The 256,648-nt window shown below is 45.6% G+C and overlaps 6 protein-coding genes and 1 long non-coding RNA gene across 9 annotated transcripts; 5 read left to right on the top strand and 2 right to left on the bottom strand.

Annotated features, from left to right (window-relative positions):
* Positions 1 to 10,598: 10,598 nt before the first annotated feature.
* Positions 10,599 to 20,059, bottom strand: SYS1 (SYS1 golgi trafficking protein). The gene is made up of 4 exons (XM_079980098.1): positions 19,899 to 20,059; positions 18,452 to 18,712; positions 13,434 to 13,501; positions 10,599 to 12,125 (listed from the first exon to the last, which is right to left on the bottom strand). Exons 2-4 carry the CDS (start codon positions 18,611 to 18,613, stop codon positions 11,885 to 11,887), a joined length of 471 nt encoding a protein of 156 aa, XP_079836224.1. The 5' UTR covers positions 18,614 to 18,712; positions 19,899 to 20,059; the 3' UTR covers positions 10,599 to 11,884.
* Positions 20,060 to 47,844: 27,785 nt separating this feature from the next.
* On the top strand, positions 47,845 to 73,676 carry SDC4 (syndecan 4). 2 transcript variants are annotated; one of them, XR_013840290.1, is made up of 6 exons: positions 47,845 to 48,029; positions 66,731 to 66,866; positions 67,911 to 67,954; positions 69,051 to 69,243; positions 70,380 to 72,190; positions 72,535 to 73,676. XR_013840290.1 is itself a non-coding variant. In XM_079981961.1 (5 exons), exons 1-5 carry the CDS (start codon positions 47,949 to 47,951, stop codon positions 70,532 to 70,534), a joined length of 609 nt encoding a protein of 202 aa, XP_079838087.1. In that variant the 5' UTR covers positions 47,845 to 47,948; the 3' UTR covers positions 70,535 to 73,676. The 2 variants fall into 2 exon arrangements, 1 of the variants encoding a protein (XP_079838087.1); XM_079981961.1 differs by having other exon boundaries at positions 70,380 to 73,676.
* A 63,339-nt stretch (positions 73,677 to 137,015) lies between these two features.
* Positions 137,016 to 241,127, bottom strand: RBPJL (recombination signal binding protein for immunoglobulin kappa J region like). 2 transcript variants are annotated; one of them, XM_079979519.1, is made up of 12 exons: positions 184,721 to 184,768; positions 169,762 to 169,879; positions 162,151 to 162,276; positions 159,733 to 159,803; positions 157,397 to 157,506; positions 145,109 to 145,283; positions 143,045 to 143,182; positions 142,084 to 142,187; positions 141,351 to 141,491; positions 140,118 to 140,273; positions 138,936 to 139,039; positions 137,016 to 138,120 (listed from the first exon to the last, which is right to left on the bottom strand). In XM_079979519.1, the coding sequence occupies exons 1-12, from the start codon at positions 184,728 to 184,730 to the stop codon at positions 137,847 to 137,849; spliced, it is 1,527 nt and encodes a 508-aa protein (XP_079835645.1). In that variant the 5' UTR covers positions 184,731 to 184,768; the 3' UTR covers positions 137,016 to 137,846. The 2 variants fall into 2 exon arrangements, with proteins under 2 accessions (XP_079835645.1, XP_079835646.1); XM_079979520.1 differs by lacking the exons at positions 169,762 to 169,879; positions 184,721 to 184,768 and adding an exon at positions 240,888 to 241,127 and having other exon boundaries at positions 162,151 to 162,221.
* MATN4 (matrilin 4) lies at positions 194,492 to 207,684 on the top strand. The gene is made up of 10 exons (XM_079979303.1): positions 194,492 to 194,614; positions 195,120 to 195,692; positions 196,348 to 196,470; positions 198,320 to 198,442; positions 199,020 to 199,142; positions 199,824 to 199,946; positions 201,451 to 201,864; positions 204,172 to 204,324; positions 205,149 to 205,253; positions 207,460 to 207,684. The coding sequence occupies exons 1-10, from the start codon at positions 194,539 to 194,541 to the stop codon at positions 207,513 to 207,515; spliced, it is 1,869 nt and encodes a 622-aa protein (XP_079835429.1). The 5' UTR covers positions 194,492 to 194,538; the 3' UTR covers positions 207,516 to 207,684.
* LOC307219337 (waprin-Enh1-like) lies at positions 217,324 to 224,799 on the top strand. Its single transcript, XM_079982456.1, has 4 exons — positions 217,324 to 217,479; positions 219,759 to 219,890; positions 221,771 to 221,902; positions 223,967 to 224,799. Exons 1-3 carry the CDS (start codon positions 217,398 to 217,400, stop codon positions 221,899 to 221,901), a joined length of 345 nt encoding a protein of 114 aa, XP_079838582.1. The 5' UTR covers positions 217,324 to 217,397; the 3' UTR covers position 221,902; positions 223,967 to 224,799.
* Positions 236,066 to 237,736, top strand: LOC307218455. The gene is made up of 3 exons (XR_013839983.1): positions 236,066 to 236,223; positions 236,575 to 236,727; positions 237,578 to 237,736. It is a non-coding gene; the product is annotated as an uncharacterized lncRNA (long non-coding RNA).
* A 10,245-nt stretch (positions 241,128 to 251,372) lies between the features above and the next one.
* LOC307218016 (caltrin-like protein 2) lies at positions 251,373 to 255,733 on the top strand. Its single transcript, XM_079980175.1, has 3 exons — positions 251,373 to 251,474; positions 252,508 to 252,651; positions 254,246 to 255,733. The coding sequence occupies exons 1-3, from the start codon at positions 251,387 to 251,389 to the stop codon at positions 254,248 to 254,250; spliced, it is 237 nt and encodes a 78-aa protein (XP_079836301.1). The 5' UTR covers positions 251,373 to 251,386; the 3' UTR covers positions 254,251 to 255,733.
* Positions 255,734 to 256,648: the final 915 nt, after the last annotated feature.

The raw sequence follows: 256,648 nt of genomic DNA, 5'->3' as shown, positions 1-256,648 counted from the left end.
ATATGCTAATCAGGTTACACACCTGTTTGATTTATCAAGGTGTTTTTTGGACAAATGATTGCTCAAGAATGGTAAGATATATGGTACTATATTATGTTGGATTGTGGTTTCAGGTGCTGATCAAGAGCTCTGACCTAAAGTTGGTGGATAGAACCTCAGGGCTACATAAGAATATATGGATCAGGCCAAGGGCCTTCTAGCGTCGTGTTCTTACACTGGCCAGCCAATTGCCTGTGGGAAGCCAACAAACGGGACCCGAGTGCCAAAGAAGGAACTCATGCTGGCTTTGCACACATTTACAAGGGATCAATGTAAACTGTCAATCCTCCTCCCGAAAACCACTTTTTCTTCATTTCCCAAGATGTGATGCAAGAAAAGAGTAAGTGCTGTCAGCGCTTCCGAAACTGAGGGATATGCCTGAACGAGTTTGAGGTTGAGAATGATCTCCTGCAATTCGGCAGTATTCCAGCCCTGTCAGCAGAGTAGTTGTGCGTACCATACCTGTTGCTCTAAGACCCATTTGAGTTTCTGCACCTCTCTAGCATAGTGTAAACCAGCAGTGGAGAGCCTCAAGCTTATGAGCCTAATTAGGCCTGCCGAGCCTTCTTGTCTTCCCTTCCAGATGCAGCTTGAATGGCAAGGTTTCAAAGGAAGATCGGCATTCAAGCCTTTGAAATATTGACTTCAAGCCCCATCTGCAAAAGTGCTCCTGATTCTTCCTTTGAAGTGGATTCACCTGACATATGATATCAAGCCCCCTGCTCATGTGGCAAAGTGTTCCACAGTGTGTGTATGAGTTTTGGATCTAGCCTGCTGGCCAGATCCAAGCCCCACCACTGGTGTTAACCATGCTGGCCAACCCACCAGCCTCCAGCCCAATTGCTTGTAGCCCCTTCCACACTCCATCTATCAATTTGTAATGAACATATGTATCAGACTATTTCCCCATTTGGCCCAGTATGGTCTACTCTTGACTTGCAGTGGTTCTCTAGGTTCTCCAGAAGTTTCCCACCACCTGGTACCAGGACCCTTTAACTAGAGACAGCATGGGTTGACCTAAAACCTTTGGCATGTAAAGCACCTGCCCTGCTCTTAACCCAAGGGCTTTCCTCATTTCTGCCTGCCAATTTGGCATAGCTATTACAGGCATAGGAGGAAGGCTAGAATATGGGTGGGGATTGGTGACAGTCTCATACTGAGCATCCTGCACAGCTACAAAGTGCCGATGGCACTGCCAGCTGAGGACTAGTGAAAGATGGTGAGAGCAGCCATGTTTGTTTATTCACGCACCTCCTCATCCATGTCTAAAGCAGCATCTACAGGAAACCTGGTTTTAATCACAAAAGGCACATCCAAGTCAGGGGAGCAGAACCCTCTCCTATTTTTCCTCCCTGCATGGTATTGACCCCAATGCTTTTCTCACCAGCCCAGCTCACTCACTGTGTCAGAGCTAGGCTAGGAGAAAAGTGCTTAAGAACATAGGAGACCCACTGGATCAGACCCAAGGCTTCTCTAGTCCAGAAATCCTGTTCTTACAGTGGCCAACCAGATGCCTATGGGAAGCCCCAAAGCAAGACCAGGGCACACGCTGACTTGTGACTCCGAGCAACTGCTACTCAGAGGTATAGCACTTGTGACGCTGGAGGTAGTACATAGCCATCATGATTTGTAGCCATTGGTAAGCTTTAGCCTCCATAAATTTGTCTAACCCCCTTTAAAGCCATACAAGTTGGTGGCCATCACTAGATCTTGTACTTGCTTCAAGAATGCAGTGAAGGAAGGAAGGAAGGAAGGAAGGAAGGAAGGAAGGAAGGAAGGAGAGAGGGTGAGTTCCACTCCCCTCAATCAAGCATAGCTTTTGTTGTGAAAAGCTGATAGCTCACACACAAACTTTAGACATCGTGGGCTGGAGACATGTGAATGAAGAAACATGGCTTCTCTGTTGCGCTTGGCTTTAAAAGAGCAGAAACAGGAGGAAACCCTGGTTCCATCCATCTAAGCCTATCCTCCAGAGACTTTTTTTGTGGAGGGTGGGGGACTTCTGGAATATGACACTGCTTAGCATTGTATTTCTACAATATTATCTCTTGCTCTTAAAAATCCTGCTGTGGCCATTTACACTGTCAAATGCCCCATCCCACTTTCCCTAGAAATCAAAGCTCAAATCACTTGGCTGGGCAAGGCTACTCCCTGTCTCTGATCCCCCCCTCCCCCTGGACAAAATTTAGCTCGAGTTCACTGATGGATGATGCACTAGAAGCAGCTGTTGCAGAAACGCTCTCTGGGAGCAACCCCTCAAGTGCCTACATCAGACCAAGTTCATTAAGAAAAGGAAGCCATCTGCCGTTTATTTGCTCTGTGGCAGGGCAGAGGATAACTGCTCTCACTTTCTTATGCACACAAACACAGAGGAAACTGGGCTTCACAGGATCAAGATGACAGAAAACAGATGACAGAACAATCCTATATATGTCTAGTCAGAAGTAAGCTTCAGAACTCAAAATCACTTAGGAACGGGCTGGCACCCAGGTTTGTTCTGCATGAAGCAGCAACAAATATAACAAGGATAAATTAACTCTCCTATATGTATACGACATAGAAATGGAAGTATTTTCCTTCCTGATTATATTACCATAAAATTGCAGAGTTGGGACCCTTAGGGTCCTCCAGTCCAACCCCCCTGCAATGCATCCATGACAGAAGACCATCTATTTTTGCCCACAATCCGAGCACCTACATGGTTTCTTTTTCACTTGTGTTCTTTCTCTGAAAACATTCCTGCATGCCACCATTTGCTGGCAAGGCAGAATCTGCATGCTCTTCAGGAAGAACAAATTGGAGACTGTTCAGCAGTGTGGGAAGGTATTATATGCGTGCTGAGAGAAGTACTTTATACATGTCTTTCTTTTTGAAAGTGTGGCAGAAACATGACATGGCAGGGGTGTCCAAAGGAGAAATGAAGGTAGGAGACCAAGAATAACTGCAATCATGTTTTTCTGCTTACGCCACTGCTTACCCACAGTAACAGAGTTAATGATAACCAAATCAGTATGTTGATTGTCCCACTAGGGGGGGAAATACCCTAGACCGAGTATATAGCAACATCATGCATGGATACAAGACCAAGCCCTTGCCCAATTTGGGACAGTCAGACCACATATCCTTACTTATGATACCATCATATAGACCTCTCGTACGCAGAATTAGACCATCAACTAGAGAGATACGAGTGTGGCCAGCAGGTGCACCCGAGCAACTTCAAGATTGCTTTCGGAACACTGAATGGTCACTTTTTGTGGAGAATAATGTGGACACATACGTTTCAATAGTACTGTTCTATGTCAAAAGCTGCATTGATGTCGTTACTACCACCAAACAAATACGGGTGTTTCCTAACAACAAGCCCTGGCTAAACAGGGATGTGTATCTTCTGCTAAAGGCAAGGAATGCTGCTTTTCACTCTGGCGATGCGCAACAGTATAGAGAAGCTAGAGCCAAACTGAAAAAGGGCATTAGGGATGCCAAAGCCATGTACTGCCGGAGGATCGAAAAGCATTTTGAGAGCTCCGACCCTCGTCGTGTATGGCAAGGCCTGCGACAAATTACAGGGCAAAATATTAAAAACGAACTGGCTAACAGCAGTGCGCACCTGGCTGATCAGCTGAATCAATTCTTCAGTTGTTTTGAGGTGGGAACTGGAACCACCGTCACTACAGCATTGGCTACCAGCACACCATCAGGAACTATTACTGATAAACAACCACTTTTATTACAGACCTCCGACGTACAACGTGCTTTTCGGAGCATTAATATTAGGAAGGCAGCTGGACCGGATGGAATTATGGGACGAGTTATTAGGGACTGTGCTGCAGAATTAGCTGGTGTATTTACGGACATTTTTAATCTATCCCTGTTGCAGGGTTCTGTCCCTACCTGCCTGAAGACATCGATTATAGTGCCAGTCCCTAAACAGTCAGTGGTGGTATCTCTCAATGACTACAGACCAATAGCCCTAACATCTGTCGTTATGAAATGCTTTGAGAGATTGGTGCTAGATTATATTAAGGCTGGTCTTCCATCCACTCTAGACCCGTTCCAGTTTGCATACAGAAGGAATAGATCTACTGATGATGCTATTTCCATCGCTGTCCATACTGTACTGAGTCATCTAGAACGACAAGGAACCTACGCAAGGCTGTTGTTTGTGGACTACAGTTCTGCCTTTAATACAATCCTACCAGACAGGTTATTCCTTAAAATGACCAATTTGGGTATACACCAGAAGATCTGCTTGTGGGTAAGGAATTTCCTGACCGATAGGCCGCAGACAGTGAGAATGGGACCTTACCATTCTTCTTACCATTCTGCCGCTTTGCCGTGCGTTTGTGGGGAGGGCTCTTCCCCCTGCTAGCCCATTCTCCATCTTGGGCTTGGGGACGGGCCCATACTCCACCTCAGCGTGAAGGACTCCAAGGAGGCCCGGGACACTGCTGCTGCCGCTTTGCCGGTGAGTCTTGGGGAGGACCGCTCCCCCTGCAAGCCCATTCTCCACCTTGGGCCTGGGGGCGGGCCCCAGACTCCACCTCAGCATATAAGGCTCCACGGAGGCCTCGGAACATCGCTGCTGCCACTCTGCCGTGCGTTTGTGGGGAGGGCTCTTCCCCCTGCAGGCCCACTCTCCACCAGGCCAGGGGGCGGGCCCCACGCTCACCACCGACGCAGCCTCGGGGACACTGGTGCTGCTGCAGCGGTTGTTGGAAGTGTTTTTATATGTTTTAAACTGTTTTTATTTTTTTTGCTTTGTTGTACCACCATAAGCGGTGGTTTTTATCCATGTACTTTTATTTTGTTTTGATTTATTGTGGGTTGGGGTGGGGTGGTTGGGGAGTGGGGTGGGGATTGGTTTTATTTTTATGTAATTGTTTTTCTTTGTTTGCTTTTATATTCTGTAAATGGAGGCAAGTATGAGGCTTGGGATTCCTACTGTGGAGGGGCGAGGGAGGTATGGCGGTGGGGGCAGATGTCATAGGCGAAGGGGATCGAGATACGGATATGCTCGTACCCCTTCCAATCTGCGCCCCATCCTGAGGGACGAGGGTAGGGTGAGCAAGGATTACTCACCTCCGTCACTGATGTTGTGCAATGCCAGGTCTATAGGCAACAAAACCGCCACCCTGCGAGATTTCTTCACCTCGCAGGGGGTTGACCTGGCATGTGTGACTGAGACCTGGGTGCGCGAAGGGGATACTGTTACCCTACGAGAGATGGCGCCCCCGGGTTTCTCCGTCCTTCACCAGTCGCGGACTGTGGGCCGGGGGGGAGGGGTGGCGTTATTAATCCGGGAAGATTGTTCTTTCAGGGCTCTACCATCGCCATCGATCCCCGGCATTGAATGTGTTGGCCTAGTGTGGGGCTCCGAGGTGAGCTTGGCTGTCTGGCTGGTGTACCGGCCACCTAGCGCACCAGCAGCCACCCTGTCAGGCCTGCTGGAGGCGGTGGCCGGCTGGGCCTTGGAGTTCCCTAACCTATTGGTATTGGGGGACTTCAACATCCATGCTGATGCCACTCCCTCCTCACAGGCTCTGGACCTGGTGTCTTCCATGGCGACACTAGGGCTCTCCCAGTTTGTTTCGGGCCCCACACATCAAGCAGGCCACACGCTGGATTTGATCTTTGGCGTCGGTATAGATGTGATCATGTTTCCTTCGATGAAGGTGCCATGGTCTGATCACTATGCTCTGAAAGCCAGGATTGACGTTCCACCCCCACCCTGCTTGGGTGGCGAGCCAATTTGGGCTCGCCCGCAGAGGCTGATGGACCCTGATAGATTCCGTCAAGCCTTGCGGGACCTTTCTCCCCCTGGCGACTCATTGACTGAGCGTGTTGAGGCCTGGAATACCCAGCTCCTGGCAGCCATCAATGAGATCGCACCTAAGCGCCCTCTGCGACCCCGCAGAAACCGGGCTCCCTGGTTTACCGAGGAGCTCCGGAAAATGAAGCGGGACCTCAGACGGCTAGAGCGAGTATGGCGGGGTGCCCGTGACGGAGCCTCAAGAACATCTTATAGGGTTTTTATGAAAACCTATGAGATGGCAGTGAAGGCCGCTAAAAAGTCCTACTTCTCGGCCTCCATTGCATCCGCTAGCTCTCGCCCGGCACAATTATTTAGTATAATTCGGTCTTTAACGTCCCTCGAAGGACAGCCAAATTTAAATAACAATTTGACACACAGCTGTGAGGCATTTGCGAGCTTTTTTGCGGAGAAGGTCTTGTTGCTCCGCCATGACCTCCCTGCCAATTTGGATACAATAAAGGAACTGGAGGCCCCTCGACTGTCCTCGGGTTCAGTATTGGACCACTTTGACTGGATATCCCCAGCTGATGTAGACAGATTCCTCCGAGCTGGAAAGCCCACCACCTGTCCTCTCGACCCGTGCCCGTCCTGGCTGATTAGAGCGTGTCCAGAAGAGGTGCGGGCCCCCCTGGGGGATATCATCAATCTGTCCCTTGGCACCGGGACATTCCCAGGGGAACTGAAGGAGGCAGTGGTGCGCCCGCTCTTAAAGAAAACATCATTAGATCCCTTAGATCTATCCAATTACCGCCCGGTTTCGAATCTTCCATTCCTGGGTAAGGTGATTGAGAGAGCGGTTGCTGAACAGCTTGGTAGGTTTCTGGATGAAACATCAGCTCTGGATCCATTCCAGTCCGGCTTCCGCGCTGGTCATGGGACCGAGACGGCTCTGGTCGCCCTAACAGATGATCTCCGCAGGCAGCTGGATCGAGGCGGGTCGGGGCTGCTGATTCTTCTAGACCTGTCAGCAGCCTTCGACATGGTCGATCACGAACTCCTGGACCACCGCCTTGCCGACGTGGGGATCCAGGGCACAGTCCTTCAATGGCTGCGCTCGTTTCTCTCTGGTCGGGGACAGAGGGTGGCGCTTGGGGGGGAATTGTCATCCCGCCACTCCTTGGTGTGTGGTGTGCCTCAGGGTGCAATACTCTCCCCGATGCTTTTTAACATCTTTATGCGCCCCCTCGCCCAGCTTGTCCGGAGTTTTGGGCTGGGCTGCCATCAGTATGCTGATGACACCCAACTCTATTTGTTGATGGACGGCCACCCGGACTCGGCCCCAGACACACTGATCAGATGCTTGGAGGCTGTGGCTGGATGGTTACGTGGGAGCCGGCTGAAGTTAAATCCTTCGAAGACAGAGGTCCTCTGGCTGGGACGGGACGACGTGGGACTGAGGGGGCAACTCCCATCTCTTGCGGGGGTGCAATTAGTGCCAGCACCGTCCGTTAAGAGTTTGGGTGTAATCTTCGATACCTCCCTCTCCATGGAGGCGCAGATTGCAGCTACAACAAAGGCGGCATTTTTTCATCTCCGCCAAGCTAAGCAGTTGGCTCCTTACCTCTCTCGCCCTGACCTAGCCACTGTGATCCACGCGACGGTCACCTCCAGACTGGATTATTGTAACTCGCTCTACGTGGGGCTGCCCTTGAGACTGACCCAGAAACTCCAGCGGGTGCAGAATGCCGCAGCGAGACTCCTTACGGGGTCCTCGCTTAGAGATCACATTCATCCGGTGCTATACCAGCTGCACTGGCTCCCGGTGGAGTACAGGATCAGGTTTAAGGTGCTGGTTTTAACCTTCAAAGCCCTATACGGCCTAGGGCCCTCGTACCTACGGGACCGCCTCTCCTGGTATGCCCCACAGAGGAACTTACGATCTTCAAATAAAAACACCTTGAGGGTCCCAGGCCTCAGAGAGGTTAGGCTGGCCTCAACTAGAGCCAGGGCTTTTTCGGCTGCGGCTCCAACCTGGTGGAACGCTCTGTCACAAGAGACAAGGGCCCTGCAGGACTTGACATCTTTCCGCAGGGCCTGCAAGACAGAGCTGTTCCACCTGGCATTTGGTCAGGGCGCAGCCTGACCCCCTCCTCTGGCAATCTTTACAAAGCTTTAGTTTATGGTTGCCATCAATTTTGATTTTAATTCATTTTTATAATGTTTTATAATATCACACTGTTTTAATGTTGTTAGCCGCCCTGAGCCCGGCTTCGGCTGGGGAGGGCGGGATATAAATAAAATTTATTATTATTATTATTATTATTACTCTAGTACTAAGCACAGGAGCCCCTCAGGGGTGTGTGTTAAGCCCCTTCCTCTATTCCCTGTACACATTTGACTGCACCCCACTGTATAAGTCCAACACAATCATCAAATTTGCGGATGATACAACAGTGGTGGGGCTCATTAGTGAGAATGATGAGGCTGCTTATAGGAAAGAAGTACAGGGGTTAATTCAATGGTGTAAAGAAAATAATCTTATGCTAAACACCAAAAAAACCAAAGAACTCATAATTGATTTTAGGCGAAAGAAAAGTGTATTTTTACCATTGCACATAAATGGCGAGGAGGTGGAGAGGGTTGGTAGTTTTAAATACCTGGGCACTTACATCTCTGAGGACCTCTCATGGACTGCAAATATTAATATGGTTGTGAGGAAGGTGCAGGGGAGGTTGTATTTCCTGAGAATGCTCAGAGGATTGAATCTATCCCAGCACCTACTTCTGTCCTATTATCATAGTACCATTGAGAGTGTCTTAACCTATAGTATATTATCGTGGTATGGGAGCAGCTCTGGAATGGATAAAAAAGCCTTACAGAGAATAATTAAAATTGCCCAGAATGTTATTGGGCTCCAACTACCAACCCTGGATGAGATCTTCACGTCTCGCAGCTTGAAGAAGTCACACAATATCCTGAGAGATCCCACCCATCCTGCTCACAACCTCTTTGAACTGTTGCCTTCGGGCAGAAGATATAGGACAATGAAAACACGAACTACACGCCTTCTGAATATTTTCTATCCAAGAGCTCTGATTGTACTAAACAATGATCTCAGGGCCAGTTGTAAGAAATAGCAAGCAGTGAGTAGTAAGGAATGAGATAGGTTTTAGGTTATGCTATGCTTCTAATAGGTTGTGTTATATTCTGGATTATGTATGTTTTAATAGATTATGTCTGAATAGGATGAGAGTGTTGGAGATACGTGCAAATGTGTATGTGAATCCGGTCTTGGGTGTTTGATTTTCGTTGTTGTGTATACTGTGTATATACGGACAATGACAATAAATTTATCTATCTATCTATCAAATGGAAACTATAGTCTGATTCTCTCTCACTCAAATGCACACATATTTCATTTTCCCAAAAGAACAAGTTTCTAGCCCTCCTGGTTGCAAAGATATGCTTGAGCATGTATATGGTCAAAATGCATGCTGCAGTATCCAAAAGTCAGAGGACTGGTTCAATATGATTGTTAGTGACTTGGGAGCAGCGTGTCTACCACTGTCTACAATCCCTTGCCCCTTTTCCTGACATGCAAAACTAAACAAATTATGCAAAATGCTTAAAATGGCAGAATTATACAAAATATTATCTGTATTTGCTGTTTACAGACATTGCAGAATCCAGCTTTCTGTGGTGTTGAATTCTGTAACTAAAAAGGCACACAGCCCTGCATACAAGTTCCAATTAGCACTTGAAGCAGATTTCAGGTTAAATGGCTGGGTATGACATTTCAAAAATGAGAGCTTCCATAGGCTTTGGAGTCCCAGCATGCATCTGTGCATTCTGAACAATGCCTAGTCCAGCTCAACTGGCCTGCAATGTTTTAGATCTGTATTAAAAGCGGGGCTTTTCCTTCTCTCCCCTGCTTTGAGTGTGTTGACCTTTCAGCCAAAGAAACAGCAGGAGCAGGAAATGCTTCTGGCCGGGGCCCTAGAGAGCCACTACCTGGCAATACCATAGTAGCTGGATTCCGTATAAGCAGTAGCAACTGATGTGATAGCACAGAACTGCCCTTCCTAGCCTGTTGCTGCCGCTTACCCTAGCAGGGGTGGGACAGGACAGTGGAGCCAATCCTGCACTCCCACCAGTCCATCCACGTGCAGTCCTAACCTTGCCAAGACCCTGTGGTGCCCTGCCCCATCTAAGCTGCAGTGATGTCAGGAGGGTGGCTCTGGAGGTCTGCCCCACTGCATTAAAGCGCTGCCAGGGAAATGCTAGACTGCAGCTTTTCCTATCACATAATAGCAGGCTCTAACAAGCAAACAATGCCATCTAGTGGCAAAGTGGTGATATGCAACTGTTATTGAACACAGTGTGTAGCAGGGAAAGTAAATGTGTGGAGCTCTGGATGTGGTTAGGCTGCAACTCCCATCAGCTCCAGTTGAGTATTATGGGAAATGGACTCCAGAAACATGAAGAGGACACGTTAGCCAGCCCTCATGTACAGCATGTTCGTGACCTAACACTGAATTGTAAACCACGTTGCTGCATTTTTAATGAAAAGTGCAGTCTATAAATATTTAAATAAATAAATAAATAAATAAACAAAGAACACTGGAAAAGGGGCTTTTTGACTCAGAAGTTTTCCCCAATCATAAAGACAGCATAGAAAAAGACCTGCCTTCTGCTAAATGTAATACCTAAGGATGGGAAGCAAAACATTTAATCCAGGGTGAAACTTCTGTTTGCAAAGGATTGCCAGATGAAATTCAGAAAAGGCATCACAGAAACAAAGAGCTTTTGAGAGACAGTTTATCGAGTTCTATATGCAAAATTATCCCCCTAACCATTACAAACCAAGCATTAACTTACCAATATAACTTATACAAACCAATACCACCAACAAATATTTATGTACAAAGAAAGGCTCAGTGGCATGTCTGAAAATAAGTTCATTGTGAAAAACCCATAGTTCCATTAACAGCTGCAACCGGCTGTTACAGATTAACTCTCTCTTCCAAACCTTCCATCCCTTTTAAAATAGGAGAGTTTTGTCTGTGTATGACAGGGGCACTCAGGCCTCTGTGCGTAGGAGACAACGGAAGCTGCATGTTTCTCTTAATCTTGTTCAGTTACAAAACTCATTAACAGTCCTGTTCTTTATATGCTAACACAGCCTCGTATAACAAAAAAGGACAGTGTCCTTGATTATAAATACTAGAATCTGATGATCAGAGAAAAGGAAGTACATTCATGGTAATACTATAAACAAGAAGGCTCATCTGAAGCATTTCAGCCCACAGCTAGCCCTCTTTGTTGGCCGGCGGGCCAACTTGCTGCATGCCATTTTTTTACTTGAAGATGGTAGATTTAAAGTTTCGATGATGTGTCTTCCAGGATGATATTCCTGTCTGATGGCTCCCTTTCCTCCCCTGTTGCTATATAAAATAACAGGATAACCCTGCCTGATCAATAAGCTGCGAAACTGCAATGGACAATGAGAGTCTTTATTTGCTTTGCCAAAAATCAGTCTCTACAATCCAATAAATATTGTCACTTTCCTCTTCACCTTTAGCCAAACCTTCTATAATCACAGCAGCCAAGTGAGAAATGCTTCCTACCTTGTCTGATCTCCTTGATTTTTTTTTAAATTTCAAAAGACAGTTGGAAGGAAAATAGATACAAGATGTACTGGGGAGGGAGCAGAATGGAGCTTTTATTGTGCATTGCGTGAAGTCAACTGCCTGGGTATTGTCCATATTGAAGAAAATGACAGTTCCAGTTCCGGCAACCCAGTGTTCATCTCACAAAAGCAGTCCAGCTCCTGTTGCTTTGTTGTCCAACGCTGAATCTGTTCTGAGCTGCATGGGCAAAATGGGTGTGCCTACCCAAGCAACAAAGTGTGCTTTATCAAAATCTGATTTGTCCCATGTTGTACCCATGGATGCATCACAAACCTTTCACGCAAGATTATTTAAAAGTTAGAACAGACATGCTGGGTTGCTTCAAATACATTCTCACGTATCCTGTGTTAGCACCAAGATGAGGAAGCCGTGGGGAAGAGAGAGAGCATCTTCCGAGGGTCTATACGTTGGATTTGGGGGTTGAATTTAATGGGATCTCCTTCAGTTCTGTTCGCATACAAAGGTATTCCCCAATCACAGCCATGAGTGCCGTGCACACAGTATGTACAAGCCACCACGTCAAAGCAGTTGGAAAGTGTGCATTGTAAATCCAGCAGCCCAGCAGGTGGAAAAAGTGAATGGTGACTGTGAAATCCAAGCACTGCTTTCCTCGCCGAATGAAATACAGCAAGCCTATGGCACTGTAAAGGGGAGGGGAGAAAAGATTTTACCTGAAACTGTAGCATTCAGGAAAGAAGGAATTCAGCAACAGAAAGTTTTCAGACACCTTTATATTTATCCTGCACTAAGCAGTACAAGAGTTATCTTAGAATCATAGAATTGTAGAGTTGGAAGGGATCCTGAGGGTCATCTAGTCTAACCCCTTGCAATGCGGGAATCTCAATGAGATCATACATGACAGATGGACATCCAACCACTGCTTTAAGACCTCCAAGGAAGGAGAGTCCACCACCTCCTGAGGGAGTCTGTTCCACTGTCCAACAGCTCTTATTGTAAGAAGGTTTTTCCTAGTGTTTATTAGTCAGAATCTCTTTTTTTGTAATTTAAATCCATTAGTTTGGGTCCCAGCCTCCAGAGCTGGAGAAAACAAGCTTGCTCCATGTGGGGACTTTTTAATTAAGTTTTTAAACCCTGGAACTCTAAGGCTATAGCTCTCTGTTCTTCTGTTCTTTAGGCTGTTAGGAATATTTATGGCTGAAAACCTTTGATCTGGCAACTTCTCTTCCTCTCCTGGCTGCTCTTGAGGTACAACATATCTCTCTTGTAAGAGGGTGGAAGACTATAAATACTCATGCTCATATGCCTTAAAGGACAGCAGCTATTTGGCTGATATTTCAAACAAATGTGGAACACCAACTTGTTCCAAGCCCTGCAGCTCTTGATCACGTGTCCTTATCTTCTCTTTGCCCATTCTCTTTTACCAGATTTCTTACACCTCTCTGAGACTTTCCTCTAGCCCTCTCTTGCTTTCATTCCTTCAAACAACTCTTTCTTCTAAACCTGCTTTCCAAGATTCCCCCCTTCCTTTTGCCTGTTGCCTCCTTAGGCTCCTCCTTCCTCTTTTCCTATCCCTCGTCTTCCACCCATTTTCCCAAGAACTTACTTTTTGCCCTGTCCATCTATAGAGTCTGAGCAGTTCAACCAATAGCAGCCAGAGATTTAAGACAGGTTAGTCAATCCCTACAAGCAGCTTTCTCGCAACATTCCTTAGCACAGGTCTAGGTAAGGTGGTGCCCTCCAAACATTGTGGATTGAAGCTCCTATCATTCCCGACCATTGGCCACGCTGGCTGGGTGCTGATGGAAGTAGTTCTAAACATCTGAAGGATACCATGTTAGCTATGTCTGCTTCTGCATTACAACACAGACTGTGAGAATACTATGGTTTTCAGCAAGGGATATTAGATTCCTGGAAAAAATGTTTGTACTTGAAAGAAATAAAATGGCGATCAGAAGTGTCAGAAATGCACATCCAAAAAGCCAACTTACCAAGAAAGTGCGTTCAGGATAAAAGCCATCATGGCAAGTCTGCCAGGTGAGGTGGAGAACCCCAAAACCTGCACAGGGTTACAAGGAGAAAAACAGCCACTGGGATAAATTGGAAACCAACTCAAGATTTATTTGACTCCTCTTTCCCATCCATGCATTCCATTCCACATAATGCTTCGTTTACCTTCAAGGCAGAAAAACAATTTCTTTTTCTAGGAGTGCAGATTTGTATGTACAAGTTTAATTATATCTACAAAAATCAGCCAGGGCTGAGTTTTTGGTGGTGGTGTTATTATTATTATTATTACTACTACTACTACTATTAGTTAATTTTATATACTGCCCTTTATCCGAAGATAAGGCAGTTTACAATATAAAAACACAAAAATACATACCATAACTAGAAGTAAAACAATAACCCCCCAGTAAATGTATAAAATCACAAGGGATATTGATACAATGCCAGAATGGAATTATATATTTTGCAAAAGTTGCCCTATGGCTGAAGTGGGTTCCATTTGCTTCTACAGAACAGATCAGTCTATGTTTTGAGGCTAAAAACCACTCCTCCTTATCTGAAACTGCATAAATTACACACATTTTCTTGATTTCGTGAAATTCCAAAGGATCTGAAGCAGTGGTTCCCCAACTTGCACCCCACCCCCACTGAGCCACTTGAAAATTGCTGATATTCTTGGTGGGCCACTAAATGATTTCCCCCCCTACCACTTGTAATATTTGTAATACACTCTGCTAAGATACTGTAATATTTTTAATTGTACTTTTCTTGCTGCTTCTTTTTTTTGTATTGCAATTGAAATTCCATAGAATTCAAATTGCAATACAATAAAATACAATATAAGAAATAAAAAGCATTAAAAATACAACTAAAAATCAATATGAATATTTAATGCAAACATACCATTGACAACCTGCAAGAAGCTTGTGGACCAATAGTGGTCCACACACCACTGTCTGGAACCTCCTGATCTAAAATACAACTCAGTGGTTAAAGTTTTCAAAATAGGCAATCCAGCCAAGATAAATCAACGTCTACATGAGCCTCTGTCACCAGTTATTTTCATAGAAAGGCCAACTGTCACAGTACACTAACTGCAGTTTTTCGGCAACTCAGAACTGAAAACTTACAACTGCCACCAAAATCCAGGCTATCATAAATCACTACCTCATGCAGTTTGCCAAGGTCAGCAAGCTGCGATAAGGCACGCTCCACAGAGTCCCTAAGCTGGTCATCATTTCTGCTTACAAAAGTTGGAAAACAGCAGAGTTGCAGACAGCGCAGGCAAAAGTCCTGCTATTTCAAACATGCAGCATTGTAACCATTGCTGTCTATGCATTGGACAGACTTCCACAGAGATGGGCAGGTGTCAAACTTATTCCTGCCCTATTCTCCCAATAGAGATGAGGACAGAAAGCACAGAGATCCCAAATGAAACCTACATTACAGTACTGCGGTGCTCAAAGCCAATCTGATGGTGAGAGCCATGAGAAGGTCTGGCTCTAATTTCCCTGGGTGGAATTCAGTTGTGAGAGTGGGCTTCCACTGGCGTCCAAGGACTTCAGTTTCCTTTCTTCACACCTGTAATGTCCCATGCAGCCCGCAAAAAAATGAGAAACCTTGTATAGCTGGATAGTAGCCTCCTATACAAAGGTAAAACTCACATCCACTGCTCTGTCCATGTCTGCCTCTCACCCTACCCATCACTAGCACCACCAGCATGTGGCCCTCAGAATGCTTCTCCCAAAGGGAATGTGGCTTCTGGGCTTACAAAGGTTTCCCACCACTGGGCTAAGACAAGGTTCTCTCCTCCCAGCCTGACAATTTCTGTGACTTCACAATATGCACTACTGGATCCACTACACAATATCCACTACAGGCTCACTTCCACTCAGTAGCTTCAGAGAGGGGAGTACTTCTCATGTCCCTGCTCATGGGCTTCTTGGTTGGCTACCATAGGAAACAGGACACGGGACTAGATAGAATACCCAGCAGGGATCTTCTTGTGTTCTTATGAGAGAGATAACTGGGTCAGAAACAAGCAGTTGGGTTTTCGTCTCTACAGAGGCCTTGTTCTGCCATTTAGGCTTGTGTTCACTCTACTGTACTTCAAAGCCTCAGCTGGGGCTAGAAAGAGGAAGTTATGGCAGAGGAATATAAGGCTGGGAAGGAATATGCTGTTGAAGTGAATTGGCTCCCTTCCCCAGTCATGGATGGCCACTTCACCCCCAGGGCTGGTTGCAGGTTAAAAGGAGCTCAATTGGATCAGATCAGGGGCCACATAGTTCGGATTCAGTTTGAAACAGTGGCTAGCCTGATGCCGTAGCCAATAGCAATTGATAAAATTATGTAACAGGAGTGGAGAGTCTTTTTCAGCCTCCAGGTAGATTCCTTCATAGGCAACCTTCCAGGAGACAGATGCTGGTGGTGGGTAGGGCCAGAGACAAAAGTGGGTGGAGCAACTGATGTAACTCACACTTTTTATACTAGGCTACGTTCCATCCACCTTGCCAACAAAGGTCCGTATAGTTAAAGCTATGGTTTTCCCAGTAGTGATGTATGGAAGTGAGAGCTGGACCATAAAGAAGGCTGATCGCTGAAGAATTGATGCTTTTGAATTATAGTGCTGGAGGAGACTCTTGAGAGTCCCATGGACTGCAAAAAGATCAAACCTATCCATTCTTAAGGAAATCAGCCCTGAGTGCTCACTGGAAGGACAGATCCTGAAGCTGAGGCTCCAATACTTTGGCCACCTCATGAGAAGAGGACCCTGGAAAAGACCCTGATGTTGGGAAAGATGGAGGGCACAAGGAGAAGGGGACGACAGAGGACGAGATGGTTGGACAGTGTTCTCGAAGCTACCAGCATGAGTTTGACCAAACTGCGGGAGGCAGTGGAAGACAGGAGTGCCTGGCGTGCTCTGGTCCATGGGGTCACGAAGAGCCAGACACGACTAAACGACTAAACAACAACGTTCCATCCAGGTAAGAGTTTTCTACACACTCTTCTGTCCATCCAGACAAGCAAAAGGCATGATCATAGCTCAAGGACAGATGCAGCCAGGCAAAAGAGAGGCACAGAGGACTCTCTAGATTTGTCTTATCTTTTCAGACTCCGTTGAAGAGACTGTTTTATGCACATGTAACCATCCCAGGCCGTCTCACTCACTCCAAAGAAAGAACACCACAGATCTTTCCCACATCTGATCTGCCCTGAAACAATGTCTCTACTTAAACATTTAAATCCAAATCCTTCATCTGGCATCACTAGAAACTTTGGGTAGTGAGAAAAGTGAATTGTTGTATTCAGAGTTTTCTTCTGTAGAAATGATACAAAACACCAGGAATAACCATTATAGTGAAAAAAACACATAATAATAATAATAATAATAATAATAATAATAATTTATTATTTGTACCCCGCCCATCTGGCTGGGCCTCCCCAGCCACTCTGGGCGGCTTCCATAAAAACCAAAAATACACTAAAATATCACAGATTAAAAACTTCCCTGAACAGGGCTGCCTTAAGATGTCTTCTGAATGTCAGGTAGTTATTTATTGCTTTGACATCTGATGGGAGGGCGTTCCACAGGGCAGGCGCCACGACCGAGAAGGCCCTCTGCCTGGTTCCCTGTAGCTTTGCTTCTCGCAATGAGGGAACCGCCAGAAGGCCCTTGGCACTGGACCTCAGCGTCCGGGCAGAACGATGGAGGTGGAGACACTCCTTCAGGTATACTGGGCCGAGGCTGTTTAGGGCTTTAAAGGTCAACACCAGCACTTTGAATTGTGCTCGGAAACGTACTGGGAGCCAATGTAGGTCTTTCAAGACCATGAAGGTAGGTGGAGGAAACTGCCCTTTCAGGGAGAAATATTCAACTGACTTCATACAAACTTTTACAAGGTCACACACGACAGACCATTTTGGGTTCTTGTTCTTTGATCCTATTTCTAGTTCGGTAATAGTGTTGGAATAGTGGATTGTTAGAAGAACACAGGAAGCTGTCTTATACCGATTCAGAGCATTGGCCCATCAAACTCAGTACAGTATTGTTTGCACTAAATGGCATTGACTCTTTGGGTCCCAGACAAGGGACATTGCTAACTCAAGAGGTTGGGGATTGAACTTGGGACCTTCTGCATATGCAAAGCAGAAGTTTTAACACTGAACTATGTGCCCTTTGTTTTATAAGCATTTCCTTTTTCTTTTTGAATGGGAAAACAAGGGAATAAACTTTTGAATAATTAAAAAAAAGAAATAATATCAGTTCCTATTAGCAATAACAATATACAGCATGTCCTCTCCACAATAAACAATATCTAAAAGATCATACAAAATCATCTTAATTTTGCTATCGCAAAGGCAGCCATTTGCAAAAGTGCAAATTCATTTCTCACAGTAATAAACTTGTCTATGCAAGCCAAAAATCTGCATACAAAAGTATGTAAAATTTAAATACAAATGTTATAGAATGCAATCTGTGAAACTGTGTTAATGTCATACTTGTTTAAATACTGGAGATTAAGAAGGGGAACACACAATCCAGATCACGCTTCCTCTGGTCTGAGGAGCTGATAAAGATGGTCATGGTGTGTGTGACTGTGTAGAACAGGAAGCCAGGAGCAAAGGGGTGGCTGGAGGTTGAAGGAGAAGGCTGTCAAGAGTGGTGGGAAAGTCTGACATACTGTCCTGCCTCTCTACTGTTATTCACACTGGAGTTCACACTCACATGACTTCCCTTCACTCCTGATCTACAGGCACCACAACCCAAACAGGTACAGCGTTTCTTGCACTGGTCAATTCCTTTTCCTTCCAACATTTCTCCATTCACTCTGATCTGCACTTTTAACTCCAACTTCTACCCAGGGATGGGAAAGACTGACTCAAGGATTCCCCTGGATACCTAAAAGTAGGAGGCGTAAACAACAATTCTCTTAGCCTGCAAGGTTGGTTTTCAAAATCTTCTAGCTGTCAGGATTTCCCAAAATGAATAATATCCTACCTCATAGTTGAAAATCTGGTCAAGGGACGGGCTGTTGTGAACCAGGCTGTCCACCACAGCCAACCAGAGCCCAAGCGAGCTATAATAAATTGCTTGCATGAGTGTGATCTGGGAAAGGATAAGAGCAGGATCCCAAACATAACTGCGGAACTGTGGAGCCATTGCTAAAGCAGGGGCCTGCCCACTGGCTAGGCAAAATCCAGCGATGTCTTAAAGTATCAAGCACACATCTCACTGACTAGAGGCCAGTCGCATCAGCACCTGAAAGTAAACAACCAAACAAAACATGTTACTCCAACTGAAGCTTATGGAAGGGCCCTCCAATCTACCCATTGTCCAAAACCCAAAGTGTACTTTTGGCATCTTCTGGCATTCACATTACTATTCTTTGGTGTGGTTTCTCAAGTGTAGCCCTGAGAGAGGCACGGGAAACCTAACAGAGACAGATTACAAAACAAAAACAAAAACCCAGGCCTAAGTGTATGTTGCACAGATAGTACTGGGAGTGATAACACAGAAATGGGAGAAACAGAGACCATAAAAGGATACTCACTAGATTAGCATTGAAGGATTAATGCTGTTTTCTGAAAAAGATTTTAAACCTATCCAACCCTATGAGTTTGGGACAGGTGAAAATATATTTGACACGAACAAGGCAGTCATGTTAAAATTGGTACAGCAATTATTTGAGCAGGATCCCGTTCTGTCAACAAAGAACGTAAGAACTGCCTTACTGGATCATAACTAAAGTCCATCGTAAGGTCACATCCCACCTGGGTCAGATGTCTAGACCAGCATCCCATTCCCCACAGTGGCACAACCAGTTGCCTAAACAGGGAGCCCACAAGCGGGTCAGGAGCACAGCTCAGAAGCAAATTCCCTTAAATTCTGGATGCGTACCATGCAGCCTCTGAGATAACCTAGTAGCCTCTGAGATCTGATATCCCCCATGAAACCTAAATAAATAATAACCCCCTTCCACCTGGAAAGCCGCTGACGGTGTAGACATCAACCCTGAGCTGTGTGGACCACACAGTTCCGGCTGGGGATAAAGCAGCTTCCTCTGCTGCCGCGATCCACAGAAACAGAAGCTTTAAAAAGGCTGAGGTTAAAGATTTAAGGCTGACACATGGGCGCGCCTTTTCTGAGAAGAGCTTCCAGGGGGTGTGCGTTGGCTTCCTTGAACGCAAACAGGCAGAAACCCGACAGGTAGAGCTTCCCCCGTCGTTGCATCACTTAACGGGGAGAAACCAGACCTGCTGGTTTTCCGCCTGTCGCGAAGGTGTTGAAAGAGTTGTGCCAGGCGCTGAGGGAGGCCGAGAGGAGAGCGGGACCATCCCGCCAGCCTACAGGGCTTTCCTCAAACCCGGCTCCCACAAACCCGCGCCTGCCGCCCCGTCTCTTTCCCTCAGGTTTCGAGCCAGCCCTCGCCGCTTTTGCCACTCACCTCTCTCCCGTCGCCGCCGAAGGGTCCCCGAAACCGCCGCCGCCCCCACCCTTTCCCAGCCCCAAAACAGCCCCGAGAAACCGCCACAGGGTCCAAAGTTCATTCCCCGCCGGCCAGGCCCGTCTTCGCAGCTGACTCTTTTTTCGGCCGACCATAGAGCCAGACGGCCTCCGGATGCCTAGAACGGCGGCTGGAGGCCGGTGACGTCACGGAGAAACCGACGTGAGCCTGGAGGGGCGCCCTACGGAGAGGAAGTGACGTCATATTATAGTAATACGCGTCGTCTGGTCATCAACGGCTTTCTCTGATTACGCGGTGTGACGCTCGCTGAAATGCTTAGCCTCGGTAGGTGACGCCACTAAAAACAACAACCCAAGAATAATATTCAGGGTGTAAACTAAACTAACCCGAGCTAAAGTAGGCGTAGGTTTTCCAGGCAGTTTCCTAGACAGGATGGATGGGAGGTTGTTGCAGACCGCCCAGAGTGGCTGAGGCAACCCAGTCAGATGGGCGGGGCATGTATGGATGTATAAATAAAATAATTACAGTCGCTTTGAAGCCGCTTGAGGTGCCTGCCATCAGCTTCGGCTGGTGTCCCAGGGCGCCCCCATCTGGACAGGGACAACCTGTGATATGCGTCATTATGAGGACTATTTTATTATTAGACTGTCTGCCAGTATGCTTTTTTTATTGTGTTTTCATTATTTTATCATGGATGTTCTGTAATGTGTTTTTAATGTTGCACGCCGCCCTGGGAACTTTTTGATAAAGGGCGGTATATAAATTGAAGAAATAAACAAAGAAACTACGTTTTGTCTACTACACTCTGGTACCCTCTAGGTTAGATCACAGTAACGCGTTATACATGGGGCTGCCTCTGAAGACGTTTTGGAAACTTCAGCTGGTACATTTGCAGGCTTGAAAGCAACAACAATCTGAATGAACGTCAGTCATACTCAATTGACTGGTTTCCATTTCTGGCCACAGATGAACATGCAAACTACAACAGTTTATGCTTCCTTTCTGCTTTCATCGGAATTTTCCAGTATCCCCAGCCAGCACGCTGTGACCACAGAGCATATACTCACTGAGTTGTTTGGGGGCTTTCACCCTTTCCACCTATGGGTATGCACTCTCCTCCTCCGCCCAAAAAATTCTAAAGGCAACTGGTGTAGAATTCAGCAGCCAGGTTGACGGTTTCAGCATATCACACTGATCCTGGCCGAATTCAGCAGCCAGGTTGATGGTTTCAGCATATCACACTGATCCTGGCCGAATTGCACCTGGTGTCAATTAGTTTCTGGGCCCAATTCAAAGTGTTGGTTTTGCCTTAAATAGCTAAGGACTCACCTAGTGCCTTCATTACATATCTTTAGGTGCCAGGCAAAAACTTGGCTTTGGCTGATTAACACTCTATGTTCTTTTAAATGGGTGGGTGGGAATATTGGTTTGTTCTTGTTCTTGTAATTGTTATAGTGGCTGGATGCCCCCCCCCACCAGGGTTGCTGTAGCTGAATCCTGCATTGCAGATCCTTCCTTGAGCTGAGGATGCAGATGACCCCCAAGGTCATCTCCAACTCGTATTTTATTACCTTTCTCATCATTTGCTTACTTTTACATTTATATCCCACCTTTCCTCCAAGGAGCTTGAGGTGGCACACATGGTTGTCCCTCTCCCCTACATTTCCACCCCTCTTTAATCTCCATGAAATTACAATCAGTAGCGCTATAGGAGCATTGGGAGCTCTATGGTTTGTTTACACGATAGGGGCATGAGTCAGTCTGAGACATTTCCGGTATCCTACCCTTCCATGGACTATAAAGTGAAATGAGTAAGATTGTCCTTGAAGACAGGAACACAAAATAAATCTGGAAGAGGGCATTATCTTCTTAATGGATTTGTGAATTCTGATGTGCTCTCTTAGAGGTAAATGTGTGATGTGTTTCTCTGGATGTTGATGGAGCAGTACAACATGTCCTCTGTATTCAGCTAAATTTGGGTTGTTATAATTATTACACTGGTCTACAACAAATTTGTTGTCTGTGTTTTTTCAGTTGATTTAGGACGAATCTGATGCGCTGAATCCAAAAATCACATTGGTTTTGCTCAATCAGGTCAAGTTTTTGAGCTATAGCCACATGTCATTTTTTTACGTTTTTGTTCGCTTGTGTGGAGCATTTTAGAAGAAATTGGTGGAGGTAAAATGCCATGTCAAATAATTGTTTTGATTGGAAATGATTATTTTAATGACAAGAAGTATTCAGGTCCGATAGTTCTGGGTGATTATGTCGAAAAGGGATCAGTTTGAAGTCATAAAACCTCGAAATCTTCCATAAATTGGTGCGGCAAAGCATAAAGTTGGGGGATCAAAACTAAGTTAATGGGGCAGCCGCCCCACGAAGTATCCTGTTCTTCAATCAGCACGTCGTCCTGTAGCTTATTGTGATGAAATTCCAGTGCCTATCTTTGGAGAACTTCCTGACATTAGTGACGAAGATGCCTCCAGTGTTGAAGGACATGAAGAAGAAGAAGAAGTGGTTCTTGAAGATGATGCTCCACATCCATTTTCCCAAAGGGAGTTGAATGATCTAGTTCACAACCTCAGCTTGTCAAAGGACTCTGCCGAACTGTTGACATCCAGATTGAAGGAAAGAAACCTCCTCTCTGACAGTGCTCGCATTAGCTTCTTCCGCAACAGGCATCAAGAGTACCTCCGTTTTTTCTCGGAAGAGAAGGGCTTGGTGTACTGTGCAGATATTGCGCGGCTTCTGCTCAAGCTTGGAGTGCCACAGTACGAACCCAAAGATTGGAGACTGTTCTTTGACAGCAGCAAGCGATCACTGAAATGTGTTCTGCTACACAACAGCAACCAGTTTGCCTCTATACCCCTGGCTCACTCGAGTACACTGAAGGAGAACTATGAAGCGGTGAAATATGTGCTGGAGAAAATTGGTTATGATCAGCATAAGTGGTTTATTTGTGTTGACCTGAAGATGGTGAACTTTTTGTTGGGACAACAGTCTGGCTTCACCAAGTACCCATGTTTTCTGTGCATGTGGGATAGTAGGGACCGTGCTCAGCATTACACGAAGAAGGACTGGCCTGTGCGGGAGGAATTGGTGCCTTGCAGAAAAAGGAACGTCATCAACGACCCTCTGGTGGACAGAGACAGAATACTCTTCCCACCCTACCGCTGCACATCAAGCTCGGCTTAATCAAGCAGTTCACCAAGGCTCTGGACAAGGATGGTGACTGCTTCACTTACTTGTGCCAGGCTTTTCCAGGATTGGCCATGGAGAAGTTGAAAGCTGGCATCTTTGATGGTCCACAGATCCGTCAGATCATCAGAGATCCAGAGTTCGGAAAGTCAATGAACGAAGTGGAACTGGAAGCGTGTAAGGCATTTGTTCTAGTAGTGAAGAACTTTCTTGGCAACAATAAGGCCAGAAACTACGCAGAACTTGTCAACAACATGCTGACTGCTTTCAGAAACCTGGGCTGCAACATGAGCATCAAGATGCACTACCTATTTTCACATATGGACTGGTTTCCTGAGAACCTGGGTTCAATGAGTGACGAGCAGGGGGAGAGATTCCATCAGGACATGAAAGAGATGGAGACCGGGTATCAGGGTCGCTGGGACGCAGTCATGATGGCTGACTACTGTTGGACTTTGAAGAGAGACCTCCCTGCCGCTGACCATTCCAGGAGTTCCAAGAAACGGAAGTTCAAGCCCTGAAGTATGAAAAATGGTGACGCAACATGCAATTTACATGTACTTACCTTTATCAAAGGACGCGGGTGGCACTGTGGGTAAAACCTCATTGCCTAGGACTTGCCGATCGCATGGTCGGCGGTTCGAATCCCCGCGGTGGGGTGAGCTCCCGTCTTTCGGTCCCAGCTCCTGCCCACCTAGCAGTTCGAAAGCACCCCCAAGTGCAAGTAGATAAATAGGTACCGCTTTATAGCGGGAAGGTAAACGGTGTTTCCGTGTGCTGCGCTGGTGCCGGCTCGCCAGAGCAGCTTCGTCACGCTGGCCACGTGACCCGGAAGTGTCTCTGGACAGTGCTGGGCCCCAGCCTCTTAAGTGAGATGGGCGCACAACCCTAGAGTCGGACACGACTGGCCCGTATGGGCAGGGGTACCTTTACCTTTATCAATGCCCACCATTCAGTTTACAGTAAACCTGACCTGATGGAGAGAAACGGATGCCATTTCCTGATTCAGCAGTGCAAAAATACCCTAAATCAGTTGTAGAAATCTTGACAACATTCAAAAAGTAAAAAATTGTTGCCCAGTGATTATTATTATTAAACCCCTACCTTTTCACCTGACAGGGCATTAAGGTTGGTGGTACAATATGAGTGGCAGTTTAAAGAGATTGACCTTTGCTGCAGACTGATGTATGTCTATGATCTTTTATTGCTGTTGTTTGTTTTCAACATTACAGAACGATGATTCCACATGATTTATAATCGTGTGCATATTTATTAAAAAATGAGTTCCACTATGAGTAGGCATGCACTGAATGCACAGTTAGTGAAACATTTGCCCTACTGAATAATGATTCTCCACTCTGTACCTTGGAAAAAATGGGAGTACTCTGTAGTACTGTAATGGAGACTGAGATTTGTGGTCTTGTTTTACCAGCAAAGACTGAGCAGCTGTCCGTTCTTTAAAGCATTATTATTAGAGATTTGTTGTAAGCCACCAGCTTTCAGTTTTAGCCTCCATCTGAAATGTGGAGATCATAATATAGTGTATTTGTGCCTCTATCCTTTGTCTTAAGTATGATTACTGCATTACAGTCTTATGTAAGCCACTTCCTCTCAGTCCCCCCCTCCTACTACAAAATAGGAGTGAAAAAAGTTAAGTACATAACCTTACATGGTTGTTATAAGTTACACAGGCTCAGGCCTCCCTCTCCTGCAACTGCAGTACTGTATCGAAATAATAACACTGGACTCTATTGCAGGGCTGTTGTAAACAACTTTCTGTCAGTGCCAGCACTCTGTTTGCTCTGCGGCCTTATTAATTAACTTCTTTACAAGGTTATCATGAGGCACTCTTTTTCTCTCTGAAGCTCCTTCCCTGCATTTAATGCAGGAATAAGATCTCTCAGCTGCCACCACCCACCATCCCCCATCTGCAAAGAGAGGACAGTAATACCACACAGCTGATTTCTCTTCCGTATAGGAAGTGTCGGGTGGGGGATCTTTCTCACCAATCACCCCCACCCGAAAAAGAGCTGGATTTGAAAGAACATCTGCTGCATCAGGCTAATGGCCCATCTAGTCCAGCATTGTGTTCTCACAGTGGCCAACCAGATGCCTTGTGGGAAGTCTGCAAGCGGGACCTGAGCACAGGAGCACTCTCCCATCCTGTGTTTTCCAGTAATTCAGAAGCATTACTGCCTCCAACCCTAGAAATTCTGCTTCTATTTTTTTCCCTTTCATTCTTTTTTGGGAGAGATGGAATTCTCCAGAATCATAGCTGTGATAGTGTTTTGGATTTCTCTGTTGTCTCCTTTGGGCAGTTGTTAGTTTTACTGCAACAAAAAAAGCAGGGGGAGGGAACCATAAATCCAATGTGGGGGCAAATGGGAAAGAACAATACAGAGAGTGCTTTGCATTTGCTCACACCCATATTCTGTATATTGGATAAACAGGCCAAACCCTATGCCAAAGGATAAATGGACATAAATCTGACATCAGGAATCACAAGACAGAGGAGCCAGTAGGGGAACACTTCAATCTCCCAGGACATTCAATACAGGATCTCAAAGCAGCTGTCTTAATACAAAAGAATTTCAGAAACAGACTTGAAAGAGAAGTTGCTGAATTAGATCACTAAACTGAAAACTATGGAGAGACCTGGTCTTAATAGAGAGATTGGATTTCTGTCTCATTACATATGTTAATCCTCTGCATACTATCCCTTGCTTTTTCCTGTAGGACTAATTGCAGTCGTTAACAAGCGTCAATAGGTTTACCATACCCACTGAGTCAATCACCCATCTGAGAGATCTTTCTTCTTCTTTGGTAATCACTCTAGCCAAGTAAGATTGTCTTCCATGAACAGGGTCTTAATGGTTAGTCCGTGTTCCACAGTGGGGACATAGATTTCTGGGTGGGAGTTGATCATGGTGAAGGTTTGCTGAACGTGCCTCCTTCTTAGCATGTTTCTCCCTTTCATCCTGAGTTCAAGCGTCTTCAAAGCCTTTGGTAAAGGCTGTTCTCCAGTTGGAGCACTCGCAGGCCAGTGTTTCCCAATTGTTGGTGTTTATACCACATTTTTTAGATTTGCCTTGAGAGAGTCTTTAAACCTCATTTGTTGACCACAAGCATTACTCTTTCCATTTTTAAGTTTGGAATAGAGTAGTTGTTTTGAAAGACAATAATCAGGCATCCAAATAACATGACTAGTCCAGCAAAGCTGATGTTGAAGAATCATTGCTTTGACACTTGTGATCTTTGCTTCTTCCAGTACACTGACATTAGTTCGCCTGTATTCCCAAGTGATAGGTACATTTTTTTAGAGACAACGTTAATGGAATCTTTCAAGGAGTAGGAGATGGAGTTTATAAGTACAGTAGTCCATGTTTCACAAGCATACAGTAAGGTTGGTAGTACAATAGCTTTGTAAAAAAGTATTTTGGTTTCCCTGCGATTATCCCAGTCCTCAAAAACTCTTTACTTCATTCGGGGAAAAGCTGCACTCGCCAAGCTCAGGTGATGCTGGATTTCAGCATCAATGTCGACCCTTGTGGAAAGGTAACTGCCCAGGTACTCTCCTGTGGATTTCAGCAACCGTTATTCAGAATCATACTACCTCTGACAGTGGCCCTCAGGATTAGTAGCCATTGATAGCATTATCCTCCATGAATATTGTGAATCACTTGACTCTTGGAAGTGAGAGCTGAATAAATCTCATCAAGGGGAGGCTCACATGTTAGCTGTATGCCGTCTGAGCAAGATTGAGCAAGATTGTTTTAGCAGCTCCTTGTTGAGATTTGATTTTCAGTGCTGTGACTCATAATGTGTTGGGCCTTAATAATTGTTTCTCTTTCCTCTTTCCTTTGGCAGATAGGTAGTCACAGACTGACACATCTGAAAAAGTAACCTTATGCATGTTCTACGTGCGGCTGCCTGCGGGATGGACTTCTGAATGAAGATGCACAGGATCAGACTGCTAATGTTGTTGTTTATGCTTTCTTTGAAGACTGTCAAAGAACGTAATTCCACCTTCTGTGCTGTACTGATCTTGCATTTACTTTGCCAGTTAGTGTCAGGTTTATGCACAAACTACAGTTTAGGGCCTCAGATTATGAGTGGCGTCTTAAGTGCAAAAGTACTTCTAGTAAGATAGTTTTTAGTTGCATCATTGTGTATGCACTAGCATATATGCAAATTTATTCTATTTTTATTAGAATAATACATGGGGGGGGCTTACTGCAGTGGGGCCTCTTAAACTTGGCCTTGCTTAGGGCCTGCTCTGAGCATGTCTTAATCCAGCCCTATTGCCAGAGCTGAAGTACGGGTAATTTAAATCATGGCTCAAGCCACCCGAAGTTGTGGCATCTGCTCTAATTCAAAAGGCTTTATCCCATTTATCCCAGGCATCTAGAGGCTGATTGTGAGACAGACCTCCCCTGCTCGGGTGGCGAGCCTATTTGGGCTTGCCCGTGAAAACTGATGGATCCTGATAGATTCTGACAAGCCTTGCGGGACCCTGCTCCTCCTGGCGACTCATTAGATGACCTCGTTGAGGACCGGAATAACTGACTCTTGGCAGCCATTGATGAGATCGTGCCTAAGCGCCCTCTGCGACCCCGTCGAAACCGGGCCCCTTGGTTTACTGAGGAGCTCCAGAAAATGAAGCGGGATCTCAGACGGCTAGAGCGAGTATGGCAACGGACTCGTGACGGAGCTTCAAGAACATCTTATAGGACGCTTATGAAAGCCTATGAGATGGCTATGAAAGCTGCTAAGAAATCTTACTTTGCAGCTTCCATTGCATCCGCTAGCTTTCGCCCGGCACAACTTTTTAGAATAATTAGGTCAATAATGTCCTTAGGAGGACAACCAAATTTGAGCACAAATTCGACCCACAGCTGTGAGGCATTCGCGAGCTTTTTTGCGGAGAAAGTCCTGTTGCTCCGCCATGACCTCCCTGCCAATTTAGATACAGTGACTGAACTGGAGGCCCCTCAACTGACTTCAGGTCCAGTGTTGGACCATTTCGATCGGATACTCCCTGCTGATGTGGATAGATTCCTCCAAGTTGGTAGGCCCACCACCTGCCTCCTTGATCTGTGCCTGTCTTGGCTGATTAGGGAGTGTCCAGATGTCGCGCAGACCCCCCTGGTTGAAATTATCAGTTTGTCCCTTGACACGGGGACATTCCCAGGGGAACTGAAGGAAGCAGTGGTGTGTCCACTCTTAAAGAAAACTTCACTAGATTCCTTAGACCTATCCAATTACTGCCCAGTTTCAAATCTTCCATATCTGGGTAAGGTAATTGAGAGAGCGGTTGCTGAACAGCTTGGTAGGTTTCTGGAGGAAACGTCGGCTTTAGATCCATTTCAGTCCGGTTTCCATCCTGGTTTTGGGACCGAGACCGCTCTGGTTGCCCTAACAGATGATCTCTGTAGACAACTGGATCAAGGCAGGTCAGGACTGCTGATCCTTTTAGATTTGTCAGCAGCCTTTGACATGGACGATCATGATCTTCTGGACCACCGCCTCGCAGACGTGGGGATACAGGGCATAGCCCGTAAATGGCTGTGCTCTTTTATCTCTGGTCGGGGACAGAGGGTGGCACTTGGGTGGGAAATGTCGTTGCGCCACTCCTTGGTGTGTGGAGTGCCGCAGGGCGCAATCCTCTCCCCGATGCTTTTTAATATATTTATGCACCCCCTTGCCCAGATTATCCGGAGCTTTGGGCTGGGCTGTCACCAATATGCTGATGACACTCAGCTCTATCTGCTGATGGATGGTCACACCGACTCAGCCCCGAACACACTGACCAGATGCTTGGAAGCTGTGGCTGGATGGTTTCGTGGGAGCTGATTGAAACTAAATCCTTCGAAGACAGAGGTCCTATGGCTGGGTCGGGATGGCATGGGGATGAGGGACCAACTCCCTTCTCTTGCGGGGGCCCAATTAGTGCCATTGCCTTCCATTAAGAGTTTGGGTGTAATCCTTGACGCCTCCCTTTCCATGGAGGCGCAGGTTACAGCAACAGCCAAGGCAACATTTTTCCACCTTCGCCGTATCAAGCAGTTGGCCCCTTACCTTTCCCACCCCGACCTGGCCACAGTGATCCATGCGACGGTCACCTCTAGGCTTGACTACTGTAATTCGCTCTACGCGGGACTGCCCTTGAAGCTGTCCCAGAAATTCCAGCGGGTGCAGAATGCTGCAGCGAGGCTCCTCATGGGGTCTCTGCCATGGGAGCATATTTACCTAGTGCTTTTCAAGCTGCACTGGCTCCCAGTGGAGTACAGGGTCAGATTTAAGGTGCTGCTTTTGACCTTTAAAGCCCTTCACGGCCTAGGACCCTTGTACCTACGGGACCGCCTCTCCCGGTATGCCTCACAGAGAGCCTCAAGGTCCATAAATAGCAACACCCTAGTGGTCCCGGGCCCTAAGGAAGTTAGATTAGCTTCAACCAGAGCCAGGGCCTTTTCAACTCTGACTCCGGCTTGGTGGAATGCTCTGCCTCATGAGACCAGGGCCCTGCAGGATCTGATTTCTTTCCGCAGGGCCTGTAAGACAGAGTTGTTCCACCTGGCCTTTGGCTTGGAGCCAATTTGATTCCCTGCCTCTCTTTCTTTTTTCTTTTCCTTCTCCTCCTGCGATGAGGCTACATTTTAATATTTTAATGTTTCAGTATTTTAATGTTGTATTTTAATTTTGTTTTTAAGTTGTAATCATTCAACTTGTTTTTATTATTGCTTGTAAGCCGCCCTGAGCCTGGCCTTGGCTGGGGAGGGCAGGGTATAAATAAAAATTATTATTATTATTATTATTATTATTATTATTATTATTAATTCCGTGGCAGGGCACACTCCAAGATTCAGTGCCTGCATTTTCCATTGAAGAACCTTAGAACAGGTTCTGTGGCCCAATGAGAAGAAGAACAAGGAATCACCCCCTTTCCATTCCATTAAGGAATTTGACCAGACTGGCAATTGTCTCTTGGTGATGGGCCAGCATCTTCCTCCAGGTTATCTTAAGGCACACAGGGCGCACAAGCATACCGCTCTGTCCTACAACATCTTGCCACCACTTCCTGCCTCTCCCAACCAGTACCCGCCAGCTCACTCTGCCCAGTGGTAGGGCAGGTCTTGCTTAAGGAAACAGGTGATGAGAAGTCCCACTGCCTGAAATCCTAGAGAGCCACTGAAGGTCAAAATAGTCAGCCCTGAGCTATATGGACAAACAATCTGACATAAGAACATAGGCCCCAAAAATGCACCCAATGTGCAAGAGGCACTTGAATTGTACAGTTATATGTTTTCTTGAGTCATAGTGATCTGAAAGAATAATTGGGAATGATTCCTCTTTTGTACAGTACCTTTTGGTAGACGGCTGGATCGAGCCAATGACCCATCTAGTCCAGTATCCTGTTCTCACAGTGGCAAACCACATGCCCGTGGGAAGCACACAAGCAGGACCTGAGCACAAGAGCACTTTCCCCTCCTGTGGTTTCCAGCAACCAGTATAAACGTAATGACCACATATATGGCATTTTCCCATTGTGATTACATGGTGTCATTGGAAGCAGACTGTGGGCATATGACCCATCTGCAGGACCATAGGCTCTGTGGTTAAGGTGTGGTCAGCCTTGGTTCACACGAAGTTCAGAACTCTATTGGAAATCCGGAATGGCTTAAGGAAGTGCAAGCCTTGGGAAATCCAAAATGAAGGCTGTTTATCAAGAGCACATTTTTGTCAATGTGATTCATGTATGTTTGCAGCTTAGTCTGCAGGAAATGTTGGCATTTCATCACACAGAGCATGTAGCACAATGGCCTGCTTTTTTTTACATAGTATGGTTTCTTACACTTCCAGTATCCTGGAGCTGTGCGCTTTTTACAAAATAGATTCTTACCATTCAGCATTTTGTATTCACAGATTTATTCCTTGTCCTTTGTTCCCAAAAGGGACCTCCGTGAAAACTCACAGTATGATGATAAACATTATCTGAACCAGTCATATAAAAATCCACTAAATGGCAAAGAGTATTAAAAAATTCCATAAATTGCCCTTGTTTTGTCCTCCCTCCTGTAAATGATCTGGAAACAACAACAACATTCCACCTTTCCCCCAAGTAGCTGTACATGGTTCTCCCCCTCCCTACACCTGCCATGTCCAGGTAAAATGCAGAAACACTGTGTCTTGCTTCACTGGCCACCACTGTCATCTTTATGGGATAGTGGTTGGAGTGATGGACTAGGACTTGGGAGACCAGTTCCTCACTCAGCCATGAATCTCACTGGGTGACCTTGGGCCAAGTCACTCTTTCAGCCTAACCTACTTTCACAGGATTGTTGCGAGCATAAAATGAAGAGGGGGAGACCAGTGTATGTCACACTGAGCTCCTTGGAGGGAAGGTGGGATATAAATATAATGATAAAATAATAAAATAAATGTTACTGCAGTCTATGATTGTTGGAAATTGTCCTAATTGGTGTGTAAGCACTGGGTGGGTAGGTAGAACTATGTATGCCACTCTGAGGTCCTTGGACAAAGTGGAAGATATGAGTAACTTAACATACTTCACAATGGGCATTTGAATATTACATTGTGTGCCAGGATAGAAATCTGGATGAATCCTGTTTTCTTAATCAAACCTACTTACTTCACACATCTCCCACTCTCTCAGCCCTCCTGCTCCCACACCGTAGGGAATCAGTTCCTACAATCTGGGAAATTCTGCTCTAAAATGTAGATGCCTTTTTATCTTGATGTCATATTTCTTTGTTGTCACTAGGTGGCAAATCTATTATGCACTTGAAATTCAGGTGGCTTAGCAATTTTAAAGACCTTTCTGCACAAGTAGCTTTCAGTATAGGAAGCGTCTAGCGGTTACTCACAGCACTGCAAGCAACCCAGGTGGGTTTTACATTATAGCGACATCTCATTTTTCTAGCCCCAGATATGTTTTTATTTTACATGTGAGAAAGGTGATCCCCCCCTCCCCCGTAGTAGAATCACTGTGATTGCCATGTGGCTGTGATGGGGATACTGTGGTCAAGGATGATGGGAGTTGCAGTCAAGCAATATCTGATGGACCACTCCTGTATGTATATATATATCCCTTGTCTCATTTTAAGATATTCAAGCACAAATGTAAAAATAGACAATGATAATAATAACAGCGAAAGGATGCAGACGTGTAAGCTTTGCATAATGCTGGATGAATCTGTTATCACAAGATTAAGTACAATAACTGCCCACCGCTGAAATGTATAATTAGATTTCAGAATGGATGAACTTCCTGCTTTGGCTTGCAGATGAAGCTTGGCTAAGAGTTTTTGGCTTTTTACCTTACCTCTTTTCTGTGACTACCTTACAACAATCAGTATTATTATTATTATACCGGGGTGTGTGAGAGTAAGAGAAAATGGTTAAGTATGCTAATGTATAAATGTGAAGTTGCTTCAACTCTATAAATGTATAAATAAGTTTCTTGTTTATGTATTTCTGATGTGGCAGTGCCCCCATCTCCTCAGATGTCTACATGTACATCTAAGGGAGCGACTTACAGCCCCACCTCTTTCTGGTTGCCTCTGAAAGAGAAATACTGGATATATCCAATGCCATTCCCTATTGAGGACATAAAGTTTTCCTTTCTACAAAGATACTGGGAATTCCCTATCAGGGTTGAGGTTTCATAAACATTATCAGAGCAGCTGTACACATAGCTTCGCTGTTTGTAGCTTGACCCAATTTATTTCTAACCGGTTCTAATAGTCCAATTAATTTATTTAGTATTAAAACTTTGCTGCTTCCCACATCAGTCTACCCCCCAGGTGCTTTGATGACTTATTGTAGGGGTGCGGTACCTCCAGTCTTGTTGCATTTCAGTTCCCATCAGCTTGAGCCAGCATGGTCAATGGTTGCTGGACTCTTCACTGAGCTGTAGACCAACAACAGGGGTTCAGGCTCCCTACTCCTAATGTCTTATAACAAATAACTCACTAAAGCAGTTCTTGAGATTCTCTGAATGCTGCCCTGTTATTTAACATATTTTGCTATTAAACCATGGAAAGTCCATCTCTTTTTTATGCTCATGGCAGAAGTTAGTTGGCACAGATTTATCTACCATCTTAATCTAATCCACCCAACACCCAGAATGGAAATGACTTCCCAGTTAAGGCTTGAGAAAAAAATAATGTAGGGGAATACCCAGCAGCCAGTGTTCTGTGGATATTAGTCAGACTGTGCCTGTTTCTCAATCTAACTCAACAGCAAGCTCTTTATTTGCTGAAGGAATGTGGCATGTCTTTAGTATGTGAAGGGTCCTTCAGCTCAAGATGGTTTGCAATGTACACAGGTAGCCTTTAAAATGCACAGAGGCTATTTTATCACAGTGTGATTTTGTACACAGCCATTTTCAGTTGGACACATGGTCACATGATAATGCTGTCCAAAGTGGCAGCTGCTATCCTGTTGTCTGCACACATGGTGGGCGTGTTTACAAACGAGTATGCAGCAGTTTTCTCTATCCCCTTCAGTTAGTGTTTCCACAGGTTTTAAAAAATAAAATTTACTGTCTTTCAAAAGAGGGGGGCTGGAAACCGGTGTGTTGAAACACTGATGTACAGAGGATATTTGTATCAGTTTACAGAGGTAGCTAAGTTACTGTACTGCTTCCTATTTTGCCTATTTCATACATAGACAAATTAAACATGGGAAGGAAGAGTGGCACCGCCCTGCAGTGCCAGTAGGTCTGTCCCAATAGGATGTAACCTGACAAAGGGCTCTCTGTGTACGTATGTAGGCAGCAAGCACCTGAGAAGTGCACTATTGACACAAAACAGATTGTAACCGTTCCAGCATAATGTCCTTTTGATTGACGAATGGTGTGTGACAGGGACGACGTGGGCATAATAGGTGTACAGCACTCCAAAAAGGTGTCCACGCATCCAACAATGAATGTGTATTATCAAGCAGTCCAGGGCCCAAGACATTTTGGCACCTGAGGCGAGCCACAAAATGGTGCCCTGCTGCCTGCCAGGGAAGAAAGGGCAGGGGCAAAACTAGGCTTTATTTCACCCTGGTCAAAAACCCAATTTGGTGCATACACACAGATACACCTCAACACATTTGTTCATCAAGGCATAAAAAGTAGAATATATTTTTATACAAAGTTTCATTTTTAAACAATATTTTAATTGATTTCCAGCATAATATCCAACATAACTTATAACAACAAGTAAAAGAAAGTGTGCATTTTTTACAGTATTAGGAGACATAATTTATATCAACTTATAGCATTATATTTTTTGCAGCAGGTTAGCTGTGAGATAAATAAATTACTGTTACAGCTCACCCACCTAGAAATACACTTTCCCCCATCTCTGTCCCCCTAAAACTTTTTTCTGATGCCGCCACTGGTCGAAGGCATTATCACAAGTGCCCCCTATTTTCCAAGGACAGTACCAGATTTACAGAAGCCGTCCTGGTTTCTGATTTGACCCTGAAATGTCCCACTTTTTCTTAGGACGTCCCTATTTTCATCGGAGAAATGTTGGATGGTATAGTAGAAAAATCCTTATTTTCACTGGAATAATGCTGGAGGGTATGCAATACGCCTCTGAATTCCAGTTGCTAGGAATCAAAAGTGTGGAGAGTGTTGTTGCCCTCAGGTCCTGTGTGTTGGTATCCCATAGGTATTTGGTTGGCCACTGTGAGAATGGGATGCTGGACAAGATACAGTAGAGCATTGGCCTAATCCAGCAGGACTCTTAGGTTTGGATGAGAAATGGAGGAATTCACTGCATCTGTATGGAATGAAAAAGAGAAAGTCCCAACAATGTTATTTATGTGGGTATCAGCTGGTGATGGGAGTCTCCATGGGGTATTTCAAAAGTTCCAGTACTGCTATCATTTTCTTCTTTGATTCCTCTGGGCAGCTCAGGTCTTCCCCAGTCCTTGGAACAGAAATTCTACTGTTTTCATTTTGTCATTCAGTGTGACATCACTGCTGTGAAACACGGCCAACTTTTCCCAATAGCACTTCTTCTCTGCAGAGGAGGAAACATCACACGGTTGAAGGTTTTTCAGGCAAAAAAAGGGGGTGGCTGGCACCGTGCTTTCCAGATAATTGGATTCTGATGTAATAAACCATTAAAGCTTGGGAAAGTCCCAGCTCAACATCGGCTGCTCCTTCCAAAAAAACCCACAAACCACATCACTTCCTCTTTTTAGCACTTCTTTGAAGCAATTAGTTTCCATTTTCTAGTTCTGCTCTGAAGAGTTGATCAGAGGCTTGGAACCACGACCCAGTTCTCAACAGTCGAGAGGCTGCGGGTGGCCTCCAACACGGCAGACCAGGCAACGTGGTCTAGTGTTACTGTATATGACAACAACTGAATCACTGCTAGGTATTAAACTCCAGGTGAAGGTTCAAGGCGAGCCTTCCGTCCCTGCCACGCTAGTTTTCTGTGTGAGGTGAATACTTCTGTAGGGAGTAGGGACACCTCCAGCCATGTAACAATTCCCCCACCCCACACCCCTACAGTCTGATGGTGTAAGCCAGTCACAGGTTTTGCAGCTGAGCAAAGGCCAAAACACGATCATGGATCTCCTACATCACATCTGTCTGCCCAGTTTAAAACATTTGCTTAAAAGCAGCTGCTGAATGTCCTGAACTGAATCAGGGTTTTTGTGCTTGGTGGCTGGTACCTGCCTCCCTGACATCTGCCCTACTAGTCCCAATGGGCACCAACCATCACTGTCTTTTTCATTAAAGGTAAAAGACAAAGGACTCCTGGATGGTTAAGTCCAGTCAAAGGTGACTATGGGGTTGTGGTGCTCATCTCATTTTCAGGCCGATGGAGCTGGCATTTGTCCACAGACAGCTTTCCGGGTCATGTGGCCAGCATGCCTAAATCAACAGAAACTAGAGCGCACGGAAACACCATTTACCTTCTATAATGGTTCTAGGGGTTGCTCGTGCGTAAATCGGCACCACACCTGGCTGGGTTGCCTGAGTGAACCCTTTCTGTCCGGACAGCCACTCACCTGTGGCTGTCTCAATCGCTGGCATCAGTGGGCGTTTCTTGAACTTCTTCCAGCAAAGAAGCTCTTTGGCTTCTAGTCTCCGCCTACTCTCCCTGTGTGGAAGCCTTCTGCGCAGGGAGGGTGTGGGCAGCGGAGGACCCGTGCTCTCCCTGCTGGTCTCCGGCGAGGAGTCATGGAGCCACCTCGCCGATTCCCCCATCTGCCCCCTTCTCCACTGGTGCTACGCTGATTTCCTTCCCCAGAAGATGGGCTGCTTCTCTCCCTCCCAGGACGCTCTCCGTAATCCCTCTGGAGCCCTCCTTCTCCCTCTGGCTCCGATGGCAGTTCCCTGACACCTTCCTGCTGCAGCGTTACCTTTTTATCTACTTGCACTGGTGTGCTTTTGAACTGCTAGGTTGGCAGGAGCTGGGACAGAGAAATGGGAGCTCACCACTGTCGTGCGGATGTGAACCGCCAACCTTCTGATGGCAAGCCCAAGAGGCTCAGTGGTTTAGACCACAGCACCACCTGCGTCCCATCTTTGTCAGTACCTGCTGTGGCTTCTTACATCTGACAGATCTGTAACTGGCAGGGTATGGACAATGCATATTCTCAGTGGTGGAAGACCAGCTTGTGTTGCCCCACAACCCCCTTGCACATTATTTTAGTGCATGTATGTGGGGGTGTTAATCTATCTTCTTCAAGCAATGGCCGGGCTGAGAGGAAGTTATGGGTCCATGAGTTCCTAGCTGTGTAGCCTTGTTGTTCAGGTTTTCTCTCCATCCTCCTCCATTGCACAGATATTGTAGACACTTAAAGGATTGCTGAGATTTTAGGGTCCAAAACTGAGGTGTAGGGGATGCCCTGGTGGTGTCACAGCAGGATGAGCCCCAGTGATGTCATTAGCATGACACATTTTTAACCACAGTTGCTGCGAGTGTCTCACAGAAATAATAATATTAACAACAACAACAACAAATACAAAATCTAACAAATGAGCAAATATGTCACCAACTGGAAATGTGGATAGAAATCTTAGGTAAAGCAGGCATTCCTATGCACCCACTTCCACAAATGCCGATGCCATTTATACAATTTGCAACTCTTTAAGGTACTACAAGACATTCTATGCAATAATTTGCAGAAGTGGACGCTAATTGGAAGCAAAGAGATGAGAGTAAATCTCCCACCTATGCAATCATTGGCAGCCAGTTTCTACTGGGTGGGATGTTGTAAGCTGCGTAAACATTCCTCTTTTAAAAAGAAGAAGAAGAAAAAGACACCCTCTCCCACTTGCAGATTCAAGCCCTCCCCCCGCCAGGCAATCCTGGAGACTTCAGGTCAGCCCTGAAGGTCTGGCAACCCTAGATACTTATATCTCCCTTACAAAGATACTGTGGACTACTGTGCATTTCAGAAGGTTGGATTAGATGGGTCCCTTCCAACTCTATGATTTTATGGCCTCCTGACCTTGGAGTTTTGGAAAGAGGTAGGGGAGTCGAACCGATTCCTTTGCTTTTCAAACAGCAATTGTATGTGGCTTAACAAGGGCAACTGATAAGGCATTGTGCCTTGAGGGAGCGCTCCATGGGTGTAGCCAGGATTTTTGTTGGGGGCGGACAGGACTTGGGGGGTGGGGTGGGGGCAGAACTGAGCTATCTGCGACTCAATTGGACCGTTAGTTAAGTATTCTTATTTATTTATTTATTTGATGGGGGGCAGCTGCCCCCTCCCCAGCCCCTCTCTGGCTACGCCCATGGAGTGCTCTGATAGAAGAGTTTGGATTTCATATCCCGCTTTATCACTACCCGAAGGAGTCGTAAAGCGGCTAACATTCTCCTTTCCCTTCCTCCCCCACAACAAACACTGTGTGAGGTGAGTGAGGCTGAGAGACTTCAGAGAAGTGTGACTAGCCCAAGGTCACCCAACAGCTGCATGTGGAGGAGCGGAGACACGAACCCGGTTCACCAGATTACGAGACTACCGCTCTTAACCACTACACCACACTGGCCCACCTAATCACGAGTTGTGACCTTTTATCCAGATAGAAACCTAATCACGAGTTGTGACCTTTTATCCAGCTTAATGACAGAGGGCCTTGAGCAATGCAGTCCTCAGTTATACAGTTGTACCTCAGGTTACATACGCTTCAGGTTACATACACTTCAGGTTACAGACTCCGCTAACCCAGAAATAGTGCTTCAGGTTAAGAACTTTGCTTCAGGATGAGAACAGAAATCGTGCTCCGGCGGTGCAGCGGCAGCAGGAGGCCCCATTAGCTAAAGTGGTGCTTCAGGTTAAGAACAGTTTCAGGTTAAGAACAGACCTCCGGAACGAATTAAGTACTTGACCCGAGGTACCACTGTATACTATTTTCCCCTGAACCCATATGTGCTGTCACTTTCTATGACTTCTGCATATAAATAGGCAGCGTTCACCTGTCACAAGAAAGCATCGTTTATGGTTTACCATGACCATGCTGAAGTCTCCTGTTTTGATCCTCCTCTCAGACTAACAGGAGCAAACAAATCACAATAGCGTTGCATCTGAACTGGGGATTGCAGTTGTTTTTGCTCCAAACAAACCACTATATCTAGCCAAGGTTTGTTCTTGGCTCACCAAATATTTGAGCAAAACAAACGATGAACCCTGGTTCAAATGTGCTCTAAGCCAGGGATCACAGTTTGTTGCTCCCACTGGCTAGAGGGGAAGAGCAAAGTAGGAATCACCTGAGCATTTCTTAACTGTGGCTTACTGTGATGTGTAAACTGGGCCAGTGTGGTGTAGTGGTTAAGGGCGGTAGTCTCGTAATCTGGGGAACCGGGTTCGCGTCTCCGCTCCTCCACATGCAGCTGCTGGGTGACCTTGGGCCAGTCACACTTCTTTGAAGTCTCTCAGCCCCACTCACCTCACAGAGTGTTTGTTGTGGGGGAGGAAGGGAAAGGAGAATGTGAGCCGCTTTGAGACTCCTTAAAGGGAGTGAAAGGCGGGATATCAAATCCAAACTCTTCTTCTTCTTCTTCTTTCCAGCATTGTGAAGCAAGGTAAGAATACCAGTTTATCGTAAGGAAACCTTTCAGGGACCAGAAGCTGTGTATGACTGAAAAGCGGTAACCATGTTCTTAGTATGAAAACCACATGGTAGGAATCAATGCAACCCAGAATGGTCTCAACTTGCAAATGGTGAGGAAAAAAACTTCATTGCATGTTCAGGAAACGTTGCTGAATTCATGCAAATACTGTGAGGTCGGGAAACACACCAGCATTTCGTTATTACCCAGTGACCTCAAGCCAGAGACTTAAAAAAAACAAAAACAAAACCATCATTGTGGTCACAGACCAGAGCAACCTAGTTGTGTGCACCTTCAGTTTGAATGCTATTATTTCAGTTTGAATGCTATTATTTTAATAGAAAAGTGAGATTGATTCCACAACTAAACTACAACTAAACTAAACTACTTTTGGTTGCGTACACACCACACATTTAATATACATTGCTATGTGAAGTGAATGTTTGCAGCTTTCCCAAGAGTGGTGATATCTGCTGAATGACCTTCCTTTTTTTACTGCTTTTTATGATAATTAGGTTGTCTTATCTGCTGGTATTGTCTGCCTCCTATTATCTCTGAAAAATTCTATTTTGTCTTTCTTTCTTTCTTTCTTTTCTTTTTTTGATTAGATTAATGGATTTGTACGTTGCTCCTTTTGTATTCTAATTCCCTACCCTGCTTTGGGGGCGTTGCAGGGAGCAGTAGAAATAATACTAGCAGAAGAAATTCAAAGGCAGGCTTTAATACATGTTAAGCTTGGCAAGAATTTTGTATGCAAATGCCTGGGAGGCAAGAGAATAAGAAACACTTAGGAAAATATGGGGACACCTGGGGATAGTTAAACTGAAAATTATGTTTAAAAAGTTAGGTAAAGATGTACTGAATAGTTGGAAACCGGCTGTGGAATATGTAAAAACAACAACAGCCACCCACCCTGGATTTAGCTGGGACAGGGATTGATTGTATGCTACTATAATATATAAGATTTAATAAATTTTGAATTTAGCTATTTTTGTAGTTAATTAGTGCTTCTTTCCCCCTTATTAACTGTGTGTGTATATATCTGTATCACTAAACTTTGGTAGTAGTTTCTACTAGATAGTTGATTTCCAACTTAACTAAGCAAACACAGCTCCTATGCTTCATCCAGAATGGTCAGTGGTCGGACAAAAGATTCCTGCATTGCAGAAGGCTGGATGTGACCCTCATGTTCGTTCCCTCCCAACTGTACAACTCTATGATAGGAATTGGAGTTCTACAACATGAGGACAGAGATACATCTTCCTCATTCATGTCGCGGAGATTTATCCCAGTCTGTAAATGTACAGGCTACTGAAGTCTACAGAAAACTATTTGGCAGGAAATCATTATTTGATATTAATCCTGCTAGCCATAGAGGGACTAATCAGGTTTAGGACTTTGGCAGGAGATCATTATTTGATATTAATCCTGCTAGCCATAGAGGGACTAATCAGGTTTAGGACTTTGAGGTCTGGGGCCACAGTTTAGTTGCATTAATCAACAACCACATCAATAGCACCAGGTGTCAACTGTCATCAGAGCTGCGCCACAGAACATTAAAGCAACATCATGCAGTTCAGGTAGGAGACAGAAGGAGAATTTTTTTTCACTATGAATCTCACTTGGTGACCTTGAACCAGTTACACTCCTTCAGCCTGTCCTTGCAGGAAAGGCAGCATACATAACAAGGCAAGTAACAAGGAACAGACTGTCAAAAGTAACAATGGGCTATAAAATTACAAAGTGAAATCTGTTTACGAGACCTTACAGAATATTAGACAAAGTATTCTGCTGAGTTTAACCGAACAATGATCAGATAAAAACTGTTATGATGATAACAGGCGCCTTGTTCTTCCTTTAAGAAAATTAACATTTTCTCACTATACAGGATAAATTAAAGTACGGTAGTCGTTATTTCACTTTCCATCTTCTAGCCTGCCTTTATTAGTTGCCATTGCATTTTCCACTAAATCGACCAAGAGAAAATGACTTAATAGCCTTATGTAGTTTTTGGTTTTTGTATGAGTCATCAAAAAACCTCTATACACCTAAAACCTGAACTGTCACCAAATTAAATAAATCTCTTATAGCCTGATCCTATGCATGTTTACTCAGAAGCAAATCCAATTGTGTCCCCTGTATTTACTCCTAATGAAATTTGCACAGGATTTTACAGTTAATTAAGTCAGATGAGTTTCAACCTATGAGCAAATTTGCTTAGATTTGAATACGAATTGTTCTGAATAGATAAGAGTATTTTAGTTTATGAATGCCACAGTATCTTAAAAGAGGTGTTCATTCTGGGACAAAAGGAGGAATGCCTCTTCTAGAATGACATCTGCCATGGTAAGGATTTTATTTCACATTATTGAACGAGGTCAGCATTTTAGTCAACCAGAAGGTTTGAGTTTATGAATCAAAATTGATGAACGGTGCAGCTAGCCTGATTAAAAAATACCCACTCTGATTGAGCAAAGATGATCTGCACACAGATTCCCCTCAGTGGCGTCCTGGGCATGCAAAAAGGTTGTGTGTAGGATTAAGCACACACAAACATCTGGGGCTACAGAACTCCTTGCTTCATTCTGCCCCCATTCCTAGCACAAAACATGCATTGTTAGAGCTAATCACTTCTTTGGCATTGAGCACTCAGGTTCATATTCCCCATTTCTTGTCATGGTTGTTTACCATTTACAAGCATGTGCATGAAGATTCTAACCTAACAGATTGGTGCATTGCACATGGATTTGCTGCCCCAAACCACTAGACTAGGGCTGCGTTCACACAATTAAAGCACATTCAAACCACACACACCCCTCAAAGAATTATGGGCACTGTAGTTTACCCCTCACAGAGTTACGACTCTCATCAAGCCTTAACAAACCTCAGTGCCCAGAATTCTTTGAGAAGGGGCAGGAATGTTTCTTTAAAGCTATAATGTGTACAGTGGTACCTCAGGTTACATACGCTTCAGGTTACAGACTCCACTAACCCAGAAATAGTGCTTCAGGTTAAGAACTTTGCTTCAGGATGAGAACAGAAATAATGCTCCGGCGGTGCGGCAGCAGCAGGAGGCCCCATTAGCTAAAGTGGTGCTTCAGGTTAAGAACAGTTTCAGGTTAAGTACGGACCTCCAGAACAAATTAAGTACTTAACCCAAGGTACCACTGTACACAACTTAAGGCTGCAGTTCTATATATACCTATCCTTCTCATGGAGTAAGTCCCACTGCACTCAATGTAGACATTGCTCTGTCATCCACAGATATACTGCCTGCTAGTAGAAGCTAAGTAATCAGAGTACTGTATTTATTTCAGAATGTGGAAATAGTTATGTTAGTACGTGATTATGTCAATGAAATAGGAGGTTTGAAGGGAGGCCCTAAATTCACAAGTGAATAACCCTTAACAAACAGCCTTTGTGAACTGTTTCAGATGTGTGGATAGGATAGTATTGTGCAGACACAAAGTACTTGCAAGGAAGCATCTGCTATGTATTTTCTGTTGTTCCTTGTTGTTTCTTCTTCCTTGAACCTCCCATTGTGAGCAGCCCTTTTTAATTTCCCAATGAACTATTGTCAACATTAACTCCGGCTCACCCCTTTGTTATAATTAGTTATTACTTGTTTACTGGCAACAAATTGCACAGCGCAACACAAACACAAATAGGCTTCTTCTAAAGGGCAGCGTTCACAGCATGAAAGATGGAAAAGGTAGTTTAATGGAAATAAAGAGGGAAGACCAGGAAGGGAGATGACGACCTTTTCTACACAATCAGCCTTTTGTACAGTAAGTATGCATTACTTACAGATTTGGATAGACACTACCCGCTCAGCTTCCCTTGCGGTTGTGCTTCTGGGGAAATGGCATTTTCCAAGCACTCGCACTACAGTATTTTGTACTTTGGAAGACTTTATACCTCACCCATCACTTTCCATTGTGCTTGTCATGGATTTTTGTTTGTTGATAAGGGCACCTACTATAGAAGCTCCCTGTGAATTTATGACTAGCAACTGCATTCCCTGCCATTTTGTGAACTTGTTTCCTTGTTGCCTTTAATTCTGAAATTTCTTAGTTGCTATGCATTGGTATTTTGTGCAACCTCACTACAAACCTCCTGCAATCCCACCTGTACACATGTGCAGGAACACTGATTGTCAAAGAGTAGCCCTGCTATTTGAGGATCACCTTTTACCCTTTTCTTTTATGATTTAGGGGAGTTTGTGTGTCTCCCCTCCAGGGGTGGCCCAGCCCATTTCGCCATCTGAGGTGAGACAGGAATGCACCACTCCTTAGCTCCCCTCGCCATGCTGAGCTAAAACTCAGCAAGAGTGGGGCATTCCACAAGCCTTTGCAGCTCGTCTTCTCTGCCCCAGAGATGGGGAAGACAAATGGCAACACCATGTGCCGGAACACCTCCCTCTCACCAAAACTCAGCCATGGAGCAGGATGTCTTCTGGTGGCAGTGGAAGCCGTGGGGTGCTGCCTCTTGCCCTTCTGCTGCCTAATACACCAAAGAAAATCCCCTGTGTTGCAAAACAGAACTCTCTAAACAATAAGAAGCAACACATCGGCTAATAAATACTAACAAAATCTTTATAACATTATACTGTTTCAAAAATTCATAAACAGACGTATAAAAAGTGCATAGAGTCACAAATAATAGGTAACAAATAAATGTTCCATAAACAAGAATAGTAGGCGTGGTAAGTCACTGTCCAAGATGAAGGCAAAAAGCCTTTCCACAGTCAATATCCTAGATAGGTGCTCCGAACGTAGCAGTAGGGTACTCCGAGCACAGCTGCAAACAGAACAGTTCTTCCAGGATAATGAACTGTTTCAATGATAATTCTTCATCGGCTGGCAATGATATGAAATACAATACATTACATTCAAATGCAATACAGAGATTGAAATGACAGGCCTGCATATGAACAACCAATAATAAATACATTCCAAATTAATTGTCCCCAAAGGTACATCAAATAGCCATGGATCAGCAATCACTTAAAAGTGTAGCATTATAAAGGCTATCCACGGGTGCAATGAATCGCATATAATTTCAGTAAATTTAAAGCTACAGTACCCAAAATCTAGCGAACAGAACACAAACAGTAGCCATCTTTTCAAAGAACTTAAATAAAACAATTGAAATCTAATTCAGTATTCAAACCCCCTGGGTGCAGAGATTAAAAATGGGTAAGTAAGTCTGGTTTCTTGTTGGTGCAGTAATTTGACATGATCATTCCTCATCCCAAATTTTCTCTGATTAACCCATAGGACTGTGTAAAGTAGGTCTGTGTCTGCATGATGATGTTTTACAAAGTGCTCAACTAAAGGTGTCTCCTGGTGGCAGCAGAAGCAATGGGGGTAGACAGGGTGCTGCCTCTTGCCCATCCGCTGCCTAAGACTGCTTCTGTAGAGACTGAAATGGTTAAATCACTTAGTTAACTTGTCTTGAAAAGAAACTGCTAGGCAGAAAGGAAACAAGGCTTGTACTGCGTTTGAATCCTTTGTGGTGGCTTCTGCATTGGGGTTGCCACCTTGCACGCAATAACTGCATGTTGATTCATACCTTGTTATTACTGACCCCCACTAAGGAAACCTAGATATTTCCCTATACCTCATGGTTCCCCCCATTCTTCTCCTGAAGTTCATATCTACAGGAACAGTCCTAGCCCAGAACACTTTGCTCTCCATGGGCCTTGGAAAAAACAGACAAACATGCACACCCTTTGGCAATCTTTTCATGCACAGAGAAGAGTATTTGCAGCCCCCTGCCATACCTGGTTCATGTGTTTGAATGCAGAAATCCCCAGCTTCAATCTCTGATGCTTAGACGTAGGGCTAGGGAAAAACTTTTATCTGAATCCTTGGAGAGACACTGCCAATCAGTAGAGATAATACTGAGCTTGATGGACCAATGGCCTGGCTTTGTATAAGGCAACTTCTTATGTTCCTAAAATGGTTGGATCAACAGCAGGCACAAAGAATTCAGAAGGCACTAGTAGTGGAATCTGTTTATACTCCTCTAGAACAACCCCAAGCGACATGCGGCTAATAATGTGTTAACAAAGTATTTATACACAATTCATAAACAGAAAATATATGAGAGTCACAAATAATAGGAGTCAAATAAATGTTCAATGAACAAAAATAGAAGGCGTAGTCGGTCAGTATCAAGGAACACTGAGATGGAGGCAAAATGCCTTTCAACATTCAAAATCCGGCAAATATGCGGTGAGAGGTGCGCCAAACATAGAACAGTTTTTCCGGATAACGAACTGTTTCAATAATGATTCTTCATCATCTGACAATAACAGAAATTGAAATACATTAAATTCAAATACAATACAGAAATTGAAATGACAGACCTGTATATATACAAACAATAATAAATAATAAATACATACCAAATAAATTGTCCCTACAGGTACATCAACTAGCAATGGATCAGCAATCACTTGAAAGTGTAATAAGCTGATAATGTAGGCATAACCCTAATAGCATTATAAAGGCTACCCACAGGTGCACTGAATCACATACAATTTCAGGAAATTTAAAGGTACAGTATCCAAAATCTAGCACAGAGAATACAAACAGTAGCCATCTTGTCAGAAAACTTAAATAAAACAATTGAAGTCTAATTCAGTGTTCAATGCCCCCCCGGGTGTAGGGATTTAAATAGGTAAATCAATCTAGTTTCTTGTTGGTGTAGTAATTTGACGTAATCTCTCCTCATCCCAAATTCTCTCTGATTAACCCAAAGGACCGTGTAAAATAGGTCTGTATCCGTATGATGGTGTTTCACAAAGTGCTTAACTAGAAGTGCTTCCATGATTTGATTCCTAATGCAGGATTGATGCTCTTCTATAGAGACACTGACCGCTCGTGCGGTCGATCCAATGTAAAGCAGATTGCAAGGGCATTTTATAATTAGGTATACACCTCTAGAGCAGATTACATCCCCATGCAAGAGTCGCTGATGGGTAGTCTCACCTCCGTCACAGCCTGCCTCAGGCAAGTTACTCTCTCAGGGTTGTTTCACGCTGCATGGAGCAGAATTTTTTTTTAAAGACATCTGCCTGGGATTTTAGGAAAGGGAAATGATGTACACTGGACTCGACATCTGGAATCTTCTGTACTTTCTGTATCTGCTATTTATCTTCTTTTGCTAAAACCTGCTGTGGGTTGGCTGCAACCTCCACAGGCTGACTGAAAATTGCAGCCACCTATCAGCAGCTATCAATCATATGCTGTGTAGAGTTGCCACTTCCTACTCAAGTGCTAAATTTCCCCATCATTGCAAGTCGATGATGAGGAACCATCACACCTCTGGAATTTCCCTCTGTCCCACAGCCTGGCACATCAGGAAACATGGTCTCTCAGCCTTTCCCTCTCTGGAAAATGAGTACCTATAGGGTTGTTGTTAGAGGTGGAATTCTTAGGAGGGCCTTGTGGGTTGTTTTGAGGCACCTCACACACTTTGAGGTCCAATTGCAGATCCTTGTGGTGACGGGTCATCACTCAGCATTAAGCACTCAGGCCAACAAGTGACAAAAATCTGAGGTGCTCTGTGGTTATATCCACACTACACATTTAAAACACATGTTTTCCCCATCCCAAAGAATCCTGGGAACTGTTGTTTGTTAAGGGTGCCAGAAATTGTAGCTTTGTGAGAGTTGAAGTACAGTTCCCAGGATTCTTTGCGGGAAGCCATGCGCTTTAAATGTATGGCGTGCATGAGTGGAATATAACCTTTCAGTTAAAAAAAAAAAATTAAAACATTAGCTCAAGTTTCTGTTAACTGCAGCACGGCTTGTAATCATGCAACATTGGAAAACAGAAAAGGAGATTCCTCTGCACAACCGGATCAATAATGTTTGGGAAGTGTTCAACTTGGAGACACAGAAAGCAGTGAGAGAGGGTTAGAATCATAGAATTGTAGAGTTGGAAATGGGATAATTTTGGCAATCTGTGGCTTCCCTTTTTCACATTTTTCACCTGCCCCCCATCCCAACAGTGCATGTTTGTGTGTAAGGGAGTGGGGGCTATGTTTTTATTCAGAACTAGCCTTAGAACTGGACTCAGGTTGCAACTATTCATGTATGCGAAATGCCTACTAGTTTATATCTGAGGCCTTTTATCATTGGAGCGTCAGTATCCATAGGAGCCAACTCCTAGGGGCCAAGGTCCCTTCAGCCCCCCAATAAAATAACTGAGGGGCCTTCCCCCCGTTCATGGGCACTACCATTCAAATGGTGTGTGTTGTGATCGATTATGAACGGTTTATCTCTCTCCCCACCCCCCCAATATTTTATTCAAGTTGGCGCCCTTGTCCGTATCATTGGAACTGTGTATTTCTCACTTAAAATCAACAATGACGTATTGAAAACAAAACAAACATTAGCTCAACTTAACTTTTTGTTGCTTTGCTGTCAACCTAAAGCAAGCGAAAGGTTAAAGAGGGGGACCCCGAGATACTGAGGGCGAGAGCGCTAGGAGAAGCCCGAGTTCAAGCCGGGGGGAGTTCCCCTCGTCGTCACCGCCGCCGCCTCCTCGCAAGCGGAGGCCGCAGCTTCGGCGACTCCTCCTCCCGAGGGCCGGGCCAGGCCGCCTATAAGAAAGCTGAGCGGCGGCGGGGCGGGGAAGGACGGGACACTTGGTTACCGCGCCGCCGCCGCCGCCGCCGCCGCACCAGCCTTTGCTCTTGCGCCTTCCTTCGCGGACCCCACGACGCCATGAAGCCCAGTCGCCCCGCCGGCCTGTGCGCCCCCGCTCTCCTGCTGCTCTTGCTGCTGGGCGCCGCCGCCGCCGAGTCGGTGAGTCGCTTCGGGGCGTCCCGGGAAGAAGGGGGGGGGGAGCGGACGCTGGGGAGTCGCCGGCATTGATTTGGTAGCGGGCGCGCGCGATTGTAAGGAGGCAGGCAAGGCTTGGTATTTTCCGAAGCGGGGGGCGCGCGGGGGGGGGCGGAATCGGTAGCGGGGAATAATTGGAATGTGTTGATTCTGCCGCGCGCCCCCCTTCCGTCGCACACGCTAACTTGTGAACTTTTGCACGAGGGGCGAAGTGGGAGAGTCTGCAAACCGCCCCATTCCCTCTCCCTCCCCCATTGCTTTGGGAACGGGACTTTGGAACGAGCGCTTACTTCTCCTTAATCTTTCCTGGTGCTGCTGCTGCGGGCGCGGTAACGGGGTGGGGGTGGGGGCAACGGAGGTCGCCTGCTTGCCTGCCTGTCCTCTGTAACGTTGGGACGAAATTCTGCTGGCTCTTTTTGGGAAAGTGGGATGGGGTTGGGTTCCCCCCTTGTTTTCCCACATGCACGCCCCTCTCCAAATCCCTGGAGCTATGGATGGGAGCTGGGAATGAGACTCCCCCCCCCCGCCCGTGAAGCGAGGAGCATGCACATTCCTTCTCCCTCTCCCAGTCCGTTTTCGCTTGTTGTTTTCCTCTTCCACCGCTACTTGACCCCCTCCCCTAGTTAACAGTGGCGTATTACCCCCCCCACACACTTCAAACGCCTGGCGGCTGCTTAACACTTTCCCCCTCTCTTATTCCAGTGAGGCTGATAGGGGTGGGTGGGATAGGCGACCCCTACTCTATTCCCCACTTTGCTCCCCTTGCGCCCGCTCGCCCGCTGGCTTTCGTCATCCTCTTGACTTGCCTTGCGGCTTCCTCGCCTCCCTCCCTCCCTTTCTCCTACCCTCTCATCTCAAGTCTCCAAATACCAGCACATTTTGGCAAATAACGTGCCCCGCTGCCTTATTTAGCACTTCCTCTCGCTCATAGCTGTGGAATGAGTAACCGCTGACCGAAAGCCTGGCTCTGTTGCAATTCCCTAACGTCATGCAGAACCCATTAAGTGAAATCCCCAGGGCTCTGTCATGGTACAAATCGGGAGTTTTCTTGTAGGTCTGGATTTGATAATTTTCCCTCTCGGTTGTTCTCTGACAATAGGAGACCTTGGGTTGGGGGTTTTTTTTTTGTGTGTGTGTGTTTTCCCTTTTGCTCCTCCTCTCCCGCCACCTTTACAGGTAGTTATTTCTCAGGTAAACACCCTTGCCTCTTGACCTTTGACCATGCCGAATACACACTCGCTAGAATATGTTTGCTAAGACTATGCAAAACCGTTGTGGGGTGGTGAGAGCCTTGTTTCAGTTAACTTAATGGTGTTGTATAGGCTTGGCAGGAGAAATTTTGCATCTGAAGGGGTGGGAGAAGGTTCCTGAGAGTGCATGGAGTGGAAGAAAAGAATAATTCCAACTGAGTTATGACTCCCGGCAGACTGCTCCTAGGAAAGATGTGACAGTATTTTAGCAGCTCTCATAAAGAGACTTTGGTACCTCTTTCTGAAGTTGGGAGTGGTAGCGTGCATAAAATAAGATTGATTTATTTAATCCCTCGATAAGAACAGCCTGCTGGATCAGGCCAGTGGCCCCTCTAGGCCAGCATCCTGTTTTCACGGGGGCCAAACAGATGCTACTCTCCCCTCCTGCGTTTCCAGCAACTGATGTTCAGTAGCATGCCTGCTTCTGACTGGAGGCAAAGCATAACCATCATGGCTAGTAGCCATTGACGGCCTTGCTCTTCATGAATTTGTCTAATCCAGGGGTCAGCAAACTTTTTCAGCATGGGGCCAGTCCACTGTCCCTCAGACCTTGTGGGAGGCCGGACTATATTTTTTTTGGAGGGGGGAAAAGAACAAATTCCTATGCCCAACAAATAACCCTGAGATGCATTTTAAATGGAACACACATTCTACACGTGGGCCGGATTTAGAAGGCGATTGGTCCGGATCCGGCCCCTGGGCCTTAGTTTGCCTACCCATGGTCTAATCCTCTTTTAAATACATCCAAGTCTGCAGTCACCATTGACTCCTGTGGGAACGAGTTCCATAGTAACTCCCTTTTTGATAGGGATAGATTTGTTTTAATCTTTCCCTCTGTGGTTTATTTAACATTTACCTGTGCTGTCTCCTTACCAATCCAAGCCTTTCTTTTTTGCTTGGACCAAAAGCACAACTTGTGGAATTCCCGCCCCTTAGAGCTGGGTCTGGCACCTTCATGGTGATGTCTTTGTGCTATTATCACATGAGCCTTTTTCTGCAAATGGCAGGGGTGTTCCTTGACCTTCTTGTAGATCAGGTTCAGCCTACATCATTTTGCTGTAGTTGGAGATAGGCAACAGAAATAATTACGTACGAGTTGCCTGGAAGTACTACAGCATGTGTTTGCTACTTTGCCTGATTGCTCTTAATGTGCTGCATTTAGTTTGTGGAAAACATAACTTCTTCATATATTGATGTGATATGAACTCATTTTGTTACTGCGATGTCGTAGAGATTCCTTTCATGCACCAGTAAAGAAACCGTCTTGGGAAACTTCTTCCAGGGGATCAGGATTTTTGGGTGTGTTCCCTCCCCCCTTCAGTAGGTCTGAGGGAATCTCAGGTAATTTTGAATCGAGGCTCTAGGATCTATCAGCAGCTTTTGTTCAGAGACGTGCCACTATCTTTAAACATTCCTTCAGCTCCCTTATCAGTCAGAGATGCTGTTGACATGCGGCTTGAGTGTTATCAAAATATCTAGCCATCTCCTGCTTTTTACTTGCAGTCCTGTTAACTATCTGGCCTGAAGTAGATGGTGGGTCCAAATACACAGGAATGTACTCCCCCACCTTTTCTTTTTGCAATAGCCCCATTTAGTGACAGGAAGATTATGTGGAGTTTTCAGTAGACTAATCCACGTATTCACTTGTGGCAGCTGTCTCCTTTTTTTAATGTTGTATTTTACTACTTTGTTGATTGGCATATAACACTTTAAAAAGTTGTCCAGTAAATTCATTACCCGCCAAGTATTGCAATAAAAAGGAAGGGTGTAAATCCAAAAAAATATTTCCTGAAGCTGCTCATCCAATGCATACATGAATCTTTGTCATGGAGAATCAACCAGGTCCCCCCGTGTTACAAGAGTAAAGGAGCCAGTGAAATTGGCTTTCCTCTGCAGTGTTAAAACAGTAGTAGAATTTCCAAAAACTTAAGTATCTGATTGGCTCCACTTCACATTTTGTAAAGTAGTGCAGCATTATTAATGAAAAAACTGGTTTGTCCCGTCCTGCTGCCATGAACCCCTCAGGCTTGTTCTTTCTATTCCTGCTCAGTTTTTTCTTCTGTCTCTCTCAATCAAATCAGCATTGTTAACCTGAATATGTAACTTTATTTTTTTGTTTGTACCATATGATTTGGACAGGCTCGGGCAGAGTTCAGGTGTGCCCTCATTTGCCTGATGTGATATAACTACCTGTTCTGCAAAGGCAAAATAAGAATGGGCCTTGACAGCTATTCCAAATGTTCTTGCTTCATCACAAAGGCAAATTAGATGCTAATACAACATTTCCCCATATAGGCAGTATATGGTCAAGCGGCACACTCAGCTCTTGTGTGGCCAGTAGGAGCCATTTAGAATTTGGACAATCCCAGCTTTTCACTTATTAGGAGTTTCTAGTCCTCATGGTTGCAGGGTTATCTAATAGCAGAAAATGCAAAGGAACTGGAAACATGGTAAGAAGTACAGTTCTGATTTCAGTTTTCCAGAATCTTCCAACGTTAGGACTGTCTCTTCCACACTTGGCGGTGGAGGGGGGGGGTCCTGAATTAAAACACTGTAAATCAAGATAACTATGAAAAATTAACAGCAGCTAGGCATGTACAGATGAACTGCAGTTCACTTTGGTCACAAGTAATTAAAAGTGTAAGTTGAGTAGCTCTTGAGCTCATCAAAGACTGCTAGTATAACCATGGTTGCAAGTTATCTGAACATGTTCTAGATGAGAGATGGGGAATGTTGTTGGACTCCAGATCCCATTATCATTGACTCTGCTGACTGAAGCAGATGGCATTCAAGTCTAGCAGCATCTTGAAGGACTACAAGTTCCACATCCCTGTTTTAGAGAGAACATCCTCACTAGTCTGTTTCTCTTCCCACTATGTTTAGGAGGAAAGAGGTTCAAAGCATTGTGAACTGGCAAATCAAGACTCTGTTACTAAGACCCATGCACTTAAAGCACATCCAACACACATTTAAAGCACATTCCTTCCCCCAAGATTCCTAAGAATTGTAGTTTCCCTGTCACAGAGATACAATTCCCACCACCCTACACAAACTACCATTCCCAGGAATATTTTTTTTTTTGGGGGGGGGAGGATGTGCTTTAAATGCCACTGTTTGGATCTGCCCTAAGTAGCAAAAGGGGGGTGGGCTTGTTGACCAATGTATTTGGGACTGCAGGCAGTAGATAGATTACTTTCTATTTGTGAAGCAAGCTTTGCCCACAGTGTGATTAACACTGTTGATCTCTTTAAAAAAATATTTATTAATGTCTTCTACAGTAACAAAAGACAAAAAATAAGTGCAATTTGGGTATTATGGAGTGCAACATAATTAAAAAAAATGCTAGGTCCACTATATGTCTAAAACCCCAAACAATATCCCTATATTTTCAAATAACCATGTGATGAAGACAGGGTTGCTACAGCCTGTCTAAACCTGCCATTAATAAACTTAAAAAATGGATACCATTCTTCCCTCCACCCTTCCCTCCTCCATTACAGTAACAATAATGAAAGAAAAAAAAATTCAACTACAGACAATGAAAAATTGTCCAGGCATTGTATTATAATAAAGTTTCATTCAGTTACAGTATTCTAAAAGATACCATCCTTTATCAAACAAATTGAGTTCAGTCTCTCCTTGAATTGCTTGACGGAGATAAGTTAGAGGTTTCCGAGAGAGCTATATTCCCTTTATTGTTATGCCACATCTCTTTCGGCACTGGCTCTCGAGATTTCCAATGGGATCCTGTTACTAGTCTCATGGCATCTAATAGCAGGTATACCAAAGTCATGTGATGCTGTAGGATTTCAGCCACTTTTTCACACTGTGTTGACTTACTTCTGCTGGGCTAGTGGTAGCCCCATCAGATATCCTTTCTAGGCCTCTTTCCACTGCCAGTGTCCCATAATTAATGTTTGGTTCTGGGTGGGATGTGCAGTTGTGACAAACATCATAGAGGTCTAGAGAAATAGCTGCATGGGTTGGTACCAGCTTTGTTTCAAATTCTTGGGCACTACTTGACTGCTAAACCGCCCACCTTTCATAGCTAGGAGTGGTAACATTTATGGCTTGCTGATTTCCTTTAATGCTCTAGTACTTTCAGGCCTAGATTCACGTTACGTGAAAGCAGTTCAGAGCCGTGGCTGTTATAATCCATTGCAAAATGTTGTTCGGCTTAGTTTTGCATTGAATTGTCGCATCCCCCCTGCTTAAGAAAGGCTGAGTTGGGCAAACCTGTGCCTTATACTAGCCTAACAGTGAGAACACCAAGAGCTAGGTAGTTGCATTGTCAAGCCAAGAGGTCCCTCCACATATGTGTAATTTATCAGATTTTGGTACCAGAAAATAAGACACTTGCTATCCAGTTCTGCTGCCATCACTTAACAACCTGGGCTGGCATGATTGTCACCTCTTTTTTCAGCCAAGATGTTCATGGTGCTTGAAAATACATCTCTGGTTCCATAAATCTTAATAGTGGTTGACATGGCAGCTGTGGTGCTTTGGAACTGATTAGAAAAACCCTTGTTCAGCTGGAGAGCGCTGTCTCTGCCCAGTATGTCAAACTGGGTTGGGAAAGCTGCCAAGATGTGGGAAAGTGTATGACACACGATTGTGGTTCATTGGTGCTGTTGGCAAGTTCCTACATGAGGCTGAAGATGAGTTAATGGAAACTTACTGGGGAGAAGGGAGGGACAACCTCCAAGCATTGTGCTTACGTCACATAGGAATTTGGGGGGGAGTAGGGGAAAGAGAAGGCACTGCAACACGTTTGGGAACGGGCGGACCTCCCATCTACGTGTGATACAGAGAAACAAAGAAGGCTACTTGTTATGCCAATAACAGGAATGGATTGAGGTGAGAGGGTCTTGTGGACGACTTCTAAAGAGTATTACGTGCATGTTAAATGTACAAGAAGTTTTCCTCTTGTATCAGACACTATTGTAAACCAGAGAAGTTAAACTGTCCTGAGTGATCCTGACCTTCTGGCAGCTGTTATTGATGACATTTGGGCTGATTGCTTAGACGTGGAGTAATGCAAGCCCTGAGAAAAGAAGCTTGAAAATATTTGGATTCAAATGGGTTTGTTGTGACGAGGCTGATAAGCTCAGCTCCTCAGAACAGAGCAGGGACACAGTGTGGAAAACAATTCCCTAAGAAGAGGCAACAGTTGTTCCTGTGTCTTTTAAGGTGTAAGCAACAACTTGAATGCATTGATACACAGCGGATAACTAAATTATAGGACCTGTGGCCATGTTGAAATAACACATTTTTCATGTTGCAAGCCCTTTAAATGTATTTTTGTTTTTACTAGACTCAAATCAGTTTAAATTAAAACAGAGGTGCTTTCCTGTGACCAGTTCAGCAGAGCTTTGTCTGTAGAGGCAGAAGGAGATGGCAAAATCTGTTCACCTTCATTCAAGTGACTTTTTCAGTTCGTCTCCGACCCTAGTGCTTCTTGCACTAGAATAAATGTTTTGGAGTAATACATCTTTATTGGCTTTTTTTTAAAGGACTAGGGTCTGCTCTTCTGCTCCCAAGGTATTTCTGACTACCTGAGAAAAATAATAGCTTTCTGCAGTGCAGGAAGCATAGACAAAAGACAACAACAGTCCCCCCCCCCCTTATTTCTCTTTTGTTTTCCTATTTCTTTCTTCCCCAGCTACATTGACACGAGATGGTTGAGGATGAGGAGAAACAGAATAGCTGGTAGGGACTAACTTTATTATGGAAAACATAAAGGCTTCATTGGAAATAAAGTTAAACAAAAACACCACTACTGCATCTTGGTAATGAAAAATTTAGAGATTTGCAGCACAGTCCTTTGCACGTCTACACTGATAGTCCCATTAAGCTGAATAGGGCTTACTCTTCACCTAAGTGTGTGTAGGAATGCAGTCTGTGAGTGCACAAAATAATTCGTATTAACTGAACTTGGCAGAACCTGTGTATAAGCTCTTGGAGGCTCACACATATTTACAGTGAGCAGGTGTCGTTTAGGACAGCAAACATTTGACATGTATGTAGGACCGAAGGTGTGGACCTGTTGAATCTAGTAGAAGGAATTGTGTATTTGCTTGGCCTTAAGCCATGGAAAGATCTGTGGACACAGAATTACATATATGCCAGTGTGTGCATTTTGTGGATGGCCTTTCTGAAGCTGTGAATTACTAACTGTCAGCACCCCCACCCATTCATTAGTAATGGTAGCAGGTCTTGTGCTTGACTCAGATTTCTGAGAACTGCACGTTATTTGGAAAACTCCCTGATTCAGTAGCTACAACTGAGCATGGGAATGAGTGTTCTTTTCATATAAAAGTGACACTGAATCAGCTTCCATTGATGTGTTGCAGTTCTGGCAAGTGATCGCCGAAGCTGCATATGTAAAAGAGTGGGAACTGGCAAAGACCAGAACTCTCTTGTCCAAAAATTCCAAGCTAAGGCAGACACCCTTCTCTCAGTCCCTAAGAAGCACTCTGCAATCTGCTGGATTATGTTAGGAATGCCTCTAATTTTGACTCCGCAGGTTTGGCTGCTCCTATGAACATAGGAAGGGTTCTGCTGGACTAAGTCAAAGGCCTATCTTGCCTAGCATCCTATTTTCCACAGTGGCCAATAGATGCCCCTGGGAGGACTCCAAGCAAAGACATGGGCTCAGTAGCAGACACCTCCTTATATTTACCAGCAACTGGTATTAAGAGACATGCTGCCTCTTAACAACGAAGGGATGGTGACTTGTATGGTAATGTCTTGAGTCATTGCGGAGAGCTTCTTCTGTTGGTTGGCCTCTTCCACCCAGCCGATGGATTGGCAGAGTCAATAAGTTATCAAGATTCCCTTTCTGAACACTAAAACCCTAGAGATTCTACAGAATGTCAAAAGGGTTGACGTATTGAACTGCACATGCTTAGATTTTGGCTAAATAAAGAAAAGGCTTAGCATCCAGCAAAACAGCACTAGGAGCGAATATGCGGCAAAAGTGGTGTTGCCATTGTAACTCGACAAATGATTTCATTTTATAAAAAAAACCAAAACAAGGGCATCTTTTCCCTTGTTCTGTACTGCCCACTTTTGATTAATCCTCACACTGTTTGACATTCCTCAGACTTGATAGGGATTCATGTAGGTGGGCTTCATTTAATGGAAGAATTCCTTAGTTCCACTGACTCCTTTCTTTGTGCTGCCCATTTTCCTTCAGCTATGGCAATGCAAAGATTGGTTCAGTGCACTGCTTGGTGTGCTGTTATAATAGTGGAAAGTACCTGATGCTTGGGACTGTAAACATTACGTATTTCCTGTGATTCTGGAAAGCATCATTGTCTGGAAAAGTCAGGGGTATTAATCAGATGTAGAAGAGGAAGGCTGTGCTAATCTCTAGGCCCCCTGATTAGATTAGATTATGTAAAGCAGAAACCCCTGCAAGAAACAGCTGTGCAAACAAACCTAGACAAACTGTTGCTACCTGTAAAAAAAATTTCCTGGTATCTTGCTCATCGGGACTTAAACAATTAAACGTACCTTAGCAATGGAAAGCTAATAGGATATTGGAAACCAGTTGAGGATGGTAGTTAAGACGGTAGAGCATGGAGCATCTTTGTGTAGGGGGAACTCAAAAGGTCTCAAGGAGCTATGAATCAGCCATGGTTGCTAGTCAAGATGGCTGTATCCAGCTTCCAGGATAGGATAACATGTCCCTGGGTACCAGTTGCACAACAACCACAGGAGAGGTCTCTTGCCCTTGTGGACCTCTGGCTGGCAAATAGGATGATGCACTAAGCAGACCATCTCATTTTCCTAATCTTTTGTAATTTAGATGTGGTTCTTCTTCCACACACACAGACAATTTATTGCACTCGGGTCACCTAACAAATATCTTGGATCCGCTGAGAAAAGCGGAACATTTTCACCTCCCTTCCTGTGTTGTTTTCTTGGAATCTGCAACTTGCAAGCAGTCAGTCGTGAACACAAGTGTGTGCACAAAGAGAGTTGTATTTGCACAAGCTGGGTAGGTGGGGTAAATCCTTACCCCATACTATTTCTCTTGTCCCAAACAGAGTGCTTGGAATGAGGTGCAGAGTGAGTGCAGGTGTGAAAACCGAAAAAGGTTATCTACATGGTCTTGACTCATGAAAGCAGTGCTGGATTAAACCCTGTGGAGGCCCCTAGGCAGTCAAAATCCTGGGACCTACCTCACATTGAACTAAAAAGGCTTGATTGTAGCTTCCTTTCAACATCAAACCAACATTATTTTGATCCGTGGTCGCTGGGTCCCCATAGGCTGGTGCCTCCTCTTCCTACCTGGTAATCCAGCACTACATGAATGCCAGTGTCTCAAAATGCCATGTAACCTTTGTGCTGGTGTGGCTTTTGGGGCTTTCTGCACAGTAAGACCTTCTTAGGATACGTAAGACAGTTGAAATATGCATGACTGTAATTTCACCAGAGAGTCTGCTGACGGGAGGATTCCCTTCCTTCTTTGGAACTAGCGAGTCACAAGATTGAACCAAGTTATACTTCTGCTTTGCCGGCCTGGCTGGCCTTGTCAGATGTGATCTCACCCTTCACCTTAGCAAAGGCATTTTGAAGGAAGTTTGGTGAGTCAGAACAGACTGCTGATAGCAAGTTTCCTAAATGCTCTGAAAGTCTTAAGCAACACTTTTCTAAGGCATAGGCCTTAGAATCCAATAACCTGAGAAGCATAAAAGTTTACCTTGGCTGAGGGACCACATAAGCTGCCAAGCTGTTACGTGAGCCCAGCGCAGGTGGGGGGAGAAATGATGGGGACGTGCCAATTTGGGGCTTTTTAAGGGTTGCCTTTGCAGCTATTGTCAATATGGCTCTCTCCAAACATCATATTCTGTTTACTTGAGTCACGTTAGGTAAATCTAGTGAGCTTAGTGCACTTGTAAAGCTGACCTATATGGGCTAATATGATTTGAAGTCCTGTAGGGCAATGCTGTTGGCTAAAGCTTGCACATGACTTGCAAGCAGAAGAAATTGGCCCAAGGAGGTGAACTAAAATGGCTGTAACATCCCTTCAGAATGTAAATAGCTTCAACTTTCATCATGAAAGCAGCAGTCCTCTAAACATTGATTCAAGTCCATTTTCTTTTGCTGCTAAGACACTGAGTTGGCTCAGTTTTGCAGGAACAAGAAGGATGCATATGCTCTTCCCTAGCGTGCTTTGCTTCAATTAGCTCCTCGTTTAGTCAATCCATAGTTCTACATCTGAATTGGCAAACTATGGTTTGGAAAAGGAAAATGCAGCTTTGGGGGGGCGGAGGGAACGTGGGCTAATTCAGATCAGGGCTGGGAAAGGGTTGAACTTTCTCCAAATTTAGCAAGGACACAAACTCTTAATGAAAAAATGACTCAAAGAGGAGCAGATTTTGAATGTAAATTTAAAAAGTACACCAGGATCTCTTAACTTTTTGCAGAATAGGATTTTTTAAAAAAATCTCCCCCTAGCCATTTTTTAGGGAGACATGTAGAAATGACTGGGAAGACAACTATACTGAACAGGGAAAACTTCCTAAGCTTGTTTGTTTTAGGGCACCCATTTGATGTTGACTTGCTTGACCAACACTGTCCTGCTCTGCGGTGCCCTTCATGAATATTCTGTGCACCTGCCCACTCACAGGTGTGTGCACCTATTCACCTGGCCTTGCCATTGCCTCATATGTAAATTGGTGGTGAAGTCTAGAACAGCCCCATGCAGCTGCACGTTGCAGTGTAAGATCAAGATGGGGTAGCAATCTGTTTTGCAGGGAAGCTATTGTTGAACTTGCCTTTGAAGAGTCTTTGATAAGCTCTTGAGGAACCCGGAGGTGTTCCCCAGAACTTAGCTTGAAAGCCGTTCCTGTGTGACAAATCCCCTTCAGAGGTATGATTCAAGATGAATTCAATAAATTACCTGTTACGGAAATCCAGCTTAATAAAGGCAGAATAATTAGTGTAATACAGAGAAACATAATAGGTCTTGGTCTTCAGAGCTAAGATGAAACAAATGAACTTGGTGCTTGTATTGGTGACAATACCTGTAGCTTAGCTTATCCTCAAGTACTGCAAGAGCATTGGTGACATGTAATTCAGTCCTTTGCATCTGTGTACTAGCTGTGAAACTTAACTCTTGCACCACCACCCACATGGTTCCCAGAGCAAACCCCTGCGGACTACAGAGGAGAGGTGAATCAGTGGAAATCTTGTTTCTGCTTTCTCCATCTTGTCAGCAGGAGTATTTGCTCCCAGGAATCTCTGGATCCAGGCCTGATTGGATATGCAGAATGGCCTGGGGAGTGCAACACTGGGGAAAGGGTGGTCAGATCAAAAACTTGATAGCCCTGATGATGAAGGCAGAGATGGAGAGGAAGTAATAATGGCCTGGGTGGGGGAAATACCGGTCAATCATTAATTGTGGGCAAGAGAAAAAAAACTATCCTGTGAAGTGCTAGTTTCTGCGCAACTCCTGTTCACCCCATCTCTCCCTCCCTGCACACTGAGCAAATTAGATTCAGGCAGCACAAGCTGGCCTAGTACAGTACAACTCATAGAACAATTTGCACATTTAAGCGAACACTTAAAGGCATACTGCGAAAGGAAGGGCGCACGTAGATCGTCTTAACAGTGTCTGGGAGGGGCCAGGGGTGTTGTCTTAGATCCCAAAGGTACCACTCCTATCTGACTGAGAAGCCAAGAACAAGCATGCTTTATAATCAAGACTGGCAAGAGTCGTAGAGCCACTACAGCCGATGTTTCACAGGCTTGGGAATACTCCTTCTAATCCATCTGTCCACACATACGTAGCCTGTCACTTGTGTGTGTCTCTTCTGCACCCAGTGAAGCTTTTAGCATCTTCGGCTAACCAAATAAAGCGGTGCCATAAACAAAACCTGACTGGTAATTCTGCCTCCGCTTCTTTTCCCACACTTTTGTAAAAGCTGCACCCTAAACGCGTTGCCTTGAAGTTGGGCAGATGCAGGCATTCAGTGTGTGCATCAGCCATATTTTGGGGGGTTGGCTTCTGAGAAGACCGAATACCAGGAATTCACAGCATGGGAACGCATCTCTCCCCCACCCCCGAACTCAGTTGCTTTCCATTTGCAAATGGTTAGCGGCAAACTGCCACCTTCTTCCTTGAGTTTGTTGGTCCAGGTCCTTGTACTTGGTGCTGCCAGCCCAATAGCTCTGACGGTTTACCCCACCTGCTTATGTACACATTGCTGGGAAGTACTAGCTAAGGCTGGCTATGGAAGATTTACGGTAATTGCCTGCCCCGTTAAAAGTGGTGCATGGCAGGGCTCTGTCTCTTTGAGATTTTGCAAATTGGAGTCTGCTGTCTTTCAGCAGAGCCTGGAGAGGAATCTGGATTCTGGGGCTTGGATCTATAGAACTGAGTAGTTCTGAAACCTGCTAGAGTCACAAGCAGGATTCCCCTAATAAGGCAGCTAATGGTATTTGATGTGCTAGCAGCAGTTTAGATGTCAGAAAAGCAAGAAGTGGTGGTTGAGCTGAAATCATGAAACAGAAACTCAGATGTATAAGCTAGGTGCCCAGTGGCTCCTTAAACCAAGGTTGCAGTTGCCAAAATGGAATGTCTAGTTGCCATTTTTGGGCAAGATGGTTCTAAAGTCTTATTTTTCAAGTGATGGATTGACTGTGATTGATTCTCAGTTAAACATCTGGCTAGTTCAGATGGCAACCTTCAGCTAGGCTAAGAGCTTTGAAAGCTTAAAGAACAAAAGTCACTTCATCCAGGGACACTCCACGTGTATATTGGCCTATTCCGACCTCTTTTTCTTAATGGGGACTGCTCAGGCTGCACAGGAAAAGCGTTTTGGTTCCAGAAATTCATTCTGGTTGTGCAGATAAAATATAACTGATAGAATTCTACAGCATTGGAGGGCGGGGTTTAAGTGTGAAAACAGTCCAGATCCATTGATCCCCAGATGGTGGAGATATCAGGCATCAACCTGATGCCCAGATATCTTCAGTTGGTTGCAAATGGTTCAAAGCCAGGTGCAAAAATCGTGTAGCACCTGGTTAATTTTGAACACTGCTGTGTTAAACCATATGTCAGGAGTGCTCTGATGGTGTTTCCTGCTTGGCAGGGAGTTGGACTCGATGGCCCTTGTGGTCTCTTCCAACTCTATGATTCTATGAAAGGAGCCAGTGGTTAGTACCTCCTTTCCAGGGGGCATACACATTAAATATAGCTTTTACTAATGATCACTGCACTAACAATCATCCTTCGGAATATCTGTCTTGGTGTATATGATTTCTGTGGCACTTAAAATACTTGACTGCCTTGCTGCAACAGCGCTTGTGGGTAGCAGAATCAAGGTGTGCATGTGTGCCTGCACACAGTCTGTGGCTGGCAGCTGCAAAGCAAATCTTTCAGCAATTTGTAGGCTAGAAAAGCTGCTTCTCCGCCCCTGTGCTCCTCCCAGCCATGTTTGTTAATCTCGCTTGGCACTCGATATGGGCAAATCTGCTTAATGCTCAGAAGATACGCTGCAACTGGATTAAATGTAGAAGTGACAGGCTTCTGTAGTTAAAGGATTCAGCTGGAGAGCATATTAATAGCAAAGCCTGTATACGTTGCCAGAAGCTCGTGGAGCTGCAGTGCCCCTCTGGTTGAAAAACAAACAGAACTGCCCATCAGGCTGACCCTGTGCAGCTCTGTTCAAAAAGCAGAAAATAATGGAGGAACAGCAAAATCCAAAATCGGCACCCATAGAGTTTGCTTTGCACAGAGCAGGGCTCTTAGGGTGGGACAGAGCATGGTAAACAAGCCCCCCACCCCTTTCAGTGCTCCCAGATCATTATGATAGATTTGCAATGTATTCATTCATTGATTCTGGAATATCAGGTCGGTAAGACCAGTAAAGTCTTTGGAAACAGAAAAGAACCCAATTTCCCTTTATTAGAAAAGGAAGACACCTAGCTGCAAACTCCAAAACTGATACCTGAAACTCGGTGGAAGCCTAAAGGATCTCCAGACAGAGTTGCCATTTAAACTAGCCCAAAGCAAATGTGCATGGGCCCTGCTCAGACGTAACATTTTTAGAGACTTTGGAGTTCTTAAAGGAAACCCAGTTATCAAAATGTCTTGTGTGCTGGATTTGGGGGCAGTTGGGGCATAGAAATGGGACTGCATGTAGACAGAGTGAATGGCAAGTGATTCATTCTGGGTGCAGCTTCCTATTGTAAGAATGGCAGCAAGGGCCAAGCAAGACTTCGTAATGCACCTTCATAGAATCAGTGCTGCATTTAAGGCAGTATGGGTGGTTCCCTCACACAGGGCACTGAGCCGAGGGGAGAACAGCAGCAGCAGCAGCAGCAGCAGCAACAACAACCTATATTTACACCAGTAGTTACTGCGAAGATCCATGAAAAGCAACTGTACCAACAGGAATTATTGTGAAAATAAGACATATTTGGGAAAGGGTGCCAAATTTTGTTCTCACTCAGGGCACCATATTACCCATAGTACATATTGGAAGGTGGTTGGCCTTGCAGATTTAAGTGTTCCCAGGGCACAGAAATGTAGCTACCACCCTGTTCAGCAGGAGTGCCTGTCCAAGAAGCTGGTGGACTCTCCTTCCTTGGAGGTTTTTAAGCAGAGGTTGGATGGCCATCTGTCATGGATGCTTTAGTTGAGAGTTCTGCATTGCAGGGAATTTGGACTGGGTGGTGTTCAGAATTCGTTCCAACTCTTTGATTCTATGGTCTGTTTAGCCTCAGTCTCCATTTACAACTTGCTCATATGAAGTACGCTGTCCAATGTTCCTTAGGCCTAGCAACAAACCCTATGGTTCTTAGTGACCCATATTCCCAGCTGCATCGGGAGTAGCTTAGTATAAACCAAAGCAGAATAACTAAACCTTGGGTGTGCAGGAAACACATTTGAGAAGCTAACCTGGGGTTAAAGAGCTGTGCTTAAAAGCAAGCAAGAAAGGAGGCTGCTCTTCAAGGTTTGACTTGTAGCTCCCTCAGGACACGGCACAAGCTTGTCCTTCCTGGGGGTTGTGACTGTGGCCACAGCTTGGAGAGAGATTCAAAATGGAGCAATCCTGTCTCCTGCTCTATCCTCAAGTTGTGCCCAAATATTCTGTTTCTGTTGCTCTGTAGATATAGACTCTACTGCTAAAGAAGTTGTCTTTCAATTCCTTTTTGGCCTCACTAAAGGTCACTCAAAAACTCCTATGTATTATTATACACATAAAGAAGTTTTGTGCTCTCCTGGCATGCATTTTGAACCACAACTCCCGTCTGGGGATCAAGCACCAGATTGGGAATGGCTGACATAGGACAATGGTATTTCATTCAGTCGCATGGGCTCCTCCAGCAGCAAACACATCTGGGTCAAGTCTGTGTTTGTATCCGGCTCGGTCACTTTCTTGCAAACGAGTTTAAGTAATAGCTTATCAAAGCACACAAAAGATGGCGCATGTCTGACTGTAGTCTTGCTCATCCTCTGATCTGATAACACACCCACCCACCGCCCACTTCTGTTAGCCATTTTTTCTAGTCTAGCCTGCTTAGTCTTTCAAGCCTTTTGTCAGCAACAGATGGGCACAAAGGAAAGTTATACCTGTGATTCATCACAATGAATGCAGCCTTAGTTGACATATGGGTGTGCCACAGCAGTTAAGAACTGCTTGCTTTGGACTGCCTTGCAATGAGGACAAAAGCTGGTCGCCGTATGTGGACCAACTCTTTCTCTCAGAAGTCTGTGGCCTCAAGGACCAAATTCTGCACACAAAATGCATCCCATCTTGCAGAGTTCGGTTTTCCATTTGGGTTGCACGCAGAGTGTCTAGATCCTGTAGCATGGCACGGTTGAGAGATCTGGAATCTCTTGGTTAGTCCTGATCAGAAGCAACCACAGGATACTTCTGCCATTGACTGGCTCTATAACTCGTGCTGAACTTGCATCAGACTAGAGCTGGCAAGAGGACTTGCAAAAGGACTTTCTGACCTGTTTCCCTCAACATGCCATTCATTATTAGTGCCGTTGGGTCATCCATCCAGTGCTGCAGCCTCTTTGGCTGTATGGGTTCTCAGTTTTTCCTGCGTAAAAGCTTTCTCCTCTGGTAATAGTAAGTTAATAATCAGTTGCTCTTCAGTCAGTGACTCCAGATACCTTGACACAGAGAAATTCTACCTCTATCCGGGCAGATGGAAATTTGTCCCTCAGGCGGAAACAAAAAATAGTTCAGTCCCCAAGCTGGCAAATGACCTAACGATTCTGGAATTGAGTTGTGTGTATTCCTAGGCTTCCATACTGGTCTTTTGATACCCAAGGTGTACTGAGCTGCAAGGGAAGCTGTCTTACCTCGGAGTAACTCTGAAGGTTGCTACAGGTTCTTTGAACAGTGGAAGGTAAACAGGCTCTTATGAAACTGCGTAGCTTGACATCTGAACCTTGGCAAAGTCACTTTGGCTTTTATGTACCGTGCAACAGCTTATCTATTGCTGCTGTTGCTGTGCTAATTCCATATCTGTGGCTGCATTAGGCCCCAGCATTTAGTTCTTTTTTATTTTCAAAGGGCAGCTGCTGAGTTTGCTTTTTAAATTGTATGTTCTTGATGGAGCACTTAATTCAAGTGAGTTAGTATTTATTACGAAAAGAAAAAAGAAAAACCACCCTTTGATCCTCTTGTCAGCAGAATTTTCAGATGGGGGAAGCAAACAAATCTGTCAGTTCCAACTTTTGTATAATTGTGTTAATTGAATTCGGAGGCCTTGGGGAAGCAAACAGTGCCGTTCACATACGGCTGGCTCCAGGCACCAGCACTGTGGGGGAAGACAGGCCAGACATTCCCTCTGCCCACTGGCAGCATAGGGCAAGATGGTTGCAAGAACTTTAAATAGGGTTGCTACTGCCAGGTTGTCGTGGTGCCTTTAAAGCTGGCAGCCAGAGAAGTTGCCTGCTCTCTTCACCCTTCCCTGCTGTAGCAGGCAGAGATTTTACTTTGATGCATAGGAAGTTTCAGAGTAGAGTGGGTGAAACTCCACAGGCAGAGAAGAACAAGGCAGCAAATGAAATGGACCACATCTTCTCCTGGCACTAGTTCTGGTAATGACCTGGCAACCCTCTTAATTATCAACGGGTTTGCAGTACACCCTGGCACTTGGGCGATCTACTGTTATGTGTCACCTTGCCAGCTCGAGTTAGGGCTCTGGTATGGTGACTGGTGTTGCTGCTTTTCAATGGTACATCTTGCAACTTGATGCAGAAACGCCCCTGTCCTGCAGGAGCCAGCTGTGCAGCCCGTAAACACCTGTGGCTTTTAAACATGTTCTTCTAAGTTGGTTGATCAAGCTACAAGCCATCTTTGAATCAAGCTATCAAGACATCTTTGAATTCTGCCTATCTCTGGAACAACCAGTTTGGCATCTGGTCCATCAAGACTCTTCCTATAAATTATATAAAAATACACACACACACACAGAGAGAGAGAGAGAGAGAGAGAGTGCGCGCAAAAATACAATTCTACAGTTTCATCCAATTTCTGCTTGTGAATACAACGCTTTGTCTTATATTCCGTAAATAAACTACGGTACTTATTTCTAAATCCTACTAATACAGCATAAACACTACAGTTATTTCTTAATTCCTCACTCATTTATGCTAGTTCATAACACTTAGAATTAATTATTCTAAGAATTCTATTTTAACTCCTTTTTATTTGTTTTCATACAATTTTCAGATTTTATTAAATTAAAGGTAAAGGTAAAGGTACCCCTGCCCGTACGGGCCAGTCTTGACAGACTCTGGGGTTGTGCGCCCATCTCACTTAAGAGGCCAGGGGCCAGCGCTGTCCGGAGACACTTCCGGGTCACGTGGCCAGCGTGACATCGCTGCTCTGGCGAGCCAGAGCTGCACACGGAAACGCCGTTTACCTTCCCGCTGGTAAGCGGTCCCTATTTATCTACTTGCACCCGGAGGTGCTTTCGAACTGCTAGGTTGGCAGGCGCTGGGACCGAGCAGCAGGAGCGCACCCCGCCGCAGGGATTTGAACCGCCGACCTTTCGATCGGCAAGCCCTAGGTGCTGAGGCTTTAACCCACAGCGCCACCTGCGTTTATTAAATTATTGTGTCTAATTACCCAATCTGTTAACTTCTAGTATCCCCCCCCCCCTCGGACTACTAATATCAAACCTTCAGATGTCAAGGAGATAAAGATCTACGCAACTTTTAGAAGACATCTGAAGGCAGCCCTGTATTGGGAAATTTTTAATGCTTGGTATTTTACTATGTTTTTATGTATGCTGTTAGCTGCCCAGAGTGGATGGGGAAACCCAGCCAGATGTGCAGGGTATAAATAATAACATTATTTATTTATTTATTTATTTATTTATTTATTTATTTATTTACTATTCCTTTTAAATCTTGTTTTCCTTTCTTAGGTGAGAGAAACCGAGACTATGGACCCACAGCTATATGAATTTCCATCTGGAGATTTGCCAGATGATGAGGACTCAAGGCCTGACTTTGTAATTGATGAAGATGGCTATGACTACTCAGGTTCAGGAGATGAAGAAGGTATATATGCTTCACTCTAAACTGCCTCTAGCTCCAAGCCAAACAGCCTTTTGCATGTGTAAAATCTGTGCTCTTCTTGCCTAGGCTTGTAGTGAGCCGCAGGTTATGAATCCGAGATGAACACAGGTTGTTTGCATTGTGCTCCTATTTACTTTGCTGAATATCATCTGGCTAAACTTGGGGTGAAAGCATTGTACTCCCTAATTTGAGGCTTTGCGAGTGTACAACCACCCTCAGCCAGGTGTGTGTGGATGGGAGATGCTCAACCTGCTCCGCCATTTATTGCAATCTGAATACCTGCTTATACCTTCTAGTTCACACGCCTAACTTGAAAGGGAAACAAATGCTCTTCTGTCACACAACCACCGTTCCAACCGTGTGGGGATGCAGCCTGCACTTGTCTGGAACAACTAGCCAAGAAATGCTAATATCCTCACTGACCTGCGGCAGCTGGTCACCGGCCAGGGAAATTTCCCACATTGTTGTGGTTCTGTTAGACAACCCCCATTAAGGCTGTGTTTAGGAAGAAGCTTTCCTCCTCCTTTCTTCGGAAATGCCTCTTCTTTCTCCCTCCCCTCTCATTACTTCAGCCTTTTGACAGCACAACAGCCTTGCATTTTGTGCCCTTTGCTTTTTCTGAACTCCCAGCACAGCCTTGCTGCCAACAACTCATTGCCCTGTTGCACGCTGCATTCTCAACGCGGAGGAAAAGCAAGCTCCGAAACTAGCACGCAACAAGTTGGGGCAGATCTGGGACTTTACATGAGCCAGTTCTTCTCAAGGAATGGGTGTTTGAAAGAAGGGCAGCTCCTCTCTTGAAAACAAGTCAAACAGCACGCTGTGTGTGGACTTGCAGTGGCAGTCCTTGCTGCCTGAAGCAAAACCCACTAGGTCAGGGAAGTCGGGGGTTGGGTGGAGATGTGAAAGAGGAGAGTGCAGGATGAGGCGATAAGCTGCCTGATGCAAGTTGGCCCAAAGTCTTCTGAAGGAACGCAGTTCCTTCATTTTGGTGAGAATTAATGCATTTTTTTCCTCATTATGCAGATGATACAGAGGATGCCTTACTTCCAGCCTCTGAAAGACCTATGGTAGGTATTTGCAAATACTCTCCACTTGGCGAAGAAGTCATTCAGTTGATGTGCCACCTAGGGCTTCCTTTTACGTGGCTTCTGAGAACAGGCCACCCAGCTGTGTTACTGAACCCCTGCAGGAACATTGAAAACTGGAAATGCAAAGCGACAGTGGCTTGTATTTGCTGCACTGCTGAGCGAACCTCCTGTGTCAGCACAAGGATTTATGCTTGTCAAATGGGACTTTCCTCCCACTGTGTGCTCTCTAAATCTGTCCCGGAGTTTTCCCCACAACCCTTTGGAGCAGATTTGGGGCAGGTGTGGTGCACATGTGGTGGGAGAAGAAGGAAGGGGGGGGGGAGTCCCATTGCACAAGTGGCAATCCTTGTACTGAGGGGATGAGGGAATGGGTTACTGCTGGGTAGGTTTACCTATTGTGTAGATCTGCATGGCTTTGGCATAGGGAAATGGTACATGCTAAAGACCCCTGGGCATTTATATTTTTTAAAAAAGGTGTGCTATGCAAGGTAAATGGCGATCGGAAATGGCACGTACCATGGCAGCAAACAGTACAGTGTAGTAGCACTTTTTTATTTTCTTTATTGGAAAATAAAAAGTACATAATTACAAATGAGTAGGATAAGACACAAGAAAAAGGAATAGTACCCATGCAGAAAACAAAGTAGAAAAAACCAAAAAGGAATTGTATACATTACAAAAAACAAAAGTTATTGTAGTTTAACCAGACCTTAACTTAATACGGTATTTATAAAAATGAATTCCAAATCATTGTAAAATTTATCCATTGACAAGTCTGTTTGTACAGTGGAGTAACACTTGACAGTGCTATCTGTTTCCAGAATACCAGGGTGTCTCTGCTATATAAACAACATAAAGCTGTTCTGGAGCAGCATCTACAGCTGTTGGCCAGTCCTGCCATATTGTCTCTAGATGTGCTGACCCTTGGTTATTATCGTTCTCTTGGAACACTTAAGGGGAGACGCTGGCGCCCAGACGGGTTCAACCGTTCACCCTTCTTTCTTTTCCGTTCTGTGAAGCATTGCTCTCAGCTGTGTAGGTACAAAGGCATGACTCATCTTTTCACTTCATTCAGGAGCCCATGGACAACTTTATCCCTTATTCCAAAGGAGAGACAAAGGATAATGAGCCTGCTGTGATAGAAATAGAAAACGATTCTGTTCTCAGGAAAGCTGCACCTTCTGAAGAAGGCGATGAGCCATCCAACAAGATCTCGATGGCCAGCACAGCCAATGGCAGCATCTTTGAGAGGACAGAAGTTCTGGCAGGTAACCATCTTCTTTTTGATGGAAGAATTAAGTTTGCCACTCCTTAAAATGGGAAGAAGCTTCATTTGCTGAAGAGAAGCTTTTTATCAGGAATACAAAGAACTAACAATACGGATGTGTATTGCACAAATAAGAGGAAAACAAAAATATACAGGAGCGGTGGGGAGAGGACGTATTTTTAACTGTTGTTTAAACAACATGGCCAATCTTCTATAAGCATGTGAAGGCCTGTAGATGGGCAGCCACAGTTCTGAGAAACTCACGGTCATCTACTCACATCGCTACCCAAAATAAGAAACATTTCCGTTACTTAAACTTACATTCAGCCTAAACATTCAGCAGGTTTAAGCAGCCCCTCTCCCCAACATATGAGTAAGTGCAAGAAGTTGTGTTTAGAGATTGGAGCCCCATGGAACATATTTGATCTCTAGTGAGATGATAAGTACAAAGATAGGGCCATGCTCCTTCCATGCACCTGGCTTCCTTCCATCGGTTGGAACATCTGCATAGCTTCTGAGAGCATCAACTGCGCCCTGAATTTTAGTAGGGCTGCTGCTCATGCATGCTTCATAAAACATGTTTGATGTTTTATCGTGTTTTTAATATTCTGTTGGGAGCCGCCCAGAGTGGCTGGGGAAAGCCAGCCAGATGGGCGGGGTATAAATAATAAATAATAATAATTATTTATTATTATGATGCTGAACCTGTGCAGACATTCCGACCCGTGCATGGAGCTGACGTATGCAATAGTTGTGATTCCAGTACATGAGATCTCTCTTGCACACACTTCCTGGAGCCACTGGGATGACTCTCAAAGTCACGGCTGGCAATACCTTGACCCTCATAGCACAGGCTGTTGCAAGGAAAGGTGGGAAGGGGGAGAACGTTGTGCTCTACCTTGATTTCTATAGGGAAGCAGTTGGATGATTTAATTGTAATAATAATGATAAAATACCTAGTAACAGCTGCAACTAAAGTTGGGTGCAAAACAGCTTCCAGCACTTACTGTGTAGTGGAAGCTTGAGACAGAAGCTGCATTTCATGACTTGTGTTGGAAGTAGGTGCAAATCTCTTGTGTTTCCACAGTATTTACTATATGCTGCTATTTCCTTTCTCCCTCTCCCCGCTACTTCCAGCTCTTATTGCAGGTGGGGCAGTCGGGTTGCTGCTGTTTGCTGTTTTCCCAATCCTCCTCCTGATCTATCGCATGAAGAAAAAGGACGAGGGCAGTTACGACCTGGGCAAGAAGCCGATCTACAAGAAAGCACCCACAAACGAATTCTACGCCTAAGGCTTGCCAACGCCACAAACCCATTTGGGAGCCAGAAACGGACTTTGTAAAAAAAAAAAGCATTTGGACCGCGGACAAGAAGCTCTGAGACAAATGCTCTCTTGGATCTAACCGTCAAAGTGATTTTTTTTTATATATATAAAAAAACTTTGTGACCCTTCCCATCCCACTAGCCAACGAGGACGCAAAGTAAAAAAAAAAAAGGCAGCGTCCTAGGGAGAAAAAACCCCTTGTGGGGTGTGCGAGTGTGCATGTGTCCTGAACTGCAAAGCAAATTTTGCCAAATGCTCTGTTTTGGTTGGGTGAAGGGGTTTCGTATGTGAAACTGTTCGCATTTGGTCGCAGTGCTCCAATTTGCCTTGTCTGCAGAAAAGGTGTAAGTTCATTTCTACCTGTAAGAAGGTTGACCTGTAGCGGGGGCAGCTCTGCAAGGCTTTTTCTTTTATTGTAAAGAACTTATTTATGAAATCTCCTGCGCTACAGTGCACATTAGCCTTGGGAAGAGAGCAAATCTGCTCTCTGCAGACTTGAGTATCTCAGTACTATTTTGGATGCGGCTGTGTGAAGAGATGATTTCTTCCTTGGTGGAGAGAGGGCTATAAAAGCAGAACAGTGTGGGGTGTGTGTGTGTGTGTGTGTGTGTGTGTGTGTGTGGCAGGGGGGATGTCTCCCACTTTTTAAATGGAGCTGAGTTGAAGAAATACCTTTTTTATTTTTAGAAGAGGGTTTCCTTAAATACAAGACGCTAAGAAAAATTCCCTGCCTATACAAGTTTGTAGAAAGTATTCCGAAATTTTAAAAAGTATATATATTTTGTAATTTTCATGAGTTCTTCTTTTTTAAAAGTCCCTTTTCCCCCTTTGCTAGACATCTCTCCAGATGACTGGCATTTTATATCGCTCATTGCCAGAACCGATGCAGCAGCTACAGTATGTTAAAGCTCTCTAAGCTCATATCATAGGCTATTCTAGGCAGTTGAGAAGAGAATATTTATATATAATTATAAATATATTTTCTGGAGTAAAAGCAAATAAGTTTCTGGGTTGTTGTTTTTATATAGAGCTATTTATACTTTCTAAGATGGCTGCTCTGTTTTTGGTAACTCTTCTTTTTATACGTAAAACACTAATATAATGAAACTCCTAATGATTGTGAAAACTATTTAAGCTTGATTCTGTGTACTATACCCGAAGGCAATAAGTTCTGCTAGAATTAATGTCTGTATGCAAAAATCAGATTTCTTTGAACATGACTAAAATAATAATTGGAGGTTTGTGTTTTTAGCCTTGTAATATATTATCAGCGCTGTGGAGCTCTATAATATATATATTCCAGTAAAATGCACACTTGAGGTTTTGTACAGCCTTCCTGCAAGGGGTGCTGGGTTGCTCTCTTCCTTGCAGAGTTCCCCTAAATGTCTTCCTCTTCTCCATGGAGTCATTACTTCACATATGGTGTTGCTAATCAATGGCAGCTGAACAATTCAGCTGTGTGGGTTGGAGTCTAGCTTTTACACCCAGCTTCACTGCACGGGCAGCATGGAATTTCACTGCTGGGGGTGCGGGTATGATTCGGCCACATGCTCCTGTTTGCTTATCCCGTTTTAATGCCACGGGGTGACAAAAGTCAGACTTCAGAAGCTGTTTGGTACAGAGAGTGGTGTCTCTGTGCAAAGTTGCTAATCCCCCTTCAGGCAAGTGCCATGAGGCTCCAAATACGTATTGGTTTTTCTTTTGGGCTCTTAATTGAGGCTATTGGCTTTCAGAGTTCTGAATGACACATTGCTGTTCCCCTTCTAAAGAAGACCACTTCAGGGCTAAGTTTTTTCTCCAGCTGCTGGTTCTACCTGACTGTAAATGCTGGTTCCTGTTGGGGAGAATCTTGATCCACTGGTGGTTATGCCAGAATGGTGCAAAAGTTTCGAACAACAAGTCTGTGCTGTGCAAAGATTAAAGTGGGGACGGGGAAGTGGTTTCTTTTCTTTTTCATTTTGGACTAAGGACCACCTTTCCAGCTGGGCAAACATCTAGGACCACCACATGCTAGTAGCGAGCAGAAGCAGAAGCAAAAGTAGGTGGAGCAGTGAATGTAAATGTTGCCTTTGCTAATTTCTCTCTGCTCCATCCAGGCAACCAAAGGCACTCTCAGAATTGAAGGACACCTTCTAGCCAGGCAAAAAGGGGATATGAAGAGGTGTGTTGCCTGGGGAGAGTCTTGAGAGGCAGGTAGTGTCCTAGAGGTTTGCGTTTGGCATCCTGGCTTGAGATTCCTCACCCCTCGTTTGGAAGAAAGTGTGCAACTGGTGCAGCAGAGCTAGGCTTAGAGCCTAGTCCTTTGGGTTGGGGTTGGGGATGTAGATAGTGGTATTACAAGGACCTTTAAGCTGCATTGCGTGGACTACGGCTGCCGTGACTTGCAGTGTATCTGGTGTAAGCTAGGTTTCCTAGGAAGCAAGTCTCTTCGGAAGTTGCTTTTCAGGGCCCCGCTTGATTCCAGTGTGATCAGATTGCATCTGCACAGTCTTGTTGCCTCTGAAAGCAAGGGAAGTCTCCGTGCAGTGGAGGGGGTGGTGGTTGTGTAATTTGCAGGAAATCGGGTACTGTGCAGCACAAGGCCATCTCCTAACCACACAGATCCTGGCATAATCTTGAACTACTTGCTTTCTTTGAGCTGTAGCTTTTAAAAACGTGACATAGTCTTAACACTTAATTTTGTGGTCCTTGAGTGAACAGAAGGGGCCTGTGCAAGGTTCTCTGATAAGACGTTACCAGAACAATGTACAGCTTGCTCTTCCCTTAAAAACAAAAACAAAACACTTTTGGCAGTGAATTCATGCGATGATTTTTTATCATGTGTGTGTTAGACTGCTCTGATGAACATATGGGTAAAGTTTTAAGTCTGTGCAATGGATTTTGCTTTGGCACAAGCACAGGTCTTTTCAAACTTGGCTTCTGGAATTGTTTCGTTTGGGGTAGGGGGCTGAGTGGGGAGGATTATATACTTAACACATTTTTATAACGATTGCTTGGAAAACATGTCTGCCTCCTGATTGCTCAAATGAGATTTCTTGTATATTTGCTTTTGTTTTCACTGTCACTGATTTGATAAAATAAACTGGTACTTTCTTAAAAAAATAAATAAATCCTGCTTTCTCTTGCATAATTCTATTATGGTGATGAATATTGGGTAGGTTTTGACTCATCTCCCTTTACTCACATGGACCAGCCCAAAGGCTGTGTGCATGATGTCTGTTTTGAGTCCAAAGTGGTGACCCCCCTCGGACCACCGGAACGTGTAGAAGTGCCTCTTCAGACAAAGGGGCCTTCTATCCTTTCTAAGGCTCCTCCCCTCCTGGATGTTTCCCAAGCAGTGTTGAACTGTGTCTGCACACCTCTGGCCTCTGCTCTGCTCTCCTCATTATTCTGCATGTTCTTGGAGACCAGGGGCTAGGGGAGCTTGTCTCAGCAGGAGAGGGAGACACCCTGGATTCTTCTACAGCCTCTTGACCCCCTTCCTCTGCTTCAGCCTCAGAATCTGGACTGCCCCCTGTCACCAGCTCTTCCTGCTCACATACCCCTGTTGCTCCTTCAGTATCCAGTACCTCTTCCCAATCTTTTCCCTCTGGCCTCTCCCTGGCACCCCACCACCAATCCCCGGGTTCTGAGCCTTCCTCCTCAGGGGTTTCCCCTGGGGGTTCCCTGGCTGGTGCCTCCCACCATTCCTTCAGTCAGTCAGTCCCTGACACCAGGCAAAGAACGGGGCCAATGAGGGGAAAGAGTCCTGAAGTTCAGTTATTTGGTTCCTGGTTCTGAAGTTCCTCACTCCTGCCTTGGAGGATGGATGGTGGCTAACAGATTGAGGTTGAATCCTGACAAGACACAAGTACTGTTTTGGAGGAACAGGAGGCGGGCAGGTGTGGAGGACTCCCTGGTCCTGAATGGGGTAACTCTGCCCCTGAAGCATCAGCTGCGCAGCCTGGGAGTCATTTTGGACTCACAGCTGTCCATGGAGGCGCAGGTCAATTCTGTGTCCAGGGCCGCTGTCTACCAGCGCCATCTGGTACGCAGGCTGAGACCCTACCTGCCCACAGACTGTCTCACCATAGTGGTGCATGCTCTAGTTATCTCCCGCTTGGACTACTGCAATGCGCTCTATGTGGGGCTACCTTTGAAGGTGACTCGGAAACTACAACTAATCCAGAATGCAGCAGCTAGACTGGTGACTGGGAGTGGCCACTGAGACCACATAACACCGTCTTGAAAGATCTACGTTAGCTCCCAGTACGTTTCCGAGCACAATTCAAAGTGTTGGTGCTGACCTTTAAAGCCCTAAATGGCCTTGGTCCAGTATACCTGAAGGAGCATCTCCACCCCCATCATTCTACCTGGACACTGAGGTCCAGCTCTGAGAGCCTTCTGGTGGTTCTCTCACTGCGAGAAGCCAAGTTACAGGGAACCAGACAGAGGGCCTTCTCAGTAGTGGCGCCCGCCTTGTGGAACGCCCTCCTACCAGATGTCAAAGAGAACAACAACTACCAGACATTTAGAAGACATCTGAAGGCAGCCCTGTTTTAGGGAAGCTTTTAATGTTTGATGGACTACTGTATTTTAATATTTTGTTGGAAGCCGCCCAGAGTGGCTGGGGAAACCCAGCCAGATGGGCGGGATATAAATAAATTATTATGATGATTACATGCAAGAATCTTCCTTATGCCAGGGACATGTGCTCACTGCTGGAAGTAGAATGCTGGTCGAGATGGTATTTTAGTCTAATTCAGAAGCAGGGCACTTACTTCAACCTGGGAACAAGATTCCCATATAGGCATAAGCCAATGGGAGTGGTGATGACAGTACAGGTAATATGAAAGAATTTATGAGTGCCACTCTCACCCTCGCACATCCCCAGAAGTCCTAAATTTAAAGAATGATCTCTTTTTAAAAAAACACAATTTTGATGGGGAAATTGGGCCTCTTGGTAGCTTGTAAATGGCACTTCCTCTGATTTGTAACTTTTGGAGGTCTGGGAAATCTAAGACCTTGTGTTGGGAGTTCCTGTTGTGCATAAAGAGGCTTCCCATTCAGACTTTGCTCGGCTTGGGGAGCCAAAGAAATTGTCTGAATGCTCCAAGAGCTCTGGGAGAGACAGTGAATCCACAGCAGCACAATGGCATGTTGCTTCGCAAAGAAAGCCCAGCCTATTTTGGCTTGTGGTGGAGCTGTTTAAGTGTGCAGAGACCAACTCCGGTTGCTTTGCCACATCCCAGGGAGCAAAGTTCTTTTAGCCTCTATGTTTTTGCTGCTTTCCAAAATGTGCAGTGAAAGCTAACTGTGTGTGGCAGGCGTGCTACAGTTCACAAGGTTTTCTTTCACCATCAGAAAGCTACACTAACCTGGACATTTTTTTGTACTCTGCTTATCACTTCCAAGTCGCAAAGCTCAGCTGCATTGGGAACCATAGAATCATAGATAATGCACAGCAAAATTCTGCTCAGCAGAAATTAATTCCCAGCCCTCGCAGATTCCAGCCCATCAGTCATTCTGTTGCAGGCAGCCGTGTTGGATCCAAAGTCGTCATAATTCAGCAGAGAAACATTGGTCCAAGCAGTCAGAGGAGAGTCCTACCACCGGCCTGAAGATCCTACAGACCTGAAGTCTGTGCACTCTTGGCTTAAGGGACAACAGAGTTTTTAGAGCTGTTCTAACATGGTGACTAATGTTGCAGTCATATGCACACACCTAGGAGACAAGCCCACAACTGGGCTGAATTCTGTGTAAATATGCCTAGGAGTACAAGCTAAAAGGTCTGCTTTTTGCATCCAGCATGCCATTTGAAATCCTTCACCAAGCTTATTGTTTCGCAGCTGCTCCTCCCCCCATATCTGCAAAATGGAGATACTACTAACCTACATTAAGGACAAAAAATAATAATCCTTCCAATAGCACCTTAGAGACTGTTAAGTTGTGGGTGAACATATCAGACAACACAACAATTCTTCAAACAGCTCTTGTTTATTCACAGGCCAGAACAGAACTGAACTGAAGGGTTCAGTCAGCCTGCTTATATAGAGCTCCAGTACAACGTAACTGTAACAATTTTCTAAAACTATCCAGTCACTGAATGTCACTTTCGATCCCTTATTTGCATAACTATCTACAGTATGCCCCTGCTGGCCCAGGGTGCGAACTTCAGTACATAACAGAGACCAATTAAGTTTGTTATTGGTATGAGCTTTCATGTGGATGCACACTTCTTCAGATACATTAGGAGATCATGTAAGGATTAATGAGTGCTGGAATATTTTGAAATATGCCACCTGAATACTAGGTCATATTATGTTTTCCTGGGGTGTTAGTTGCTATTTCGAGATGAGGAACCTACAGTCCTCCAGTTGTTTTTGGACTATGGACTCCCATCATCCATGACCACTGTCCATGCTGACTGGATGATAGCTCAGTTGGTTAGAGCAGGCACAGGCAAACTCGGCCCTCCAGATGTTTTGGGACCACAACTCCCATCATCCCTGACCACTGGTCCTGTTAGATAGGGATGATGGAAGTTGTAGTCCCAAAACATCTGGAGGGCCGAGTTTGCCTATGTGTGCGTTAGGGCATGGTGCTGATAAAGCCAGGGTTGCAAATTTGATCCCCATACGGGACAGCTGCATATTCCTGCATTGCAGGTCTGGCTTGGACTAGATGATGCTCAGGTTCCTTTTCAACTCTACAATTCTATGATTCTGAGATTAAAGTCGGGAGTCCAGAAACATCTGGAGGGCTGCAGGCTCCCCATCTCTCTGCTGTCCTGAATGCATCATATTTAAAAGAATCTGCAGAGTGACAGTTGCTTCTCAGTTCTGCAGTTTTGTTTTTACTGAAAGTGCTGGCTATCCACAAAACAGCAGGATTTTCTGCATAGCTAAACACCCACTTGAGGCTCTGTTTACACATACTAAGGTATAGGACAGGACTGGCCAAAGTCCCAAAGCTTAAGAAATATGAATCCAAAAATCTGATGGCCAAAAGTGTCCATCAGTTCTTCCTCTCCTACAACTGTCATATACTCAGTGAGTTCTGCCTGCTGCCATTATTAGCAGCAGGTAACAACATCTCTTAACTCTCTGGCATTTGACAGGTATTGATGTTTTTGCTGTTTGTTGGTTGAATATTTCAGCTGCTGCAGTTGTTGCTGTTTTATTGGGTTTGTTGGCTTTTATTGCAATGTTCTTTTTTTTCCAACTTTTTGCCATGTTTTATGCTTTTAAAATATTGTACTTTGCTTGAAGTCTTCTTTTTTTAATCTTGTATTCGTAATAAACATAATAATATAATTATATTCCGGCTTCATTTCCTCTCTGGCCAGCCCAAGGCAGCTTGCTGCAGAATGGCACTCCCCTCCCAGTCATAGTGGATGATAATAATCGTACCAGTCAAGTTATATTGGCTGAAAATCTCACAAGGACCAGTTTCCCCCCTGAGCCCCCACCTTGTAGTAAAAATACACCAAGAATAAATAAAAGGACTGGCAACTTGCTACTACTCCATGACACCTGAAACCAGCTGTCTGATGTTACATTATGTAAAATCTTCCATTGTCCGCTCTTGTATCAATTGCCTAAACTCAATAACAAATTGTGGGGGTGAGGAGGGAATCAGCTATCTGAGACTCTTGCCGCACTCTGCCTTTGGGGAGGGCCAACCCAGTACTTTTCACCTCATTGGTCAGAACACCCTAACCCCTTCTATCTCTTACCTTATAATAGTGTGGGCACAGAAAATGGTGTGCATCTCTATTAATCTTTTCCTTGCTGCTTCTGTGCCAGCTTGTAGCTGAGAAGGTGTGAATTTGTACTTCCTCAAACAGAGAGCCTTGCACTAGTGTCTCCACCATCTGAAATTGGCACAGCTGGCTTCTGAAAAGAGGGGCACCTGAACTAATGGGACTTCGCAGAGATATTTGCCCTCACCTTGATATTATCAGCCAAGGCTCTCTTTATTTTCCCAAGCCTTTTGTTTTGTTTTATACTGCTTGGATTCTACTGCTTTATTAGTTTTTTTGCAGTTTCTTTTACCTGAATTTGGGGTTTTTCCAAAGGAATGTTTATAAAAGGCAGCATATAAATAGCCATAATAAATAAGATGGACTGCATATCCTTAGCTGCCTTTTGAAAACAACATTGTCACCAAACCCAGTGACCTTTCTTGTTCCGGAAGTGGGAGATTTGGAGCATGAGAGCTCACGAATCAACAAGATCAACCCAGGTGCACCAAGACCATTTTCAGTTGTGGATTCAGGGTCATGAAAGCAGTCCATCCCCATTCCATTCCTGGATAAGGCCCAGCACATGCGCAGCCACAGCACCTGCAAAATGAGCATTGGATGCTGTTGAACATCTATGGCTCTAGCAGTGTGCAGTAATGTGCGTCGGGTGCCAAGAACAGTCACTCTGTCCCCAAATAAATGCAGCAGCTGGCATTATAAAGACCTCTAAACGTATATTTGAAATCAAGACATACACCATTTCAGGTTTGTTCTCCCCCATCCCTTCAAAGCAGAATGTGGAATGTGGGACTAGCTAGATGTTATTGAACTACAACTCCCATTATCCTTTACCGTTGGCCATCTTTGCTGGGGCTGATGGGAACTGTGGTCCAAGAATAACTGGAAGGCCACAGGTTCACCACCACTGCGTTGAATAAGGTTTGAATACCAGAGACAGGGCCTTTTCTGCAGTGGTACCCAGGCTGTAAAACTTCCTCCCTGAGAAAACCCATCAAGCCTCCTTTTTATGAAATCTTAGGTGTGATCGGAAAGTATTTTTAGATTCTGGATTTGATCGTCTCATGTCTCCATCCCCTTGAGATGGCAATATGTATTGCTTCAGTTACTTCAAAATTTGGCAAGTCAGCCTCAGAAGGTAGGGAGAAATTCAAAACAAATGTTCTGCAGATGACACCACTGTGCATGTTTAATATACAGTGGTACCTCGGGTTAAGAACTTAATTTGTTTTGGAGGTCTGTTCTTAACCTGAAACTGTTCTTAACCTGAGGTACCACTTTAGCTAATGGGGTCTCCCGCTGCCACCACGCCGCCACCGCGCGATTTCTGTTCTCACCCTGAAGCAAAGTTCTTAACCTGAGGTACTATTTCTGGGTTAGCAGAGTCTGTAACCTGAAGCATCTGTAACCCGAGGTACCACTGTATATTCTAATAATACAAGGAACATGTCACTTGCAGCTGGGCAGCAATCCTGACTAGAACGAGGGTGGTTAAAGTGCAAACTGCACAAAATAATCCATCTTCTCTGGCCACCTTTTTTCCTCATCAGAAACCTCTGGTTCAGATTCCCCTTCTTTTTCACTTTGTGCCCCTGGAGGAAAAAAAAAGATTGCATCACTGAAATATGACCCAGGGGAGAGTGGAGGAGTGGTTTCCGGTCAGACTGTTACAAATTACGTTTGTTTATCTCTGGTATCGGTTATCACTGGCTCACCAGGGAGAGGAAAATTCCTTCTTTGTGCAAGAGCCAACATTCTCCCCGCTCAGCCCCGAGTCTTCCACTTTCTGAGCAGAGCAAGTGGTTCAACACCTTCTCCACCCCACCACCCCAAGGCTCCTAGGGCAGGGGTCTGCAACCTTTAAGACAAAAAGAGCCACTTGGACCCGTTTCCGAAGAAAAAAAAAACTGGGAGCCGCAAAACTCGTCATTATAAAAATAACTTTTTTGTCACTTTTTTATTATTTCTTTGTTTGACCCCTCAGAATTACTCCTCATAGAAATAAACGTTAAATTAACAAGTTATATTTTTTTGTGTGTGTGTTCTTCACTCCCCTTCAAAACAGTGACCAGCGTACATGCCCCCTTTCAATGCAGTGACCAGCGTACATGCCCCTTACAATGTAGTGGGCGGGCGGGCGGAAAGGTGATGTCGGGAAGGTGCGTGACTAACGCACGCACCGCCGCTATGTGACGTCACAGCCAGTACAGCGCCCGCCACAGTGGGGAGTGTTGGGGCGCACAATGAGCCTTCTCCCCTTGCTAGTATCAGCCCCGGAGCCGCGGCAAAGGTGTAAAAGAGCCACATGCGGCTCCGGAGCCGCAGGTTGCTGACCCCTGTCCTAGGGCATTCGTAGAAAAGGCCTCTGATTCCCCCCCACCATGTCAGCACAAGGGAGGAAACGTTGACAATGTCTCTTGCTGCTTTGGGAGGTGGTGTGTGTGTGTGTGCGCGCGCGCACGGCTGTGAAGAGATTTGGGTGAGATTTTCACATATGGGAGCTGGAACTTTGCATTTAACCCATTTAACTTTATGAGGTTGCCATGGCATCTCATCTTTTAAACACCAACACCACACACACAAAGCCTTGTGTTGTGCCTGCTTGTGAGGCTCTCCAGAACCTCTTGCCTGATCACACTTCCTAGAATATCCGCAATACAACATCAGACCTTCCAAGTGTCTCTATTTTCCAGGGACAACCCTGGATTTACAGACGCTGTCCCAGCTTCTAATTTGATCCTGGAATGTCCCCCTTAGAAACGTAAAGGTAAAGGATCCCTGACAGTTAAGTCCAGTCCCAAACGAATCTGGGGTTGCAGCGCTCATCTCACTTTACTGGCCGAGGGAGCTGACATTTGTCCGCAGGTAGTTTTTTCAGGTCATGTGGCCAGCATGACTAAGCCGCTTCTGGCGAACCAGAGCAGTGCACAGAAATGCCATTTACCTTCCCGCCGGAGTGGTACCTATTTATCTACTTGCACTTTGATGTGCTTTCGAACTGCTAGGTTGGCAGGAGCAGGGACCGAGCAACGGGAGCTCACCCCGTCACGGGGATTCGAACCGCCAACCTGATCTCAGTGGTTTAGACCACAGCATCACCCCCTTAGGACACCCCTATTTTCATCAGAGAAATGTTGGGGGGTAAGGAGTTATCTGACCGCTGAGCCATCTGAAGGCAGCCCTGTATAGGGAAGGTTTTTTTAATGTTTGTTATGTTTTTATATACATTGGAAGCCTCCCAGCGTGGCTGGGGCAACCCAGTCAGATTGGTGGGGTATAAATAGTAAAATTATAATTACCACCATCATCATTATGGAATACCATGTCCCTATTTTCATCGGAGAAATGTTGGAGGGTATGCAGCATTACATCATGACACAATGTTGTCCCATGGAATTGCATCCAGGAATTGTGGTTGGCTGAGAAGCTTTGGGGAGTCTACCAACTTTTATGGACAGAGGCTCTGTGCCTTTAAGATGAGTTGGAAACCCATGACTCTCCTGACTCCAAACTCCCATTGGCCTCAGCCAGCATGGTTCATGACCAGGGATTATGGGAGTTGGAGTCCCACAATACCTGAAGGTCCACAGGTTCCTCACCCCTGCTTTATGAGAGGCATCACAGTCCAAAATCAACAGGTGAAGTTTTTCTTTGTTATTGCAGGAAATAATTCATTCATTGTTTTCTACTTGTTGTGACATCAGCTTTTACGTCACGTAGCCTCTGTGGAGGAATTGGAGACAATTCCAGTAAGAACACGAGAAGACGCTGCTGGATCAGGCCAGCCAGATCTAGCTCAGCATCCTGTTCTCACAGTGGCCAACCAGATGCCTATCAAAATCCTGCAAGCAGCACCAGAGTGCAAGAGCAAGCTCCCATCCAGCTGTTTCCAGCACCTGACAGTCAGAAGGATACTGCCTCTGACCAGGGAGGCAGCTGATAGCCATTGTTTTAGCCATCGATAGCCCAATTCTCCATGAATTTGCCTAATCCTCTTTTTAAAGCCATCCAAGTTGGTGGCCATCATTCCATAGCTGAACTGGGACACCGCGTGAAGAAATACTTTCTTAATTCTTCAATATTCAGCTTCATATGATGTCTGCAAGTCCTATTGTTATGACAGGATAAAAAGTTTCCTCTATCCACTTCCTCCATGCCATGCAAAATAATTTTGTACATTTCTACCATGCCATCTCTTACTTGCATTTTCTCTGAATTAAAAAGCCCCAGATGCTTGTGGAGAACTTACATAATTTATTCATTATATAAATTTAATAAATAGTAATAATATCGCCCTTCTCCGGAGATCTCAGGGCAGTTCCCAAGATTTTTCATTTTGGTTGCCCTTTTGCAACTCCACAATATCCTTTGCAAGCTGAGGTGTCCAGAACTGTACACAGTATTCCAAATGTGGCTGCATTCTAAATCTGTGCCATGATATCAACTGTTTTCAGTTCCTTTCCTAATGATCTCTAGCGTGGAATTTGCCTATTTCACAACTATGGCACACTGGGGTGACATCTTCATCAAGCTTGTTTTAACAAGTTGGTATCCCCTGCAAACTTGGCCACCTCACTGCGCACCCTCAGGCATTATTAATTCCTGGTGTTGTCATTCACTGGCAACATGGGCCCAGCTGTGCAAATTCCCCTTCAGAGAGAACCATGGCAAAGGGCTTCAGCTCAGTGGTAGGGTACATGCTTTGTATCAAACATGGGTGGCATTGTGGTCTAAACTACTGAGCCTCTTGGGCTTGCCAATCGGAAAGTTGGCGGTTCGAATCCCGGCAACAGAGTGAGCTCCCGTTGCTCTGTCCCAGCTCCTGCCAACCTAGCAGTTCGAAAGCATGCCAGTGCAAGTAGATAAATAGGTATCACTGTGGTGGGAAGGTAAACAGCTTTTCTGTGAGTTCTGGTTTCCGTCACAGTGTTCCGTTGCGCCAGAAGCAGTTTAGTCATGTTGGCCACATGACCCGGAAAGCTGCCTGTGGACAAACACTGGCTCCCTCAGCCTGAAGTGAGATGAGTGCTGTACCCCATAGTCACCTTTGACTGGACTTAACCGTTCAGGGGTCCTTTTATCTTTTACATGCTTTGTATCCAAAAGGTTCCAGGTTCAATCCTGGTTGCATCCAGGTAGGGTCAGAAAAGACTTCTGCCGAAAACCCTAGAAATCTAGGTGAACCCAATTATCATACTTTGGCTGCATTCAGACAGCAGTTTATTCAGTTTCCCAGTCATTTCCCCCATTGTTAATTTCTGCATTGTATTTGAGCTTTCACATAAAAAACACTTCTGGCAATCTATTGGAATCTCAAGTGGAGGTTTAGCCCTCATTTCTGTGTATAAAAGAAAAGGAAAGAAACATTTGTAACGCCATTAACCCAGCAAATTCCTGGAGCAAAGTGGCGAAATGTGGGGCAGTATAGCAACACGCAGTTCTTTCCCGCCGATTTTGTCAGGGGAATATAGAGGGAACAGAAATGCACATGTGCAAAAAAGCATGGAGGGTTAACAACACGTCCCATGACATTTGTCGTTGTGTCATACCACGTCCATTGGGGTTGATGAAATGCAATGCGACATGCCTGTATATCAGTCAAAAGACCCCACTTCTACAACACAACCGGCACTGAAAGAACACTGGAAAGTGGGACAGAAGTACTAGCATTATAATCGGGAAAACTAATGTGATATTCTCCGCATCTGAATGTGCCATTGGAATAAGGTGGCTTCCTTGGATGTAGAAAACAAAGCATGCCTTGGTGGATGAGCTGCAGACCCCCCAAGTGTCCCTATTTTCCAGGGGCACCTCCAGATTTACAGAAGCTGTTCCAGTTTCTGATTTGATCCTGGAATGTCCTGCTTTTCCTTAGGATGTCCCTATTTTAATTGGAGAAATCTTGGAGAGTAAGGAGTTATGTGACCCTTGAGCCAAGGAGATAAGTAACTATACAACCTTTAGAAGACATCTGAAGGCAGCCCTGCACAGGGAAGTTTTTTGTGCTTAATGGTTTATTATATTTTTAGATATGCTGGAAGCTATCCAGAGTGGCTGGGGCAACCCGGTCAGATGTGTGGGATATTATTATTATTGTTATTGAATAGGATGTCCCTACTTGGAATGGGTGGGACGCAGGTCGCACTGTGGGTTAAACCACAGAGCCTAGGACTTGCAGATCAGAAGGTCGGTGGTTCAAATCCCCACGACGGGGTGAGCCAACCTAGCAGTTCGAAAGCACGTCAAAGTGCAAGTAGATAAATAGGTACCGCTCCGACGGGAAGGTAAACGGTGTTTCCGTGCGCTGCTCTGGTTCACCAGAAGCAGCTTAGTCATGCTGGCCACATGACCCGGAAGCTGTATGCTGGCTCCCTCGGCCAATAAAGCGAGATGAGCGCCGCAACCCCAGAGTCGGCTACGACTGGACCTAATGGTCAGGGGTCCCTTAACTTTACCTTACTTGGAATGGGACTACAATGCAATAATGGTTCTGCTTCTTTGGGCCTTGTCAAACTGGATTTAAGATGCAGTCCAATTGCCTTTTACTTGATGGAGTTAAATCTATTTGGGGAGGGCAAGCTATGCGGCTGGGAGCGGAGGTGATATGCTCAGGTGTACAGCAGGTATGTGCCTCAAAGGAAAGAGGCTGCGTTTTAGGCCTGATTCCAAGCAGAGATTTCCCCCACCTCTTTTGCAAAACAAGTTCCAGGTGAAGCCAAACAGCTTCGTTCTGAGGTTAAAAGAAAACATCGCAGAGACTTGCGAGCAAGGAGAAGAATAGCCCGAGACAAGAGATATTTATTTTGGCCTTCCCATCTTATAAACTCCACATTTTAAAACAAGCCCAGGAGCTATCAACTAGCAGAATCAGAATGAAGTATACAAAACAGGCAAGTCTTTGAGGGGGTTTTTAAACTGCTTTGAGGTTTGTGCTTTAAGCAATCAAAAGGCATATAAATCATATTAAATAAATAAACAAATAAGCTAGCTAGCTTATGGAAATATGCCTAATTTGCATAATTTATAAAGGTTGCAGAATTCATTCTTGGTGGTACACAATGTAGCCATTTCAATGCGCAAAATATACGAACTCCTGTACATAACAAGCCCTCCCAACTTGTAAGAGCTCCCCCGCCTCCCAACCAGGGCTGTATATCTAAGGCAGCTATGTGGAGACAAAAAATAAAGGGGGGGGGCACAGAATGTGGCAGTAGTGGGCAGGGCTCAGCTTCTTGAGAATTTCAGCTTTCTTTTCAAAAAGCAAGTTTCTAGATCTCATGGCTGCACAGAAGTGCTTGGAAATGTGAGAGCAGAGATATTTCTGAATAAGCTTTTCAATGCTTAGGAGTCTGACTCCAGTAACCGGCCACTCTAACTAGCAAAACTGGAATAAACGTTTACAAAGTAGTGTGCCTGTGCCTGTGTGTGTGTGAATGATGCAGAATAAATTGTTTTTAAAATACACTGCATTAACTCAAACCTACATCAATGTATACAGTTTGCAGAAATCTTTCCCCCCCTCTTCTTAGTGCTGAGTTTTCTTAAATGGATTTCACTCCAAACTCTGACTTTTCTTGTGGTTGGGGCTGGGGAGATGAGATTCCCTTGCAGTTTACATTAGTTGCATGAATTGAGGATTTGGCTCCATAGACTACATTTCTTGGTCTGGCTTCATCGTGTCTGTTCCTTGCCCCCTCCGGCCCCCCTCCCGCTTTTTGCCTTGTCCACTCATTGAATCCAAAGCTATGAATGGCCATGACTGTCTCTTCCTTAAGGCTGTGCTGGCCAAAGTGAAGCTTTGATCTTGGACTGCAATTATATAGGTGTTGCTCTAATAATATGTAATAAAAGCGGTTTTGCAAAGGGATGGGCAGCAATTGTTGTGAGCCCTGGACCAGCCTCCCAATGTCCCAGGATGTAAACCACAAGTGACAATATTTGGAGGGTGGGGCAGAAATGAAACCAGGGGAAATCAGCAACGTGGAGAACCAGGACGTGGATAAGCTTGTGTAACCGGAGCTTGGGAACCCCTCCCAGAGCTTTCGGAACACTCAAGTGCTCGGCGCATGAGGCCTGCGGCACCTGCTATCTGTGCCAATGCAGGACCAGTTGTGCAGGAAAGAGCAATACAAAGGGGGCACAGCAATGTACAGTTAAACTATGGATTTCACTCCCATAGGAGGCAGAGATGTCCACCAATGTAGGTGGCGTTAAGAGAGGATTAGACATGGCTATCCTGGACCACTGGGATGCTGGTGGTGCTGTGGGTTAAACCACAGAGCCTAGGACTTGCCGATCAGCAGGTCGGCAGTTCGAATCCCCGCAATGGGGTGAGCTCCTGTTGCTCGGTCCCAGCTCCTGCCAACCTAGCAGTTCGAAAGCACGTCAAAGTGCAAGTAGATAAATAGGTACCGCTCCGGCGGGAAGGTAAACGGCGTTTCCGCGCGCTGCTCTGGTTCACCAGAAGCAGCTTAGTCACGCTGGCCACACGACCCGGAAGCTGTAAGCCGGCTCCCTCGGCCAATAAAGCGAGATGAGCGCCGCAACCCCAGAGTCAGCCACGACTGGACCTAATGGTCAGGGGTCCCTTTACCTTTACCTTTATCCTGGACCACTAGCCACAATTTTCTACCTCCGCTGTCAGAGCCATTATGCCTCTGAATACCTGGAAGTCAAGTGCTTAGTCAGTGTGATGGCCTGGGGCTCGGGCTCGGGCTCAGAACCAGAGGAGTCTCAATCCGCATCGGATCCTTTGCCGCAGACGGCGTCTGAACCAAGTCTAAGGCCTGATTCTGAAGAGCCCCAGTCTGCACAGGTTCCCCTGCAACAAGCACCAGCTGGGCCAAGTCAGGGGCCTGAGCCTGCCCTGGCTCCAGATGTGGGGATTACCTCATTGCCTTCAGCTGGGCCATCACTTACAGCTGCTCCACTACCAGTTGGGTCCATAGCTGTCAACTTACAGATGTGAAAATAAGGGACCAGTAGCCTCAAAAATAAGGGATCAGCAACCAAAATAAGGGATTTTGCTATTGTAAAGCGTTACATACATTGGTAGGCTTGACAGATGCTGTCAATCCGGCATGAGGTGGTTGTGGCACCGTGGTGGCCACTGAAGCGCCACCCTTCTGCGTCCCTCCCCATCCCCTACTCTTCCTCCTTCCTCAGGCCGCCTCCTCAGCTGCCACCACCGCTGCCACCTCCGGGCTCGCGGGTGGTGTGGGCAAGAGTCTCTCTCCCTCCCCCCTCTCGGGCGGGGAAGGGCCGATGGAACTCCTCGCGCCAGGACAATGGCGCCAGCGCTCTCTATCTCTCTCGCGGAGGACCCCGAGCCACTGCTTCCATCCTGAGCCGGGTGAGCATGAAACACGGGAAATTTAAGGGACATCATCAATAAGGGACAGCAGTGGGACACGGTGCTGGGATAAGGGAGTTTCCCACCAAATAAGGGACGGTTGACAGCTATGGTTGGGTCAGGAGAGGCTGAGGCGGCCTCTGGGTCTAGTAACCTACCGACATCTCCCGAGCTGCAGAGACTCAAGTCTGAGAGAAGGAGAGACCTGAGTACTCGCAGGAGGAGTGCTCGCCTTTGAGCAAGACAGGGTGGTGAGTCACCGGGGAATGAGGACCGGCCATTACCCCGACAGAGATAAAAGACTGCTGGACCCTGCCCCAGGTTGCGGGAGCAACGTTGCTGTTTGCCAGAACCTGCTTGTGATCCTGTGCCTGAGCTTGCCTGGTTTCCTGCCTTGTGTCCTGCCTTGGCCCTGTCAGACTGACTCCTCACGGAACCCTTGGATTTGGGACCGGACCTGGACTGCGTTACTTGGGTTACCCCCAGACCCAGCACAGTCAAAGTGGTGCATGCTCTGGTTATCTCCCGCTTGGACTACTGCAATGCGCTCTATGTGGGGCTACCTTTGAAGGTGACCCGGAAACTACAACTTATCCAGAATGCAGCAGCTAGACTGGTGACTGGGAGTGGCCACCAGGACCACATAACACTGGTCCTGAAAGACCTACATTGGCTCCCAGTACGTTTCCGAGCGCAATTCAAAGTGTTGCTGCTGACCTTTAAAGCCCCAAACGGAATCAGCCCAGTATACCTGAAGGAGCATCTCCACCCCCATCGTTCTGCCTGGACGCTGAGGTCTAGCGCTGAGGTCCTTCTGGTGGTTTCCTCACTGTGAGAAGTGAAGTTACAGGGAACCAGGCAGAGGGCGTTCTCGGTAGTGGCACCCGCCCTATGGAACGCCCTCCCATCAGATGTCAAGGAAATAAACAACGATCTGAATTTTAGAAGACATTTGAAAGCAGTCCTGTTTAGGGAAGTTTTTAATGTTTGATGTTTCATAGTGTTTTTAATATTCTGTCGGGAGCCGCCCCAGAGTGGCTGGGGAAACCCAGCCTGATAAGCAGGGTATAAATAATAAATTATTATGATTATATTATTATTTATTATTAGTTCTGATCCCTCCCTCAAATTTTGCCCCAAAGATCAAGCACCACTCTTATCTCAGCTCCGCAAGCAGAGGAAGAAAACACTCTGCAAAGGATGGGAGCAGATCCAGATTTACAGCGATGCAGGCAGCAGCACTAAAACAACGTAGGAAGAGATTTAAGGAAGAGTCCCTGGCAACCCTCTGGACAGGGTAGCAGTAATGGGCATTTTCCTTGTGTCACTATTTCTTGGAACTCTGCTGAAGGGAGCATTGCGCAACTTAGTTTTCCAAGGAAGAAGGCAATCAGCGCCAAATCTAGAGTGAAATTAAAAGGAGCCAGAGGCAATGGGAGGTGGCAATGACATTCCAGGGCAAGGATGTTTGCTTGCGGATCTAGCCTTGCCAAGAGGCCAGCATCACTCAAGTCCTTACATGTGCCTTGGACTACTTTCTTAAACTATTGATAACACGAGTTACACTGAAAATCATAGCTTTCCTTTTTTGGAACGAGCAATTATTTTTGAAGAACAGGAAGGAAAAACCACACAGCAAGGTTACTCATGGAGAGAAAAAGAGAATATTAATTTAAAAAGAGAATAATACTAGCAACAATTATTTATTATATTTATTAAAACTGTACACCACCCTTCATATGGAGATCACAGGGCAGTTCGCAATATAAAAATACAAAACAGTAACACAATATATATATAATAAAACAAAAACAAACCAATAAACCCCCTTCACACAAAGACATTTAAAAGACTGTAGAATATTAATCAACCAAAGGCCTAGTTGAGAAGGAAGGTTTTTGCCTGGCGCCTAGAGATATTGTTTTTAAAACTTGATTGGAAGCCGCCCAGAGTGGCTGGGGAAACTCAGCCAGATGGGCAGGGTATAAATACAGTAAATAAATGAATATAATATAATACAATATAGTGAAGGTGCCAGATGAACTTCCCTGGGGAGAGCATCCCACAAATGGGGAGCCACCACAGAAAAGGTTGCCACCCTCCAGATATCTCATGGAGGAGGCACACAAAGAAGGGCCTCAGATGATGATCGCAGGGTCTGAATGAAACTCACTTATTACAGTATTTAGTACAATATGGATGAGCATGTGAGACAGTTAAACAGTCTGAGGAAAGAATGACTCATTATTGAGATGGTTAGAAGTCTACATTAATCTGTCAGAATATTAATATATTTAACTGGGATACGGGCTTCCACATAGGAGATGAATGGAAACTATAGTACTGTAACATCTTTTCAAACACAGATGCGCTTGTTGAATGAGGTTGTACATAACTGTGGTCTTTCAAATTCTAGTAATCCTCCTATGTTTCTAGAACAAGGATTAGGAACCGCAGGGTAGCTCAATAAATATTCCCCAGACCAGCTTCAAAAATCCGAAATGTATTTCTTGAAAAACTAATTGTAATTTTCACAATAGAAACAATAACAAAGATGCCGCACAAAACAAAAGCTCAGTATTTGAAAATGCAGTAAACGGCATAAACACTATTCCGAAGTCCAGTGAAAACGCTGCATAGCCCAGTGGCTATACCAGCCAAAAGAACTTATATGATGTAGGCGAGCCCGTATTGACCATCTTAGACATGTATGCCTGAGAGACAGTGTGATATAGTGGTTAGAGCAGCAGATTAGGACCTGAAAGACCAGGGTTCAAATAATAATAATAATAATAATAATAATAATAATAATAATTTATTATTTATACCCCGCCCATCTGGCTGGGCCTCCCCAGCCACTCTGGGCGGCTTCCATAGAAACAAAAAATACAGTAAAATATCACACATTAAAAACTTCCCTGAACAGGGCTGCCTTAAGATGTCTTCTGAATGTCAGGTAGTTGTTTATCACTTTGACATCTGCTGGAAGGGCGTTCCACAGGGCGGGCATCACTACCGAGAAGGCCCTCTGCCTGGTTCCCTGTAGCTTTGCTTCTCACAATGAGGGAACCGCCAGAAGGCCCTCGGCGCTGGACCTCAGTGTCCGGGCAGAATGATGGGGTGGAGACGCTCCTTCAGGTATACTGGACCGAGGCCGTTTAGGGCTTTAAAGGTCAGCACCACACTTTGAATTGTGCCCGGAAACGTACTGGGAGCCAATGTAGGTCCTTCAAGACTGGTGTTATATGGTCTCGGCGGCCGCCCCCAGTCACCAGTCAAGCTGTCGCATTCTGGATTAGTTGTAGTTTCCGAGTCACCTTCAAAGGTAGCCCCACGTAGAGTGCATTGCAGTAGTCCACTAAGTAATCCCCACTAAGCCATGAAGATCACTGGGTGACCTTGGGCCAGTCACTCTCAGCCTAGCCTACCTCACAGGGTTGTTGTGAGAATAAAATGGAGAAGAGAGAATAACGTATACCACCTTGAGCTCCTTAGAAGGTGAGATATAAATGTTATAAATATAGTAAAATAGAAGCAGGGGATCAGTACTGAATGGGACCTCATACTCCAGAGAGTATAGTGTTTGCACATACACACTCCCTTGGCACCTAAATTTTTCCAGCCCTTGTTCAGCAGACTTATGCATCCTGAATACTATTTGGGAATCTGTGCCAGGCCTGCAGCAAAACAATTCAGGTTTTCTTTAATGGACCCATGCAAGGGCAAAACCGCCCCCCCCCCCAAAGATGCTTGTTCTGCACACATTCTCTTACAGCCACCTCCTGCTATCTAGGCTGGGGTTGATTGAATTATCTCTTTTCGACAGTGTTTATAAGCCTGGGACATTTCCAGTGACGGGGATTAGGTGAGACCTAACACTCTGCCGGGGTTTAGCTCCTGCTGGGGCTAAGCTGCCTCTGGATGTGACAGAGCCACAAATCACAAGAGGCAAACCTTTGTTTCTTCTAATCCTTTGTTATCCAAGGGTGTCATTGGCCTCTGCACTCATTTTCCCTCCTGCCCGGCTAACCCTGCACATTTTGCCTCTGAGGAATAGTTCGTTCCCTCCTGCTACAATCCTGACCTTTTCTTCTTGCCTCGCTGCTCCTGTAGCAGCAGCTGAATGAACCTGTGAGTCAAGGGGAGGCGGCTGTCCAAAAGGGCAAGGCCTCAGCTTGAAGATCACGTGGGTGCCAAGCCTGGCAATTATTCTGTTCCACTTGGCACCAGCAGCGAGGCATTGTGAGCAGCCCAGATTGAAGCAAGCTCTGAATTATAGGAACTGAAAAGCGAGGGATCCAGCTGAAAAAGATCTTGCAACAGCCAGGGCTTACGCAAGTCTGTCCAACTATAGTGAGTTTAAGTAAGGCTGCATAGACAACTATACCTTTAAAGCACGTTCAAACCGCACGCACCCCCCCCCCGAAGACTGTAGTAAGTCAGGGGTTCCTGAGAATTGTAATTCTTTGAGGGGTAAATTACAATGCCCAGAATTCTTTGAGGGGGGAGATGTGGTTTGAATGTACTTTAAAGGTACACGTGCATATAGCCTTGATCAGGAAAACCAATACAGTGGTACCTCAGGTTACATTCGCTTCAGGTTACATACGCTTCAGGTTAAAGACTCCACTAACCCAGAAATAGTGCTTCAGGTTAAGAACTTTGCTTCAGGATGAGAACAGAAATCAGACTCCGGCGGCGTGGCAGCAGCAGGAGGCCCCATTAGCTAAAGTGGTGCTTCAGGTTAAGAACAGTTTCAGGTTAAATACGGACCTCCAGAACGAATTAAGTACTTAACCCGAGGTACCACTGTATACTCTATAAAGAAGATACTCCCTCCTGGGGGTACACTGTCCAGAGTGGTTTAACTCTCAATCGCTTTCCCCAGGAAACTCTGGGATTGCAGCCCAGGAGGTCTCCTTACACGTCTCAGGATGCTGAACAAACAACAGCTCCCAGAATTCTTTGGGGGAAGCCATGATTGTTTAAAGTAGTATCATGGAAGGGTTGGCTGAGTGTGACTGCCGTCCACATGTGAAAATAAGGTTGGTCACCCCCACTGTAATAACTGCAGGACATTGGGCCTCCTTAGATATCAAAAGGTTAAGGGAAAGGGAGGGTGATCATTCTTCAGGAGAGCAGAGATGTGCAAGAAGAGGTTGCTGTTTGCACTACTCAGAAATGAAGGAGCTGCTGCAAAGCCTTGTCTGTGCAGGGTCCTGCCACCATCAGTGCTTTGTGGGCACTGCGGCGCTATGTAGTAGCCCTTGGATATTGCTGTGGGCAAAGACAGGAGGCCAAGAAGGAACACAGACAGACCCTTGCAAGGGCAATGAGAAACTAAACCCCCAAAAGTTTATAACTCTGACAATGAGCAAGCAGCATAGATGTTCTTGTAAGAATGGCAGCACTGTAGGAGGGATGGGCTCCCTTTACCCCTCATGGAGATACAGGCAAATCTACAGCCTCACCACTCCCTGCAGCTGGTCCTGACTGTTATTTGGTGAAAACAAAGCTGTACATAGATCAGAACTGGAACAGAATTCTATGGATTCATCAAAACCCTACTGGTGGGTTTCTTATGGCTACTGCTGAAGACAGGATGCTGCGCTAGATAGGTCTCTGGGTTGATTCAGCTGGGTTTTCCTTATATTCTAAAAGGGAAGGGCTGTTGTTTAGTGGCAGGGCATTTACTGTCAGGAGCTTGTTCTACTCTCGAGTAGGACCCTGGCAGAGACACATGCCCGACTGGCATGTTCTCTCCCTCCTGGTCGTTCATTCGGGAGCTTCAAAAGCTTTCCTCTGCCTGAACATCACAGCGGCCGATGCCAACAGACATCGGCACACTTAGGGATCCGCAGAGTCTTTGCAGCTTGCGTAACAGACCTCAGCAACTCAGCATTTTGGCTAATCTACTTTATTTACATATAAACACACACAGAGCACTGCAGCATGGCTCCCTCTCTCTCTAGCCTCAGACAGCAAAGAGGAAAAGAACAAAGGACAATAGTCCCACTACATGGAACACAGTAACACAAACGTCCTGTCTCCGTCACTTCCCATTCTGAGGAGTCAAAACATACACCGCCATGTGATAGACAACAATCCCATGACTGCAAACATGGAGCAGGAATTCTAACATTTACTGTGCCCTGGGTTCAATCCCTGGCATTTCCAGATAGGGCTTGGAGAGACTATTGCCTGTGCTGGAGACACTGCCAATGCAGTGAGCTATATGGACCCAAGGGTCTGAGTACTATAAGGCAGCTTCCAAGGTTCCTATCTCCTGTTGTTGCTTCCAGGGGGCTCATGGAATTAAAACCGTCTACATCTGAGAGAGACCCTGTGATGCTCAATATTTTTTTTCATGTTGCAATTCCTGCACTTTCTCCAAGGAACTCAGAACACAAGTTGCATTGGACCAGCCAAACTTGCCGTTATAGGAGCCGGTATGCAGTACAAAATAATGGTCTTTCCATCCCCCAGTCTTCTCTTAAGCAACTCTCCTTTCAAGTGCAAAACCTTTACAGGTTTATAAATTAATCAGTATCGTGTATTGGCAGGCAGTGCTTAGGGCCAAAACTGAAAACAATGCAGATGAAAGGCTTATTATGCAACCGTGAATTCTGAGACAAATTATGTTCCATGAGCAGCGTTATTAGGCTCCCCCCCCTCTCTCAGTCATAAGATTCCCCAATGGGCTTTTTAAAAAGAAAAACTAACAAGTGGGAGCTGTGGAAGTTCTGAGTTTGATCAGAGCGGCCAGCTGTGCTAGGGAAGGGAGGTTAATTCTCTCTGTGTTTGTTTTTTTACTAAAAGCAAGCATGGGCAGGCAGCTTCCTATGTACTGATGCCCACCTCTTAATTTCAAGCCTTTTTAAACCACCCTCTTCGGTTGAAAAAGGCTCTTGAAAGTGGCTTACCTAAGATCCATAAGAAGGCAGACCCTGTTAGGCTGCAGATTCGCAATCCAAAAGGCAGGGGAGAAAGGCGGAAAGGGAGGAGGAGGGAAGAGGAAAACAAGAATCAATTCTTTAAATGAAAATTCTTTTAACAAGTAATTACACATTTTTGCATTTAACATGTGTGTTACCTTCTAGAAACTGTGTAAACATTGGAAACTTTGCCTTTTACTGATTACCCACACTTACATTTCCTTTGCTATTTCCAGGCACGGTTCATGTTTTAAAGGTCTGTGTCGGAGCTAAGCACCCCCTCTTTTTTTGTCCCCCACAAAAACTTGAAACAAATGTCAATCTGCAGAAAACCAGAATTGACATTTGTTCTGACTGAGCATTAAAGAGCATGTTTTCTTGGGGAAAGCTCTGGGATAAAATAAAATAAAACTTGAAACAAACATCAATCTGCAGAAAACCAGAACTGATATTTGTTCTGATTGAGCATTAAAGAGCATGCTTTTGTGGGGAAAGCTCTGGGATAAAATAAAATAAAATGCTCTGACACAGAACTTTTAAGCATGGACCTGTGCCTGGAAAAAGCAAGGCCAAAGGTAAGTGTGGCTAAGCCCCCAGACCATTGGTCCATCCATCTCCCTCAAAACTGTCTGCTTTGTGCAGCAGAAGTTCTCCAGGATTTCAGACAGTGCTCTCACTTCCAGCCCTTCCAGAAAATCCCAGGCATTGAACCTGGGCCCTTCTGCATGCAAGGGAGCTGCTGCTGTCACTGAGCCACAGCACTTCCTCCTAAATTATGCTAGCAGAGATATCTGGATGAGATGCCCACGAGCTCCCTAATCTGATAGCCTCCAGCCCTGTGCCCTTAGGGGCACTAGAGGCTCCCACCTACCGCAGCACGCGGAAGAACCGCGAAAGCAGCTTCTCGCCCATTCTTCCCCAAGGAACCCGAAAATCCTTTGCTTATATACGGACAGACCCCAGTTGCCTTGCTCGTTTTGTAATCTGCCGCCACCTGCTGGCCAGGTTCATCACCTGCATCCCAGGAAGGTGTTCTGGACGAGGGAGGTTTGAGGAGGGGTGTGTGTGTGTGTGCGCGCGCTTGGCATTGTGTTTCCATTGCATGCTCGCGGCTTCATCATGACTCCCCGGGGAGGGTGGTGGAGGGCAAGGGCAAGGCATCTATGCCCACTTCATTCATCGGGACCTGGAATCAGCCTGATCGTCGCAGATCACAGTCTCTTGCAGTGTTGGGTTAGTGCAGGTAAAGGTAAAGAGACCCCTGACCATTAGGTCCAGTCGTGGCCGACTCTGGGGTCGTGGCGCTCATCTCGCTTTATTGGCTGAGGGAGCCGGCGTACAGCTTCCGGGTCGTGTGGCCAGCATGACTAAGCCGCTTCTGGAGAACCAAAACAGCACACGGAAACGCTGTTTACCTTCCCGCCGGAGTGCTACCTATTTATCTACTTGCACTTTGACGTGCTTTCGAACTGCTAGGTTGGCAGGAGCAGGGGCCGAGCAACGGGAGCTCACCCTGTTGCGGGGATTCGAACCGCCGACCTTCTGATCTGCAAGTCCTAGGCTCTGTGGTTTAACCTGGTGCAGGTGTCTGGACGCAAATATCTCTCTCCCCCGCCAAGGTGCTGCTCCCAACCCAGCGTGGGTGGAGCCTGGATTTTGGGGGGCGGCAGGACTTTTGTTGGGAGGGGGGAATCCAGAACGGACGTGATTGTTCAGTTAGTTAAGTGTTTCTATTTTCTTACTTGATCTGCCCCCCTCCCCGACTGTGCCCCTGCACACAGATTATCCACCAGATGATTCAGAGAAGGACAGGAAGGCGGGAGGGGTGCTTTCCAGACGGGAGTATTAGTGTTTGATCAGCGTCTCGGTTGTGCCCTTTTGGTAAACGTAGAAGAAAGTGAGAGGCGTTTGGTTCCTTTTTCTAGATAACTGTTTTCTCCAGGGCCTTTCCATATGAAAAACCAAGCAAACCCCGAAGTTTACCCGGTTGTGAATCAGCACCAGGATATTTCTTAGTCTGCAAATGGTAGATGGAGTTGTCCGTGCTTCAGGAGAGCCATATTCATATGCAGTTCCCAGTACTCATACTCGTTAACCCTGCCTTCTCCTCTGTAAAACTTAAACTGTAAGCTCATCGGGGCAGGAATCTCTCTCTCTGCATATCCCTCAATAGCTTGGGACCAGTTTACTTGAAGGGTCGCTTTACGCCATTTGTGCTCACTGGCACCAACCTTTATGAGTGCCACATAATGTTCATTCTGCTTTTGCAACAAATCAACCCTCCAGAGTGGCAGCACCTACTTTGTGGAACTCCTTGCCTGTTGACATTAGGCAGGCATCTTTGCTGTATTGTTTTAAAGTAAAGGTAAAGGTACCCCTGCCCGTACGGGCCAGTCTTGACAGACTCTGGGGTTGTGCGCCCATCTCACTTAAGAGGCCAGGGGCCAGCGCTGTCCGGAGACACTTCCGGGTCACGTGGCCAGCGTGACATCGCTGCTCTGGCGAGCCAGAGCCGCACACGGAAACGCCGTTTACCTTCCCGCTGGTAAGCGGTCCCTATTTATCTACTTGCACCCGGAGGTGCTTTCGAACTGCTAGGTTGGCAGGCGCTGGGACCGAGCAGCGGGAGCGCACCCCGCCGCAGGGATTCGAACCGCCAACCTTTCGATCGGCAAGCCCTAGGCGCTGAGGCTTTAACCCACAGCGCCACCTGCGTCCCTGTATTGTTTTAGCGCCTGGTAAAAACTTTTTTGTTTTCTTTTGGCAAGCCTACCCAAGTACAGTGGTACCTCGGGTTACATACGCTTCAGGTTACGTATACTTCAGGTTACAGACTCCACTAACCCAGAAATAGTACCTCGGGTTAAGAACTTTGCTTCAGGATGAGAACAGAAATTGCACTGCGGCAGCACCCTGAGGCCCCATTAGCTAAAGTGGTACCTCAGGTTAAGAACAGTTTCAGGTTAATCACAGACCTCCGGACCGAATTAAGTACTTAACCCGAGGTACCACTGTATGCAGTTCTAACATGCCATTTTATTACATAGATTGCTGCTTTTATTTATACTTTGATAAAACGTTATGTCTTCTTCATTTGTAATCTTTGCTTTTCTTAGTTATATTTAATAAATGTCTGAGAATCATCAAGTTAGAAGGGATCCCAAGGACATCTGCTCCAACCCCCTGCAAGGCATCCATGATAGATGGCCATCCAACATCTGCTTATAAACCTCCAATGGAAGAGAGTTCACAACCTCCTGAGGGAGACTGTTCCATTGTCAAACAGCCCTTACTGTCAGAAAGTTCTTCCTGATGTTCAGTTGGAATTAGTCCTACCCTCCAGAACAAGAGAAAACAAGCTTGCTCCATGCGACAACCCTTGAGATATTTTAATATGGCTATCATATCTCCTCTCAGTCTCCTCCTTTCCAAGCTAAACATACCCAGCTCCTTCAACCGTTCCTCATAAGGCTTGGTTTCCAGACCCTTGATCATCTTGGTTGCCCTCCTCTGCACATGTTCCAGCTTGTCAACATACATCTGAAATTGTGGTCCCCACAATTCGACAAAGTATTCCAGGTGTGGTCTGACCAAGGCAGAATAGAGTGGGACTATTACTTTCCTTGATTTGGACACTATACTACTTTTGATGCAGCCTAGAATAGCATTAGCTTTTTTTGCTTCTGCAACCCACTGTTGACTCATATTAAGCTTGTGGTCCACCAAGACCCCTAGATCCTTTTCATATGTACCGATAGTAAGCTAGGTGTCCCCCATTCTACATTTGTGCATCTGGTTCTTCTTGCCTAAGTGCAGAACCTTACATTTATCCTTACTGAAATCCATGTTTTCAGTTTGTGCCCAGTTTTCCTATCTGTTAAGGTCATTTTGAATCCCGATTCTATAATCTGCCTCAGGTGGCAGATGCTGTTCTTGAGCCGCCTAGCCACTCCCCTCAGTGGCAGATCAAAGCTATGTATGCTAAGGCACACATGCATCCCCTAAACCAGGCGCAGGGAACCTTGGGCTCTCCAGATGTTGCTGAACCACAGCTCCAATCTGCCACAGAGCCACAGCAAGCAAGGCCGGGGACGATGGAAGTTGACATTCAGTAATATCTTTTAAAAATCAGCATCTTAAAAAGCAGAGACATCACCTTGCCAACAAAGGTCCATATAGCTAAAGCTATGGTTTTCCCAGTAGTGATGTATGGAAGTGAAAGCTGGACCATAAAGAAGGCTGATCGCCGAAAAATTGATACTTTTGAATTATGGTGCTGGAGGAGACTCTTGAGAGTCCCATGGACTGCAAGAAGATCAAACCTATCCATTCTCAAGGAAATCAGCCCTGAGTGCTCACTGGAAGGACAGATCCTGAAGCTGAGGCTCCAATACTTTGGCTACCTCATGAGAAGAGAAGACTCCCTGGAAAAGACCCTGATGTTGGGAAAGATGGAGGGCACAAGGAGAAGGGGACGACAGAGGACGAGATGGTTGGACAGTGTTCTCGAAGCTACCAACATGAGTTTGACCAAACTGCAGGAGGCAGTGGAAGACAGGAGTGCCTGGCGTGCTCTGATCCATGGGGTCACGAAGAGTCGGACACGACTAAACGACTAAACAACAACAACAACAACAAATATCTGGAGGGCCAAAGGTTCCCTATACCTGCCCTAAACTAATCTTGCTGCCAGCATCAGCTGCCAGTCCAGTTTTTGTGCACGGGGATTTGTGTGTTTGTCTGTTTGTCCATCTTGTCCTTTGCCCCAGGCAGCAAAATACCTTCAGCCAACCCTGACCTTTCACTGTTATTTTCAGGAGAAGATTGCATGAGTAATGCAAAGAATAATGAGAATGGGAATTCACAGGAACACTGAGTTGTGGGCGGAACAGAAACAGAAGCAGTTTGTGTAGGCAACAGTAAGTAAGCAAAATATGCCGTGCTCTCACTTCTCTAAAATCACCCCACTGCCCTCCTGGAAAATTTAATACTCTTCTCCTTCCCCAAAAATGTCAGATTTTACTACAATCTACAAGTTGGAATACAGGAAGCTGCCTTTTGCCAAGTCAGATCATTTGGGTATTTAGTGCAGTATTGTCTCTACCATTTTGGACAGCAGCATTCCAGGAATTCCAATGAGGGTCTCTTCCAGTCCGACCTGCAGAGGCTGAATATTGAACTTGGAGCTTCTTGCATGCATAGCAGGCGCTCTGCAGTGGAACTACAGGCCTTCCCCACTGTCTCAATGTTATGTTTTGTTTAAAACAGGGACGTGGCCAAAAAAGAGAGAGAGAACACAAATCTGCACATCATTTTATATGCTAGCTGATGTGTAATAAATGCAAATTTAGAAATGATTGCTATGACTGAAACATAAATACAATACATGATCTCACCCAAGTTGGGACTCTGTACATTTCGAGCACCCCGCCTGGGCAAAGAATCCTGGGAACTCTAGTTTGTTAAGGGTGCTGGGAATTGTAGCTCTGAGGAGGGCAAATTCCCGTTTCCAAGGTGGTGGTGCTTCAGATGTGTTTTAAATGCATGGTGTGAACATAGATGATTTGTATAAGAACATGCATTGTAGGGGGTGGACTAGAGGACCTCGTGGTCCCTTCCAGCTCTGCAGTTCTGTGATTCTATGATTCTAAGGAGCTCTGCTAGATCAGACCAAAGGCCTATCTAGCTCAGGATTATATTCCCAGAATAGCCAAGCAGTTGCCTCTGGAAAGTCTGCAAGGAGGAGGCAATCACAATAGCACCCCCACCCCCCCATAAACACCCAGACATGATTTCAGGCAACTGGTATTCAGAAACAGACTGTCACAAGTTGTAGCCTGAGATAAGAAACTTTCACATTGCACAGAAATCTTCAGGACATTCTTGCCTGGAAAAAAGAGAGTCTTCTCTCAAAATAATAATAATAATAATAATAATAATAATAATAATAATTTATTTATACCCCACTTTGGGCAGCTTCCAACAAAATATTAAAATACTGTAATACATCAAACATTAAAAGCTTCCCTAAACAGGGAATGTCTTCTAAAATGTCTTCAGATGTCTTCTAAAAGTCTGGTGGTTGTTCTGTTTGACATCTGATAGGAGGGCGTTCCACAGGGCAGGTGCCACTACTGAGAAGGCCCTCTGCCTGGTTCCCTGTAACTTGGCTTCTCGCAGCGAGGGAACCGCCAGAAGGCCCTCGGTGTCTGGGTAGAACATGGGGGTGGAGACACTCCTTCAGGTATACTGGACCGAGGCCTATCCTATCCTAATAACATTGCTGGCCAAATAGCTGTTGGGGCTGGTACATATATTTATTTCCCCCAGCTTTTACAAGTTGTTACGTTTAACAAGAGGAAGAGTCTACAATTCTTTTTTTTGAAAAAGGGAGCAGGCACACCTTGAAATGTAACTCCTAGCTTGTCTTTGAATGAGGTATGCTAAGTGCTGGGTGGTGCCAGATAGTTTGTCATCAGAGGGTGACTCAGGTTAATTATTATCGAGTTGTCCATAAGGGTGGAAAAGACCATTGTGGCATCTGTGCTTGCCTCAACCTGCCATTGTTGGTAAACATTAACTGCATCTTGACTGCAGGAACGCAGCCAAACTCTGCCCTCAAGCTCCTATAGCCTGTCTAGGTCAAGAGACAATCTCACGGACGGAGGGTTATTCTGGGGCAATCCATAAAACATGTTAACAACAGTTAAAGAGCCATGACCTCTCGGAGCTAGTGTTTGCAAACAATAGATCACATGGGCAAACTGCTGCAATTATAACTAGGGAATGGCTCGACTGAGTTGCTCCTCCGTATAAATATATGTATTCCAAAGAAAGGAAAATGTGCTTCTGTGTTCTGTGGAAATAGAGCAAAAGGTACACTTGAAGGATATGTTAATTGCATCATTTCTAAAGAAAAAAGGGGGGAAACATAGAAAACTAGTGTGGTCATCGGCTCTACTTTATAGAAGACAGTCCTCTGTTTGAAGGAGTCCTCTATTTGAAGGACTGGCTGGTTCAAGTCTGGGTTAAAGAACAATAAAAACAGAGAACAGAGTTCTGGAAGTTACTGATCAACAGTAACTCCCAGAGCTACCATTTCCATTGAGCACTGGATAGCTCCGTTGGTTAGAGCATGGTGCCAATAACACTAAAGTTGCAGGTTCGATCCCCATATGAAACAGCTGCATATTCCGGCATGGTCGGGGGATGGATGGGATGATCCTCAGGGTCCCTTCCAATTCTACAATTCTATGATTTCCCCCGGAGCTATTATTCCCAGCACCCTGAACAAACTATACTTCCCAGGATTCTTTGGAATCCTTTGAAGCTGCGTTCGATGTGCTTTAAAATATCTGGTGTGGATCTGCCCAATTGCTCTGGTCCTTTCTAGAAAAACCAGATTTTCTGACACTTGAAAGAGACCATGGGGGAAAAACACAGACCAAACAATCTGACGATGAATCAAATGTTTGAGGATGCCCAACAAAAAGAAAGTAAGCAAAAGCGTGGTTGTTCCAAAAGCAAGCACCTAGTGTGCAGCCAGTCCTTGCCCTGAAAACCAGAGCTAGGTTCAGGGAAATGCAGCCAAGTTGTCTGTAAAGGAAGAGGAAATGTCCAAAATAATATCATTTTGTTATGGCTTAGGGCCGAGACGGAACAAAGAAACGCCATTCACTGGTTCTTGATTCTCCAATAATATGTGTAAAAAGAGTTGCACTTATTATCATCAGCCTGTAAAGGTAGATTAAAGGGAAGTGCTTTAAAAAGACAGTTGCAGGCATGAACAAACACATTGATTGTTTACCAGAAAAGCTTGTTGATCAGGAAGGCTGATATCTGGCCGACAAAAGGAGCATTTTTGCTAAGCCAAGTTCGTGGAAATATGAAACTTAGGAGCGGAACAGGCTAAGCTATCACTGATACAGCACAAGGATTAAGCCTTGCTTTCTTCCACATGCAAATGATGGGCAGATGTTTGGTGTCAATTAAGTGTATGCATGGAGGGAGGTGGAGGGTTGTAATGATTCAGGTGTCCAGCTCTGCCTTTCCTCTCCATGTGCCCAATGTCCACACATAATTTATTCTCAGTGATCAATGCATGAATTGCATAGCTGCCTTATTCTGACTCAGATCAGTAGATCAGTATCATCTACCATTGACGCTCCAGGATTTCACAATTCTCAGGGTTCCCCTGGAAAGAGGGGTTGGTGGTTAAACCACTATAGCTCTGTAAGGGAAAAGGGGTCTCCAAACAACTCTCAGCACTCTTAACAAACTACAGCTCCCAGAATTCTGTGCGGGGAGGGGAGCTATGACTATCAAAGCGACATAATAGTAATGCTATAGGTTTATGGGTGCTGGAATTTAATTAAGGTTTGGGGTGTTGAAGCCAATTTCCTTTGATGTGATATTCAATTCAATTTATTTAATTTAAGCCAGACCCAGTGTGAATCTAAGTCGTGCACTAGACCTTGTTAATTCTTGAATGAAGCTAGTGTAAAAGCTAATTAACTCAGATAATTTCCTTTCGATGTGCCTGCGGATGAGCCATTCAGGCAACACAAAGGCTCAGAAGCGAACCTCATTTCCTCCCACCCTCAACTGAGTGTTTAGTTTAGAAGACAATGGCAGTGTTTTAGGAAAGGTTAGAGTTTAGAATGGCAGCTGGGAGTTAAGTAACAGAGTTACCATACTAAGCAGTGGGCTGGAGAGAGAGTCAAAAAGCAGGATAGTGATGTCTGTTTTGAATCCAATGCTGTGATTATGGGAAATCCAGAGCTTCTTGAAATGAACTGCTGGAAATCCCTCCATGGTCCGTTCTTCTTCTTTGGCGATCACTCGGAGCCGAGTAAGATTGTCTTCCATAAACATGGTTTTAACAATGAGTAGGCTCAGGTTGTAAGGGACACAGGTGGCACTGTGGGTTAAACCACAGAGCCCAGGGCTTGCCGATCAGAAGGTCAGTGGTTCGAATCCCCACGACAGGGTGAGCTCTCGTTGCTCAGTCCCAGCTCCTGCCAACCTAGCAGTTCGAAAGCCCGTCAAAGTGCAAGTAGATAAATAGGTACCGCTCCAGTGGGAAGTTAAACGGCGTTTCCATGCACTGCTCTGGTTCACCAGAAGCGGCTTAGTCATGCTGGCCACATGACCCGAAAGCTGTACGCCGGCTCCCTCGGCCAATAAAGCGAGATGAGCGCCGCAACCCCAGAGTCGGTCACGACTGGACCTAGTGGTCAGGGGTCCCTCTACCTTTACCTTTAGGCTCAGGTTGTATGTTGGCATCTGTCAAGAGACAATGGAATGTGCCTTCAGGGGTGACGTAAAAATGCTGCGTTAGCAGTACCGAAGGGACCTCGCTAAGGCGCAAGCCTGGGCAGTGTGTATGGAGGTCCTGGGCCGCCCGGACGACAAGACTCTCAGCCACGCTGATGTGATCCAAAGGAAAGCAGAGCAATATGTTTGGTATCAGCTTGGCTGCAGGAGTTGCTGGAAGGAGGCATACAAGGCTCCATCCACTCTGGATTTGTGTACTCCTTAGCCTTTTGTTCTCCTGAAGGTACCGTGCGAGGCAGCAGAGGTTTAGGATCACTATTTTCTGTCTCCTAGATGGGATATCTTCCCAGCTTGATGAGCCCCATCAGCCTGTCACTTCCCTCTGCAACAGAGGCATCTCCTTCTTGACCATTGGATCCACTTTTGGTGTCATCCACTTAATCCACCAGATTCTATCTCTGCATGCATGCAGGTAAAGGTAAAGGGACCCCTGACCATTAGGTCCAGTCGTGGCCAACTCTGGGGTTGCGGCGCTCATCTTGCTTTGTTGTCCGAGGGAGCCGGTGTACAGCTTCCGGGTCATGTGGCCAGCATGACTAAGCCGCTTCCGGTCAACCAGAGCAGCACACGGAAATGCTGTTTACCTTCCCGCCAGAGTGGTACCTATTTATCTACTTGCACTTTGACGTGCTTTCGAACTGCTAGATTGGTAGGAGCAGGGACCAAACAACGGGAGCTCACCCTGTCGCAGGGATTTGAACCGCCAACCTTCTGATCGGCAAGTCCTAGGCTCTGTGATTTAACCCACAGCGCCACCCATGTCCCCATTGCATGTAAGGGAATTCCCTAACTCACAGAGGGTTTAAGACCCATTGGCTACCCTCATTGTCCACTAGGAAACACAGACTCTGGGTTAAAGTACACCTGGTTTCCTTGGTTCAGCTCAGGCAGCAGGTGTCAAACCTGCTGTTCACGCAGTAGGTGGCTGGCAGCTCTTGTAGAAACAATGGGGCCCTGAAATTTTCTTAGCATTCAGCTGCACTACAATGGAACACACACATGCAGACACACACATACAGTTTCATTTATTTGTATACAAGAGGTTAGGTTACCTTCCTCTTTCTTTGTGCTCCACTGCATTTGAAAGCATTTTTTATTCTTATTATTCTGTCACTGCTTAATGTGCTGATTGCTGGTGCTGCGCTTTGTAATTTGTTGTTTTTAATGGATAATTTGTGTCCTAATGGCTGGATCACTTTTGTTTTTCTGTTTGCAAGTCGTTCTGAGTAGTTCCTTTGTGGTGAAGGAAAATATCAAGTTTTAAAAATAAAAAATAAAAAATGAATCCAACCCAATACTTAATGTTTTCCAACCTTAAGGAGATCAGAGTGGTGTGCATTAAAAAGAGAAAAACCATAAAAACTGCACTAACCAATAAAAAGAGGAAAGTCTGTAGCTTAGGGGAAGAATGTCAGCTTTGCATGCACAAGGTCCCAGGCTCAGTCCCCAGCATCCCTAGGTGGGGCTGAGGGAGATTCCTGCCTGAAACCCTGGAGATCCACTGCCTGTCAGTGTCAACAAATTTGACATACCCCCCAACATGTTAAGGTGAAAATCTGGGGTGCCGCAGACCAGGGCCATGCTCTTGCGCAAGTCATGTGATCCATGCAAGATCACATTCCCCAAAGACTAGCTTTTTTGCAAATGTGTGTTTTGGGGCAGGGGCGAACGAAGGCGTCGTGACACCTGGGGCAGGGCATTGCTACGTAGGGCGCATGCGCTGTACATAGTGATGCTGCACATGCGCTGTACATAGCGGTTTGCCGGCGCCGCCGCTCCAGCGCCGTGCGAATGGTGCCAGGATCTTCTGCTTGCGGCTGCAGCCAGGAATGGAGGATCCTTCATCCGCGGCTGTAGCAGCAATGGAGGGATTCCACTGCCGTCCGTATGGTGCTGGAACAGTGCTGGTGGCAAACCACTATGTACTGCGCATGCATTACGTATAGCGCATGTGTGTGATGCTGCACATGCGCTGTACATAGCGGTTTGCTGCTGGCGCCGGGATCCTCTGCTTGCGGCTGCAGCCGTGAATGATCCTCCACATGTGGCTGCGGTGGCACAATGGCTGCTCGTGCCCCTGCGAGACCCCGTGGGGTACCTTCTTGTCACCCCCCCAGACATGGCACCTGGAGCGCACCGCCCCCTCCTCCCATTGCGATACCACTTTTTGGGGGCACCCCATGAGATCATGGTGCCCCAAATGGTAGCCATGCTCTTTCGCGAAGAAATGGGTAGTCCTGGTTTTATTGGGACAGTTTAGGGGTACGTTCTGAGCTATACAGACCATGAACATTTTAGTTGTGTCCAATTTATGTGCGACTGTGCATGCATGCATCGCACTGGTCCTGGAAGTGTCTGGAAAAGGGGGTGGAATGGGCTTGCATGTACCCCCACCGATGCACAGGGTATGTGTGTGTGTGTCAGGAATACAACCCCCTTGCAAAATGGTTGTTGCCTGAATGGACCAACGGTTTGACTTGGCCTCACTCAGCTTTCTGTGTTCCCAAATTCCATGTTTTCCTGCCCTTCCTGCAAGCATTTCAATTTTGGAGCACTCGTGTGGATTCGCCCAAAGACCTTATCTACTATCAAAGGGTTCTTTTGCACAGCTTGGGTGCAAACTCCTGACATATAATCAGAAAATATGGCTTTTGTGCTTCTGGCACAGGTATAGTCTGGGGACAGGGCTGAGAGGAATATGTTTGTGTTACTCTCAGTAATCCTTCGTGTAGCTTGTTTCCCTGTGGCATGCGAACAAGAATGTTTCAAGATGTTATTTGCCCTGTGATTGACTTATTTTTTTAATTTGCGAAGGAGACAAGGCCTGTTTTATCGCAACTGATTATTCCAGGTTAACTCTTGAAATTGGCTCCTGCGGGCCAGTGGGGAAACCAGCCCCCAAAGAGCTTTGGCGTGGCGTGGCGAGGGGGGTGGGGTGGGAGAAACAAAGTCTTCAGTGTAATGTTTGAAGAACTGGGCTATTTGTTTCAGAAACCTTCGCGAGCAGCGAGAGGCTGCCTTTCAGTCAGGAGTTTTCAACACATTTTTATTCCCACTCTCCGATATAATTGCCCAGAGGAACAAAGAGCCTTTCACTCCCGTTGCTGAGAAGGGAAGGCCTGATTCTGACAGAGCCGTCAGGTGAGGTCTAAGCAAAGCGTTTCCTGGAAGGGGAGAGGTAGATTTGAGGGTGTGGGGTGCTGGGCGTGGCATCTGTACCTGGTAGCAAAGGGATCAGGTGACACAGCATTACATCTAGTCAACAAGAGTGAGCTCATGTCTCCAACGTCTTGGGCACCCTTTGCCCAGTTTACAAAGAAAGGCGCAAATCATTATTGGGTGCTATAAAGCCTCTCCTTTCCAATTTACAAGGCGTGCTATGCCATAACTTATTTTACTGGGCTGAATTTTTAGCTTTCCAATAAAAGACAACACAGGCTGCCTGCACACCATACATTGAAAGCACATAACTAACCACCCTCCCCACCCTAGAATCATGGGAACTGTAGTTTAGGAGTGTTGTGAATATAGCTGTGTGTGGGAGCAGCAAACTACAGTTCCCAGGATGCTTTGAGGGAAGAACGTGCTTTAAATGGATGGCATGTGGACAAAGTGACAGTTGCCTCTTGATATGAGTCTGCCTGAGCAGGACTCTCTAAAAAATGGGGTCTTCTGAGTGAAAAAGGTTCTCTTTCCAGTCACTACTTGTTTTAAGTACCTGTGATATCTGAATGGTTTGTTTGCAATACAGTGGTGCAGATGCTTCAGGTTACAGACTCCTCTAACCCAGAAATAGTACCTTGGGTTAAGAACTTTGCTTCAGGATGAGAACAGAAATTGTGCGGTGGCAGCGCAGCGGCTTCGGGAGGCCCCATTAGCTAAAGTGGTACCTCAGGTTAATATCAGTTTCAGGTTAAGAACAGACCTCCAGAATGAATTAAGTTCTTAACCCGAGGTACCACTGTATTACCACATGCACCATTTTGAAGCACCCTTAGGTGGTGCAGACACAGTGTTCTGGGAAAGCATTTGTTTCAGGTGAGTTTTGCGGGCACATCTGGTGGTGGTTGTGCTGGTCTCTGTGTGAGGAACATGGGCAGCTACTGCTGTTGTCTCTTGAGCTTGTCAAACATCAATTTGTATGCTCCCAGAGTGTCTGTAATCCCATGGATGACCTTGAGCGGATTTCTCCCCCCGCCCCTGCAATAATAAGAAAAATCAACAACTGTACATTAAAGCATACAAAAGTTTAAATACCAAAACAGATTAAAATTACCTCAGCTTCTGCTTAGGCTTGTCTCAGCAAGAGTATTTTTAGGTGCCTAAAATTGTACAGGGAAGGCACCTCAACAGGCAGGGAGTTCCGAAGTGCAGTATTTCAGATGCCAGCTCCCACTGAAACCAGTTTTTGTGAAAGGATATCTAAGTGGTGCTGCTTGCCAAAGAGTTCTGTGGAACCTGGAAGGTTATGTATTGTGGAACTAAGAGATGTTTTCGCTCTGTTGGAAATAATCTCCTGCTTTTTGTTTGATGCTGTGAGATTTCTGCATATAAACAGTTATGCGAATCCCGGAAGTTTTGCATGCTGTCATTGTTAGGTACCTTATCTATTACATATCCCTCAATACAGTCGTACCTCGGAAGTTGAATGGAATCTGTTCCGGAAGTATGTTCAACTTCCAGAACACTTGGAAACCAAAGCGCGGCTTCTGATTGGCTGCCGGAAGCTCCTGCAGCCAATCAGAAGCCGTGGAAGCCGTGTCAGACATTCGGGTTCCAAAGAACGTTCGCAAACCGGAACACTTACTTGCTAGTTTGCAGCATTCAGGAGCCAAAATATTCAACATGGAAGGCGTTTGACTTCTGAGGTACAGCTGTACTGCTTCTGTTAGACGTGAAAGCACTGCTAGGCTGCCTGCTAACCTTTCCTCGCTCCTCGTCCTTTGCCCTGCAGGATATCCTTGTACTCACGGGATCTTCAGAAATTTTAGCCTGCAGTAACCAAAATGCATCTCAGGGAAGGAAGGGGGAGTGAAGCTTTAAATCAAGCCATGTGCTAATAATGAACCACCTTTTCCTTTCACCCGCAATGTGTTGTGGTTTCATGCTTGAGAACCATTCAGAATTCTCCTGCTTCTGAAATGCTTTCTTTTTTTTTTCTTTTTTGCTTCACCGCATTGATCTGAACTTATAGGTGGAAGAGGCCACAGCATTCTTCCTACCATTCAGGCAGGTGGCTCCTGGCAGCCCATCTCTGCAAAGGGCTCTCTGTGTGCTACGCAGTGCCCAGGGAGCACAGAAAAGAGGAAATTACAACTCATGCACCATTAGTTCATTCAGCTGCTGTCAAAAATGTCAGGAACTACCAATTAATTATGAACAGGCTGACCTCTCTCAAAGAGAAGAGATGTCCTCTGATGGGCGTCTCTTTATTGTCATTTTGCACTCAGGGCCGGTATAGTAGTAGTAGTAGTACCAGTAGCAGCAGCAGCAGTAATAATAATAATAATAATAATAATAATAATAATAATAATAACAACATCCTGCCTGTCTGACTGGGTTGCCTCAGCCCACTCAGGCAGCTTGCAACAAATATAAAAGCATCATTAGGTCAGCTAGGCAGCCGCCTAGGGCACAGATGTCAGAGGGGTGCAGTACTGACCTTTGAGGGGCACAGAAACTAATACAGATTAGTTTTTTGTTATACAGTGGAACCTCTGTTGTTGAACAATTCGGAAGTCGAACGTTTCGGCTTCCGAACTCCAACAACCCAGAAGTGAATACTCCCCTTTTTGAACACACCTCAAAAGTCGAACGGCTTCTGAGGCGCGTTTCTCAATTTTTTTCAATGGATTTTGCTGACCGGCAATTGCGCCTTGGCTGTCGAATGTTTCAGAAGTCGAATGGTCGTCCGGAATGGATTATGTTCAACAACCGAGGTTCCACTGTATCATATAAATTTCTGATAATAGCTTACTTTTATATTTTGAAGAATTTTATCATTTTGGAAGTAATTCATACATTAGTAATCTTTTTAAAATGTGTATATGAGATAGATAGATGGTAGAGTTGATTGGAGGTTATTTTGTATTTACACACACACTAAAGGTAAAGGTAAAGGTACCCCTGCCCGTACGGGCCAGTCTTGACAGACTCTGGGGTTGTGTGCCCATCTCACTTAAGAGGCCAGGGGCCAGCGCTGTCTGGAGACACTTCCGGGTCACGTGGCCAGCGTGACATCACTGCTCTGGCGAGCCAGAGCCGCACACGGAAACGCCGTTTACCTTCCCGCTGGTAAGCGGTCCCTATTTATCTACTTGCACCCGGAGGTGCTTTCGAACTGCTAGGTTGGCAGGCGCTGGGACCGAGCAGCGGGAGCGCACCCCGCCGCAGGGATTCGAACTGCCGACCTTTCGATCGGCAAGTCCTAGGCGCTGAGGCTTTAACCCACAGCGCCACCTGCGTCCTCACACACACACACTACACACAGCTAAACCAGCTGAGGGTAGTCGATGGGTTTCAAGCCCTTGGTGAGTTAAGGACTTCCTCTGTTCTGGTGGACTGAGTGAGTCCAATGGTAAAGAAACTGGTTTCTGCATGTGCTGCAGAGGGAAACAAGGGGCTCATCAACCTGGGAAGGAAGCCCATCTAGGAGAAGGGAAACTCTGATCCCAAACCTCTGGTGCCTTGTGGCTATACTCGTTTGTGAGAAAGGCTTGGGGAGTGTGAACCCCAAGGAAAAATCGGTACCCACTGCCTCGTGGGTGCATCTTTGTGAGAAGAAAAGGCTAAGGAGCGAACCCCACACAAATCCAGAGCGGATTCCCTAAGACGGATGGATGGCGCTTTGTACACTTCCTTCCGGCAACTCCTGCAGCCAGTAATATCCAAAGGCAACACGATGACCAAGTACAACAATGTGAAGTCAATATAAACTCTTTATATAATCTATGCAGAACATTGAACAATATGAAATATATGAAATATGCACTCTCTGCAAAACCAAATAAACAGAAATCTTCCAAATCTCTGAAAGTCACAAAATATGCACTCTTGATGGATTCTCTTGAAACCATAGACCCAAATAAACATAAGTCTTATAGGTCTCTGAAAGTCTTTGTGAGCTATGCAAGCCTCTGAGAGAAGCAATGGGTAAGATTCTTATCTGATGAAAACAAGCCTTTGTTTTATGACGTCCAATGCTGCCGAAGTGGTCCGCAAACAGACGTAGTGAACAGTGATTCCAGATATACCCACTGTTTCGTGGAATTCTTCTTCGGCACCACAGAAGGATACAGAAGTGCTTCATAAACCCATCTATATGGTGAATGGAATTGTATAGCAACAATTACGGTACTAAGGAGCAGTGGCCATAAAGTTATGTAGCCACTGCTAGACAGGACTCAGGGAGAAATCTCTGGAGGTGGAAACAAGGCAGCCAAATGACATCTCCCTTGCCCTGCCCTCTCTACCTAATGCAAAGCTCAGACAGGTAGCCCTTGTGACCACCTGGCTTTTATTTCCATGAAAGTGGCTTTAGAGTCATAGGGAGCCTGCTTCTGCTCCTACCAGTGTGGTGTAGTGGTTAAGAGCAGTGGACTCGTAATCTGGGGAACCGGGTTCTATTCCCCGCTCCTCCACATGGAGCTGCTGGGTGACCTTGGGCTAGTCACACTTCTCTGAAGTCTCTCAGCCCCACTCACCTCACAGAGTGTTTGTTGTGGGGGAGGAAGGGAAAGGAGAATGTTAGCCGCTTTGAGACTCCTTCGGGGAGTGATAAAGCGGAATATCAAATCCAAACTCCTCTTCTTCTACCTGAAGGATCGTGCAATGCTCCTTGGAAACTTAATTAGCCCTTGAAGTGAGATTCTGGCTTGGTCTCTGTTTGGCTTCCATCCTTACCTGCCAGGACAAAAAGACAACACATTAACCAAAGGCTTCTCCCTTCTTCTGCTCTTGGGATTTATTATTTTGGTGTGAGTGCTTGCGGAAATAAAATATCCAGTAAAAAAAACCCTTTTTAAAAACAAACAAAAAAGAGCACTTCTTTCAGCTATTTTTCCTAGGCTGGAAAATCTGCATATCAGTGGTATTCCTCTCCTTTCCAGCCAAATGCAAATAGGAAACTTTTTTTTTTTAAAGTAGAGGACTTGGCACAATAACTTCCAGGAGGCGTGAAATCATTCCCTTCACTGCTACTCAATAAACCTAAAGCTTTCTCTGTGTTGGTTATAGCTCATTTGAAAGCAGGTCTTCTTGCCATTAATAAACATTCCAAAATCCACATTGGGGTGAAACATTTAGTTACAAAATGATGTTCAAGCTTTAGAGCTCTCCATAACTCTTCGTTGGGCTATACGGTAAACAAAATGGAGGGGGAAAGGTTGCTGATGCTGAAGTCATAAACTGAGTCTGCATTTAGTCACAGTCTGAAGAGAATAAGGAGGATGAGGGTATTAATGGCTACTGGATAGGATCTCTACATTCTGCTTCCTCTGTTGGAGGAAGTATGCCTTTCTGAATATCACTTGGTGGAATTCATAAGTGGTTCACAATTAGGGCTCTTTAGTGACGCTGATGCATTGCTCTTCTGCAGTCAGCTGGAAAACAAAATTAAAGCAATGATTCCACAAGGACCTTCGGGCTTGCCCACATTTTAGCATGATTTAATCCATCTTTCGCCCATTAGAATTAGACCGGAGTAGACCACACCTGCATGTATTTGAATTTGTATATGAGGAGCAACTTCATTCTTTCCTGTTTGTACCAGTAGGTTTGTACCCTTTTGTGTTTATCCCTCCCTTCTGATTTGTTGATTATATTATGACGATTAAATACGGATAGGGCATCCTCACAGACAGCTGTGAGGCAATTATAAATGATTAAAGCAATTGTAAATTCTCAGCACACACACAGTTTGGGTATCTCGTGTAGAAGTTTTTAGTGTGGTTTGACTGGTTTTCTGGTTTTGTGCAAATCAGAGGGATCCAAAACAGGTGGTGGTGGTGGATATAAACACATCTACATTTCTTTATTCAGAAAATAGTTATGAGCAAGACCGGTGAAGAAACTAAAGCACTGAGGAAGTAATGTGTGTGGAAAGGGGAGTGAAAGAAAGTGACAATTGGCCAACCAGCCACAACAAACTGGAACAAGTAAGTTGTATCCCGATTCCTCCACTCTGGTGTGGACGAGCCCTTCATTTACCATGAGGGGCCCTCATAATGATCCCTGAAATGCCTGCCTGCACAGAAAAGGCCCCAGTATATTCACAACTCCTTTTTGTACTCACCTATTTTTTTTGCTGCCCACAGCGGCCATTTTGTGTTGGCACCCACAGCACTTTTATCAATACAAGAGTACCAGCACTTCACTTTATTTATAATCCAAAAAAAAAAAAAAAGACCACTGAATACACTTACTCTGCAGTAAGTTCAGTTCAACAGCTGATCATGGCTACTGTCCCTTTAATTCGCCATTTCCAGGTATTTCCTATATACAGTAATCCTTTTAATTAATTGCTTCCTTTTTGCAGCCCTAGTAACCCCACTGCTCTGCTTCTTGATTCATTTCACTTTATTTATTTATTATAGAAATCGTGTGATCGCAATAGCGTACAAAAATTAACAAGCAAATTATGGGGTCCATTCCCGTCCCTCCTGTGGGATGCATAAAGACCACCCCATTTTAAGACCACTGAAATCTGTCAAAATAGTCTAACGGAGAGGTCTTGTGTGACATAACACCTGAAAACCGGAGAAGCTACTTTCTGAACAGTGCCTTGTACAAAATGTTCCCATTCAAGCTATATCACATATCAAGGCAGCCACATTAGAGACAGGTTTGCGGTTTGTGTGGTTAAACATAGCCAAATTAGGGCTAATTATTTACTCCCCAAGCGCTGCGAGGTATAATCGTTTCTGAGCCAAGAAGGAAGACTCAGCTAGATCTAACTGTATTTAACTTGGCCACTGCTACTTATAAATGTGGGTGTTTCAGAGATTTCACCTCTTTGTGTACATCCACCTCAATGACGCATCTACTGAAAGGGTTTCTCTGAAGCATCTAAATGTTTGGCTTCGGTACAGTTTACAGAGGGCTCTGGGTGTGACACACGTGAGCGGGGACTATATATGTCTCTGCACATACATCTATATGGCAGGGTTGCACTAATTACATGGATATTGAGTGGGTGTGGTCTCAAGAGCGAGAATGAAGGCAGCGGCAGGGGGAGCATCCAAAACAGTAAAGCAACAGAAGGAAGGGAGAGGCAAGCCGTCCGCAAGCTGATTTTTAAATGTAACATTTGTTTATTATTTTTTAAAATTACAACCTACTTTCCACAACATCTGGGTCTCAAAAATAGATATTATATTTCTCGAATACATTTATATACCAAAGGGTTTCATGTGTATGTTGCTATATACACTTCAGGCTCTTTCTTTTTAATGTGGAACATGCAGTCTGTGAAGGACTTGCCCAACAGGAGTATCAGTACTGGAGCACTGCCAGTGGGTTCCCACACACCCCTCACGCTTTCTGAGGGGAATTAGAATTAGCAGAATCATAGAATTGTAGAGTTGGAAGGGGTTATCTAGTCCAAACTTACGACCCTGAGATTAAGGGTTTCACGCTTTGCTGACTGAGCAGGTCCGCAGCGTCTTTCCGAGGCAAGAAAGCCATTTCATTGGCTGCTCATCCATTGACCAAACACATCTCTAGCAGCCCTAGAAAGTTAAGTTGACCCTCCCTTTGCCCGTATCGTGCACAGAGATCTCACGCTAAGGTGGCTTCTGTCACTGCTGACTGACGCTGGCCATTTAAGGTGACTATCATAAGAGCTTATGGCGTGACAGAGGATGTAGCCTCTGTTTTACGTCCGCCCCCCCCCCCCCCCGTGGCATTCCACATTCCAAACCTGGCAGTTAATAGAAAACCACTGGGATAAATTGGACCTCAACTGTGTCCCTGGGGTTGCTTGAATCCGTTGCTTCCTAGAGGGCGGTGTGTTCGTAGCAAAACAGTGGCCATTGAATGCCAGGCACAGAGATGAACACACAGTCAGATTGTGGAAAGGGATCATCTGCCCAAACCTCTTTTTGACCAGCCCAATGACTGACCTGGCAAGTGAGTTGCCCATTGCCGCCTTAGCAGACAGGTATGCAATGGAACCAAGGCGCCATCAGAGTGCCGGCAAAATCTCTGTTGTGAATGAGGCCAAAGAGAGGCTGCTGGCGAGCAAAGCTGGCAACGCCTGCCTGCCAGTGTTTACTCTGAAGGCATATTTAGTGCTGCTGCTCAGTGTGGGGATGGAGTGAAAAAGCCGTTATAACTGAGCTCACGCTGAAGCAGGGGAGAAATTGGATTCCGTTTGCATTTAAAGGCGAACCTACTTCATTTGCAAGGTTCCAAAAAATAAATAAATGTGAAAATGGAAACGGGCAATTTGCATTTCTCTGTTCAGGGACACTAACTTTGGATATTCCAGGACTGAACCCTGGAAATGAAAACAGATTTTGAAGGTTGGCTAAAAAGAAAAAAATGAAAAAGAGCTGCCTTTTCAGGATCGAAAAGCTCGGAAAATTATGTGTATCTTAAAATGGAAAAATAGAGGAGCAGATTTCAGAACATGATTCTAAAACAGGTTTTCAACCTTTTGAGTCCACGGCTCCCTTGACCATCTACATTCTTTCTGCGGCACCCCTGTGGGGCTCAGGAGCCCAGTTATGTCACCCCTTGCCTGGGGAGCTGTCAGCCTCTCACCCTTTTTCAAATACTCCTTGTGGAGTGTTCCCTCAGCCTCCTCTCCTCTCCCCTCTCCTTGGGAGTCCTCTGTGCAGCACTTGCTGTTGCCCCGATCTCTGAGCTGCTCCCCCCCACCCCAAAGAGAGGTGCCTCCTCACGCTGCCCCACAGGGGACTGGGAAGCACGCCCTGGCCAGCCCCAGAGGCACCATTCACCCAGGGAGCTTGTAGTCAGGGCTGCTGCAGCAAACAGCTATGCAAGCTTTGGGGAGGCAGAGATGCAAGAGGGCATCAGAGGAGGGAAAGAGGGACAGAGGTCAGTATTGCCCACGGCACCCCTGACCATCAATCAAGGCACCCCAGGGTGCCAAGTCACACTGGTTGAAAACCATTGTTCTAAGAGCTGGTCATGAGCTTTAAAGTCATGTATGGCTTAGGCCTTTAGGACCTAGGTACCTTAGAGACAACTCCTTTTGTCAGATGGTGTATGAACCATTTATGTGTGTAAAAAGTGCATGTGAGATTTCCCTCAATACAGGCAATGCTAAATAGCTTTGGAACGATCCCATAATATTGGAAACAACAGTCTGGAAACACATTGTTGTGTACTCATTGGCTCAGATTTTTTTTATTCTACATTTGAAATTTGCAACAAAACATCGCAGTGGATCCTAATCTCCTAGCAAAACTTTTCTTCAGAGTTCCAGTGAATCAGTCATGCTCCTCCTCTTTCTTCATTTTCCCTTTATGGCTCACAGAGAATATTCTATTATTCCTGGCTAGGGATGAGGAAGAAATTAATTTTTGTTTGCATATTAATGAGAAACTGCTTACGGTAATTCACACCTCTTGAACCAATAAACAAACAAGCACAGCTGTCCTTCAAAATTCATGCTTTCTGAATTTTGCGATGCAGTACTTCGACCAAGCAAAGTGTGAAAAAACACTTTTATTGTGGGGAAATGTGCATAAATGAAAGATAAAATGCACAATATTAGGGGAAATTACTTGCATGTTGATCCTTCTCTCTTGTTTCCTTTTTTATAGTATTTTTTAATTAATTTTAACATATAAATTATAAAATGTACCACAAAACCTATCACTTATACGATCTTTTTGGACTTCCATCAGCACCTCTGATGATCCACCATTTTAACCACTTCTTATGCATTTCTTAACTTTATATTGCCTTTACATCTCTTTACAAATCATCCTCCCCCTTATCCATTTTTACAATACTTCTAATAATACTCCTCACAAAACTTCTTGCAACCCTACAAACGTCATCTGTTTTTCACAATTACTTTTCAAATAGTCTGTACATTTACTCCAGTCTTCCGTGAATTTCTGGTCTCGCCGGTTTCGAATCGTTCCTGTCCTTCTCTCTTGTTTCTCAGTAATCTCATCAGCGCTCACATCCCAAGTTCTTTATTAGAGAGTGTGACCTCAAAATGTAAGATAAGATTCTCAGAAAGCAGAAGTCTTTGTCCAAGAATGATTCTTCAGGCGCTCCCTGCCCTCCTACAGCACAGCCCTTCCGATAAGTGCTTGTGGGTGGCATTCAGGCAGTTGTATTCCATGTAGCAGTTGCAAAAGAAGTTGTGAGTGGAGAAAAATAATGTTGTCTCAGCGAGATTTACCATAATTTAGATGCATCCCATGGCCCATATATCAACTCCTCCATACCTATGTATGCAGACAATTCCTGTATTGGATGAGAATGGGCAAGGTCTGTAACTCAGTGGCAGAGAAGATGTTTCACAAGCAGAATGCCTTAAATCAGGGCCATGGAACCTTTGGTTCACCAGGTGTTGGTGGATTCCAAGTTCCATTGACCTCAGTCCTCATGGCCAAGGGGCAGGGATAATGTGAACTGTAGTTCAACAACATCTGGAGAAGCCAAAGGTTCTCCTCCCATGTCCTGGGTTCAATCCCTGCTTCCTCCAATTACTGGGATCTCAGGATGCAGAACTGGGTACATCTATCTAGGGCAGCAACAGAGCAGATAATTTGGGCTTCATGGACCTAGTTGTCTGACCTTATATGAGGTAGTTCTTCATAGGACTCCTGTAGTTATTATACAGAAGGGTGTTTCATTGAGACAACACAGACAACCACATAGGTTGGTCATGTAAGCCTCCCCTTTTGGAATACTACTTTTGGTATACTGTCCTCCTGACTTATGCTTAATGCTTTTTATGTTTGATTCTGGTTGGCAGTTATTTTTAAAGAAGTTCTTGGGCAGTTTATTCCAATCAGATAAATTGAAATTGTTGAAAGCAACAAAACCCTGCTTGTTTTGGCCTGTGTAATAGTATATTTCCAAGGTAAGCTGATTATAGCTGTTATATTAAAAAGGAGGGTGGAAATCCCTTTGGGCCGGACAGGCAGTGACATTACCTAAACTTACTTCAGTGTAAACACAACCAGGCTAATAGCCAATGGTCAGCTAGTATGAATGGGACATTCAGATGGTGGCTTCTCTCCAATGGTCTTCATTGCACCGATGGAAGGCTCTTTGATCCATCAGAGGCTTCTGTCAGTGTAACAGGAAGAGAGATGATGTCCACAGCATCTCCCCTTCCCTGTGTAGCTCTCCATGCCACCCCCCACTCACTTCCAAAGGGTCCCCCAACCCACTGCACCAGATTTTGGGAGTGCATGGTAGAGGTTGCTTCAGGAAGCAGAATTGTCAAAAATCACCTCTTGCCCTTTCTGTTGTTAGAAACCTCTGCTAGATCCAAGAGCGTTCTCTTAGCACTGGTGTTCACCACTGGGTATATTATTATTATTATTATTATTATTATTATTATTATTATTATTATTTTATTTATACCCCGCCCATCTGGCTGAGTTTCCCCAGCCACTCTGGGCGGCTTCCAATCAAGTGTTAAAAACACAGCATTAAATATTAAAAACCTCCCTAAACAGGGCTGCCTTCAGATGTCTTTTAAAGAGAAGATAGCTACTTATTTCCTTCACATCTGAAGGGAGGGCATTCCAACCAGGGCGGGCGCCACTACCGAGAAGGCCCTCTGTCTGGTTCCCTGTAACCTCACTTCTCGCAATGAGGGAACCGCCAGAAGGCCCTCAGCGCTGGATCTCAGCATCCGGGCTGAACGATGGGGGTGGAGACGCTCCTTCAGGTATACAGGACCGAGGCCGTTTAGGGCTTTAAAGGTCAGCACCAACACTTTGAACCTGTAGTTCAACCAGTGTGGTATTAGCTTTCATGTACATGACTACTGTCATGGGCCAGGAGTCAGCTTCACCTGCAGAACAGCAGCCTGAAAGGGGAGAAGGCAGAGTGACTCCACCTGCAGCTGATCAGCCTTCAAGGACACAGAGGAGAAGGTGCTGATGAGAACCAGCTGCCTTCAGCCTTCTTAAGCAGAGCTTCCAGCAGCAGTCAGATGCTAGAAACAATGCTTATAGTTCCTGGTCCTGTCTTCCTGCTTGTTTTGACCCTTGACCCCATGATCATCAGATTCCCTGACCCCTGGACTGTCTGACTGTGTGGATTGCTGTCCGTCCAACCCTAGGACTGGACCTAACTTTGGATGCTGACTCTGTCTCTCGGCAAGTACACCTGAGGTGCAGGCAGAGGGCATGGTAGCAGAAAGGGGGAGCAGAGCGGTGTACAAGGCGTCTTAATTTTTCTTTAAGTGCATACGTGTCTCATCTTTCCCCTTTCTGAAATTTATTTATTGGTTTGTTTGTTTTTTCTTTTTGTAAATCTACCAAAGAATAAAATACAGTCATACCTTGGAAGTCGAACAGAACCTGTTTTCTGGAAGTCCATTCAACTTCCAAAATGTTCGGAAACCGAAGGGCAGCGTCTGATTAGCTGCAGGAAGCTCCAGCAGCCAATCAGAAGCTGCGGAAGCCCGTTGGACGTTCGGTTTCCAAAAATAGTTTACAAACCGGAACAGTCACTCAGTGGCGGAACTTCATGTTCCGGGGGCGGGGGCAGAGAGGGGGCGGGGCTGGTGTGTGTCCTGGGGGCGTGGAGCCCAGCTTGGGCGGGGGCAGCAGCGATGGCAACCCACTGGAATTGTGCTGCTGGGGGTGGTGTGCTCCCCCTGCACTCCTCTTCCTCTGCCAGTGCAGTCACTTCTGGGTATGTGGTGTTTGGGAGCCAAAACGTTAGAGAACTAAGCTGTTTGAAAACCACGGTACGACTGTATAATAAAATTGGGATCAAGGGGTGTGTGGATGGGGTGTGTGCTGTGTCCTGTTGATGTCCTCCTTCTGATAGGAAATGCTCTGGGGGTGGGAGGTTGAGGAGAGTTAGTTGTGTGGTGGACTAAGCGATGCCCCTATTTTCATCTGAGGAGTCAGTCAGTTTTATTGCACATAGCCAAAGGCTGCCACAATGTACACAGAATCATTCAACAATTAAAAGAAAATATACTGGATTGATACAAAAAACTTAAAACATTTATAGTATCAAGACATTACCTACTCTAAACAGAGCTATAAAAGTACCGTAATATACAAATTAAGACACTAAACAATAAAATTTATGAGCTGAAATTATCACATGGCCACTAATATATTTTAAAAAATGTTAATACAGTGTGCAATTAAATTCGGAGGAATGATGGAGGGTATGGGAGAGAATGGGGCAAGGGTGATAAGGGATGGGACCTGGCAAGGAAGCACTGCCTGGGGAGAGTGACAAGGGCCCAGGTGGAGGGCTCCATTTGGCTCCCTAGTCTGAGGTTCCCCACCTCTGCCCTAAAAGCAGGCCTTGATTCTAGCCAAGATCCATAAAACAAGCCCTCAGTCTCAAGCTGATTCTTTCACAAGTCTAGATCCCGTCTGCACTGCACCACAGTGACTTTCCTATGCATGGATTGCAGTAGACTTGTCAATGGAAAAGGACAAAAAAGAAACAAGCTAACCTGCCTTTGATGGCAGTTCAATCTGAGGAAATCAGCAGGTGGAGCTTTCAGAGCATGGAAACAAACATTATCACTTGCTCATGTTTGCAGATGAAACTGCTGTGAAAATCACAAAAATTAGAGGCTGGTTCCCCTATACAGTTTTGTCGTGTACAGCAAACAAATTTAGAGCATGAATACTAGGTTTTCACCACACAGAGATTTTTTTAAAGCAACAAACAAACAAAAAACCCACTAAAAGCTCCAGTTTTCAGCATGGTTCCATTTTCTTTTATGCTCTCATCTGGCACAAAGAACAAACAGGCGCTTATTAAAACAAGACGGACGCTCAGTAAATTGGCAGGCAGACGCCGCAGTACATATGAGCAAACACTAGAGGGCAGCAGCTATTTACACAACAAAACCAGCGCACTCTGTAGGCAAGCTGCGTCGAGTGGGTTGAAGCCGTCTCAGATTATTAAACTAGTGATGGATTGGTATGGGGTTGATACACCAGCGAAGCCTGTGATTATATATGTATTACTCTGTTTACATGAATGGGCTCTGGACCTACCTGCCCTTTTGGGGGCAGGACAGTGAAGCTGTAATTGAATTGCCTCAGCTATATTCAGAAATTACCTGAATCAGGGACAAATGAGATGTGAAATCAAGAGTTCTGTGACCAAATTTCCCATGCTTTTTTAAACGAATAGAAGCAGCTACGGGGATATGGGCAGAATTGGATTGGGGCCATGGCCCTGATGGAGGGGAAATTAACCTTGGGATAGATCAGCTGGCAGTTTCGAGGGTGGCGTCACTTCCATACTGGTGACACGAATCCTTGTTTATGTTTTTCAGCTGAGCTAGGAGAAGCTGTTTTGCTTCCAGTTCACTTGAACTGAGTCTGTCATACATATTTGTAATGTGTGAGGACATCTGGTTTTTTGACCTACCGTATTTTTCACTTCATAAGACAGCTGACCATATGATGCACCTAGTTTTTAGAGTAGGAAAACAAGAAAAAAAATATTCTGAATGAAACAGTGGATGTATGATTTTTGTGGTTCATGCTGTGGCCACAGACATGTGATTTGATGGTGAGTTTGGGGTAGCCCAATGCAAAAATCCTGAGGATCCATGGGCTTTTACCTCTCCGCTCCCAGGCAGCCTTCTTTATCTCTAGCGTCCCTTATCTCCCTCCCTGATCGCTTGCCAATCAGCTGCTCAGTGGCTTTGTTTCAACACCCCCTTCCCTCATTCTAAAAAAACAAACAAACAAACAGCATGATCTGCTTTTTGCCCCTGGGCAATTTGGCTCCAGGGACCACGCATTCGCTCCATAAAATACACAGACATTTCCCTTACTTTTTAGGAAGAAAAAAGTGCGTCTTACAGAGCGAAAAATACGGTATATTTCCTGAGTGGCGTTTTTAAGAGCAGGAGGCAAGGCCATGTCCCACTGATGAAAGCTAAGCGGGGTTGTATTCAATTTGATTGAGGCTTCATGTTCTTTAGGAAAAACACATTTGTTACACGCTGGTCATCTCCTTTCTCCTTTCTCAACACTGACCAATAAGTGGAATTCCTTGGGAGGCAAATGAAATGCTTCACTCGTCACAGTATGTGCTCAAAACGTCCCCAAATTTCATTCTCTGGGGCCTTCTTTGCCTCTGGAGAAAACTCTTGCAATGCAGCAGAGAAGAGAGGAAGACACTGTCCCATTAAACTTTAATTAGTTTAATGCAAAATAAATGTCCGGTGCGCTTCCATCGTCTCAAGTCCCATTACAGCAGAGCATTTCGCGCAGCAGTTTAAGAAGGGCAGGAGAGGGAGTATTTCTTTTCAAAGAGGAGTCTTGGAGCAAGCGGTTTTGGAACTCAAAGAAAGGTTTATTTACAAAAACAAAAAACCCGGCGAGGAACCACACGTATCAGCAAATACGCCCAAAAGGGGGGAAGGGACAAGCAAACACACGGGAGACTATTTATACAAACTCATATTCCTGGGAGCCTAATGACTTCCAGCTGCTCAGTGATTAGAGCGTTTCTGCTACCTTTTAACCCTTTGATAGCAACACCCCCTCTCGCTCGTAACACTGAGCTGTACCAACCTTAATTCAAATTTAAACCTGAACAGAAACATTTATGAGATTGCGGACTCAAAGCTTTCGTAAAACCGTCTGCAAGATTTTCTTGGCTTGGACAATACTTTAGTTCAATTAAACCTTGTTTTACACTTTGGCATACATTTTGATAACGGATATCCAAGTGTTTTGTGTGTGCCTTGAATTGACCTGATTTAGCTAGTTTAATACAAGGTTGATTGTCTTCCCACACTCTGATAGGTAGGGAACATTCTCCAAACAATTCTTGTACCAGTTGCTTATAAAATTCCAGTTCTCTACATACATCTGATAATGCATTGAACTCAGATTCAGTTGAACTTAAAGCTATAAGTGACTGCTTTCTTGATCTCCAACCAATTAGTGCATTTCCAAATTTTATCGCCATTCCTGACACTGATTTTCTATCTGGTCCAGCATCTACCCAACTACTGTCGGCCCAACATTCAAGTTGTGTGCTGCCCTCTGCTGATAGTTTTAAGCGAAACCTTTTGGTAGTTTGGAGATACCTTAAAACTCTTTTTACTCCTTGCCAAGCATGCATTGATGGTTTTTCAGCTTGTCTACACAGCATGTTGACAGCATATGTTATATCGGGCCGAGTCCACTGTGCAATGTGGAGTAGACTGCCTATCGCTGACTGGTAAACCCCGGGATTAGAGAACTCTGCCTGTTGCTCGGCTTGAGCATCCTTTAAGTAACTTAACTCCATTGGGGTTTTAACACCAGCACAGTTGTCCATTTTAAACCTTTCCAGCAACTGCTGGATCTTAGCTTCTTGGCTGAGCCAATAGTTCCCATTTTCATCTTGCTGAATTTTAATTCCTAGATAAACAGATACATTGCCTAGTGATTTTATCTGAAACCTTTCTCCAAGCTTTGTGGCAAATTGTTGTGCAAGTTTATCATCCTTTCCACTGTATAATAAATCGTCAACAAATATCAAGACTGCTTCTTGTTCACATCCCAAGCCTTTTAGATAAAGACACGCATCTGCTGCGCTCTTTCTGAACCCCATGCTCTCTAGAGCATCATTTAAGCAGGAATTCCAATTACGGGTGGACTGTTTCAACCCATAAATGGATTTATGTAGGCGCCAGACCTGGTTTGGCTTGTCTCCTTCAAAACCCGGTGGTGGTGTCATATAGACTTCCTCCTGTAAGTCTGCATTTAAATAAGCCACATTGACATCAAAATGAAACAGCTTATTTCCCTTCTTAGCTGAAGAGGCTAAAAGCATTCTTAGTGACTCCGATCTTGAAGTAGGGGCATAGATTTGAGAATAGTGAACACCTTTGCGCTGCGAAACCCCTTTTGCAACTAGTCGGGCTTTATATTGCAACTCTTCAGTAGTTGTGGGCTTTAAACGATATACCCATCAACAACCTACAGCTTGTTGCCCTTTCGGAAGCTCTGTACTTGTAAACACACCGAGAGACTTCATTGAAGCCATCTCTTTTTCCATTGCTTCCTGCCACTTTACGGCTTCTGAGCTTGGAAGCTGTTGTACTTCCATATAGCTATCTGGCTCACACTGTGCCATATTTACGTATACACTTGTCACCTTAAACCGCTCTGGTGGCTTGCCCTTTGTGGCACGGTTTGACCTGCGCAATTGTTCCTCTTGTGCCCCCTCTGACCGTTGGCTGTCAGAATCTGTCTCAGACTTTATATCTGGATGTGCCTCTAGGGAAAATGACCTCCGTTTAGATACCTCCCTTGGGCTTGGTGTTGCAGGTGACCTGCTTCACTTTTGCTGTCTGCTAGGCTTACTGACTGGCGATGTTGGAACACTCCTAGATTTTGGCTTTTCTACCTTAGGAGAAGAACCTTGTGCCTGGTCAGAATCTGCATCTGAACCATGTGCACCATCCCCTTCTGGCTCACTACTCTCTGGACTTTCATTCTCAGCATAAATGCCTAAATCATCTCTCAAAATGTCAGGGTTAGCATGTAAGTGAGTCCATCCGGACTGCTCACAAAATTCAGCGCTCCTACTGAGGACCACTCTTGTAGTATCCCCATTTGGGTTCACGAATCTCCAAGATTTGGCGTGTGGTTCGTACCCACAAAAGATGAGTTTCCTAGCCCTTGGACTTCCCTTTTTCCTTAACGCTTTTGGGATAAGTACATAGGCTTGACATCCAAACACCCGAACGTAATTAATTTTGGGCTTCTTCCCATATAAAGCAAAATATGGGGTAGTGGCAATTACCGAATTATATACTCGGTTCAGAATATGAGTAGCCGCCTGCCAGGCTTCTGCCCAGTAACTTTGAGGGAGATTAGCATCAAACAACAGAGTTTGCCAACTCTTGCAGAACACTGTTTTTACGTTTGGCCACGCCTCCTTCTTGGGGGGAATAAGGTGTAGACAGACAATGCTTAATTCCCTTTTTCTTAAAGAAATTCTGCAACACAGACCCGGTAAATTCTGACCCTCTGTCTGTCTGAAAAGCAAGTACTTTAGTACTGAATTCAAGTTCTACTGCATGAACCCAATTTTTAACTGTTTCTGCAGCATCTGCTTTTGTTTTGAGAGGAAAAAACCATGTAACCTTCGTTTTGTCATCTGAGAGACACAGTGCATACCTCGAACCTCCCATGCTAGCAACAGGCATTGGGCCACATAGGTCCATATGCACAAGTTGGAATACTTTGTCAGATTTCCTATCTGAACTGGGATAGCTGCATCTATGAACCTTCGCCCTTTTGCATGCAGTGCAATCCAAATACTTAGTACATTTGTTCATTTTGCACCCTTCTGATAATTCAGGTTGCTTTTTAACATACTGAAAATTAATATGTCCCAGACGGCGGTGCCATAAATGAACACAAGAATTATGGGTAGGCGTGTTCACACAACCAGCATGAACCTGTTCAACTTCATGTGGACTTGTCTCAAAATAATATAACCCATCTCTGCATTCCACCTGCAAAAGAGATACATTATTCTTTGAAATAGTGCAAACCCCATTTTCAAACACAGTTTTAAACCCAACTCTATCAAGTTCTGACACAGACAAAATACACCCCTTCAATCCCTTTAGCACGTAGGCATCAATTTCTGTTTGCAAACAATTCAAGAACACTGTGCCTACGGTCTCTAAGGAACGTTTAGTTGAGTCTGCCATTGTCACAACTTTAAGGGTTTGCAAATGTCTGCAATTCTGCAAACGGACACTAGATGGCGCCACCAGGTGGTGAGAAGCACCACTGTCGATCAACCAGCGTAGATTGCTGCCTTGGCCACGCCATTGCTGAAGCCATGTGCTGTGTGCTGTGGGAGTAGCCACGACCTCCTCCTCTTCTTCGACGTCCCCTGGAACTCCTTGTCTGGTAACTAGGGGTAACGGCCTTGGTGCTGTCTTGACCAGGTTCACGTGTGCAATTCCTGATTAGATGGGAAGGGGAACCACAGCGAAAACAGTGTCTAGCTGCAAAAGCATTTACTGTGTTCTCAAACTCAGCATCCCCACTCTTAGGCACAGCATAACTCCCCTTTGAAGACAAACCTCTTTCTCTTTGCCTTTTATCCTGTTCATCTGCAAGCTGAGATGAAATGTATTCAAGGGTTAATTCAGTTGAAGGCATAGCCTCCAAAGTTAGAGCTAGAGTCTCATAGCTTTTATCAAGAGAAGACAACAATATGTATGACTGCTGCTCCATAGAGAAAGGAATGCCCAGCTGTCTTAGTTGATTAAAGGCAGACACCATTTTGGCAATATGTTCTTTCACACATGCTCCCGGTTGGAGACGTAAATCAAACAAACATCTTGTAGCATGGATCTTGGCCCCCGCAGTGTTTCTGGAATTTAACCGCTGCAGAACTGTCCAGACCTCATGCGTGTTCTTTAACTCAGAAACATAAGGCATTTGCTCTGGTCCCACTGCCAAAACTAGTAGACCTTGGGCTTTCCTGTCGTGTTTCTGTGAAGCTGCTGCTGCTGCTTTGTCTTCTGCAGACGCGTCTGCAGCTGCCTGTAAAGGCGGTGCTTCAGTGCAACTCCACAACTCTTTTGCTTGCAACCAAACCCTTACTCTAGCCTTCCAATCTTGCCAATTTTTCCCATTGAGTCGTGTAAACGGGAGAGAAAAACTTTCCTGGGACTCTGCCATCCTCCCTGGGGCTTAGGAACGATACTCACACACCTGTAGACCGTCTCCCAGCTGCTGAGGTGGCTCCTTGAGGAATAAGACGTCTTCCAGCGAGTACAAACTGCTCAGTGCCTGTTTAAAACTTTTCTAGGCACGTTGCAGGACTCAAGCTGCTTTGAAGGCTTTCGTTGTCGGCAACCGCTTCTGACTTCGCTCCAGTCCTTGCATAAATCACTCAGAACTGCACTCCTTAGCTCCTTCTTGACGTACAAACGGCCATAACCTGTCCCATTAAACTTTAATTAGTTTAATGCAAAGTAAATGTCCGGTGCGCTTCCATCGTCTCAAGTCCCATTACAGCAGAGCATTTCGCGCAGCAGTTTAAGAAGGGCAGGAGAGGGGGTATTTCTTTTCAAAGAGGAGTCTTGGAGCAAGCGGTTTTGGAACTCAAAGAAAGGTTTATTTACAAAAACAAAAAAACCGGCGAGGAACCACACATATCAGCAAATACGCCCAAAAGGGGGGAAGGGACAAGCAAACACACGGGAGACTATTTATACAAACTCATGTTCCTGGGAGCCTAATGACTTCCAGCTGCTCAGTGATTAGAGCGTTTCTGCTACCTTTTAACCCTTTGATAGCAACAGACACTCCTATACTAATAGCTTTGGTTCTTGAACCGTTCACTCTTTGTCAGAGAAATTAAGCAAGCAAGTCAAAATCCCTTTGCTTTCCGTCAGGCGAGAAAACGACTGTGACATTTTCCATGGAAAAAGCCTCAGCGGTTGCCAAGGGGTGCTGTCTTCTGCTGAATTCCTTTGGGATCAGCAGCAGCTGTGGGCTATGCCTGAGGTAACTTTAGGCCGGCCTTTGCCAACGTAAACATGAACCATAAGGGCTGAATGGGCAAAGCAAGATCCCATGCAGTTCTGGTAAATTGTATGAATTGGCAGTCAGGGCAACGTATATATGCCTCTGTTTAAAACAGAGATACATGCCCAGCAACACTTTGAAAACTCTCCTGGAGGCCAAGTGTCTTAAGGGGACACACCCACCCTTGTTGCACTTTCAAAGACATGCCCCTTGCATTGCTCACATGGAGGGCATCATCATGCAGGGTTTGTAGGTTCAAGCCTCACAATGGGCAGATATTCCTGCATTGCGGGGGGTTGGACTAGATGATCCTCGTGGTCCCTTCCAACTCTACAATTCTATGATTCTATAAAGAGTTTTGGGGCTGATAAACCTTTTTTGAACCCGAGGGCCACATTTCCTCAAGGCTATCCTTCAGGGTAACCATATACCAGTAGCTGCTGGTAAGGGATGGGACTAAAATTCGTTTCAGTACACCTTTGAAGCCAGGGGTCAGCAAACTTTTTCAGCAGGGGGACGGTCCACTGTCCCTCAGACCTTGTGGGGGGCTGGACTATATTTTAAAGGGGGGGAAATGATGCAAGAGGACCACGAGCCCCAGTGGCTGCTTACCTGTGTCTTGCAAGCGGCAGGGGCTGGCGGGACAATGAGTGGCACGCGAAAGGGCTCTGGAGAGGGGCTGCTTAAAATGGCGGCCATTCGAGTGCTGCTGGCATCAAAGCCCAGCCCCCTTCCTCCTCTAGGCAGGGCGGGGAGAAGCCTGGAGGAGGGAGGGAGGAGGCGCCACCACTGCCACCGCCATGTGAGGGAGAGGGAAAGAACACGTGCTCTGGTGATCCATGTGGCGATCCGCGGGCCAGATCCAGAAGACAATTGGGCCTGATCCGGCCTGCAGGCCTTAGTTTGCCAACCCATGTTTAAAGCCAAAATCTGTTGAATTCACACTTTCTGAAACAATGTGTGAACCGAAACACAACCATCCTTTGAAATTTGCCCTTACCATTATCCAGTCAGACAGCTGCATGAAACCCTGGAGAGCTGCTGCCAGTCAATGTAGACAGAACTGAGTTAGATGGCCCTGCTTTGGTAGAAGGCAGCTTCCTATTTTACTTCCAAAGCTGCCCACAATGCTGCCTTTTGGTATGGTTTGAAGAGCCCCTGGTCAGAAAGAGAAGCTGCAAATCTTTTTAGATCATCACCTTCCAGTATGTCTTACTCTGCCTTTCCCTAGCCGTGCTTGAGGGAGAATAACCAGGAAAGGATTGTGTGACGTTGGCAGCTTGAACCAGACAGACATCTTCCCTATGGTGCAACTGAGATGGCTGCCGCAAAATGCTTTGAGTTGAAAAGGTCTATTGAAATGTTGGGATACCTTATTGAGGTCCTCTTTTACCACCCCTCCAGCAGGAATACCCACCTACTGTTATTTGTGAAGACTGAAGCAACAATGCTCTAGTAGCAAGTTTCAGAGAATATAGAAAGGAGTAAGATAGACAGTAGGGACGCGGGTGGCACTGATCCTAGGACTTGCTGATCAGAAGGTCGGCGGTTCGAATCCCCACGATGGGGTGAGCTCCTGTTGCTCAGTCCCTGCTCCTGCCAACCTAGCAGTTCGAAAGCACGCCAGTGCAAGTAGATAAATAGGTACCGCTCCGGCAGGAAGGTAAACGGCGTTTCTGTGCACTGCTCTGGTTCGCCAGAAGCGGCTTAATCATGCTGGCCACATGACCCGGAAGCTGTACGCCAGCTCCCTCGGCCAATAAAGCGAGATGAGCGCCACAACCCCAGAGTCGGTCACAACTGGATGTAATGGTCAGGGATCCCTTTACCTTTACCTTTTTAAGATAGACAGTAAGGTGTAACATGGGCCCAAGAAAAGTAGTCTAGCCTTGCATTTTGCACCAGCTGCAGATTCCAGAATAGACTCAGCATCCCATATGGGATTTTGGAAGGAAGCATCCACAGACTTAGGAGATGGAGGAAGCTTGTTTCCGGCTAGTTGTTCCTCTTCTTCATCCTAGGAAACTTCTGCAAGGGAGGAGGAATCATCTCAGCGGAAGCTTTCCAAGGCCTCATTCCAGCTCAGGCCTGGATTCAATGGCTAACAGCACAATCCTACACATGCCTAATCAGATGTACACCTCACTGAGTTCAATGGAGCTGACTCTCAGGTGTGTATAGGATTGCAGCCTTAACCACACACCAGGGACAAATGATAACTGTGATGGGGATGCCTGAAAATGTATTCCCCCTTCCTGCCCCCCCAAATAGAAGCCTGTGTGCTTGTATGTGCTCATGTGTGTGTCTCTGTGTGTGTGTGTGTGGGCAAGCAGGTATTTTCATTGGGAAATGCCATGGGTTAAATAGTTCAACAACCCCGTGCCTTTGTCGCACAGCTGTTCCAGGCCAGAGATTTGCAATCAGCGTGATAGGAATATGGGAGGCTGTGAATCGAAATAAGGAATTTTGTTCTCACAGTCCTTGGAGATCACCGAGTACAGGACAACTTGCGGCATTTTCTTCAGTGCAAGTCAGGCTGCAAAGTTTTCTTTGGATTGCCTACCCCTGTTACAGCTTCTGCACTTGTTCCAGTGTGATGTGCCATGGAAAACAGAGCTTGTTTTATTCATCTATAAAAGCAGAAATGGTGCTCACAACCTGTGGATGTGGGCATGGACGTAACCAGGCCTTTTGTTAGGAGGGGGCAGAACCTCAGTTAGTTATGTATTTTTATTGATTTTTATTGATTTGGGAGGGGCAGCTGCCCCTTCCTGCCCCCCTGGCTACGCCCATGGATGTGGGCAGGGGAGGGGATGTTCTGATATCACATCTTTGTTGATGTTCCTTGAATCCCACTGCCGATTTGGCATTCAGGTTGGAAATGACAGAGGACTGCTGAAGTACGACGTGTTGTGAGTGATGAGGTTTTCTGGCTGCCGCGAAGATGTCCACCGGGGGATCCTGTGTTGGCCGTTCCTTGTGCAAATAAACACTTTGCACTTTTCTCCCAGTCATGCCAGTCTCTTTGTTGAGAGGCCAGGCACGTAATCTAGAAAGCAGCAAGGGTCAAATCAATCCCTTTTTGAGTTGCAGATCTATATTTGCAGCCCATCTGTAGGGGCTGGCAGAACAATAATCGAATCAAATGAGAGGCCAGAATGTACAGAGGCTGCTGGCATTTCCGGCCGGTTTTAAGAGAAGAATGAAATCGATCCTGCCACAACCCGGTGACCCATTTGAGGTTCCTTCCAACTCAGAAGGAGCTGCTGTTTTTACTCCATTTCAGCATATGATATAAATTACTGCAGATGTTTGCTTAATCCATTAGGCTGTAAGGACCTCGCACTCTTTGCCTCCCTTCCAATAGTTTTTGCAGTAAACAAAAGACATTTGCTTATTTCAGACGATCGAACTGGGAGGAAAAGACATGCTGCCTCCTCCGCTTGAACTTCGAGACATGGGGAAAAGAAGAAGAGGAAGGCCTTCATTCATAAAATTAGAATTGCAAACGGTTCAGCTGGGCATTCTTCAGGAGGGCGGAGAATGGAATTTTTCATTCCATCCATTTGGCCTGCGACTGTGATAACGCCAAAGAAGCAAGGCAGGCGTCCACTGATATATATTCCCCATCCCTTTACCCACTTGCAGTGCTTCCAAAAGAGAGGGGCGGACGAGATGCGTAAGGAAGATGTATCAGAACCTGCCTCTAGAAAAAGGATCATGTCATGGGATCAACAACTGTATTCTCAACTCCTGGAACGTATTCAAATGTTAGCCACATATAGTGAGCCAAGAATGTGGAGAGTTTTCCAAACAAAAGCAGGTATCTTCTGAGACAATCCTATGGACACAGCCCACCAAGAATGCCCTGATCCTGCACTCATAAGCTCTGCCTGTGTTGAGGACACAAGCTGTAGCACATGCAAGTGTCTAGGGTTGTTACTTTTTAAAGATAGATATTGAGTACATGACAGGCAGTGAAGGAAGTTTTACTCATTGCTCCATCTTCATGTTTGGAAAAAGGTTAACTTCTTGGTTTCTGTCCCAGGGGTGGGCAACCTTCTTTGCCCCCCCAGTTGTTGTTGTTGAACTCCAACACCCATCAGCCCCAGCCAGCATCGACAATGGTCAGGGATGACGGGCATTGTAGTTGGGTATTTGAGTAGACAGGCCTTGACATGTTTTCTCTGAAGTCTGTGTCTCCAAAGTCTACTGCCCAAAAGGGTCACCAGGGTCACTTTCCCCCAGATGTAGCCTCTGCTAAAGATCCCTTGCATCGTGTGGAAACAATGTAGGAAGGGAATCTCATCTGTGCTATATCCTGCACAGTACAGTGGTACCTCTGGATGCGAACAGGATCCGTTCCGGAGCCCCGTTTGCATCCTGAAGCGAACGCAACCTGTGTCCGCGTGTGCTCAGGTCACGATTCGATGCTTCCACACATGCGTGTGATGTCATTTTGAGTGTCTGAGCATGCGCAAGCGGCGAAACCCGGAAGTAACACGCTCCATTCCTCCCTGGTCGCCGCAGAGCACAACCCGAAAATGCTTAACCTGAAGCTACTTCAACCCAAGGTATGACTGTAGTTGGTAATGTGGGAGTCATAAAGCCATGGCAGAGGCTTGTATTGTGCCTCCTGACCTCGGTCACCAGTACTCTGTGCCTGGCAGTGTATAGAATGTATTGACCTTATATGGAGTTGTGTTTCCTTTGGGCAGTGATTACCTTATATGGTGATGGGTGTAGTAAAAGCCTTGACCGGATGATGTAACGTGAGACATTAGCAGAGGGCCATGCTGGCTGAGAGACAAAGGATAATAAAAGTTACCGGACAAGAGGGAAGTCGAATGAGCTGCCCCTCCATCCTGAAAATACTTGCTGCCTCTCTGTGTCTTTTTTCTATGCTATGCTAAGCACCATTTAATGACGGCTGGTCTTCCGTCATGGTAAGCCATATTGAAGCCAGTTAAAGTTATCTCTGAATAAATAGGATTGGGTTGCTGGTGTATACATAACTAAACATGAGTTCTGACCTGTCTACTAAGGACAAGATGTTCTCTGAAGTACTTTATTTTGTTTTTTTAAACATACCCGGATCCATGGATGAGAAATTCATCTCCAAAAACATACAAAACTGTACTTTCTGAACTTCACACGGAAAAAACGATGCAGGTCAATGGGATCATCCTTTGATGTATGCTCTGGAGCAGGATGTACAGATGGAGTTTATCTGTACAACTGCTTCAGCTGAAACGCTTCATCTGGATCGTATGAGGTCCCAACATAATATTGCCATTCTTGCTTGCCTAAGATGATGAACAAACAAAACGAGAAGAAGAGTGAAATGAACAGGGGTATGTGTGCAGACAAAGCCTTCCTTTTGCTGTTCTTGGCCTCCCCCTGTCGATTTGAACCAGTTGTTCCCAGGGGGCACTGCCTTGAAAAGTTCTCCGAACATAATTTTCACATGGAGTCTATGTTCCCAATGGGCAAATATTGATTTAGCTGGCCGCAGCATCTGAGCCAATTTCTTGAAGCATGTATAGCTTTTAACTATAAATGCTAGCAAAGCAGCTTTTTAGGGGCTCTGGAAATATTATCAGGGCAATAAAAGAACCTCTTCTAGGCTTCAGAGTGCCCAGTAGCTGAGCTGCACTCATTTTAGGGATGTTGCAAAAACCAAGCTCACTACAGGGAGTTGTAACGTTCAGTGTAGCTCTTTATGTGTAGTTGTCACTATATACCCCTACTGGGATTCAGCTAGACTGGTAAAGAAAAAGCGATTTGTATGTGCGATATAACATTGCGCCCCCAGATGGCGACGTGGAGTCCCCCTTTTCTCTACCTGTTTTCCCTGTTTAAATTTACAACGCTTTAAACTGAAATGCTTCTTCGATGTGTCTAGATCCAGCCTCTGTTTCATAGGCCGGGAGTTTTTCTTCTACTGTATTTCACAGTTGTCTTTGGATGTCTAAGTTGCGCATGGCTATTGTTTGGCACGTTCACATTTAAAGCAAACAACGAAATGATACCACCTCAAACTGAAGACAACTCTTCCAGAGCACGTTTGAAAAAGCGAAATAGTGAGTGAACCCAGATGGGACAGGTAGAAGCCTGTTCGGAAGCAATTCTACTGTGTTCGGTCCAAATGTACCTTTTCCCCTTTCATAGCAAGTTCTGAGAGATAAATGGATTGGAACATAGTTATCCTTCCGTTTCCACCTTTCTCTGAATTTTGCAGTACAGATTTCTAGTCACAAAATGTGCCAAATGCACATATAGGGTCTATTTTAGGTTAAAATGTTTATCAAATGGACATTTTAGGGTGATTTTTGTTCCGCCTTTGTTGCACTATAGGCCCTCCAGACAGCAATAATGTGGTAGGTTTGGGGAAGCATCACAGAACAAACCAAAGCAGAATAAATTCAACATGAATGTGTTGTCATTAACATTCCACAATACACTTGCAGTAAAATGGCTTTCTGGAGGTGCTCTGAGACTCATGTTTCAGTAATACATGTCTCCACCCATGGACATGGAGGTTGAAGGAAGCAGAATGGAAATCTGGTGGACTCGGGTGCCTAAAAAACCACTTTGCATTATTGTACAGAAAGATATATTGTTCTGCCAACATACTCCCCATAAAGAAAAAAACAGAGTGGACTTTAAATTACTGCATGTTGCTTGTTCATCTCTTTTGCCCCTGTCCGGCAACTGAAACTAGCAATTATATTTGCTGCTACTAAACAGGCCAAGTCTTTATATGGTACTATTCATGGCTAATGCCCAAGGGTCCCCCCAAACTGCCAGCGTATTCTGGAGTTCTGCTCTGCAATATATCTGTCCTTGAATCTGAAGCAAAATCAACTTGGGCTGGGAGAGCTGGTGAGCAGAGAGTGGCCTTATTTTCACTTCATAAGCTAAAAATGGAACACACCATGATGTAGGGCAAAATACAGGGAGCTAGTCTCAGGGGACCGCGATCCCTGCCAAAATGCAGGAGACACACTCGTCTGATTCACAGAGTTCAGAGTCAGAACAGCAGTCAGAACAACATTCCCTAGGTTTTATTGCAGATTGATTTATATAGCCCATCATTTCCGAAGGGGGGTGGATGGATTTCAGCCACGGTCAGTGAATAAAATACTACTGCGAGCCCACAGAAGCTGCTGGGTGGGTCTCTGTGTAATGCAGTGAGATCTTGAAGAGGGCTTACAGCTGTCAGGTCCAGTGTTCTGCTTGTCAACCTTCAGTCAGCTGACACCAAGGCCCCATCCTACGACACCAATTCCTTTAAAGCAGAGGTGGGGAAGTTGATCCAAATGATGGGCTGGATCCTTATCTGCCCCTACATCTGGCTAGATTGGCATGTGGACAGACCCACCAGTCAGCAGAAGGCCATTAGTTGACCTATTCCCCCCCCCCCTTCACGTGTTTTGAAATAATATCTGACATCATATAGTTAGGTGGGGGTGGCTTGGCTAAGGAATGGGGAGGCCTGGTTAGGTCTGTGGGCCAGAGATGTCCCACCACTGCTACAGAGAGGCAGCATTTGTTGTTGGCACCTGTCTGTCTTGAGAGACAATGGAGCTAGCCTCCGGGGTGAAGTTAAACTGCCGCATTAACAGTACTGGAGGGACCTCCCTGGGGCACAGCAATGTGTATGGAGGTTCTGGGCTGCCCAGACAACAAACCCCCATCTGGGCCTCGCTGATGTGCTCCAAAGGAAAGCAGAGCAATATGTTTGGCACCAGCTTGGGATGCAGGAGTTGCCAGAAGGAGGCGTACAAGCCGCCATCCAACCGTCACTCTGGATTTGTGTAGGGCTTACTCCTTAGACTTTTCTTCTGAAGATATCCCGCAAGGCAGCGGGGTTCTAGGATCAGAAATTTCCTTCTCCTAGATGGGCTTCCTTCCCAGGTTGGCAAAGCCCCATCTGCCTCTCGGAGCCTCTTATGCTGAACGTATAACATAAAAATGTAGGGTTGCATTCAACCTGAGGCGAACATTCCAGCAGCACAAGAACTTCCCTTGAGAAGTGGTATGTTCTCCCTTCTCCTCCCTCTGTGTGCCCTCCGAAATCTGTTGTAGGGGTTCCCCCAATCCTCTGGACCATATTGAGGGATGGTGTGCATTACACATAGGCAAAGGGTATGTGTGTGAAAAGCATTCTGCTAGCAGTAACCTATGTGAGTTCAATTATTTATTTGAATATCACCTCTAATAAGTAAGATTTTGACAGCCCACTCCTATAAATGTCAGGTTCCTTATTTTTTTTGGCCATGGGTCTGCTGTTGAACTGGGCAACAGTTGGGAAAAAATAGCTCTGGGGCATCACTGGGGTTTCTTTGGAGTTGAAAGGGTGGGCCAGGTGTTAACAAGGTCAGATTTTCATTTCATTTCATTTTTTCCTCTGAGCAAACGACTCTTTGACAACACCTTTGACACAAAGCAGCATGGAAGCCCATCTCTCCGAAACCACCGGCACAAAATAACCCGAAATGCGCCAGCCACAGCTTTCCGCGGCACCCACAAGACACACTGATGTACAAGAGACTCTTCCAGCCTTGGAGTCGCGATCGGGGGAAGCAGAGAAAGGGCTTCTTGTTGGCACGACTCGCCTGGCACTTTGAGGATGCTGACGCTTGCTGGGCTGCGGTCTCTTTCCACCGGGCTCCTCTGTAGGCCTTCAGGAGTTCAACACAGGTTAAAAGCCAGTGTGTGGTTTTGGCACCGCACAGCTTTCTAAATAAGCTCCTAATGCTAAAGCAACATGCTTCAGAATCTATGATTGGCCCTTTGATGCTGCATTCGCCCGAAGGTTCTAAATTAATCTTCAAAGCCCGCAACATGTGTACAGTGGGTATCTTGTGCATCCATGGAATTTGGATGCCTCTTGAGGCCCTTCCAAAACCGCTAGGGACTCATTAATTAAAAAACAGCTATGTGTGTGTTTGCCTATAAGTGGGACTGGACAGGGAAGATGTAGGGTTAGGCCCCACCTTAGGGGGCAGGTTGGGGGGGGTGCATCCAGGAATGAGAGAGGAATTGCCTGAAATTGGACTGCAAAACAAACTCGCCTGATTCGATCCAGGAAGATCTTGATGATCCAGGCAGATCCTGCTCTTGTAATTCAAAGCCCATGGCAGCAACAAGCCATGTGGCCCCTGGGATTGACCTGTGCTGGAGCTTTTCTAAGAAATGGTTAAAAGGACAGAGGCAGCACTGCAGCCCTCAAGTCACCTTACAAGTACTTTGATTTTAATATTATTTTTTTTAAATTAACATTTATCTTGAAATGCAGGTGTCGTCTCATCTGAAAAATTTCTCACAACTGCTGTATGTACAATCCATTCTCTTTTTTTAAGTTTCAAATAAACGCAACGTAACATATACAGCCCTGTATCCCCATTCCACAGATAGTGCAGCATATCATCTCCATAAGAAACAGTTCAAGCCCAGGTGACCATCAAATGAAAGTGTCTTTTCATATGAGATGCTGGCAGTCTGCAACTATGTTCTTTTGTCATCGCAGTCTAATAAGTGCTATTTATTTATTTTTAACTCGTAATGTCCAAGAAATCCAGATTCTGCACTTGGAAAAGTTGAAATTTTGCAGCCTGTATAAGTTGTGCACATTGAACAATATTGCATGATTTCTGCGTAATGTATAATAGAATGCTATTTTGCACAATTTTTTCAGCCTTGACAGTCACAACAGGCCCATCTTATTCAGCCACTTCTCTGCTGTTGGCGCTTTACAGGTGATATAGTTCACAACATACTTTCAACATACAACATACATTAGGGCTGAGCAATATATCAATATATTGTCCAAAACCTGTTTGAAGTCCATATTGTAATATCTGTTCCATAATTTTTGACCTCGCAATATATTGTGGTTCATGATTGTGTGTGTGTGTGCTATGCACAAATCACAATGCAGGAAAAACCGTGAAGCCAGCCAATGCTTCTACATAGCTCCATCATTATTTCAGACACCGTGATATACTGGTATATCGTGATGTTTAGCTGGTGATATATCACAACGTTGAAAACCAGATATCGCCCAGCCCTAAATAAGACATGAGAATTAAAGCTAAGATTCACAGGAAGCCAAATCTTTTGCTCTGCACGTCCCCCTGTCCTCTGAACTCCTGTTGAATCCTGGCATACACAGAGCACCGGCTCTAACTTTGCATGAAGAGGTGAAAGTTGGTCTTCGTGAACTCCTGATGGATGGTATCAAGCAAGGTGTCGGAATCCTGCATCACCTTTGGCAGGATTGGTTGCCCGGTCAAGAAACTCTGCTCTGGTGTGTAAGTGAAACTGAAAGTGCTGGAATAAATCAAGCCATCATTCCTTAACAGTAGAAGAGGGACAGTGATGGGGTATCTCAGCCACCTCCAGTCACGGCTGAATGCAGAGATATCAGGAACGACGCATACTAAAGTCTTGGGACTCCTAAGGAGGAAAAGAATGCACAACACAAGAAAAATGTGGTTTCTTCTCCCTCCCCACAGTGACTCAAAGGTTTACATTGGAGTCACTTCCAGACAGCCCATTTCACTGAGCATTCATCCTGATTTGCAGGGAAGTTATATGATGCCCATTGTTTATTGAACATTTGTTTGGATTTGTTTGTGGGGAAGTTACTGTATTTTTTGCTCTATAAGACGCACCAGACCACAAGACGCACCTAGTTTTTGGAGGAGGAAAACAAGAAAAAAAATATTCTGAATCCCAGAAGCCAGAACAGCAAGAGGGATCACTGCGCAGTGAAACCAGCAATCACTCTTGCTGTTCTGGCTTCTGTGATAGCTGTGCAGCCTGCATTCGCTCCATAAGATGCACATACATTTCCCCTTACTTTTTAGGAGGGAAAAAGTGAGTCTTATAGAGCAAAAAATACGGTATATGACACCACACCCAGCAATTACCCCACACTTTTCAGTACATCTTCCATGCAAAGACTTCTGCAAGAACAAGGGGGCTTTCTCCCTCCTCTCCTTCATGCCCCATACTCCCCAAATTGGCTTGGGTGGCGGTCAGGAGAATCCCTGGAACAGCACACAGGGAGAGGAGAAATGCTTGCGCTGATGGAGTGATCTGCTTAGCGCTATGTTGAATTCCTCCCTGTGAGTCTACAGCAAGTATACACTTGTTGAATGTAACGTGTGAATGCCCCAGTTGTCTGGAACATGCCCAAAGAATAGCAGCTGCAGAACTGCCCAGGTTAGCATACCTTGTCTGCACAACAGATTGTCTCTCTGCTTTACCTGTACATGGTCTCGGCTTCCACATCTCCAAACCAAACCTTCAGGTTTGCATGCAAGTACTCGCCCTGCACTTCTAGCATCGCCACGTCCCCTCCACCTGCCAGCTGTGAGAAGCAGACCCAGTCGCAGGGAGAAAAGGTTACACACATCTCATCATGAAGTTAGAGCACAGCCTCACCTCCCTCTTCCCCTTCCGCCTTCTGACATTAAAGCAAGCACGGGAGATTCCAGACTGGCTGCTTAATCGAGCATTCCTGCTGATATATTTGGACAAAATTGTGTGGCGGCTATGCAATGTCTCCTGTTCCTTGAGCGTTCATCCTGATAAGGTGGTGTGGAGGTTACATGACATCACTAGCTTGTTATCTCACATTTCCAACGTAAATTCCTGGGACATTTCTTATCTGACATAGGGCCTATAAAACAGCGGTCTTCGTATTAAGAGGACAGAAAATAGGCAACAGCCTTCCATCCAACATTTGTTAGATCTGAGGGACGTAGAGGCTGCAGAAGAGCATGTGGTGTCAATATACAGTGGTACCTTGGTTGTCGAACGGAATCCATTCTGGAAGTCCATTTGACTTCCAAAAAACGTTTGACAACCAAGGCGCAGCTTCCAATTGGCTGCAGGAGCTTCCTGCACCCAATTGGAAGCCACGGAAGCCGCACCGGACATTCGGGTTCCAAAGAACATTCGCAAACCAGAACACTCACTCCCAGGTTTGTGGCATTCAGGAGCCAAAACGTTCAAGTCACAAGGCGTTCGGGATTTAAGGTACAACTGTAGTTAATTTATAAACAACAAGTTTACTGTTTTCAACTTCTCAAAGTTGTCTTCCCTTCTCAAAGAGGCTCCCATGTTGCATACCCAAGTTTACACCCTTGTAATCTACATTAAGTCAGCCAGAAGAATTGATTGCTATCTTCCAATTTCACAGTCAGAATGACAAACCAGATGAGAAGCGCCCTGGCACCCATCAGCATGCACTGAAAGAGTGAAAGAAGTGCACCTTCCGAGTATCCTTAGCATGGGAAGATGGGTACGTGATTTAATCTCCTCCAAGTAATCACGAGTGGCATCCCAGGAAATGGGGATAATTCCATATTTCATTAAAGCAGGTTAAGCTAAAGTTTCTGCCAGATTTTTCTCACTCCCTCACAAAGCAGAAGAACTCGACTCACCTCCAGAGCTGTGATGAGAGGGACCGGGCTCACGGGATCCTGAATGCCAGTGAGGCAGTCACTGAATGTGTATTCTGCGGTTTCCGTCCCAATGATGGTCCAGCAAGAGCTGTCGTTCAGCAGCTCCCGGTTCACTTCCTTTGGACATGGTGATGCCTGTTTGAACCATCAACAACCTCACTGGGTACTTAGAAAAGAGGAGTTGAACTAAGCCCCAGTTCATGCTACCTGAACAGTGTGGTTGTGGTCAACTTTCTACTTGGAATTATTAAGGATCGCATCGGCAGTTCCCACATCAGTGCTGGTGACCCCCACCCCCCAGGAGGTGCATTTCTGATGTGGGGGCTTTATGTCTGTGGCACTCCGAAGAGCTCATGGCACAGTCTATTTTTCAGTCTTTAAGGTGCCATGTTGAGTTTAGTGTATTAGACTAACAAGGCTAGCCATCTGGAAACTTCAATTTCAGATGCCACTGAAGTGATCATCGGGACACCTGTCAGAGTGGCCCATAGAGAGTTGGCTGCTTCTGGATCCAGTTCTCCCAACCAGATCCCAGTTCTGGTGTATACAATGCTAAGTGAGGTGGATCAATGGGCTGGCTCAATGAAAGGCAGGTTCCTACATTCGTACAAATGTTGCTGGACTCCAACTCCCATCAGCTCCAGCTAGCATGTATAATGGTCAGGGGTTGTGGGAGTTGTTGTCCAACACTCTATTTGTGGACAGAGAAATAGGGATTTCTCAAAAAAAAAAAAAATAAATTCCAAGGGGAAGAGAAATTCTCCAACAGTTTCTCAATCCAGGGTTCACTCACCATTAGCAACGGCAGTGATATAGGTTATTTTCTAAGCATTTCCCCACCACCCTGCTGCAAGGAGCAACACCACCAGCACTGGTGGCAGCCAGGCCACCATTTTGCATCTTCCACAATGTCTGGGACTTGTCATTATTTGGGGCACTGCATGTAGGAATGGCAACCGCCACGAAAATGGTTGAGAATGTCCACAGAAAATTCTGCAAAATTCTGCCTTCTTTTTCTCAGGGACATTGAAAATTCCAAAAATTTCTCCCCCTACTTGCTACTAAAAAAAGGAATTCTGAAATGATTTCAGCTCTGCTGTAGCCCTGTGGCACAGATTCCAAATTAAATAATACAGCAATATTTTGATAAAGCTGGGGTGGAGGGTGATCTATCTCACTTGAGCCCCCAGTTCTGCCCACCATCCCTGTTACCTGGAACTGGACCACTTTCTCTGTGGAGAGACTGAGGTACATCCGGTCTGTGCCATGCAGCTGGAACGCACATTTATGCAGCTGGGAGACAGGTTCATTCACATCCAACATCACTGATTGCTTAGCAACTTTCCGAATGATCTGGGGAGATGAATATACGCCTGGATTAACAGCAGCTCAGTGGGGGGGGGGGGAACCCTTCATGTTTTTTATTCAGGCATTGTCCTTACGATACTGCTCTATTGAATTATCAGGATGGGGCTAGAAGGTTATCTCCAGGTTTTGCTGTACGGTTCTCAGTTCAAAAGACGCATAAAATGTGCATAAAAATTGTACTTTAGTGCACAACACATATTTTGTGGAATATGACATTAAACGTAATATGGATTTTCATGGAGGGTGTTTTTGTTTTTTTTAACTGCAGGTTGAATGCTGAACCTGGATGGAATGTACTTAGGACATGGACTACATAGGATGTGAAACGGACATGATGGGCTGAAAATATACGAATTGGTGGAATGTGGCAACCATGCCAAATTCCTGGGGAGGGAGAGGAGCTAGAAGAGGAGGCAGCCATTGCAAAATTTGGTGAGGCACAGGATGCATGGCATAGTGTATTGAATTTTAGATAATGAGAGAGAGAGAGAGAGAGAGAGAGAGAGAGAGAGAGAGAGAGAGAGAGTGTTAAGATGGATTCTTGGTTTTTGCCTTCCAGTTGACTGCCAGTCCTTACCAGAGGGGGCAGGGCCATGCCGGTGGCTGTGCAGATGAGGCGAATGGTGGAACCATAGTGAATGTATCCTTCTCGCAGGGGGAACTCACCCTGGGACTCACCCACTCGATATAAACAAGGATGGGAGAAAAGAAAAGAAGAGAAAGTGAGAAAAAGGTGAAAAGCTAAATGCAAAGAGCGAGAAGGAGGGACTTAACAGGAGTGCCTTATTGGACAAAAAGTTTTAAGACAGGGGTGGGGAACCTCAGGCTTGGGGGCTGAGTGCGGCCCTCCAGACCTTTCTGTCTGGCCCCCAGGCTACACCCCTTCTTCCAAGGCTCCACCCCTCACTGGCCCTGCCCTATGGCCTCCTTGAATACTATTGCCTGGCTGCAAAGCATCCTTGAGGTGTGATAATGCCTTTTGCTTGCCTAGATGGAGAGGTGTGGGAATGTGTAAACCTTTGGCACTTGTGTCCCTGGAATATAGCCTATTGTGCAATGGTAAGAGTTCCACCTGTTTCTCCTTCCTCTTTTGCTTATAGTCCCACCCAGCTTTGGCCTGTGGCCCCTAGAATGCTGCCTTTGAGGCATGTGGCCCTTGAGCTGAAACACATTCCCTATCCCTACTTTAAGGCAATCCCATTGATATAGACTCACTTGCAGTACCCAGATAGCAATCACAAAACATTGTCTCCTTCCAAACCATATTTTATCCATCCCTTACACAAAACTGGCACCCCTTGGTCATTTTAACTCTTATGCAGCAGTCCACCCTGGCCCCAAACATATTTATAACTTCAACAGGGATGTTACAACGGATGCTAATTTTCCTAGTTTGATTAATTGCCGAGCCTTAATTAGCCACTTTTATTTTGGGCTAGGTTGCCACCCACTCCTGGGCCACTGGCTGGGAGGTCAGAACCACCAACGTCCTCACATTATTAGTGATTAAAAATGAGCATGTCGTTAGCAAGCCTCACCCAGATGAAGTGTAAAGGCTGCCCACTGCCTGGCACTTGCTGTGAAGGCGCCACCCTCAAACGAAAGATACCGGGTGCTGACAGTCTGGGAGCGCAGGCGGTTGAAGAGGGAGACTTTGGACCCGGACGGAATGCACACTGTGGGGTGGCAGGGGGACAGGAAGGAGAGCATCAGGGAAGAGATAGATGTAAATGGCTAAGTCCAGGTTTAATGCTGCAGCCCTGTACCCGCTTACATAGGAATAAGCCCCATGAACACAGTGAGATTCGTGCAAGGAGTCAACATGTGCAGGATTCAGGGAAGCTGTTGCTGAAGACTCCACTTCTGCAACCCCAGATATTTTGTCCTACAAGTAGCATTTCCCCCCTTTGTCAGATGTTCTGTCAGGGGCTGGACTGAGGAGGAATGGTGGGAGCGGGCCCCCCCTTCTCCTGAACCTTCCCAAGGGCAGGAGGACAGCATTGATTTAGAACAGTGGTTTGCAGAGGGGCATAGTCCTGAGGGGAAAAGCTGGGAGATACTGGGTGAGGAACAGCTAGAAGAGGAAACACCAGGAGAGAGACAGCTGGCAGATTCAGTGTCTTTGGACAGCATTCCTGACCCTCCTTCACCTAGGACTAGATGGGCTTTGAGGGTGATAGAACAGAGAGCGCAACAGCAACAAGCTCAGATTACCCGACGTAGGAGTGACGTAGATTCATGGGGATGGAGGGGGTGAGATATGCATTCCTTTGTCTCTCGCTGTGATTATTAAAGAAACTAACTGGTAAGAACACTCCTTTTGTTTGATCTGATTAATTACTGCCACTGGAGCAGGGATCCGATTCCCTGAAGCTGACACATTCTTGCTAGGAAGCTGCCTAATACCAGATCAGAATATTTGTCCATCTTTTCTCCAGGGGTGGGAACTTCAGGCCTGATGGTTGATGGTGGCCCCTCCAGGCCTCTCCATCTGACTCTTGGAACTCTCCCCAGGCCACACCCCTCAACAGCCCTGCTTCACAACTTCCTTGAGAGTTTTTGCCTGGCTGGAATGTGTCCTTGAGCTCTGATAATGCCACTTGCTTTTCTGGATTGCATACCCACCAACATTTCGCCGCTGAAAACAGGGACGCCCTATTCTGTTGTTGTTGTTGATGGTGATGATGTTTTACTATTTATTCCCCTCCCCCATCTGACTGGGATGCCTCAGCCACTCTGGGTGGCCTCCAACATATATAATAAAACATTAAACATTAAAAAATGCTTCCCTATACAGTGGTACCTCCGGTTACAGGCGCTTCAGGTTACAGACTCTGCTAACCCAGAAATAGTACCTTGGGTTAAGAACTTTGCTTCAGAATGAGAACAGAAACCACGCGGCAGCAGGAGGCCCCATTAGCTAAAGTGGTGCTTCAGGTTAAGAACAGTTTCAGGTTAAGAACGGACCTCCAGAACGAATTAAGTTCTTAACCCGAGGTACCACTGCACAGGTTTGCCTTCAGATGGCATGGGGGTCAGATAACTCCACACCCTCCGACATTTCTTTGATGAAAATAGGGACATCCTAAGGAAAAGCTGGACATTCTGGGTTCAAATCAGAAACTGGACAGCTTCTGTAAATCCGGGACTGTCCCTGGAAAACAGGGACACTTGGAGGGTCTGGGATGGAGGATACAGAGTAAGTGTAGAAGCTAGCCTACTGAAAGAAGGAACATGATACATTGGTTGCTTTGCTCACTTTTGTCTCTGGCCTTCCTACCTGGCATGTGGCCCTCAGAAGGCTGCCCAGAAGAAGACATGGCCCTTGAGCTGAGAAAGGTTCCCCACCTCTGGACTACTCTTACTTATTGGTAGCAGCCATCTGGGATCTTAGATTCAGAGTCTGAACCAGCTTCTCTCATCTGCTCCTTTTAAGCATGAGCTCTACCCTCATGCTATGCCTCCTTCCTAGCCTGTTGCATTACCTTTCCCAGCTACAACCAGTCTACCATCCTTTCTTGTAGCTTCCTGGCAAGATGGCTGCCTCCAAAGACACAAGGAAGTCTCCTTTCGCTGGCACCCAGGAGCCCATGTCAACTTACAGTCCGTATTCTTCAGGGAATGCTTCTTCTGGGAGGGCTTGGAGATCACTTTGATCAGCTTGCTGTGGAACGTGCCGATCTCCAGCCCGTTGCTGAAGAAGAGATTGACGACCAGCCGGAAGTGCTTCCTCTTGTCTGAGTCTGAAATGTACAGAGCTTTGGCACAGCTGAACACCTGCATCAAAGGGGGGGTGGGGATTGTTATGGCTACAATCCTGTACACCAGTGGTTCTCAAAGGGTGGAAGAGGCTTGTTTATAATTATATTTTGGGAATGATGCATGTTCTTATGTAACTGCATTGCTTTATACTTTCTGGACATCCCATGATTATATTTTAAATCAGTTCTGTTCTATGTTATAAATCAAGCAGTGTTAGCAGTTGTTTCTTTTTGTTTTCTAAAGCATTTCTTATCAATTAAAAAATCCACTGTTTTTTTAATCCTAAAAGTGGGGCCCAGAGGGAAAAAAGCTTGAGGACCATACTTACCTTGGTGTAAAGCCCATTGTACTCAAAGGGTCTTACTTACAGGTAGGCACAAACAAAATCGAACTGTTAGCATCCTCAAAGTGCAGAACAGGAAGACTTTAACGGCAACTGTGTAAATTGGATCACAAACCATCTTGCTTTGATAGGGAGACTAGGTTATACAACCCACACAAAAAAGCAGCAATGTTTTAACAAGATGAAAGGAAGGGATGGTGGGGGAAAGGAACCTTCCAAGCAAGAAATATAAAGAAATGAGATAGCAAGGCATCGTTTTGTCTCTAGGACCCAGGAAAACAAATTGGCCTTCTGAGGGAATCGCATCAGCGTGAACTATCATTAGCTCGGCTTGTCACCAGCAAGAATGAAATGTGGGACGAAGCAACTCTCAGCAGAACTCATAATGGTCACCATTCACAGCCCTTTGAGGTTCATTTAAAGGGGAATGTGATTAGAGATGTTATTACAGGTGGGATGAAAAACTTAGGAATGGGGAAGGCTTTATTTACTTTGGGGTTAGGGAAATCCAAATGGAAAATTAATGTTCACGTGCAATTGGCTGTGCACAGCACAAGGAATCTCCTAGGTTTACAGTTCCCAGTCATCTTGGCGCTCCCTCTCCCTCTCTTCTGATAGGCTTTGCTTTCACAATGAGTTAAGCATTGCAGAGACAAAGGTCCCTTCTGTAGCCTTCTTGGCCCTTCTCCTGGTCCCAGCATTCTTCCAAGGCTGGAGATAATGCCACAGACATTTTGGTTCTATCAAAAGGTGCCAAGCTATCGCTCCCGCTCTTGATCTTTTGGGACCATTTAGGGGTTTCTTTCACTGCTTATCTGTCAATGAAAGAAGGTACTTTCGCTTGGCAGAGAGCAATATCTATGTTCACCAGCAGAAACCTACAGCTTTGCAAGCTGCGTAATCCCTGGCAGATCACCAACCACGGAAAACCAGCTGTGGAAGGACAAAGGCAGTGATGAAGGCAGATGGCTTTCTTTGAAGCTCCGGAGAGTCTGGCTTTCTTTCTGGAGGCCGCATGCAAGAGGATAGTGATGTGAAGGAGTAAACAAAACTGACTTTTATGGAGGAAGAAACTGTGAATGCTGCAGAAGAAGGCAGAGGAGAACCAATACATTTGATCATGTCCTCTGGAAAACGGTCAACATTTGAGCATTTTTATGTGGATACCTGTAGCTATCCTTCGGGAGGTGGTGGACTCTTCTTCATTTGAGGTTTATTAAGCAGAATTTGGATGGCCATCTGAAATTAATGCTTTAGCTGAGATTCCTCAATTGCAGAGGGTTAGACTAGATGACCCCTGGGGTCCCTTTGAACTCCACAATTTTATTATTCTACCTGCGTGATGCATGAATTGGTGAACTCACAGTTGTCTCATTCACACTTATTTTAAGGTGCGCGCCTAAAGCATCTTCAGTGTACAGCAAAACGGTGTGAAGGGAGCGGTGTGCAAAAATGTAAGGTGCCAGGCATTGAAGTATACATGTTAAACTTTTGAAAATTCAATAAAAAAAAAATTAACAACAACAAAAAGTAAGGCCCTTTCTCTGTTAGCTCATGTGATTGATCGACTGAACTAAGCTGTTGGCATCTGCCGTGGTTTGCGTGGGAAGTGAATTGCCATCTCTTCCTCCTAGTGGGAGGCTCCTGTCCTCGGGCCCTGACATTTTGTAAGCTAGTCTCTATGTCATCTGACATATATGCCCTTGCGGCACATGCCAGCCTGTAGCATGATGCTAGACTAGACTTCATCCAAGGGCAGTGTGCCTGTCCGGGGGAAGGCTTCCTGCAAGTTTCCGTTACAGGAACGCAAAAGACATTTGAGCAAACCAAAGGCCTTTTAGTCTCTCAAGCAATAGTCCCCTGAGGGATCATTCTCCTATCAAGACTTTACGATCCAAGATGGGTGTTGGCTCTTCCTGCTCAAGGCACTAGCTGATCTCCCTAGAGACTTTATTCCCCTACACCAAGCCCAGTATTTCATTCGCCTCTTGGCTGAGGCCATGTTTAAGATGTCACAATGCTTGTTTATCCAATGGCAAAGGAGTGGTAATGGGAAATCACTTGGTGTTCCAATAACATCACACGTTTATTCTTAGGAATTGACCCCATATCCTTTTAATCTGGTGGCTATATTTTGGTGGCTCAGCTCCAAAATGGCTCTACAGTGTAGCACCCTGCTTGTGGTTAACACTTAGCTGGAATGAAATATTCAACGCAGCAATAGAGAAATTAAAATAGTAATTTATTTGTCAGACAAATAAATATGAGGCACAGTGGTATATGGTTACCAAGCTCTGGCCTGGCCTCTTGCCATTCTGGCCAGCACTTATATTTCCTTAATCCAGCCCCCTTGCTCCTCCTGTGGCTGCCTCTGTCCAATCAGCCTGGTTGAAATTCCTATTGGCTGTTTGCTAGAGCCAATCACAAAAGATACACCCATTTCCTCTTGCCCTTTTATGGAAATCAAAAAGCTATATATTCTTCTATCTATAAATGACAAATAAGTAGTAATATATCTTACATGTGTCTCAACAAGGAATCTTAATTACCAGCTCACCTCTTGCCCTCCTTGCCCTATTGCCTTCCAAAACAGATAATTAATCTTGAATTTTTATCTTCAAGGATTGAGTTCACATCAACATTGAGAGATCTCCTTCATTTGAAGGTTTCTAAACAAAAGGCCTGACAACCATATTTCAGGAGTGCTCGATGGCGTCTTCTGTCTGACAAGGGGGGTCTGGTGGCTGATGGCCCCTGTGATCTCTTCCAACTATATGAAATAAGAATCTAGCATTTCTTAAATCCTTTGCATAATTATATTTAAACTAATATATTTAATACATAAATAACCTTTTAAAAGGAAAAGAAATCTTAAAAGGATCTTAGTTTAAGAAAGAAACAACTTTAGAAAAGATTTCCCAAAATGTTCCCTTTCTGCCAGCTCTTCTTCTCTTGTTTCTCAGCCTCAAAAATAGAAAGAAAGAAAACCTATTTTCTCCAGCCAAGTCAGTTGTCTTTTTCACTGCTCTTGACCTTCTTAACCTTAGGAAGAAGATATGGCTCATTTTACTATTTATCCACTCTTAATTTGTAGGGTCAGTGTAACCTTGGCTGTCAGCCTGTAATTCCCTTTTTACGACTTTGAGAATTGTTTTCTGCTATAAATCAGGGGGGCCCCTTGTCTAGGAGTAAAAATATCTTGTCAAGGTTTTTAGGCAACTGGTCTTCTAAGACTGGTTTTTTAAGATACAGGCCCTGATTAAACATATAAGCTTTAATAAAAATGCAGGCTTATGATTAGATGCCTCATTCCCCCCTTTCAAGCTCAAGGACCTTCATCCCAAGTGTCCTTGATAGCTTGACCTTCATCATATTCCTGAGGTAAAGCTCTGTATAGGGCCATGATATGAGGTAGAGTTTCATTTGAAATCATCTTGCTAATTGTACTTCTAAAACATGAAATGATACATGGCACCATACATAAAACCATTATTACTACTGTCAAGAAAAACAAGCAAGACAATAGTATCCCTTTGAGTCCTGCGACATTAGGTAACCAATTGGTGAGCCATCCCATATCCCATCCTTCCCATGTTTGTACTGGGACATGTGCTATATTCTCCATCTTTGTGGCCAACACACGGATTGCCTCACCATTATCAGAAATGTTAAAGCAACAGGCATTCCCTGTCAAGTTCAAGACTCCACATAGGCCTCCCTGCCTGGCAAGTACATAATCCATTCCCATTTTCAGCTGCAAAATGGCGGCTCTACTTTCATCCAACTGTTGTGCAATAAGTCTCAAACTCTGGGCCGTTGCATTGGTTACAAGTTCCACTACTGCTTGCAATCGAATTATTCTGTTTAAATTATAAATAGGATCCCGTGCCCCTTGTATGAGCTCACCAGGATTCCAGGAGGCAGGATTATAATAGGCTATAATGCGCTCTGGTGGCCAATCATCAGTACCGCTCCAACTTTGGGTACTTCCTCCTGCTATATGAGAAATGTCAGCGTTTCTTCCTGTACGCTTGGCCGAACTAGTGGGCATAATCCACATTGGTGGTAATACCCATCCCAAGAAACAAGTCCCACTCCATTTGGAAGGGAGTTTCTTGTATGCCCATTCTCCACATATCCACCACAACCATCGGGTCTGAGGTTTTTGGTACGTGGAGTGCAGAAGGCGAAATATCAAAAGGGGTACAGAATTCACAGTGCAGTATGTTAGATTGCCTTCTTCTGTCACAGTTATGTTCCATACCATTTTCCATGCATGAATAAAAGGAGGTGCACAGGGCAAGGTATTCCGAGTTCGATAGGTAGTACCGTTTGCCCAGGTTTGACTATTCTTAATATAATCCCAAGTATAGTGGCAATGAGAAGAACCTATCATGGTAGGATCAGCTGCATCTGATGATTTATGTACACAGAATTCCCCTTGCACAGGTATAACTCGTATTGGTTTAGTTGAGTTCCATCCGGGGAAATTCTGTACTTCTGTTTGGTGTGGCATTTCGCTTACCATACCAATGGCATTTAATGGTATCGGTAATAAGGGCATACCTCCCTCTGAATCATCTGGCCCAAGAGAGCAAACAAGGCAATTAGTCCTATTTGCAACATTGGCTACCATCTCAGCTAAGCCTACCCACATATTGTGGTCATGGCGGAATCCATATTTAGCAAATTTGGTCAGATTCAAGGACCCTTCCCCTTCCCAAGGGATCAGGATTAATAATAAAATCATGTTGATGTTTAGCATATGCATTCCTTCCCCAAAAAATTACCTTATTGTGATAGCAAATAAATATTAGCCCCAATATAATTCCCCCAGTGACAGAAATGGGGAACCACCAAGACCAAAACATATATCCCGAGGATCCCCAATGAGTAATATCCCTTATAATTGTTCCACAAGGGGGCAGTCAATCAATTGTATAAGAGAATCTTCCCGTCCACAGTCGCTGGTTCAGACGCTCCTCAAGCTTCAGGCGTGCGCAGGTCAGCCAGCTTCCAGGTTGTGGCTGCAGCAGGCCGGTCGTCTAATTGTTGCCCGTGACCTAGCCCGTTCCCGGTAGGGCTAGATACAGGGGTTTTTGGAGAGAGTCAGTTTTAAAGGATTAGAGGGGTCACCTTTGCACGTCCAACTGCCTTCAGACTTCTTCAAACGAGAGTGATGAATCCAGGGGGTCACCTCAGCTACCTTCACCGCTGTTGGAGTAGAGAGCAAGACGGTGTAAGGTCCACGCCACTTAGGTGCAAGTGGATCGCGTTTCCACTCTTTCACCCATACGCTATCGCCAGCCTGGAACTGATGAATCGGCTCGGCAATGCTGCATGGCATGTGCTTGAGGGCCCACCTGTTAAGATAAACAAAAACACGGGAGAGAGATTGCACTTGTCCCTGTGTCACATGGTCTCCTATTTGTTTAAGGTCAGCTGGAATATCCTGAACAAAGGAGGGTAGCCTCCCATACAGGAGCTCAAAAGGTGACAACTTAAGTCTTTTTGTGGGTGCACACCGAACACGAAACAGTGTTATGGGTAACACATCTACCCTTCTGAGACTTTAGACATATTAGTGGGCTTCTGGCATGCCCTGCGGATACCTTGCACAAGTGTCTGGCGGTAGGTGGTAAGTCTGGCCAGGTGAATTGCATTGTTTGGATCCCAATTAGGATCTTCCAAGGGAAAGTTGTCCTGAAGATGACGATCAATATTAAAAATATTTCCCACTCTGGCCTGCTCACGCAAATATATCTGTGCCTTTTCAATTATGTCTCTCCTTTCCTCAGTGGTGAAAAGAGTATTTAGGAGCTGGCGACAATCTGTCCAAGTAGGACTATGAGTATTTACTATTGAAGTCACCAAGTCCATCATAGCCTGAGGTTTTTCTGCGAAAGATGGGGTGTGTGTTTTCCAATTCATCAGATCCGTAGTCGTGAATGGAATATATTGCAGGGTCGAAGTTCGAGGTGGCCGTGGTCCGGGTTGCCCGTTAACCAGCACAGGCTCCTCAAGTGCATCAAATACTCTTCTAAGAGGGGCTACTACGTGACCTTTTTCTTCACTTTGCTCTAGGGGCCTCAAATCATAGGGGATAGTATTTGTCCCAAGGCATTCTTTTAGCAGCTTTATACGCCTGGCTGTATTGCTTGCTGACCGATCAAGGTCTCCCTGTAACTTCTGTAATATTTCTCTAGGACTTGGATGTACAGGGGTTTGGGGTAGGCAATCAGTTGTTCCACTAAAGGAGACTGTAGATGGAGGTCTATTAGGAGTCACAGGTGGAATAACCACTTCTGCTTGGGCTTTATTATAGGACTCCAATGCCTCCTGAAGATATTTATCATAATCTATCAAGGAATCAAGCTCTGTGACTCCACCCCCATTATTCATTCCAGTTTCTTGCCTTGGGGTTACAACTGGTGGAGTGTTTGGATTAGGCTCCCTTCGATGTGGAGCATAGGGTGGAGGTGGAAGCACCTCTTCCTCTGGTCCCTCAAAAATGGGTTTGAGTTTATTTGGCAAGATTCCTTTCCTAGCTTCGGCTTTTACAGCCAATAATTTGCATCGTTTGACTTTGCATTCCCTTATCCATGGAGGATTTTTATTTAATGTGCTCAGCCAAGAATCTATATATGAAAATTGTTCTGGGCACCCTCCAGTTTCTTTGGTGATATCAGACCAAAGTTTGCTTACTAAATTTATATCAAAGGTTCCCTGAGATGGCCATCCAATATTGTTTCGGCCATTCTAATTCACATAACGTTCTCAAGCGTTCTGGCGTCATTTTGACTCCATATGCCCCTGAGAAGGCTTTCTTAAAATTATTTAACATACATTCAAGAGGTGTATTTCCCCCCTTTGAACCCCCAACTCCCATTGTATGGCCCTGTGAAGTATCCACTCAGTCACACACACACGCGCTTTGTGAGGTTTCTCGCCTAGTGAAGTCGCCTTACTAGGAACCGGAGTACTACTCACTCCACACTCAGGTCAGCTACAGATTGTTCTGTACTTTCTCACACATACAATGCGCTGGATACTTCACCACACTCTACCTCCCAACCTTTCCCTACACCAGATCACCATCTGATGTACCCAGCCACCTAGCGTACTCAGTTCCCCTTTACTGAGACGCAGAAGTTTGATCAAGACTTCTCTTCCTCCCAATTAATTGGAGGGCCAAAACCCCTTTGTGCACTTACCCTTGGCTGGTTCCCCCCGGTCCGTCGCCGCCAGTGAGCAGGGTATCAGACAGACGAGTCTTCTGCGTTCCCCTGGAAAAATTTTCCAGTGCGCGCTGGGTAAGCAGTTTAGAGGTCCTCTCTCTTGTACCCTGCCCAGTAGGGCGAAGGGGCTGCGTTCCAGCAGACCACTTATCCGAGTCACAGAGGCACCATAAAATGTAGCACCCTGCTTGTGGTTAACACTTAGCTGGAATGAAATATTCAACGCAGCAATAGAGAAATTAAAATAGTAATTTATTTGTCAGACAAATAAATATGAGGCACAGTGGTATATGGTTACCAAGCTCTGGCCTGGCCTCTTGCCATTCTGGCCAGCACTTATATTTCCTTAATCCAGCCCCCTTGCTCCTCCTGTGGCTGCCTCTGTCCAATCAGCCTGGTTGAAATTCCTATTGGCTGTTTGCTAGAGCCAATCACAAAAGATACACCCATTTCCTCTTGCCCTTTTATGGAAATCAAAAAGCTATATATTCTTCTATCTATAAATGACAAATAAGTAGTAATATATCTTACATGTGTCTCAACAAGGAATCTTAATTACCAGCTCACCTCTTGCCCTCCTTGCCCTATTGCCTTCCAAAACAGATAATTAATCTTGATTTTTTATCTTCAAGGATTGAGTTCACATCAACATTGAGAGATCTCCTTCATTTGAAGGTTTCTAAACAAAAGGCCTGACAACCATATTTCAGGAGTGCTCGATGGCGTCTTCTGTCTGACAAGGGGGGTCTGGTGGCTGATGGCCCCTGTGATCTCTTCCAACTATATGAAATAAGAATCTAGCATTTCTTAAATCCTTTGCATAATTATATTTAAACTAATATATTTAATACATAAATAACCTTTTAAAAGGAAAAGAAATCTTAAAAGGATCTTAGTTTAAGAAAGAAACAACTTTAGAAAAGATTTCCCAAAATGTTCCCTTTCTGCCAGCTCTTCTTCTCTTGTTTCTCAGCCTCAAAAATAGAAAGAAAGAAAACCTATTTTCTCCAGCCAAGTCAGTTGTCTTTTTCACTGCTCTTGACCTTCTTAACCTTAGGAAGAAGATATGGCTCATTTTACTATTTATCCACTCTTAATTTGTAGGGTCAGTGTAACCTTGGCTGTCAGCCTGTAATTCCCTTTTTACGACTTTGAGAATTGTTTTCTGCTATAAATCAGGGGGGCCCCTTGTCTAGGAGTAAAAATATCTTGTCAAGGTTTTTAGGCAACTGGTCTTCTAAGACTGGTTTTTTAAGATACAGGCCCTGATTAAACATATAAGCTTTAATAAAAATGCAGGCTTATGATTAGATGCCTCAACAGCTCATATAGAATCAGAACTGGGAAGGATGGTAAATGCGAGCACTGTGTCGAAATTTCACAACATTCAGATTTCATATTGGGTTGTGGTACTGCTTTTTCTTCCTAGCGGTACGCAATGGTACGCAGTACCGCCACCTTTTTTGGGTGGTGGTGGACGAAGCAGGAGGGCTCTTGGACTCTGTCAGAGCATTCTGCCTCCTTCCCTAAGCTGGGCAAACACTTCCAGGGCTTGAGGGAAGGAGGCGTGAGCCTGTGTCCTAGCAGTCTGTAGGACCGTATAACCCTGTGGTTATCGTCTGTTCTGCAATGCCAATGATGGGTTCTCTCCTAATGCAAACAGCAGCTTCAGAGGAGGGATTTTTATCAAAACCACAGAAGGGGATTTGCAGTTTTAAAAAGAAACAAGCTTGCTCCTGTCAAACTGGCAAAAATGTATAGAACAAGTGGTAATAAGTGCTGGAAGTGTAAAGAGAAAGAAGGTACATTTTACCATATGTGGTGGAATTGCAAAATAATTAAAAGTTATTGGGAAATGATATATGACGAACTGAAGAAGATGTTTAAAATAACCTTTGTTAAAAAACCAGAAGCTTTTCTGTTCGGTGTAATAGCACAGGAACTACCAAAAGAGCGGAAGAAGTTGTTTTTGTATGCTACAACGGCGGCTCGGATTCTACTAGCCCAGAAATGGAAGGATGACAAGATACCAACGAAAGAAGATAGGCAAGTCAAGCTTATGGAATATGCAGAAATGGCAAAACTGATGGAAAGAACCAGAAACAATGATAATGATAATGAAGAATTTTAAAAAGACTGGGAATCTTTTATGTTGTATTTACAGAAATACTGTAAAGATATGGACTCACTAGCAGGGTTTGATTAAACACAAGTAAGAAAATAAGATCAAAGGTTAAGTAAGGATAACATGGAATGAAATTGACTATAAGATGTAATCATGAAGGAAAATTTGATATAAAACTGATAAGAAAATAAGAGTATTAAGGTATAAGATTATAAAAATAAGGTAATAATTAAGCAGAAGTAGTAAATATTTAAAGAACCAGAAGGGGAAGTGGAGGGAACTCATGGGGGTGGGGGTGGTTCTTTTTCTTTTATATGACAAGTGTTATATTGTGTTGTTTGATTGAATATAAAACTGTAAAAATCCAATAAAATCTTTTTAAAAACCCAAAAAATACCAACAAAGTTTGCTTGTTCAATGAGACTGCCAACAACCTGGCAGCATTAGGGAGGGAAAAAGAAGGTATTCAGGGGTATTATATTAGAGACCAGTGACTTTTGATGTCCCCTCTCCTTTCCATCCCAGCTCGTCATTATAACTTACAACTAAAAACTTGAGCTGGAGTTTGCCTATTTCCTCCTCCCTTCCTGTTCATTTTCCTTTTGTGCTTTGCCTCTTAAAATTGTAAGCATCAGGGCAGGGAGTTGGGTGGTGTATTTTTTTTTTTAAAAAAATCTGATCTGGGAGCCTTATCTGGCCGAGAAGTAGAATTTATAAAACACAAACAAACAGACAGACAGACAGACAGACAACAAATAAATGGATTCTAACTGCCATTGCGGAGGGGACGCAGGTGGCGCTGTGGGTTAAAGCCTCAGCGCCTAGGGCTTGCCGATCGAAAGGTCGGCGGTTCGAATCCCTGTGGCGGGGTGCGCTCCCGCTGCTCGGTCCCAGCGCCTGCCAACCTAGCAGTTCGAAAGCACCTCCGGGTGCAAGTAGATAAATAGGGACCGCTTACCAGCGGGAAGGTAAACGGCGTTTCCGTGTGCGGCTCTGGCTCTGGCTCTGGCCAGAGCAGCGATGTCACGCTGGCCACGTGACCCGGAAGTGTCTCCGGACAGCGCTGGCCCCTGGCCTCTTAAGTGAGATGGGCGCACAACCCCAGAGTCTGTCAAGACTGGCCTGTACGGGCAGGGGTACCTTTACCTTTACCTTTAACTGCCATTGCACGGTAGATGGAAAGGCCCAACTTCCAACTCACTGGCAGTCCCAGTGGCAGTCCCACATTGGCTGGGTTGTATAATTCTGATTCTGATCCCTGCTAATCTATACCTTTCATGCACATCGGCCATCATAATGACATAGTGCCAAGTTACACAAGTTATGGACCTTGCCTTTCTCCCTGTGCACAGTGGAACCCTGTGAATGGCTGTACACATAACACCACCTGCTGGTTTTGGATGACTGTACCTGAGTCCTTGGCTCAAACAATCCCATATGAGCTCCGTTTTCTTGCAAAATGTCACTGTTTATGAGGCTTCGACTTGTTTGAAATCTCACTACAACTCGAGCCATGCTCCACATCTTTTTCCTTGGCATGTCTCAAGGCTGCATTTGGATTGTTTTGCCACAGATCAGTTGATAAGGAACAATTTCTAATATGTACCGGTAATTGCCCTTGCGAGATGTAAAAGATTTCACTCTAAACTATAGTATTTAAAATACTGCAAAATACTGCAAAAGCAAACAGAGAAAAAGAATGGCATGTATGGGGCAGGGCAAATAGGGCACAATCTAATGCAGACCTACTCAGAAGTAAGCTCAGATTTCAAGGGGACTTATTCTCAGGTTAATTGTATAGGACGTCAGGCTTAAAGCCAAATAGATTTAAGCAAGTGTTTCTTGTGGGCTAAATTCAGTATAAACTGAAGTCTCCCATTGAAAACAATGAATTTGACTGGGCCATGCCTCAAATCGCTGAAAAAAATCAGGAAACAGCATCCCCCCTCTGCAAAAAAAGCAGCAGCAGTTTCAAAAAAGAATGAGCATAAATATGTTTGATGCAAGGCACAAATTGTTATATTTGAGATCCATCATCATCATTATTTTTTTTAAGCGTGAACTGAGTTTATTAACAATACATATCATAGCTGCTCTGAACAGATCCACCTTAGGAACATAGGGAGCTGCCTTATACGGAGTCAGACCTTTGATCTGTCTAGTTCAGATGGTCCATCTAGCTCAGATGTAGCTGAGATTTGTTCTAGCTCAGATCTAGCTGAGATGAGATGTAGAGCAGATGTAGATCAGATGTGGTCCATCTAGCTCAGGTGTGTTTACAGTGACCTCAAGGGGCTCTCCAGCATTTCAGACAAGGCTCTCTTCCAGCCCTACCTAGAGATGTTGGAGATTGACCTGAGGCCTTCTGTGTGCAATGCAGATGTTCTACCACTGAGCCACTGAGCCTTAATTTGCTGCTTACCTTGGAATCTAGCTGCTCCTCAAAGTTTAGCTTCTGTGTCTCCACATGGCTGCTGCTTGTGCCATCGAGTCCTATATAGCCACATACTTTGGAACTAAAGTCTGTTGGATCTTTGGCAGGAAAAAGAAAGGAAGTGAAGAGCAGATGTCACGATGACCTCTAGGAAGCAGCAACATACGCAGAGTACCTCACTAGCTACACCTGATATGCAAAGCCAACCCTGTCCACATGCTTGCTGATATTCTCAAAGAATTCTTTGTGGTCAGTTTTTATCTCTACCTAAAAAGAGGGTGTTGAAAAGAAATCATAGGAGCTCCTATGTTCCAGCATAGCAGGGCTTGTTCACACTGGAGTTTACTGTGTGCTTGTAGCTGTTTGTGTTCCCATTTAATTTGCACAGTGTTCAAGAAATTAACCTCAAACAGCACCAATCTCATTGCTTTCCCCCTTGTAAATTCGGGTTCGCCTGATATGGGAAAAATATGACAAATTGGGGGAAATGGGGTTCCAAACTGCCCACGTGGGGTCGCAGATGCCCCCCCCAGTGCTTTTAAGTGAGTACCTCAATTGTCACTTTCTGCTCCTCCTCATTCTATGCTTTCATTTCTCTTCTGTTTGTGCACTAGCCTATTTCCAGTACGCTTCTGGGCATAGGGATATATATATTCCTTTTGATCCCTCTGATTTGCACAAACCCAGAAAACTGCACAAGCACATTTACAATTTCTTGACTGGGTGCCTTTGCACACTTCTTGCCTGGGGATTTTAAAAAAAATTAACACCCCCCCCCGAAGATGCACGTACAGCTATTTGTGTGCATGCCTTGTTCACACTTAACTGACATAACCAAATCAAGAATTAGAAAGCATTATAATTCTATTATTCGAATGCAAAAGAGAAAGCCTGCAGGCAAGAACAGGGAAGATTGAAGTTTTTTCACATATAAAAAAAAGGTAAAGGTACCCCTGCCCGTACGGGCCAGTCTTGACAGACTCTGGGGTTGTGTGCCCATCTCACTTAAGAGGCCAGGGGCCAGCGCTGTCCGGAGACACTTCCGGGTCACGTGGCCAGCGTGACATCGCTGCTCTGGCCAGAGCCAGAGCCAGAGCCGCACACGGAAACGCCGTTTACCTTCCCGCTGGTAAGCGGTCCCTATTTATCTACTTGCACCCGGAGGTGCTTTCAAACTGCTAGGTTGGCAGGCACTGGGACCGAGCAGCGGGAGCGCACCCCGCCGCAGGGATTCGAACCGCCGACCTTTCGATCGGCAAGCCCTAGGCGCTGAGGCTTTTTTAACCCACAGCGCCACCTGCGTCCCATATACAAATTACAAATACCTGCAGGTGTGGACTGCTCTGGTCTAATTTGAAGGAAGGGAAAGTGGATTAATAGGTAAATAATGCTCAAATGCAGACCCAGATCTCCCCTTTCAAAGCAATGCCAGTTTTCATGTTATCACCTTCCTCTGCCCCTTGATGTGTCAGCAAATCCTGAGGCTGTAAAACTCTCCCTGTGGTCTGGACACATTTCCTGCAGTTGGCAGCCCAGCCTGAAGCCCAACTGCTCCATATTTTGTGGTGTTTTTACAGGCTGATAGTCGGGTGGTGGTGGGCTTCTCTGTAGCCACTGCAGTCAATAATCTGTCAAGTCTACTAGGAAGCAGAGGCCAAGGTAAACTTTGACCTAAGTAGACACATGTCCTGTTGATTCCCCTCGGTGTCCTATGGCAAAGACTGATCAAAAGGAGCAGGGACACCCTTAGGCTAAGAAAGGAGGTATCAACAGGGACGCTGCATGACTCCAGATGAAAATTTAGTTGCATGGCGTGAGAACATAGTGGTGGCTCAGTTGAGAATGGGTGGCATTCAGCATATAGTGCTTTTCAACATTCAAAGCGCCCCCATGTGCATTATCTAGCTGCAATCTTTGCAAGAGCCCTGTGACTTGAGTAAATATTATTACACACACACACCCTATTGCAGATGGAAGCAACTGGGGCTGAGCTTGCCGAAGACATGTAGTGAGTTCAGGGCAGAGGTGAGATCCAAACTGGGCACCTACTGATTCTAAAGTAGGCACTTATTCATTCATTTGGGGGGGGGGGGCTACATCAACAAAAAAGAGAACAACAATTTGCCCATGATGGTGACTTTTATGTATACAGTAGATGCAAACTTAGAAATAATTACTATCATTTCAATAGAAATACAGTGATATTTGGGGTTGGGCAGCCCAACTGCCCATCAAGGGACTCTGTCCCCCAAGTCCATTATCGCTCAGAGAAAGATTAATGGCAACAGCGGAGAAGACTTCATATGACATACAGTATGCCATACCTTTCATGTCTTCCTTCTTCAACTTCCAGCCTGGTCCAGTCAGGTAAACGCAAGGCGGAGGGCAGAAAAACCTGAGAAGAAAAGAAAAAGTATTTTGTCAGTAGCGAAAATGATTACGCTAAGGACACTTCTCTGACTAGAGTTGTGGGTCGTCCCGTCCCCCCGGAGAATTGTGATACAAACTACATCGCCATTATTTTATAAAAAGATACAACAAAGGCTTGTACAAGGCAACATGCAAAAAAAAAAAAAAGGCGAGTGTGGAAATGTGTTTTTTTTAAGCAACAAAATGGGGCAGGGGTGGGATAAGAACAAAACAAAAAAAAGCAAACAAAGAGGGCCATATGTTAATTCCTTTCCTAAGTACATCCACAAGGTTAGAAAATATGAAGGGGCTGTTTAAACAGGTAAACAGGTAAAATCGTTAGTAGGATTGGAATATCACTTGCAGTTTTAAGGGTGAATTCTGGACACAATGGAGATGTAAAAGATTTGGATCATCATAAAAGATGCAGGAGGAAATTATTAATAATAGGACCCACAAAGGGGAGGAGGGAAGTCCAGGAGTCTTGTTTTTATGATTTATGTTTGATATAGCTCTAAAACGTTAATTTGAAAGACGAAATCAATAAACTAAATAAAATAAAATATGAAGGGGCACCTATAAATAAAACTTTTCAGAAATCTTTTTTTCTTATTACTTTATATAAGATTTAATACCAAGATAGCATTACTATGTATATTGTACAAGGATTTGTGTACAATATACACACCGAATTCCTATTATAACCTTCTGGATAACTAAATGATCACCACTATTAAAGAGCGATGGCATGGGAAAGTGACTAAGCTGTCATGGTTCAATCTGGGACACACATGTTTCGATTCCTGATGAGCCATAACATTCACAGGATAACCTTGGACAGGTCATTAATTTGTATATGGAATTGTTTTTAATTGTTTCCAACATACGGAATTGTTCTCATTGTTCATATTTTTACCAAATTACTTTCCATAGTGCTGAACAGGCACAGGGGTCTCTTGTTATGATCTGGGCTCCAGACATGGAGCAGCCACATCTATCAGAGGCACAGCAAGCTCAACATGGCCCCCTACTGTGGAAGGTGGTGGTGATTATATGGAGGGGAAAGCTCTCGTTTCTTCACTTCTCCTTGAGCAGAGGGAAGACTTGTCCCTGTGACGTCTCAGCCTGGAATGTGGAAGTTTCACAGGCTGGGAACAGAGTTTACATTCACAGCGAGATCCTTAGACCAACACAAATAAATTGAGGTCCAAAGGTTTGGAAATGTGTTTTCCTGTGTTTTATTTGGGTTTCCGCTGTCTTTAAACTCACGTGAATGGCTAGGATTCATGCTGCATTGGTAGTGCGTAAAAATGTTGGTAATAAAACACACCAGAATGGGTGGTTTTATACTCTGATGCCATAATAGTATTTTTTGAGGATGTTCATTACAGAACGGGGTCCCATCTGACTCATTTAGACTTTAGCCTAACAAGTTTAGGGCCAGTTCTTTTGAAGGATAGCTGTGTTTCAGTTCATGTATTGTTACTGGAGGTGCAAATCAGGGAGTTTTGCATTAAAATTCAAAACTAATTAATAATAGCAATAATAGCAATAATTTATAATAATGATGGTTTATTTCTTGTACCCCACCTACTTGAATGGGTTACCCCAGCCACTCTGGGTGGTTTCCAACAAAATATAAAGGAACAAAACAAAACAAAACATCAAGCATTAAAAGGTTCCTGAAACAGGGCTGCCTTCAGATGTGTATGAAAGGTCATATAAAACAATAATTTATCCTCCATTGCTAGTGGAAACAATTCAGGTTTCAACAACACAGTGTAATCAGTGTTAAGCAAGAACGAGAATGGGGGAATCTACCGCAAAAGTTATATGTTGGCAACACGAGTGAATTCTGGCTCTATGCATTTCCTGGAAATGGTGATTCCACCAAAGAATCCTGTGAACTATAGTTTGTTATAGGTGATGGGAGCTGTAGCTCCATGAGGAGGTAAACTACCACTTTCAGGATTCTTTGGGCCGTGGTGACCAAACTTGTCCCTCCAGCTGTTTTTGGATTACAACTCCCATCATCCCTAGCTAACAGGACCAGTAGTCAGGGATGATGGGAATTATAGTCCCAAAACAGCTGGAGGGCCAAGTTTGGCCACCGCTGCCTTATATGTTATAGTGTGGATGTGACCTAAGAAAGGGAATTGAATACCTTACAAGCAGAGCTGGGTGTGCTTGAAAAACTACTGGAACACCATGAGACCCACAATTCATTTCACGTAGAGCACATACGTACACACATGCCACCTGTTTAGTCTCTCTACTGCGGAAAGCCCCATTAAAATTCTGATTTTAACAGGAAGTTCAAGCTGATTTCCTACCTCTTTTCACTGCCATACGATTTCTGAGCAACTTTTGCATGGACTATCAGCACAGTCTGGTCAGATGGGAGCTGAAGGTACCTGCGCACTCCATTTCGGAGAGGGTCAGCTCGCTCTGGATTGGATCTACATTGGAGGCAGCAGAGTAGAACCACAGGTATAAGTAAAGGGAGCTCAGGTGTATCATTGAAAAGCTAGAACACATGATCAGCAGCCTCATGTATCACATTGATTACTGGATTCCTCCTCTGGCCTGTGATATTCTGCTGTTCAGCAACATACCCGTCTCTCCATAGTGTGAAATAACAAGGTGGAATACCACAATAATTTCTTATAGTGTCTAACGGCCCAGGAGAAATTATTTCTTTGATTCAGCCCTTAAATTCCAGGCGTGGTTATATAAACCTCCTATTGCATGTTGAATAACATATCTTGGCAAAAATAGAAGAATAATAGCTGAATTGTACTCTATTAAATGAGAATCCCTTTAAGATGGCTCATCTACCAAGGATGTACTTTGGTTAAGGAAACATAAATCCAACAGGAAAGAACACTGTTCTTTGCAACATCCAACAATGTTATTAAGCCACCCGAAGGCTTCGGCCAACTGGCTTGTTATCTCCTCTCATTGTTCTCTTTTTGCTCAGTCCCCTGTCTCCTCTGCCCTTTTCCCAGGTTCCAGGTTCCTTGTCTGTTTTCTACTCCCTTTCTCAGCCATCTTTTCCTCTGGGCTTCCTTCTCCTTAACTGTCCTATCTCCTGTGACCTACTTCCAGTCCTCTAACTTCCTCATAAACCACTTCTGTCCTTTGGGCCAGTGTGAGGTTTTATCCCAAGCAAAGCTGACAATGATGCTTGCCCTCACATAAACTGGACTGACAACATGCTGACAATTCTCTACTCCTTGAAGCTGAAAGCTTTCAAATCCTGGACAATCCATACCAGGAGACTTACTGCAAAAGAACAAGATACCTTCCAAGAAAATGCCACTTCTGCAAAACTGTTGCCTTTGCCCAGGTATGGCATTTTTAAACTGACAACCGTTGTGTGGTGTGGTGGGTATATTTGAGGGTAGCAAGTTATGTAGAAGCTCAACATTGATCACATTTCTGCTGATATAGGAACTGGGACGCCTGGTGGTGGAAAAACACTTCATGTTGCAGATTGCTCTGGTACAGAGCTATAAGCACGGAAGTTTCTTTTGCCTGTCTATTTTATGCATGTGTGTTCATTGATGGAAGGAGGGAAAAGAAAGCCTGTAACAAGACTGCAATCCTGTATATGCTTACCTGGGAGAAATCCTTGCTGGACACAATGAGACTTGGTTCCAAGTACAGTACTCATAAGCATGCACTTTGATCTGATAGGGCTTAGGATCCTAAATGGCCAGCAGCTGGGTAATTATGCAAGGACACAGAAATTGACTGAATTCTTTTTGGTATGTTTTGCAAATTACCCAGCATCTCAGCTCCTGTAATGACAGCTTTGATCCTAGCTCTATCTCTTTGCTGCATTCCTAGAACTCTGTGGCACCTGAATAGAATTCAGAAACAGCCCGTGCTTTATGAAAACAAAGCATCTTAGAGTTGAGTGAATGAGAAGAGAAGACTCCCCGGAAAAGACCCTGATGTTGGGAAAGATTGAGGGCACAGGGAGAAGGGGACAACAGAGGATGAGATGGTTGGACAGTGTTCTCGAAGCTACCAGCATGAGTTTGACCAAACTGCGGGAGGCAGTGGAAGACAGGAGTGCCTAGCGTGCTGTGGTCCATGGGGTCACGAAGAGTCGGACACGACTAAATGACTAAACAACAACAACAACAATTGTGGAATAGGTTTTGGTGTACAAGTGTGGCATAAAGTGTTATTAGAATAACAAAGATGACTGGTGTAGGTACACACACACACACACACAGAGCGAGAGCTCTGTGTGTGTACATTGTAAACAGTAAGGTTAGAGGGAAATGAAATGTAAAAGCTACAAACTGACAATTACATCAAAGCTTAAATCAGGGATGGTGAAACTGGCCCTCCAGATGTTGTTAAACTCCAATTCTCATCAGCTCCCATCAGGAATGGTGGGAACTGTAGTTCACCTACACCTGGAGGGCCTCAGGTTCCTTATCCCTGGCTTAAAGGTCTGTAAAATAATCACAGCGAAAGCAGTGTTGATTATATGTCAGGGATAATGAAGGCTGTATTAGTGGAAGAGCCATAGCTCATTGGTAGAGCATCTGCTTTGCATGCAGAAGGTCCCAGGTTCAATCCCCAGCATCTCCAGGTAGGGCTGGGAAAAATTCATGCTTGAAAGCTTTGAGAGTCACTGCCAGCATATGCAAGCAATACAAGGCTAGATGGACCATGGGTCTGACTCAGTAGAAGGAAGCTTCCTATATTCCTTGTGCTTCTGTCACACCACCTATGCCTCACTGTAAAACTCTTGTCTCTTTCTGCTCTTTGTTTCACCTTGTGAAATGCAGTTTGGAAGCCCAGTCACTTGGCATGCTCAACCCAGTGGACCACATCTACCCTGTTCTTACACCACAACGGTCTATTGTTCTTAAAATTTTTGTTGGCTGAATTATTTCCATGTTCCATCTTCAGATTTCAAATCTACTGGAGACCACCCAACGTCCATCATCTGGTTTAAATTTACATTCGTCAAAGTCCATGGGCAATGGCTTTCTGGCACATGGTATATGTTTAGGATTACAGGGAATTATTCGTTCCTTCTGACATTGATTATAGTGAATCCATACAAGGCTTTGAGTATTGTTTCATTTTATTACTTGGTCATGTCTGCACCAATGTGTTGCGCTGTTAGCTGGGATGGAGCTTTAATGTCTCTAAAGCACTTCTCTTCCAGTGCTTGAGCTCTCATCCAGGATTCAGATGGCTCTGCAAAGCAGTGCTGGGAAATATAATGTTATGAGTTTGGAGGAGTAGGCTGCATGTAGAGACCCTTCTAACCCCTGGATCCAGCAAGTGTTAAAATGTAAGTCAGGCTAGCTTCCTGATGAGGCGATTGTTTTTCAGCCATGAATATTCCATGATGTCACAGAATCTTGGCCAGTGGCTACATGGGTTTCAGAACCATTTGGCCCTTTTCATGGATCTAAAATTCACATGATGCTATGCAATATTTATCTATTGATCAAGCTGGTGACCTATTTATTAATTCATAATGTAACTTAATGTGGAACTGCCACTTTTGATCAAAATGCACAGCTCCACCATTTTTCTTCCCTATGGTCCCATGTGAATGGTATGCCAACTGATAATTAACACACAAGTGGGGATTTCTGCAGCTGCAAGCCATTATCACTATCAGTATTAAAGGGTATTCACAAACGGCTAATTTTAATTATAGAACTGTAGAGATGGAAGATATCTCAAAAGGTTCTCTAGTCTAACCCTCTGCCATTGCAGGGAAGCTGCTGCTATAAGATCTCTGATTGCTGGCCATCCAGTCTCTGCTTAAAAACATCTAACTAAAGAGAATCTGCCACTTCCCAAGGTAGTCCATGTCTGTATTCTTCCTAATGTTTACTTCAAATCCCCTTATCTTGTAAGTTGAACCTATTGGTCCAGGGTCTGCCCCCTAGAGCACCAGAGAACAACTTTCTCCATCATCTACATGCCAGTCCTTCAAATATTTGAAAGCGGCTATTGTATCACCTCTTTATCATCTCTTCTATCTTCGTTGCTCTCCTTTGAACCTCTTCGTTTGTCGATATCCTTCCTAAACTGCAGGGCCCAGAACTGTACATGATACCTCCAGGTGAGGCCTGGTCATATCAGAATCAGGTTGTACCAAGGCCAAGAGACAACTTCCTTACAGCAGATACTTTTCTTATCTCCTGGTAGTTTATTTGACATCTGAAAGTATCATCCTTGCCAGTTTCTACTTACTTGGCTAAGCTCTGGGTCCCCCCCCCCCCCCGGTCCAGCTCTGTACCAAACAGAAAGAATGTTTCCAAACACATACCAACAGTGGAATAAAGGAGAAAAACAAAACCCCTCCCTGGCTATTGATGACTGCGGATAAAAAGCCTCAGAACGTGTGAATAATTTTTCAATTATGTAAAGTCAGAATTTGATGGACATGTTTCATGATTGATATTTCTACCTGAACACAGCTGTCCTTACCACCCTCTTCTGGACAGGCAGCAACATGAAGCGCCCAAGACAAATTAAATGGAGGCATGATTGCTGTCCTGCCAAGGAAATTCCATGCAATTAAACACATCACTAACATAAAAAGCAATGAAATGCTATCAATGTCCAGTTCATGTGCTGGCCAGTCAAGCACTCTCAGGACAGTACAAGTCTAATTTGTGCCAAGATTCTTGTTTACATTTGTAGGAGTCACATGTACCTCAGCAGGTCTGATTTCCTCCACACGTCTACACTCGATTACTCCTGTTTACCCCAATTTAAGTGATGAAGCTTAAAGCCACCCAGAGCCAAATGTGGGTCATACATTCTTTGCACAGAAGGTGTACTAGAAGGTCCTAAATCTTTAAAAGGCCAATACAGATTGGATAGCTTAATGCCTGATCACATCATATGCAGGCACCCCCAATCTTTATTAGGAGCTGCAATGTTGACAACACTCATTGACTCTTTGAGAGCCAGTGTGGTGTAGTGGTTAAGAGCGGTAGACTCGTAATCTGGTGAACTGGGTTTGTGTCTCCGCTCGTCCACATGCAGCTGCTGGGTGACCTTGGGCCAGTCACACTTCTCTGAAGTCTCTCAGCCCCACTCACCTCACAGAGTGTTTGTTGTGGGGGAGGTAGGGAAAGGAGATTGTGAGCCGCTTTGAGACTCCTTTGGTTGATAAAGCGGGATATCAAATCCAAACTCTTCTTCTTCTTTCCAACATCAGCCAGGACCTGGGCAAATAACTCTTTAGCCTCTTGTCCTATTTTAACTGCTGAGCTGCTTTAATGGGGCTGTTTTACGGTAGATTTAATAGTGGGTGTTTATATTTTAATGTTTAGATGGGATCATTTTATTGTGTATGGTGTAACTGTTCTTAAAACATTTTAAAAATTGGTTTCAGATAAATATGAAAACAAGAACCATTCAACACTTATCAAGCAGCACATCTAATGCTGTTTGTTCTGTCCATTGACTTTAGACTTTAGGCTTACACATTCAACGTTCAAACACATTACTTAACGTCATCTATTCACGCAGAAGACTGAGCAGTTGGTTATAACAAGATCTTGATTCTGGTCAATAATATAGTTAAAGAGAGGTGCCCACGTTTCTTGAAAGGTATCTCTTTTTGCTTTGTCTTTAATTGCTCTCCTGTGTCTGGTGAGATGCTGAGACATTGTTGTATCCCAGATATTATTTTCCCATATATTCAGGAGTATTTCAGCGTGCAATATTAATTATTCTGTATTTTAACAATGCTGTGCAACTGTAAACCACTTAGAAGCCATATTGGTATCAAGTGGAATATAAATTCACACATAACAACAACAATAAGGATATTAACAACAGAGACTATGGTGGTGTGAGGGTTGAATTTAGGGGCAGGCAGTCCAGGTGTTTGTCATGCTGTTATGTCTGTGTTGAGGGAAGGGTCCCTACTGTTGCTTTTTAAAAAAAATCTGTGGGGAAATGTAGAATGTCAGTGCCCTTTCAACAAACTTCCTGTGTCAGAGTGATGACAATGAGATCCATGTATGCCCATTTAAGATATTCTATGACAGGGATAGGTCCCATGTTCAAACTATCCATCAAATTTGCAAAAAGGGTGTGTGTAGGATGAAAGAAGTATCTGGTGATGGGAGCTAGGATAGTGATGCCTGCTTTAAGCCTTTCCCAACCTGGTGCCCTCTACTTCTGTCAGCACATCCCAATGGTGAACGATGATGGGAGCTAGAAATCCGGAGGACATGTGGTTGGGCAGAGCAGAAACCAGAGATAACCAACACCGCACCCTCTGGTTGTTATTAGATGCCAGCTCCCCATCAGCCCCAGACAACCGAACTACTACCCAATGGGAATGGGAGTTGTAGTCCACCTTATCTAGAGGGCTGCAGGTTGACTGCCCCAGGCAGAGAACATGTGTGAATACAGTGGTACCTTGGGTTACATATGCTTCAGGTTACATACGCTTCAGGTTACAACTCTGCTAATCCAGAAATATTACCTTGGGTTAAGAACTTTGCTTCAGGATGGGAACAGAAATCATGCTCTGGCGGTGTGGCGGCAGCAGGAGGCCCCGTTAGCTAAAGTGGTGCTTTAGGTTAAGAACAGTTTCAGGTTAAGAACGGACCTCCGGAACGAATTAAGTACTTAACCCGAGGTACCACTGTACATGCATTTCCCTTTACATGCCATACTTGTACGTAAATGTGTTTCTGAGAGGGGTTGGGGGTTACTGTTTTCTTTTCTTACTTTTCTTATGTATTTTGTGTTTTTATCTTGTGTTTATATGCTGGGCACCGATGAAGCGCAGCATGCAGATTTGTAATAAACAATAATAATTATAAATTCCTGTTCCTTTGAATGATCTTCAAATATCTAAAGGGCTGTCACTTGGAAGATGGAGCATGCTTGCAGTGGCGTAGCGTGGGGGGTGCAGGGGGGGCCGGCCGCACCGGCCGCAACATCTGGGGGTTAGGGTTAGGGGTAGGGTTAGGGGGCGCAAATCCATGGGTTAGGGGGCGCAAATCCACGGGTTAGGGGGCGCAAATCCACGGGTTAGGGGGCGCAAATTACTTGTCTTGCCCCGGGTGCTGACAACCCACGCTACGCCACTGCATGCTTGTTTCCCCCTGCTCTGGAGGGTAAGACTCAAACCACTGTCTTTAAGCTACAGGAAAGGAGATTTCAATTAAACACCAGGAAGAACTTTCTGACAGTTAAGAGCCTTTGGGCAGGGGAACTAACCAACTCCATGGAAAGGTGATCGACTCTCCTTCCTCGTAGGTTTCCAAGCAGAGGTTGGATGGTCATCTGCCATGCATGCTTTAGCTGAGAGATTCCTCCGTCGCAGGGGGTTGGACTAGATGATCCCTGAGGATCCCTTCCAGCTCTACGATTCTATGAACTGCCAGCCTGACTGGACCAGTCTCTTCCTGGGAGACTCGGGCTCCTGTCTCTCCCGCCTTCCTTGACCTTGCGAGACAGCCTCGGGGACACACGCCCAGTGGCGTAGCGTGGCTTGTCAGCACCGGGGCAAGGCAAGTAATTTGCGCCCCCTAACCCTAACCCCCAGATGTTGCGCCCGGTGCGGCCGGCCCCCCCTGCACCCCCCACGCTACGCCACTGCACACGCCCACCCCCACCCCGAAGATCTTCGTGGGAGAGGGCGGGAAGGAGACGGCGCCACCCTGCGCCTTGCCAGGCGGCGGGGGCGTGGGTGGGGCCGGCCCCGCGCAGCCCCGCCACTCGCCATGGGGCTGCAGCCCCACTCTCGGCAGCCTCCAGGGGGAGGGCTCGGCCCCCAGCCGCTCCCCACGCCGCCCCGGTTAAATGCGGCGCCTGCCGCTCTGCCTCCTCTCAGTCCCGAGCCAGCGGCCAGAGCGCAACCGGCACCGCCAAGCAGCGGCCTCCCTTCTCTGCGCCTCCCCCCGCCCCGCCGCCTTTACCTGCCCCAGGACCAGGGAGGCGTCGTCCGGCTGCCGCTCTCCTCGGCGTCGCGTGGCGGCCCCTCTTCGCCTTCCAGACGGCCGAGGTGAGTGAGGGGCTCCGGGGAGAGCCGGGCACCTGAGGGCGAGAGAGCGCGGGGCTGAAGGAGCGCGTGGCACCAGCATTCATGACCTCCCCCCTCCCCACGGGCAAGGGAGCAGGCTGGGTACCACGCTGATAACGGGGCGCAGGGGGGAGGGCGGTGAGGAGGAGGCGAGCCCCCTCAATCCTGAAAGTTTTTTCTTCCTCATCCCCCGAAAAACCGTTTTCCCGCCACTCCCCTGGCAAAAGGCAAATCCAAGCTGAGCATCTCCTCTTCTTGTTGAATATAGCAATAGGTAAAGGTAAAGGACCCCTGGACGGTTAAGTCCAGTCAAAGGCGACTGTGGGGTGCGGCGGTCATCTCGCTTTTCAGGCCAGAGTTTGTCTTCAGACAGCTTTCTGGGCCATGCGGCCAGCATGACTAAACCGCTTCTGGCGCAACAGAAATGCCGTTTACGTTTCCGCCGCAGCGGTACCTATTTATCTACTTGCACCGGTGCGCTTTCGAACTGCTAGGTTGGCAGAAGCTGGGTTTGAACCCCCGACCTTCTGATCAAGTGCAGCTGGAAGACTGGAGGGAGTGGGGAGATACGTGTGCGTGCCAAAGTGGGGGTCCAGAAGCCATGCGGGGTTTCCACGTATTATTTATTAATTGTATTTCTATGCCACCATTTCTTCCAATGAGCTCAAGGTGGTGCACATGGTTCTTCTCCCTATTTTATCCTCATAACAACCCTGTGAGGTAGGTTAGGCTGAGAGATGGTGACTGGCCCAAGGTCATGTGAATGCGTAGGAAGAGGGGTGTGTGTCAGACAGACAGACAGAGAAGTTTTTGGAAAGAACATGAGGGGTCGTCTCTCTCCCTACCCCAGGCATTCTACTTTTCCTTGACTTAAATACCATAATGGGATATAGATAAACACCCAAGCCTTTTAAACCTCCATAAAAAGAGATTGCACACCTTTTCTGAGCAGGTCTTTCCCTCCTTATCCAATTCCTTGCAGCTTCATCCTAGTTGCTCCTCAGATTTTTTTGTTTATCTTTTGGGGAAATTTCTGCTCCTCTGTTCATAAAATCTATCCCATCTTCTCAGGTAGAAGATCAGAATTGCAGAGTTCTTGTAATGAGTCCCTGCCTTTCATATCCTTTTATAAATAATAATAATAGCAGCATGTGTGTCAGGGGGTGAGGTATGGTTTTTGTTTGTTATAATGGCATCCCTTTTCATGTTTTTATATTGTAAACTGCCCTGTGATCGTTGGATGAAGGGCGGTGCAGAAATTCAATTCAATAAATATTTATAATACCCAGAAATCCGTAGCTCCATTCTGATTTTTTGTATAGGGCAATGTTTGCCAGGAAGTGGATGGCAGTATTGGGATAGAAGAGCCTATGCCCTCTTATTATGCCATCCTCTCACTCCCTGTTCTCACCTATCTACTAATTCATGTGAGACTCTTAATCTTAGGATCGTGGGTTTGAGTGGCATTGGGCAAAAGATTCCTGCACTGCAGGGGGTTGGACTAGATGACCCTTGTGGTCCCTTCCACTGCTATGCTATGGTCTGCTCAGAGGAGCAAGCCTAGAGCCAGGTAAGCTGCTCACTGCTATGAATAAGAATGGGGTCAGTTGGCTGGTCCATCTAGCCTAGTATGCTGCCAATAAATAAAGGTCCCGTTGACCACTCCTGTTCCTCACACAGAACCAGGGGATTGGTTCCTAAGAACTGTGGCTCCTTGCAGAGCACAGACTTCCCTTCACTTCTTCTAAGCTCCTTCTGACCTTGGACATTTCAGATCTTCAATCAACATCCCAAGGGTTGTTGGGGGTAGATTTGGAAATGCAGGTGCTTGGCTCAGGGATGCTTCATGCATGGTGATCTTCTTGCACAGGTATGACACCTGAATAGAAAATGTGTGCCCCATAACATGCCATGAATACACACACGCCTTCTGTAAAATACATAAATGCATACCTGTGCATTGCACACGGTGGTGCACATGCAATGTACAATCTTTCCCACAGAAATGGTAACTGTATAAAAATGAATTAAGATTTTTGAGCCACCTTCGTTTTCTCCAGCCATTTTTCCTGTTGCAATCTGGAAAGTTTTCTTTATCACCCCAGGCCCAGTGGTGCTGGTGAGGAATTTCCTAACATCTCCTTGTTGGAGTTTAAGTAAGAAGTGGTACCTACTTCTTAGTATGGTCCTGATTATCTAGAGCTGCTTACAGTAGTGGTTAGCAATCTGCTCTTAATCTCAAAGGTAACTGAACTTGTCTGGGACCTTGAATGCTTTTTGCAGCTGTTAACTCCATAGCGTTGCCCCACACATGACTGTTAAGACTGATACATGCTTCACTGCAGTGCTCTGAGCATGACAAGATCTGTCCAAGGCTATCATGTCTTCTTCCCTGCCTGACTGTTTAGCTTTTACATCTGCTCTGCATTGGCTGAAATTGTACCTGCAATCAAGGTACACTGCACGTGATAGGCAAGTTTGCACAGGCAGTCACTTGCTGCCTAGGTATGTGAGCAGGCGAAATCAATTCAGCAGCTGTGAGTAGGGGATTGTTTGCTATATCCGGTTCATATGTCACCGCAGTTTCTTTACTTATGTGTAGCATTGTGACCACAGCAGTTGTTGGTAGGGGACTGTGTGCCCTACACCATTTATTTCCTCTGTAGCAGATACAGTGGGATATTTAGCTGTGGAATGAGCCAAGAATGACTAGGGCTGCAATCTAAAGCACACATGACTTCTGAGAAGACATGTATAGGATTGTGTAGTATGGCTCCTGCCCTGTTACACAAAACATGCCAGTTCATAATGTGGGGTTTAACTAATCAATTATTGCAGCAACCCAAACCCAGGGTAAGTTAATTGTGTTTTAGACCCATTGGAATTGATGGGACAGAACTTTTACAATTGCAAATTAGTTTATTGTAATGGGATTTAAGCACAACTAACCTCTGGATTTGGGCCAATAATCTGCATACATTTGCATATGTATAAACAGTTCTGAAAATGGGGTACTCAGTTGCATTCTGTTGTATGGGGGGACGATGAAGGGTTGTATCTTCTAATATACCTACCTAGATGATACCTAGCACCTGTGATTTTTGTATGTACTTATATTTAAAAAAGTATTATTCCTGTTAATAGGCTCACCATCGTAAAAATTGCCTATTAATAACCTATCAATCAAGTAATGGAATGTTGCTATTTACACTTGAACACAGTGGGATTTCCTTACAAGTCAGTGTGCAGTGTGCAGTCCAAGACTATAAATGTTGCAGACCTGAAACATTTTGATGAGGTTAGGACCTATAAAAGAATTCTCTGTAATTGGGCAAACTTGTTCCTGGAAGTAAACCGTTGCATGTATAATGGCAGCACAGAAAGAGCTCCTATGTAAGAGGCAGAAGCATGTTCTATAGGGGCCTTGCTTACCAGAAAAAGTCTAGTGGTTTTAGTGCCGAGAAGGCAGACAGGAAAGGCATGGCTCCATATTGCTGGAGTCAATGGGACTTTTGTCCCATAAACCCGGTGGTTAAAAGCAGCACAATAAATTATCCTTCGAAAAACCTTGCCGGCATCTCACACTGGAATCGCCAAACCTCCAAGAATGAAATCTTGTAAAAGCCAGGGGAATAAGCTGCCTTGAGGATGGTGTTTAGGACCTGGCAGCAAAGAAAACTTTTCTGAAGCGGATCTTTATGGTTCGCTTGCAGAGCTCAGCTTTGGTATTTGCCTCTCAGAGGGTGGCTCTGTACAGTAAGTGGATTTGCTTCGGAGATGGAATTGGCCCCGCATGAAATATGAATTCCTGTCTAGAATGCGGGCAGGAGAGTTTGGTGTTTCATTCCCCCCCCCCAAAAAAAAAAGTAAAATGACACTATCTACCTAAACTAATAGGCTTTTACTGAAGCCATCTGGAAGAACTGTTGTTCAAATCTTTCATAACAAAAACAAAAGGAAGAAAAAAGAAAAATATCTTTCCCTCCTTTAAAAAATAATTATTATTTCATCAGACGCCATTTGGTGAGAGAGTCTTTTCTTTTCTTTTGGATTCCTTTTTCACCAGACAATGGTATTTCTTTAAAATAGAATTCTGTGTGAATTTGTCCTTTGGTTGCTCAGAACTCAATACGTCTCCTGAGGTTTCCTGCAAGGCTTCTCAAGCAAAGCTTAAAACATTCCTCAGTGTCTCCAACAGGGGCCCTTTGCTAAAATTTCCTAGGTATGCATCTAACCTCATTTTGAGAGGTGGGAGGGGGGATTGCTCTGCTCTCAAGTGTGTGGCTGCAACATCTGAAGAAAGTAGCTGGCATAGATGAGTTATAGTCTGCCGCTACTGGGAGAACAAATAAGAGATACTTGATCTGCTAAGTACTTAGTCTGGAGTGCTCTGATTTAGGGTGAGTTAATGGTGCAAAGCTTATGTATACTGATTTGGGAATAAGTCTCATCATATTTGGTGGTTCTTACTCCCAGGGACGTGCACATAGAATATCAGCCTCAGGCTTCTGTTCCATCTTTTAAATGCCAATGGCACAGTCTGGCTTGGAATAAGACAACTTCCTATGTCCCTCTTCTTTGCCTCTGTCCCATTGCTGGCATTCCAAGACCTATTGCAAAAGTGGGTGGCATACGCCCCTCTCCAACTTCCATCTCAGCAAGCAAGAGGGATGACCACTTTTCAAGCACACGCTGCAGTTAGGCAAAAGCACTTGAAGTGGGTGCAGAAGAAGGCTGGGAAATGGGGAGCAAACGTGATCCGTGCAGGAGGCACATTCACAACCCACAGCGCCGCGTCTGCGCACAAGCAGGTCACGACTCGGCACTTCTGCACATGCGCAAAGCATGATTTAGTGCTTCTGTGCATGTGCGAGCGCTGAAACCCGGAAGTAACCCGTTACGGTACTTCTGGGATCGGCATGGTGCGCAACCCGAAATCGCGAAACCTGAAGCACCTGTAACCCAAGGTACCACTGTAATAGTAATAATAAATTTCACTGCAAAGAAAAGATGCCTAGACATTCTGTTGTGGTGACTGTAACCTTGGTTTAAGGTTCCATTTGGTGATTAGCTCATATATCTAAGCTTCTAACACTGTCTAGCTCAGTTTTGTTTGCACTGGCTGGCAGCGGCTCTCCAGGGTTTTTAGACAAGGCTCTCTTTCAGCCCTGCCTGGAGATGATGGGAATTGAACCTGGAGGCGCCTGCATGTAAAGCGGGATACTATACCACTGAGCTACAGCCCTACTGCGAAGTAACAGTTGCTCCTAAGTGGTTTACAAAGATACCATACCAAAAATAAGAATGTGCCTTGTTTCCACAAACCATGGTTGAGTTTGACCACAGTTTGTTTGTTTAAAAAGCATTCGTATATTGCTCAATATTTCAAAAATCTCAAGGATCAGACGTTAAAACTGAGTGGAGTAGGGGTGGGGGTGGGAATCATGCAAGTGTAAGGCTTTTCTGTGCTCCTCCCTATAATGCCAAACCATGGTTTAATGTGAAGTGCAAACAATGCCAATATTTAGGTTCCAGTTGCTCTGCATTGATTCTCCCTTCCTGAACTACTTTGCCTTAGGTTTCCTCCTTGCAAGGTTTCGGCCTGTGGGTCTGCTTTACATCTCTGCTCTAGAACCCCTGGTGTTTTGTGTTGCAGAGGATTATGTAGGCATATTCTGGCAAGGGCATACTCTTAGGAGAGACACTTGCAAAGCTTGGTGGCCCTCGCTGACATCATTTACCCATAATGCTAAACATTCTGATTGACTGAGAGATTGCCTGTGGCAGCTTTGCTCCTATTCCTCTGATCTTGCTGCTGTCACACTGCTGTGAGCTAAACCATGGTCTGGATTAGCATTGTGTCTGAATTCAAACTCGTGCTTTGTCTTCCCCAGACAAACCGTGAGATGAAAACCAAGATCAGACCTTGGTGACAGGTCATGATTTATCTGGAGAAAGGCAATCCATGAGTCCAATACCCTCCTGCGGTTGTACATTACAGGGGAAGAATATTGGTAATGGTTTTCAGGAAAGTTGTATCTGCTATGTGCATTCATCTCACTGAGGAACTCTCCCCAATCCTTGGATGAGCTTTTGTGGAAACATAGGGTTCCCCCAGATATAGATCTATAATTATTGTAGAGCAATTAAGTTCTCCCTGCTTGTCCCTCAGTCTTCTTCCAGCTTCCTCCAGACAGAAGGAGCTTTGACTATGTGGGTTCAATCCACTGAATGTCTGTCACCAGATTTGGATCAGGGACTTCATAAAGGTTTCATTCAGAGGCTTGCCCCTACGACTCGCCCTTCACACTTCTATGTTACCCACTTGTGAGGTGGAAGAATTAGTCTTCTGTGGGTTTTTGCAACACAGACATAGCTTTAAGTATCATATAACATTTTATATTTTAAAAGCGGTTGGAAGTAGTCTCCCCACTCCCTGCCTTCATGCATCTTGGCAAAATGGGCAGATTGTTTTGAAATAGCCTTGTTAAAACAGGGCTTGGAATAGAAATGGGTGTAGGAGGTGTTACATATATACCAAGAGCTTCATGCCCCCCCCTTTCTTTCAGCAAGTGAACATGGCACAACAGTTATTCTAAGAACAGAATTGCATGCTACCTGGCAAATGGCTGCTTCCAGACCTGCTTTTGCCAAGATAATGCACAAGTCAGGAGTTAGATTTGCAGGGGAGAAATGCCACGGATCCTTCCCTCCAACCCCAGTCTCGTTTCCCTCCTAGGTTGTTTTCCTAGGGGACGTTGGAAGGGGAAAATTGGTGGGCAAGAAGAGCATTAAGTACTCCCTCCCAAAATTAGATTCTCCTGGGGCCAGCCCTACTATTAGGCAAAGCAAGGTGACTGCCTCAGACAGCAGATGCTAAAGGGTGTGTGGGGTGGTGGTAACCTGTGGGAGGGCAGATGTGTGTGCCACACAGCCCCATGCCTTCTTAAGCTACTCTGCTGTCCTCAGATGTGCTGAAGGACAGCATCATGCTGCTAGGATTGAAAGAAAATAAGAACAGCCTGCTGGATCAGGCCAATGGCCCATCTAGTCAGGTATCCTATTCTCACGGGATGGGAAGCATACAAGAAGGACCTGAACATAACAGTTCTCTTTCTCTGCTTATAATTCTCAGCAACTAGTACTCATAGAGACATACTCCCTCTGACAGTGGAGGCAGAGTACTGCCATCCTCCGTGAATTTCGTAGAACCATTAAATTGTAAAGTTGGAAGGGGACCCTGAGGACAATCTAGTTTGACCCCTTGCAATGATAGAATATGCAGCTGTCCCATACGGGGATCGAACCTGTGGTGTTGGCACCATCAGCACCATGCTCTAACCAACTGAGCTAAATGGGCAAGAAGCACCCAGTCCTGTTTTAAAGGCATCCAAGGTGGTGGATATCACTGCCTCTTGTGGGAGCACATTCCATCATTTAAGTATGTGCTGCGTGAAGAAGTACCATATTTTTCGCTCTATAAGATTCACCTAGTTTTTGGAGGAGGAAAACAAGAAAAAAAATATTCTGAATCCCAGAAGCCAGAACAGCAAGAGGGTTTGCTGTGCAGTGAAAGCAGCGATCCCTCTTGCTGTTCCGGCTTCTGGGATAGCTGCGCAGCCTGCATTCGCCCCATAAGACGCACACACATTTTCCCTTACTTTTTAGGAGGGAAAAAGTGAGTCTTATAGAGCAAAAAATACGGTACTTTCTTTTGTCTGTCCTGAATTCTGCCCGAGTCCTAGTGCTATGAGAGAGGTAAGATTCAGCTGCTGCCAGTCCAGTCAGCTACTCTGCAAGGAAGTAGTTGTGCTTCTTTTTAAATAATAGTAATTATTTCTAAATTTGCATCCGTGCATGTAAATCATCAGTGCATAACTGGCCACTCTAATTAGCAGTGGTAGCTGCCCAGCTCTCTTTCCCTACTATAACTTTCTGTCTGCCTGCCTGCTGTTGCAAAAAACAGTAGCGACAATGGTGTTGGCAACCTGGCCGCCATTTTGTAACACCCCCCCCCCCGGCAAATGCTCCCACAGTGCCCTGGACCTGTTGTTATTCTAAGGCTGTGCATATGTGTGTGTGGTGGGGAACCACACACACACACACACACACACACACACACACACACACACACACTTTTAAAGTGGCCTTCTTTTTCTGGGGAAGGGTAGAGAGAAAAACAAAACAGAAATTTTCTCATTAAAAAAAACCACTTCCCCTGAGAAAATTTGGCTCAGCTCTAGTTCCAATTGATTTGACAGCTCTCTCAGTGCAAACCTGGCATTGCCTAACTTCTTCTCCCTTTCCTCCATACCAGATATCTAATGCATTGGCAATGGAGTATAGAAAAATGCCTCAAGCTTGCAGGGCTTTCTCATGGAGCTCCATTACATCTTCAGGAATTTAGTGGAGGCAGGTGGGAGGGAAATCTTGACCAGGGCCTCTCTCCATTATGTAAGGCAAAGATGGAGAATGAAAACTGTGCAGTCACCGATAGGGCCAGATCCGGGTGTGAGGGGGCTCTTAGCAAAGTGCTTTCTGATTGGCCCTCTCTTATGTCAGTGGGCTTACTTGGTGACAGCAGCAGTGCTCCAGTGGGTTTGCCATTTACATTTTCTGCAAGGCCCCATAGCAACATTACATCAGGGCATTGTGAGAAATTACCGTATTTTTCGCCCCATAGGACGCACTTTCCCCCCTCCAAAAATGAAGGGGAAATGTGTGTACGTCCTATAGGGCGAATGCAGGCTTTCGCTGAAGCCTGGAGAGTGAGAGGCATCGGTGCGCACCGACCCCTCTCGCACTCCAGGCTTCAGGAAGCTAACCGCAAGCCTTGCAAGCCCGGCGGGAGGTCACGCTGGGCGCGCGAGGCTTGGGGCGGCAGCCTGCCACCCAAAGCATGCGGAGCGCTCCGGAGGGTGCCCGTGCTTCGGGCAGGTGTGCGCAAGCCTAGCGCCCCCGGCGGGAGGTCCTGCCGGGCGCGCGAGGCTTGGGGCGGCAGCCTGCAGCCCGAAGCACGCGAAGCCCTCCGGAGGGTGCCCCGTGCTTCGGGCAGGTGTGCGCAAGGCTTGGGGCGGCAGCCACGGCTGGGGGGGAAATAATTTTTTTTTATTCATTCCCCCCCCCCCCAAAAAACGAGGTGCGTCCTATGGGCCGGTGCACCCTATAGGACGAAAAATACGGTAAAATGACTCTAGATTCAGCTGCCAGGCACTCAGATTTGAGCAGCAGCTAAAGCAGGGGTCAGCAAACTTTTTCAGCAGGGGGCCAGACTGTATTTTTTTGGGGGGGGGGGGATGAACGAATTCCTATGCCCCACAAATAACCCAGAGAAGCATTTTAAATAAAAGCACACATTCCACTCATGTAAAAACACCAGGCAGGCCCCACAAATAACCCAGAGATACATTTTAAATAAAAGGGCACTTTCTACTCATGTAAAAACACACTGATTCCTGGACTGTCCACAGGCTGGATTTAGAAGGCGATTGGGCCGGATCCGGCCCCTGGGCCTTAATTTGCCCACCCATGAGCTAAAGGACAGACATCAGCAGTGAGACCTTATGGGGCTGCCCAAGCCGGCCGTTTGCTGGTACCCATTGTGGCTCCTGGTGCAAGAGCTCTCCTGGGGATGCAGTGCTTTGTGCAGGATCACCTCTTGATCTCCAAAGGTTGTTCCCAAGGGAATTGAAATTCTGATGTCTAGCAGCGTATAGCATTTACAGAGTTAAATCCTATTTGTTCAAACTGTTCAACAACCTCAGAAATGCTTAGAATAGAATTTAGGCTTTCAGTTGCTGCGCGTGTGTGTTTCCAAAATTGCACGGGTTAGACAAGAGTCATGCTGCAGCTTAGCTCGGTCACAGGCAGATATTTGATAGGGAAGCAACTTTATCTTAGGCAAAACCTGCAAAAGCTCAGAAGAAGAGGAAACCCACCCAGAGTTTCACTGCTGAGATTCATTCCCTTTTCCAGAAGTACTGCAAACTTCACCCTTTACTTAAAAGCTAAAGGGCACAGAGTACAGTAAATTCACTCACAAAGCTGGCCTGAGACTGTGATTTAGATACTCCTCTCAGTCTGCAAAGGAACTTGGACAAGATGCCTGCATTCCTACCAGCTTACTGCACAGGGTCCCTGCGCCACGCTTTTGATCCCTGTAACCAGCAGAGATGTGTACACAAATGGAAAATCCAAATGTTCGTGGGAAGATCAAAGCAGCCAGTTCTAGTGACACCCCAGAACAGAAAATTAATGAGGGCAGTGTCTATCGAAATGTGCAAGTGAGGGTGGGTTTTTGGTAAACATCAAACCATATTGCCCAAAGAGTTCTCACTGTTGAGCAGCATCTCTCATTAATGCTTCTCTAGAGCTGCTTTGGTGTAGTAATTTAGAGTGTTGAACTATGACTTTGTAGACCTATGGTAGGACTAAGAAAGATACCCATCTAAAACCTTAATGCCTTACTAAAGATTGTGAGTAAGCAGTTCAATTCTATGTTTACTCTTAAGTAAGTATTACTGTGTATATTGGGACTTACTCCCAAGTATTAAAGCAGATGGCTTACCCAAGATAATCTTGGGAACTCTGTTTTACCTTTCACAGAGCTACGATTCCCAGTATTAAAGGTAAAGGTACCCCTGACCATTAGTTCCAGTCACGAACAACTCTGGGGTTGTGGCACTCATCTTGCTTTACTGGCCAAGGGAGCCGGTGTTTGTCTGTAGACAGCTTCCGGGTCATGTGGCCAGCATGATTAAGCCGCATCTAGTGAACCAAAGCAGCACATGGAAACGCCATTTACGATTCCCAGTATAACCTGGGAATAAATTTCATTGAGCTAAATGGGACATAACTTTCGAGTAGACATCCATAGTATTGTGCTGTAAGTCTCTTTGCATCTTCTTCTGGAGAACCAACATCATTCCACCAGATACATATGGAAGCTTAATTCTTTGGTTTAGGGAAGCCAAAGGTGAATGAATATGGTGCTCCCCAGCAAGACTTTGTGCTGAATTTTGACACGTGCTTATATGCACATTATCCTAAATCCATATTTACATATCCCAGCTTTGCATTAAGTTGCTCCGGGTGGATAACAGAATCAAAATGGCATAAAGTAATTTTCATTGAATCAGTACGAAGTGATTGTGGGAATGATAAGGATTTGATGACAGGATAGTGGTGTTGACAGTTTAAGGTAGCATGACGGTGCTTTTCCAAACTACATTACTGTTATGTGTCTCCTCGGCACATCTGGGCCTAAGGTTGCAATCCCAACTATGTCTCCTCAGAAGCAAACCCCATTAGATTTGGAAGGTCTTACTCCCAAGTAATTGGGATTAGGATTGCAGCCTTGTTGAATGTTGTAAGAACCACAAGAAGAGCCTTGCTGAATCAGGCCCATCAAGTTGAGTGTTTTCTTCTCACAGTAGCCAAGCTGATGCCTGTGGGAAAACCCACAAGCAGACCTTGAATGAATACAATGCTTGTAATAATCTCGACAGAAGAGAGGATCAGACTGGAGTTCCTGGCTGTGTCTCATGGACCTTCACACATGCGAGAAGCATTTTAGACATCTTCCTGCATGCTGGTATATTGGGAGTCCTGAAGACAGTTCAAGTCAGTGCTGAGCTCTGAGCTGAAGCAGGCATGTGTGCATATTGTGAACACTTCTTGAAATACCTACTTCCCAATTTCACCCAATTTTTAGGGGTGTGTATGACAAGTTGCAGAAGTGTCCATTTTCTGCACGCCTAACACCTTCAACATTCTTCTCTCAGGTGCCTGGCATTATGTGGGTTCTCCAGATCCACTTTGAAGCCCCTGTTGATTGCTGCTTTTGTGATATTCTCTCCCTGCTGCATTTCCAACCAGCATACAATCATTCTGAAGGATTTCTATTTGCCCTTAGTGATGGGCATCACATAGCCCAGCCTTCTCCAACAGGATGCTCTCCAGATGGTATGGGGCTACAACCCCCAGCATCCGTGACCATTGGGTCTGATGAGAGCTGGAACCCAGCTGTGTCTAGATAGCACCAGGATGGAGAAGGCCAACTTAGCTACATGTGTGATTACATCATTATGGGTAGGAAGCAGGTTGATGGGGAAACTCACACGAAACGGCACTGAACAGCTACAGTAGCAGAGCATTTCCAGGCCCTCTGAAGCCCCCCACAAACTACATTTCCCAGGATTCTTTGGGCGGGGAGAACCATATGCATTAAATGAATGCCTTGGATGTGACCCGGGTCCCTCAACGTTGGTGTCACACACATGCCGGTTACAGAGTACTGTTTTTAATCCTTCACTAGGGTAATAATTTGGCGCAAGTTAAAACAGGTTGGCTCGAAATCAGAAGAAATCAGCTCCTGCTCTGCAGAACATAAAAGGTAAAACGATCTCTCTGTTTTAATAAAGAGCTTTTTGTTCAGTTCTCTCACTCGCTGCTGATTCGGGCTGCGAGGGAGCTGAGCCAGGGAGCCTAACTCAGGCTTTCCACGTGGGAAACAATTTGTCACTATGTCAGGGAGGCAAAGGCAGGTTAATGTTTCAGCCGTTTGCAGTGGGTTTGCCAGGCTGGGGACGGGGCAAAGAGCAAAGAGGTATGGAAAAATAATTACCATGCCTGGTGGGAAGCATTCAGTGTTGCGGCACTTTTAGAGGTCGAGAGGCAAAGCTGTTGCTGGCCATCCTCACGGCGCTTGTTCCTTTCTCTTTGTTTACATAACATCTCAAGCTGTGCGCCCAGCACAGCCCCTGGCCAGCTTTTCCTGAAACATTCTAGCCTTGTTAAAGCACAGTAACACTCAGAGGAAGGTATAACCACACTATCTAACATGAGGCAGGAGGTACTTAGAAATGCAGCTGTCCTGTGTCCAGAAGAGACTCACCTAGGTGAGCCAGCCCAGTGTGCCTGGTGCTCAACACTCAGAATAGGCACTCGGAACTGGCACAGCCTAGGAAGCCACCAAGCAGAGTTGGGTGACCTGCAGCGGGTGAATCTGGGTTGTATGCAGTCATTGAGTTTGCGGAACAATTTCATTGCACAAAGGCATTGACTTTGCTGGAGTCAACCCTCTGGGTAGTGCTCATCAAGCCCTTTTCAGAAGCCAGAGCTTACACATTGATGAAATTGATGAGCGTGGCCTCGCTGGCTAGCCCAACCTCCATCACTGTGTGCTCCCACTGCCCCCTTCCTTCTTACTCGCTCTGTATTAATTCGGCTAGCTACAAACGGGTGGCGCTGTGGTTTAAACCACTGAGCCTAGGGCTTGCCGATTGGAAGGTCAGCGGTTTGAATCCCCACGACGGGGTGAGCTCCCGTGCTGGGTCCCAGCTCCTGCCAACCTAGCAGTTTGAAAGCACGTCAAAGTGCAAGTAGATAAATAGGTACCGCTCCAGCAGGAAGGTAAACACCGTTTCCATGCACTGCTCTGGTTTCACCAGAAGTGGCTTAGTCATGCTGGCCACATGACCCGGAGAAACTGTCTGTGGACAAACGTCGGCTCCCTCGGCCAGTAAAGCGAGATGAGCACCGCAATCCCAGAGTCGTTCACAACTGGACTTAACTGTCAGGGGTCCTTTACCTTTATCTTCGAAAGCCTTCACACATGTAGCTCTGCCTGAGCAGTGCTGGCTCTTCTTGGGGGAATGCAGGGACCCCTCCCACTGAGTCACTGGGCATTCAGTCTGGGCCACCCCTCTTCCTTCTGTTGCATGTGCATTGAGGCTTTTATGTATTTATTTGTGTAGCTAAACTATTTCTAACCTAGTCTTCCATCCAAAACTATACCAGAGCTGGCTACGAAGCAGAGTAAAATACAGAACATAAAACCATAAATGCATTAAATTCCAGAAACGACCATAAATGCCACCAGGAATTGAAAACACAGTAAATAACAGCACTCTCCAGAAGCACTGAAGCGGCTTCATACTTCAAAATAATTTCACAGCTAGCATCCTAAAAATGCCTTTAGTAAACTGATGAATGAATTTTGAGCTGGCACTGGAAAAAAAGCATGTGTGGAGGTGTTCATAATTGGGGTGCCACCACAGTAAAGGATTCTTCTGCATCAGAATCACTGTCCAAGACACTGTCCCAAGTGTATTCCATGCAAAATATACTGTGGAATCTTTTAACTGAGGATAGCCTAGTCGGTAGAGCATGAGACTCTTACTCTCATTCTCAGGGTCATGGGTTAGAGCCTCACGTTGGGCAAAAGATTCCTGCGTTGCAGGGAGTTGGACTAGATCAGGCTTCCTCAACCTCGGCCCTCCAGATGTTTTGAGACTACAGTTTCCATCATCCGTGACCACTGGTCCTGCTAGCTAGGGATCATGGGAGTTGTAGCCCAAAAACATCTGGAGGGCCGGGTTTGAGGAAGCCTGGGCTAGATGATTCTATGAACTCTATGATTTTATGATTGAAACTTTCTTTACCAAAGAGGTGAGAGCCATAGCTCAGTGGCAGAGCAGCTGCCATGTAAACAGATGTTCCCAGTTTCGATCCCTGGCATCTCCAGGTAGACCTGGAAGAGAATCCTGCCCAGAAACTTTGCTGTGTGTTATTCTGCTCTGTTCCGGGGCAGACAGTGCGTTCACCCATGTGATTCACAATTGGAATATTCAGAGCATTTCTATTAACCAGCATCCAGCAAAGGGGAGAAAAAAAGATTAAATAAAGAATTGACCAGGCAGGCCACACTGAAATCCAAAGCGGCTGCTTTTCTTGAAACTCAGGATTTGGCTGTTAGTCCAGACAGTACGAAATGGGAACAGGGCAAGACATTGCTGGGTAGAGCAGTGAGAGGGAGAGAGCCAGGACTCCTATTGGGTTTCACATTGACATACCTGGCTCCATTATGTGATCAGGGACCCCTTCTTCTAGCTTTTGATCATTCCAGGAACTGAAATGCACCACCTGCAGCCTCCATTCACTGTTTGGCTTTCTCTGTCTTGGCTTCTTTTTATGCACTCGCAAGGGGACTGCTGGCCGAGATAAGCTTTTTGGCTGCTCCCAAGTTCTGTGGAGTCCCCCCCCCCCCCCGCATCATGCCTTTTTAAAATTAGGAATCATAGGCTGCTTTTCCAGTGGAGCCACTTATCTCTTGACCGGCATTGCCCAAACACAAATACCCTTATCCCCTCCACACAGGTTGTGAAGGTCTTTGCTTTAGACAACCCATTGGAATATCCTTGGCTTTGCAGCAGAGCTCTTTTTTTTTAATAATAAAAAAACAACAGCCCACAATCTCTAAGGCCTGCTGCTCAAATGCTTCCACTTCTGCTCAATATTTGCACATCCTTTCCCCAGCTGCTTTCCAGCTCCTGGCTTCTCACATACCTCCCACTACCACCGAACAATGGCTGCAGCATTGGGGGCGGGGAGTTGAGGGCAATGCTGGTTCCAGGTTTTGTTTGGGATTTTTTTTTTTTGGAGCAGGCTTGTGGGCAATAAGCAGGTCTCCTCCTTGTTCCCCTTCTTGCTGTTGCCCACTCACTCTGCCTCTGGGCCCAAATCCCCCTGCTGCTTAGGACAAGGGGTGGAGAGCCCTGGGGACTGAATGTGGCTCTCCAGGACTTCCTATTTGGCCCTTGAGACTGTCCTTGGGCTCCTTTACTCACCTCCTTGAATGCTTTTTTTCTGGCTTGATTGTGTCCTTGAACTGTGGAGTCCTTTGTTTGCCAGGACTGAGGGATACCTCTGGTGTATATAGATGTGTGTAGAAATGAATATGTTCAGAAACCTCTGGTCTTTTCATGGCCGGAAGGTAGCCCATTGCAAAGGTCAGAGTCATGTCTGATACGCCTCCCATTTTTGCATCTGACCCCCACCATCACCTGCATGCAGCCTGCCTGCAAGGGATGTGTCCCTTGGGCTAAAGAATGGCTGTGTTTCAAGTCCCACATTTTCTCGAAAGTGCAAATTGAATAAATTGATCTTCAGACGGGAATTGGATCATGTTTCTCCCCCATCCCCATTGTCTACGCCAACTTGCGGTCCAAGGTTTCAGGAAGGAGTCTCCTAACCTTACCTGGAGACGCTGGGGATTGAACCTGGACCTTCTGCCTGCCAGGAAATGTTGTAGCACTGAGCTATGGCCCTTCCCCAAATATAGTATGGTGCATCTGAGCGGTCAAATTGATTTATTTACTCATACATTCATAGGCATCTATAGCTCACACTTTGTAATGGGGTCCTAGACTGGGTTGCATGTAAATGGGAGGGATATGCCAACCTCGTCCCTCACCCCCGCCAAGGCCTGCTGAAAAAGCTGCATCTTGACCTTGTCACAGGGAAACCCATAGGGCCTCCTCTGCAGATCTTGATTCTGGGGCAAGTTTGTATGAGAGGAGGCACTCCTTGAGATATTTTGGACCAGTCCTGTCTGCCAGCATCCCAGCCACTGCATTCTGCACCAGTTGCAGCTTTCGAACTGTCTTCAAGGGGCAGGCCCACGTGGAGTGCATTGCAGTAGTCCATTCTTTAGGTTATCTGAGCATGGAGCACTACAGCCAAGCTTTCTCTGCCAAGGAAGGCCCATAATTTGAGACAGTCGCTTGTAGCCACTACTGGAGAAGAAGAAGAGGAGTTTGTATTTGATATCCCGCTTTATCACTACCCGAAGGAGTCTCAAAGCGGCTAACATTCTCCTTTCCCTTCCTCCCCCACAACAAACACTCTGTGAGGTGAGTGGGGCTGAGAGACTTCAGAGAAGTGTGACTAGCCCAAGGTCACCCAGCAGCTGCATGTGGAGGAGCGGAGACGCGAACCCGGTTCCCCAGATTACGAATTTACCGCTCTTAACCACTACACCACACTGGCTCCCACCTGAAGCCACCTGACCCTCAAGCAACATTAGTTGGCCAAGAAGCATGCCCAGCCTACTGACCTAATCTGTCCGGGGGAGCGCCACCTCCATTCATAACAGGTTGTCCACTCACTTTGCACACTTGAGAGCCTGCAACACACAGCACCACTGTCTTGTCTGTATTCAGTTTCATTACACACACGCACATATATATTCACAGTAATCCTTACTATAATCCTGTAGGGATGGTCAGCAGTATTACCATGTGATTCCTCTCTGGTTAAAATAAATTGGTTCTCTCCTCATTTTTAAAATAAACATCTCACTTCTCGCTTTTTCTCTCGTTTCTTTTTCTCAAGTTTTTCTTTCTCTAGCTGAGCTTTCGAAATGACCTGGACCCAGACAGAATCAGGCTGCTTGCCACCCTGTCATTGAAGCAAGGTTTGGACATGGTAGAATGCAAGAAATGTTATGCATGGCACAGCTGCCCAAAACAATTTTTGTGGTTATTGCTGCATTGCCAGAGAGAGAGAGAGAGAGAGAGAAAATAATTTAAGAAGTGGTAAAAACAGTGCAGGGTTTTTTAAAGTAGAAAGTGTTCCGTGCAAATGGCTTTTGTAGAAGCTGAGGTTTTCTCTCACCATGTGTGATTCCAAAATTAAGCTAATCCACATGACTTTTTGACTGGCTCTGTGGCTCATCACTCCATCCCTGGAGTGTCTGGGATAGAGGGGTAATTGAAGGTGAAGGTGCTGTTCATCCAGAGATATTATGGCTTCAGCAGGAAGTGAAGCTTTTTCTCATGTTCCTACAGTCCCTGGCTTTCCTTGACATCCAGTCTGACAAAGAGTTCTGCTGGATTTGAAAACTTGCTTGCTATTTTGTGACATTTCAGTGGGATTTTAACCTTCAGCCTCATATCCCTCTTCCTCTGCTTAGCAGCGGTTTCTCTCTGAGAACAGCTTTAGTTGTACGACTTGAAGAGGATTGGCATATATCTGCCCCGCACCACTCGCATTAGAGCAGGATAAGAGTCCTGCTCCTGTTGCTGTTCAGTGAGTCAGCACAGTCCAGTGGTTAGAGTGTCAGACTAGGAAATGGGAGACCTGGGTTCAAATCCTTACACAGCTGTGAAGTTCGCAGGGGGAGCTTGGGCCACTCCCTGCCTCTCTGCCTAACCTACCTCACAGGGTTGTCGGGCGGATAAGAAGAGGAGAGAGCCATGCATACTGCCCTGCCCTGCTTGGAGGGAAAGGCAGCAAAGTAAATAAATATTCCAGGGTGGCGCTGGAGGCTGGGCACAACTCCTTTCAAGGTGCAAGCAGCTGCCTTCATGGTACTTTCTCCAGGGGATGCCAACAATGCCTTTGCCCCTGCATTCATTCATATTCCTGCCTTGCAGGGGGTTGGACTAGATGATCCTCAGAGTCCCCTCCAACTCTATGATTCTTTGAAACGTTCATCCACAGGGTTAAATCAATAGGTGAGAGGAAGACTCAATGTGGCTTGTGCTAGCTCTGCCCCCCCTTCATCACTGCCCCCTCTTTGCCCTCTGAGATGGAGGGTGACTGCAGCAGGGAGGCTCTTCTTATGTAGAGTCTTTGCACGAGATCGAATCCTGAAAAATCAGGGTCCCTCCATGAGTAAACCAGGCTCTCCACAGCAGATGTTCCAAGAGATGGTGGTGATGGGGGAATCTAGAATGATCTTCCCTGCCTGCATGTTGATTTAACGCAGAAGACAAATGTCCGAATAGCGCTTTAGTTCAGCTCTGAGGTACTTACACAAAGCAGATGTGGGTGTACTTTGATGCGGCTTGCAACGGGGGAAACTTCCACATGTGTTAATCCAGACGATCTGTTGGGGCGTTATTTTCCTCATACCAAGAATCTGGCTCAAAGAGTGTGCATTTAGGTGATTGGGGCAGGGGGAGAGATAACAGGAATAGAAAAGAAATGTGGAGTAAGGAGGAAGAAAGGGCCTCATGTAAGAGGGGAGCTTGGAGGAAGGCTTTGAACAGAGAGAAAAAAGCTGTGACACCAAGTTGGTATTCTGGGAGGAAATTCCAGGCACGAAGGGCAGCCGGTCTAGTGGGTGGAGCTGTTTAAGAGTTGCTGACTTCAGGGCAGAACTAGAGTAATATTCCAGGGTTTTTTAACTGAAGGGGCAGAGAGGAAAGAGACAGGTTTTTGCCGTGTTCTGTGGAGTCAAGTGACATTATACATTTAAAATTTATTATTATGTTACGTCTCACCTTTCTTCCAAGGAGCTCAAGTGGTGTTCCTGGTTCTCCCCCTCCCCAGTTACAAACAAGTCAGGCCCCTCTGGTCCTAGTTTAACACTCTAAGCACTACACCTGATGACCAGTCGCATCAGATATGGGGAAGGAAAGAGATAGGTAGAATCAAAGACAGACGGGAGACTTTTCCTGCATGGATGGTGCTAGTAAATGAGGCCCTAAGGGGGGTGGGGAAATATAATGATTTGCACTTAATATATATCATTTGTACCATTCATCGGGTGGCGCTGTGGTCTAAACCACTGAGCCTAGGGCTTGCCGATCGGAAGGTTGGCGGTTCGAATCCCAGCGACAGGATGAGCTCCAGTTGCTCGGTCCCAGCTCCTGCCAACCCAGTAGTTTGAAAGCACGTCAAAGTGCAAGTAGAGAAATAGGTACTGCTCCAGCAGGAAGGTAAATGGCGTTTCCGTGTACTGCTCTGGTTTTCCCAGAGCATGAGCCAGAAAAACTGTCTGCGGACGAATGTCGGCTCCCTCAGCCAGTAAAGCAAGATGAGCGCCGCAACCGCAGAGTCGTTTGTGACTAGACTTAACTGTCAGGGGTCCTTTACCTAAATAATAGAAGTCACTGTAGACTTAGAGTATTCTTGATTACTGGACAATATATTTTGTGAACCTCTTGGTTCTATAGAGACTTACTCAACACACTGATTTCAAAGGGACTTAGGTTGCAATCTTACAAAAAAAAATTACATGGTAATAAGCCCCAATAATAAGTTGCTGGGGCTTACTTTTGAGCAGACATGCATAGGGCCCTACTGTTGTTTAGGATCACAGCCTAAGATAGCACAATCTTGACTATGTCCATTCAGAAATGAGTCCTATTAAATACAAACATACTTACTCCCAGGTAAGTGGGGTTAAGATTGCAATTGTATACACTAACTTAGAAGTAAACTCTATTGAAGAATGGGATAAGATGTTTAGGATTGCAGCTTCATTCGTAGAGGAATAAAAACGCAGTTCTAAGCATAAGTATTTAATTAGCCGACAAGACTTATTCTTAAGTAAACATGGTTTGTGAATGTCTGTTTTAGTCTTCCTGCTTGTAGTTCGAGTCCTGATAAATGTCACTGGATCCGCTAATGGATAGGGGGCCAGATCATGAATGTAAGCAACCTTGTCTGATTCTTTTTGTGTCTGTGAGACCTTAAGACTTCCAAAAAAATCTTCTTTTTTGCAAAGGCAGTTTTTCTCCTCAAAAATGGCTTGCCTGAGTAAAGTCTTACTGGTTAGAATAGTTCAGATGTGATTTCCTTAATTGCTTTTTTGGCATGTTTTCCTTAGCATATATTTGCATTTTAAACCCCATTTGACTAGAATCTTTTGATGCTCAGAAGGAACCGGGATCACCTGGCATCCCCTTGGGGAGCATTCAGTTCCTAATGAATGAAAAATTGCCAATTTTCTTAACTGACAGCTGTATGAATGGAGGTGTTTGGGTTTGCTTTTTGGCTCAGAGACAAATTTATGTCAAACTTTCTGGTGCAAAGAGAGAATATTGTATGCGTACAAAGAGAGCCTTTAGATTAACTGTAGGTGCTCAATACAAGTTCTTAGAAATGAGGAAATGGCATGAAGTGACAAGGTGTAAAATGATTAGGAGCAGTGAACAAAATCTTGTTTAGCTTGCGGTCATTTGAAGGGTAATTTTGAATGCTGTTTTATGGATGCTGGGGGAAATGCTGTAGAATGGGCCACTGTTCCGCCTTGTTCGGAGTTTATAGCCTAGTTGCCTGTGGAGGATAAAATTCACCTCTTGGTGACCAGGCAGCATTTGAACATTTAGAAAGATTAGCGGAGCAAATCTATGTATATTTACTCAGGAGTAGGCACCATTGTGCTCAGTGATGCTTATATCCCAGTAAATACGTTTAGATTGCAGTCTAAAGAATTGATCGCTCCCCCTTTTCAGGTGACCAGTGTAGGGATGGACAAATTTTTGTTAGTTCTGGTTTCTCTCAGGCTGTGCACACATCACTATTTACTTTGGCTTCAGTGTGCTCCCATCACTAGTGTTGGAAGCTGTAAAGACATGGTGTTAGCCACAATCTGTAGGCTACAATTCTGCAGTTTCTTGAGAAATGCTCCAGCGTTTTCCATCTAAAAGCTGCAATTAAAAGTGAGGCGTGTACAGTTCAGACAGCCATTGCAAGTGCACAGAGGACAGCTTCATTGCATTTGTTTCGCTCCAAAGGATCCTGGGAGCTTCGTTTGTTGAGGACGCTGAGAGTTGGTAAAGGTAAAGGTAAAGGGACCCCTGACCATTAGGTCCAATCGTGGCCGACTCTGGGGTTGCGGCGCTCATCTCGCTTTAATGGCCGAGGGAGCCGGCGTACAGCTTCCGGGTCATGTGGCCAGCATGACTAAGTCACTTCTGGCGAACCAGAGCAGTGCACGGAAACACCGTGCGGGGGGAGGTATCTCCTAACAACTCTTCAGCACCCTTAAAAAAACAACCGGTCCCAGGATTCTTTGGGGGGAAGCCATGACTGTTTAAAGTGGTATGATAGTACTTTAAATGTATAGTGCAGATGGGACCTGGTTTAAGATCCACGGAAGGTTGCCCAGGCCTGCCAGATAGCCACCTTACGCCCCCATTTCCAAGCAAATACAAAGAAAGTTTGCTTTTCTTATTTTCCTTTCCAGAAGGGAAAGGAACAGGGGCTGTCTCTTTCTCTTGTTCCCTCTCCCCGCTCCACCTCTGCCCTTGATACACAGCTCATTCCCATCAGTTTACCTTCTGAGACAGGCGGATGCCAACAATAACATTTGGGTGGCATGGATAGCTAGTTTCACCCCATCTCTCAACCTGCGGTGCCTTCCAGGATTTGGGGCCCATAACTGTTTTGATGGTAATGCATCATGGGGAGGGGGGTGCAATTGTTTTCAAGATTGCAGCAGGAGGAGTGTTTTAAACCTTCCCTTCCCAACTATCTCCTCGTGGGGAAAAGCAGAAGCTCCCTTTGACTGCCTTTTGCCAAGGTTGTCACTCTTCTTTCCCCATTCACAAATCCTCCCTAGAGCCAGCAAGGAAACCAGCAGGCTAAGCTGCTTTGCATTGCAGTGGCCCCTGGTGGATATATCAAAACACCACATCTCTCCCCCCCCCCTTTTAATAGAATTCAAAGTTTATCCCTCTTATTAGAAAGCTGGAAAACCGTTTCCCAACCTCATGGGTTTGCAAGCAATTTCAGCCATGATTTTTGGCCAAAGCCACTATTTCCATAATGTCATTAAACTTTGGGGGTCTTTTGGGGACAGTTCGCAGTTATCCTAAATATTAGCAGCTTCTGTGGGGAACAGTCTGGGTCATTTCTCCAGATGCTTCTGTTGTAGCAAAATTGCATTTCCCCCTGCTCTTAGATATCAAAAGTTGTTTCTGGTGAAAATGCAATGCTCCCCCCCACCCAAGCTGCAGCTACCGTTGCTATGTGAATTGTGGTTTCGTGAGTGTTGCACAATGCTGTGTTGCACAATTCTTTGGTAAATTTATTTAGCAGGAAGAGCTAATAAAACAACCCAAATGAATTTGTTCACCATGCTGTGGAACAGTTACATAAGAACATAAGAAGAGCCTCCTGGATCAGGCCAATGGTCCATCTACTCCAGCACTTTGTTCTCAAGGTGGCCAGATGCCTGTAGTTAACCTGTAGTTAACACTACAACCTTTCCTCATAGGAGAGTAGGTCCATCCCTTGATCCTTTGGTTGTCCTTTTCTGAACTTTTCCCAACTCTGCAATTTAGGTAGGTAAAGCCTAGTAGGATTCAGCTGCTACATGCAGGCACATAGCTCATTCTTGGTCCCACAAACCTTAGAATGGCTATCTGTCTGTTTCTATCCCCTAAAGAGCCTGAAATGCTTGGTTGCTGTCTGTGAGTCCATTAAGAGCAGCACCCTGAATATGCTTCCATGAAAACCATTCAAGGTCATCTAGCAAGATACTTAGAAGCTTATTCTGAATTTGATCACAGGAGAGCTATGCCTCTGTGGTGGGGAGAGTGTGATTCTTGGCCCAGGGGCATGACCTTAACAATTGGTAGAGTTGTATCCGTGAAAGCAAAGAGCTGGGGCCATCCAATTTCTCTTATCTCTGTCACATTTCATCTCCAGAGCTCTTCTCATTATTTGCTTTCTGCTGCTCCAGATCAGATAACTTATCTACTCATGCCAAGCTGGGCATGGTGCCAATCCTTGCATTGTCCTCACCTCGGTACGTCTCAAATCGCTCCCCTTGCTAGCTCTTCTTTTCCCACTGAAAGTTCCTGTTCTTGGAAGGGTCTGGTGCTGATCCTGTTCCTTGCTTTGGGTTGCTCTGTGGCTTGATTTACAGCATGGGGAAGGATTACCAGCCCAGGGACCAAATTAGGCCTGCCAGGGTTAATACGACATCTGGTGTGGGGCAGGCAAAGTGTGCTCCCAGCTTGTGTCCAGTGCCATTTAAGTTTGGTGCCAAATGCAAGCTGCGTGGCTTTGGCCAGGGTCATATCTGCCTGGCATCGCACAATGTTAGCTGAAGGAGGGGAGTGCAAAGGATGGGTTAAATCACTGTACTCCCCACGCTAGGGATCAGGTAACCCATGCTAGCTATTTGCCAAAACACCAACAGCCCCACACTTAAGAGCACAGCTACATATGTGACCAACATTATGTGCAGTTTGGCTCTGATACTCAAGGGTGGTAACTTCCTTCCATAGAACAGCATCTTGAGAACAGGGCTGACAGTTGGGCTTTTCCTTTTTGCATAGTCTTCTTCTGCCCTTCAGAGGCCTAAGCAAGATGCTTGGCTCAAAGGAGGCTGAAAAGAGTGCCTGTCCTCAATAAATTGTTCCCGGTTTATATGCTGAAACAAGGTTTGTCCAGCTGCCAGGACAGCTCTGTGTCTGAAAGGCAGACTGCAGTTTCACAGTGCCTTATGGATGTGGAACTGTAACACAGTATTTCTGCAGCAATACTACTAAACCACAAAATTGGTGGGGGTGGTGGTGGTGGTGAAATGCCCTTGCATTAAGAGTACTTTGTCCAGTAACTTGGAGCTCAACGTGCTGAAATTTGCAAAGTTGCTGAAAGGATGTGGAGACTTACGTTGTGTTCCAAAATGGATCCAGGCACTGGATCTGTGTCTGCTTGTTTTCCCCAGCACAGATCAAAAGCAGATGATGGTGGTGGTCTCAATCCTAAGCACACACTCACCAGGAAGTAAGGCCTGCTGAACTCTGTGGGGCTTACTTCTGAGTAAAACTTCCTTAGGATTGTGCTCATGTTTGTACTTGCCCAGTTCGCTATTTCACATAGCAAGTTGGAACGCTTACCTTCAAAATTCTGATTTGGGAGTTGGGCTGCAGTCCTTATTCTCCCACTTACCTGGGAGCAAGCCCCATTGACTTGCACAGGATTCACTTCTGAGTAGACGTGGTAAGGATTGCAGCCTAAAACAGCACAGAGTGCAGAAAAAGTGAAGGAAACGTTGCAGAATCTCACTGGATGTTCTCTCTCTCCACCCCCCCCCCGAAAATCCTGTAGACTTCTTCCTGGGATTCTGCAGTCTCGAAACTGAATGATGAAGCTGCTATACGTTGCCCCTCTCCTCCTCCTTGCCTTTACAGCATTGGAAGCCCGACCGAAACTCTTAGGTAAGCTGCCAGTCAAAAAGATACCAATTGAATCAGAGCTGTATTAAGCATAGCAAGGAGTAGCCCGTGAATTTATTCTCACGAAAGGAACATGATCACTTCTGGGTTTTTTGAGGGGGTATTCTGCAGCATGTCCTTGACGTAATAAAAGTGCATGAGTGTTGGATTTACACTGGACCATGCACGCATGGGAGACCATGAAGCTCACTGGGTGCCCTTGGGCCAGTCACTGCCCCTTAGCCTAACCTTCCTCACAGGGTTTTTGTGGGGATTAAATGAGGAGGGGGCAAACCATGTACTCCACCCAGAGCTCCTTAGAGGAAGACGGTGGCATACAAATGCGATAAGTAAATAGTAAATGTTGCTCCCATCAGTCTCAGCCAGCATGGCCAATAGTCAGGGATGATGGGAGCTGGAGTCCAGCAAATACTTGGAGGGCCAGAAGTTTTCCCCACCTTGGTAGAGAAAGTTGTGAAATGAGATCTCTCTTATTTCCCTCCTCCAGGGACAACAAAGTGTAAGACTGGCCCCCTGGACATTGTCTTTGTGATTGACAGCTCACGCAGCGTCCGCCCCTTTGAGTTCGAGACCATGCGGCGCTTCATGATTGACATCATTCACAACCTGGATATAGGGCCCAACGCCACCCGGGTAGGGGTGATCCAGTATTCCAGCCAGGTCCAGAACGTCTTCTCCCTCAAGTCCTTCTTCACCCGGGCGGACATGGAGAAGGCCATCAATGCCATTGTCCCCTTGGCTCAAGGCACCATGACGGGGCTGGCAATCCAGTATGCCATGAACGTGGCCTTTACCACCCAGGAGGGGGCACGGCCGCTGCACAAGAAGATCCCTCGTGTGGCAGTGATCGTCACTGACGGGCGGCCCCAGGACCGTGTGACGGATGTGGCAGCTCAGGCACGAGCCGCCGGCATTGAAATCTATGCCGTGGGTGTGCAGCGGGCAGACATGAACTCCCTCCGGGCCATGGCTTCTCCCCCACTGGAGGAGCATGTGTTCTTGGTGGAGTCCTTTGACCTCATCCAACAGTTTGGCAAGCAATTCCAGGACAAGCTGTGCGGTGAGTGATGGCGGCAGTGGCAGGGCGGTCAAGCCACCTCCCGTGGCCATTGTTGACATTCAAAAGCGATTCAGTGAGAGATCTGAACATGAGGGGAAAGGTGGCATGTCCCCCCTTCGAGGTTACCAGGATAGAAGATAGCTCAAGCGTTGTTCATGCATTTTTGCTTCTTGTGTTGCCTGCAACCTGTAATGGAGGTGGAGATGGGGTGGATGTGAGCCCGTGAATTGATTCACAGTTAATCAAATGCTGGTTTGTCCATCAGTCTTGGCCGCTCTCTGTGAGCTTTGGACAATCTGCCTGCCCCATTTATAAATGTGAATTTAAAGCAAATGTGAGAGTTTATCCCTTCATCCATTTTCTTATTAAGTTTTTAAAACATGTTGGAAGTGTACATAATGCTCTGGGGATTGCTGCATGTACAAGGGAGCAAGAGACAAAACTGGTTGCGTCACTGGCACCAGCCAATCAGTGTTGTGCACAGCCAGCTTCTGCTACCAACAGTGTTTAGTCCGGAGAGAGATATGCTTCCAAACTTCCAAATTGGCCCCACTAACTAAGAACATTACACTGTCTTCACCCTGGTATATCCGTTCTCATGTGTAATATAAGTGGGCGAACCTTTATTTACCTTGTGCCATCTTGCATCTTCCAGGTGTTGATATGTGTACAGAACTGGATCATGGCTGCCAGCACACTTGTGTCAGTGTCCCAGGCTCCTTCTATTGTCAGTGTAACCCAGGATACAAGGTCAATGCTGATGGAAAGACGTGCTCCAGTAAGTAAGATCAGTACGTTCAGTCAGACAGTTATTAGGGCTGATGAGATGGACAGTAATTCTCCCCGTTCCTAAGCCTAGATTACAATGCAACTTGCACATTGGATGAATTTTATTTTGCAACCGTGTCATTGCTGATCTGCCAACGAGTAATAAGGTTTGACAATGAACCATCTGCATAATGTGGATGCATGCTGAACATGTGCCGATATGGAAAAAATGTGGTGTTCATTAGCCGACACTGTTTATTCTGTGTAAGAATCCCTTGTAAAACAAGCAGTGCTGGGTGGGAAGGAGACTCAGAAATGGATCTGTAGATAATAGATTCTACATAGATAATAGAATTGTAGAGGTGGAGCGGATCCCAAGGATCATCTAATCCAACCTCCTGAAATACTGGAATCACAGCTAAAGAATCTTTGACAGATGACCATCCAACCTCTGTTTAAAAACCTCCAATGAAGGAAAGTGCACCACCTTGTAAGGTGGACAGTAGAACAGTTCTTACTGTCAAGAAGTTCTTCCTCATGTTTAGTTGGAGCCTCCTTTCTTGTAACTTGAATCCATTGATCTGGATCGTGTCCCTGGAGCAGCAGAAAACAAGCTTGCTCTTATTTTGCATGCGGCAGCCCTTAAGATATTTGAAGATGGCTATCATACCACTCCCAGTCTTCTCCAGGCTACACATCCCCAACTCCCTCAACCGTTCCTCACAAGGCTTGGATTCCAGACACTTTATCATCTAGTGCAGGAAAGAAATAAGAGAAACAGCTGTGATACCTGCATTGCAGGTTGTGGTGCTGGATCACTGGACTTCAGCTGGTGGGTCGGGGCCCTCATGGATCACTGTCTGATCCAAGGTGGGTTGCAACAGCAGCACTACCAACATGCAAATATATGGTAAAAGACTGAGAAGTGTTTTCCCGAATGCATGTTTTGGTTAAAAGTGGGTCCTGAGTCTGAAAAGGTTAAAGATTCCTGATGACACTTGGGTTCCAATCCCACTCTACAATTTTGTGAAAGTGAGAATGTGGCTGTGCCTGTGACCTCTTATAAGGATGGGAGAGAAATTGGATTCAGTTAACATTTAAGGAGGAACCTACCTAATCTGCAGTTTCCAAAACAACGTATAAATGAAAACACAGCCATCCTTCAACGTTTGCGCTTCTCTGGATTTTGCAATATAGCTTTCTGGCTAAGCAATGTGTACAAAAACGCATATCCTGGAGTATAAGGGGAAATAGCATAAGAATGTGCATTGGATTTGGGTAAATTGCTTTGCAGAAATGCATATTTTGGGCAAAATTTGCATAAGAAAGTGTATATACAGTCATACCTCATGTTATGGATGCTTCAGGTTACATGTCTTCGGGTTGCGGACCGTGGAACAGGTTACTTCCGGGTTTTGCCGCTCGCGCATGTGCAGAAGTGCTAAATCGCTCTTTGTGCATGCGCAGAAGCACCAAATCGCACTGGCGCCTGTGCAGATGTGGTGCTTCAGGATGCGAATGCTGCAGGTTGTGGACATGCCTCCGTCATGGATCACGTCCACAACCCGAGGTTCCACTGTATTAGGAGAAATCCTAACAAAAATGCCGATGAATTTTCACAAACACTTCAAAAATAAATGAATTGCAAAACAAAGAGGAAATGTGTAAGACTGAACCGGAAAAATGAGAAGCCAAAAACCAACAGATCTGCCTACCCCCAGCTTCTTGTCAACATGAATTGCGGTACCTGATATCCTCTGGTGGTACTCCCAGTGCCCAAGTACGCAAGAGTGGACAAGCCTTACCTATGGCTTTTGTTTGCCCAGTCCATGACGTGTCCTTTTTTTAAACCTCTGCAGTCATCGATGCCTGTGCTGATGGGAGACACGGCTGTGAGCATCAATGCGTCAGCTCTCTCGGCTCCTACACTTGCCGCTGCCGAACAGGCTATCAGCTCAACCAAGACAAGAAGACATGTAGCAGTGAGTAATCTCCATCTAAGGGCGTCAGAAGAGTCCTGCTGGATCAGATAAGAAACCTCTCTAGATCTGGATCTTCTTTTGCACAGTGGTTGATCAGGTTCCCACAAGCAGGACTCTCCCCACTGTCGCCCCCCCCCCCAGCAAAATGGAACTAGTATATTGCCATCATGATAGATCATGTCACCTCTTAGTCACCAACATTGTGGTTGTTCCTGATAGGGGAGTTTCTCCAGCCCTCTGTTAATTTTGGCTGCTCTTTTCTGCCTCTGTATGCCATAATATAGCCCTGTTTAGGGAAGTTTTTAATGACTGATGTTTTAATGTATTTCTAATCTTTTATTGGAAGCCACCCAGAGTGGCTGGGGAAATCCAGCCAGATGGGCAGGATATAAATAAATTATTATTATTATTATTATTATTATTATTATTATTATTCGTATTAGGGAAGGGGTGGGTGGGTTGGTAGCTATTAAATGGGAACTGGGATCTCGGAGGAATGGAGGCATTTTGCAGGAGGGAAGAGCAATGGGTCCTGATCACCTCGAAAGCGTTCTCCACCCCCCTCTATTTCTTCCAGTGATCAATTTTTGCAACTTCGGCAACCATAGCTGCCAGCATGATTGTGTGAATATCCTCAACGGGTACTATTGTCGCTGCCGTGATGGTTACACCCTGCAGGCTGATGGCAAGTCATGCCAGGGTAAGTGTTGCATTATGTTGCTGTGGCGGAGAACACCATATGCATTGGTGCGGGGGGGGGGAGCAAGAAAGAAAAGCAAACAAGTGAGCTAAAACATAGAATGCAACATCTGGCTATGATTCATTACTAGGTTTGCCAAATGACTGTTTTGAAAATGAATTGGGATGTCTCAAAAGAAGACACCCATAGAGTCGGTGGAAGGGACTGTGATGCACTGGATTTATGGGCTGTGACTTCAGTATAAAACATGTTCCTTAGAGTGCTGGAGAATCCTGGTGATCAACATAACCAAAGGCAATATTGCCTTTGTAATTTTTCTTAGAACCATAGAAGTGTGGAATTGGAAGGGACCACAAGGGCTATTTAGTCCAGCAATGGAGAAATTACAACCAAATAATCCATCCAGCCGGTTAAAAAAACCTCCAATGAAGGAGAGTCAACCACTTTCCATGCTGGCCTGTTCCCCTTTTGAACAGCTTTTACTGTCAGAAAGTAAATCCTAATATTTAGTTGGAATTGCCTTTCTTGTCATTTGATTCCGTTGGTTTGGGTCCTCCCCTCTGGAGCAGCAGAAAACATAGTTTATAGTTTCTTCACCGTATGGTCCTAATGGTTCTCCACCTGGTGCAACATGCTGAACTCCGTAGCTAGATGAAATGATCCCCATGATTTGTGTTTCAGCCAGCGACCTCTGCAATAGCGTAGAGCATGGGTGTGAATTTAAGTGCGTCAGCACTGCAGGCTCTTACCACTGTCTTTGCCCAGAGGGTCAGCAGCTCCAGGCAGACAAGAAGACATGCAACAGTGAGTATTAGGGGCTTTCATTGCTATGGAATGTTCTTCATGCATGGCTCCTCTTTGATACCTGAAAGAGATTCCTAGCCTTGACATCTCACATGACAAAGAGTATTTCAAATAGATGGCAGGCAGGTAAGTGGCGATGTCTTGATCCTGACTGATCACTATTCCTGATATCTCTTAGACGGACACACATTCAGAGATACTGTTTCTGCTTTTAAAAATACAACAAAAATGTGTCCCAGTTGGCACATAGCAGAAATGCATGATTGGTTAGGAGGAGCTGAGGGATGCATTAGTTGCTGTGTGTTATTAGACTGGATTTGCTGAGTTGGGTGGCAATGGCCTCAGAGAAGACAGAATGCCTCCTGTATCATGGGATCTAAGGCTACAACAGAGGAGTTTGTGTATTATTTTCAAAAATATGTGACAGGAAGCAAAAGATTAAATAAAAGAAGTTAATACAAGGTGTTCAGAATAGTGTGATCATTAAAATACTAAGCAGAATCCTGAATCATGATCTACCACTAGTTCTTGCATTGGTACTGTTGTATATTCCCCCCCTCTCTCTCTCTCTCTCTCTCTCTCTCTCTCTCTCTCACACACACACACACACACACACCACTTCCTATATAGAAGGAACACATAGTACTTGCTTCTCATATTTTAACAGCTGCACAAAAATTATTTGCCCAAAAATGAAAAGACATAGTACTCCCACATTGGAAAGAGCGGTTTATCAAAGTTTAGCATTTTGCTATAAAGACGAAATTAACATCTTATCTAAGAGCAAGAGTACCTGATGATTATAGGAACAAATTCTGGGGGAGCTGGTCTCCTTTCATACAATTCTGCCAAGAGAACTGCTACCTTCCGGAACCTCAGGTTGGCTTTAACTTTCTAAAGTTGTGCTTACCATAATCTCTTACTGAAAAACATTGGATAAAATGTAGAGAGGAACAGTATTGTATTTGTATGAAATTTGCTTATGTTCATATTCAAGTTTTTTGAATGATGTTGTTAAAAGTAACTTTAAAAGGAGTAATAATTATAATAACAATATCCGGGATGTCAGGTTGTAACCCAATCTTACAGAGGGATTTGCTTGTCCTAATTAGGCTGTGGTGTCAGTTGGTAGCAAGAGGGCACTGTTGACCCACAGTTTGTCTGTGTGATTTGCTGGGGAACCAGTACGCTGGTAATGCAAGAGGCAAGGCACAAGAGATTGCCTACTGAAAATCATGTATGTGTGAGGTACATTTTAGTTGTCTAGAAACACTACTGGGATTGGGTTTCCAAAGGTCTTGTAAAGTGTAGCAAAAGGATTGTGAGTGAATTCTCCAACTGTGTGAAGCTGGGATCCTCACAGCTTGGAGGTGCCCACTCTGGACTTTTCAGCCACTTGAGGGTGATGGCCCAATATCCATCATATATCTCACTTTGCTGCTATTTCAGAAGACAAGGCTAACGCTCGTCTCCGTTCGCCTCCCCTTTTCTCCTTGGGCTATAGAGTGCAAAGCTGGGCACATCGACTTGGTGCTGGTGATCGATGGCTCCAAGAGCGTCCGGCCTCAGAACTTCGAGCTGGTGAAGCAGTTTGTGAACCAGATTGTGGACTTCCTGGACGTGTCCCCTCACGGCACACGCGTGGGGCTGGTCCAGTACTCAAGCCGTGTGCGCACGGAGTTCCCTCTCAACAAGTACACAACAGTGGCTGATGTCAAGAAAGCGGTGCAGAGGGTGCAGTACATGGAGAAGGGCACCATGACAGGCCTGGCCCTCAAGCACATGCTGGAGCACAGCTTCTCAGAGGCAGAAGGGGCCCGGCCCCTTTCCCAGAATGTGCCCAGAGTAGGCCTGGTCTTCACGGATGGCCGTTCTCAAGACGACATCTCCGAGTGGGCAAGAAGAGCAAAGGAGTCAGGTGAGGGTGCAACAGGGATGTGTAACTGGGATCTGTCTATAGGTATTGCGGAGCTTTTATTCATGGGTGAGGAGCTGAAAGGAGGTTGCTTCTGAATTTCTTCAATCAGTTAAAGCACTTGATCTCTAACTGTACGCATTTTGCCGTACAACTCTTTTCTCTAGGTATGTTCTGACCATAGAGGTTGGACTATGAATTGCTGCTGTGTCTCAGTGGTAGGACACATGCTTTGCATGCAGAAGGTCCCAGGTCTCCATTATCTCCAGATAGGGCTGTCTGAAAGGAACCCTGGAAAGCCACTGCCAGGAGAGATGTAAGATTTCTGGAAATTTTGAAGCCCCTTAGAAGTTGTCACCTGATGTCCTTGTGAAGCCCGGTGATTGAAAGATGGGCAGCCCCTCTCCCATGTGGCAACATGGTCCATCAAGGGTAGAGGAGTGTGGGATCCATCCAGTTGGCAGGAAAATATTCCTGACTCGTGTGCTAGGGATTGAACCTGGAGTTTCTGCATGCAGACATGCTGTACCACCAAGAAATGCTTTTTTCTTTCTCCTTCCAGCACTTACAAATTCTAATCGGTTTCTTTCATGAGCTGCCATGGTTTCCCTGAAAGGATGCTGGGAATTGTAGCCAGTTGGGCTTGCTGAGGATTCTGTTAGAGACCCCTTCATCACAGAACTACAGTTCTCAGGATCTCAGGGGGAGAGGGAATGCTTATTTATTTTAAACCTGTTTGAAAGCTGCAGTGCAGACAGGGGCTGAGCCACTGTGTAGGCAGACTGTCTGGGATGGCAATGCCTGTATTCTAAAGGTTTGAGCCAAATAACGCCTTTGCTCTTGGCACCAGGCTGGCCAGAGGTTTGCTGGAGCATTCCAGCCAGTTTGTTCTGCCTCTGTGTTTCTGGGCAGTGTCAGGAATTTGTGGCTAATTAGCGAATTCTCTCGTTTCCTCCTGTTATTGCCAAAAGGAAAATGCAGAGGAGTGTCAAATTACAGGGCCTAGAAAAAGTGAGGCGGTTATGCTGCTTTCGAGTCAGTTGCTGAACTCCCAAAAGATGAGGAAAAGGGAAGGTACAGTGGCCTTTCTTATCCCTGCCCAGAAGAGGACAGGCAGCTTAAACCCAGAACAAGAAATGGAGGGAAAAAAAGTTTTCATCCTTTGCCAATGTTATGCCTGGAAGCTGCAGCTTACTTCTCATTGAAAGTTGTGTCTTTTTCTGTTTTTCAGTCATCTGGTTCCAGCTTTTCAAGCCTTGTTCTTTTCCCATAGGTGGATAAGAGCACGAACATGATGGGACAGAGCAGGGGAGATAAAATTGAACACACAGTATTATTTAATCCTGTGTTCTCCTGTCTATAACTCTCTCTTCTTGCATGATATTCCACTTCCTTGCCCACATGACAGGGACCAGCCATTTTGTATCCTGGGACCTCAAGGGCTCTTAATCTGGACTCCACTATTGACCCAGTCTCATAGAACTCCCATGATTCTCTCCCACTTCAGTTGTTTTCTGTCATGAACCCTTCCCTCATGTTGTGGGCTGAAGTTTTGGAAGAGCGCTCTGTGGTTGGCACAAGACCTGAGGTTAAAACTACTCTGGGAGAAGAAGGGGAAGGGGGTTATTATTTGCCCCATCTTAATTATGACCAGCTTGTGGTGATGCAGAGGCAGGCTTGTTTACTGGTAGCACTGGTGTTACAGAACACATGTCCTATGGAAACAAGAGAGGCCTCATCTGTATTGGCTTTTCACCAGCTATCGATGATGCACCTCATTGCCCAGTCATCCCCTTGGTCTCTTGGCCTGAGTCTCCTGCTTTAATTGCTGTCTTGCTTTAATGGAATTGTTTTATTGCATATTTCAGCGATGGATGTTCATATTTTAATGGGATTGTTTTATTGTGTATTTTAATTATGGATCTTTGCGTTTTAATGTTTGTGCCTTTGGTTTCTGTACTTCTAAACTGTGTAGAAGCCTAGTTTGGCATTAAGCAGTATAGAAATCCACAAATTATAGTGATGATAATAATAGTGACTACTTCCATGCAGACCTGACGAACTATGAAGACTGGCCAGGAAGGCTCTCTGGCTGTATCATCAGCCTAGGCTTGCTATGCAAAGAAGAGCCTTCTTGGTGGTGGTTCCCCCAGCTCTAGAACTCCTCCCTCTCTCAGAAACGATTGGTTCTGTCTTCATGCACAGTGTATGAATGGCATCCCATAGCACTGGCTACTGAGATTCAAACAAATTGCCTGAGTTCCCCAAAACTGAAACCCTTGTATCCTATACATGTTGCTGGTTCTGCAGGAATTACCATGTTTGCAGTTGGAGTTGGCAAAGCTGTTGAAGAGGAACTGAGAGCGATTGCTTCTGAGCCAGTAGATCAGCACTTCTCGTACTCCGCAGATTTCAACACCATGACGAACATTGTCGACAATCTCAAAGTCAACATCTGTCCTGGTAAGCGATGGCGGAATCTGGGCAGCAACCTTTACCACTATGCTTCTACCATCAGATATTTGAATGCCGTGTTCCAGTAAATCCGGGGAGCAAATGGTTCATTCGGCACACGATCCTGTGACCTGCCTCACATTACATCACTTTCCAGGTCATTTAATGCTAAATTTCGTATCCCCCTAAAAGAAAGGGGGAAGCTGTGTAGAGACAGCCTGAACCTGTGTTCAGTTTGTAACATGTGAACAGGTCTGGTAGTTGAGCTGTGGTACAGTTCTTCACTTGTGGTGCTCCACAGGTGTGGAATCTGTGTGGCCATGTGCACAACAATTGAGCTGTACAAATCAACAAGCACACACTTGGTCACATTAACAATTCTACACCTGCAGAGGCAGCTTGTATATCTGTTCAGTGCATGTGTGAATAAGCCTCATAGCACAGAGACTTGGAGATGGTAAGGGGTAGACTTTCAATAATAATAATAATAAAAAGGCTTTTCCCTATCAGAAAGTTAGAGTATTGCATATATCTTATGCAGTATGTCAATTAAGGTCACAACAGGAGCCAGTGGCAATTTGAGAATTGTTCCCCCGACTCCTTTCAGTTCTTCATTGCATCCCTTGGACAATTTTTTTTTAATCACAGAAATCTAACTGCATTTCACATTTTGGTTGCCTTCAGTTAACCAACTTCGCCCAGACATTGTGTAGAAGTCAGTGGCAAGGTGATGATCAGATCTGATCAAAGAAGGTTTTCAGGGGCCTCTGGTGCTATAAAGTGTCGATGGTGCTGATCTGAATATGTTTCTAATATATTTTATGTTATTTCAGAGGAAGGCAAGGGAGAAACTGAATTCCGCAACCCTTGTGAATGTGAGGCCCTGGTACAGTTCCAGACAAACAGTCTTGCAATCCTGGAAGACCTCACTGATAAAAATATCCTTTTTGGTATAACCTTCACGAAAAGTGAAAGCGGGCAGGAACATTTGTTATGTTGCCTTTCCCCCCCTTTCTTGGAAGGATTTAGATTCTCATTTTAAGCATCCCATTCTCCAGGGTTTCAGAGGGCAAATTGTACCTAAAAGGGCAGAGTCTTGGGGGAAGTGCTCACCAGGCGCAACAGAACTCATGTGCAAAGTGTCTGCTGAAGTTCAGTGCTCTTGATGCCACCTATGTGACAAGCAATAACTTCAGGGGTTGGAATGTGGTCCAGCGGCTAGAATGGATGAGTTTGGGTGTGAGGACAGCCAAGCCCAAAGCCCCATTCAGCAGTGAAGCTTACTCGATAGCCTATGCAAGTCATTGTCACTCATTCTGATGATGTTAGGCTAAAATCATGCTCTTGGGGTGGAACTAGGGATGAGTGAATCTGTTACTTTCAGTTTTCTCATTTTTATAACCTTAAATTCAGGTCCCCACATTTTTGCATCGTTTTGTGGATTCTTTAAAAAAAAAGGCATGAAAATTTGCCAGCATTTCTGTGTGAATTTCTTCCAATATAGACACCTTTTTTTGCAAGCAGTTTCCCGCAAGGTAATGCATTTCTGCACACTATCCTAATGAGATTTTGAATTGTCTTCAGCGTTTCATCCCAAAGCCAGCTGCCTAAAACTGCAAAGACTCCACTATGAAGGGAAAAAGCCCCTGCAGGGTGAACATTTACCCTTGGCCAACCCAGCAGGGTTTACATATCAGTGGTGGGTGTGGCCATGCCACACTCATGGGCACACTTTCACACGCATGCGTGCGCACTCAGACAGGCACATGTACACAGGCACACAGTCCTCATTCATTAGCTGAGCTGAGAAAGGGAGGGGAGGTGGGTTGTGCCTCTCCATTCATCATATAATTATCTGATTACCCAGAGAGAAGGGTGGATTTGCATCCCCATCAGTGCATTGTGTCTAACCAGGGTTCAAATCCCCACTTGGCCGTGAAGCTCACTGGGTGACTTAGGTTCAGGCTTGCTGCCTTTCAGCCTAACCTGCCTCACAGGGAGGTTGTGGGGATTGAATGGGGAGGGTGAGAGAACCATGTAAGTGTCAGGCTTCGAGGAACCAGATCCCTCCCACGGTGGCAGCCAAGAAGCAGAGAAACGATAAAAGTTCTAACCAAGCAATTTATTCAATAATTCACAGAGAGTGACGAAGGAATGTAGTCTTTCCTAAATAATGGCATTGCTCCAAGTAAAGTTCCACCCTCCTATGTCTTTCCTATTCTACGTCACCCCTGCATCAGTTAATCTGACCTTTCTGCCTCTGAGCTCTCTGTTCTACTACCCGCAATGCACACCTAGTCCTGGGAGGGGGGGGGGTCAGGAATGATTTCCAAGGACACTGTCATCTGTCTCTCCCCTGGTTCTTCTTCTTCCTGCTGTTCCTCTTCCAGTATTTCCCAGCTTCTGCCCTCTGCAGACTCTGAACTATGTCCTTCTGCAAACCACTGTTCTAAATCTATACTATCCTCCTGTTCTCGGGGAGGTTCAGGAGAAGGGGGTGGGGTGGTCCCCACCATTCCTCATCAGTCCAGCCCCTGACAGTAACTCAACTTGAGTTCCTTCCTTGGAGAAAAAGGTCAGGTAGAAATGCAGCCAGCAAATAAATAAATAATAATTGGGAGACAGAAAAGAATTGGGGGGGGGTGTTTGTGTGTGTGTGTGTGTGTGTGTGTGTGTGTGTGTGTGTGTGTGTGTGTAAGGTAAAGTAAAGTGACCCCTGACCATTAGGTCCAGTCGTGACCGACTCTGGGGTTGCGGCGCTCATCTCGCTTTATTGGCCGAGGAAGCCGGCATACAGCTTCCGGGTCATATGGCCAGCATGACTAAGCTGCTTTTGGCAAACCAGAGCAGCGCACGGAAACGCCATTTACCTTCCCGCCGGAGCGGGACCTATTTATCTATTTGCATTGGCATGCTTTCAAACTGCTAGGTGGGCAGGAGCAGGGACCAAACAACGGGAGCTCACCCTGTCGCAGGGATTCGAACCGCCAACCTTCTGATCGGCAAGCCCTAGGCTCTGTGGTTTAACCCACAGCACCACCCGCATCCTTCCAGCACCAAACTGGGGGGTTAGTTGCCCCTGCCTTAAGTTGTGAATGACTGTTCTCGCAATCTTGCATGTGCTGGTTTCCTTAATGCAACCACTTGCTCAGATGACTGCCAGAATTGACCAGCTGGAAAACCAGGTTGGCAGAAAATGATGGGGGCTGAGAGACACCTCACCTTATGGGCGCAGACACATCCTGTTAACTCATCGTTGACGTTCCTGTTGTAAATGGTTGTTGGTTTTCATATACCACGAGCCTGAGGGGGAAGCTGAAACTGCTCCCTACTTGCCTAGATAAAAAAAAGAAAAATTAAAAAACTTTTTTTAAAAAAACAAAGAAACCCTATGTTGGAACACTTTCCCTCCCTTGGCTTGAAATGGATGGTTGGGCTGAGCCATTTGTCAAAACTGGTTGAGCCGTAACAGGTGGATGGTTCAGAGAAGACGCAGGAAGTGAGGCAGACATTATCTTCAAGAGCGACCAGGGTTAGTTGGCAGCCAATGAAGTCTTTCCTGGGGCTTTGCGGAGCACTCAAGGGCCTCGGACAGCAACATGCCTGGTTGAAAAAAGAAATCCCCTTCCTTGCTAAATTTCATTTTTATTTTTTTTAAAAGGCTTGCTTATAGAGGGAGAGACATTGGCAGCTTCTCACATTTTCAAGCTGAAGACTGTGCTGTTTTCTCCCTTGTTATCCTCCACTGTGAAAAGCAGCCCCAGCAGCTCCTTTGTCTACAGCTTTCTGCTTCAGTTGCACACGAATACCTGCTTTTCAAAAAAAAAAAGAAAATATTATTTTAAAATATGTAAGTTAGAATAAGATGCTCCAAAACCCCCCCACCAAACTGGGGCATCTCTGATTGGAATACTCTGCTCCCACCCCACAACTTGACTTTGACAGTATTGATGGAGAATTTGTTGTTTTCCCTCCTCTTTAAAAAAAAAGAAACAGGTTTTTTTTAAAAAAAGTTATATATATAAATATGTGTGTGTGTGTGTATATATATATCTTTCTTTCTGAAAAGCAGGGCAGGGTAGTCTTATTTTTAAACAATCTTTTTTATATGTAATTTTTTAATAAACGGACCCAATAAACTTGCTGAAGATTTCTAATTGGCTTCTGTTGTCTTTTCAAGTGTGGACCCTTGGAAAATAATAAGCAAGGGAAAGGGGAACATGAGATCTTCCAGATTTTGCTGGATTCCAACTCACATCAGTCTAAATTCTATTGCAATAGTTGATGGATGATGTCCTTTAGCCTCTTGCTAAGTCACAGCTCCCCATTTACCCCTTGAAGGAGAAAGTCTCTTAACTGCTTTTGCTCAATCCTTATCTCACCAGTTGTACAAACTGGGCAGTAAAGTGAATACAGTAAATTGAAAACTACTCCTGGAAGTAAGTCATAGTGAACTCAGTGGGGCTTACTTCAAAGTAGCTGCTACTATAATCATTCCATCAATTTTTGATGCTAGGCTGTGAGTGTTGCCTCTTTGTTGTTTAGTCATTTAGTCATGTCCGGCTCTTCGTGACCCCGTGGACCAGAGCACACCAGGCACTCCTGTCTTCCACTGCCTCCCGCAGTTTGGTCAAACTCATGTTGGTAGCTTCGAGAACACTGTCCAACCATCTCGTCCTCCATCGTCCCCTTCCTCTTGTGCCCTCCATCTTTCCCAGCACCAGGGGCTTTTCCAGGGAGTATCCCTTCTCATGAGGTGGCCAAAGTACTGGAGGCTCAGCTTCATGATCTGTCCTTCCAGTGAGCACTCAGGGCTGATTTCCTTCAGAATGGATAGGTTGTTTGAATAGGTTGTTGATAGGTTGATGGATAGGTTGTTGATGGATAGGTTGTTGAATGGATAGGTGTTGCCTCTTAGGTAACCAAAATGGTGTCGCCCATTCTCAAGAGGGAGTCATTGGCAGTCATGGTGGTGGGGGAAGCCCATGACTTACAGAAGTACCATGGGAATCTCCCCTACAAACAGCCCAATGAGGATTGTGCACTCAGTGGTTTATAGAATTGTAGAGTTGAAGGGACTCAAGAGTCATCTAGTCCACCCCCTGCAATGCAGGAATCTCATCTAAAGCATCCATGACAGATGGTCATCTAACCTCTGCTTGAAAACCTTCAAGGAAGGAGCGTCCACAACTTCCCAAGGAAGACCATTCCACTGTCAAACAGCTTTTACTGTCAGAAAATTTTTCCTGATGTTTTGGCAGAGCAAAGGGTTTGTGGGGAAATCTGCCTCCAAAATGGCAATTACGTTTACTAAATAAGCATATGAAGGGGTTAAGGCTCAGAGAGTTCCTGTATTTTTAGAGAAGACAGGACTGTTTGATGTCATATCCCCTACTTCCGGTGGCGGGAAATAGGACAAAGGTTCTTAATCTTTTCTGCTTCTTCTTTGTCTCGGTCTCTCTGATGAAGCAGAAAAGTGGATGGGAGGGAAGGGGATAGAACAGAGTGGCTGGAATCTCAAACAGGGAGATCTCATTGCAACATTTTTGTGCAGTCCCACTTGTATTGTTAAAAAATCACGCATACACTAGGGCTGCCATCTTTGTTCTGGCAAAATACAGGGTGGGGCAGTTAGGGAGCAAACCCCCCTCCCAATCTGGTGCTGAAGTGACTTCAAAGCAATACAGTGGTACTTCGGGTTAAGAACTTAATTCGTTCTGGAGGTCTGTTCTTAACCTGAAACTGTTCTTAACCTGAAGCACCACTTTAGCTAATGGGGCCTCCTGCTGCTGCCGTGCCGCTGGAGCATGATTTCTGTTCTCATCCTGAAGCAAAGTTCTCAACCCGAGGTACTATTTCTGGGTTAGCGGAGTCTGTAACCCGAGGTACCACTGTACCTTGCAATCTACAGCAGGATGCCCTCTCTGGAATTTGTCACACAGGCACACACACACACACACTCACACACACACAGACACATGAATTTGTAAATCTGTGTGCTTGGCTAGGTAAAGGGACCCCTGACCATTAGGTCCAGTCGCGGATGACTCTGGGGTTGCGGCGCTCATCTTGCTTTACTGGCCGAGGCGTACAGCTTCCAGGTCATGTGGCCAGCATGACCAAGCCGCTTCTGGCAAACCAGAGCAGCGCACGGAAACGCCATTTACCTTCCTGCCGGAGCGGCACCTATTAGTCTACTTGCACTTTGACGTGCTTTCGGACTGGTAGGTTGGCAGGAGCAGCGACCGAGCAACAGGAGCTCACCCTGTCACAGGGATTCGAACCACCGACCTTCTGATCGGCAAGCCTTAGGCTCTGTGGTTTAGACCACAGTGCCACCCGTGTCCCTTGTGTGCTTGGCTACCCAAGAGCTTAAATACATGATCTTCCACACACCCTTTCAAACACATGGATTTGGAAAGGATCCCTAACTTGGCAGAGAGAGGGGGGGGGCAATACAGGACAAAACTATCAATACAGGACCTCACATTTTACATTGGAATACGGGACAATCCTGTATTATTCAGGACAGGTGGAAACCCAACAGGCACCATTAGTATATGTACAAAATAGCTCAACACCCTGCTCCCTCCCAACGCAGCTTGTTCCTAAGCAAAGTATTCCAAGCAGCAATGAGAAGGCAACTTCATACATTTATCCTGAAATCTCCTCTCTTGGGAAATGGCAAGAAATAAACTCTTTCCCCTAACCCAGCCTTTATTCTTACGGATGGAGGGAATGGACAACTGGAGTGTTTGACTATGCTAATGAATGGGAGCCTGTGAAGGGAGGCAGACACCGCCCCCCCCCCAGCAGGAAGCTTGAGGCATAGACTTTTTTTCACCCACACCCAGAACAATCCTTGTTTTCACAGGTGAAACACTGAATGGAGCATTAACTCGCCAAGCCTTCCCAATGGGGTGGATTGCAATGGTTGATCATACCACACACATCGCTGACAGCTGCACTCAGGGGAAAGCAGAGAAGGAATCCAGTGAATCAAAGCTGTGTAGATTTATCTTCGGTAGCTTAGCTCTGAATCAAGCAATTCATACATTGCACATAATGAAAATTTTAAAAAATTAGGCTTTGCACTTAAAAAAAAAGAAATGAAATCTAAACCTAGAACGGATCATATAAATAAACGTTTGTGGATATTTGCTTATTTTGCAACAATACACGCTTTGTCGCTTGGTTTATTCTGAACCTGGCATTGATTCTCCTACTCTGCTATGAACCTATTAGTACAGACTCACGTACCATGGCAGGAAGAACTGTAGAGTTGGGATCTGGAGGGTCATCCAGTGCAACCCCTGTAATGCAAGAATCTCAGGCATCCACGACAGATGGCCGTCCAACTTCTGCTTTAAAATCCTCCAAGGAAGAAGAGTCCACCACCTTCAAGAGAGTCCGTTCCACTGTTGGACAGCTTTTGCCGTCAGAAAGCTCTTCCTGATGTTTCGTAGGAATCTCCTTTCTTGTTACTTGAAGCCACTGGTTCGAGTCCTACCCTCTGGAGCAAGAGAAAACAAGCTTGCTCCATCTTCCATGTGATGTATTTGATATATTTGAAGAGTGGTATGCACCATGGAGGCTTGCATTGATGTTTACCTACCACCATTGTCACCAACTTTCCCTCCCCTGATTTGCCCCTCCCCTTCTCCCAAACCAACCAGCCAGCTTACCTGAAGCTCTTTCTTTCGAATGACTGTTTTTTCCAACACTGATCATAGGAGTCATTGGACTTTTTGGGCCCGTGGACACGTCTGCAATCTGGAGATGCACCGCAATTGAGCACATGTTGCTTCATTGGCTACAAGAGAATACTTCTTTCAAGCCTAATTTCAACACAGGCAATCCATGACTTATGGCATAATAAAATAAGAAGTGTTTGCTGGATCAGGCCAATGGCCCCTCTAGTCCAGCATCCTGCACTCACAGTGGCCAGTCAAATGCCTGCTGGAAACTCGCAGGCAGGACCTGAGCACAAGATTATCCTACCCACCTGTGGTTTCCAGAAACTGGTATTCAGAAGCATTACAACCTCTCAATATGGAAGCAGAGCATAGCCATAATAGCTAGTAGTCACTGATCGTCTCATTCTCCATAAAGAGTGGTAAGAACGGTGAACTACTAGCTTACAAACGTGAACCAACCTCTGTTTTATTTAATGTCTCGCCAGCCACCTAGTGAATCTGCTGGTAGCACTTGATTTCTCTACTTTCTTTGACTTTGGGGCCACCAAATTTTGGCGCGCAATCCCTGGGGGATTTGCAAAGGAGGCAAATATTATTTGTATATACTAGGGATGCGGGTGGCACTGTGGGTTAAACCACAGAGCCTAGGACTTGCAGATCAGAAGGTCGGCGGTTCGAATCCCCCAACGGAGTGAGCTCCCATTGCTCAGTCCCAGCTCCTGCCAACCTAGCAGTTCGAAAGCATGAAATGCAAGGAGATAAATAGGTACCGCTCTGGCAGGAAAGTAAACGGCGTTTCCGTGCACTGCTCTGGTTCACCAGAAGCAGCTTAGTCATGCTGGCCACATGACCCAGAAGCTGTACACCGGCTCCCCGGCCAATAAAGCGAGATGAGCACCACAACCCCAGAGTCGGTCATGACTGGACCTAATGGTCAGGGGTCCCTTTACCTTTACTACTACTACTACTAATACTAATAATACATTTTATTTATATCCCGCCCTCCCCAGTCGAAGCTGGGGTCAGAGCGGCTAACAACAGTAAAAAAACACAGTTTACATAAAATCACAATCAGTTAATAGAAATATATTCTAAAATCAATTCATTCTAAAATTCAGAATCAAATTAATGGCAACCATTGGGCTAGAGTTCTATGAGGATTACAGAAGGAGGGGGTCAGACTGTGCCTTGGCCAAAGGTCTGGTGGAACAGCTCTGTCTTGCAGGCCCTGTGGAAAGATGTCAAGTCCCGCATGTGAGGTTGTCGAAAACATTCACAATACCTTGGATCCCAAATGTCTTGCGATTCAAACATTTTGGCTCTGCGTGTTCCGGTTTGCGAACATTCTTTGGAACCCACTTCCGCAGCTTCCGATTGGCTGCAGGAGTTTCCTGCAGCCAATCAGAAACCGTACCTTGATTTCCAAATGATTTGGAAGTCGAACGGACTTTTGGAATGGATTCTGATCGAGTTCCGAGGTACCACTGTATTTAAATTAATATTGTTAATGTGCAAGCATTTAAAAATAAAATTAATATCAGTACAAATCGAGCACACCTGACAGTGCCAAATCACATTCTTTTGGGGCTCCGAACAACCTAGAGTGATAACACTGGGAGTATTAAAAAACATCTCCTGTATTCCCTGGAAAGGCGGAGGGAAACGGAAGTATTACATAGGTGTGTCAAGGAAGGGCAGGGCACTTTTGGGAAGACAACAAATGCTCCGCTTCTCAGCAGCAGATCCAAGTTGACAAGCTGCTTCCTGACTCCCAAAATCCAGGTGATGCAATCAGCATCACAGCTGGTGCAAAGGCAAACCACACTCATTAAAACCAATTTGAGGCATTTTGGAGCCACCTGAGACATGACGTCAGGTGGGACCCATGGCCAGCTTCTCACATGATGGTTTCCAGGTTTCTGAGACTTGTAGATACCATGGATCTGTATGCACAAAACCGTTTTTATTTATTCATTTGTTAATTTGTTTGCTCATTGTTTATATTTATAGACTACTTACTATCTGAAATATCTCAAAGCATTTTACAATAGATAAATACCAATGTGCATCTCTCTGTAAGAGTGCAGAAATACATATATATGAGCACACCCGAAGTATTTTCTCACAGACGCTGATGTGACTGTGGCTTTTAAGTGCATTCAAAAGAACGAAAACATGGCACGCCAACAACGCTATCATTGAGCAACACGGGGAATGCCCAACGTTTAATTAAGAGCACAAATTCTATGACCAATGTAAAGGTCTCATGCAAGCAACAGAAATGACACGAGGTCCAGATTGAGAGATACGTATATAATTAGGTGATTCTGGAAGATCAGAGCATTAGCAGGAACACAGTCAGAATGCCGTCTCTGTTTTCATTAGTGACAGGAAACTTTTAATCCAAGCCTGGCGTCTTCCTGTGCATGACTCTGTTAAAGGAGGTACCAAACAGGCCTGTCATCTACGCAGGCCAGGTGCACTTTGCAGATGAAGATGAACAACTTCCATATTTAGGGCCATGCACGTTATGTGCTTTAATTTTTTTAAAAAAAGAACTAATTATTTCCAAGACCGGCTCTACCATTAGGTAAAGTGAGGCAGCTGCCCCAGGTGGCAGATACTTGGGAGGCAGTATTTGCACTTCCCTAGCTGTTGCCCTTCAGCCCAGGGCATTCACACCCACCTGAGCTAGTGTCCTGGTGGTGCTGATGCTGGCTTGTTGCTGGCCTGGCTTGGCTGTCACTTAGTCACCCAATGTGTTACAGAAAGTACTGAGGTCCAGTGGCCTGGTGCCTGCCCTTAACAATACTGAAAGAGTGCAGCAAATATGGGGGCATTATAGTAGCAGTGGCATGTGAATGGTGCTCAGGGACTGCCTGAGTCCTTGGGTCATGAAGATTCTAGGCTGCTCATTGTTCTGCCTCAAACTGTGTAGGTATCTCCACCAATCAGCATCCCTGGGAATAGGGAATCAGTGCTTGGTCCGAAGGGCTGTTTGCTCAAGCCCCATCGCTACTGGCACAAATGGGGAGGAATTTGCTTCTTTTGGATGGAATGTGAAGAGGGAATGTATTGAGTCTACAGCCGGGATGGTTTGCAGGGAGATGGGGCTTCTACCACCTGGAACTGGCCTTATTTCCCCCAGAGCAGTCATGTGCTCTCCCACCTTGAGTTAATGGTGGAGGCTATGGCTGGTGGCCCTTCATGGGGTCTGAGTGGAAATTTCTTAGTGGACCCTGAAAAGACCATGTGGTCCATCTTTTCCAACAAATTCTCACTGTTTCAACTTCCTTCCTTTGGACCGTTTGAGAAAAGTTGGGAACAAAGTATTATTTTAAAGAAATTTTTGAGGGGCCAATGTGCATGTGCTTGTGACTACCTGATGTAAGTAATGAGGTGACTGTGGGACTTCACTCATCATTTTTAGGCAGGTTTACAACATCCTGCTTGTACTTGCAGCATTGCAGCATTCAGTGAAGAAAGGATTCCAACCTACAGATATTCCTAGCAAGACCACATGACTATGGACCATAGAAGCCTGTCTTCAAAGAAACCCAGGACACTGCAAGTGGATTTTGTGTTGTGTGCGTGTGTGTGTGTGTGATGGTCCTACAATTGTTCTTATTATGAATTCCATTTATAGATAGCTTACTATCTGTAGATCTCAAAGCACTTTACAGTATTGTGTGTGTGTATATCATGGGTAGGCAAACTAAGGTCCAGGAGCCGGATCCAGCCCAATCGCCTTCTAAATCCAGCCTGTGGACGGTCCAGGAAGCAGCTTGTTTTTACATGAGTAGAACGTGTGCTTTTATTTAAAATGCATCTCTGGGTTATTTGTGGGGCACAGGAATTCGTTCTTTTTCTTCTTCTTCAAAATATAGTCTGGCCCCCCACAAGGTCTGAGGGACAGTGGACCAGCCCCCTGTTGAAATAGTTCACTGATCCCTGCTGTATATTGTAGTATGCCTATAACATACAAGGATGAGGAACCTGTGGCCAGCTATTGTTGGACTCTCATCTGCCTCAGTCAACATGGCCAGTGGTCAAACACCCTTCCATGAGGCAGAAACAAGCTTTAAACACCAAACCCCTTTATTTAAGCAGGCATAGGAGCCACCTTGTAAGGGCCAAGGTCCCTTTGGCCTCCCCAATACAATATTTGAGGGGACCATCCCCCCCAGAGTTGATGGGCATTGCCATTCAAATGGTGTGCGTGTGTGTGTGCCATGTCATGTGACTGATTATATGGGGCAGGGCTTACCTGCCCCCCATATTTTATTCAAGTTGGCACCCCTGTAAGCAGGCATTCCCAGCCTCCTAAGATTTACCACATTGTTCTATTATTTATTGGTATTTAACTGGTTTTTTATTGATGGGTTTTGTGGTTTTGCTGATATGTTTATTTGCATTTTTTGGTTTTAAATGTTGTGTTTGCATTTTTACTTTTTAAAATTAAATTATCTCACCATGTTCTATGTAAATCTCTTATTGATTTTGAACAGTATATAAATATTATTGATGATGATGATATACACACACACAAAGTAAAATAAAACCAATGTCAAATAATTTACATTAAAAAATTAAAGATACATAAGCAATATTCATATTGACAATACCAACATGAAGTCAAAGAGCACTGCAAGGCAGCAGAATGTACAAAATAAAACACACTACAGTATTCAGACAACCACTTACTCCCACCATCCACTTTTAGAACATAAACAGGGCTTTTCTTCAGGTCTGAGGGCCTTGGCCCCTAAGGGTCTCTCAGCAAATCCCACTAAACACTGTGCACCATGTAGTATTGAGCTGACTATTTCACTCTATATCTGAGGATCATTTTAATTAGAAATGCTACGTAGTGATTCACATGCTTCTTCGGGGGGGGGGGAGGAAGGCATGTGCTGTGCTATTGAGCTATAGCCTATCCCACCTTGTGGCTGTTTAGTTCTCTCTCTCTCACTCTCTCTCTCTGTCTTTTTGAAAACATCACAATCACCAGGTATTAACTTGAATATAGGAAGTCCTGGTTCTTTTACAACATGAGCCCTGCCCTGGTACCATTCCCAGGGGTGAGTTTTCCTCACGTGCTGGAAGGAGCTATAATCCGGGTGTGACTCAGGAGAATTCTTTGAAGTTTGGGTGTTTATACAGGTGCATTACAGGTGTCAACACCCACAGGCCCGGCTAGAACAACACATGCAATCTATAAAGATGGTGCAATGCAATTATTTTCAAGGGCCTGAAAAGTTTGATGCTGCTGATATTAAGTATGAGGTAGATGGGGAGACATATAATCTTAACCCTACCCACGCATCTGTTTAAATACAAGTCTTGTTCTATTCTAAGCGTTCACATCCGATTCCTGAAGGCACCATGAAGACACTGACTGTCCTTCTCCTTGTGGGGTTTCTGGCCCTTTGGACCGAATTACCCTCTGCAACTTGTTACAGAATAGGTAGGTAAGATGCGAAAAAGTTGAAAGGCGATTCTGGAATACAGGACAGGGGAAAAAACATTTGGAGTAGCTAAAGCTGGGTTATCGGTAGTTATATCCACAAAGCCATTTCAGGGCAAGTAACTTTGTCCTGAGATAAACAGGACTTGGTCCTGCAGAAGAGAGAAACGGAATTCACGCTGTCTTGCTATATAATATTTTTGTAAGGGAAAAATTTGTCATGCTGTAGTTTGTGTGGCTGCCAGTAGGCGGCAGTGTGAGCTGCAGCATGAGCAAGCAGAGCAGGAATGGCAGGCAACAATAACAGAGACGACAGCCCCCAATATAATTCTGCACATGTTTGCTTTGCAGCTATACAGTGGTACCTCGCAAGACGAAAAACGTGCAAGACGAAAGAGTTTTCCGTTTTTTGAGTCATTCTGCAAGACGAATTTCCCTATGGGCTTGCTTCACAAGATGAAACGTCTTGCGAGTTCTTGCGAGTTTGTTTCCTTTTGCTTAAAGCTGCTAAGCCGCTAAGCCGTTAATAGCCGCTAAGCCGCTGAGCCGCTAATAGCCGCTAAGCCGCTAATAGCCGTGCTTCGCAAGACGAAAAAACCGCAAGACGAAGAGACTCGCAGAACGGATTAATTTCGTCTTACCACTGTACGTTACTGAACTCTGTGAGTTCAATGGGACTTATTTACAGGTAGTAAATGTGCATAGAACTGCAGCCTTTTCAGGGCAAACATATGTTTGTCTATACCCAGAACTTGAGTTGAATAAGACTACAGAGTGTGTGAAAAATTGTAGCCTGAGAAGTAAGTCACATTGAGCATAGTGGGAGTAAGAGCAAGCATGTATATAGGACAGCATTGCAATGCTAATAATACTAATAATATCAATACTACTACTACTAATAATATAAATAAATAAATTCATGCTACCTTCAATTAAACAGAGCTGGTGGTATGGTGGCCACTCTTAGGCACTCTGGAGAAGGTTGCCAGTGGGCATGGACAGAGTTTTGTAGTTTGCATAAGGGATACAGAAAGCCAAGAGCAATTCTTAATTCTCTCTAAAACTATACTGTATTTTTTTTTTGTGAGGACATGATTGAATTCCATTTATTTAAGTATACAATACAGATTGGAATGTTGTGAAAAAGGTAGCAGTGTAGCAGAGCACATGTGACAAAGACTCAAGTCACCAAAAGTGATGGATTGTTTTTTAATGAGAAATAATTGTTTATGTTGTTTATTTTTTATATTTTTTAATTTTAGTATTTTTAGACTGCTTTGACATATGCTTTAAACAAATAGAAGTGCTGAACAAACCACATACAGTATCAATATCTATATCTTCTATCTATCTATCTATCTATCTATCTATCTATCTATCTATCTATCTATCTCTATCTACCATAGCTTACCATGTTGCTGGCAACTTTGCATCTTTAGAAATAGGCAACATTTTTTTGATTCTCACATCTTGGGAGAATCATGTGATCACAATGACAACTGTAATTTCCTTTTCTTACAAATGAAATGTTTAGCTGGAAACATCTTAAAAGAGATAAACGAACCATTCATTATTTATATAGAACTTAAATTGTAAATTCCTTTGTGTGTCTCATTTATCTTCACAAAATAGTGACTTGAAAGATTCCCCTGTCTTACAGAGTTAGTTACTGACTCTGAGAAATTGGGCACTTTCAGACATGCTGTTTATTAACACAGATTTGGCTGGCGTCCCATCACTTTTCTAACAGCAAAAAATGGACGGAAGAAACGTGTTGGAAATTTTCACTGGAAAGTTATCCTTTAGCAACATTTCCCAGGGTTTCTGGCCTACATAAGATTTGGATAGATGGGGAACCTATAAAATACATGTGGAAAGAATGCAGGATAGTGGGCTCTTGCATGCCTAAAATGTGAGCTTCCTAATTATAAATTCAAATGCAAATTTTGCTATGGATAACATGGCTGCACTATAGTCAATAGAATAGTGCGTAAAAGTTCATATTTTGATGTTCAGATGCTGTTCTTTTTTATTTTTGTGCTCTTTTTATTGTAATTATTAGTATGTTTTGGTGGATCACACTCATACACACAAACTCATATAAAATTGTAATTCTATTAATGTTTAACTGTTTTTAATGACTGCTTCCCCTCTCCCATGCTTTTGCCTGTCAGAGAAAAAGGTGGGTAGTAGCAGTAGCAGTAGCAGCAGCAGCAGTAGTAGTAGTAGTAATGATAATAATAATGATAATGATAATAATAATAATAATAATATTTCAGGGATGTGTCCAGGAAATCCATTTCGGTGCTCCATGCCAGGAATTAGTCGTTGCAGGAGTAACTATGACTGCCCACGTAACCTCCAGTGCTGCAACTACAGATGTGCCAGGGTCTGCAGAGCTCCATCACCAGGTATATTCATCAATGGCTGACATTTCAAGGTACAATTTCTTAGAGCATGCATATTATCGGAAACAGGGAAGGGGGAAACCAGTTTGTGCAAGATGTACCACCATTGCACACCTTATTCTCTGGGGCAGCCTAAGTGTCTAAGCTCTGCCATTCGAAAGGATATTAATGGGTGTATATATAGGTGCAACAATATATTCCATAAAATATGAACCGGTGCCAGGAGTGGGTCAGTAATAAAACACCCAGTGTCAGTGAAGTTGACTCTTTATTCAAAGAAACCCAAACAGGCCTAGTGATCACAGGAACTCTTCCCAGTAGGTCTTGCCCCAAGAAGGCAGTTGCAAGGACTGGAGGTCCCTGCCGTCCCACTCCTCTCTAAGATTCCTCCCCCAGTTCCTTCCCCAGCAGCCCAAGCCTTCGTCTTGTCTCTGTTCTGCCCTCTTCATTCCTCTGGGTGTTCTGGGAGACCATGAGGAAGGGGAGCTGGTCACAGCAGAAGGGGAAGACTCTGTGGCTTCTTCAGGGCCGTCTTACCCATAGGTGCTAGGGGTGCGGGGCACCTGGGTGCCGGGCTCTCAGGGGTGCCAGGCCGAGAGTCCGGGGCCTGAGAGTTGAATCCAGTGAAGAGCCCTCCTGTTGGTCAGAGCGCCTCAGTGGGCTCTTCTGCTGTGGGCGGCTTTGAGCTGCGAGTTCAGGGGCAACCGAGCCAGCAAGACGCTGAGACAGCTGGCTGTCTCCGACCTCCTGCGCACCTGGGACTGGGCAACCGGGGGGGGGGGGGACTGAGCGGATCTTTGCACCCCGACGCCGCATATGCTTAAGTCAGCCCTGGGATTCTTCAGCAGCCTGTCTAATCTCTGTCTCCTGGCCCCCCTCCTCTCCCGCCTCTCAGTCTAGACTGCTCTCTGCCCCAGCCTCTTCTTGCTCACTAAGGCATGTTCCTTCTTCTGCTCCCAACACCCCCTCCTGCCAGCCTGCTCCTTGTCCCTCTGACCACATATGGGCATTCCACCATCAATCCCCTGGCTCTGAACCTTCTTCCTCGGGGAGTTCCCCAGCTGATACCCCCCCCACCATTTCTCTGCATCCAGCCCTTTTCTATGGGCCAGGTGGGAGGGACCTACTCAGAGTTCTCTCTATGAAGCAGATGTGTTTGGCTGTGAGTAGGAACAAGGTGTGTGTCTTTTTAATAATGAACTGCATCAATTCACCTTCCTTTTAACCCTCTGAGAGATGTGTAATGTTGGAGCTGGCATTTCTGGGCACCTGCCAAGGCCCACCCCTTGCAGGGGCACATTGCCAACCCCTGGAGACCCCTTGCTCTGCTCCCCCTACTCCTTGCTGTCACTGCCACTCGGGCAGCTCCTTGCTGCTCACTCAAACAAATGCCCTCTCTTACCATGCAAGCAATGATAAGAGCAAGCAGATAGGCAGCAGTGGTCATCTCTTACCTCTTGATTTTCCTGTGGACACTTGTGCCTAGAGGGGTAGTCAATATTTCACCACCCATTTGTAGGATGCCAACTGGATGGCCATTTCAAGGAAGTATAAAAGAAGAACAGCCACCATTTCCCCCACCCACCTGCCCATCCAGAGGTGCATGGGGGGGGGGAGCTAGCATTACTGCTCTGACTCTGGTTTGCTTCAGAGCAATGGTACTACCACATATTTGGAGAGACGCTGAGTCTGTAAAGTATACATAGAAAGTTGAACCAGATTGTCAGGTTTTGCAGGCTCAGGCTGCGAACTTGCTGATTACGCATTCAAATGTGGCTTTTGGTACAGCCAGTAGGGCTGCACAATAGTCAAAAGAAGTATTAGAATGCATTCATTAGCGTCTGAACGTTGGTTAACGATGCTCCTATTGTTCTTTCCCTCAGTGATATCTTGGTATTGCCCACGAAATCCATTTAGGTGCACTGTCCCAGGAATTGATCGTTGCAGAACTGACTATGACTGCCCAGGAAGACAAAGGTGTTGCTACTACAATTGTGCCAGGTCCTGCAGATAAGGTATCACCATCGACGGCTAAGGACATCCCTTGGACATCATCTTGATAGATGCAGGCAGGCCAAATGACCAAGGGGATGGGGCACCTGAGGAGCGGTTCCAGCATTTGGAACGTTTTAGTTTAGAGAAAAGATTAGTAAGAGGCAACACGATAGAAGTTTATAAAATTATGCATGGCATGGAGAAAGATTTGCTCCCTTTCTATCAACACGAGAACTTTTTTCACATTCATAAAAGCTGAATATTGCAAGATTTGGAACAGATAAAAGCAGTGCATTGTTGAACAATGGAACCCACTCCCATAAGGGGCAGCGATGGCCTCCAACTTGCAGGGGTGCCAGTTCCTGGGGGCCGAGCTGTTTTGGGGCCCCTCAATATCTTTTGGGAAGGGGCTGGAGGGCTCCCAATGTTGAGGGGGCAGAGGAGGCCGAGTGTGGGTCCAAGCATGGCGCAGCTCCAGTGGCCGGCTGCTTCCCTTTCTCCCCTGCTGCGGAGGGAAGGAGGGTCAAAGCAGCCTCCTGCCAGTGGCTGTGTCAGGAGGAGGGGCAGCCGCTGGCCATTGAAGCCGCACAACCACTGCATTCAGCTCTGCCCCTGGCTCCTCCCGACGCCCTGACATCAAGTGGACAATGCTGGGCCCAATTATGCCCTCACAAGCTGGCACCTCTTTGAAAGAGGAGCAGGCAAATTCATGGGGGGTAATGCTCTGTCTCCACAGAGGCAGTCTGCTTCTGAATGCAAGTTGCTGGAAACCACAGGAGGGAGAGAGCCTGAATAAGATACTGTATTTTTCGCTCCATAAGACACACCTTTTTCCTCTTAAAATCTAAGGGCAAATGTCTGTGCGTCTTATGAAGTGAAAGTGTGGTCCCTGGGGCTGGGGGGGAGGAAACCCGGACATCCCCCACCGCCAGCCCCACAAGCTCGGGGAGCAGCTTCCTGAGCTGCTTTTTGGGGCTGGGGGAGGAGTAAACCCAGGCTCCCCCCCCCCAGCCCCAACAAGCTCCTGAGCAGCTCTGGGGTAGCCTGTGAAGCCTCTGCAGGGCAGCAGAGAGCCTTCATCCCGCTGTCCTGGGGAGGCTTCGCGCGGCTATCCCTGGCTTTTGCGGGAGGTGGAGGAAGGGACAAAGCGAGGCTCTCTCACTTCCCCCACCTCCCGCAAAAGCCCCCAAGAGCCGCACTCCCTTTAAAGAGCTGTGTGGAGCGTGTGTGTGGCTCTTGGGGGCTTTTCCCCGAGGAGGGAGAAGGGCAGCCCATCAGTGACAGGCTGCCCTTCTCCCTCCTCTGGGAAAAGCCTGCAAGCGCCGCACACACGCTCCATGCGGCTCATGAAAGGGAGCGCTGAGCAAAGCCTGGGATGCATACAGGCTCTGCTCAGCCCTCCCTTTAAAGAATATTTTTTTCCTTGAATTCCCCCCCCCCAAAAAAAAAGTAGCTGCGCCTTATGGTCAGGTGCACCTTATGGAGCAAAAAATACAGTAGATGCTCTAGCCTTGCTTGTTGGTTCTCCACAGGCATCTATCTGGGTGGCCACCGTGAGAGCAAGATGCAGAACTAGATGGGCCGTTGTCCTGATCCCTCAGGCTCTTTGTCTTTCCCTGTGTTCAAGGTCTTATGATGGGCCTGGTGCAATCAGGGAAGCTGGGAGCCACAGGTTATCCCTATATACAAACAGTAATTGGTCCACTCAAATATATCGCCCTGTCAGTTTGGATTTTATTTTGATCTGACAAATGTATCAGAATTTGGCTACTGAGCGCCAGTGCAGGGCACTTCTCTCTAGGACACCAGAAAGGGCTAAGCTCTGTGCTTTAAATGGACATTTATATGTCTGACAAATGAGGACATAACATGGTAAGATATTCAAAATGCTAAGATTCCCAATTATAAGGATTTAGAAGGAGGGACCTACTCTGAGTTCTCTCTTCCAGGGAGGTAAGGACAACAACAGGCGGGAACATTTTAGGAATTTTCTCCAAGGCTGGGAGTGAGGAGGTACAATTGACTAGGATTATTTTGTTCTCTGTCACCAACCTTGTTGTTTTCCGTCTCCTTTTCCCATCCAGAATAACATCCTGTTGATGTGCCTGAAATGCAACACCTGTGCCTGAAATTCGCCCAATTATTCATCTTTTCATCATGCAGGGAAACCACTTTCTACCCAACTGAATGCAAATAAAGGGTTTATCTGACTGAGTCAGAGTAGATCCATTTAAACCAGTTGACTTTTGTTAGTAAATCAAATTATTTTTGTGGGTCCGCTCTGAGTATGACTTAGTTGAATACCACCAACAGTCTTTTGTTTTTGTTGTTGGCATTTCTCATCTGAGTCTCAGGACATCATGTGGAAGGAGAACAGAAGTGAAGGAACATGTTTTTACTTGTTACCTAAAATATTGGTGGTCAGCTATAACGTCTCCTTGGAGATTTTCTTGAATGGGCCACATATTGACCAAGAAGCTCAGATGAAACAGGAGCATTTCTGTACATTCATCTATTGGACTATAAAAACAGACCTTGCTCTTGTGATTGACAGTGAAGAAGTCATAATCTGCAGCAAAATGTGTTATATAATAGGTTATGGGCTATTGGTTATTTAAATTGAATATACAACTTCTAACACAGAGCAAGCTTCCAGATTCATCCCAGTGGGTGAGAAACTCCATGTGGTTATAACTCTGACAGCTTATTTCCAGTTCCTGCATCAGTCTGGGAAATTTTTATGCAACAAGAAATTACCTTGCAACACTAGTATTTACAAACACCGTCATCACAAAATAGGAAGCTTTCCTCCTGTGGATCCAGGACTCATTTATCTCTCTCTCTCTTTGAAACTATAAATGAAAAAGTCATACAATTACACTTGCAGAAGAAATAAATGCATATGGTTCAAATTGTATATGCAAATTGTTATTCCAGTCTGGAAGAGCTGCAATCTATATTATTTTATATTGCTCTATTTCAATTGGAGATTTCCCCAAAATAGCAGCACATCTGTTGCAGTACAGGAACTACACAACCAGTTCTGAAGGGTGAAAATTCCAGGTAGCCTGACCTTGCAAGTTGCTAGATCTCAATGGAGAGAATCTTGGGGCCTGGACACACTTTCATTCACTTTCGTTTTCTTAGGATTTGCATCAGATCAGTAGCACAGGCTCAAAAGCTTTTCATTTACATTGGTACCTTGTTTTGAATCCGGGATCTGTTCTGGAGCCCTGGACGCTCGACAAAGCACCACTCTGCGCACACACGCGGAGCGGTTTGGGTTTGTGCGCATGTGCGAGTGGCAAACCTGGAAGTAACCCATTCCGGTACTTCCGGGTTTGCCATGGATGTTGGTGGAAATGGACAGTCGACGGGGTGACGTTCGCGGAGGTATTACTGTATATTGCGACACAGAAATAGGAAAAACCACTGTATCACAACAAATTAAAAACCCCTTAAAACCCCAATAGAAATTTGTTCCTCTCCTGATCTGATCCTTTTTCGGATTCTTGAATGGAAAAAGCTTTCCACACTTTCCCTTGTGGTCCATTGTGCGAGTGCTCTGCTTTCTCCTCCTTCATCTCCACCCTTTCTGTCTCAGCCCATGCCTTGAGTAAAATTTACCAGTTGTCTCTGGAGCTGCGCTGGTCTCTACCCAACACTATTGTTTTTTATTTTAAAAATGTGTCCCCCTCTTGCACTCTTATGGGAACTGCAAACAACTACACATATGAGAGCATAAGCAGTTTTCCTTTCCAGTGCCAATGTGTGTCAGCTGTGTGACCACAATGCAAAAGTTGAGAATGACTGGGGAACGTACACCATCCAAATTGCCCCCCTTCCTTGACAGTGGCTGCTTCTTCTTCTTCTTCCTCCTCCTCCTCCTCTTCTCTGATCACTTGTGGTCTTAAACATAGTCTTAACAGTGAGTCTGTAAGTGACTGTGGAGACCAATTCTGGATCCACATGTCCTTCCGCAGTGGGGACATAGGTGTCCAGGTGGGAGTTGATCACGGTGAGGGGTTGCCACGCCTCCCTTTCTCTTAGCATGTTTCTCCCTTTCGTCCAGAGTTTGAATGTCTTCAAAGCCCATGACACCTTTGGTAAAGGCTGTTCTCCAACTGGAGCGCTCGCAGGCCAGTGTTTCCCAGTTGTCAATGTTTATATATTCCATGTTCCAAAGTTCAATGGTCTTTTACAACTGCCGGGTGGTGGCCGCACTGGGCGTGGTAATCCAGTCAGGGGGAAAGGGAGGCAGACTATGTTTAGGGCACCTTTTCTAGCCCCTCCCCCTTTTCAGGGAGAGGAGAGTGTATCCTAAATAGGACTGCTCAGTCATGGATATAGCTGCTGAGCTGCTCAACTGCCTCATTCCTTGAGTCGGAGCCACTGAATCTGTATCCACCACCCATGTGCCGGTTCATGACTAGGGGCTTCCAGATTTCACAATCCTGCCCCCATGACCAGGGGAGCAGAGAAAGGGTAGGGCAAGAAGGAAGAAAAACAGAAGTGATGGACAGAGTATCACATGTTATCAGGGATGCCTCCTTGAAATAATGAGCAGTAAGTTGTGGCAAGAGGACCTAGAATCCTGGACAAAACTTGTGGATGGCCCAGGACAAAACTAATCTGCAGCGTGACAAGCGGAAGAAAACAAAGCACAAATGGAAGTGTGGATAAAACTTCAGTCCATAATTACCACCACCAGAGGGCAGACAGGAACTATTGGCTAGATTTGTGAAAGTTACCCAATTCTCTTAAAAAAACAAAAAATAAACCTTCAGCTCTCTATGACTGTTAAAGGTCTCTTCCAGACAACCTGTTTATTGAGAATTCATTCTGCTTTCTTATAGGGTGGTCCTGCTAAGCAATTTTCCTGCACATTTCTCTATCACCTACCTCTCTACAAAAAGGCGGATTTTTGTTGAAAGTGTGTTTCCCCCCGCAATAATGCCAAATCCACTTTAACTGTTCAACCTGCATTTGCCAGGAGTTTAAATCCCACCTGCAAACCCATTTGTGTGAGTACAGTCAGGACAGTACAACAAATTCCAATACATTGGTACCTCATGTTACGGTCGCTTCAGGTTACATACTGTCAGAGCTGCCCCTAGGTCCCAGCTCACAGAGGACCAATGCCAGGCTGTCGTTATGTACAAAAGTCTTTATTGAGGCTCAGTTTCCATTTCAAAGCCGCAGCGCGCAGCTCTACGTCTTAAACCCTAGACCGGCGAAGTCCCGTCTGAATCTCCTCCCCTCTGACACCAGTTTAAGATCCTAGCCCTGCTCCACCTTTTCCGCTGCTTTCTCCTCCTCTGGGTCCTCCTGCCCGCTGGGGCATCCCCCTTTCTGGACTCTTCTGACACTGAGTCGCTTAGCTCCTCCCCCTGCCTCCGGCGGGCTTTAGGACCCGGTTCCCAATCCTCATTCTCTGCTGTCCCGTGCTCCTGTACATTTGAACTTGCCTCTCGCGCCAACCCAGTGACCTTCCTCCTGACCGTTACACTACTTCTGTCACTGCTTCCCTCTTCCGGGATACTGGCCGGATCTGACCTCCCCTCCGTTGTCTGACTCTCCGATGGAGGTGTGGTCAGCCCTGCCTTATCTTCTCTCCCTGGTGGGGAATCCACTGGCCCTGATACCTGGGACTCTTCCCCCCCACTATGCTCTGGTGGGGAAGCTGGTCCTGATTTCCAACTGCTGCTCTGGGAGTCCCTGCTGCCCCCTTGCTCCTGGGGTGTTCCCCTTGGGAACCCCCTTCCCCTGGCCACTGGCGCCCCCTTCTGTGAATCTTCCGATTCACTGGAGAGGCTCATGGAATCCCTCGGGCCACTGTCATCTTCTCCTACGCTGCCCTCAGATTCTTCCCCTTCGCTCTCCATCTCCCCTCTTCCCTGTGCTTCTGCTCCTGAACCCCTGACATCCATCCCCCCCTCGAAGCCCCCCTTCCCCCCTCCCCCTCTTCTGGTGTGGGTTCTGGGTGCTCCAGTGTTGTGGGGGTGAGTGCAGGATACAGTTCTTCCCCCGTGGTGTGCAGCCAGCCGGCTGGATCCGGCCAGTCCTCAATGGGCTCGTCGACGTCGATCTCCTCTGCTTCCATCTCTCTGCAGGTGTGCTCGAACCCCGGATCCTCCCCAACACGTCCATGACCCCCTCGCCCCCTGTCGCCTGGGGTGACGCTGCGTGCGAGGACCCACTCGGTAGTTCTCTGCGCCACCCCACCTCCGGTTGATAAGAGCCGCCTGTGCCAAACCCTGAGAGTGATCCCTCTGGGGAGCTAGTCTCTGGTGCCGTGTCCTCAGCTGATGAGAACCCCTGGAACGTGCTGGCTGAAAGTGTGGGTGTGAAAAGATATTCGTCGAAATAATCCGCCGGCATGGGCCTGTGTGGGAAAAGTGCATGGAACTCGTCTTTGAGGTAGTGCTCCTCCACCGCATAGTACGGTACCCAGCTGTTGGCGCTGGCCGGGGTACCTTCCCTGGCGAGGAGATATTCAACCCCCTCTTCCCCCCATCTCGAGTCCAAAATCTCCGTGACCTCATTGAGTGGCTCCACCCTCGGCGACCCCCCCTTCGTGGGTGCGTCTCTGAGCGGGCTTGTAGCTGTCTCTGGCGCCTGAAACCTGTGAGGTGCCTTGTAGGGCGTGAGCACTGATCTATGAAAGACCGGGTGCATTCTGGATCCCTCCGGGAGTGTCAACCGGAAGGCCACTGGGTTGATCTGTGCCTCGACCTGGTAAGGGCCCAGCTGCTTGTGTCCGAGCTTCTTCTTAGCTAACGATCTGGCCGGCACTGCCTGGGCTGCTAACCAGACCCAGTCCCCCACCCGGATGTCCTCCCCAACTCTCCTGTGTCTGTCTGCCTGCGTTTTGTAGGCTTGTTTTGCTAGCTCTAACTGCCTTCGGAGTTGCTCGTGGACCTCCTGTAACTCCGCTGCCAATGCCTCTGCTCCCTGTGGCTCCCCCTCCCCCACTTTCTGTAAACCCAGGAAGGTTCTGGGATGCCGCCCATTGTTGGCGAAGAACGGTGTCACCCCCGTGGACACGTGTTTCGTGTTGTTGTAGGCAAACTCAGCCAGCGGTAGGTAGTCCACCCAGGTCGAGGGCTGCTGATTCACGTAGCATCTCAGGTACTGCTGCATGACGGCGTTGACCCTCTCCGCTTGTCTGTTGGTCTGCGGGTGTCTTGCTGACGCTAGGTTGACCTTGACGTTCAGGATGCCCATCAGCTTCTGCCAGAAACTCGAGATGAACTGGCACCCCCGGTCGGACAGGATAGACCGCGGTAGGCCGTGCACCTTGAACACGTGGTCTATGAACAGCTTGGCGGTCTGCTCCGCTGTGGCCACCTTCGCGCAAGGAATGAAGTGGGCCATCTTGGTGAACAAGTCTACTACCACGAGTACTGCTGTTTTGCCCCTCGAGCTGGGCAGATCAGTGACAAAGTCCAGTGCCACCCTCTCCCACGGTTCGAGCGGGGTCTGTAGCGGTTCCAACAGTCCCGCCGGCGGTCTGTACACTGGCTTGGCCCTTTGGCATGTGTCGCACCTAGTGACGTAATCCGCGACTTCTCCCCGCATCTTGGGCCACCAAAAGTCTCTGGCTACTAATTTCACCGTCTTGTCCGTGCCGAAATGTCCGGCGCTGGGTGCGTCGTGTAACTGTTGCAGTACTCTCGCGCGGAGGTCGTCTCCCGGCACGTAGAGGGCCCCTTTGCGGATGAGCAGTCCGTCGCGTATCTGGAACTCGTCCTTCGCTGCGCCGCTTCGCACTTCCTCCATCTTGGATCGTGCGAAGGAATCTGTTTGCAGCGCGCGACGCACTGCTTCCAGGTCCACGGTGGCTGAAGCGCATGCCCACGCTTCGGGTGCGAAAATGTGTTTGGCCGCCACCGGTGCCGCTTCCTCGAGATACTGCGGCTTCCTGGATAGCGCATCAGCCATGATGTTGTTGTCCCCGGGGATATATTCTATCCTGAAGTCGAAATCCGCAAAGAACTCCACCCAGCGGATGTGTCTCTGGTTCAGGAACCGCGCCGTGCGCCAATACTCCAGGTTCTTATGGTCCGTGCGAACCTGCACTGTGTGTTTGGCTCCGATGAGGAAGTGCCGCCACGCCTTGAAGGCTGCATGAATGGCCAGCAACTCCCTGTCCCAGATGGTGTAGTTCTGCTCCGACTTGCTGAGTTTCCTGGAGTAGAAAGCGCATGGTCTCCAGTCCCCTTGCGGATCTTGCTGTAACAGGACCGCCCCCACGGCTCTGTCTGAGGCATCCGTTTCAACCCTCAGGGGTCTGCTGGGGTTCACATGTAGCAGCTGTTCTTCGGACGCGAAGAGACGCTTGAGTTTCTGAAAGGACTGCTCCGCCTGCTCTGTCCAGATGAACTTCTTCTTCTTGGAGCTGAGGGTGTCCATGATGGCCGCCGTCTGCATAGCGAACCCCTTGATAAACTTGCGATAAAAGTTGGCAAAGCCGACAAACTTCTGGACCTCCTTCCGATTGCGCGGGCTCTTCCAGTCCAGCACCGAGCGGACCTTGGCGCTGTCCATGGCGAGTCCCTTGTCGGACAGCTTGTAGCCCAGGAAATCCACCTCCGTCACGTCGAACTGGCACTTCTCCAGTTTGGCATAAAGTCTGCGCTCCCGTAGTCTCTGCAGGACCTCCTTGACATCCCTCTCGTGAGCCTCCTGCGATTCCGAAAAAATCAGAATGTCGTCCAGGAAGCAGACGCACTTCTTGTAGAGGAGTCCCGCTAACACGTGGTGCATGAAGGCCTGAAAACAATGGGAACCATTTTGTAAACCAAATGGCATAACTCTGTATTCATAGGTGCCCAAAGGCGTAAACATGGCTGTCTTCCACTCATCGCCCTCCCGCACACGTATGAGGTTGTACGCCCCTCGAAGATCCAACTTGGTGAAGATGCATCCCTTCCTCACCGTTGCGAGCAGGTCATCGATCTTGGGCATCGGGAACGCCGTGGGCTTGGTTTTCGAGTTTAAAATTCTGTAATCAACTACAAACCTCTTTTGGGGCATGTCTTTTTTCTTCACGAAGAACACAGGACTGCCCCCCACTGCCTTGGATTCTCGGATGAATCCCCGCTTCAAGTTGTGGTCTATGAACTCCCTGAGTTCACGCAGTTCCTCTTCAGACATGGAATACAGTTTCCCCGTCGGCAGCGTCGCCCCCGGCAGGAGGTCAATCTTGCAGTCGTAGGGCCTGTGGGGAGGTAGCTTGTCCGCTTCCTTCTCGCAGAAGACCTCCAAAAACTCTTTGTACTTGTCAGGTGCCGCTTGCAACATGCCTAAGTGTAGCTGGGGTCCATCCTCCTGCCCCTCATCCTCCTGGCTAGTCAGGATGCAGTGTTCTGCGCAGTAGGAGGAGCAGAAGGTCAATTGACGCTGGTACCATGCTAATGCCGGGTTGTGCCTGTGCAGCCAACTCATGCCCAATACTATGGGCGTGTCCGACAGGTGGGTAACATTGAAGCTGATGACTTCGCGGTGATTTCCAATTTGCATTACCATTGGCGGTGTCTGCTGCATCACCTGTCCTCCCAGTAGCTCTCTGCCATCGACCGTGACAACGTTCAGGGGCATCGTGGTTGGCAGGAGTGCTATGCGATGTTGCTTGATAAAGTCCACTCCTACAAAGTCTGCATTGCTACCAAAGTCAATGGTGATAGGAACTTCCATGGTGAGTCCATTGGGTAGTTGGAGCGATGCAGTGAGTTGCACCACTGGTTTGGGCGGGAGAGGGTCTGTGGGCTGTAAGATCTCTGGGGACTTCTTCACTGACTCGTCTGACTGGGCCCCAGTGCCTCTGCCTCCAGCCAGACTCCGTCGTTTCCCTGCAGTGGTTCCTCCTGCTGAACTGTTCCCTTTACTGTTGCTGAGGCTGCAGTGTGCTTGTGGAACCTCTGGGGACACTCTTTCGCCATGTGCTGAGCACTGTCGCAGACGTAACACTTCCTGTTCCCTCTAGGAGCCTTCGTCTTGACTGCTCCTGGTGTCAGGGCTCTGGCTGCTGACTGAGCCCTGGCACCACCTATCTCCATCGGCTCTTCTCCCCCTCCCATTGGAGGCGTGGACTGAGCGCGCGCTGTTTCTCTGGGAAAGAAAGGAGGTGATCTAGCTGGCGTGCGTCCCCAACGCCCTTCGTCCTTGCTCCAAGGACGTTCTTCCAGCCTCACTCCAATCGCCAGCGCTTTCTGGACCACTTCTTTAGTGCTCTGGGGTCTCTCCCCCTTGCAATTTCGTCTTTCACAGCCCCGTTTAGCCCCTCCCAGAACAGGTCCCGGACGGCAGCTGAGTCTTTTTCCCATCCCAGCGCGTTAACCAATGCAAAAAAGCGGGAGTGATATTGTCTTACAGTGGCTTTGCCTTGTTTCAGTCCATGTATCTCCCTTCTGGCGACATCTACATCTACTGCTGATAAAAAACAAGCGTCCATCGCCTTAATAAAGGCATCCGCATTTCTGAGGGCTGGGTCATTATCTCGCCACAGATTGCGCAGCCACGCTTTTGCTTCTCCATGGAGATGAGTTAGTATGAAGCCCACTTTTTCCTCCTCATCTCTAAAGTCCTTCTGCAGTAACTTGAGCGCATAAACTACGTCTGCTCTGAAGTTAGGATACTGCTGCAGGCTCCCATCGAAATGAGACACGAGGCTGCCTCCCCTCTTTCCTAGACCAATCCCCTCTGGTCTGGCACCCGGTAGCCCCTGTTTGGTCAACATTTCCAACCTGGTTTGCAGATCCCGGCAGGCAGCGGCTGCTTCGTCCTCTCTTATCCTGGATGCTGCAATTTCCATGTTAAGCCTTGTCACTGCTTCTTGCAAGGCTGCCATTCTTTCTTCGGTACTCATCCTGTCCTGTCTTCATGAGCTCGCAAAGCACCAATCTTCGCCCCTCGCTGCGTCCACTCACGTTGCGAGGTTTTTTTAGGAGACGGGACTTACTGTCAGAGCTGCCCCTAGGTCCCAGCTCACAGAGGACCAACGCCAGGCTGTCGTTATGTACAAAAGTCTTTATTGAGGTTCAGTTTCCATTTCAAAGCCGCAGCGCGCAGCTCTACGTCTTAAACCCTAGACCGGCGAAGTCCCGTCTGAATCTCCTCCCCTCTGACACCAGTTTAAGATCCTAGCCCTGCTCCACCTTTTCCGCTGCTTTCTCCTCCTCTGGGTCCTCCTGCCCACTGGGGCATCCCCCTTTCTGGACTCTTCTGACGCTGAGTCGCTTAGCTCCTCCCCCTGCCTCCGGCGGGCTTTAGGACCCGGTTCCCAATCCTCATTCTCTGCTGTCCCGTGCTCCTGTACATTTGAACTTGCCTCTCGCGCCAACCCAGTGACCTTCCAGTGACCGTTACACTACTTCTGTCACTGCTTCCCTCTTCCGGGATACTGGCCGGATCTGACCTCCCCTCCGTTGTCTGACTCTCCGATGGAGGTGTGGTCAGCCCTGCCTTATCTTCTCTCCCTGGTGGGGAATCCACTGGCCCCGATACCTGGGACTCTTCCCCCCCACTATGCTCTGGTGGGGAAGCTGGTCCTGATTTCCAACTGCTGCTCTGGGAGTCCCTGCTGCCCCCTTGCTCCTGGGGTGTTCCCCTTGGGAACCCCCTTCCCCTGGCCACTGGCGCCCCCTTCTGTGAATCTTCCGATTCGCTGGAGAGGCTCATGGAATCCCTCGGGCCACTGTCATCTTCTCCTATGCTGCCCTCAGATTCTTCCCCTTCGCTCTCCATCTCCCCTCTTCCCTGTGCTTCTGCTCCTGAACCCCTGACACATACGCTTCATGTTACAAACTCTGCTAACCCAGAAATAGTACCTTGGGTTAAGAACTTTGCTTCAGGATGAGAACAGAAATCATGCTGTGGCAGTAATGTGGCAGCAGGAGGCCCCATTAGCTAAAGAGGTGCTTCAGGTTAAGAACAGTTTCAGGTTAAGAACGAACCTCTGGAACGAATTAAGTACTTAACCCGAGGTACCACTGTACTGAGTTGCTTTCCTCTCTCCCACTTTATTTGACAAACATGAAATTGATTTCTGGAAAAGCAGAACAAACTACAGAGCCAGATTTAGATTATTATTTTTTTACCGTTTAAACAAAATAACCATCAAAAATATTAGCCAGAAATTGATTTCAAGATACTTTTCAAGAAAAAGTGACTAAAATGAACCCTTGTTTACCCATATCCTAATATACCTCATTAGAGCATGACAAGGCTCTATAGGGAGCCATGCGTCCAACTTTATTGAAGAAACTCCTCTATTAGAAGGCCCTGGTTTGTGTCTGACTTTTTTCATTTCCTCCTGCTATAGTAGCGCTGTCTACTTTTCAACATGGCAAGATCTGAAGTTGGTTTGTGCAAAGATACACATGACAGACCCTTTTGGCTTCGTTGATTATATTTTAGTGTCCTGGCTTGAAAGAATTTTATCCTGGGTATAGTTCTTCTGAGATGGAATCTGAAACAAAACGTTGCAATGTGTTCTTACCTTGTAACTGGAATGCTCCTGTTCAGCGTTCCAACCAGCCAGCCCCAGAATATTATGGGAATACTTCTCCCAATCATGGGTCCACACATGTTGTTGTTGGACCACAACTCCCATCATCCCTGGTCACTGCTAGCTTAGGAATGATGGGAGTTGTAGTCCAACAACATCTGGGGAACAAAGGTTGAGAAAGGCTGGTGCAGACATATTGAGCTATGTGAATCAGTCATCTGACTCACTATAAGGCACCTTCTGATGCTTCAATCAGCAATGACTAAATCCTATTGGCCATTAACTTCACAAACATGGTGGTCTCCTCCTGGGGGCATCATCCCAAAGGGTGCTCATCAATGGTTCCTCTTCATCCTGGAGAAAAGTGACTAGTGGGGTGCCACAGGGTTCTGTCTTGGGCCCAGTCTTATTCAACATCTTTATCAACGACTTGGATGATGGACTCAAGGGCATCCTGATCAAATTTGCAGATGACACCAAACTGGGAGGGGTGGCTAACACCCCAGAGGACAGGATCACACTTCAAAATGACCTTGACAGATTAGAGAACTGGGCCAAAACAAACAAGATGAATTTTAACAGGGAGAAATGTAAAGTATTGCACTTGGGCAAAAAAAATGAGAGGCACAAATACAAGATGGGTGACACCTGGCTTGAGAGCAGTACATGTGAAAAGGATCTAGGAGTCTTGGTTGACCACAAACTTGACATGAGCCAACAGTGTGACGCGGCAGCTAAAAAAGCCAATGCAATTCTGGGCTGCATCAGATCAAGGGAAATAATAGTGCCACTGTATTCTGCTCTGGTCAGACCTCACCTGGAGTACTGTGTCCAGTTCTGGGCACCACAGTTCAAGAAGGACACTGACAAACTGGAACGTGTCCAGAGGAGGGCAACCAAAATGGTCAAAGGCCTGGAAACGATGCCCTGTGAAGAACGGCTAAGGGAGCTGGGCATGTTTAGCCTGGAGAAGAGGAGGTTAAGGGGTGATACGATAGCCATGTTCAAATATATAAAAGGATGTCACATAGAGGAGGGAGAAAGGTTGTTTTCTGCTGCTCCAGAGAAGCGGACACGGAGCAATGGATCCAAACTACAAGAAAGAAGATTCCACCTAAACATTAGGAAGAACTTCCTGACAGTAAGAGCTGTTTGACAGTGGAATTTGCTGCCAAGGAGTGTGGTGGAGTCTCCTTCTTTGGAGGTCTTTAAGCAGAGGCTTGACAACCATATGTCAGGAGTGCTCTGATGGTGTTTCCTGCTTGGCAGGGGGTTGGACTCGATGGCCCTTGTGGTCTCTTCCAACTCTATGATTCTATGATTCTATCCATTTCTGTTACAGCAATCAAATGCAGACTTTGTGGCTACAACATCCAGCAAGTTCTCTCTCTCTGTCGCCCCCAACCCTTTTGTCTTTCCTGAACCTCCGTCAGCAATAAGAGTGCCACCGAATTCCAGATTTGCTTGCTTTTTATTGTCCAGATTATACTGGAATATTAAGAGTTGTTAACACACACTGGTTCCAGTACCTGCAGTTGTTGCCACTCTACATGCGGTCTGTGATGACTTTGCAAAGAAATTGCTTAGAGTTTTCTGTTGTTGCTTTTCTTTTTCACTTTTCCTGCAAGGCAGGTGACGCTAGAGGAAGATTAGCAAATCTAATTTCCCAACTCAACTGTAGCCTTGCAACTCCTTAAATACCAGCCTTGCTCAGTTCTGAGCAGTAGTGCTTGATTGCTGGAAGAGCCATGAAGACACTGGTGACTTTTGCCCTTGTGGGACTTCTAGCCCTTTGGCTACCTTTCACAGCTTGTCAGAAGACTCCAAAAGGTGAGGCATAAAACCAGCAGCAATCCTATATCCATTGACTTGGGAGCAAGCCCCACTGAATCTTGTACCACTAAAAGATTGGTGGGGCCCACAACTATATATTTGAAGTTTAAAGGAAGCCCCATTTCTTCTTGTTGGGTGTCCTTACAAAGCCTCTTAAACTGGATAAGATTAGTCCACTGGTTGTATTTGAAAGAAGTCTTTGGTAGTTCAACAATATATTTTGTAGTTTGCTTATGGTTTTGTCACTTGCCTTGAACAATGAGCTGGGGCACAAATATTTAAATAATGCACCAAGATACAAAACCTACTGTGCTGATTCAAAAGATTTCCAACCTTTTCCTATTGCAGGCAAACCTGGAACTTGCCCGCCAACTCCTTGCTTATGCACTGGCCCTCAACCAGATGAGTGCATAGATGACTATTCTTGCCTAGGACGGGAAAAGTGTTGCTTTTCCTGCTGCGCAATGCGCTGTGTGGATCCAAGATTCCGGAATGTGGAATGTAAGTGGGACTGTGGATTCCTGAGACTGTGGGTGTAATTCTGATGCCCCAATTTACCTCTTTCTCCCCTTCAAACACTCATCAGCACAGTCCCATGCCTCTATGTCCTTTTTTTCTGGGGAACCCCAGCCATATGGGAGGGAATAATAATAATAATAATAATAATAATAATAATAATAATAATTTTGTTTCTGCAAATACAGTAGATCCAGTCCCTATATTCTCTCTTGTGCTCTCTGCTTCCTTTTCAAACTGTTGAGGCAGTTTGAGCATCACCTTCCCCTCACCATTCATCTGTTTGCTGGGTAGTGGCAACTGCTGTCTCCCATATAGCTCTGAAAAAGAGAAGACAGGCACACACACACACACACAGAGAGAGAGAGAGAGAGAGAGAGAGAGAGAGAGAGAGAGAGAGAGAGAGAGAGTTGCTGCAAATATGTACACCAGGGATGGGGAGAGCCAGGTCTCTCTGTCTGACTCGTAGGACTCTCCCCAGCTAACACCACCTCCTCTGACAACAGTCTTTAATTAGCACCACTGCAATGAGAGGGGAAAGCCACTGAACAGTTAATGTATCTCGGTCCAGAAATCAAGGTGGCTTTCCTGGACCATACATTGAGTTTCTCTTTCCACCCTCCTCCTTGCTTCTGCAGTAACAAGTAATGACTGGTGATTCTACGTAAGGAGCCAGTTTACATATTATAGCCATGTCTGTCTTCCACTTAGTGAGAGAGAAACTGTACTCTGCAACAAAATTCACATTAGTGACCAAGAAGGGTTCTCTGCAAACCAGATCTCCAGTGTTGTAAACAACTGCTAGAAAGTAATGTTCCCAATGATTTCTTTCCAGGATGTTTCCCCTTCATCCTAAAATGGCTGAAGACCACAGGTGTTGGCGGCTCATCATGCTTATGAAGATTGGGAGAGAAGCAAAATGTTTGAGTGGGAACCGGGCTTCTTTTTCATTATTTTTCTATTTCCCTGCTAATAAACATTAAAAAAAAAGAAAGCTTGGTCACTTGTGATGATTGTCTCTTTTCTTTTTCTTGAATTGCACGTGCTGCTGCTGCTCCCTGTAGGTTTACAGTCTAAAGGAGAGGCAACACGGGTTTAGAAGTTAAAGTGTCCGACTAGGAGTTGGGAAACCACGTTTTGAATCCTCACCCAATAAGCTTCTCAGAAGCTTAGGTAGGATATAGATGGAATAATATGTAAACAACTGACTGAGCTCTTCTATCCCATCCTGATCACTGAGATTGTTTAAATAATAATAATAATAATAATAATAATAATAATAATAATAATAATAATTTTTTACTCATACCCCGCCCATCTGGCTGGGTTTCCCTAGCCGCTCTGGGCGGCTCCAACAGAATATTAAAAACACGATAAACATTAAAAACTTCCCCAAACAGGGTTGCCTTCAGATGTCTTCTAAAAGTCAGATAGTTGTTTATTTCTTTGACATCTGATGGGAGGGCATTCCACAGGGTGGGCACCACTACCGAGAAGGCACCACTACCGAGAAGGCCTTCTGCCAGGTTTCCTGTAACTTCGCTTCTCGCAGTGAGGGATCTGTCAGAAGGCCCTCAGCACTAGAGCTCAGTGTCTGGGCAGAATATAGGGGGTGGAAATGCTCCTTCAGCTATACTGGGTCAAGGCCATTTGGGGCTTTTAAGGTCAAGACCAATTGAATTGTGCTCGGAAACATACTGGGAGCTAATGCAGGTCTCTCAGGACCGGTGTGATATGGTCTTGACGGTCACTCCCAGTCACCAGTCTAGCTGTCACATTCTGGATTAGTTGAAGTTTCCAGGTCACCTTCAAAGATAGCTCCATGTAAAGTGCATTGCAGTAGCCCAAGTGTGAGATAACTAGAGCACGCACCACTCTGGCAAGACAGTCTGTTGGCAGGTAGAGTCTCAGCCTGTGTGTCAGATGGAGCTGGTAGACAGCTGCCCTGGGCACAGAATTGACCTGGATGAGCTCTGTTAGTTGTCCCCTGGGTTACAAAGGGCCACATGGCCTCTACCAGAAGCCAGGCATTTAGTGTTGTTGGTCCCATACTTCGAAACAAGTTGGCAGAGCATGGGTCCCACATTGGGTAAAAGATTCCTGCCTTGCAGGGAGTTGAACAAAATGGCCCTCGTGGTCCCTTCCAATGGTATGATTTTATGAACTCTATGAAACCCTCATTCAGCAGGCATGCTCGCTTTTGACTTTAAGGTGCCAACAGGCCAATGCCGTTATTTACATTTTTCTTGAGTAGTCTGCCGTTATAACAATTGTCCTCTGTTGTTTGCAAAGGTTTTTATGTTGCTGTCCACCCTCTGATGCTTTATGAGAGGGAGATATAGAAATAAAGAAATTGATGCAGAAAGAGATGCAGGAAATGACCCAGGAGCAAGTGTAGCCTGTTCAGTCACTGATTAAACACCACAATCCCAAGTGGCAATATCATTAATTCCAATAGTATGGTACAGCAAGATGCACAACATGTAAGCAGTGAAAAGACTAGCCAGAGCATATGGTGACTTCTAGGTCAATGTACAGCTGGAGAAGCCTGTAAGACATTTAGTATTTTCTTCTAGGGAGTGACTGGAGCAGACTGAGATCAATTTATGAGTTTGGGGCATTAATGTTACATAAAGCAGCAGGAGGAATTAGGAACCTGTAGGGGTTCCTTCGAAGACAAACAGGAAGAAGAGATCTGGAGGGTGGTAGTGATGTCTCATCTTCATCTTTAAATATTTTTTATTGGTTTTCCATTTTTTACAATATAATAATATCATATCCCCCTTTAGGGCTTGCCGATCGAAAGGTCGGCGGTTCGAATCCCTGCGGCGGGGTGCGCTCCCGCTGCTCGGTCCCAGCGCCTGCCAACCTAGCAGTTCGAAAGCACCTCCGGGTGCAAGTAGATAAATAGGGACCGCTTACCAGCGGGAAGGTAAACGGCGTTTCCGTGTGCGGCTCTGGCTCTGGCTCTGGCTCTGGCCAGAGCAGCGATGTCACGCTGGCCACGTGACCTGGAAGTGTCTCCGGACAGCGCTGGCCCCTGGCCTCTTAAGTGAGATGGGCGCACAACCCCAGAGTCTGTCAAGACTGGCCCGTACGGGCAGGGGTACCTTTACCTTTACCTTTTAAGCTATCGACTTCCCTCCGTTCTATCGTCTGGGTTTTATAAAACAAATCTTAGATCCACACATTTGTATCATCTTGTTTCTTCATTTGTTTTACAATGTTTAAAATTTAAAGAATATATATAGAAAGTTCCTTCCAATAATTGCTGCATAGCTCTCTGCAGTCCTGCAAGTGTCTTTACATGTTTACAGTTACTAATTATATATTGAGTAATTTTACTCCAGTCTCTCAGAAATGCTTGGTCTCTCTGGTGTCAGATTTTTCCCATCAGCTTTGCCAGTTCTGCAAATTCCATCATCTTCGTCTGCCAATCTTCATCCGTCGGTACTTCTTGCTGTTTCCATTTTTGGGCTAACAAAATTCTTGCTGCCGTAGTGGCATACATAAATAATTTTTGATCAACTCTTAATATTTACTCTCCTGTCATACCTAGCAAAAAAAGCTTCAGGATCTTTTGGGAAGGTATATCTAAACATTTTTTTAACTCATTATAAATATTTCCCCAAAATAATTTAACTTCATCAGATGTCCACCACATATGGTAAAAGTCTCCCTCTTTGACATTACATTTCCAACAATTTTATTTTTCATTCTATACCCTTCTAAATCCAATAAATCTGTGTTTTCCAACTTCATCCAATCCCTTCGCCAGGAGAGGCAGAACACTACGTAGTATAACTTTAAATAGGAAGCTTTCCTCATGGAGGTCCAGGGCTCATTTATCTCTCTCTGTCTATCTGCCTCTGCCTCTGCCTCTGCCTCTGCCACTGTCTCTGTCTGTCTGTCTGTCCGTCTGTCTGTCTCTCTCTTTTGAAACTATAAATGAAAAAGTCATACAATTACACTTGCAGAAGAAATAAATGTATATGGTTCAAATTGTATATGCAAATTGTTATTCCAGTGTGGAAGAGTGCAGTCTATATTATTTTCTATTGCTGTATTTCAATTGGAGATTTCGCCAAAATAGCAGCACATCTGTTGCAGAACAGGTACTACACAACCAGTTCTGAAAGGTGAACTGCAAACATAGGCGCCGACTCCATGGGGCCTGAGGGGGCCCGAGCCCCCTCAAAAAATCGTTTGGGGGGGCTCTGCCCCCCCAATAATTTAAGAAAATTATTAGTTATATTATGCTTTGTAAAATCACAAAATTATGTTGGTATTTTTTATTTTCCTTGTTTGACGATAGTTACCTTTTAAAATACATTCAGTAATGAGTTAAAACAAAGCCACTCCCGATCTAGAGAGGGGGTGGGGTTGCGGGCTCTCGACCTATCAACAATCTCGCGGGGCTGGCGTCAGCCCCGTGAGAAGCGGGGATTCCCCCTAGCTCATTAATATTCACCGCCCACGGCGGCAGCCAATCAGCTGCCGCAAAGGGCGGGCCCTCACAGGTTCACTTAAGGTCGGGGCAGCCCGGGGCTCGCCCCTTTCGTTCCCTCAGCAGCAGCGGTTTGGAGGTCTTGGGCCCCCCCAATATTTTTTATAAGTCGGTATGGGCCCCCGCCCCCCCCCCAATATTTTTTATAAGTCGGCGCCCCTGACTGCAAACAACTAACATATGCGAGCATAAGCAGTTTTCCTTTCCAATGCCAATGTGTGTCAGCTGTGTGACCACAATGCAAAATTTGGGAATAACTGGGGAACTTACACCATACAAATTGCCCCCTTCCTTGGTGGGTTCTTCTTCTTCTTCTTCTTCTTCTTCTTCTTCTTCTTCTTCTTCTTCTTCTTCTTCTTCTTCTCATCACTTGTAGCTTAGTAAGATTGTCTTCCATGAACATGGTCTTAACAGTGAGTCTGTAAGTGACTGTGGAGACCAATTCTGGATCCACATGTCCTTCCGCAGTGGGGACATAAGTGTCCAGGTGGGAGCTGATCACGGCGAGGGTTTGCCATGCCTGCCTTTCTCTTAGCACGTTTCTCCCTTTCATCCGGAGTTCGAGCGTCTTCAAAGCCCATGACACCTTTGGTAAAGGCTGTTCTCCAACTGGAGCACTTGCAGGCCAGTGTTTCCCAGTTGTCAATGTTAATATATTCCATGTTCCAAAGTTCAATAGTCTTTTACGACCGCTGGGTGATGGCCCCACTGGGTGTGGTAATCCAGTCAGGGGAAAAAGGAGGCAGACTATGTTTAGGGCACCTTTTCTAGCCCCTCCCCCTTTTCAGGGTGCGGAGTAAAGGTAAAGGACCCCTGACCGTTAGGTCCAGTCGTGACTGACTCTGGGGTTGCAGTGCTCATCTCACTTTATTGGCCAAGGGAGCCAGTGTACAATATCCGGGTCATCTGGCCAGCATGACTAAGTTGCTTCTGGTGAACCAGAGCAGCACACAGAAATGCTGTTTACCTTCCCGCCAGAGCAGTACCTATTTATCTACTTGCACTTTGACGTGGTTTGAAATGATAGGTTGGCAGGAGCTGGGACTGAGCAACGGGAGCTCACCCCGTCGCAGGGATTCAAACAGTTGACCTTCTGATCGGCAAGTCCTAGGCACTGTGGTTTAACCCATAGCACCACCCGCATCACAGGATGAGGAGAGTGGATCCTAAATAAGATTGTTCAGTCATGGATATAGCTACCGAGCTGCTCAACTGCATCAATCCTTGAGTCGGAGAAACTGAATCTGTATCCACCACCCATGTGCCGGTTCATGACTAGGGGCTTCCAGATTTCACAGTCCTGCCCCCGTTACCATTTGCTGATCACCATGGGAATTTGGAGGTTTGGGATGGGTTTTTGGAAGACACCTGTGTTTAAATTGGGGCGGTTAGCAGCTCATGCCCCTGCCACCTCAAAAATTCTACATTCTGGGCTGTGTGGATGGTCTTCCTTTAATGGCAATTAAATCATGGTCTGTTTTTAACCTGTGCCTGTTTGACCTTGGGGGGGAGGCGGGTCTGGAGAAGCGACAACATGACATTGTGTGCTTGTGTGCAGGAACACAATGGACCACAAGAACCCAAAAAAAAGAGCAAGAGAAAAGGAGGACATGTGCAGCTCCACAGTTGTGTGAGGGAGCAGAGGGAGCAGAGAAAAGGTAGGGCAAGAAGGAAGAAAAACAGAAGTGATGGACAGAGTATCCCATGTTTTCAGGGATGCCTCCTTGAAATAGTAAGCACTAAGGTGTGGCATGAGGACCTTGTCGATGGCCCAGGACAAAACTAATCTGCAGCTTGACAAGAGGAAGAAAACAAAGCACAAATGGAAGTGTGGATAAAACTTCAGTCCATAATTACCACCACCAGAGGTCAGACAGGAACCATTGGCTAGATTTGTGAAAGTTACCCTATTCTCTTAAAAAACAACAACAACCTTCAGCTCTCTATGACTGTTAAAGGTCTCTTCCAGACAACCTGTTTATTGAGCATTCATTCCGGTTTCTTATAGGGTGGTCCTGCTAAGCAATTTTCCAAAATAGTCCTCAAAAATATTAGTGAGAAATTGATTTCAAGATACTTTTCAAGAAAAAGTGACTAAAATGAACCCTTGTTTACCTATATCCTAATATACCTCATTAGAGCATGACAAGGCTCTATAGGAAGCCATGTGTCCAACTTTATTGAAGAAGCTCCTGTATTAGAAGGCCCTGGTTTGTGTCTGACTTTTTTCACTTCTTCCTACTATAGCAGCGCTGTCTACTTTTCAACATGGCAAGATCTGAAGTTGGTTTGTGCAAAGATACACATGAGAAACCCTTTTGGCTTCTTTGATTATATTTTAGTGTCCTGGCTGGGTCCAGACCTTGAAAGAATTTTATCCCGGGTATAGTTCTTGTGAGATAGGCATAGGTTCATTGGTTTTTATTCAAACATGTCAAGAGGATTCTGAAACCAAGGGTTGCAATGTGTTCTTACAGTGTAACTGGAATGCTCCTGTTCAGGGTTCCAACCAGACAGCCCCAGAATATTGGGAATACCTCTCCCAATCGTGGGTCCACACATGTTGTTGTTGGACCACAACTCTCATCATCCCTGGTCACTGCTAGCTTAGGGATGATGGAAGTTGTAGTCCAACAACATCTGGGGAACGAAGGTTGAGAAAGGCTGGCGCAGACATAATGAGCTATATGAATCAGTCATCTGTCTCAGTATAAGGCACCTTCTGATGCTTCAATCAGCAATGACTAAATCCTATTGGCCATTAACTTCACAAACATGGTGGTATCCTCTTAGGGGCATCATCCATTTCTGTCACAGCAATCAAATGCAGACTTTCTGGCTGCAACATCCAGCAAGTTCTCTCTCTGTGTCGCCCCAACCATTTTGTCTTTGCTTAACAACTGTCAGCATTAAGAGTGCCAGCAAATTCCAGATTGGCTTGCTCTTTGTTGTCCAGATTGTACTGGAATGTTAGGAGTTGTTAACAGTATGTGATGACGATACAAAGAAATTGCTTAGAGTTTTCTGTTGTTGCTTTTCTTTTTCACTTTTCCTGCAAGGCAGGTGACGCTAGAGGAAGATTAGCAAATCTAATTTCCCAACTCAACTGTAGCCTTGCAACTCCTTAAATACCAGCCTTGCTCAGTTCTGAGCAGTAGTGCTTGATTGCTGGAAGAGCCATGAAGACACTGGTGACTTTTGCCCTTGTGGGACTTCTAGCCCTTTGGCTACCTTTCACAGCTTGTCAGAAGACTCCAAAAGGTGAGGCATAAAACCAGCTGCTGCTTGGAAAGGGAATTAGATAGGGAAAACCCAGGAAAACCCACAGGAAGTAGTTACAGATAGGTAGCCGTGTTGGTCTGCCATAGTCAAAACAAAATAAAACAAAAAATTCCTTCCAGAAGCACCTTAAAGACCAACTAAGTTAGTTCTTGGTATGAGCTATCGTGTGCATGCACACGAAAGCTCATACCAAGAACTAACTTAGTTGGTCTTTAAGGTGCTACCACAGGAAGTAGTTAAAGCACTTCTTTCCATGTGGTCAGTTAATGGAAGGAGTTCTGAATCCGACATAATCAGCTGGAGCAGGAAACAGGAAAGCCAGGTGATGTTAGGAGGTAGGCAGCAATCTTATATCCATTGACTTGGGAGCAAGCCCCACTGAATCGTGTACCACTCAAAGATTGGTGGGGCCCGCAACAATATTTTTGAAGTTTAAAGGAAGCCCCATTTCTTCTTGTTGGGTGTGCTTACAAAGCACCTTAAATTGGATAAGATTAGTCCACTGGTTGTATTTGAAAGCACTCTTTGGTAGTTCAACAATACATCTTGTAGTTTGCTTATAGTTTTGAAAGTTGCCTCGAACAATGAGCTGGGGCACAAATGTTTAAATAATGCACCAAGATACAAAACCTACTGTGCTGATTCAGAAGACTTCCAGTTATCTGCTTGTGTGACTACCTTGCATCGGGCTGTGCTCTGACCTTTTCCTGTTGCAGGCAAACCTGGAATCTGCCCGATAGATCGTTGCAGATGCACTGGCCCTCAACCAGATGAGTGCATAGATGACTATTCTTGCCGAGGACGGAAAAAGTGTTGCTATTCCTGTTGCGCCATGCGCTGTGTGGATCCTAAATTCCAGAATGTGGAATGTAAGTGGGACTGTGGATTTCTGAGTCTGTGGGTGTAATTCTGATGCCCAGTTTACCTTTTTCTCCCCTTCGAATATTCATCAGCACAGTCCCATGCCTCTATGTCCTTTGTTTCTGGGAAAACCCAGCCAGATGGGTGGGATATAAAATAATAATAATTTGTTTCTAGTGAATACAGTAGATTCAGTCCCTATATTCTCTCTTGCTCTCTCTGCTTCCTTTTCAAACTGTTGAGGCAGTCTGAGCATCACCTTCCCCTCAATATTCATCTGTTCAGCTGGGTAGGGGCAGTTGCTGTCTCCCATATAGCTTTGCAGAAGAGAAGAGAGGCACACACACATGCACGCGCACACACACAGGCACACACACACACACCAGGTCCAAAACAGCCTTTTCAGGCCACTCACATTGGAAATTAATCTACACACCTTTGGGGATGGGTGGGTTAATAAATTATGTCTAACTCAAAGTATGGGAGGAAAATAGGAATCCCTGTGGCCAATGTCTGTGTGTGGGGGCGGGGGGTAATTAATAAAAGAATTCACTGGATGCCTGGATTCAAAACACTGGGCTTTGCACACTCACCAGCAGGAGAGAGCCCCCTACAGTAGAGTTTAAACACCCAAAGGTCAGGCAGCAGTATAGTGTTAGGAATATAGGCTGTTAGACCTTTCTATCCCATTTAGTCTGCTTGTAAACAGTGCTCCTCTTTCCACCCCTCTTGCAATAAACACACCGCTTACAAAATATTCTGAAGGTCAGATTAATGCATTTATCCAAGCAACAGCAATGAGAACACAGGCAGAATTCTATTGGGTAGAAAATACAGGAAGATAGCTTCAAACACATGTTCTAAGCTTGGAGCAAGGCTTAGATATGGCATCCATGATCAGTTGCATGGAGTGGGGAGAGAGGGAACAGGAAGAGAAGCAGCTTTACTTCTTCCCTCGTGGAGAAGAGAGTGTGTGATCCAGCTGAGAATTCTAGGAAGACAATTCTCTGATCTTAACCCCTTCATGCACTAACTAGCACTCATGGATAGTTATGTTTGACTGCAATCTCCTGCATATAGTACCTGGCTTCCGAACTGTAGTTTACGGTTGATGGAGTTGTGACCTTGAGTGTGTGTAAGTGTAAACAACATGTCCCAGGATTCTTATAAGTAAGGCACATGCTTTAAATGTACTGTGTGTAAGCAGTCTTAGAGGAATCACTTCAGTTTCTATGTACAGTACATAGGGATTCAAGGGAGAGGACAGATACAGAGCATGGTGCCACTAATTTGGAATTCATTGCCAGATATTCTGGATTTAACCATCATTACAAACAATGATGACCTTTCATTGTGCGCTTTGCAGATTAAATAAGGTAAAGGTAAAGGTACCCCTGCCCGTACGGGCCAGTCTTGACAGACTCTGGGGTTGTGCGCCCATCTCACTTAAGAGGCCAGGGGCCAGCGCTGTCCGGAGACACTTCCGGGTCACGTGGCCAGCGTGACATCGCTGCTCTGGCGAGCCAGAGCCGCACACGGAAACGCCGTTTACCTTCCCGCTGGTAAGCGGTCCCTATTTATCTACTTGCACCCGGAGGTGCTTTCGAACTGCTAGGTTGGCAGGCGCTGGGACCGAGCAGCGGGAGCGCACCCCGCCGCAGGGATTCGAACCGCCGACCTTTCAATCGGCAACTCCTAGGCGCTGAGGCTTTAACCCACAGCGCCACCTGCGTCCCTGCTGCAGATTAAATAGCCACCTGCAAAGGCGAGGTGTGTGACTAAGCCTATTGTTCAGGAATACTTGTTATTTGAATCAGGTTAGTGTTGATTGATTGATTGATTCATGTTTACCTTATGTAACAGTTTCTCTCATTCCAAACCCATTCATTCTAGGTCAATGTACAGCTGGAGAAGCCTGTAAGACATTTAGTATTTTCTTCTAGGGAGTGACTGGAGCAGACTGAGACCAATTTCTGAGTTTGGGGAGTTAATGTTACACAGAACAACAGGAGGAATTAGGAACATGTAGGGTTTTCTTGGAAGACAAACAGGAATAAGAGATCTGAAGGGTGGTGGTGATGTCTCAGTGCCCCAGTGCAAAGGTAAATGTTGCATTCTTCTCCAGAATTGGTGGTGGTGTGGACACACACTATTTTTTTTCTTTCTCTTTCTTTCTTTCTTTCTTTCTTTCTTTCTTTCTTTCTTTCTTTCTTTTCAAAGTAAGTTAGAAAGCAAACTGTGGAGGCAACGTTCTAAGGCTGCAGCAGGCAACAACACTGCTAAAGACAGTTAATCACTTAATTACAATTGCTAAGCAATCAGAAGATAATTAAACAAGGCATTTCCAGTATCTTCCCTGCTGAAGAGATTCACTCACCTCCAACAAAAACAGCTTGCAATGAGATGCAAAGTGAATGATGTGGGAAATAATGAGGAATAGGGGAGAGTAGAGCAGAGCAGAGCAATTGACATTATATGCACTTATAGGGGCTCATTACCATTGGCCAGCTGAGCAGCCCTACTCTGGACTTGGGCCTCCCAGAGCAGCAGAAAAAATAGGAGAACCTTGTTGTTGCTGCTGGGGCTGGAGGAGCTGGAGGTTAACCTGCCTGGGTACTTTACACAGGTGCATTTGTTTTGTTTTTTAAAAAATAATTTTTATTAACAGGCCAATCACATCACATTATTCAAATCACATTGGTTCCGAATTATACAGCCAAATTTTTAATTTTTTGAGGGTACCCATATATCAAGCTCCGCACGAGTCCAAAATTCCGGATAAGTCCAGACATCACTCATTTTACTGCATTAATTAATCAGTTCTATCCAGTTCAATCCGGATAGTCCTTTATTACTTTCTTTCTCATCTTGTTGTAGTCATATATTCCTTTCTTTGCAATCTCTGATGATTCTCACAAGCAGACTGAAAGCTGACGTCTCTGTGTGGGTTTTGTACTCTTCAAAAGCTATATCAGTCCAGGACAGCCTCTGTTTCCAGGCTAGCCAAATAAATCAAACAGATCAGGGGCCAAGTGTGCTGCCTTTGCAGGATAAAACACAAGTGGCTGGATCAGGTATGTTCTACTCAAAAGTAGCTCTCTTGAAAGAAATGGTGTTTCCTTCCTAGTGAGAAAAAAATGTCACATTGCACTCCCTCTTTCTGATTTTCTATTTTCCCTGCACAGCTGTTCCTGGCATGCTTGCCATCACTGGGCTGATATTTATCAATATACAGCAACCATAAAAGCAAAATGCAAAATGAATCAGGAAATAAAACCATCGAAACATTTCACAGCAGCAGAAAGTTAAAATTCCTATAGACTGCATTTTAACACAAGGATATTCAAGGTTGGCAAAACGTGTGTGCATTTGTGTGTGTGTTTTGCTTAGAGTTGGGGAAACCAAACATTTCCTGCTTCTTACATATTTGTGTCTTGCTTCTTCCCCCCCCCCACTAGAGCTCAGGAGATGGTTGTTGTCGTGCGCCCCCCCCCCCCATCTTCACAACAGCTCTGCAAGGTAGCAATTGACAGTTCAGTCCCCAAGGCTGTGAAATTGCAAGCAGCAATTCTTGCCGATAGGTTGTTCTGAGCGGGGGAAATACATTTGTGTGGTTGGGTCATCCAGTCCACTTACTGGTAGCCGTGGCCATAAGGGCTCTTTCAAGTCCTGACACTGCACATTGCTGCCAGGTAATAAAAGACAGACAGACAGACAGACAGACAGACAGACAGAGAATAAGCAAGGCAGCAGGGAGAACAGCACTGTCTGAGCATAGTGATGGAGCCAACCTGATGTTCCTGATTCTATGCCACGCCAAGCTCCTCGCTGCCTTTCCCTTCCCCCTCTTGGTAAAGAGCAGCAACATCCCTGCAGAAACCTCTGACCTTATTTTACTGGAATGTCGCCTGGAATGTAGCTACTGCAGCTTCTTACAAATGTCAGAATCACATCCCTTGCCTCACTTGCTTTTCTTCTTTGGACCATCTACCTTTGGCATGCAGCCTGCAGAGGGTTGTCCAAGGGGACTAAGTAAATAAACAGACCAGGACGTTTTCACATGCAAAATGTGGAGTTTGGGTTGTGCATAAACTGTAGGTGGGTGAGACCTGTGGAACACAAATGGTAGAGAAATGTGAGAGGTGACACACAATAGTTACCTGTCCCGTGGATGGATGAGCAGGGACAACGCTGCTTCCTTGCGATTTCACCTTGGCCTGCTGGCGGGTGGACTTGGGGATCTCCAAAGAGACTTGGCTATGGATTTGGATGGGGAATGGAGTCCTTTCAGAACAGAGAGTCAGTTAGCTGCACTCCTCAAGAACCTCCAACTGGTCCACGTCCTGACAAGGCTCAGGCCTGAGCTTTGTTGTTGTTTAGTCGTTTAGTCACGTCTGACTCTTCGTGACCCCATGGGCCAGAGCACGCCAGGCACTTCTGTCTTCCACTGCCTCCCGCAGTTTGGTCAAACTCATGCTGGTAGCTTCGAGAACACTATCCAACCATCTCGTCCTCTGTCGTCCCCTTCTCCTTGTGCCCTCCATCTTTCCCAACATCAGGGTCTTTTCCAGGGAGTCTTCTCTTCTCATGAGGTGGCCAAAGTATTGGAGTCTCAGCTTCAGGATCTGTCCTTCCAGTGAGCACTCAGGCCTGAGCAGTCATGTCTAATTCCAATAATATCCCTTAATGGGAAAAGCTTATTTGTGGTGAGGCAGTGGCTTGTGCTTTCCCACGAGGATCCTTTCCCACAAGGAAAACAACCACAAACATGATTTAGAAGCAATGGGATGGGGAGAAGAGGCCAAGCTGACAAAAGAAAAGGCCTTGTTCCTAGAGCAATCCAGAGTCAGAGTAAAATGGAGGAAAGAGCAATGTGTAGTAGCCTCTCAAGTGTCAGTCCCATGAGAACAAACAAACTGAGTATTAAGGTGTTCTCGATTATACGGAAGGCTGGGCTCTGATGCAGAGGATTATCTTGTGAAGAACAGGGCTTGGTAGGGTGGACATTCCATGACAAAGGACAGGTAATCTGTCATTACTTATAGGACTTAATTTTTCCCATGCAGCACAGTCTCAAAGGGTGTCTCTTAACCAATCAGAGCGTGCTTTATTTAATAGGTATCAGTGTGTACACTGCAAGGATTAAGCTTGTGCTACACAGGGAATGGAAACAAATGTGTTTAATCAGGGTGGAATATACTTGCTGGGGGAAAATCCATGACTTGCAAGGGATAATTAAGGGCCACATTACAGGTGCTGCTTTAGCTGTGTCACCAATTCTGGTGGGATAAATTAGACATGCACTAACTGTTGTGATCCAAGGGGAAGTCCATTTCTAGGTCACTGCAGGGAATTCCTTGCAAACAGCAGCCACCCTGGTGAAGAATTTTGGATGAAACTGCTTAACAAAACGATACTTGACTTGAGCTTCCTCTGATCTCAAGCACAGTCACCGGACTCTTTGCTAATTGAAATCAGTGAGATTACATACATAGTCTTGGGTACAAGTACAATGAAATCTTACTGTATTTACTTTACTGCATAGTCTTGGGGCATGCACAGAGTTCCAGTTCAACTGTTTGATTACACCTTTCAAAAGAACCAAGTTACATGGAATGGCAGAAAAGGTTAATTACTGGCAACTTTTGACACATTGTAGACCAACCTTTCTTAACTTGGTGCTGTCCAGATGTTTCAGACGACAATTCCCACCAGCTCCATTCATTGTGTTGGCTGGGGCTGATGGGAGTTGTCACCCAAAACATCTGGACAGCACCAAGATGGGGAAGTTCATTGCAGATTATAATCTGATAATTCCAATGTCTACTGTTGCAAGATGTGACATAGATAGAAACTATATACAACCCAACAGAATTAGCAAGATGCACCAGCTAAGAATGAGGGTGTGAAAAGATGGCATCATCTCCTGACCCACCCCTACCAATATAAATACTGACTTAGCTTAGTCTTGGGCATTGATATCTGGCTAACATCATGAAGACTTTAGGTGCCTTCCTCCTTCTCAGCATCCTAGTCCTTTCTTCACAGATGCCACCTGCATCTGGTACAGGAAGACCAAAAGGTAAGTTTCAAGACAACCATATGCTATAAGGGCTATTTTTGCTTCTGATAAAAATTGGCATTTTCCCCCTGCTGCCATTTCATCCTTTGAAATCAGATCAGCGCAGGGTTAGCCAACATGGTACCCTCTGAATGTTGGTGGGCTCCAACTCCCAGCATAGCCAATGAACAGGGATCAAGACAGTTGGAATCTAACAATGTTTGGAGGACATCATGCTAGCAACATTGATCTTAAGGGATGCTTGCACCGTTGGTGACCCACTAAGCCAAACATCCATTCAACTATGGGCTGGTCCATGGTAGAGCCTGGTCTGGTTCTGGCAGGTGAGAGGGTAGGGAGTGATGGTTATGGAGAGGGGGCAGCCTGAGACTTTGGCAGGTCCTGGAGTGGGAGTGGGGTGAGTCTAACTGGTGCCAGAGTAGAAAGATTAAAAAACAAACAAACCACTTGCCATCTCCGTTTCAATTACTTTGCGTGTTCAATAGCATATCTGATACTGAAGTCAAGGGCAGAATAACGGATGAGCAGGCAAACACTTGGCAAATAGCAATTCTAGCTATGCTGAGGAGCATGCTTTTAATACTGGCAATGTTTCAGGATAGCCCTCTGTAGCTCGTCTTGTCTAGTAAACTCCTCCTGCTTTTCTCAGAGCAGGGGAACCAGTTTCCATAAAGACTGCTGAGGAATTCTCCCCTGTTCTTTCAATTTGGAATCAGACTTAACCTATGGAACTTTTTTTCTGAAAGGATAAGTCTATAAATGGCTACTAGTCACAATGGCTATGTTCTGCCTCCATGGCTGGAGGCAATAACTCTTCTGAATACCAGTTGCTGGAAACTACAGGAGGGCTGAGAGCCCTTGGATCATGTCTGGGGGTTTCCCACAGGCATCTGGTTGGCCACTGTGAGAACAGGATGCTGGACTAGATGGGTCATTGGCCTAATCCAGCAGTAAGAGTAATTATCTGGCAAGTCCAAGAAGCTTAACAATTCTGCCCTTTTCTTTCATTCCACATTTGCTCTTTCTGTTGCAGAAAAACCAGGACAGTGCCCAGTGGTTACTGTAAGATGTCGGATGATGAATCCCCCCAACCTTTGCAATAATGACTTTGACTGTAAAGGGTCCATGAAGTGTTGCCAAGGGATGTGTGGAAAAGACTGCATCGACCCAGTATTTGGTACTGTATGCAACAAGATAATTGTACTGTGTTGATTCAAGTTTTTCACCAACGATGTTAGCATTTCCCTTATGGGTGGTAATATGGGTTATGATTCCTTTGAGGAGAACAAATCGGGAAATTGAAAGTGGTATTGCTTGCATCTCAGGAAGGATGGTGAAAATGTTCCAAGCATGGATGGCTGGAGAAGAAGAGGTTTGCTTTCTGTCATGGCAGGGCTAGCCAACATGGTGCATTCCAGATTTATCCAACTACAAAACCCATCAGCCCTAGCTAGCATGGCCAATGGTTAGGGATGATGGAGGATGTAGTTCACAATGTTCAAAGGACACCACATTGGCTATGTCTGTATTATGGGATGCAGATCCGGCTCACCCATTAGGCAAGCTGAGGCTGCTGCCTCAGGCAGTAAAAGCCCCCCAGCTTTTACTTTCCCTGCAGCTACGCCGCCTGCCCCATCCCCTTCAACAGTGGTGGAGTGGTCTCACCCAAAATTGGCATGATCTTGTTGGAAATTGGCACAAATGGTGGTGGTGCTTCTGCACCATTGGCAGATGCAGCAGGGCACATGTCAAAGCAGGTGGTGGTGGCAGCAGCAGTGGCGTGGCAAGGTGGCACTTTCCCCTTTCCTCAAGTGGCGAGACTGGAAGCACCACCCCTGATGGGATGCAGCAATGGTGGAGAAAGGTGGGATTCTTTTCCTTTTAAGTGAAGACTGAGATCTCTCAGCAATGCAGAAGGGCTCCCTACCCTCATTCACCAACTGCAGGGCATCTCTATGGATCAGAGTGACTTTTCTCCAAAACCACTCTATTTGTGCCCAGTGACATTTTTGCTACCCGAATCCAACAGTTGCTGGAGACTGAGAGTGGAAGGGCACTCAGAATTTATACGTTGGGAATAACAGGCCTGTGTTAGTTATGTCCATTAATTCCAATAGGTCAACTCTGAGTGTGGCCAACATTGGAAGCAACCCATGATATGCAAAATCTGTGTTGCCATTTGGTGGAGGGATCCCACTGGAAGTGACATCAGGCATGATGGTGGCATCTTAGCTCTCTTCTAACTGTAGTATAACTGTTGGTTTTGGTATGGGAGAATGTCATCCCAGGTGGAATAGATGGAGGGAGCATCCTGATATTGTCCTGGTCTCCTTTCTCTTATTCTTACAGGGCAATTCATTACAGAATCATAGAATTGTAGAGTTGGAAGGGACCCTGAGGGTGATCTAGTCCAATTATTATTCATGACTCATGCATATTACACTGCAGCTCTATATTGTTGCAAATCCAATCGTGGATAATCATAACCTAATTATAAATCTAAATATAAATTACTGAAGTATTGAGTTTAGGCTCTTGGTGCTTATTAGATTCAGAGACTTTCGTCAGAGATATGTCATGTTACAGCAAGAGAAGATATTATGTGTACTAGAGAAGCCAAGGTCAACAACTCCTCCTTCCTATAGTTCAGACAGGGCATGAGGATTGTGTAACCTGCACTAATCCATGCAGAATGTGAGTCATTATCACACTGGAACTATCTGTGATGGTAGGATTTAATCAAATAGATCTTCCTCTCCTCTTTCCTGTAGCATAAATTCTTGTTTCACTGATGGACACCCAGCAGCAGCAGCAACACCAACTACTACTACTACTACAACTACAACTACTACAACACTGCAACAAAAACACCTGTTCCATCCATGGACATTATTCTGATTGGTAGTCACCAGCCAGCTACTTACCTCATTTGCAGGAGGAAAATCTAGCTGAATGATTCATTGATTTGGATCTTTGGGTCTCTAAAGTATTTGAAGCCCTTGATTTGGAGAGGGAAATGATAATCTCTCCATTTATGTCTTCAGATCCCAAAGAAAGGCCCATTCATTACAAAGCTAACTCTTAAGATATCATTCTTCTGATTTACTGTAGACAAACTAGTATCCGAGACAGAACTGAGCTGAAGCTGCTTTCCGCTTTTCACTTTGGCCTTTCATAATAACAGCTTCCCCCTTTTTTGCCTCTTATTGGAGTTGCTCTCAAAAGTCTCCTTCATTTTGGATTGCACAAGTCTTCACTGAAATTATGTGCGGACGTGATTAGCATGCACTTCTGGTGCCTAATATGATATGCCCTTAGGAGCAACATATTCAGCCATAGCCCCAGGAAGAAATAACTCTGTACCTTTATATCTCTGTTTTGTGGTGTTAGATGGCAGACTTGCCTTACAAACAGCCTCCACTGGCCTCCACCTAAAACAGTTACTCATGAGCAACAACAACCCACATGATAGAGTAAGGGGCACAGGGACCATACCTTATGGCAGTGCCAGATGCCCACTCAGTCTCCATGTCTACTCTAGCAACAATAGAACAGGACCTAATACTGTCTCCCACAGGGGTGCATTCCCCTGCCCATTTTCCACTTTGATTTCTACCATCACCTGCCCAAAATATCCTTCTGTATTCAACATAGAATTGACAGGTCAGTCTCTATGCCTGAAAAATATATGGATACAAACCTGACCCACAAACCAGTAGCAGAACATTTCGGCCTCCCAAGACTCTCTGTAACTGACCTCAACGTACATATTTCACAACAAAGGGACTTTGAATGAATAAATACAATGTGAAACAACTGAGTTGCAATTTGTCAAGAAGTTCATTGCCATCACTTGCGGGTCAAATGAAGAAAAAGGATTTTAATCAAGTGCTTTATCATGGTTATAGACCAGCGTATTTTAAAAAAATCAAAGTTACCAATCAATGTCAGGATATCTGTGCCATCAATGGCTTTCTTACGAATGGTTCCCTGCCCCACTGTGTGTGTTGATAGAGTCATCTCAAAAATGATGAGTCAATTATCACCAAACTGCAGCTGTAAAGGGTGTGCCTATTTAACATACATATACATTCTAATTACTACTCTAATTGCATCTCATTACCATTCAGTTTTTGCTTTATACCTTTCTCCCTTAAATACCTGCCAACTAAGAATTCACTTCATGCATCCAATGAAGTAGGCTGTAGTCTATGAAAGCTTGTGTTGCAATAAACCTTAATAAATCTATTTGTCTTTAAGATGCCTCAAGCTTCGTTGTTGCTCTAACAAGATTTGTTTGCCAAAGTCAGAAGCAATTACCGTACTTCTGAACCTGGAACTTGATATCTGCTAATCTTAGCTATTCAGTAATATTTGTTTTGTGGCAACCAGCCAAGTCAAATTGGATGCTCTGCTATTGGCCAAACGAATGCTCTTGATTGAGATATGTGATTAACAAGAAAATGCAGCTCTGCAGGTGCATGACAACAGTGCAGAAGTCTTTGTGTTCAAAGTTTCCACTCAGACCAACATTTCAAAACCATATATGTCTGCCTGTCTGCCTGTCTAATATGACAGTTGCCAACATTTCATTATAGTCTAGCATTGGCAGGAAAGAACACAGATGAAGCTACACAAACAATGTCTGAGGTCAGAAGTGCATAAATTTTACATGCAACAAGGGAGTAGTTAGAGATTATGGGAGCTTGATTAACATGTGACTCCGAAATTCCTGATTAAGCGAGCTGTTGTCCAAAAACACAGCATGTGGGTGGCACTGTGGTCTAACCACTGAGCCTCTTGGGCTTGCCGATCAGAAGGTTGGCAGTTCAAATCCCCATCATGGAGTGAGCTTCCATGGCTCTGTCCCAGCTCCTGCCAACCTAGCAGTTCGAAAGCATGCCCGTGCAAGTAGATAAATAGGTACAGCTGTGGCAGAAAGGTAAATGGCGTTTCCGTGCACTCTAATTTCCGTCACGGTGTTCCGTTGCACCAAAAGCGGTTTGACCTGGAAAGCTGTCTGTGGACAAATGCAGGTTCCCTCAGCCTGAAAAGTGAGATAAGCACCGCAACCCCATAGTCACCTTTGACTGGACTTAACTGTCCAGGGGTCCTTTACATTTTACCTGTTTTGAGTCCAAAAACATTTGTAAAACAGCTTGAAGTTTTCAGTT

The sequence above is a fragment of the Podarcis cretensis genome (genome assembly GCF_951804945.1).
Source record: "Podarcis cretensis genome assembly, chromosome: 6".
In the NCBI taxonomy this organism is placed as follows: Eukaryota; Metazoa; Chordata; class Lepidosauria; order Squamata; family Lacertidae; genus Podarcis; species Podarcis cretensis.
This window is presented reverse-complemented; position numbering and strand designations above follow the sequence as displayed.

What these genes read in the sequence shown, in the direction of transcription:
- LOC307219337 (XM_079982456.1), top strand. Translation starts at nt 217,398, where the DNA reads ATGAAGACACTGACTGTCCTTCTCCTTGTGGGGTTTCTGGCCCTTTGG. An exon ending in TGCAACTTGTTACAGAATAG is followed by an intron (nt 217,480 to 219,758) that starts GTAGGTAAGATG and finishes ATAATATTTCAG; the next exon opens with GGATGTGTCCAGGAAATCCA. An exon ending in CTGCAGAGCTCCATCACCAG is followed by an intron (nt 219,891 to 221,770) that starts GTATATTCATCA and finishes TCTTTCCCTCAG; the next exon opens with TGATATCTTGGTATTGCCCA.
- SYS1 (XM_079980098.1), bottom strand. Translation starts at nt 18,613, where the DNA reads ATGGCTCCACAGTTCCGCAGTTATGTTTGGGATCCTGCTCTTATCCTT. An exon ending in ACCAGATTTTCAACTATGAG is followed by an intron (nt 13,502 to 18,451) that starts GTAGGATATTAT and finishes AACCCTGTGCAG; the next exon opens with GTTTTGGGGTTCTCCACCTC. An exon ending in ATCCTGAACGCACTTTCTTG is followed by an intron (nt 12,126 to 13,433) that starts GTAAGTTGGCTT and finishes TCCCCTTTACAG; the next exon opens with TGCCATAGGCTTGCTGTATT.
- MATN4 (XM_079979303.1), top strand. Translation starts at nt 194,539, where the DNA reads ATGATGAAGCTGCTATACGTTGCCCCTCTCCTCCTCCTTGCCTTTACA. An exon ending in AGACAAGAAGACATGCAACA is followed by an intron (nt 199,947 to 201,450) that starts GTGAGTATTAGG and finishes CTTGGGCTATAG; the next exon opens with AGTGCAAAGCTGGGCACATC. An exon ending in GGAAGACCTCACTGATAAAA is followed by an intron (nt 205,254 to 207,459) that starts ATATCCTTTTTG and finishes TAATGCAACCAC; the next exon opens with TTGCTCAGATGACTGCCAGA.
- LOC307218016 (XM_079980175.1), top strand. Translation starts at nt 251,387, where the DNA reads ATGAAGACTTTAGGTGCCTTCCTCCTTCTCAGCATCCTAGTCCTTTCT. An exon ending in TGGTACAGGAAGACCAAAAG is followed by an intron (nt 251,475 to 252,507) that starts GTAAGTTTCAAG and finishes TTTCTGTTGCAG; the next exon opens with AAAAACCAGGACAGTGCCCA.
- RBPJL (XM_079979519.1), bottom strand. An exon ending in TCGTATGGCAGTGAAAAGAG is followed by an intron (nt 159,804 to 162,150) that starts GTAGGAAATCAG and finishes TTTTCTTCTCAG; the next exon opens with GTTTTTCTGCCCTCCGCCTT. An exon ending in AGGAGCAGCTAGATTCCAAG is followed by an intron (nt 145,284 to 157,396) that starts GTAAGCAGCAAA and finishes CCTTTGATGCAG; the next exon opens with GTGTTCAGCTGTGCCAAAGC.
- SDC4 (XM_079981961.1), top strand. Translation starts at nt 47,949, where the DNA reads ATGAAGCCCAGTCGCCCCGCCGGCCTGTGCGCCCCCGCTCTCCTGCTG. An exon ending in CAGCCTCTGAAAGACCTATG is followed by an intron (nt 67,955 to 69,050) that starts GTAGGTATTTGC and finishes CACTTCATTCAG; the next exon opens with GAGCCCATGGACAACTTTAT. An exon ending in GAGGACAGAAGTTCTGGCAG is followed by an intron (nt 69,244 to 70,379) that starts GTAACCATCTTC and finishes CGCTACTTCCAG; the next exon opens with CTCTTATTGCAGGTGGGGCA.